The sequence below is a fragment of the Canis lupus genome, chromosome 10, assembly GCF_048164855.1.
Source record: "Canis lupus baileyi chromosome 10, mCanLup2.hap1, whole genome shotgun sequence".
Classification (NCBI taxonomy): domain Eukaryota; kingdom Metazoa; phylum Chordata; class Mammalia; order Carnivora; family Canidae; genus Canis; species Canis lupus.
Genome location: NC_132847.1, coordinates 27,124,039 through 27,345,378, shown reverse-complemented (window position 1 = coordinate 27,345,378; position 221,340 = coordinate 27,124,039). Strand labels below are relative to the sequence as shown.

Here is a 221,340-nt window from a genome sequence, read left to right as displayed (position 1 = left end):
AACAGGCCAAAAAAGTTTAAGTAGCAGCCCTGCAGTAGTGAAGCAAAATTTACCCCAGGCCTAATTCCACAGTCGATCTTTTTCTACATCTGGTTACCTGTGGATGGTCCAGATGGAAGAGCAGAAATTAAGCCTCCTTGTTCTCCCTTACTTGGTATACTGGGTAGGAGAGTAATGACTTCATCCAAGAGCCAAGCCTTCCAGATTGGGTCAAGAGAAGAGAATTCATTTGCTTTTCCTAAAGAAAGGTGCTTAGAGCTATCTGGTGTTTTAGGGGGCCTGGTTTAAAAGGGCAAGGTGTGATGCATGCTTTGCTCTCCATATTTAAGGAAATGTATTTCACAAAATTGACCAGTAATGCTGCTTCAGCATATTTTTGCCCATTTCCTCACCCAATTTAGATGAGAGCTTGATGAAACACAGTCACCCTCTGAGAAGGGGAAGACATGCCAGTGCCTGGTGGAGGTATATAATTTTTCCTAATACATCCCTAGGTGCTGTTTGAAGTCAAAAGTTGGAAGGCAGCACAATGGTGCTGGCTATGTGGGCTGTTGTGTTTGCCTGTCTGGGCCCGTAGCGCTTGCCATCTTTTGTTCTCTGGCTCCAGTTCTCATGTGGTGACGCTCTCAGACAGGCACACTGGATTCAGGGCTGAGTGCCAAGGTGGAATTTAAGTCTCATGCCAGCTTCTCCCTTGTTGCCAATTTGAGTGAGCGCCTGCTGGGACTCCCACCTGCCAAGTCCCACCCTGGTTGGGACTCTGCCTCCAGGGACATAGGAAATGACCAGCCAAGGAGTACAGAAGCACAGGATGCCAGAGTTTCCGAGGACATGGCTGAACAACAGGAACCAGAGGTGCATGTGTAAATACTTCACCTCCAGGGTTCTCTGATAATCGACACTGAGCCCTGTCTGGGAATGCTGTTTCAGGTATAATCTGAAATTGCCTGGCAGGCTCATTCTGGGGCTAAGAGCCAGGTCAAAGAGTTCAGCTGTTAGGACAAACACCCTTGGTTCTGGCTCCATGAGTTGGCCTTGTGATTTCAGATAAGTTTCTATCCCTCAATTTCCACGTCAGGGTAAGGAAGTCTGAACCTAAGAGCTTTTCCAGCCTTAATGCTATCAGGGTAGCATCATGGCGAGCAAGTCTGATGTCTGGGGTAGAAATCTTGGCTCTGTTAGTAATACTTTGGCAACTTATTTTAATGCCTCTGAACAGCAATTTCCCTACCTGTAATAATGCCTACTCCATAAGGATTGTGAAGGATGAAATGCAGTGAGGTACGTGAAATGCATAGTTACAGTGCCTGGCATTTTGCAAGCAGTCAGATAAGAGCTGCTCTGATGGTTCTGCCACTACCAACCTCGGTCCTCTGGACGTAGCCAGGGTGTTTGCACTGGCAACCACGAGGTGGTGCTAGAGGTAAGGATACTGGCTGTGGAAGAACTTGTTTCTGGTGGGGAGATTTTTGTCAAACAGTAAGAGGTGCCTGGGACAGCTTGCTTACCCTTAAAGTTTTGAGAAACAGAGGGGGCAAACTACTAAAGGATGGAGTGAACAAGGAGAATGCAGGAGTCTCAATCTGGACTTTGAGCTACCCATCTGTAAAGTAACTACAATCACCAACATTGGTTGAATAGTTGCCAGACACTAGAGCTCTTGTCACATGCATCAATCTCATTGATCCTTAGAAAAAGGGATCCCTGGGTGGCTCAGTGGTTGAGCCCCTGCCTTCTGCCCAGGGCGTGTTCCTAAAGTCCTGAGATCAAATCCCACATCAGGCTCTCTGCATGGAGCCTGCTTCTCCCTCTACCTGTGTCTCTCATGAATAAATAAAATCTTTTTAAAAAAATCCTTAGAAAAACAATAAGATATTGTTTTATACCTGCCCAACCAACTTCATAAGCTACTAAGTGACAAAATCTGGAACTCAAAGACAAGTCTTTTTGGTTCAAAGCCAACGTAAATGCAGGTCATTCCTCACTCAAGGGAGAGAAAAAAAAAAAAAAAAAGGAGAGAACAGTTGCTGGTACTGCTAAGACGGGTGGATTGACCACCAACCCTTGTGCTTTCAGGGATAACCAACAGCTCAAAGTCATCGGGAAGGCACCCATCTAGCAATTCTACCCTTCCCCCAACACATACAAGTTTTGACTGGTCAACCCAGCACAGCCACAGTTGAGGATGGATAAAAGAGCTCCCTTGGACTCTACAAGATCCCTATAAGTGATTCAGCATCTTCAGAAGAATGTGCACACATAGTGGAATTTCTCAGAGACCAGGGCATCTGCCCCTACTCTTAATATATCATCAGCAAGACAAAGGAACTGGAATGTGGACTATAGATGAAAAGTACTATATGAGTGTTAATCTCCTGAATTTGATTACTGTAGTTATGTAAGACAATATCCTTTTTCTTAGGAAATATACATTGAAGTATCAAGGGGTTTATAATAAGACCTATTCATTAAGGAAGATTTTGAAATTTCAGAAATGTAGAAGAAAAACAGCATTACTTAACTATCTTTAACAGTTTAGAATCATGAACATCCACTATACAATAGTGTGATAATGAGTATTTAGGTTTGAACTGGTTCACAAGGTACTTAAAACACAACTTTGGTTTAATTCTTCATTAAGTTTGGTTTTCACTGAGAGGTCATCATTTAGAAGTTAGTTCTGCTACAGGGTTTACAGCTCAGGAGAAATCCTTATATAGAGTCAGCCGGTGGGGCTAGGGGACTGTGCCTGAGAGTTGGGCCCAGACTGGAAAGAAGAGAGGAGAGGCAGGGCCAAGAGAATAGCTGCTGTCACATGCTTCAGATTAAATCCTATGGGGCTGGGGGCACCTGACTGGCTCAGTAAAGCATATAACTCTTGATCTCCGGGTTGAGTTTGAGCCCCACATTAGCTGTATTCTCTACAGATTACTTAAAAAAATAAGATCCTAAAAAAATCATTTTGGGGTTGGTCTCGTGCTGGATGGAGGAGATGAGGCTGTGTGAAGTACAGGGCTTCCTGGAGGCCCTTGGCCCCTAGCTGAATGGGCAACCCTGGGGATGATGGGAAGGAGGCAGCTACAGTCATATCCTTATACAGCTGTTCTGTTGCCCCATACTTTCACTTCTTAAGGAATCATAATTTTAGTACTTGAAGGGGACTTTGCTACTTCAATCCCTTCATCAGAAAAGGGCAAAAAAAGAAAAAAGAAAAGGGCAGCCCCAGTGGCTCAGCGGTTTAGCGCCGCCTTCAGCCCAGGGCGTGATCCTGGAGACCCAGGATCAAGTCCCATATCGGGCTCCCTGCATGGAGCCTGCTTCTCCCTCTGCCTCTCTCTCATTCTCTCTCTCTCTCTCTGTGTCTCTCATGAATAATTTTTTTTAAAAATTAAAAAAAAAAAAAGCTGAAGCCCAGAGAACATGACTTGTCATGCTTGTGCAGCAAATTAGCAAAGCCAACGTGGAACACCTGATGTTACAGCTCCAAAGTCTTTGCTCTTAACACATGGATGGTTTTGTTATTCTTCATCAAAACTCCATTCTCCCCCTTGTTAGGGGTGAGAAAAGGGAGGATCAGAGAGTGAGTGGCTTGATGCCAAAGACAGAGCTGGGAGGGGAAACGTGGCCAACATCCAGGTGGGGTTATGAAAGCTGTTTTGAAGTCACTTCCCTGTGAGTCAGGGTTGGCTTGAGTGGGTAGATTAACTTGCTTCTCCAGCCCCCAGGGTTCCAAATTACCCCAATCTAGGTTTCCCTGTCAGACTTCCAGCTCTTCCACTCAGCTGGAGATACCATGGGCTCAGCCCCTTCTGCTCAGTTCTTCATCCCCACACAAAGGAAATCTAGAGGGCAAACCCATTTCCCAGGGAAGCCTGGACACCAGGAAAGGAGGGTGTAAACTTCAGAGACTCTCCAAAGAATGGCAAGGACCTTCTAAGGTAAAGGCAAAAATGCAGGGATATTGTGCTACATAGGAGAAGGTAGATGGGAGCTCGCTTTAAGAAGGAAAAATCAGGGATCCCTGGGTGGCGCAGCGGTTTGGCGCCTGCCTTTGGCCCAGGGCGCGATCCTGGAGAGCCGGGATCGAATCCCACGTCGGGCTCCCGGTGCATGGAGCCTGCTTCTCCCTCTGCCTATGTCTCTGCCTCTCTCTCTCTCTCTCTCTCTCTCTCTCTCTCTCTCTCTCTCTGTGACTATCATAAATAAATAAAGAAAAAAATATTAAAAATAAATAAGAAGGAAAAATCAGGACGTGATACAGTACAATCCACTCCATGTTACATGGCTGTCCAGAGCCATGTACATTCTCAGCCTAGGCTCTCCAAGGAGTAGGATGGACCAACCACCTCATAACACAATCCCCACTGAAAGGCCTCCAGAAGAGGATTCTATCAATAATAGTTCAGAATGTCATCCAGCGAAGAGTTGCTGCATGCAGTTCCCTTAGACAAAGCTACATTCCTGTGCTAGGGCTAGAGGCCCTCCCTTGCACTCCTGTCAAATTGACTCTGAAGAGAGATGGCATGGAAAGGGCTCTGCCTACTACCTGGGCAGCTGAGCAAAGGCCCTTTGAAACTCAGTGTCCTCAGCTTTCTGTTTCCTCAGCTCGCTGCCACCCCAACTCCTTAAATGAGACTTGGGTTAACCCAGTTTTTATTCTTTCATTCAAAATTTACAGGCATTTCTTGTGTGCTGGGCCTGTGCAAGATGCTAGGATACAGTGGTGAACAACAGGCACTAATTATCCCTGCTCTTTAGCAGCAAAGGCAGTTAGCAAAGAATGACAGGAGTGTCAGAGAAGGGATGGGCAGGATAGCTCCCACTTCATCTGGGAGTGCCTGACCTGCCTGGTAAGCAGGGGTGGGCAGCCTGGAGAGAGAAATAGATGAGAAGGTTGGAGAGGGAGAGGAGTTGGTCCTGTCTTGACCCAAAGACCAGGATGCCACTTAGATTTCAGGACACTGATTTCTTCACCCTGCTATCATTTTTGTTATTTGCAGTTTTATTGAGGTATAATTTGCAAACCATACAACTTACCCACTGTAAATATAGTTCAGTGATTCTTTGGAATAAAGTTGTACAGTTGTATAAATAACACAATCCAGGGCAGCCCGGGCGGCTCCGTGGTTTAGCGCCGCCTTCAGCCCAGGACATGATCCTAGAGTCCCAGGATGGAGTCCCACGTCGGGCTCCCTGCATGGAGCCTGCTTCTCCCTCTGCCTGTGTCTCTGCCTCTGTGTGTGTGTGTGTGTGTGTGTGTCTCATGAATAAATAAAATCTTAAAAAAAAAAAAAACACACAATCCAGTGTCATCACTGCAAGAGGCCTTTTGTGCCCTTCTGCAGTCAATCCTGCTCCCACTCCCAGCCCTAGCCAACCACTGATCTGTCTCCCTAGTTTGCCTTTGCTAGAAACTCTGTATTCCTGGACTAGTACAATATGTAATCTTTTACATGATCACACTTCTTTCATTTAGCTCCTTTCATTTTAGATGAACTTTTCAGATACATTCATGTTGTTGCATGTTTGTTTCTTTGTATTGTTGAGAAGTGTGATACATTAAGAAATATATATTTGCTCTTTGTCCCCAGCTCCTGGCACAGGCTCCTAAAACCCTTGGAATAGGGACTCTTGGGTGGCTCAGCCGTTGAGCATCTGCCTTTGACTCAGGGCATGATCCTGGAGTCCCAGGATGGAGTCCCACATCGGGCTCCCTGAGAGGAGCCTGCTTCTCCCTCTGCCTGTGTCTATGCCTCCCTCTCTCTCTCTCTGCTTCTCTCTGTGTCTCTCATGAATAAATAAATCTTTAAAAAAATAAAAATAAAACCCTTGGAATCTCCACAGTGATAAGAGTACATTTCATATGCTAATGAGATGACTGGTGGCTTCGGATGGAGCCAGGTTGCCGGAAAGGCCTAATCAGGCCTTGGAACACTCAGCCCCACTTAGAGGGGAGAAAGGCTGGAGGTTAAGTTAATTACCAATGGCCAATGATTTAACCAATAATGTCTGCGTAGTGGTGCTTCCATTAAAAGCCCTAAATTATGGGGTTCAGAGAGCTTCCCGGTTAGTGAATACACTGAGGCACTGGCAGGGCTCCTTTTAATTCCATATGAATTTGTGGATCAATTTTTCCATTTCTGCAGAAAAGATCACTAGAACTTTGATACAGACTGCACTGAATCTGTAGGTTATTTTGGGTAGTATTGCTATATTAAAGATATTAAGTCTTCCAATCCACAATACGGTATGTCTTTATTTAGGTCTTTAGTTTCCTTCAACTGTGTACAAATCTTTCACTTTCTTGGTTAAGTTTATTCCTAGGTATTTTATTCTTTTGAATGCTACTATAAATAGAATTGTTTTCTTAATCTCTTTTTTGGATTGTTCATTGCTTGTGTCATTCTGGTTTTCATTTGCATTTTCCTACTGACTAATGATGTTGAGCATCTTTTCATGTGCTTATTAGCCATTCATGTAGCTCTTTGGCAGAATGTAATCTTTCACTTTTTTTTTCCCCAGACCTGTTTATTCTAATGTTTCATTTTAACTGAAAACCAGTTGACTCTCAATGTTACATTAGCTTCAGATGTACAACACAGCAATTCCACAACTCCATAATTATACATGCTCACCATAAGTTAGGTATCATCCTAACCTTTCTTTTTTTCTTAAGAGAGAAAGCAGTGAAGAAAGGAGAGAAAGAATCTTAAGCAGGCTCCATGCCCAGCACTGAGCCTGACACAGGGCTCAATCTCACAACCCTGAAATTATGACCAGAGTTGAAATCAAGAGTTGGACACTTAACTGACTGAGTCACCCAGGGGCCCCTAATCTTCCATTATTAAATCTCCAACTCTGCATTTCCATTAATGGAGACAGGAGGAAGCCCTTTGTCTCTCAGTTACCTTTCTTCCCATTCTTCCCCTTCTCTTTATTTTCCAAAGAGTACTTAACAGGTAGGGAAACAACACAGGTCAGGGACTGGAACCAGATGACTATGTCTCACTCTGGCACTTACTAACTACATGAGCTTGGAAATAATTTTACTTAACCTTACTTAACTTCTCTTTCACTTTCTTCAAGTTTAACACAGGGCATTTTGTTAAATAAACTGTTTATTCCATTTGTTACATAAAATAAGTGTCTACCACAACCAAACATTGTCCTAGACCCTAAATTATAGTCAGGAGCAAAAGATACACAATTGCCATCCCAGGCTAGTGGATCACTCCAATGAATGTGAAATTCCTATTATGATGAACACCTGAGAGAGGACCACACATTGACAGACTGTTGCACAGGACTCTGACCGGGCCAGAGAGCCCAGAGAAAGCTTTTATAAAAACAATAATAGGGATCCCTGGGTGGCGCAGCGGTTTGGCGCCTGCCTTTGGCCCAGGGCGCGATCCTGGAGACCCGGGATCGAATCCCACGTCGGGCTCCCGGTGCATGGAGCCTGCTTCTCCCTCTGCCTATGTCTCTGCCTCTCTCTCTCTCTCTCTCTCTCTCTATGTGACTATCATAAATAAAAATTAAAAAAAAAAGAAAAAGAAAAAAAAAAAACAATAATACTTGAATTGAGCACAAAGGTGTTAACTAGGCAAAGAGGAGGAGGAGCATCCCAACAACTTGGGAGGTGGGGAGAGTACAATTGAGGAGGTAGGTGAAGAGCAGTGTGGAAGAAGCTCAGAGAATGAAGGAGAGGTGCAAAAGAAGATGAAACTAGAAGAAAAGCCAGCAAGTGAGAACAGGCTAAGCTTCAACACCTTGCTGAGAACTTGAAATTTTATTCTGAATATTATGAAAAGCCATTCAGGTGTGTTAGGCAGGAGGATAACGATTTAGATTTTTGAAATTTGTTTCACATTTGAGAAGAGAGGGTGGGGCTCAGTCCTGAAACACTTAACATCCAAGTAGAACACTGTTCATCAAGACATATAAGCCATGGGGATCCCTGGGTGGCGCAGCGGTTTGGCACCTGCCTTTGGCCCAGGGCGCGATCCTGGAGACCCGGGATTGAATCCCACGTCGGGCTCCCGGTGCATGGAGCCTGCTTCTCCCTCTGCCTGTGTCTCTGCCTCTCTCTCTCTCTCTATCATAAATAAATAAAAATTAAAAAAAAAAAAAGACATATAAACCATGAAAGAGAGGGCTTCAAGAAGAGATGATCAGGGATCCCTGGGTGGCGCAGCGGTTTAGCACCTGCCTTTGGCCCAGGGCCTGATCCTGGAGACCCAGGATCAAATCCCACGTCGGGCTCCCGGTGCATGGAGCCTGCTTCTCCCTCTGCCTGTGTCTCTGCCTCTCTCTCTCTCTCTGTGTGTGTGACTATCATAAATAAATAAAAATTAAAAAAAAAAAAGAAGAGATGATCATGTACAGGTCAAATGCTGCTGAAAATTACTGAAGGAAGATGAGGACTAAAAAAAAAAAAAAAAATCTACTGGATTCAGAAACAAGAGGTCCCTGGTAACATCTGAGGAGCCCCCCAAACACCACTGCTCAGCCTCCAGAGCCTGTCTGCTATCTCCAACCCCCATGGCTGCTGCCTCAGGACTTCCCTTCTGGCAGATCAGAGCAGGTCTTTGTCACTAAGTTTCTTAGAAGAATTCCTTGGCAGCTCTCCCGGCTGGCTGCACTAGCTGTGTCATGGGGCAAGGCCAGTTCAACCATGCCTGCCCACCTCATCTAACAGTCTCATCCATCAGCTGTCTGGAAGCCAGATGTACCTACTGGGTGCCAGCATAAAGGCAGCCACTTACCACGGTTAAGCCCTACTCCTAAGTTAGACACCAGTTCCTATCACAGCTCTACCACTTAACAAAGATCTTGGTGAAAGCATGTATTAAGTACTCCACAAACAGTACTGGCTATCATAGATTCATTTTCATTCATTCACATTCATCCAACAATTGTTCATGATGTTATGACTATCATAGTCAACAAGACAGACACCATCCATGTCAACAAGGAGTACCAAACTAGTGAGAGACCTAGTCAAGTAAAACTCCGATGCTTTGATGAGAACACAGGACACAGAGAAGGATTGGGTGGTCGGGGGAATAAAAAGCACACCCAACCCAGTTTTGGTAAGGGAGGGTTTGGTTTTTCTTTTGGCAAGATCACTTGTTACAGCATGAAGGGGGGCGGGGGGGGGGAGTTTAGTTCCTGTCCTTTTTTCTTTTTTCTTTTTTTTTAAGATTTTATTTATTCATGAGAGACACACAGAGAGGGAGAAGCAGGCTCCACGCAGGGAGCCCGATGTGGGATTCCAGGATCACACCCTGGGCCGAGGGCAGGCACTAAACCACTGAGCCACCCAGGTGACCCTGTTCCTGCCCTTCAAGATAATACAACTTGGCTGAGAAAACAAGCAGAGAAAAACAATGAGAACAAAAATGCATAAAAATACCAGGCAACCATCATATTGCATGTCACGCTGGCTTTTTCTGCAAAAAGTCTCAGCTTATCAATTCTCAAATTCCAAATATTCACCTTAGAAAGGCTGAAAAGCCAGGCCCTAGAGCCACCGTAGTAACCTACCTCTCTCAGACAAAGCAGGGAGCAACCCAGGACCCCTACTGCTTTTATAGGGCTTTCTGAGGCTCCACGCCTTTTCACCCAGAATAGAACACAAGGCCTGCCCAGCAGAGGCCTGGGGTTCCTGCAAATCCTGTAGCTGGAGAGGCGGCTGCTGGAGCTCCCTGGCTTCTCTCAGGCCTTCCCCCACGGCTAGGCTCAGCTATAAATAGCTTGCTGGTTTCCAGCAGGGGATCTCCCAGCCCTGCAAGGAGCAAGCACCGCCTTCTCACCCTGCGCTGCCCTCAGCTTGGAGCAGAAGGGGGTGGTGGCTGGCAGGGGGGGAAGGAGATGAGGGGAGGGCAGGAACCAGTACCACAGAGAAGCTGGCCTCTGGACTACATTACCCATAATCCTAGACAACAGCTCGGAAGAGGAGGCTGCTGGGGGCCTGCAGCCTTACATGGGAAAACAAGGCCAGAGGCATCTAGGCCCTGGGTATGCAGCCCAGGCCCTGAAACCCAGTTTTTTTTTCCATCAAAATCTAACCTCTAAACCCTCAGTCCTGGACCTTGGAAATCATCTCTTCTGCCTGCATCCAGTACACAGGCACAGCCTACCTGGAGTCAGGGAGACCAACAAAGCTCATTATCGTTTAGCCTTATTCAGAGAGAGAGAGAGAGACAGAGAGACAGAGAGAGGGAGAGGGTAAGAGAGAGAGAGTGCAGGCACGTGTGTGTACGCGTGCGTGCATGTGCCTGCACTCATGTGCTTGTATACACACGTGCATAACCAAAAAACTGGAAGCCTGTGAGGAATCAAGGCCAAAGCTGCTTGGCACTAGAAGCCCTTTCCTGGGCATATTCTGTGACTCAGTTCAACCTCTGAGCTTTTCTTTCCCTGCCTCACCTGAGGCAGAACAATCAGGGGCTCACCGGTTGGTCCAGCAGACAGCCTGTATGCTGAGGTGTTGCACTTCTGGAAGAGCTGGGGGGTGGGGGTTCGGGAGTTGCTGGTGGTGTGGTCTGCTGAGGTCTGGTCCCTCTCTCTGACCTTTGCTCATCTCCAGGCAGATAGATCAGGGTAACCACATGGCTGGGCCAGGTTTAAGTCCCTGGAAGTGCTGCAGGGAGGGCCTGTTAGGACTTGCCGGTTCCTGCAGTAGATAAACCAGAGTTGTCAGGCTGAGCGAAGGAGGCCATTCCAGGCAGCGGGGCACTCGGTGTGCACTGCTCCAGACGTCACCTCCCCCGGCTCTGGCTCCCCCCACGCCACCCCTCCAACCTTCTCTGCAGAGTCACAGTATTTGTGTAGAGTTCTGGGGCTCACAAAATTCCACACCACAGGGAGCACAGCGTGTTAGGGGCCAGAACGACAGTCAAGGCCCCTGTCCGTGATGACACGGCACTGGGGTCTAAAATGGGGTCCTTTCCCTTTTTCGTCTCACCCAGATAGCATTCTCACGGAGCCAGGCACCAGGAACGCAAAAAGGAGTTGGCTCAAATAGCCTCAGCAAACAGACGGCGTACGATAGGTGCCGCGTTATTTCGCACCACACGCCTAGGAGCTGGGGGCGGGGAGGATTTCCAGGTGGCCACAGGCCCCAACCAAGTCAAGGATGAGAGTGGTGTGGGAAGGGCATTCCAGGCGGGGCCGACAGCTCCAGGAAAGGCAGAAAGGCGCAAAAACAGCACGGGGGGACGAGAGGACAAACAGCAAACACCGGTTTGCAACAGCAAAGAGGAGCCCCGCGGGAGGGGGCCGGGCAGGCCGACCCGGCGGGTAGGAGCGGCGGAGGGTTCTCAGCGCGGTGCGCCTGCCGAGCGCAGAAGTGCGGCCGCACGGGCGGGGGCGACGGGGCCTCGGCCTGCGGGGGAGGAAGCACGGCCCGCTGCCTGCATGCGGGCTCCCGGCCTGCCGGTCCGCATTTACCTCAGCCAGGCGCGTTCCCAGCGCCGCCGGCCGCCCCCTCCTTGGCAGCGGGTCCCCGGCCGCCGGCTCCCGCCCACAGCCGCCCGCGGGCCGCCGGCCAGACGTGCCGGGAAGGAAGCGCCTTGTATGGGCCTCGGGCAGGGAGGAAGCGCCTCGTAGCGCCGGGGAGGAAGCGCCAAATATGGCGCGGGGCGGGGCCGGGGGCGGGGCCGGGGCGGGGGCGGGGCGGGGCGGGGCCGGAGGGCAGTCGGCCGGGAATGGAGGCGGCTTCCGGCGCCGCGACGCGCCTCCCCCTCCCCCTCCCCCCCGCGCAGGCCTCCAGGCCGCTCCGGGCCGCGGCCCCCCCCCGCCCCAGCGGTCCCCGCCGCCTCCGCCCCTCCTCCGCCCCCGTCCTCCACCCCTCCTCGGGCGTCTGCGGGGCACAGCAATGGGGCGGTGGGGGGCGCCGCGGGGGCTCCCGGGCGGCGCGGCTGGACGCCCAGACCCGCCGGGACGCCTGGCCGAGCTCGGCGGGATCCCCGGCTCCGCCCGGCACCCGCGCTGCGACCTTGGGGAAAGCAGCTCCGTCTCCGAACCCGATTCGCCTTCCGAGGGTCGAGCGGATAAAATGAGAGGATGTCCGTCCACCGCCTCCTGCGGGGAGCACGGCCCTCGGCGCGGTCCTATCACCCCGGCAATTGAAGGGGGCGGCTTTTCCAGTCACCTGCTGGGTCCCTTAAGCTTCTCCCCAGCCAGCTCCTGGGGACCTGGATGAAGGGCTGTAGGGGAGGGGACGGCTTCAGAAAAGATCTTTCTAGAAGAAAATAGGGCAACTTTAAGGTCCAGCTTTCCCTTCAAGTCTGTGAGGTTCCCATAGAGAGGGTTCCAGTCCCTTACTAACTGCTTGATGCTGCAAAGATACCTTCCCTGAATCTTAATTTCTTCAGAGGTAGAATGGAGATCATCCTGATTTGCGGGCACCTGGGGGCTCATTGGTTGAGCAGCTGCCTTCAGCTCAGGGCGTGACCCCCGGGGCCCGGATAAGCCCCACATCGGGCTCCCCCCGCAGGGAGCCTGCTTCTCCCTCTGCCTGTGTCTCTGCCTCCCTTTGTGTCTCTCATGAATAAATAAATAAAATATTTTTAAAAATAAATAAATAAATAAATAAATAAATAAATAAATAAATAAATAAAATATTTAAAAAATAATAATTCCTGGTTTGCGAGGTTGTAGTGATGATCAAATGAAATGGAGTCTGTGTGCACATATGCTCGATATCAGTTCCTCAGGTCCCTGTGCACTTTCTAACAGGCGGGGGGAGAGGACATGAAGGGCTTGAGGAGTTGGCCATTCTTCTGCCCCTTCTTTAGCATCTCTGGAGCTTTATTGCCAAGGTTTGAACCTTTATCTGAGGAGGGGGGCGGGGGCGCTAATGCTCACCTTTCTCCGTTCAGCCACCATCCAAATGACCTGTCCTCCCTGCTGCTGCTCTTCTCTACCTGCCCCAGAGCATAGGTGACCCCAACCATCCTGCAAGGGCAAAAAGAACTAATTGGAAGTTGAGGTTCCCCTTGCAGCCAGAATCTGGTATCTAGGACAGCATCCCCTCCCATGCCTGCTGGCAGTACCACACCCACACATTTCAACAAGAGGTGGGTATCAATCTCAGAAATCCATTTCCCAATCCTCCCTTGTTGGCCCTGCCCTGCCCTGTCGGTTCCATCTGTCCTGGAGTCCCACTTACATCTAACCTGAATCTTCCTGCCTCTCCGTCCAAGCCCCATTCCGCAGAGCTGCAGTTAGCCGCCCCCAAGAGGTTGGAGGCAAGTTTGTGGACGTGCACAATAGATGTGTGTCACCCACGGCCTTGTTTCCTTTCATCCGAGTTGGGCAAGGAGGCTGTCGTTGGCATGGTAACCTTTCCTATAAAAGTTGCAGCCCTCAAGGATGTCTTTCAGTTCCAGCAGGGACACAGCTCCTTCCCTGCGCTGTAGATCATGGGGTGACACGTAGCTGTGTCATTATGGCCTCCCCCAGAATGGGAACATGGTGCTGGTGGCACAAAAGTAGGTCCGGTTCGTGGAGGGCAGCAAAGGGCTTCAGGGAGACACTGATCAGATCTCCAAGGAACAGGTTCCTTCTGCCTTATGTGTTTGTTGATCCTTCATGGCCCAGAGAAACCAGTTCTGAGGCCCAGAATATGTAGGGAGCCTCTCCAGATCTTGTGGTGAATGATAAACATGTCTTCACTAAAATGAGGCACCCGACAAATGGCATGACGCCCAATGCTTAATTCTGTAGAATAAGCTGATAAATCATAAAGCCTCCAGAATCCAGTGACTTCCTCTCTCCTCAGTCCCTCTGTGGAACACATGAATATTTATTAACCATCTTCTGTGCTGCCGTTTCCCATACATTATTTCAACTAATTCTTCCCACAGTCCCTATGGGAGACGTATCAGGACACTCATTTTACAAATGGGAGGGATGCCTGGGTGGCTCAGCAATTGAATGTCTGCCTTCTGCTTCGGGCGTGATCCCGGAGTCCCGGATCTAGTCCCATATCTGGCTCCCCACAGGGAGCCTGTTTCTACCTCTGCCTGTGTCTCTGATTCTTTCTCTGTGTTTCTCGTGAATGAATAAATAAAATCTTTTTTAAAAAATGGGAAAACAGAAACTTGGGCAAAGATCTTATGAGATGTGACCCAAAATCACAGGGTTGTGGAGCGGTGGCATCGGAACTCGAACCCAGGTCTTCAGATTCCCAATCTCACACCCTTTATCCTAGGTTTTGTGTTCCTTTGTATTTGCTACCTTGCTACCGAGGAAGCAATCCTTCCCTCTAGGTGCCAAGCCGCTGCTCTTGTGGCAGGTCCTCGGGAACAGAATGGGCACTGGCATCAGCCACCGCGGCCGCGGGGTCCCGTGTGTCTCTGTGTGGCCAGGCGGCAGCAGCCACAGCAGCGTCCTCAAATCAAGGCCTCCCCCCGCCAGCTGCCGCCTCTCCGTCATGGAGTTCCCCGGCAGAGGGCAAGCTGAGGGAAGGTGGTTCCCAGCTGCCAGCTTCGTCTAGGCAGGATTGCGTTAGAGCCAGCCCGGCTTCCCTCAGTCCCTCCAGAGTGAGCACGCCCAGCTCCCCCGCAAAAAGGAGGGGGAGACAGACACCAAGGAAAAGAGGAAACTTCCATTTCTTTCCCTGGTTGGAGGCTGGGAAGCACTTGGCTTCAAGCTGTCACTCATCTTGTAGGTGGGGAAGATGAAGACTGATCCTCTTGAGATTATCGAAGTCTCTAAAATGAACCCTTTGGCAAGAGCTTTGCCCTGGAGAGACATTAGTAGGAAAGCCCTGGATTTGACTGTGATGGGAGGGAGGAGAGGCAGGTCTCAGGCAAGAGACAGACTCCTGGATCATTTTTCTTTCTGCAGGTCTTCTGCCCAGAAAAATATGAGAAGAGTCCTGGCAACTGGAAGAGGAAGAGGAAGAAATAGGGAAAGAAGGGCACTAGTAGGTATTGACCTCAAGCAGACCAAAGGAATGATTAAGAGTATTAACAGTTAATACTTATGTATAAATATTGTGTCAACCTGCTTCCTTTGTTATCTTATTGAATCAATTCCCTCAGGTAGGTCCTACTGTTATCCCAGTTTAGAGATACGGAAACCGAAGTTTGGGATGCCTGAGTGGCTCAGCGGTTGAGTGTCTGCCTTTGGCTCAGGGTGTGATCCTGGGGTCCTGGGAACAAGTCCCAACATTGGGCTTCCTGCAGAGAGCCTGCTTCTCCCTCTGCCTGTGTCTCTGCCTTTCTCTGTGTGTCTCTCATGAATAAATAAATAACATCTTTTTTTAAAAATGTTTTTTAATAAAAAAAAAGAGAAACTGAAATTTGTGGACTCCCCAATAACAAGAGCTCCCAATTGATGGGAGTGGGCCAGGCACTCTGTAGACATTATTTCATATAATCCTCACCACCAACCAATGAGATGGGACCTTTTTTTTTTTAATTTTTATTTATTTATGATAGTCACACAGAGAGAGAGAGAGAGAGAGAGAGGCAGAGACACAGGCAGAGGGAGAAACAGGCTCCATGCACCGGGAGCCCGACATGGGATTCGATCCCGGGTCTCCAGGATCGCGCCCTGGGCCAAAGGCAGGTGCCAAACCGCTGTGCCACCCAGGGATCCTGGGACCTTTTTTTTTTTTAAGATTTTATTTATTTATTCATGAGAGACAGGGAGAGAGACAGAGACAGAGAGGCAGAGACACAGGCAGAGGGAGAAGCAGGCTCCATAGAGGGAGCCCAATGTGGGACCCTATCCCAGGACTCCAGGATCACATCCTAAGCGGAAGGCAGACGCTTAACCGCTGAGCCACCCAGGCGTCCCAAGAAATGGGACCATTATGCCCATTTTCTACAGGTGAAAACTGAGGCTCATAGAAGTAGGAGACTTGTCTGTAATCAATAAGTAATGTAAGTGGTGGAGTGAAGGCTGAAAATTTGACTGTGTGACTCTAAATCATCTGGGCCTTACTACTTGTCCGTGCTGCCACCATGGTTTCTCCATGGATTCTGGGGCTCCTGCTCACACAGGCTGAGACCACAAAAGTCTGCCCATACCTACATTTCTTTTTTTCTTTTTTAAATATCTTATTTATTGGGATCCCTGGGTGGCGCAGCGGTTTGGCACCTGCCTTTGGCCCAGGGCGCGATCCTGGAGACCCGGGATCGAATCCCATGTCGGGCTCCCGGTGCATGGAGCCTGCTTCTCCCTCTGCCTGTGTCTCTGCCTCTCTCTCTCTCTCTGTATGACTATCATAAATAAATAAAAAAATTAAATATCTTATTTATTTATTCATGAAAGACAGAGAGAGAGGCAGAGACACAGGCAGAGGGAGAAGCAGGCTCCATGCAGGGAGCCCAATGTGGGACTCAATCCTGGAGCTCCAGGATCAGGTCCTGGGCCTAAAGTGGTGCTAAACTGTTGGGCCACCCAGGGATTCCCCATACCTACATTTCTATAGTGCTTGCCACACAAGCCAGAACCTGGCTGGGAGTGTTCACTTGATTAGTTCAGAGTTGCTGCCAGAATGAATATTTCTAGGTTCTACACAGATGGACCTGGGTCACATGGGCCCTGCAACTAGGGGCTCTGGTCAAATCCAATCCAATTCCCCAGACAAAAGGAAACATGGAGAGGGGTTCACCACCTGTCCCCCCAACCCCAAGACTTGACATTTCCCTAAGAGATGCAAAAATGTCTAAACCCAAGAGCCCTCAGGAGGTCTCCTTAATGTCTGAGGGAGGTGCTTGTTGGAGAAAAGGCTGGAGAACCCAGCACCTCAATCAGGGCGACCACAGAGTGGCAGCCTCTCCAGCTGGGGGGGCGGCAGTGGGGGGCTCCCAGTGGTCTCTCCCAGAGGACCCTCTGCTGGGTACAGGAGCAGACTCTGGTGCTCCCATCCCTGCTGCAGGCTGCAGGGCTGTGGTGGTGGGAAACAGTTTGAACCTTGAGTCAGAGAGAAGGTTCCACTTCACTTTTCCTGAAATAAGCACGTCAAGGACCCAGCAGTCAGTCAATCTAGAGAGAAACGGGAACTGGAAAGTGAGAGTGATAGTGCTCCTTTCTTTCTTTCCCTACCATCTTTTTTATGCTTAAAAACATTTTATCTATGCAATTTCTACTCCATTTGTGTATTTTTTATGCATGTTTGTTGCAGAAAATACATGTGATGATAAGATTTATTAGTGTGAATGTTCATTTTTCTTTCTCCCTTTATCTATCCATCAAAAGTTTTCCAGCTTGGAATCCAATTCCACTTTCAAGCTTCCAGTTTGGTCTTTGCCAGCCCAGTTCCTGGATCTTTTTAAATGCAGAATCAGAAATGCTGAGGAAGGGGGAAGGGGCTCAGCTGGTTAGAGAGAGAGAAGGAGATGTATAGAGCCTGAGAGGCTGGGAGGGGAAAAAACTTGGGCAGAGAAGCAAAACTGATAATACAGAAACATATAATAATAAAGAAACAAAGAAGGAGAAGGGAAGGAGATGAGTTGGAAAAGGAAAAGTTGGAGGAATTTTATGAAGTATAAGTATGGGGCATTAAATGGATCCCCTGTAATTCCTCAAGTAGAGATTGGAATACAATTTTTGTTTTCTGGCTCCAGCATTATAATTCTTTATTTGTAACTCCACCTAGAGCCTTGACCATATAAGGACCCGGAATTTATTAGGGCTCCATACAGGAAAGTACAAAATATCATTCTTTGATAAAATAAAAAGTAGCAAGTATTTATCCCCCCCCCCTTTTTAAAACAAGTATCATTTTTTAAAATTAGGTAAACTCTACCCCCAACGTGAGGCTAGAACTCATATTACCTGGAGATCAAGAGTCACGTGCTCTACTGACAGCCAGCCAGGCACCCCTTAACAAATGTAATTTAGTCTAAATTTTTTGTTAGATTCTGGCTAATAGGGCAGCCCGTGTGGCTCAGTGGTTTAGTGCCACCTTCAGCCCAGGGTGTGATCCTGGAGACCCGGGATCAAGTCCCACGTCGGGCTCCCTGCATGGAGCCTGCTTCTCCCTCTGCCTGTGTCTCTGCCTCTCTCTCTCTCTCTCTCTCTGTGTCTCTCATGAATCAATAAATTAAAAATATTTGAAAAAAAAAGAAAAAAGAAAAGGTTACATATTGTATGATTCCATTTTTTTTTTTAAGATTTTATTTTTATTCATAAGAGACACATAGAGAGAGGCAGAGACACAAGGCAGAGGGAGAAGCAGGCTCCCTGCAGGGAGCTCCATGCGGGACTTGGGACTCAATTCCAGGACTCTGGGGTCATGACATGAGCAGAAGGCAGCCGCTCAACCACCAAGTCCCCCAGGCATCCCCCATACCCTTTTCCTATGTCTCCTTCTCCTTGACAGAACGAGTCATTCTCTGTTTCATACACACCTCTAATGTATCACACTGTGAGATACTTATTTGTGTCCAAATCTCCCCCACATCGAATTCTGTGCTGCCCCAGACTCTATCTCATTTACCTCTACACACTCAGGGTCTAACATAAAGTAGATATTTAATAAATGTTTTCTGGATAACATTCTGGGGCCTGAAGGAACAGCATAGACTTTGTATGGCCCAGTGCTGAGCAGCCCCACAGAAGTTACCAGACTTGAGCTCCTCCTTTTATGTGCCCAGTAAGTGGGGACACACCAAACAGTCTGACCCAAGAATAACCAGCAAAACCACCTGGTTAATATCAACTTAGCAATAAACAGAAGAAAGAAATTTAAGAGAAAGACTTGAGCCTAGTGGCATGCTTGGATTGTATATCGGAAATGGGTGTAGAGATAATTTAATGATGGGTCAAGATCTCAAGAGTTCTCTAAGGCATAATTTTTTTTTTCTAAGGCATAATTGAGTGAGCTCAGCAAGTTAACAAAATAACAACCCTTCCTGATTTTTAGAAAAACCTACAGCTGTTAGATTTAGAAGCCAGCGATAGCTCCCTAGTGCTTCTATCCATTTAGCCCCAATAGATGACCTGCAAGGAAACAGGCAGTTTGTGTCCACACAGCAAATAACCCAGAACCTAGAGTCTCTGGAGATTCTATATTCTTAAGCACTCTTCTTTAACACCTTACAAATAAAGAGGCAAGGCCTTGCCGGGGGAGAGAAAATACTCTACCAGAGGAACTTCATGAAGACCCCTACATTCATTACACCAGATTCTAGAAAATAATTATTTGCTTTGTCTTGTATTTTTCTTTTACTTCCATCAATAGAATGACTCTTTCTTTCTTTCTTTCTTTCTTTTTTTTTTACATTTTTTAAAAGATTTTATATTTTAACTGAGCTCTATGCCTAGTGTGGGGCTAAAACTCACAACCCTGAGATCAAAAGTCCCATGCCCTACCAACTGAGCCAACCAGGCACCCCTCTTTTACATTTCTCCCAGCTTTACTGAGATGTAATTAATATACTAAAATTGTGAAAGTTTATTTATTTTTTCTTAAGATTTTATGTATTTATTCATGAGAGACACAGAGAGAGTGAGAGAGAGGCAGAGACATAGGCAGAGGGAGAAGCAGGCTCCATGCAGGGAGCCTGACTTGGGACTCCATCCCGGTTCTCTAGGATCATGCCCCAGGCTGAAGGCAGTGCTAAACCGCTGAGCCACCCAGGCTGCCCAGATTGTGAAAGTTTAAAGCATACAACTTTTTTTGTTATTTCTGGGGATTTTTTTTTTGTTGTTGTTTTTAATTAATTTTTTAAGATTTTTTTTTTTTAAGATTTTATTTATTTATTCATGAGAGATACAGAGAGAGGCAGAGACACAGACAGAGGGAGAAGCAGGCTCCATGCAGGGAGCCCGACGTGGGACTTGATCCCAGGTCTCCAGGATCACGCCCTGGGCCGAAGGCAGGCACTCAACCACTGAGCCACCCAGGCGTCCCTTTTTTTGTTTTTAAGTGAGCTTTCCAACCTATGTAGAGATTGAACTCACAACCCTGAGATCAAGAGTCGCATGTTCTACCAACTGAACCAGCCAGATGCCCCTAGAATGATATTCTTCTGATGATAAAAATTGAAGGGGAGCCCGGGTAGCTCAGTGGTTTAGCGCCGCCTTCAGCTCTGGGTGTAATCCTAGAGACCCGGGATGGAGTCCCATGTCGGGCTCCCTGCATGGAGCCTGCTTCTCCCTCTGCCTCTGTCTCTGCCTCTCTCTCTCTGTGTCTCTATGAATAAATAAATAAAATCTTAAAAAAAAATTTTTTTTGAAAAATACATAGGGTGCCTGAGTGGCTCTATCAGTTGAGTGATTCTTGATTTCGGCTTGGGTCATGATCTCAGGGTCACCAGATGGAGCCCTGCAGCTGACTCTGAGCTGGGTGAGCTAGGCGAGGAGCATGCTTAGGTTTCTTCCTCTCCCTCTGCCCTTCCCCTGCACAGGCTCACTCTTCCTCTGAAGGAAAAGAGGGGAGGGGAAGGGAAGGGAAGGGAAGGGAAGGGAGAATAAAAACTTTATGAAGCCTAATTAATAGTTGGGCCTGAGGAGATTGAAAACAGTGTTTCTAGATAGACACAAGACACTTCTGATAAGATAATTCTCAGGACCTTGGCAGTCTCATTAGCCAAAAATGAAATCTGGCTCTGAAGGGAATAAAAGATGATTCTGAGACGATAATTTGAGGGAGTCATCACAAATATGAGGGAACAAAATCAGTTCTGAGGTTGCTGAAATAGAACTAGAAACAGTCCGACTCCAGAGTTTCTGTTTTATAGGGACCTAGGGGCAATCAGAGTTGTGTTTACATCATTCATAGAAGGTTAGGGATACTCCCAAGGTACTGTTGGCCTCATCACTGAGTTGAGAAGGTTCCAAGTCACATGGACCTGACAGTACTAAGTAGGTGGTTCTGAGAAGACAGTTGAAGATGTTGGCGTTGAAGTGACTGGAAATTGGTTGTGATAAGGCAGCCAGAGGAGATTCACTGTCTCTGAGAAGCCAGTTTGAGGAAATTCATGGTTGGTTCTAAGATGGGGAGCCTGGGTGGCTCAGTCCCTTAAAGAGTGACTCTTAAAAAAAAAAATAAATAAAATAAATAAAATAAAATAAAAAAAAAAAAAAAAAAAAGAGTGACTCTTGATTTCAGCTCAGGTCATGATCTCAGGGTCATAAGATTGAGCCCTGCATGGGAGCCTGCTTGTCCCTCTCCCTCTGCTCGCCCCCCTCTCTAAAATAAATAAATAAATAAATAAACAAACAAATAAAATAAAATAAAATAAAATAAAATCTTTCAAAAATAAAGAGATTTAAAGGTGATTGGCAGGCTGGGAGGGATTTTTTTTTCTCTTTCTCCCAGACCACCTCTAAATTCCCTGGAGCAACTCACCCACAGTAGAAGCTCCACTAATTTGTTGAATAAAGGGAGTACAGTTTGGTTCTCAGGAGTCTGGTTATTGGATCTGAAAAGATTTTGGGGTAAGAATTTGGTTCTGAGGAAACATGAGTTCTGGGAAGAGCTGAAATCATTTTCTCTGAAGAGGGCACCCACTGCTAGTTGTGTAGAAACTCGACTTCTGGGTTTGTTTGGGAAGTGAGGAAGCACTCTAACCCAGATGGGCAGACTGATTTACCTGGGTCACAGAGATGAGAGAAGACACTTCAGGATAGACCCATTGCCACCCATTTGCCTCCCCAGATTTTTATTTTTATTTTCTATTTTTATTTATTATTTTTTAAAGACTTTATTTATTTATTCATGAGAGACACAGAGAGAGAGGCAGAGACACAAGCAGAGGAAGAAACAGGCTCCCTGCAGGGAGCCTGATGTAGGACTCCATCCCAGGACCCCAGGATCACGACCTGAGCCAAAGGCAGATGCTCAATTGCTGAGCCAGCCAAGTGTCCCGACTCCCCAGATTTTAAAAGTACCTTCCTGGGAATCCCTGGGTGGCTCAGTGGTTTAGCGCCTGCCTTTGGTCCAGGGCATGATCCTGGAGTCCCGGGATCGAGTCCCACATCGGGCTCCCTCCATGGAGCCTGTTTCTCCCTCTGCCTGTGTCTCTGCCTCTCTCTCTCTGTGTGTCTTTCATGAGTAAATAAATAAAATCTTAAAAAAAGAAATAAATAAGAGTACCTTCCTTCAACATGAATCCCTAAGTGAGAGTCAGGAGGACCTCCCCCAGCCCCCACCCCACTACCCTAGGGCCTGCTCTTCAGCCTCCAGTTTGCAAATCAGCACCACAATCTGAGAGGGCTCCCTCCTTGGAGCAGAGGGTCTGGTCAGAGCACAGGCCAAGGCAGCTAGCAGGAGAGAGATTCCAAGAAGCTCACCCTCAAGGATGGAGAACAGACCTATAGGGTAGAATTAACATTGTGAAGCCCACCTGGAAAATGGGCATTCAAAGACCAGCGAAGTAAAGGATTTTTAAAGTCTAGATTTATTGAACTATAAGGCATTAAAAATAGTTTTTTTTAAAGATTTTATTTATTTATTTATGAGAGACACACAGAGAGAGAGACACAGACAGAGAGGAAGCAGGTTCCCTGACTCGATTCCGGGACTCCAAGATAATGCCTGAGCTAAAGACAGACATTCAACCATTGAGCCCCCCAGGTATCCCAAAGTGGTACCTTTCTACATGTTCATCAGCATTTCCTTTTTTTCTTTTTTTTTTTAAGATTTTTATTTATTTATTCATGAGACACACACACACACAGAGAGAGAGAGAGAGAGAAAGGCAGAGACACAGGCAGAGGGAGAAGCAGGCTCCATGCACGGAGCCAGATGTGGGACTCGATCCCAGGTCTCCAGGATCACGCCCTGGGCCAAAGGCGGTGCTAAACCGCTGAGCCACCCCGGGCTGCCCTTCACCAGCATTTCCATATCCTCACCAACACTTGTTATTGTCTGTCTGGAAAGGATAAATGTTAAGGATAATTTTCTAAATAATTTTCTAAAATATGTAAAGCCATCTGTCCTCATCCTGACCCTGACACATAACTCAGGCCGGCAATGAGTGCCAAGTTAACACAGTTGAGAACATGGAGCCTCAGTGGCCTTTTCTACTCTCAGGCCGCTCTGCAGTTCCAGGCTCTCTGGGCCCAAAGAAGAGAGAGAGAGAGAACTTGTAGTTACAGCATTACCTCAGAACTGAGAGTTGAGAACTCCATAGGATAGGGGCTTTGACAGCTAGTGAGTGAGTGGGGCCTGTGTTCCAGGAAACCCTTCCAGGGAAGAAGACTCACAGGAGGAGACAGTGAGGGATCCCTGGGTGGTGCAGCGGTTTAGCGCCTGCCTTTGGCCCAGGGCGCGATCCTGGAGATCCGGGATCGAATCCCACATCAGGCTCCCGGTGCATGGAGCCTGCTTCTCCCTCTGCCTGTGTCTCTGCCTCTCTCTCTCTGTGTGACTATCATAAATAAATGAAAAAAAAAAAAAAAAAAAGGAGGAGACAGTGATAATGTGGACAGATAACCTCTCAGGACAAGTATCCCAGGGCAGCTTGCACACCTTTTGAGCTTAGCCTTTTCCTCTGCTTGAGGTCAAAGTGCCTCATCAGTGTGCATTCCCCTGACTACCAGGTACCTTAGAAAAGTATCGCCAAGGACACACGTACATTTGCCAAGCTGAGTAAATAACAACAGTGTACCTGGCTTAGCCTTAGACTGGCTCTGTTTGAGGAAAATGTAAACAAAGCAGATCTTTTAGGAGGCTGAGCCCTAACTACATGAGTGTGGGAGAACATGGGTGATTATTGCTTCCAGTAAGAGGGAGGTGAGTAAATGGGAACATGGTAGAAACAAGGAACAAGAATGGGGGGCTTTGGAGTAAATGGGAACGCATGCATGCAAAGATGTGTACTCAGATGTTCACAGCACCCTTATTTATAACAGCCCCAAAGGGAACCAGCCCCAATGTCCATCCACCGGTGAAAGAGTGAACAAATTGTGCTATAGTCATAGAGTGAAATACTCCCCAGAAATAACACAGAGGGAACTCTTTGTACAAGCAACAACATAAGGATGCCTGGGTGGCTCAGGGGTTGAGCATTTGCCTTTGGCTCAGGGAGTGATCCCAGGGTCCTGGGATGGAGTCCCAGCATCGAGCTCCCTGTGGGAAGCCTGCTTCTCCCTCTGCCTGTGTCTCTGCCTCTCCCTGTGTCTCTCATGACTAAATAAGTAAAATCTTAAAAAAAAAAAAAAAGCAGGGGATCCCTGGGTGGCTCAGCAGCTTGGTGCATGCCTTCAGCCCAGGGTGTGATCCTGGAGTCCTGGGATCGAGTCCCACATCAGGCTCCCTGTGTGGAGCCTGCTTCTCTCTCTGCCTGTGTCTCTGCCTCTCTCTCTCTCTATGTGTCTCTCATGAATAAATAAATAAAATCTTAAAAAAAAAAAAAAAAAAAGGCAAGCAAATCAGTGGTTGCCCCGGGGGACAGGGATGGATGAAGGAAAGATTTCCAAGGGGCACAAGCAAAGTTTTGGCAGTAACAGATATGTTCATTATCTTAACTGTGATTATGGTTTTTTCACCTGTGAACACATATATCAGGACTCATCAAATTGTACAGTTTATTCTATATCAATTATACTCCAATAGAGCTATAATAATAATAATCATAATAAACGACCTAAGCACTGGGGAGGATGGCCTTGTTGGAGACAGCGCCCCAAAAAAGAGTTAAGATAGATTTTCTTGCAAATGAGGAGCCGAGCTGCTAACCTGATCTAAGAGAACGTCCTTTTTTTTTTTTTTTTTTTAAGATTTTATTTATTTATTCATGGAGACACAGAGAGAGAGAGAGAGAGAGAGGCAGAGACACAGGCAGAAGGAGAAGCAGGCTCCATGCAGGGAGCCCGATGTGGGACTCCATCCCAGGTCTCCAGGATCACACCCTGGGCTGAAGGCAGGTGCTAAACCCCTGAGCCACCCAGGGATCCTTTTTTTTGTTTTGTTTTTGTTTTTAAGATTTTATTTATTTATTCATGAGAATACACAAAGATGAGAGAGAGAGAGGCAGAGACACAGGCAGAGGGAGAAGCAGGCTCCATGCAGGGAGCCCAACGTGGGACTTGATCCCAGGTCTCCAGGATCGTGCCCTGGACTGAAGACAGGGCTAAACCGCTGAGCCACCTGGGCTGACCCAACCAGGGATCCTAAGAGAATGTCTCCTGTAAGCTTTGCCTCAAAAGACTTACCCAGGCTCTAGTAATGGGAAAGGGGACTTGGGAAGAAAAATCACTACAGTGGAGGGCTAGATTTGCTATTTGGGCACAAAAGTCTTATTAGCACCTGGAGACTTATGAGTAAAATGTTGAAACCATATTTACTCAATGCCTGATTCTTTTCTTTTAGACTTGGCCTCATTTCCCTTGGGACCATTGTGATCTCACTCTTTTCAATCTTCCCCTCTCAAACTACACCAATCGTGGCTGAACCAGGGAAAACAGCAGGGATGGGGAGAGAGGAGGATGTTGCAGGAACTATCTCTGACCCCATAGTATGCATTCCTGACCCCATTTCTTCCTGGGTTGGAGGTTCCAAGAGGGGCCAGGTAGAAGGAAGCATACCTTAAACCCAGCCTGACAACCAGGCTAAGCTATGTCTTTCTGAGTGCTTAGAATCTTTCCAAAAAGGTGAGGCTCAACATTCCTGGAATTCAAGAGAAAAGAGTATCCCTCAGGTACTAGGAAGCAGGGTCAAGGGTCCTTAAAACCTGGTTCTTTTTTTTCCTGCAGAATCTAAACCTAGCCTTGGCCAAGTTTTCCTGCCCCCCTCGCCTCTTCCACATCCTTGAAGCCCCACACAATGTCCCCAGGTAACAATCAATTGTTCACACTATCTGGGTGCCTTCCTAAACCTCAGCCTTGATGATGATAGAGCTTTTATCAGCAATGCCCTATGCCCTTGGTTTCAGATTTCCCTCACAGGAGCAGGAGTTAAAATGAACACTTTCCTTTGAACACTTTCCTTTTTCTTTCTTTCTTTCTTTCTTTCTTTCTTTCTTTCTTTCTTTCTTTCTTTCTTCTTTCTTTCTTTCTTTTCTTTCTTTCTTTTCTTTCTTCTTTCTTTCTTTCTTTCTTCTTTCTTTTTCTTTCTTTCTTTTCTTCTTTTTTCTTTCTTTCTCTTTCTTTCTTTCTTTCTTTCTTTCTTTCTTTCTTTCTTTCTTTCTTTCTTTCTTTCTTTCTTTCTTTCTTTCTTTCTTTCCTTTTTAATACTATAGGACTGTAAAATGGGGCAATTTTTGAGTCTTGCTGTATTTCAGCTGTGCAGAGAAACTTGAGTTTCAAGTGGCAGAAGCCAAAGGAACCCTGGTGACAGGACTAATAAAAATTAGCTAGCAATCTTGGCAGAATTTCTCAATGAGCCATCTGCATCAAAATTGCCCGGTGTGGTTGTTATCAAGGCAGGTTCCAGGCCCCCATCACAGACCTCAAAAATAAGATGTCAAAATAAATAAATAAATAAATAAATAAATAAATAAATAAATAAATAAATAAAATGCCACAGGAAGGGGGTCTGGGAATCTGATTCTGAGATATTGTAATAATGACATAAGAGATTTTTTGCTTTAAAGGAACAGAGTCCTTCTGCTCCTTTTTTCATATTTTATTTTTGCCATGTTTTCCCTCGCTGCCCCCTCTCCCACCTAGGTAGTCTGTGGTGAGAAATTATTAAGAATGTGTAACAAGTACAGACTGGTGATCCTGGGCCCAGAGTGAGATGGGGAGGGGTAGGTGGGGCTGGGAAAAGGTGTGCCAATGCAAATGTTGTCTCATCAGGACCTGGCAATTTAGCCAGGAGGCTCATAGGAATGTGCCCTCAGCTAGAGAAGGTGGCTTGGTTTCTCCTGCTCCAGGCTAAGGAGTCTAGTATCCTGGGAAAGGGCAGATATCAATAGATTTGGTGGTTGAGGGCTAGAATGGAAGAGAAAGAATTGGGCGAATGCCAAGAGATTGCTGGAATTCCCCTGGTTTCAGGAATGGTGTTGGTGGCTAACCTGGGAGACCCTCAGAGGGAAGAGTGGACCAAGTGAGACCTCAATCCCACTCAAGGCCTGAGAGCCATACTGAGCCGGGAAGATATTTCATTGTCCTTGACTGGGAGGATCAGAAATTGAGAGGGGAGCCAAGGCTTGGGAATTCTGGGACATCAAATCTATTGGACCCAAATGATCACTGGATGGTCATGTCTGACCAATTCCTAAAAGACTCTAATCAAGGCTGAAGGTGGTGCTTATGTTCCATAATCTATCTGTTCACTCTCTCATGCAAAGAGTCACCAACACCCTCCCTGGTTAACATACAAAGCAAGTGAATTGAGTTAACTATTACTCTTCCCTACTCAATTTTCCATCTTTCCTAAGCTCCTGGGTGGGTTCAGCATCCTTCTCCATGCTCTGAGTCCCAAGCTTGTCCACATTATGTAACATAACATCATGTAATAATTTTTGGCTTACATCTCTGTCTTCTTAACCAACAATCTGCATTGTTATGACCAGCTCAAGACCTCTCAAAGAGTACACAGATGCTAAAAAGGCTCACAAGGATTGCTTCAGCCATTAGTGTGCGCCATCAGGGAGCTGGAGCCAGGGAACCTAGTACCTCAGGCCTCCTACACAATGGGGACAGACTTGATCTGTATGAGAACCTTAAATACAAGGCCAGCCTCCTGCCCACTCCGCCCTGTGCTCCTGGAAGCTGCCAAGGATCACAGCTCCAGCTGGCAAGTGGTGAGATTTCTTCCTGGAAGGATTCTTGGCTTGAGAACTGGCCCTCGCCTCTTCTAGGCTTCTTCGATGCCCTCAGGTTTCTGGGGACATGGAGGATGGGAAGGAGAGGCTGAGTCAGCTCCAGTCTTGTTACTACTTCTCAGAGCCTTCGTGCCCACCCTTTACCTCCCCCAAGTGTAGATAGCAAGGATTCCCAAGAACACAGCTTTCCCCAACCCTGGGTAGAGACATGGGGCAGGGCCAGACAAATTATGTGGGGCCAGGAAAATAGCACGGCCTCTGGGCACTCATGTTCCACTTTAATTAACCAGATAAAGTAGGCAGTCCACCAGATTGAGGAAGAGGCCCAGTATCAAGAAGAGATCCACATAGTTCTCAAAGAATTCACTCCAGTGACACACAGCAGCTAGGACTCTGAATGGAATTTCCCTGTCTTGGGGGTGCCTGGCTGGCTCAGTATAGCACAGGACCCTTGATCTCCCCGTTGTAAGTTTGGGTCCCATGTTGAGTGCAGAGATCACTTAAAAAAAAAAAAAAAAAAATCTTAAAAAAAAAAAAAAAAAAAAAGAACTTTCCCTGACTGTAAAAGCCCTTCAAAGCCGTCAATTAAGATGGCAAAATTGGGGGCCCTGGGTGGCACAGTTGGTTAAGCAACAGACTCTTGGTTTCAGCTCAGGTCCTGATCTCCCATCGTCAGATGGAGCCTCAAGCTCACACCCCACCTCCAACTCCCTCATGGAGCTTTCCATGGGTTTCTGTGAGGAGTCTGCCTAAGACTCTTTCCCTGCCCCTCCCCATTGCACTCTAATAAATAAATAAAATCATTTAAAAAAAAAAAAAAAAAAGATGGCAAAAGGGCCCCCGCCCCCAACCCAGGAAACACGCACCCAACCGCAGCTATTTTATTTTCTTTTTAATTTTTCTGAAGGATATACACCACATATCCCATGGGCAATAAAGCGCATTCAATGTGTTTATAAGCCAAACAGTCACTTTGTTTAAGCAAACACAAGTACAAAGTAAAATAAAACCACAAAATAATGAACTGCATGTTCATAACATACAAAAATCGCCGCCTACTCAGTAGGTAACTACAACATTCCAACTCCTGAATATATTTATAAATTTACATTTTCAGTTAAAAAAATAGACTTTTGAGAGTTCAGATTTTGTTTTAAATTTTGTTTTCTTACATTCTGGAGAGCCGAGGCTTAGCTCAGCCCTCTTCCTTATTTTGCTCCCAAAGCCTCCCCCGAATCGTCACTCCCTGCCCCCCTTAAGGCTAGAGGTGAGCACATCCCTCACAATTGCACATGTCAAGCTGTCAGCAAGGCGCATCACACAAAAGGCACCAAGACGTGAAACTTTTTAAACCAAAAGGACGGAAAAAAAGAACACTTTCAAAAAAAAAGAAGAAAAACCAAACCATATTTTGTCACGTGTGAGAGTACAGTCGGGCACTATTTACAAAAAGTTAACGGAACGTCACTCTGACACATGCTCTGATTAATACCAAGGACTGCTGTTTCAAAAAAAGCTTCAAACTTAATCGTCACAGCATCATCACAAAATAAAGGATCACCGTTGGTTTGCTTGGCTTTTCTTTTTTTTTTTCCCCCCCCAAAGGACCTAATTCCAAATAATACAATAGAATATGCAAATTATCTTCACATCAAGAGTACCCCAAGAAAAACAAAATCCATGGCACAGACACTGTACAAGGGTGCAGGGCTGGGCTCTGAGGAGCCCAAACCCCATTTTTGCCAACTTGATTTTCTAGCATCGAAGGGAGCAGGGGGGGGTCAGGCATACGATGGAGATGATACTGAAATGATATATCCAAAATCCATGCAAATCAAGTTCTTTGGATAGAGGTGAAGAACTTGGACATGGCTGTTTCAGGCAGCTGAAGTCACAGGCAGTAGGAACTGCAGAGGAAGGGCAAGTGGGCAGAAAGGATCGCAGGCCAACAGACCTTCCACACCAGCCCTGGGGTGGAGTAGAGGGGGAGGATTTGGCTCTGAGAACCTCCATCTCACCTAGAGGAACCCCCTCCTGTGGCCATCTCCTCCTCCTGTCTCTTAAGTCTCTTGTGTTTCTTTCTCTTTTCCCTGGTTTCTCCTTTCCCTTCAGCAGATTTCAATTGTCCTGGGAGAAAAGGTGGTTGTCATGTCCGAAAGCCCTGCAGAGGCGCTGAAGGAGTTGGTGACAGCCGAGGAAGGGAAGCTGCTGACTTGGGCCGGGAAAGCAGGGGGGACGGAAGAGTATGTGGTGGCCACTGAGGGTGAGGGGAAGCCACTGTGCACAGGGGATGGGTAGGTTGAGGAACCGGGAGAGGAGTAGGAGGTGGGTACAGGTGACGGATAGGAGGTGGTGGCTGGGGAGGGATAAGAGGTAGTAACCGGGGACGTGTAGGAGGTAGCCACCTGGGACGGGTAGGAAGAGAGGGAGGTGGCAGCTGAGGAGGCCACAACACCTTTGTCTGCTTTTTTGTCCTTTTGCCTTAAGTGGATCTTGGTATGCCTCTTGCGCTCATCGCTCCTGGCAAACTTTCTCCCACAGATGTCGCAGGCGAAGGGCTTCTCGCCCGTGTGGGTGCGGATGTGGGTGGTGAGATGGTCACTGCGGCTGAAGTTGCGCATGCAGATGCGACACTGGAAGGGCTTCTGGCCGGTGTGGATGCGGATGTGGCGCGTGAGCTCGTCGGAGCGGGAGAAGCGACGGTCGCAGGACTCGACCGGGCAGGCGTACGGGCGTTCGTGGGGGGGCGTCTTGCTGGGCCGGTTGGGGTACTTGCGCATGCGGCTGGGTTTGATGAGCTGGGACTGGTAAGTGGTGTTGAGGGTCTTCAAGTCCTGGGAGCCCGACTGCGTGGCAAAGGCCTTGATGGTAGACAACGGAGTGAGCGAAGGCTGCTGGGTACGGCCCTCCAGGCCTTGGAAGGGCTTCTGGTCGGGGGTGCCCAGGCCCAGGTCCCCCTGCTGTTGTGGAAACAGGTAGTCAGGGATCATGGGGACCTGGAAGCCACCCTTGGCCGCAGGGTAGGTGGGAGGCGGGTACTGGAGCGCGGCGCCCGTGGAGCCCGGGAAGGCCTGGCTCTGCGGCTCCGGGAAGATGTCACTGTTAGGTGTGGGGAAGGTCGGCGCGGCCGAGTAAATGGGGCTGCTGTCGTTGGACTGGACGGCACAGCTCAGGGGTGGGCTCTGAGAGGCGGCGGAGGAGGAGGAGGAGGCTGCTGGAGACGGCGCCGAAGACGAGGTGGCCGGTGGGTTGGTCATGCTCACGAGGCCGCTGACCAGGCTGAAGAGGGGCTCTGGCCACAAGGTGTTGCCGCTGTTGGGTGCAGGCTCCAGAGAGAAGCGGCCAGTGTAGGTGATGGGCGGCAGCCGCGTGGTTTGGCTGGGGTAACTGGTCTCCACCAGAACCTTCTCGTTATTCAGAGAGATGTCGGGAAAAGACTCTGATGGGGGGGAGAGAGAGAGGAGGGAGGCCTGGTTACTGGAGAGCAATCACCGGAGGCCGCGGAGGACCCGAGCTGCCAGGCAAGAGGTCAGGCTGGCCACCTGACCCAATAATGGGCTCGCGAGCTGGTTAATAATTGATAGCGGCAGATTGCAGTGTTCCCGGCCCCGCTCCGGCGGCGGAGCCCATTTCGACAACAGCTGACGCAAACACGGAGAATCCCCCTCCACTGCAGCGCACGGCGCTCCGCAGCGGCGGCTGCGCCACGCAGGGATTCCCGCCAGCGCCCCGACCCCGGGCTGCCAGGACGTCCCCGGCCCGCACCACCGCCCTCCCCCGGGGCAGGCGGCAGGAAACGCCGGCCCGTCTGGAGAAAAGGGGGCGCAGCCCAGCTCTTCAAAACAAGCCCTCCCCCACCTCCACCCACCCACGCAGCCCGAGCTCTCCACCCCAAACAGAAGCCTGCTCGTCTGCGCACCGCTAGGGGCGAGGGGGGTGAGGGCGAGGGCCAGGGCGAGGGCGAGGGCGAGGGCGGACGTCCGCAGGTATCTCGCCAACACATGCCCCCGAGGACGGAAAGGGAAGCCCCGCTTGCACCCCAGAGGTCCGGGAACGCTGCTGCGGTGAAGGGGGGCGCTGCCAGGCGGCGGGGGAAGGACTGACTGGTCGCCGGGCTGGTGGCGAAGGGGCTAATCCTCGGCGTAGGCCACCGCTTACCTGCGGTCAGGTGCTCGTAGGGCTGCTCGCCCGCCTCCCCCTGAGGGTTGAAGGCGCTGCCGCTGCTGCCGCCGCTGCCGCCCCCTCCACCTCCACCGCCCCCGCTGCCGCCGCTGCTGCTACCGCCGCTGCCCTCCGAGGCCCCGGCTGCACCGAGGAACTGGGGAGCCCCGTTGCTCAGCAGCATCATCTCCTCCAGCTTGGGATAGTTGTCCATGGTGGGCGAGTGAGGAAAGGAGCCGAACGGGTCGGAGATCTGCAGCGGAGACATCAGCTGCATCTCGGCCTTGGCCGCGGCCATCCCGGACGGGCGGGCTGGAGAGCTAGTGTTGGGGCGGGTGGGCGCAGCCCGGAGCCGCGGCTGCGGGGGACACACTCTCGGGGGCCTGGCCGGGTCACATGCGGGACGCAGGGCACACTGTGGCCAGGGCAGGTGGGGCCTCCAGGCTCGCCCTCGCCGCCGGCCGGTGCGGACGCGGCGCTGCTACCGGGGCTGGGGCAGGGGCCGGTCCTGCGGCGGCGGAAGCTGGCGGCGGCGGCGGCTGGCGGCGGCGGCTCCCCAAGTTCTGCGCGCTGGGATCTCTCGCGACTCCCCGGATCCGCCTCTATTTGAAGGGTCTGGAGCGCCACGGGTCCGCCTCCGTCGTGACGTACATGGCCATATATGGGAAGCAGGAAGCCCTAATATGGCAAGACCCGCCGGGAGGACCCGGAGTGACGTGAAGCCCCCTACCCGAGATCGGGGAGCACCGCGGTCCCGCACCCCGGCCCCCTCGCCGACTCCTGCACCCTGGGCGCCCCGGCCTCGAGAAAGCCTAGGGCTCGGGCCTCCGCTGCGGGCTCCCCGGCCCGGGCTGCTCCGGAGTTCCCAGCACTGCCCCCGCCTCTTCCCTCCGCCTTCTCCCCTCCTCCCGGAGCCGGAAGCGGCCGGGCCATATCGGGCCGTTCCAAACAAGGCGCTGCCCAAATAAGGGTTGTTCCGGCGGGGGATCCTTCCTGCTCCTTATATGGCGTTTCCGGGTCGTTGCTGGCTGCTCCCTGGCTCCCTCCCTCCTCCCGGGCTCCGAGCCGGGAGCCCGAACGTGCGCAGGAGCTGGGGACGCCCGGGTGGAGGTCTCGGGGCGCCGAGAGCTAGGAGCACCGCGGCTCAGGCGGTTCCCCCGCGGGGACTGGCCTGGGGAAGCCCGCGCCCGGGGCGGGGGCGGGGGCGAGGGCGAGGGCGAGTCGGGCCGGGGTTCTGCCACCGTCATCCCGGGCCCTCCCGCCCACCTCTGGGACCGTGGGAGCGGGGCGGGAGCTAAGGGGAGGAGGGACTGGCTCGCCGGGGCAGAGGCCGCCCAGGAGAGGCGGAGCGTGACCCCTCGGCCTTGACCGTTGGCACCCTGCCTTCCCAGGTGTCATCGGGGAAACTGAGGCTAGGAAAATACCCGCCAGGTGATCCCCTACGTCCCTTTGCGTCGTGGTGGGCCACCTGCTCCTCAGCCGGGAGCTGGCGGTCCTTGCGCGGGTGGGAGACTTTCCCACCTTCTCCGGAAGCAGTGGAGGCGGGGCGGGCAGTGCGGCCGTCGGAAAACCGGGCTTCCCTGCGGGCTGTGCGGGGACCCCTCCAGGCCAGCGCCGAGAAGCCCGCTTGGCGGCCTGGTGCTGCCCCCTGGAGGCCCCCTCTGCAGCTCGGAGCCCCGGGCCCCGGGCCGAGCGGGCTCTTCCGCCGCCTTCCCGCCCCCCGCCCCCCCGTCTGGTGCCGGGCACCGAGCCAGGCCAGGGGAGCCTCCGACGCAGTGAGCGCGAACTGAGCAGGCGCCGCAGCCCGGGCTGTCCCCGCAGCCCCCGGGGAGCCGCCGCCGCCGCCGCCGCCGAGGCGCCCGGACTCCGCGCGCGATGACGCTGCCCTCCCCGAGCCGGGCGGGGAACCGGGGCGCGGGGGGCGCGCGGGGCAGGCGGGAACCAGTTCTGGGGTCTCCGCGGAGTCGGACGTGACGGGGAAGCCCCTCGGCCCCATCCCCACCCCCCGCATTCAAGGGTGCACCCCAAAGCAAACAGGGATTCCGAGGGGGAAGGTTCCTGTTCTAGCTTTGAGTCCAGGGGAGGTGTTGTTTTGGTGAATTTAAAAAAAGAAGCAGAAAGTATGTGTGTGGAAGGGGGGTGCTGAGGACACTGGGACAGAAGCGGGTTGGGGCTGGGGTCTCCGAACCCAAACTGGTCGGAGTCAGGGGAGTTAAATTGGGGGGAGGGGCGCAACTCTCTTGGACTTCATTCCTCTGTATTCCCTACCCGCACGCACAGGCAGAGATACACATAACATTTTCTTATAAAAATCTATTTAAGGAATCTAGCAATGAACCCTGTCTGCCCTCAAGTCTGAACTCCCCAACCCAAAAGCCTAGGGTGGGGTGGGGGGCCCACTCCCACCGCCCACCGGAGTTTTTCTTTAGGAGCTTGAGTGATGCACCTCTCCGAGGCCTCCCGCCAGCCAGGGTCAGATGGTCTTGGATCTCAATGCCCCTTTTGCCACTCCCTGGTGGGGTATCTTGCCTAGGCTTTTTGTATATTGCTTTCTTCAACTGTAAAATAGAGCTAATGTTATTGGTACCCAAGTGGGAGGATTGCTGTGAAAAAACTGAAACTTAGATGGGTTGAGTCTCTGAAGTCCCTAAAGCACAGAGCCTACCTTGCAATTGCTATTCAATAGACACTGGCTATTGTTATTTTCAGGAAATTCACCCACCCATCTTCAGCCTCCAGGTAAATTCCAGGGACCCTTTTCTGAAAAGAGGTACAGAGAGGGAGGAACATTCCAATTCTATCACAGGGGACATTGTCCTGAAGAGCTAATCTGAATCTTTCTTGCTGAAGTAGAACATCATTTCCCAGAGCAGAATTTTTCTACCCTGCTGGTTTAACAATCACCTGTAGAACTCCCGGGGGGGGGGGGGGGGGGGGGGGGGGGGGATTTAACCCTAGAGCACTGGAATCAGATTTTTTCTGAACTTGTGAGTGCCAGAACTGAGTGGGTTCCTCATCCTAAGAACCTATTTCTGTTGCCGGGGAGCTGCCCAGATCCCAAGAGCACATCTCCCAACCCCAGCCAAAGCAAACCAATTCCCCTCTGATTCTAATATGCAAAATGACCTTTCACCTTCTTGCTGAAGGTGGACGCTGGGAATCCTTATAGTCTGCATCTTTTGTTTTGCATATGCAATATCAATTCCCCTTTCTTTTCATAATAGCTCCTAGCCAGTGATTTCCTTGGGGAACCAGTCCAGTCCATGTGGTTAGAGGAAGATAACCCCAACCCAGATCTAGGAGTGGGTATGTCACTCACATGTAGACAACCATCTAGGATGCTCCAGTCTCAAGCATTCCAGATCCCTAGCCACAGCGGTTGAGTCAGGATGGGCATATGATCCAAACCAAGCCAGTGAGAAGCACTTCTGGGATATTTCTGGAACTCTTGAAAAAGGGCAATTTTCTCCTACTAAGCCAATGGAATGTAAGCCTGGAGGCCATCTTGCCTTGGACTGCAAAGCCTACCTGAACAAGAAGGCAATGGAAGAAAAACATAGAAGGTATCTACTTGCAGATAATAAGTTTTTGGATACAACCTGGGCTTTTTAGTTATGCAGTCCAATGCATTCCTTTGTGATTTAATAGAATGGGCTCGTTTCAGTTTCTGTTACAACCCAGCAGTTTCTGATTAATACACTCATTATCCACAACAACAAAGAATTTTTCTTAAGACTTTCTGTGGGCAGGGCCTGGGAAGGCCCAGGGCATCGGCCCCTGCCTCTAAGGAGCTTACAATTGGGTAGAAGGAAGACTGAATTCCATGTTGCAAGAAAATCAAGAATGGTGGTCCTGTTAGCCACCAAATGTCAGTTATGCTGAAGAACATAGAAGATAAGAGGAGGGAGAGGTTCCAGGGAAGGGGGCAGGGATGATGAGATTTTGGAGGAGAGAGAACATGAGAAGGACCAAATTTTGTGGTGAGGAAGTGAGGCAGTTTCAGGCCAGGGTTGAGGGTAGGGAGGCCAGGACAGTCCTTGTGTGGTCTGTCTGGAAAAAATGGGCTGGAGTTGAGAGGGTTCCAAGGGGGAGATAGTAGGAAGTAGGTTTGAGTAAAGCATTCTTTTCTTCTTCTTCTTTTCTTCTTTCTCCTCCTCCTCCTTCTTCTTCTTCTTCTTCTTCTTCTTCTTCTTCTTCTTCTTCTTCTTCTTCTTCTTCTTTCTTCTCCTCCTCCTCCTCCTCCTCCTCCTCCTTCTTCTTTTTCTTCTTCTTCTTCTTCTTCTTCTTCTTCTTCTTCTTCTTCTTCTTCTTCTTCTTCTTCTTCTTCTTCTTCTTCTTCTTTCTTCATAAAAAGGGCTTATTGGCCACCGCTTGTATCAGAAGCAGTGCTAAGTCTTGGGAATTCTGCAGTGAAGAAGTATAGTTTTGCCCTCTTGGAAACTGCCATTCATTGGGATACTTGTGTCTAAGTAAACAGATACGTAAATAAAAATGATTTCAGATTATGGAGAGTATAGCATACTAGAGAGGTGAGGGAAGGTGTCTCAGAAGAGATGAAATTTATGTGGAGACATGAAGGATGACAGGAAACCAATGCTACCTAGAGGAGGTGAGGTGAGGGGATGGTGAGTGGAGGGCATTCCAGGCAAAGGGGACAGTGGCGTCAAGGCCTCAGGAAGGAGAAGGCCATGGTCTGACATTTAGGGCCTCTGGTTGAGATGTGGGCTGTGAGATAGGATGACCTGTAGGCCTCTACCCTCGTCTCCTTCTGCCCTCTACAGCTCCTGCAGGACAGGAGGTGGTCTTCACAGCCCTGCTCTGCTTCATGGTGTATGCCCCGAAGACAACTTCCATAGGAACAGTGAGAGGAGCTGGCTCCAAGCCCCTACACACTACCCAGACCTTAGCCCTCTCCATGACTGGGAAACCAGTGCCTTGGACCTCCTCCCTGGGTGGGTTATCCCTAGACCTGCCTTCTTAGCCATAGGGCTGGAGGCACCTAGGTCATTCCCGTTCTCCTCTGGTCTATTTTTTGGCCGATGGCACATGCTCCTTTGCTGTGACTGGGGGACTGAAAGGGGAGGAGACAGGATGAAAAGAATGGTGCCCCTCCCCAGGAGCCAGATCTCGGGGGAGGGGTATTGAGTCCCTACCTAGTGACTGACAACCAGCCTGGTGCCCAAAGGAAAGACTTTAAGGAAGATTGGAGGGTGAGGAAGAGCCACTTCTGCACCTGGCCTGAGTGCCCATAGAACTCGAAGGGGCATTTGGGATGAGTCCAGGGCTCTCACACCTGGCCCTCTGGGGATGGGTGCCAGAAGACCTGGGAGAGACGAGAGGTGCTTGGTGGGTATCCAGGTCTGAGCTGCTGTCTGCAGTCTTCCTTGAAAACAGGACAGGCGAAGGGTCAGAGGTGAGAGCAGAATGAAGCTTGCCCACGGCAGATGAGGCTCCAGGTGAAAGCCAGTGGGAACCTCAGAAACTCGAGCCATGGCTGAGCAGCCTGCAGCTCTCAGAGAAAAACAAGCCCCTTTTTCCATTGCCACTTCCTCCTCCCCAGCCCCAGCTACGTCAGCACCCACATGTGCTGCTCAGATCGCGGTTTGCCTCCGCTGTGGCCAGCCTGGGGCTCAGGAAGTGACTTTCCCTTCAGTTCTGTAGGGCTGCCTGTCACTCTTTCCAGTAGCTGAGGGGCTCCGCCGGAAGTAGGGAGGGCCAGGCCTTCAGTCTGTCCTGGGACAGCGCTGTTCCCACCCTGTGAAGGGCTGTGAGGGGTGAGGAGAAACCCCAGAAGAGGCCGGGTCTGGTGCGGGGTTGGGGTCGGGGTGGGGTAGAGGTGCTATGACAGAAGAGGAGGCACAGACAGGAAGGATGACTGCAGGAGACAACAGAGAAAATCACCCCTGAGTGCTGGAGTATGAGGCCATCTCAGGTGCTCCAGCTACAGATGGGGAAACGGTTCCAGACGCCAACCCCGAGGCCTAGGGCGGGTGGAGACTCACGGGTTCTGAGGAGGGCCCATGGAAAGGGATGCTGAGGCCTGAGGCAGAAGGGGTCTCGGGGCTCTGACGGGGGAACCTGACCTGCTCTGATGGATCCAGGAGCTGCAGGGACAGACCATGGAGGATTTGGCTAAGGTTGGGGGATCTGCTTAAAAGAGTCGGGGTCTGGGTTGCTGTCCTCAGAGTCAGCCTAAAGTGTCATGCGCCAGAGTTAGGTTAGGCCTCCAGTGCAGAGCCCTGGGGAGGTGGCCCAGAGCATCTGTTAAGGGAGGAGGCAGTGGGTGAACACTCAGGCCTCTGCGTCCTTTCTGCCCCGGATTTAATGAGCAGATGCAGAAAGAGGTTGCCATCCTCAGACATCGGTCTTTTGACCCTGTGCCATGTGACCCCTGTCCCAGGCCCCGGAAGATGTGGCCTGTGGTGCCTTCTTTGCTCCCCCCACCCCCAGCTGAGTGTGCAGCAAAGCTGGCTGCAGAAATCTCTGGAAGCTCTGGAAGCTCGTTGGGCAGGCAGAGGGAGGGGAGTGTTACATAAGAGCCCACTGATGTGCAGGAAGTCTAGAGCAGCCTTTAGATGAGAAAGGCAGCGTTCCCATCCAGCCTAGAAAAGCAGGAATAGCAACGGCGGTTATTTCTGGCCCCTCACCACCGCCCATCCCAGCGCCGGGGCGCTCAGCTTCATGGTGGGTGAGCTCGGACTCTGCAGACCTGCTGGGAGGGGGAGGGCAGCAGGGGCCAGGCCACCCCCTGGGGTTACCCCACAGTAGTGCTGGCCTCACCCCCCACACACACACCAGGATGCAGCAATCAGCGGAGGGTGCATGTTTCTTCTGATTTTACTTGGTCTCTCAATGCACTCTCTGCCCCCTCCCTACCCCCAGACATACAACGTGACAGGCTCTGTGCTAAACATTGGATGGGCGCTTGTCTTCACAATGCCTAGTGACATAGGCGCCATTGTCACCCCCACTTCAATAATGAGGAAGGGGCTCAGAGAGGGTGGGAGGCTGGATTAAGTTCAGAGCCAGGCGGTGGGGTGGCCAGGATTCCAATCCAGATAGTCTGGCTTCAGAACCTCTGGGCTGAAACCTAGCTTGTGCCAAGAGCCACATGTTTCCTGGGGCCCCAGAATGCACTGGACAAAGCTTTCACCCCCTAGGGGTTCTCCAGTCAAGTCACATAGGGTTTGGCCTATCGTGAAAGGTCATTTCAACAGTCACTTATGAAACATCTGCTCCTCTAGGCATTACAGATAAGAAGAGAGGTAAGAAGGTGATTCCCTGTTTGCAGGTCATGGGCTGGTGAGGGAGGCAGACAAATAAACAGGCAGTGGCAGCAGTGGTAAGTGTGCTGTGGTAGAGGAAGCAGGGACTGCAGGAACTCCTCTGACCCGCATGGCTGATGTGCTCCCCAGGGACAGCCATCTGGCCATCATGCAGGAGGCCGGGCGCGGAGTCCGGGTGTGACAGCAGCCGGGAGCCCGCCGTCACGCAGGACAGGGTGAGGCCTGGGGCCTCGGCTCCGGCTGCCCACGTGCCTGCAGGGGCCTCCGGCCAGAGGCAGGGAACGAACGCCGGACACCTGGATACCCGGACTCACAGCCCGGCAGCTCGGCCCAAAGATGCACCCTGCCCTCGGTGCAGTGGCAACCGGGGGGCCCGGGGGAGCGGCTGGTTGCAAGGTCTTCCCTTTCTCCTCGTCCAGCCACCCCCTGCCACTCTACCTGGGTGGGAACTCTGTTTAGGGCAAAGTCAAAATGAGCCACTGAAGGGGAGGCTGGAACACAGGAGGAAGAAGAGCTTCCCTCCCGATTATTGATTATCAATTATCACACTGACAAGAGGAGATATGAGATAGGAAGAGTTAGCTCCTGTGCTAGGATGGGGCGTCGGGGCGGCTCCGTCAGTCAAGCAAGCGGCTGGCTTCTGGTTTTGGCTCAGGTCATAGTCTCAGGGCCATATATCAGCGGGCTGTGCGCTCGGTGGGGAGTCTGCTGGAAGATTCTCTCCCTCTATTCCAGCCGCCCTGACTTGGGAGCTGGCTCTGTCTCTCTCTCTCTCTCAAAAAAAAATAGGGGATCCCTGGGTGGCTCAGCGGTTTGGCGCCTGCCTTTGGCCCAGGGCGCGATCCTGGAGTCCTGGATCGAGTCCCGCGTCGGGCTCCCAGCATGGAGCCTGCTTCTCCCTCTGCCTGTGTCTCTGCCTCTCTCTCTCTATGTCTATCATAAATAAATAAATAAATCTTAAAAAAAATAGATAAATAAATAAGTCTTTATTGGGAGGACTGTCCACAGGGGGATCCTGTACCCCAGGCAGAAGCAGCTCTTCCGTTCCTGTTGGCAAAGGAAGGGATCACTGGAACCTCAAGGGCTCAGTTGCCCCCTGGCCAAGCCTCAGAGAAGAGCCCTCATGGCAGGATGACTGAGTCTTCAAACTGACATTGGACTCAGTGTCTTTAAAAATATATATATTGTGATAAAATATACAAACCATAATATTTACCATTTTAACCATTTTACTAACCTTTTTTTAAATTTTTTTTTATTTTTTAAGTAAGCTCTATACCCTAACCCGGGGCTTGAACAGAGGAGATCAAGAGGCAGGTGCATACTCCACCACCTTAGCCAGCCAGGCACCCCACCACTGTAGTCTTTTTTTTTTTTTTTTCATTTTAATCATTTTTAAGTGTACGATTCAGTAGCATTAAATACATTCACAATGTCGTGCAACCATCACCGCCATCCAACTCCAGAACTTTTTCATCACCCCAGACGGAAACTCTGTACCCACGAAGCCAAGCCCCTCCATCCTGCCCCTTGGCACCAGCCTCTATACCCTCTGTTGTAGTTTCTGTCTCCGTGAATTTGTCGGTTCGCGATACCTCATACGAATGGAATTCTGACACTTGTCCTTCTTTGACCACCTTGTCTCACTGAGCGTAATGTTTCCAAGGTTCATCCCTGTTGTAGTGACATGTTGACACATCCATGTGTCAGAATCCCACTCCCCCCCTAAGGCTGAGTAATATTCCACTGTATGGATGCACCACTTTGTTTACCCTTTCTTCTGTTGGTGGACACTTGGACCGCTTCCCCCTTTCGACTACCGTGAATAACGCTGCTGTGAATATTAGTGGGCAAGCATCCCTGGACTCTGCTTTCATTCATCATCTACCAGCCATCACCAGAGGGATTGAAGTTAGATTTAAGAAGGACTTCCTGATTTTGTCCTTCCTCTGACCAAAGCAGCAGCATCTCCCTCTTTTCATAGTTTTAATGACCACAATCTCCTCTGCCTCCCCTAATCCTACCCTGGCTGGGGTAATGCCCTGAATGGCTGCACTTGTATGGGAAAGAGGCTTAATAGGGGTCACTCTGGGGTCATAGCGATGGATGGTTTATTTTTGGGAGCTGGGTGGTGAGGGTTTCATTGTCTTCCCTCAGCTCTGGGTACGTATGCCACCACTCCCCTACCCCACACCCAGCTTTCTCCTTTTACTGGCAAATCCAGGCTGTCTCCCTTTTTCTCTCCCAGGCTAAATCGGGAGTGTGAAGCTGCTCTTCTTCCCAATTTAGCTTTTGAATTAAAGTGAGAACTGAATGTGGCTGGAACGCTGACTCCCATCTGTGTGTGTGAGAGAGAAAGGAGAGCAAGTGAGCAGGAGCACATGCAGGGGGAGGCAGAGCAGGGAGGAAGCCCATCGGGGCAGATGCCGTCCTCAGGTGCAGGCAGACAGCCCAGCACAGAGACTCCCAGATTTAGAGGCTGGTGCTTTCTCATGCCCCCTACTAGATGCTGGGGCACTGTAGTGCAGCCGGGGAACATCACCGACATCCTGGCTTGGGGTCTGCTGGGGCGGCAGCAGGGACCAAGCAGGGGGAGGTGGCAGGAGGGAGAGCCAGGCGCCACAGGGATCAGGTAGGAGGGGGCAGGGGTGGCAGCTGAGCTGAGGCTTGAAGTGTGCCCTGCCTGGGCACGAGGCCTGAGTGTGCCTGGCTTCTCCCAGGGAAGGGCACTGGCACCAGGTGAGCTCGAGAGCTTTCACCTGCTCCTCTTCTCTCCTCCCCTTCTTCCAGAGAGAGCAAACCCAGAGAAGTCTGGGAACATGCGTGTCCCTGATGCTCATGCTCTAAGCAGGCAATCTGGAGGACAGAGGACCAGCAGGTCTCCTTCCGAGCTGCCACTCAGAGAGCAGGAGCTGGTGGGCCCCAGATGGACATGGAACAGAGGAAATGGGATCGCTTTGTCTGGAGACAAAAGTACCAAGAAGGCTCTCTGCTTGGCCTAACTCACCTGAGTCTCCCCAGGTTGGAGCTTGCTGGCTGGGTCTCTGGGGGACCTTTCCTGGCTGACATGGGAATAGGTTGAAATCTTGGCAGAGACAGACCCTCTGTTGGCAGAGACGGGAGAGGGTTCTCTGGGGCCATGCATTTCCCTGTCAGCTCTAGTTCCCCAATGACAGGCACAGTAAGGGATGCTCGTGTAAAACTTGCCATCAATATTTCAGGCAGCATTATTTATTGATCACTCAGCTGGCTGGGACAAAAGGAGATGGTAATTCATTAGGAGTGGGGTCCATTTGGGAAAGAGGTCAGGGAGGAGTAGGTCACTAAGGAGCCCCAACCTCGGCTCTTGCAAAAGTACCTTGGGATTCCAGCTTTTGGAAATTAGGGTCTTTTTTTTTCCTTTCCTTTTTTAAACTTGATCTTAGCCAAAAGGCTGAGAAGCACTTCCTCTCCTTTTTGAATCTGGCAGTGCCCCAGATGAAAATGAGGGAAGGTTGGGGGAATAGTAAAACCTGGGGCAGGCCTGGGACCACCACTGTGGCCATCAGGGAGATCGTATCCAGACGGTCCTGCAGCCAGGTGGGCTTCTCCCTCTCTGGGCCTAGCCTGCCCCTCCCAAGGGCCCTATCCCGTGCCACCTCTCAGGTCCTTCTCTTCACATGACCTTGACATTAGCTCCAGGAACCCCTCTGGATGCCATTTCAGACACCTCTGTTGGGTCCCTTGGACTGCAGGGTGCTTCCAAAATCATCTTGGCAACTCCTCTACTTCCTCTTGTAGAGGGAGGACCTGCCCTTTGGGGCTGACCGTCCCCTGGGGAGTGTGCAGGGGGTGGGCACACAGGCTGGGCTTAGGAAATCATAGGTGTTCCATGCACCTGCAAGGCTGTTCTCTTCAGGAGCCTCCAACCCCAGGGAGCGGGGCGTGAGGCACTCTGCTCGCCAGACCCCAGGTGGGCTGTGGGAAGTGGTGCTCCCCTCAGGGGGGGAAGCCATAGTGAGAGTGAGCCGCGCCACCTGGTGGGCCTTTCCTTCCTTGCAGGCCCCCCCACCCCCACCCCCGTGTTCATCCCTGCCTCCTGCCTTAGTGTGGGACACGTTCTTGGGCAGAACTCAAAGGCTTCCATACTTGAGGGGCCCTCCCTCGCCAGGCAGGCCTGACTCAGCGTAGAGAGGGGAAAGTGGAGAGATTTGGGAGGGAAACGACCACGAACTGGCTGAGATTTCAGGCAGTGGGAAGCCAGCAGTGCCTTTGGCCTGCATCTCCTGGTTGCAGTTTTTCCCCATTGTCATGGATGCACTGACGCTGCCAGGCCCAGAGTCCCCAGCCCCTGGCTCCCCATCAGCCCTCCTTCCTCCAGGCCGAGCAGGACTGGGCTCAGCTCTGCTGATTGGAGAAGGGCTAGCACAGGCTGGAGCTGCCGGCTTTCCTCTGACGTCACAGCCTGGAAATCCCATTTTCAGCAGGTTCTCAGGGTGTGGGACACACGCAAGAAAGGGAGGGGGAGCCAGCTGAGGCAGCTCCAGCCCGGAGGACACTCTGTCCAGGGACCTGAGGCCTGGAGGGCCGTGTGGTGTCCCCAAGATGATCTGAGCATGGGACGCAGGGCCAGACCTCAGCTCCCACCCCCAATCCGACGTCCCCTATGCCCAATGGGGACCCCGGCCATAATCAAGCCACTTCCACATGGCTCTGGCCTCAGTTCTCACACTGCTTCCCCATGCCCTGGCCTAGGGGTCCTACTGAGGCAGAGGGCACAAGGCAGGTGGTCCCAAGGAATGAGACAGCAGGATGAGACAGCAGGATGTCACCTAGATCCAAATGCGTCCCACCAGCCCCTCCCAGGAGTCTTTGCCTGTATCTTTTGCCACCTTCCACCCTCCTCTCCTTTCCTGTACCACAGGTCCCAGGCCCTGAGCCGAGCTCTAGGAGACTGCCTGAATGTTTCCATGGCAACGGACCAAGGAGCCTGGAAAACTGAGCATGTTCCTGTTGACACAGAGAAACCCAGATGTGCCTGGGGAGCCTGGTGTGGGGGACTGGCAGTGACCTCCTTAGCCACCAGGCCCATGGATGTGTGTGGGTGTGTGGGCCCACGTGTGCATGTGTGTACTCTGCAGCAAGCCGGCTTTAGGTTAGGGAGGGCCGACCCTGGTTTCCCGGCCATATGGCAGCTGCTAGCATGAGACTGCGGCATCTTACTCTCTAGAGAGCTTTCTAGAACAAGGTAGTCTTTCCCCTGAATTTCACCCCGACACATCCTCTCCTTTGGGAGAGTGGAAGGGGCCAATTTACTCAGAGGCCAATGGTGAAGGGAATGACCTTCCTCCGAGGTCTGGAGGACTCGGGGAAGGTGACAAGGATGTTTCTCTCCTCACACCCACTGTGATGTGAGGCTTCCATGGCACAAGCGTGGTGGGAGAACCTACCCCTGTGATGCCGGGAAGGGAGAGGAACGTCTGCAATCGGGGCATTCCTCGGACCTCGGGGCCCAGAGCCTGGGCCGGGTCCCCGCTGCCCTGTGCCCGCTGGGGGGCTGCCTTCTCACCTCCCTCCATGGGGCAGTGCCTGCCCCCTCACTCCTGGCCATGCTCCCCCTTCCCTCGGCCCATGGCCTTGGCTCCCCCTTCAAGGACTCAGGCCCTTTCCTCTGCAGCCTCCCTCTTTCTTTCCTCCTACCCTGCCGGGCTGTCCTGGGCTTACATCTTCCCTCCTGGTGCCACAGCCTTTGGTCCCCTGTCCTCCTGTTGCCAGTTTACACATGCACCCCGAGGCTGCTCCCCGTCATCACCTCTTCCCTCAGTCCACCGTCTCCCTGCCAACAGTCTCTAGCCTTTCTGGGCATTGTAGCCATCCAACCCCCAGCCCTTGCCCAGAAGCCCCCAAATCCTGTCCTTTCTTCCCTGGAAGACCTCATGGGGGTCCTTGTCCTCAGAGCTTTCACTGGCACTTTGCCAGAAGAAGGTCCACTGGGGGAGGAGGCCTCGGGGCAGGATTCTGAGGGACAAGACAACCTTGAGGGTTGGGGCTTTTAGCCCTCAAGTCCTGGCCCCTCTACTCTCCTGTGTTTTTTTAAAAAATATTTATTTGTTTATTTACTTAGTTATTTAAGGTTTTATTTATTCATGAGAGACAGAGAGAGAGAGAGGGGCAGAGACACAGGCTGAGAGAGAAGCAGGCTCCGTGCAGGGAGCCCGATTTGGGACTTGATCCTGGGATTCCTGGGATCACACCCTGAGCCAAAGACAGGTGTTCAACTGCTGAGCCACCCAGGGGCCCCAAGATTTATTTGCGGGAGAGAGTGAGCGCACTTGAGTGCACACGAGCGGGGCAGGGGCAGAGGGAGAGAGAATCCTGAAGCAGGCTCCCCATGGAGCAGGGCCTGATCCCAGGACCTGAGCCCAATTCAAGAGTCACCCACCCAGTTGACCGACCGAGACACCCAGGGGCCCCCCCTCCCTGGCCATATGTTGAGCTTCCAAACCAGTTTCACAGACTGAAGCAGCGGAAGCCTACTTATCTTGGGGAGCAGGACTCCAGGGCTCCCAGTCTCTCTCTCTCTCCTACGGCTGGGCCCTGCTCTTCACCCGAGGTCCTGGTCCCCCACCAACTGAGAGGCAAGAACCAGGCAGAGAGGCTGCGGGAATCTCGTTTATTGGCTCATCCAGTGCCAGAGGTCCAGTGGGCACCCCCTTTCCAGAGTTGAAGCCCTTTGGCTCCCACATTTGTCCTTCGCACATGCCTCCTCTCCTGGCCCTTACTGAACCACTGCAGAAGCTGGGAAGAGCGTGGGGCAAAGGCTGGGCTCCTGAGCATCCGTTCACACAGGGCCCCGTTTGCTTGGCACAGGAGGACTCTGGGGCAAAGGAAATTGGGCCCCAGGTCGGGAGGAAAGGGGCTGGCTCAGCAGAGGCTTCTCCAGCTGCCGGGGGCTGGGGCGGGTGGGGGTGGGAGGAGGCAACAGGGCCTCAGGGCAGAGGAGGGCAGAGGCCCCCAGAATCCCATGCAGGGCTGGGCTGGGCTCCTGAGGATCCAACAGGAGGAGGGAGGCCTGAAAGCCATGAGGGGGCCAGCTGGGGCTTAGGGTGAGGGGTAGTCAGTGCAGAAGGGAAAGTCCTTTACCCCACACCCCCAGCCCTAGACCCAGAAATGCACACGCACACGCACACGTACACGCACAGCCCCAGAACCTGCTTCCGTCTAGTGGGCACGGATAGCACGCAGCCCTACAGTCCTACCCACGGCCCCAGCTGAAGCTCCCACCTGGCCTCCACTCACAGCTGTGGCCAGGAGCCCTTGGCCAGGTTCTCAGAAGCCTCCCCACCCCGTCCTGCTGTCCCAGCTGCCTTCAGGCCCACCACAGGCCATTTGGGGCTGGGACTGCCCCACCCCCACCCCAGGGAGAGCGGTGGGGCATGTTAGGGCCGCAGTAAGGGGGTGGCCATGGTCCTCAGCAAGGCACTGGGTGGGTGGGGCAGGCCTGAAGCAGGGAGGAGAGCGACATGGGCTCGGAGGACCCCACCTGCGCAGGTGGCTCAGTCCTCGGCAGCTCCTCCAGCCTCTACCCTCCACCCCCACAGTGGACCCCCTCTTCGACTCCAAGTCTTTCCAGAGGCGCGGTCACTGGGCAGGCACCGGAAACAGCCATCTGAGGGGCGCCGGGACCTGAGACACGTGGGCTCCTGGCACAGTGTGGAGCAGGGGCTCTGTGGCCTGCGGCTCAGGACCTCAGGCCAAGTCACCCCCGCCAGGTGTCTTCTTCTTGGGCCGAGTCTTCAGTGTCTTGGAAGCCAGGGGCTGTGGGACAGAGGGAGAAGTCAGAGGGCCCAGCCCAGGGCCACATCGCCTCCCACGTCCTCAAGCCCTGGCCTGGGCTCTTACCTCAGCTTTGGGCACTTTTTTGACAGGTTTGACCCGCTTAGGGGCCTTGTCCCCCATATCATCCTCGGAGGCCTCTGTGCGGGGGTCAGCCTGGCTGCTGCTCGACCGCAAACTCAGGGCAGGGTCATCTGCTTTGGGGGAGGAAAGGAGAGCACGGGTCTGGTGGCTGTCTACCCTGGCCCGTAGCCCTTGTGGCTGTCCCTCCCTGTGCCCGGCACTGGGCCCCGCCTGTACCCAGGTCCTCGATGGTGTCCAGGAGGCCGCTGGGGTGGGGTCGCAGTCGGCTGTTGGGGCCCTGCAGGGGCAGCGCATCCTCGTCCCGGATCAGGGTCAGGTCCTGCATGCTGAAGCTTCGGAGCTTCTCTGACAGCACCCCTTGGCCCTGGGGTCACCACCACGCACCGGGAGAACCAGGGGCAGGGCGGGTGGAGACAGTGTCACCATGGAGCTCCATGCTTTCCTTGCACTGTCCTCACTCAGTCCCATGGCAGCAGTGACAGGCTGGGGCTGTCCCTTCCCCTTGGGACACATGAGGAAACTGGCCCGGGGCACGGAAGTCACTTAGCTGGAGGGGCGCCGGGCCTGGAACCCTGAGCTGCACAAGCCCCGGCGCATCACAGCACCACAGATGGCGGGGGGGGGGGGGGGGGGGGAGGGGAGGGCAGGGGGGGTAGAGGGGCTTGGCCAGGGGCCTGGGTGAGCAGGGCGGGGGCCCAGAGGCTGGTGTGCCCACCTCACCTTGGCAGCGGCAGTGACTGCAGCATTGGCAGCCAGGTTTAGGCCCCTCTTGCCCACCCTCATCATGGTCTCGTAGCTCTTGTCTCGGGCCTGTGTGATGTACTCGTCGATCTCCTGGGGGCCAGGGTGGTGGTCGTGGAGAAGGAGTAGGGGGTGAGGGGAAGGCCTGGCTGGCCAGGCCCTTCCCTGCCCCCACCCCCACCTGGACAAAGGCCCAGGTCCTGCCTCCGGATTCTAGGTGCCCCAGGGAGAGCTGCCCTGGCCTGTGGCGGGAAATGGGGGCACACCTTCTCCTTGTTGGACAGCGTGGGATGCACGAACTTGCGGTAGAGCACACTGGAGCCCTTGGTGTAAGGGGACAGCAGCCATATCACGAAGGCAATCTTGAGCTCGAAGTAGAAGGGGAACCTGTTGGTGGGACAGAAGCGAGCGGCGGAGCCTGGGATAGGGACTTGGGCGGTGCGCTGGTGCCCGCGGGCCCTCGGCTACAGCCCCTCATCCCTTCTGTACTGCGGTCCCCACAAGGTTCAGGCACCCAGGCGTTTCTAACCCCCAGGGGAAGGGGGGCTCAGCTGAGAGAGCGAGACGTGCCCCTGGCAGGAACCTCAGCACTCTGGGCCCCCTGCCCCCTGACAGAGGGCCCCACTCTTCTGTCCTAGGGTGGGCACCCCGCCCCCCACCCCAAGCTTCCAGGCCTTTCCCACCCAGCTTGCCCAGCTTCCCATGAGGAAGACTGAGGCTTCTCCAGCTGTGCTCTGGACCCCATCCTGTCCCAACAGTCAGGACACGCCTCTTGCTCTTAAGGATTGTTGTCCATTCCCGGCTCCTTCTCCTCAGGCCACAGACTCCTTTGTGCCTCCTACATCCTCACAAAGTTTTGCCTTCATGTCAAGAAGCATCTATGCTCACTGTCCTTGATTTCTAACCCAATATTCTTTTCTAACCTGAAGAAATTAGAACTTCAACTTGTGCTAAAATTATTTTTCTCAAAGGCCACAGGCCCTTACAGTCTACGAATGCAATCATCCTTTGTCTTCTACCTTCCATAAAACTCTCTTTGTCTTACAATGTTCTGTGCTTTGTTAGTCCTCTCTTCCAAGAGGCATTTGCTCACTCGATAAACATTTTTTGAGCTCCTGCTATGAATATACATACAGTTATTGAAGGCATTCTCTGTCCTGTGAGTGCTCCCAATGTAGCCTAGTGGTGCTCTGAAATACCAGCATCGGGTGTTGTTAAGACTGAATCCTACTTTACAAACAGGGAAACTGAGCCCCAAAAAGCTATAACCTGCCCCAGGCCACACAGTACGGCTGGCAGAAACAGGTTTCCTGATTTCTGTGGCGGTACTTCGGCTGCCACCAGAAAGAAAGGCGGGGCTATGTCTCTTAGTCTACTGATCAAGCCGGGCCTGTGGAGGGGAGGGGAACATTTGGGACCCCAGGGAACTGCAGGGGTACTCCACCCCAGGTCTCCATCTTCTGTTTGGCAGATGGGGTAGAGAGTTTAAACCCTGGGCCCAGAGGTGTGGGGCAGGGATGCTGGATCTCACCAGGAAAGCACAATATCCGTGAGCGTCTCAGCCGTGGTGAAGAAGGCAAAGACGATCCAGTACATCATCCACTTTACCTACAGGTACAGAGGGCGGCGTGAGCTGGGGCCTCAAGGGAACACTCAGGGCCCCCAAGACTGCTTGCCAACCATGCTGGAGGTGGGAGGGACACTCAGGGCTTCCACTGTGCCTGTGGATCACAGCAGGGCCAGGGGAAAGGGACACAGAGGAGCCTCTTGGAGGCAGGATCTGATGAGTGCTTAAGCACAGCTACAGTTAGGTACTACTGTCTGTGCTGTGACCCTCCGTCTGCCCCTACCTCCACCACGTAGGAGGGTGGGGGATGAAGTGTCACAAACTTACATATTCCTTCACGTTTTTTGTCTTCACGGCCTTGTAGGAAGAGTAGGCTGGGTACAAGGTGCCAAAGATGAGCCTAGGGAGGCAGGCAGGGTTACTGGTCCCCTCGGCCAAGAGCAGTGGCCTCTCCCTCCCAGCTCTCCATCAGTCAGTCCCTGGGTAGGTAAGGGGAGAAGGACAGAACTCCAGAGTGCCACATCAGCTGGATCGATGACCTCAGGTCAGTGATCATGGTCACAGTGGTGCAGCCTTAGGTGATACACAAGCATGTGGGCCCCCAGCTGGTTAGGGTGCTGCCTCTTCCCCTCCACTGTTCAGGTTGTCTCTACCCCTTAGGTGAAGAAAGACCCAGAGCCCACAGCATCCAATGTGGTCTCTTTAGCCACGATCGTTGATTGTACATAAACCTATCATGGGGGGAAGGGGGGGTCTGGTCATTGCCACCAATGTCTTTCTTCTCCAGATGCTGTGCTCATTGTCACCCATCTGCCCTGAACCTCTACTTCCTATCTCAGAGCCAGGCTGGGCAGGGCCGGGTCCATCTGGAACATGACGCCTCCTATCGGGGCAATCTATGTGGCGGCCAGAGGCACCTCTGTAGCCCTGTGGCCCTGGGGGGCACAAAGGTTGATCACCCCATGTAAGAGCCTCGGGACCCAGCTCAGCGGAGGCCCTGGCTGGAGTACAAGCTGGTAGCGAACTCCTCAGCGGCCATACATAGGACACAGGTGTGGGAAGAGGAATGAGGTCCCAGGAAGCTCATCCAGGTAAGAGAGAAGCTGCCACTCAGAAGGCCACAGGATGTAGGAGGGATTCCCTCTGGGCTGGGCTGGGGAGGACCGAGGGAGACCTTGCTGGGTCCAGAGGAGCCAGAGCAAGCACATGAGGGCACTGGATGGGAGGAAGGCAGGGGTGGGGGGAATCCTGGGGTGCCAGTCCCCTACGGGGGGCGGGGGGGGGCGCTGAGGCCATCGCAAAGGCCTTGCCAGGCCCAGCCCTAGGACAATGTGCAGGTGTTTGCCTGTTCTCCCGGACTGGCCTCGTAGGGACAGGACACGGCCCAACTGACCTGTGGAGGTGGGGGGTGGGGTGGGGGACTCCTGGGGGCAGGGTGTGGGACGTGGGGGCTTCCCTGCCGGGGCCTGGGGGCGGCTGGCAGCGCATTGAAGGCTACCAACTGCCCCCCGTGGCTCCCGCAGATCCTGGCTGGGCCCGCATGTCCTCTCCCGGGTACCTCCCACACTTTGTCCTCAGCATCCCTGCTTCCCGGCACCCAGATGTAACACTCCCCACCCCCCACCCCCGCCCTGGGCCCCGGGGCACGTGCCCTCCTCTCCCTGCTCTCCGGCTCCCGGCTCCCGACCCAGGGAAGAGGGCGGAGGCCAAGGCCGCAGCTCCGGCCCTGCCCCGCTCCCCGCCATCAGCCGCTCCCTGCAGGGGGCCAGACCCGCTAGGTGGGGGAGGGCACCGCCACCCCCTCATCAACAGGCCACGCCGGCGCCGGGATGCAGGGGGGCGAGGGCACACGAAGAGGAGAAAAATAAACGGGGTGGGAAGCCAGGCGTGCGACGGCCCCGCCAACATCCCCCGCCGGTCCCCCGTCGCCGGGCCCAGGTGCGGACGACGCGCCTGTAGGTGACTCCGCGGGACGAGCCGCCGCGGCTCGTCCAGGCCCCCGCCCCCGCCCCCACCCCGCCGCCGCACTCACACCACCAGCCGAGAGATGATCCAGGACACCATGGCGGGGCCGGCGGGGCGCGGGGCGCGGGGCGCGGGGCCCGGGCCGAGGATGCAGGTGGCGGCGGCGGCGGGAGCCGCAGGAGCAGCAGCAGCCGCAGCAGCAGCCGCCGCGGGGGCCGCGGAGCGGGGAGCCGCGGCGGTTAAAGGGGAGGTCTCTGCCGCAGCGGGGCCGTGGGCGGCGGCGGCTCTTAAAGGGGAGGCCGGCGCGCCCCGCACCTGCCGCCACCGGGCATGCGCCTCTGACCCTCGGCGCCCGCCCGCCTCGCGCCGCCCGCTCCTCTGGCGTGGGTTCCAAGCTCCGGCTGGGGTCCTCGCAGGCCTCCAGGCTCCGTCCCGACCTACCAGCCCCCAGCCCCAGGCCCTCCTCCCGCCTTGCCCACACTAGGCTGAAAGGCTTAAAGATTCCCCGAGGAATACTAGCTAGGGCTTCCTGAGTGCTTAGGGAGTTCCCGGCCCTTCACCCGCATCATTTCACTGAATCTTTAGGGCCCTTCCTATAGGAGGTTATAATTATCCTCATTTTAAAGATAAGGAAATGGGAAGCTTAGGAAGTTCAATAATTTGCCAAGGTCACAAAACCACCAAGTCATGCTGCTAAGATATAACCAACCCATGAGGTCTACTTTAATCAGGCCACTTCTCCCAACTGCTGACTAGTTGTCCTCCCCCATCACAGGCCCTGTAAAGACGCCCACCCAAGAACTCCTGAAGTCAAAAGTATAGCTCCACCTGTCCACCTTACCCTTCCAGCCATCCCCAATTACCCCAGTTGGAGGAGGACCCCCGCCTCCTTTGATGTTCTTTTTTACTTTGTCATTGCTTAGCCTTGCAGGGGGAAGGAGCCCATGCTCTCCAGGTGACTACCCCAGATGGACCCTCTTTTAACAGAAGAGTTGGGGCGTCTGATGTTGGAGATGGATTCAGGGGCTCCAGTTCCACCCCCATCAGCAAACGCTGGCAGCAGTGTATGCCCTAATTCTGAAGACATTTATATCCAGAATGTAGGCTAGCCCGCCTCCTGATTTTCACCAAAGCAACAAAGCTCCAACCTCTGCAACCCCCTTTCTCCCCATTGCTTTCCTTTCCTGTCCCATTTCAAAGGTTCTGCATTCTTTAAGTGGAGGTGTAAGTCTTCTGGTGATCACAGCCTCGACCCGTGCCCACCCAGGCTGAAAGGACACGGTTAGAGCTCTGTATTTCGGTTATGGTACTATTCAAACTTAGTATCCTTGAACCACACAATGGTCTATTTCCACCCTGATAATTGTATTTCCAGGCTCAAACACTTTGGAAGATGTTTTCCAACAGGGTCTGGAGAAGCAGCCTCTGATGACCTCTCTTGCTATTCTTTACAATTTCCTCTTCAAAAGGCCTTTTCTAATTGGAATGTAGTTTATCCTCACTTCTCAAGTCACTGTAATTGCTGCTTGACTTAAAAAAAAAAAATTGCCATTTGGGTCTTTTTCCACCAACTCAGAGGTGGACACAGGACCACATGTTTCATATGTGGGCAGCCAGGCCCCCTGTTTTGAGGAATCTCATTACTGATTGCCCAAAACCTTGCTCATGCCATGCCCCATCTCGCTCACTCCTGACTGCCTCCGGAAGGTCAAGACCTCACCTTTCCCATTCCATTCACACAGCATAAACTATGGAAAACCCATCTTTTCTCCCACCTTCTAACTCAAGTGACCTTTCCCCTTCACCACCCACCTCCTCCTTCCCCCCGCAAACCCACAAGCCACAATGACCTGGCACTTCCCTCTCTCAAACAGGCACAAATTCAGGAAGCAAAGGGTAATCGGAAGCAGCAATGTAATAAAGATCTGAAAACAAACCATCCTCTACCTGTACTCCACCTGCCTTTACAGAATGGCTGGCTCATAAAGAATTCAGTCCACTCCAAACTGATTTGTTAGATTTTTAATAAGAACATGGAAATCCCAATCAGCCCTTCAACAAAATTAAAATACAGAAAGTGAAATTAAAAGTATTCTACAGTAAATGACTTTTATTAAAAAAAAAAAAAGTAACTGTGAACATATAAACAAGCCTGCAGGGCACTACAGTACAGCTGGAAAGAAGATAGATACATTTTCCAATGTATCTATGGGCCAATGAATTCCATCATTTTCAAATAAATTCTTAATAAAACTCCACAGAGTTGGAAAGTTTTGCTGAAAATATTTCTGGACAAAAAAAACCCAAAAAACCAAAAAGCCTCATGTAGGAAATCAAACTTTTCTTCGCATTTGGAAGTGTTAAGAGGAGTTCCAAGGGAACGCTGGTAATAGGTGAAAATGGTTCTTGTGTCACCAGTGTGTGTATTCTTAAAACACAGCACAGCTCAGACATGACAAAGTTCTTTCTCAGTTGGCTGTTCCCTCAAGATAGGACTGAGATGGGAGGGGAAGAAACTAAAAGAATCCTAAAAAGCCAATTTTTAAAAATTCTGCTTTGGCTGATTTTGTGCTATAATGGGTAGTTGAGTTCTAAAAATCATATTTCTTCAAAGATTTTTATCGAAAGGAAGACTAAATGTAATGTGCCTTTCCTCATAATCCAGGAAAACAACTGTGGTATTTCAAAAATTCTAAAAATATCTACTTTCATGAAATAGTAACTATTTCACTACAAACCTATTTTTCACTAAATACACACATTTCCTAATCCTGGAGCCTCCTGGGAAAAGCAGTGGATTCTCCCTGGGTCCTGCAAGACTCCAGTGTTCACGGGAGAGATTGTGGGGAATGGCTTCACCCCATCTCCTGGGATAGGCTGTGTCAGAGGTCACGTGCAGACACTGTCAGGCTTCCACCGGGCATGTTTAAGCAGTTAGCCCCTACTTGTACCAGTTGTGTGATTCCCCCTACCTCCAAACACATTCCCACTTCACTAGGCACAAGAGAAAAAAGAAAAGAAAGGTGTGCCCACATTCCCGGTTTCCGTGGATCTCAAGTCACGAGAATGTGCAGGAAAGCCCAGCAATGTTCAGGCAATTCAGAGTCCCAAAAGACCACAGGATGGGGATATGGCACCCTCGGCTTGGAGTCTGAAACTGTGTGTGTGAACAGTGCGACTTTCCTGTGTCAACCTTCAGTGTTGAGGCAGCGTAGAAAGAGTGGCTGGAGAGTTTGTAATACTGACCACACTGGCTCCAAGTGAAGGGCCTCTGCTCCAGCAGAGTAGCCCGCCGTTCCCTGTATGTGTTGTGAGTGAAAGACCTGCTTCACAGGGAGTCTGGAGTTTCTCCATGCCTAAGACCTTGCCAGTTTGGATTCGTGAGCCTTGAGGGTGCCAACAGCATCTTTCACTGCGTGATAAATGATGTTCTTCACCTGGAGAGAGCAATCACCAGTCAGTTCAGGTCAGCCCTATATTATACTCTCAAACAAAAATGTGTGTTTTATACAGCCTATAAAGCCTACTAGTCAGTGAGGAAGCCCCTCAGCCAGGACTGCATACTTCCCAAATCAATCCCAAAGACAATTTACAAATCACAGAGAATATAAGGTCTGTATTTTAAAAAGAATGATGAAATCATTTGAAAGGCTCATAATCACTTTCATCTATGTGCTTAGTTTAAGTGTTGGGCACTACTGCTGAGCTTTTTTTTTTAAATAAAGATTTTACTTATTTATTTGACACAGAGGAGGAAGAAACAGAGAGAGGGCAAGAGATAGAGATAGAGATAGAGATAGAGATAGAGAGACTAAGTGCACAAGGAGGAGCAGCAGGCAAAAGGAGAGGCAGGTTCCCCACCGAGCAGAGAGCCTGACTCGGGGCTCAATCCCAGGACCCTGGAATTATGACCTGAGCTGAAGGCAGATGCCTCACCAACTGAGCCACCTAAGTGCCCCTACTGCTAAGTTTATTACATGGACTTTCATTTCATCCTTACCATATGACCTTATGAGGTCCATTCTATTATTATCCCTATTTTTACAGACGAGAAACTAAAGAAACCGAGGCCTGGTGGTTAAGAACCTGTCCTAAGGTCCTAGAGCTAATAGGAATGCACTAAAACAACAGTGGGCAGGTTGGATTATTGGATATTTTTTCCCTTTGTGCTTGTATGTATTTTCTAATTGTCTAAGAGGAAGACATATTATACATCAAGCAGGAAGGAACAGTTAAGAGTCACTAAAATAAAGCAAACAAGTTAAAGAGAGTTTTAAACCAAAATAGTGATTATTTCTGGGGAGGGAAAGTAAGGAGACAGAACAGGGAAGGGTACATGGAAGCTTCAATAATGTAGTGCTCTATAGGTGTTATGTTATACATCTCTGTGTACAGGATGCTTTAATTCTTAAGCTGAGTGATGAGCACACAAGCCCCCTTTTGCTATTCTCTTATGCAGAGACACAAGGCAGAGGGAGAAGCAGGCTCCCTCTGGGGAGCCTGATGTGGGACTCGGTCCCAAGACCTGGGGATCACGACCTGAGCTAAGGCAGATGCTCAACCACTAAGCCACTCAGATGTCCTCTTTATTACATTTTTGTAATAATTTAACAAATATTTACCGAGTACCTATTATGTATCAAATATTGTGCTAGGAAACACCAGTGAAATAAAACAGTAAATCTCTGCCTTCATGGAACTTAAATAGCTTACAGGGATAGAAACAAAGAGATGAAATACATAACTGGTTACTGAAAAATACTACCAAAAAAATAAAACAGTGCCAGAGGCCTGGGAGTGTTGAAGGTGACATGTGACAGGCAGAGACTAACAGAGGTGAGGACTGAAATATGTAGGCCTGCAGAGTTGCACTTTCTCTATGGTATCAGTGTTATCTATTTATCAATGTGATTGAACTTTTATGGTTGAAATGTTCTATATTTTTTAAAAGGAACAGCAAAAAAGATCAGATCAGGGCTGAAGGTGACTGGATCTACCAGCGGGAGGCTGAGACACTGCCTATGCAGGTTGCTGAAGTTCTGCCTGGGGAATCTGGCTTCCTTCTTTTTTAAATGCTACTAAAGCACCCAATACTTCGAGGGACATGGATTGCAGTCCTAGTAGGGCTTTATGGAACTGAATTTGCACAGAAATGTATTGTGAGAAGCAGCTCTGGGGAAGTGCCCTTCTTGGAAATATGCCTAGAGCAGGATGCCACAGTGCTTTCGCCACCTGACTGGGAAAAGTCGGTCTGGCCAGTTATCAGCATTGAAATACTGTATCTCCCGGGGCTGAGAAATGGCAGGTGACAGCAGAAATGAGCAGGCTAAAACAGGAGTATTCTTTAAAAGAAAATGTGACGAGGACTGATGCAAAATGTGTGTTCTGTGGTTGTGGCCGAGCAGGAGACGAGGAGACCGTGTGGTAAAGGGGGAGTTATTTACCTGCAGTTTATCCTCATGGTTTGTATGGGTGTTAGAGAGATGCCTGAATTCCTGTGTCAGGCGGAAACAGTGCTTTACATGTTCTGGAGATACAAAGTCTTCTGCTACTTTTATGCAACTGTATAGATTGTGCACCTGGGAGGGGAAAGTACAGCCACACAAGAGCCATTAGAGTCAGCAACACCTGGGAAATGTTTATGATACAGTTGAAAAATCAAACAAAAACCCCCCAAACTTGAGAAATACTTAAAATATTCCATTTTCATAAAAACAAATGCAGAAAAATTACAAGTATAAATTTATACATGAAAATGTTAGTAACTGCACAGAAAACGATTTGGAGAAATAACACCAAACTGTTAATAGTATGCTACCTCTGAGAAGGCAGGAAGAGGAGACTATAAACACGTGTGGCACAGGTTGGTGAGCTGGGACTCACACTTTTTAAAAAATGGTCTCCCTTAATTTTTATTTTTATCCCTTAATTTTTAAATGTACATTTAAAATTACACAGAAGAAAACTAAAAAGTAGAAAATAAGTTGCAGTTTAAGAACGGTCTGTCCAATCCAGCTACTCACATCTACTGCCAAATTATTAAGAAACTCAGCAATAGGGAAGCCCATGGAACCAAGTGGAACCCACCTGGTGTGGGGCTCCAGCAGGTATAAAGACAGCATCTCCCAGGAACTGAACGATGGCCCAGCCTTGCACACCATACTCTTCATAGAGTCGCTTCCGGAGGGTCTGGTCCAGGTACCAACTTTGGTCATGAATTGGGTCATGATCAGGGGGATTTTCTTGGCCTTGCTCTTCTCCAACCTGAAGCAATAACCAATCCCAAAGATGGAAAAATCAATACATTGATTTTTAATAATAAATAAATCTAGCTTAGTGGACCAATGTTCCTAATGGGCCAAATCTTCTGCTTTATTCTATTCAACATCTTCCAGGTGTGGATTCAGGCCTTCGGGGCTTTTTGACAAAAAGTACAGGTCTTTATTTTTTTATTTTTATTTTTTTAAAATTTTTATTTATTTATGATAGTCATACAGAGAGAGAGAGAGAGAGGCAAAGACATAGGCAGAGGGAGAAGCAGGCTCCATGCACCGGGAGCCCGATGTGGGATTCGATCCCGGGTCTCCAGGATCGCGCCCTGGGCCAAAGGCAGGCGCCAAACCGCTGCGCCACCCAGGGATCCCAAAGTACAGGTCTTTAAAGCCAAGAGACTCCACAGGAGAAACCCTAAGCAGGCTATGTCAGCAGCAACCCCAGATCCTTGATCTGGGAGCTGGGACCCTACCCAGGGGCATACCTTTCGGAGTAACTCTCGGATCTTTTCTGCATCCTTGGCTGCATAGATGTGCCACAAAGCACCAGGCTTCTCCTTTCCGTCATGAATCCTTTGCTTTGTCACTTCATCAGCATCCCCCTCATCAATTGTTTTGAGTACCTCTGAAAAGAGCAAAAGTACTTTTCAACATAACCAGCCATTTCAGTACCTCTGAGTAAAGTGAAATATCAAATACAAACAAGTTTAGTCTCTACTAGTCTCCATTTCTCTGGAATAATATAAAAGAGAATCAAAGAATCAAAACTCATATTTGTCTAAGCTTCCTATGCACAGGAACAGCAACCCTAAATCTTCCTTACCTAATGGAAACTCAGCATTTTTTGGAGCTAGAGTTTTCTTTTAAAATATATTTCCTTGGGATATCTGGGTGGCTCAGCAGTTTAGTGCCTGCCTTCAGTCCAGGGCGTGATCCTGAAGTCCCAGGATCAAGTCCCACATTGGGCTCACTGCATGGAGCCTGCTTCTCCTCTCTGCCTATGTCTCTGCCTCTCTCTCTCTCTCTAAAATGAATGAATAAATAAAATCTTAAAAAACAAAACAAAACAAAAAAAATATATATATATATTTCCTGCTCAAACTGTGTAGCCACATCTTATGTTCAAATTGCAGGTCATTTCTTACTATAAGACGATAGACTCCATATACTTTCTCAAGATCTCTTCAAACTCTAGGGTTCTATGGATTTTCTTTTAAAGATTATTTATTTATTTATTTATTTATTTATTTATTTATTTATTTATTTATTTATTTATTCATTCATTCATTCATTTATGAGAGAGAGAGAGAGAGAGAGAGAGAGGCAGAGACACAGGCAGAGGGAGAAGCAGGCTCCATGCAGGGAGCCTGATGGGGGGACTCGATCCCAGGACTCCAGGATCATGCCCTAGGCCGAAGGCAGGTGCTAAACCACTGAGCTACCCAGGGAACCCCGGGTTCTATGGATTTAAGGCCATGAAATGTAAAACTTCTCTGGCAAGTTAAAAGGGTAAGCTTCTAATGCTTGTCTATTATAATCCCTTAAAGGACAACATAATGGAAGGATCTGCAGATGTGTAGCATTGAAAGCAAATGTGTGGCAGCAAATATACCAAAATAATGACACTGATAATCCCTGAACCAAGAGATTTTGAGTTACTTATTTTTTTTAAAATTTTCTGTTTTCTAAGATGTCCATAATTAACGCATATTAATTTTACATTGAGGTGGATGGCAGCACATATGCAGCAAAGTATCCCTTTGATGCTTCAATTCTGTGCCAGCAAGCTGGCCTTATCATCTGTTGCCTCGAAGGTTATCTGGCTGATGATCGAGTGAGACGGTTAGCTCTTCCTTTTTCACTCCTCTTTCCACTCAGTGGAAAAGGAAGCATTCCCAGAAAGAGAATGACTCTGACCAAAGATAAACAAGTACCACGAGTACCACTCCTCTCCCCCAAAACCTCCTTTCATCTAGCAACATCCACTGGGCGTATAGTACATATTAGGTCTGGGAGAGAGTTAAGAAAAAGCCACTTGCCCTAAGTGAGGAGGAAGACATTTGATTCTACTTCCGAGGCCAAAGCTCATCATCATGAAGTAGTGGCTTCTAGAAATCATACCTTCATCATGAGCACCCTCCCCGATGGGGATCCCAACATACACCATCACATTAACTGCATCAGACACATCTAAATGAAGATTTGTTGTGCCAACTCTTCTATCTTCCGCGGTTATCAAGCCTAAGGGAAAAGGAGGATATGCAAAGTCAAAGGGTAATATTGTGAAAAATCCACAAAGACCCTACAAGTGCAAACATACTCAAAGATGTTCTTAAATGTGTAACAGTGGGAGAATGAAGTCTGTTCATTAAGAAATCATTCTCATCTCTTTTCTAGTATTTTAAGACTGAGTTTGAGCTCAGCTGACATTATCATTAAATTTGGCCACTGAACCGATCCATCATCCCCCACAACAATCTCTTCCTTAAAAGCAAAACAGGGATCCCTGGGTGGCGCAGCGGTTTGGCGCCTGCCTTTGGCCCAGGGCGCGATCCTGGAGACCCGGGATCGAATCCCACGTCAGGCTCCCGGTGCATGGAGCCTGCTTCTCCCTCTGCCTGTGTCTCTGCCTCTCTCTCTCTCTAAAAAATTAAAAAAAAAAAAAAAAAAAATGCAAAACAGACGGAGATCCCTGGGTGGCTCAGCGGTTTAGCACCTGCCTTTGTCCCAGATGTGATCCTGGAGTCCCGGGATCAAGTCCTGCATCAGGCTCCCTACATGTGTCTGCCTGTGTCTCTGTGCTCCCCCTCTCTCTGTGTGTCTCTCATGAATAAATAAATAAAATCTTTAAAAAAATAAATAAATAAAAGCAAAACAGATACAGGCCTTACTGACTTGGCTTTCACAGTGATTTAGGACTTTATTATGACTCCACAAAGAGCAGCCTGGGTGGCATGGTACTCAGACATCTTCACTGTTATTATTATTATTTTTTTAAAGATTATTTATTTATTTATTCATAGAGACAGAGAGAGAGAGAGAGGCAGAGACACAGGCAGAGGGAGAGGCAGGCATCATACAGAGAGCCTGACGTGGGACTCGATCCAGGGTCTCCAGGATCATGCCCTGGGCTGCAGGCGGCATTAAACCGCTGTGCCACCAGGGCTGCCCCTTTTTTTTTTTTTTTTAAGATTTAAAAAATGTACTTATTCATGAGAGACACAGAGAGAGACAGACAGACAGACACACACACACACACACACACACACACACACACAGAGGGAGAGAGAGGCAAAAACATAGGCAGAGGGAGAAGCAGACGCCCTGTGGGTAGCCCAATGCAGGACTCGATCCTGGGACCACGGAATCATGACCTGAGCCAAAGGCAGATGCTCAACCACTAAGCCACCTAGGAGTCCCTTCTTCATGGTTAATAAGTCTCTTAAAAACTAAGAATCATGCCTTCTTGCACAGAATATTTGAGAGGAAACTTTCCAATTACTGGAGATTTACAAGTTATAGATGTGACACAAATCAATATGACAAAAGCAAACACATTCAAAACCATCCTGGGTGCCTGGCTGGCTCAGTTGGTAGAGCATGTGACTTTATCTCAGGGTTTCAAGTTTAGCCCCATGTTGGGTGTAAAGATTATTATTATTTTAAAAAATTTTATTTTAAAAAAATTATTCATGAGAGACACAGAGAGAAAGGCAGAGACACAAGCAAGGGAGATGCAGGCTCCCTGCAGGGAGCCTGATGCAGGACTTGATTCCAGGACCCCAGGACCACGACCCAAGCCAACGGCAAATGCTCAACCGCTGAGCCACCTAGGCATCCCATAAAGATTATTTAAAAATAAAAAAAAATCTTAAAAAAACAAACAAACAAGGGTCCCTGGGTGGCTCAGTCGGTTAAATGTCTGTCTTCAGCTCAGGTCATGATCCCAGGGTCCTGGGATTGAGTCCTACATCGGGCTCCCTGCTGTGCAGGGAGCCTGCTTCTCCCTCTGCCTGCCACTCTGACTACTTGTGCTCTCTCTCTTTCTGTCAAATAAATAAAATCTTAAAAAATAAACAAACCAAAATCCAAACAGGGGCACCTGGGTGGTGCCCACTTAACAGTCAGTTAAGTGTTAAGACTCCTGGTTTCAGCTCAGGTCACGATCTCAGGGTCATGAAATTAAGCCCCGAATGGGGGTTCCATGCTCAGCACAGAGTCTGCTTAAGAGTCTCTCCACCCCCCATCTCCTCCCTGCCCCCCGGCTCATGCTCTGAAATCAATCAAATAATTTCATAAATAAATTAATTAAAATATAAAATAAAGACAAAGGGGCACCTAGGTGGCTTAGTCTTAAGCCACAGACTCTTTTTTTTTTTTTAATAAAGTTTTTTTTTTTTAATAAAGTTTTTTTTTTTTTTTTAAATTTTTTTTTTATTTATTTATGATAGTCACAGAGAGAGAGAGAGGCAGAGACACAGGCAGAGGGAGAAGCAGGCTCCATGCACCGGGAGCCTGACGTGGGATTCGATCCCGGGTCTCCAGGATCGCGCCCTGGGCCAAAGGCAGGCGCTAAACCGCTGCGCCACCCAGGGATCCCAAGCCACAGACTCTTGATTTTGGCTCAGGTCATGATCTCATGGTCATGAAATGAAGTGCTGCAACGGGCTCTGTGCTGGGCAGGGAGTCTGTGTGAGATTCTCTCTCTCCTTCTCCCTGCGCCCCTCCTCCTTCTAAAACAAAATAAACAGAACCCCAAACCATCCTGGACACTGTTAACTTCTCTAGCACTTGTCACTTTGCCCTCTATTATCTCTACACATGACCCTAACTAACTATCTCCCTCTATAGGTAAAATGGGGAACAGTAGTGTCCAAAATGGGCAATTATGGCTTATCCCTCATACCGTAGGCATTATACATCTTGGGGCCCAGATCGGGCCTTACAAAGTAGCTGGGCAGCCTAGAAGCCAGATTGAGCCTGCCATCTCGTTTGGTATATTCTGGCAAAGGAAGGTTCTCCATTAGATCTTCAAACCTACAAAAGATCAGGAAAGATGACTTGCTTATTACAGGGGAAAAAAGCAAAGAGGCAAAGTTCCCCTTTCTAGAATTACTTTGCGATGCTTCAGCAAGGCCTAAGTGTCTTAAGATGACTCACTGTAGTCCACTAACCTTGTTGGCATCATGTCCCGAAAATCTTCCCCAGGAGGCCAGTCCTTGAGTTTAAGCACCATTGGCTGCCCATCTTCTGATCTTAATCGTTCTGGAAGATAGAAAGCACTCCCACAATTTGCTGCCTGATTTTTCAGTGATCAAAAGTTTTAGGAGACTAATTTCTTATTTTCAGACTTGTAACTTATCATAACTGAGTGTTGTTTTACTCACCCACTGCTTCAGTACATGCTATATTTTTCCATCTCACAGGGATTCCACAGCCCCATTCCTCAATGAAAGTGCTCCACACAACCCATGGGAGCATGTACTTAATGTTCTCGCACCATGTGATTGCCATGGGAGCTACCTGGTTGGCATCAGGACAGAACAAGCCCCCTGCCCCTAAGAGGATATAATTTGAATCCAGGGGCATGACTGGGAATATAGATGCTCAGTTTGCCATTATCAAAGCTACTTACTGCATATGATCTCGAAGCCATCCCAGAAATCCCGAACTTTCACATCAGAAATTATCGCACAGTTCCTGCAGTTCACCAAGTCCACATCCTGGTCTCCAAATTCCTGACTAAAGGCTTCTGGCTTCCAGAGTTCAGACTTGAGCTTTTTATGTACCCCTGAAACCAGCACTGGCTGCAGAAACAAAAATATCCTAATCAGAACCATTTAGGAATGCTTTTAGCTCAGGGCTAAGAGACAGAATAGGTTTCCTGAGGACAACCTCTACTTCTTCAAGGTGATTTACTGTTCTTTGCTACTTTCAGAATCTCAAGTTTTGAACATGGCAGTTGCAGGAAATGGAAACTACTTCTACTCCATCATTATTCTTGATTCTCACCCTGGGAGGCATGCCACAGAAATCACTTCTGTTGCTCTGGTATCTTTTTTTAAAATATTTTGTTTATTTATGAGAAACACACAGAGAGAGAGGCAGAGACATAGGCAGAGGGAGAAGCAGGCTCCATGCAGGGAGCCTGATGTGGGACTTGATCCTGGGACTCCAGGATCATGCCCTGGGCCGAAGGCAGGAACCACTGAGCCACCCAGGCATCCCTGTTGCTCTGGTATCTACCACTATTTTGGGGTGAGAGAACAAAAGCTGACAAATCCACTTTTAAGACTAAGTCCTCATATATAGATTGAAAAACTATATGGACAATTCCATAACCTTCCCCTTTCTCAAGCACCTGCTAAAGTATAAACATTACTCAGTGTTATCACATTATTACTCAAACTTGTGTGGCCTTGAAATATTTACCTAGAAAAGCACCACACACTTCCAACCACCTTTGCTGTATGTACCCCTATGTCACACTTAAGGACTGTCCTCTAAAGGTGTCATTAATAGCAAATCACCACTTCACAGAAATATCAACTGCCCTTTTAAGAACTACAGAGCTACACAGGTTAGCAATATAAGGAACCACAATATATATTTAAGAATCTTCTGATATTTTTAAAATCCAAGCAGCAAGGCTGTCTACAACGAACTTACTATGTTTTAATCTCCCCAGCAAAAAGTCTCCCAGACAGAAATGAAAGTATCCTGGCAGCTGTGGTGGACAAGCAGCCAGCTGGCCCAGGGTAACCACTTATTCTTACTTACCTGGCCTTGCTTCCAACATTCCCGGAAGATCTTCCAATTGTTTTTGTTGCTGGGGTCATGAAGACAGAGAAGTCTGCCATCACAGAGCCATGAGTGAGAGGTATGGGGATCCAGAACATTTAACCCCATCACCATTTCTTTCACTTCTTTTTGGGTATCAGTCAAGTTACAGGCCCGCTTTGCAGCATCTGAGGTTTTCTTATTTTCTACCACTGAGGCAATGATGTGGTCAAGGAAGTTGGGTAGGCTGGCCTTGTTCTTCACTCCCTGTCACACACAATTCCACTGGGTAAGTCTGATTGAGGCATCATGACAAGAGCATTCATAAAGCTGTCTCAACAGTTGTCTTAATGAGAGGGAGTTCTAATTTACATCACTAAATCTCATAAAAGTTACTGAAATACCTAAAGTTGATATCTTAAATTTCCCTCTCCTTCATGTTATGTTTTACATTTATGAAAGAAAAGTACAGAAAGATCCCTTCTGTCTCAGGAAACTAGAGACCTAAGAAATAACTTTGGCATCCAGCCTAGTATTAAGGATTTGCATGGAGACCACAGGGCTCACAAAATACTGTAACTGAGTCGAAAAGTTCATTGACTTTGAAGGTTATGAATTTTTTTCTAGCCAGTATGCCCAAAGGATACAACACTTCAATTAAACAATAAAGTAATTTATCAAGGCAGTGTTTTTTTTAAACCAGGGAGTATACCCCAATAAAGGGGTAAACCAAAGTACCCAAGGACAAAGTACCCAATTGGAAATGTATATTCTGAGAGAAGTCTCTTTTTTTTTTTTTTTATTTTATTTATTTATGATAGTCACAGAGAGAGAGAGAGAGAGAGAGAGAGAGGCAGAGACACAGGCAGAGGGAGAAGCAGGCTCCATGCACCGGGAGCCCGACGTGGGATTCGATCCCGGGTCTCCAGGATCGCGCCCTGGGCCAAAGGCAGGCGCCAAACCGCTGCGCCACCCAGGGATCCCCTGAGAGAAGTCTCTTAATCCCAATTCTTCCCCTGCTTATCATCCAAGTGAGAATCTCTCACATTTTCCAGGTATTGGGAAAGCTCAGACTCAGAAAACAAAGTGACATACCTAATGTCACAGAACTGAGAGGGCTTTTGTAAACCTGATATTCCTATGCCTGACGTATCACTAATCATTATCTGTACAGAGTACATGTAATCATGTAACTTCCTGGGAAAACTAAAAAAGAAAAAGAACTGACGGTCAGAGCACGTACAATAAAACAGAGCCAAAAGTAATTTTTTAAAAGTCACAAATCCAAGAAAAACAAATAACTCCTATCATACAGGGCTTAACCACCCACAGCTCATTGAATTTCAGTCATTACTTATAAAACAGAACGAGAAGCATGTTTATATACTTGCTTGAAATGATCTCAAAGAGAATACAAACTGAAAACAGAAAAGCAAAGTGTAGAATATGTATGTCAAAAGAGGGGGAAAAACTATACATATATGTTAAGCCACTGAAACAATGATGACTGACTTCTAGAAAGGAAAACAGGTGGCTGGGAGAGGATGATGGGAAGGAGACTTTTCACTCTACCATTTAAGTTTTGTATCTTGTGAATTCTTTTTTTTTTTTTCTTGTGAATTCTTTTATTCAGTAAATGCTTACCAAACACCTAATATGTATCAAACTGTGACACTAGCAATTTAGAAGCAAATAGAAACGTCAAAAGTCCTTTAAGGAGAGATAAGATAGAAAATAAATAAAAAATGGTAAGGAGGGATCCCTGGGTGGCACAGCGGTTTGGCGCCTGCCTTTGGCCCAGGGCGCGATCCTGGAGACCCGGGATCGAATCCCACATCGGGCTCCCGGTGCATGGAGCCTGCTTCTCCCTCGGCCTGTCTCTGCCTCTCTCTCTCTCTCTCTCTCTCTCTCTCTCTGTGACTATCATAAATAAATAAAAATTGAAAAAAAATATTAAAAAAAAATGGTAAGGAATGTTATGGAAAAAATAGTTAAGCACAGAGAAAACAGAAATAGAGGATGGGAGTGAGATGGACTTTAAAAAGACTTGATTTAAGGGATGCCTGGGTGGCTTAGTGGTTGAACACCTGCCTTTGGCCCAGGGCGTGATCCTGGAGTACTGGGATCAAGTCCCACATCGGGCTCCCAGCATGGAGCCTGCTTCTCTCTGCCTATGTTTCTGCCTCTCTCTGTGTGTGTCTCTCATGAATAAATAAATAAACTCTTTAAAAAAAAAAAAGACTGATTTAAGAAGAAGTCTTATAAGATGTGATATTTCAGGAGGGAGGAGATGAAGGTGGTGATGAAGCAGACCCATGGGTAAATGGGGAAGTTTGTACTAGGTGGAAGAAAAGGACAAGGGCAAAGGCTCTGAAGAAGGAGCCTGCTCCATCATGTTCAAGGAACAAGCAGGTGGGTGTGGCCAGATCTTAAGGAGAGTGGGAGGTGAAGTCAGAGAAGTGCAGTGAAGACGCACAGACAGGCTTGGAGCCTTCTGGTCCACTGAAAGGCTTATACTATGAGAGGAATGGAAGCCCTTGAAGGATTTTAGGCAGAGCTGACGTCAATCATGTCAATGAGATCACTTATATAAAAGAATCACACTAGCTGCTGTGTTGACAATAGACTACAGAGTGGAAAAGGAAAGAAATAGAAGACCTGTAAGAAGTTTACTGCAAACACGCAGGAGAGAGAGGATGTTGGCTTGGACCGGAGAGGAAGTGGTGGAGCTAATGAGAAATGGGTGGACTGGGGATCCCTGGGTGGCGCAGTGGTTTAGCGCCTGCCTTTGGCCCACGGATGATCCTGGAGTCCTGGGATTGAGTCCCACATCAGGCACCCTGCAAGGAGCCTGCTTCTCCCTCTGCCTGTGTTTCTGCCTCTCTCTCTCTCTCTGTGTCTCTCATGAATAAATAAATAAAATCTTTAAGAAAAAAAAGAAGGGTGGACTCTGAATACATTTTAAAGACCAAACTGAAAGGATGTGCTGGCAGATTAGATGTGAAATGTGAGAGAGAAGAGTACCAAATGACTCCAAGATTTTTGGCCAAGCAATAGGAAGAATGCAAATGCCCATGACCAAGAGAGGAAACTAAAGAAGTAGGCTTATGGGCAGAAGATGAGGAAGGAATGTGGTCTTACACGTGTCAGGTTTGAGGTGTCTATTAGATATCCAAGAGAAGTTAGCATGAATGTACTGCCTAGGTTAAAAAAACACTTTAATACCCATTATTGTCAAGAAACTAGTGATTTCTGCTTGCTAAAAATGTCAATATCTCAATTTCTATTGACTTCTTAACACAGCACAAAAAGTTCACGATTTAAAAGGATCTCAAATGTTCCCTAAACCCAATGTAAAGAAAGATCTTGTAAGCTGGACAGACAACGTAGAGAACACAAGTCAGCCATATACACTCTAACCAGTTAACAGATGTCGGTTAGCTTTTCCTTGGAAAAGCTGCAAAAGCTAGAGTTGTAGAAAGCACACTTACTGCTGAAGACGTAGAGAAGACGGGGGGGAAGGGTATGCCTGTGTCCAAGGGGGTTTGAGGAAGCTTCCCAGGCCCGGAGTGAAGGAGGTCTCGAAGGCTAGAGCCTTCGGTTTTGTTGTTGGAGGCAGTAGGACCCAGTAACAGACTGTTAAAAAGCTTTGGAGTCAACGGAGAGACCTTTGCAGTGGAGTTGAATGAGTCCAGCCCAAAGGGTGAATGAGACTCTTTACTGAGCACCGACCTCAGGGACCCTGCTTCTGTAAGGACATAACCAGTAACAGTATTAGGCATGACAAGGAATATCCAGCAGGCAACTGACTCCTAAAAATCAGCCAAGTAGGAAGGTAGGAGATACATTCCCCTTCCCTAACCCCCAAACTACATACAGTTTGTCTGGGCCAAGGCTGACCAGGTATGACTACAGCAGGATCATGGCCAAGAAGCTCTCCTACTTCTTTCTTCCTTTCCCAGATCTGGGTTTCAAATTCCGTCTTGTTCCCACCCATCTTTCATCACCCTCACTTGCTAAGATAGTGTTTCCGCAAGGGGGTCTCCAGAACACTTGTACTAGAATCACCTAGAGTGATCATTCAAAATGGAGATTCTTGATTGTACTCTTAAGAGACTGTCATTTAATAGTTCTGGTGGGGTACAGGAATCTGCATTTTTAACAATTCCCCAGGTGACTCTTTGTGCCCATTAAAATCAACCCTGGTTGAATTAACAGAACCACCTGTAAGTTTATTAAAAATCTCCTACTGATTCTGACTACAGAAGTCTGGGGTAGAGCCCAGGCATGTGCCTTTAAAAAGCTCGACTTCTAGAAAGAAAATGAAAGAGACTCCCTCATTGTATGCAATTAGCAAGAGAAAGCAAACAGCATGTTTCATCAATGTGGATGGTAATGTGTGAGTCTGAAGAATCCCAGAATAACTTAAGTGTTCCACCCACAGGCAGGGCACAAGCTTGTGTTTATCTCACCTTTTGTTTCCTCTTTAGCTTTCTGAGTTGCTAAATCGGCCAACCAGTGCAGGGCAGAAGACGGGGGAGCTGTGTCGGGGCAAGGGGGCCTGATGGCTTTTAGCTCACTATTGCTATTTGAAGCCGAACTCTCTGCTTTCAGAGACTCATCAGATCTGATGTCAGTGCTGTCGGCTTTGGGAACATGGTCGGTCTCTGATGTTACTGCTGCAGTTCCTCCTCCACCTGAGAAGGTGGTTTCACTTCCAGAAGAGGCACTAGGGTTTATGCTAGGAAGCTAAAGCACAGAAGGCCAACATGGTTAAAGTGCTGTCCTTGAGTAGGAAAAAAAAAAGCATAGTAAGAGCTGCTGACACTAAAATAGTCTGGGAAAACAATGTGAAATTGTCCCATAAACTGCTATTTCTTTCATTCATTAATTTGGCATATATTTAAGGAGTCCTACAATGTGACAGAAACTATGCTTGGTTCTGTGGAAAGAATAGTGAGCATAACAGTAAATAATATATTTTAGAATGTTATTAAAATACATTTAATTAGCATGCCTGAGGCTCAATTTCTGCCATGGCAAACCGGTGATTAGAATGTGACCTCATAAAGCTGTTCTAAGAATTAAGTGAGATAGTATATGCAAAGAGCTCAGTAGAGTGTTTCGCACACATAACTACTCCACAAATGTTTATTACTCTATTACTGAATTTTCCAGATGATTTGCTCTAATATGTAAAGTCTACTGAAAATATATCATGAGGTCTGTTAGCCTTAATTCCTGTGCCTCCTACTGACCATGTGTTAGTTGTGTTGCTGGAAAGCCCACCAGACCCTTGGAGGTAGGGGTGTGTATGTGTGTGCACGTGCGTGTGTTTTTGAAACAGCCTCTTGTTCAAAACAGTTACCATCAAACTGGAATGACCTCCACTCTGACAGAGCAATGAGCAAACCACGGCCTCTCTGGAGGCCTGGGATTGTTTTCAGGGTAGAATGATCCCAGCTCAGCAGGCCAATCTTCATATTTCTGTCCTCAGTACCTAACATGACAAGGACAGGGACCATGCACACAGATAGGACTGCCTTCCCAGTAACCTTTTCTATACACTTCACCTATACAAGGACACTGAAGTATAAATCTTGACAAGATGCAGATAATTTTTTTTGTTCTTTAGCAACCCTTCCTGAATTGCTTTTAAAGATGAATGAAGAGAAACTCATACCAAGCAGAGGGAATTCAAACCTGAGTAACTTTTTGGGGGCTCCCTCTAGATAGACTTCTCCATCCCCTAATTCCTCAAATATCCTGCAGTAGCCTAGGACAACACAGGTGACAATGGGGCATTTCACAGTACTAAGTAGTAGTCTCTCTCACTTATAATCACATATAATCACATATGCCACTTTACCTGTGACATCCCATTGGTGACAGCAGGTCTCAACACAGATTTATTTTGCCGACTAATACAAGGGCAGTTTGCTTTTATTCCCCACTTGCCCCGGGCAGCATGTACCATGTCTCCAATATTGTAAAGAGCTGGAAGAAAGACAGCAAAAACCAAAGCCTCAGAATGTTTTATGTGCCAGGTATTGTCCTAAGGATCTCATTTACATTATCTTCCTCAACTCTTACCACATTTCATTGAGGTAGCAGCTTTTATCCTTAATTATTTGGAAAAATATTTTATTATTATTATTAATTTATTTTTAAAGTAGGCCCATACATAACGTGGAGCTTGACTTCACAACCTTGAGATTAAGAGTCACATGCTCTAACAACTGAACCAGCCAGGTGTTCATGAAGATTTTGTTTTTTAAGTAGTTACTATACCCAATGTGGGGCTCAAACTCACAACCCTGAGATGAAGAGTCACACACTCTGCTGACTGAGCCAGCCAGGCAGCCCATACTCCCAATTTTTGATGATGAAACTGATATTCAGAGAAGTTTACACATCATTTGCTGAAGTACACATAGTTGGTAAATGGAGATACTAATACTTTAACCTAGGTATACACAGCCCCAAAGTTCTGGGTACTCCATCCATCCATGAGAGACACAGAGAGGCAGAGACACAGGCAGAGGGAGAAGCAGGCTCCATGCAGGGAGCCAGGTGTGGGACTCTGGGGTCACGCCCTGAGCCAAAGGCAGATGCTCAATCACTGAGCCACTCAGGCGCCCCAGTTCTGTGCACTCAACTACTAAGCTACACTCTCTCCCTCTTCTAGTAAACTTTAACAAGGTGACCTGCAGGAGAAACTCTAGGAGTAGATTCCTTAGTGTTCGGGAGCATGTAAACATTTTGAATTTTTACTTGAGATTTATATATGTACTTAAATTTTACCTAACAAAAAAGAAAGAAAAGAGAAAGTGGGGGGAAAAAACAGACCAATGTAAACTTAACACGAACCGAACCGTTAACCAACGCTTAGATGAGTAGGGAGCAGGTATCTTAGCAGTGCACTGAGGGAACTCTTCTGCTTGGAAGCCCTGGGGTACAAGGATCCAAAGAGCACTCACTCCCTGCACTCCCTGCACAAGGATCCAAAGAGCACTCACTCACACAGAGGAGAACACAGGCAGTATACTGACCGTTTTCAATGTGTATGTGTTATTGGAAGTATGGGAGCTGGACACAGCCTTTCTGGAGGAATCACTGAAGTAAGCTGGGGCTGTGACATAAACATGACCATCCATTCCTGCTGTTAAGCTCCCTTCTTCAAGGATTCAAGAGGTTTGATTAGCTTCAGCTGGATTTTTACCAACCTAAAATTAAAGGTCTTTCTGGAAGCACATGGGACATTTTCTATTCTGGTCCTGCCTAGCACAGGAATGTAAAATGTTACGTGGAAAACTATCCAAGTTATCCAACCAGAAAGGTGAGACAAAGTGTGTGCACTGGCTGCATAATATCCAACACATATCCAAGATTCAAATGATCAGAAACATCTGGGGAGGCTTAACAAAAATCAGGCTGAGATAAACCATTTCACCAGATTTTATGGTATCTGAATTATACCTCAATTAAATTAAAAACACTTTTCCCCATCAAAGTTTTTTTTCTTCAATAGATTTTTTAAAAGCTTATTTATTTAAGTAATCTCTACACCCAGTGGAGGCTCAAACTCACAACCCCGAAATCAAGAGCCACCACTCCTCTGAGCCAGCCAGAGCCTTTCTTTCACCAAATTTAACACAGAACTCCCTTACCTGTGCCAGGGATGATTTGTGTGGGCATGAGATTCTCTGGTTCATGGGACTGCCCCTTTGCACACTTCAACCAGGAGAAAACTTCTTCATCACCCATCTCTTCCGTCTCTGAAACAGAAATGAAATGACTTCATTTATTTTACAAGGGTCACAAGATATATTCCTCTTTGTGAGTCAGAGTTTCAGATCCTAAAGGCCAATTTTCTCATGGGCCAGAAAAGATAACAAATAACTTAAAAAAAATCTGCTTCACTGATTGTTCTTTATTGTATCTACATATAAAAAAATGCAGTAATTTAAAGTGTGCACTTTAATGAATTTTGGCAAACATATACAGTTGTTATAAACACTACCACAATCGTTATATAGAACATTTCCATCTCTCTTCCTCAAGTTCCCTAGCCTTTTCTGGCCGCCATTGATCAACTTTCTAATACTAATGTTTTGTTTTTTCTAGAATTTTATATAACTGGAAGCATACAGTATACAGTCATTTGTGTTGGGTTTCTTTCAAAAAGCATGATTTGAGACTTATACATATTACTCATGTATCAGTAATTCATTCCTTTTTATGGCTGAGTACTATTCCATGGTATGGATATACTTTATTATTACTTTTATTTTTACTACTCATTCGCCAGGTGGTGAACAGTTGGATTGTTTCCAATTTGGGGCTATTATGAATATTATGGGGCTATAAACATCCAAGTATAATCTTTTGTGTGGACACATTTTTATTTTTCACAAATACCCAGAAGTGGGATGGTGGATAATTTGTTAAATTTATGTTTAAATTAAAAAAAAAATGACCATACAAGTTTTCCAATGTGACGGCACCAATTTGCATTCCTACCAGCATTTTTAAGAGTTCCAGTTCCTCCATATCCTTGGCAAGACTTGGAACTGTCATCTTCTAAAATTCTAACCTTCCAAGTGGATATATGGGTTTTTCACTGTGGTTTTAAATTTCCTTTTCTTAATGAATACTGATAATTTTTTAAATGTACTTATTTTCCATTGATCTCTCTTCTTTGATAAAGTATCTGTTCAAATCTTTCACTCACTTAAAAAAATTTTTTTTAAAGATTTTATTTATTTATTCATGAGAGACACAGAAAGGGAGGCAGAGACACAGGCAGAGGGAGAAGCAGGCTCTATACAGGAAGCCCCATGTGGGACTCGATCCGGGGACTCCAGGATCACGCCCTGAGCTGAAGGCAGATGCTCAACCACTGAACCACCCAGGCATCCCTGGGTTGTTTTCTTATTGAGTCATTAAAAGGTCTTTATGGTGGATTCAAGTCCTTTAAGAAAATATGGGATCAGTCAATCTTTTCTTGCAATTTGTGCCTTGTCTTTTTATTTACTTGACCTGTCTTGTGAAGTGGAAGTTTTCAAATTTGCCAATTTTTCTTTTGCTTTTTGTGTCCTATCTAAGCAATATTTATCCAACCCAAGGAAACAAAGATCTTTTATTTTTTCTTCTAGAGGTTTTATAGTTTTATTTTTTTAAAGGTTTTAATAGCTTTAGCTTTTATGTCTAAGCCTATGAGTTAGCTTTTAATATATGGCCTGAGTAAAAATTGAAGTTCATTTTATTTGAGTATGGACACACAATTATTCCAGTACTATTTTTTTCGAAAGAACTTTCTTTTCCCCAATGAATTATTGGGGCATCTTTGTCAAATATCAGTTAATTATATATGTATGTATATTTCTGTTCTATTGTATTACCACAGTGCCTCGATTCCTGCAGCTTTATAAGTCTCAAAGAGTAATATAAAATCTTCCAACTGCCTCCTTCTTTTTCAAAATTATTTTGATTATTCTACTCCTTTGAATTTCATATAAATTTTAGAACCAGTTTGTCAATTTCTACAAAAAGGTGTACTGGATTTTGATTTGAATTACATTTAATAGATCAATTTGGAAGAAGTGACATCTTAGTACACAACCTTCTTTCTATGAATATGGCACATCTCTGCATTTATTTAGTCTTTTTTTCATTTTTCTCAGAAATATGTTGTAGTTTTTAAGGTATGCGCTTTTTGCATATTGACTAAATTTATCCCTACATCCTTCATCTACTACTGTAAATTATATGGATTTAAAAATTCAAATTCTAATTGTTCATTGACTGCATATAAAAATAGAATTGATTTTTGTTGAGTTTGTCCTGCAGTCTTGCGAAATTCTTGTAGCTTTTTTGTAGATTTCTTGGGGTTTTCTTTTCTTCTTCTATTTTTTATATAACCTCTACATCTGGGATGCCTGGCTGGCTCAGTTGGTAGATGGTGTGACTCTTGATCTGGGGGTTGTGAGCTCAAACCCCACAGTGAGTGTAGAGATTACTTAAAAATAAAATCTTTTTTTTTTAGATAATTTATTTATTTATTCATAGAGATAGAGAGAGAGAGAGAGAGAAAGAGAGAGAGAAGCAGAGACACAACACAGGCAGAGGGAGAAGCAGACTCTATGCACGGAGCCTGATGTGGGACTCGATCCAGGGTCTCCAAGATCACGCCCTAGGCTGCAGGCAGCGCTAAACACCACCGGGGCTGCCCTAAAAATAAAATCTTAAAAAAAAAAAAAAAAAAAAGACCACTAAGTTAAAAAACCAAACCAAAACAAATCTCTTCACCCAGTGTCCCCATGATCCTGAGATCAAGAGTCAGACACTTTTCCGATTGAGCCAGCCAGACATTGTACTTGGGATTTTCTATATAGATGATATCACCTGAGAATAAAAAATATTTTACTTTGTTCTAGTCTATATGCCTTTTCTGGGGGGTAAGGGGGCATATGCTTTTATTTCTTCATGCTGGCTAGTAACTAAGCTTAGTGTTGAATTAAATTGTAAAAAAGTGGGTACCTTGCTTTGCTCCTGATCTTAGGGAGAAAAATTCAGTTTTGCAATACATAAGATGTTTCTACCTATACCTAGGTCCAGTGTTTTTTTCACCCTTTATTTCTTTATCACTCCCTCAAAGACCTTTCTAGATATATGGATTTTTAAATATTTTATTTATTTATTCATGAGAGACACAGAAAGAGAGAGAAGCAGGCTCCATGCAGGGAGCCTGACGTAGGACTCGATCCCGGGTCTCCAGGACCACACCCCAGGCCGAAGGCAGTGCTAAACCACTCAGTCACCCGGGCTGCCTCTTTCTAGATATTTTTTGTAATTGTGATACCCATCCCAAGAAAACAGAATATAAGATATACTGTGTATCTGTTTATTTGTTCCAGTTTTTGTTTCATTTTCTTTCTCTTGGTTTTTTAAAGATTTTATTTATATATTCATGAGACAGAGAGAGGCAGAGACACAGGCAGAGGGAAAAGCACGCTCCCTGCAGAGAGCCCGATGAGGGACTCAATCCCTGGACCCAGGATCACAACCTGAGCCAAAGGCAGACACTCAACCACTGAGCCACTCAGGCATCCCTTGTTTCATTTTCCTACTTCTTTAAAATTAATTGCTTTATGTTTTGATTTTGTCTCTGCTGTTGGCTTATTAGCTATATATATCTCTTTGTTACTGTTTGCTCTACGGTTTGTAGTATCTCTAACTTAGCACAGTCTATCTTCAAATATTATACCCTTCTTCACACACAGTGTGAGACTCTTATAAAACTATTTTTCCATTTCCTCTTTCTTTTATGCTATTACTACATATTTTAATTTTATAGACCATATAAACGCCACATTACATTGCTACTTTTCCTTTAAGCAACTATCTTCTAAAAAGATTATGGGACACCTGGGTGGCTCAGTGGTTGAGCATCTTTCTGCCTTCAGCTCAGCGCATGATCTTGGAGACCTGGGATCAAGTCCCACATCGGGCTCCCTCTCTGCTTCTCTCTGTGTCTCTCATGAATAAATAAAATCTAAAAAAAAAAAAAAAAAAGATTAAAAATAAAAAGTTTTTTGTTACTCACATATTTATCACACAGGAAGTTCTTCATTCCTTCAATGCAAATCCAAATTCCATTACTGTATCAGATTTTTTCCTGAATAACTACCTTAGAGAGTATGAATCTGCTGAGTATGACTTCTATCAGCTTTTCTTGATCTGACAAACTATTTCACTTTCATTTTTGAAAGATATTTTTACTAGGTATGATTTTTAGGTTAGAAGGTTTGTTTGGGGATCCCTGGGTCGCGCAGCGGTTTGGCGCCTGCCTTTGGCCCAGGGCGCGATCCTGGAGACCCGGGATCGAATCCCACGTCGGGCTCCCAGTGCATGGAGCCTGCTTCTCCCTCTGCCTGTGTCTCTGCCTCTCTCTCTCTCTGTGAATATCATAAAAAAATAAAATAATAAAAATGATTAAAAAAAAAAAAGGTTTGTTTGTAGCACTTGAGAATATTGCTCCATTGTCTTCGAGTAAAGAGGGTTTGGAACAAGTTGGCTGTCAGTCTTACCTTTGTTACTTTGTATATAATGCCTTTTTTCCCTCCTGTGATTTTTAAAAATTTATTATTTATGATAGTCATACAGAGAGAGAGAGAGAGAAAGACAGAGAGAGAGAGGCAGAGACACAGGCAGAGGGAGAAGCAGGCTCCATGCACCGGGAGCCCGACGTGGGACTCGACCCCGGGTCTCCAGGATTGCACCCCGGGCCAAAGGCAGGCGCCAAACCGCTGCGCCACCCAGGGATTCCTGATTTTTTTTTTTTTTTAAGATTTTATTTATTTATTCATGAGAGACGGGGGTGGGGGGGTGGGGGGTGGGCAGAGACACAGGCAGAGGGAGAAGCAGGCTCCATGCAGGAGCCCAGGGTGGGACTTGATCGTGGGACTCGATCCCGGGACTCCAGGATCACGCCCTGAGCCAAACGCAGACGCTTAACCGCTGAGCCACCCAGGAGTCCCTCCATTCTATGATTTTGATTTTCTCTTTATCACTGCTTTTCAGTAGGATGGGTTATGATTTGGTTTGGTGTGGTTTTCTTAATGCTTCTTCTGTTTGAGATTCATTGTTAGATTTGTGGTTTTATACCTTTTTCATTAAATTTGACAAATCTATGGCTTTAGTTTTTGTATCTATCCTCCCAGTGTTTCTCTTTCTGGAACTCCCAACAATTACATGTTTGGTAAACTGCCTGATACCACTTGATAGTTCAACAAGGTACTCTTCAATTTCTAAATTTAAGTCTGTCTTCTCTCTGTGTTTAGTTTTGGATGGTTTCCATTGTTGGGTCCTTAAGCTCTATTCCTTCTGCAGTGTCTAATTGGCCATTAACCCCACCTAGTATACTTTCCTTGAAGTATTTTTCATCTCTACATGATTCACTTGGGTCTCTTATGTATTTTTCCTTTCTCTACTCATCATGTTCATGTTTCCCTTTTTGAAATATGTCTTGAAATATGTTTATATCACTTATAATAGCAGCTTTAAGGTCCTTTTATAGTAATTCTATCATCACTGTTATTTCTGGATTTGTTTCTATTGACTGTTTCTTTCCTCCAAATTACTGGTCATATTATCCTGCCTTTTTGCATACCTGATTTTTCTTTTATTTAAAAAATTTTTATTACTGTAGTTGACATAAAGTTGATCTGTTGAAGTAGTTTCAGGTGTACAACATAGTGGTTTGATGATTCTATACATTATGCAGTGTTCACCATAAATGTAGATGCCATCTGTCACCATAAAATGTTATACAATGTTATTGACTATATTCTCAGTGTCATACTTTTTATCCTTTTGACTTATTTTATCACTAGAACTTTGGATCTCTCTTTTTTTCTTTAAGATTTTATTTATTTATTCATGAGAGACACAGAGACAGAGAGAGAGGCAGAGACACAGGCAGAGGGAGAAGCAGGCTCCATGCAGGGAGCCCAATGTGGGACTCGATCCCGGGTCTCCAGGATCATGCCCTGGGCTGAAGGCAGTGCTAAACTGCTGAGCCACCCAGGCTGCCCAACTTTGTTACCTCTTAACCCCTCACCTCCCACTGCTTCCTTTCAAGCGATCACTAGTTTGTTCTATTTATTTATGAGTTTGTTTTACTTAACTCGTTCACTCTAGTTTTTATTATTTTTTAAATTATTATAGTATTTTTGGAGAAATAGCAAGCAATAGAGGAAGAGCATGTAAGTGGGGGTGGGAAGGAATGGCAAAGGATGAGGAAGTGAGAATCTTAAGCAGGCTCCAAGCCCAGGGTAGTGCCTGATGTGGGGCTCAATCTCATGATCCTAAATTATGACCTGAGCAGAAATAAGGAGAGTTAGACTCTTAACTCACTGAGCCACCCAGGTGCCCTTTTATTATTTTTTAATTAAAAAAAAATTTTTTTTTAATGTAGTCTCTATGCCCATTGTTGGGCTTGAACTCATGTCCTCAAAATTAAGACTCACATGCTCTACTGATTGAGACAGCTAGGTATTTTGTTTTTTAGATTCCACATATAAGTGAAAAACGTGTTATCTGTCTGTCTTAATTTCACTTAGTGCAATACCCTGCATGTCCATCCACATTGTTGCAATATGTCCTTCTTTTTATGGCAGAATTATTCTATAGTGTATATGTAGTTGTATATGTATATACACACATAACCCACACATATCTTTATCCATTCATCTATCGATGGACATTTGGGTTGGTTCCTTATCTTGACTATTGTATTTTTTTTTTAAGATCTATCTATCTATCTATCTATCTATCTATCTATCTATCTAGACAGAGAGAGAGAAAGAGAGAGAGAGAGAGAGAGAGAAGCAGAGACACAAGAGGAGGGAGAAGTAGGCTCCATGCCAGGAGCCCAACACGGGACTCAATCCTGGGACTCCAGGATTGTGCCCTGGGCCAAAGGCAGGCGCTAAACTGCTGAGCCACCCAGGGATCCCCCTCTCTTGCCTATTGTAAATAGCAATGCAGTAAACATTGGGGTGCATCTTTTTGAAATAGTATTTCCATTTTCTTTCTTTTTTTTTTAAATTTTTAAAATTTATTTATGATAGTCACACACAGAGCGAGAGGCAGAGACACAGGCAGAGGGAGAAGCAGGCTCCATGCACCGGGAGCCCGACGTGGGACTCGATCCCGGGTCTCCAGGATCGCGCCCTGGGCCAAAGGCAGGTGCCAAACCACTGTGCCACCCAGGGATCCCAGTATTTCCATTTTCTTTGGGTAAATACTCAGTAGTGGAATTACCAGATCACATTTATTTATTTATTTATTTATTTATTTATTTATTTATTTAATTAATTTATGATAGTCACACAGAGAGAGAGAGAGAGCGGCAGAGACACAGGCAGAGGGAGAAGCAGGCTCCATGCACTGGGAGCCTGATGTGGGATTCGATCCCGGGTCTCCAGGATCGCGCCCTGGGCCAAAGGCAGGCGCCAAACCGCTGCGCCACCCAGGGATCCCCCAGATCACATTTATATGTTTAATTTTTTGAGGGACCTACATATTGTTTTCAACAGTGACTCTATTAATTTACACTCCTACCTATAGTGCATGAGGATTCCTTTTTCTTTACATCCTCCCCCAAAACTGTGATTTCTTAGCTTTTTGAAACTAGCCTTTCTGACATGTGGGACATAGTATCTCATTGTGGTTTTTGTCTGCATTTACCTGGTGAGAATGATGTGGAACATGTCTGCGTGTGTCTGTTGGACATCTGTATGTCTTCTTTGAAAAAATGTCTACATAGGTCCTCTGCCCATTTTTGAAGCAGACAGGTTTGTTTGTTTTTTTGGTGTTATCTATATAGTTTAGAAATTAACCATTTATTGGATATATCACCAGCAAGTATCTTCTTCCATTCAGAAGGTGGCCTTTTAGTTTTGTTGATGGTTTCCTTTGCTGTGAAAAAGCTTTTTATTTTGGTAGAGTCCCAATAGTTTATTTTTCTTTTGTTTCCCTTGCCTGAGGAGACATATCCAGAAAAATGTTGCTAAGGCGAGTGATTACTGTCTGTGTTTTCTTACAGGTGTTTTATAGTTTTGGGTCTCACATTTAGTTTTTAATTCATTTTGAGATTACTTTTGTGTATGGTGTAAGAGAGTAGGTACGATTTCATTCCTAGCATGTAGCTGTCCAGTTTTCCCAGCACCATTTACCAAAGAGATTCATACCTGATTCTTTTTTTTTTTTTCCCCCAAAGTCAACTGTATCCCTAGCTTTGGGCTCAAATTAATGACCCTGAGATCAAGAGTGGCATGAGCTAGGCAGGTGCCCCCAGATTATTCATGGTTGAATGAAGAGCTTTGTGACTTCAATGTTTCAGAGTACTGGATTTTGTTGTGATCCTTTAAAGAATGTTTGGTTTTAGTCTAGTGCAGTTAAGTAACCTGCAGATCAGTTTGATCCTTCCAAGACTTGCTCTACACTGTGTTATCTCCAGAGCAGCCTTTATTCTGGGACTACATTAATCCCACTGTCAAACTGTGACCCTTCTGGACTCTACTTTTCACTCTGGCTGGTAACAATACAAATGGTAAGTTCTGGAAATTATTAAGTCAGTTGCTTTCTGAATGTTCCTTTTAGGGCCTCACAGAATATCACCTCATATGTGTGCAGATCACTATATAGTAAAAAACTGAGGTGACCTCTCTGCAGACCTCTAGTATTCTCTGTGCAGCTCTACTGTCTTTAGCATACTGCCTCACTCTTAGACTCTCATCTCTGTCTCAGCTCAGTGAGATTGCTTTTCCATCTACTACAGCCTGGAAACTGCTTATAGGCAGTAAATTGGAGAAACTGTAGAATTTGTCCTGTTTCTTCCTTTCTCTTAGGGATCATAGGTTCATGCGGCCTGCTGCTCAAGGTCTAAAACCATGGTTTCATATATTTAGTCTGGCTTTCTCGTTTATGGCAAGAAGGCAATTCCTATAGAAGTTGACCTTTCATGAGCAGAAGTGGAAAATCTGATAGCTATTTAACACATAGTACCTAGTAGATGTCAGGCCCTGTGCTAACCACTTTAAATACACTATTTCATTTAATTTTCACAACACTGCTGTGTTTTAAAGATGAGGAAATTGAAGCTTTGAGGGTTTAAAAAACTAACCCAAGAGACCACAGCTGGTATAAGATTATATAATATATATAATATTAAGATTACATATTAAGATTATATATTAATATTAAGATATATAATAAGATTATACCAGCTGTGGTGAAAGTAGGTTTCAAATCCCAGTAGCATAAGCTTTAAACCACTGTATTCCAATGGCTGCACAATTATCTCTGAAGAGGGAAGAGTGAGGAGGTTAAGGGGCAAGAAGGTTTCTTGATAAAAAGTAAGATAAGGTGAGGACAGAAGGAAGCAAAAGATTATTCTTGAATAGCCATTTCTTCAAAGATAAACAGAGAAAACAGAGAGCCAATAAACACATGAAAAGATGCTCAACACTATTTATAGTCAGGGAAATGCAAATCAAAATCACACAATGAGATAGGGACTCCTTCCTAGCCACTATGATGGTTATAACCAAAACGGCAGACAATAATAAGCTTCGGTAAAGACGTGGGTGGGGGGAACTGGATCCCTCGTGCATGCTGGTGGGACTATAAAATGATGTAGCTACTTTGGAACACGACTTTACAGTTCCTGAAAGGGTTAAACACAGAACTGTCATATAACTCATCAATTAAACTCTATAGCAAATACTCCAAAGAAACAAAAACCTATATTCACACAAAAACCTGTACACAAATGTTCATAGTGTACTTTTCATAATAGCTCAAAATGGAAACAATCTACATGTCCACCGACTAATGAATAGACAAACAAATGTAGTATATATCCATACAATGGAATATTATTTGGCAATACAAAAGAATGAGTTAATGATATGTGCTATAACACGGATGAAGCTTTAAAATAGTATGCCAAAGTGAAAGAGGTCAGTCACAGAAGGCCAAATATTGTATGATTCCATTTATACGACACGTACAAAACAGGTAAATCTACAGAGATGAGACAGTAAGTAGATTAATGGTTACTAAGGGCTGACAGAAAGAGAAATACGGAGGTATTGCTGATGCGTACAATCTTTCTAGAGCAACCACAGTGAAATATGATAGTGGAAATGGTTTCAAAACCTTGAGAATATACTAAAAACTTTTGAATTGTACACTTTAAAAGGGTGAATTTTAGGGCATGTGAATTATACCTCAATAAAGAAGTTATTAAAACACACACACACACTCATACACACACACACACACACACACACTCACACACACAGCAAGGGAAGGTAAAGAATAACACTTCTTGGCTTCTTTTAGCCTGCTGAGTTAGGCTGGAATACTGGCAATTGTTAAAGGCCTCACAATGCAACAAAAATGAGTGAAGCTAAGCAGTTCAAGAGGGGGCACAAACCCATTCTGGCTTCAAGTCCCATACCTCCAATGACAGGTTACCTTTAGAATTGAACAGGACAATATTTGCTCACCACTGCGTGGACGGCTTTTTCTGAGCCTGTAACAGTCAAGGCAGACCCCAAATCCACATTTGCGACAAACCCAGTGGATGTTGAAGAGAGTTGTTTCACATACATCACACATTTCCCGTACACCACGCACTGCTCGCTTCCATGCCACTTTCTCTGGTGGAAAGAGGAAGAGAAATAATATTGGCATTGATCATCCTGAACAACAAGCAAAAGACCCAGACCCACTGACTGCTACTCGAACTGTTTTGTCCAGCAGAAAAACTCAAAAATGCAAGAAGTTAGTGCTTCTATAAATATGGGATGCCTGGGTAGCTCAGTGGTTTAGCACCTGCCTTCAGCCCAGGGCCTGATCCTGGAGTCCGAGGATGGAGTCCCGTATCGGGCTCCCTGCGTGGAGCCTGCTTCTCCCTCTGTCTATGTCTCTGCCTCTGTCTCTGTCTCTCATGAAAAAAAAATAAGTAAAATCTTAATAAATAAATAAATGTATGTATGTATGTATGTATGTAAGAGAAACAAAATGGAATTGCTAACATTTCTGAACAAGTGTCAGTGAAAATAAATGCCATGTTGTTACTTAAAATAATGTAAAAATTTCGATTTGGGGGAGTTGGAAATAAGAGGACTCTTCACTTGAAGTGTAGGGAATAATTTCATAGTATAATTTTCCTTGGCGTAGAAATAGGGTACAGTATCTCACAGACATAGAAATATCATAAATGTTTGAATAACGGTGGGTTCCAGGTGTGAAACATGGTACCCAGTAGTGCTTCATTTATTCACAAACCATGTAATATCACTTACTATTATAAAGTGGTTCAAAGCAAACTGAAAATATTCAGTGACCCAAACCCAGACAGGGATCAAGGAAGGAATGAGGTCTGCTGGATAGTTAGGGCTTCAGATACTTTTTTCAGATACTTTTAGTTTGCTACAAGAAAACTCTTGTCAGTCTTAATTCATCCACAGAAAATTCCATCTGCCACTCCTTCCACTCCTCCTTTAAGCAACAGAAAATGAAAGTTCCCAAGTAGGAGTGCCTGGAAAACAAGCAAGAGGGTGTCTTACGGTGTGGCTCCACCATCATCATGGCCTCTTTCTCGGACATCACCAGCTGGCAGAACTGGTCCCCAACGTTGGCCAGGATATATTTTGAGGTTTCTAGGTCTATCCCTTCTGCTAGGGAGGAAGAGGGAATCCACAGGTTCATGGCATCAGGGTCACTTTGCTGGGGACTCAGAAACCCCTCCACACGGAGTACCCCCTTCCGAGTGAAGATCAACCTGAGACAGGAAGGTAGACAGTCAAGTACATGCAAACTAATACACACCTAAAACCCTAGGAGCTAAAAACATTAAATGAAACTTAAAAGGAATCAGTGTGTTTTAAGAATTTTCACCCTAGAGGGATCCCTGGGTGGCGCAGCGGTTTGGCGCTTGCCTTGGGCCCAGGGCGTGATCCTGGAGACCCTGGATCGAATCCCACGTGGGGCTCCCGGTGCATGGAGCCTGCTTCTCCCTCTGCCTATGTCTCTGCCTCTCTCTCTCTCTCTCTCTCTCTGTGACTATCATAAATAAAAAAAAAAAAAAAGAATTTTCACCCTAGAGCGTATCTGGCTGGCTTAGTCAGAAGGGCATGCAGCTCCTAATTTTGCGGTTTTGAGTTCAATACCCAAATTGGGTGTAGACATACTTAAAAAAAAAAAAGGCATTTCCACCCTATTTGACCAACATAGTATGCATTCTCTGCACTAGCAGAAAGGTTTGTGAACACTTAGTTATATCTGGATTCTTTAAAAAGCTACCCTCAGAAATGTTTTTCAGTTTCTTTACTTGCCTGTTCCACCTATACACCCATACCACTGAACGTGACCAGAGGAAAATAGCCATGTTCACTGTCACATTTGAAATTCATGTCTATCTATGTCAAGTGAGCCCTTCATTTTGCCTTACAATCACAATAGTTTCCTGGTACACACTCCCTCTTCTAGGTGCCTGTTTCATATCTTCACTTCTCATTTCTTTCTTGTTTTTAAAGATTTTATTTATTTGAAAGAGAGAGAGAGAGAGACTATGAGCGGAGGAAGGGCAGAGGGAGAAGCAGAGTCCCTGCGGAGCAGGGAGCCAGATGTGGGACTCAATCCCAGGACTCTAGGACCACAACCTGAGCCGAAGGCAGATGCATAACTGACTGGGCCACCCAGGTCCCGTTCACCTCTCTCTCTTTTTTTAAAAATTTTTAAAAAAGATTTTATTTATTTATTCATGAGAGACACAGAGAGAGAGGCAGAGACACAAGCAGAGGGAGAAGCAGGCTCCCTGCAGGGAGCCCAATGTGGGACTTGATCCTGGGACTCCAGGATCACACCCTCAGTCAAAGGCAGGTGCTAAACCGCTGAGCCACCCAGGCATCCCCCCGTTCACCTCTCTTTTCTAACCTCTTTAATTTTCCCCATGAAGACCTGGCAATGTATTCCACTGAGAAAAATACAAAAAGCCAGAAAAGATATCCCCAAGTCCTCATCACCATACTACTGGGCCTTCCTGCAATTGGGCCCATGTTCCATTTGACCTGCTGCTGCTTCTGCTGCTAGGAATGAGCTAGATTCTAGACAAGACCAATCTCTCCACCTATATCTGGAGACCTATCCTCTCCACTTGCATGGGCATCATACCATATATTCTCTTTTCCCGGCTGAGCATAGAACCCGATGTGGGGTTCGATCCCAGGACCCTGAGACCATGACCTGGGCTGAAGGCAGATGTTTCACCAACAAAGCCACCTAGGCGCCCCTACAGCAACATTTCCTCAGTTTTCTATACTGACTGTCACCAGTTCCTCTTCTCTTTTCTCTTACTCTACTCTAGTCAGGCTTTCCCTCACCAACATAACCAAACTGTTTTTGAAAAGGTCATATCCCCCATTAAATCCAATGGTCACTTTTAGTTCTCATATGGCCTGACCCAGTCCCCAGTATTTGCCATAGTTCATTACTCCTTCCTAGAAATACTTTCTTCGCTTGCCTTCCAGGATACATCACTGATTGTTCTTTCTCCATCTCCTTTACCAGCTCCTTCTCCTCTTTCCTGTCTCTCCACGTTGGAGAATTCCAGGATTGGTCCTAGGAATGCTTCTCTTCTCTACCTACACTTGGACTCCTTCAAGGTTCTCAAGTAGACACAGCTTTCAATACCTGGTGGTATCCAAATATTTAACCTCCTGCCTGGACTTTCCCCTCAACTTGAAAGTCAAGTTTCCAGCTGCCCTTTCAATATCTCCATCTAGAAATCTAATAGGAGGCTCAATGGCTAAGCATCTGCCTTTGTTCGGCTCAGGGTGTAATTCTGGGGTCCTGGGATGGAGTCTCACATCAGGCTCCCTGCAGGAGTCTGCTTCTCCTTCTGCCTGTGTCTCTGCCTCTCTGTCTCTCATGAATAAATAAAATCTTAAAAAAAAAATTTTAGAAACGTAATAGGCATCTCAAATTTAACATGCCCAAATGAAAAGTTCCCATTTTCTTCCCCAAACCTGTTTTCCCCCAAGAAATCTTATCAGTAAATGGCAATTCCATTCTTGTAGTTTTTGGTCAAGAGCTGTAGAATCATCTTTGACTCCATTCCTTCTTCCAAACTCCATATTTAACCCATCAGAAAATCATGGGAGTTCTCCCTTCAAAATATATCCTTAGGGGTGCCTCAGTAGCTCAGTAGTTAAATGCTCGACTCTTGGAACTCTTGGCTTTGGCTCAGGTCACAATCTCGGGGTCGTGAGACCGAGCCCCATGTCAGGCTCTATGCTAAGCAAGGAGTCTGCTTGAGGTTCTCTCCCTCTGTTCCACCCCAATAAACAGACAAATAAAATCTTCAAAATATGTCCTTTAAAAAAAATAAAATATTTTATTTATTTGACAGAGAGCGAGTGAGCACATGCAGGGGGGAGTGGCAGGCAGAAGGAGAGGGAGTATTAGGCTCCCTGTTGAGCAGTGAGCTGGATGTGGGGCTTGACCAGGACCATGGGATCATGACCTGAGCTGAAGGCAGACAACTTAACTGACTGAGCCACCTTCTCAAAATGTATCGTTAATCCAATCAGACTCATCGCAAGGCAACCATCATTTCTCACCTGGATAATTCCAACAGCATCTTAATTTCTCCATGTTTCTGCCTTTGCCTCAACATAATCTATTCTCAAGAAGGTAGTAACAGTGATCCTTTAAAACATTCCTGTCACTCACCAGCTCAAAACCTTCAATGGCTTCTCTTTCAGCACAAAAGCTAAAGCCCTCAGGAGTATTCCTTTAAAATATGGACCTATCATTAACTCTGTAACTTCAATTCCCCCGGCTCCCACTCTATCCTTTAGCCACCCTAGCTCCACAAACACACCAGGAATATTCCAGCCTCAGGACAGTTGCTCCTGTTGTGCCCTCTGCTTGGAATACTCTCCCAGAACAATGTGTGGATTACTTCCTCACCTCCTTTAGCCTTTACTCAAATCTCACTTTCTCAAATCATCCTATTTAAACCGTAGCCTCTCTAAACCTCTCGTCACTTCAATCCTGTTTCCTGTCTTTATTTTTCTCAGTTATTATCAGGTAACATGCCATATATTTAATCTTTCTCCCTTTATCATCTGCCTCCTCAGTAAACCTCTTAAGGGATGGATCTTTATGGTTTTATACACCACTTAATCCTCGATGCCCACAACACTGTTCAGTAAATATTTGCTGAATGAGTGAATCCACATGAGGATAAAACATTTGGATTTATTTTAAAAATTAAGAATTCTTTAAAGATCATTTAGAAGAAATTTGTCTAATTTATCAAGCAGAAGAAAAGTGACTATATATCTGGTGTCTGGTAAAAGCAGGGGATATTCTCAGGATTTTCATCAGTTATCTCTATTTCAAAGACACTTATTATCTTCTAATCTTCCTTCCCCTTCTCTTGGAGACTCAAGTTACTCTAGCAGCAAAGAGGAATAAGTGGTCAGACAGATAGATCCATATTACAATATGGCATCCTTCTGCTTATACCATTTTCAAATGGAGCCCAAATTAGGAATAACTCAGTGAAGCTCAGGGGCCAGCAGCTGGGACTGTTAACTTCTGTTCCTTAAGGACAAAGCCACCAAGTCACTTTACAATCCAAACACCTGAGTGACTCCTATGGCAGAGCCTCAGTGAAGACTCAGAGCAAAGCAGTTAAGGAAAAGATGTGAGACAGGCTGGGATGTCTGGGTGGCTCAGTGGTTAAGCGATTGTCTGCGTTTGGCTCAGGGCATGGTCCTGGGATTGAGTCCCACATCAGGGTCCCCACAGAGGAGCTTTGCTTCTGCTTCATCCTCTGCCTCTCTCTGTGTCTCTCATGAATAAATAAACAAAATCCTAAAAAACCCCATGTGAGACAGCCTTACAGGTTCAGAGAAAGAGCAACAGTTATGTATCACTAATGGAAACTGGGAAGGAGATGGAGATGGGTCTGGGTACCTCCGGAAGTGAAAGAAGCGGCAGGCCACAGTGGAATCATCTTGCTCCTGTTCTTTAAACTTCCGATACCGCTCCAGGCGGCACTCCCGACACTTGTGCAGGTGAGGGGCTACATTGATGCATGACCCATCCTGCAGGAAAGGCTCTCCGGACTGCTTCAGCTTCTTTACCTTGCTCACATCTTTCAGCACTGACTGGCCAACTGTGACAAGGGAAGGAGGAGAAACAATTGGTCATGAGTGGTATTAATAAGACCCAATAACATGATCTTCCCGGAGATGAATTCTTGTTCTGACCTGGCTCACTCTTCCTTGCCATGGCTGGGCTTGTGCCTATCGTGTTCATCCTTGACAGAAAGGGAGGGAGGAAAGAGGCTTCAACTGGAAGCTAAGGACCATGGAGAGAATTTGTGGCAAGGGCCCCATTACAAGGAAACAACTCTGGCATGGGTGAGGAAAACCCAAGAAGGTAGAAGGAAGCCATTTGCCTCTAGCCTCTGGGGATATGACTGTTTTACTAATCAACAACTCCTATGTCCCCACGGGACACCAATTCCTGATGTTAACAGTTACTTTTACTATTAGACTTTCTCTTAGATACTTGCGCTTACACAATTCTGGACCATAGCTTTGCATAGGACTTAATGGCTTTTGGAAGAGGTGTTAAAACCCTATATATGTAACAGAGTGAAGCAATATGAGGGGTGATTCTTTTTGCTTAAACAAGTCTATGGGAAAAAAAAGTCTATGAAAGGCTGCTATGTGAGAATAAAATCCAATACTCCATAATACCTCTAAAGTAAATTAAAGAAGATGAGCCAAAGAGAAAAGAAAAAGGGTTGAGAAAAACACCAGGAAAGAGCTCCTGACCAGAAGGAGTACCAAGGCTCCTCCTTTGTGGAATTATCATTACACAGGTAGATCTCCTTCTTTAGTAAGGATGCTGGTTAGATGCAATCCTGCCCTGAACCAAAAAGTCTGAGGTGCGGCCTCTATTGGAAGAGGAAATTATAGAACTTTCCATCAAAGAAAGGACTTCTGCCCAAGAGCACAAAAGGCATTAAAGGCTAGTGCCAGAGCCAAGCCAATGGATAATCCCAGCAAGATCACCTTTTAGGGGGGCAGTCCGCGGCCGGCCCTTTGGAGCCTGCTTCCCTTTGCCTTTGCCCAGCAATAGCTCAGCACTTCGCTCCCCATTGGGGCCCAACTTCCCCATCAGGTGCTCTGGAATCCCCTTCAGGCCAGTCTTGGCCTGCAGCTGCTCCTCAGAATCGCTCAAATCCGACAGGTCACTGTTGGTACTGGAGTCCGAGTCCTGTCTGCAAGCCAAGCTTCGTTCATCCAGTGAGAACCTTTTCACAGCTTCAAAAGGAGCTTTGTTCTCCTGTGAAAAATCTGCTGGGGAGGACAGAAAGCTGCCTGAGTGCCTGCCAAAGACGTTACTAAAGGTTTTGAGGAGGGGATTGTCCTGCTGCCCAGGCCCCACAGTTGGCCTCTCCTCTGTGGGGCTGGAGGAGAGAGTAGGCATCTCAATGGGCTGGGTGAGGCTGCTGGTGGGCGAACTGGAGCGGCCATTCCCCATGGCAGAGAGGCTGGGACCCCCGGTGGTAAGAGCTGAGCCCAGAACACCAGATACCAGTTTAGAGGAGTCAGTTGTGATGAAGAGGGTTTTCTTCTTTGCTAAAGATGCCGAATCTGTAGAGGAGTGAGCCTCGGGCCAGCTGGGTGCTGCCTTAGAGGTGACTGTGGTAGCAGAGGAAGAGCTACCCGATGCCTGAGATGCAAAGCTGCTGAAAGGGCTATGTTCAACTTTCTCCACAAATGCCAGGAAAGGGTTAGAGGGCTCTTCTCGGGACAGTTTAGGGGGCTGTAAAAATAGATTTTCATGACTCTCTGGGGTGCGGGTATTTAGGAGGCTCCGTGGGAAGGCTGGCGTGAGGGTGGGCATGGACTCTGCAGGCACCTTCCGGTCCACAGAGCTGCCAGCCTTAGAGCCCGATTTAGGGTCTGCTCCAAGAGTGGATCTGCCTTTACACAGGCTCTCAAGGCTTTGTTTGAATGAGTCTCGACTGGAGGAATCATCAGCCAAACTCTCTGAAACGGTAGTGAAGTAGTTACTGGTAGGTAAAGTTTGGGACATGCATTGAAAAAACAAGTTTTTAGAGAGATCAGAGTCTTTCTGAGACTCTGGTGCAGAGCTACAGCCAAAAGAGAAGCCCAAAGGTTTGTTCTCTGTGGCTAGAACCCCATTGGACTGGCTCCTTCCACTTCCAAAAGTTAAAGGTTGTGATGAACTTGGGAGAGGTGCTCCAAATCCAGAAGACGCCAGAACAGTATTTCTTGAATTCTGAAAAAAAGATAGCCTGAGTTAGTGATGCTGGTTTTTCTGGACAACCTTATTGTTTCTTCCCTGGACCTAGGCCAACGTTTCTTGTGGGTCAAATCAACTTTTCTCTCCTACAATTCCATGAAAATTGCTCTTATAACTACATTTCACCAGCATTAGGCAAGGAACCTGCCACAGACCACACAGAGGGCATCTTTTAACAAGGTGAGCTAGAGATAACAGGATGTCATTCATCCTGCCATTCCTTTGGTTGTTAGCCAAGTGGCTGTCAAAGCACTAGGAGGCTGTGTAGGCTTCTTAGTTTCTATGTGGAAATGAAAACACTACCAGGAATTGAAAGAAAGGGTTCTTGAATACACAAACATGAGCTTTCATTGTGACATGCATTTGGTGGCCCTGTAATATTAATTTACTTCAATGATCTCAGCTATCATCAAAGTTCTGATTTATTTAAAAGTTTTGTTTTGGGACATCTGGGTAGCTCAGTGGCAGAGCGTCTGCCTTCAGCTCAGGGTGTGATCCTGGGATACGGGATTGAGACCCACATCGGGCTCCTTGCAGGGAGTCTGCTTCTCCCTCTGCCTGTGTTTCTGCCTCTCTCTCTGTTTCTCACGAATAAATAAATAAAATGAAATAAAAGTGTTTTGATTTATTTAAATTAACAGCCCATCTTACAAAAGTGACTTCAGTCCCATGACAATGAGGAAAAATATTCTTTATTAGTCTGAAACTCCGCAAGATGGACCATGTCAGATTTTGGCCATTTGAATCCAAATCAACCTGAAAGTTGAGTATTTCTTTCAATTAAAGTTAGACCTAAGGATGTTAAATTATAGAAAGCACACTTATGAGGTGTCTAGGTGGCTCAGTCGGCTAGGCATCTGACTCTTGATCTTGGCTCAGGTCTTGATTTCAGGGTTGTGAGTTCAAGCCTCGCTCAGTGTGGAGCCCACTTAAAAAAAAAAAAAAAAAAAAGGAAAGAAAAGAAAAAGGAAGAAAGAAGGCATACTCATTACTGAACTCTTTTGTTATCATTAGATTCCAAATAGCCTCCAAACAGTAAAACGGTAGATACTCCTACATCCACCAAACAAAAGCATTCAGCTTAACAAATTAGCTAATGAAAAAACATTTTCCTTTTTTTTCACCTTGAAATTGTTAACTTCTGCATGTGGATAAAAGGTGTGTAAAAAGGGCAGGTTTGGGATCCCTGGGTGGCGCAGCGGTTTGGCGCCTGCCTTTGGCCTAGGGCGTGATCCTGGAGACCTAGGATCGATTCCCACGTCGGGCTCCCGGTGCATGGGGCCTGCTTCTCTCTGCCTGTGTCTCTGCCTCTCTTTCTCTCTCTGTGACTATCATAAGTAAATAAAAATTAAAAAAAAAAAAAAAAAGGGCAGGTTTGCTTCCATATATGTACACAGAGAGAAACCTCCATTAACAGGTCTGAACACTTAAAATTAACTTGCAGGTTGTAGAGGACATACTCTTTCTCTGTAAAATATTTTATTTATTTGAGAGAGAGAGAGAGAGAGAGACAGACAGACAGACAACAAGCAGGGGGGAGGGGCAGAGGGAGTGGGAGAAGCAGACTACCCACTGAGCAGGGAGCCTCATGCGGGGCTGGATCTCAGGAACCCCCCCCCCCCCCCCAAATCACAACCTGAGCTGAAGGGAGATGAACTGAGCTGCCCAGGCACCCTGAGGATGTTATCTGTTAACATTCATTTTATTCTTTTTAAATTGTTTTTAAAAAGACTTTATTTATTTGACAGAGAAAGAGAGAGAGAGCACACGCAGGGGATAGTGGCAGAGGGAGAAGGAGAAGCAGGCTCCACAATGAACAGAGAACCTGATGACACAGGGCTCCATCCAGGACCTTGAGATCATGACCTGAGCCCAAGGCAGACACTTAACTGACTGAGCTACCCATGTGCCCTGATCAGTCATTTTAAAGCATTGGTAACAAAAACTATTCCAGGACTGCTTAATGGCTTCCTTCTGGAGTGATAAAATTTTTTGTAACTAGAAAGTGAAAACAGTTGTACAACATTGTGGATGTATTAAATACCACAGTATTATAACACTTTAAATAGCTAAAATGGTAAATTTAATGGTTACTCTTCCACAATTAAAAAAATTATTACAGAGGCACCTGGGTGGCACAGTTAGTTAAATGTCTGGCTCAGGTCATGATTTCAGGGTCCTGGGATGGAGCCCCATGTAGGGATCCCTGCTCAGCAGGAAGTCTGCTTGACAGGATATACTTCCTCTCCTCTCTGCTCCTTTTCCTGCTTGTGTGTGTGCTTTCTCTCCTAAATCAATCAATCAATCAATCAATCAATCAATCTTCAAATTATTCCAGATATTCAAAAGGGCTATTGTTAAAAAAAGGGGGGTGAGGAGGAGATTGTTTACTTAAGGTGTTCTTAAATACGCAAGAGGAACCTACATTAGGACTTTATCTGAGGGTGGAACAGAGACATGAGAAACAGGAAGGCCACCTAAGGCTTGCCTCCAGTTGATATTTGCTACAGAGGTTGTCTTGGCATTTTAGAGTTAACAACTTGGAAGTTTGTTTAAGGTAAACTTGAAGCCCAACATGGGGTTTTGGGGGTTGGAGATCAAGAGTCACATACTCTCCTGACTGAGCCAGCCAGGCACCCCATTATTCTTTTTCTTTTCCTTCCCACTAATCTACAACTATTGACTTAAAACCCCTCCCAACAAAAAAGAGAATAGAAAGACACAGCCCTAAGGATTGGCTAGCTATTGTTTCTTTCTTCTTCTTTTTTTAAGACTTTATTTATTTGAAAGAGAGAGTCAGAGTGAGCATAAACGGAGGGAGGGGCAGAGGAAGTAGCAGACTTCCCGCTGATCAGGGAGCCTGATATAGGGGTCTGATCCCAGGATCCTGGAATCATGACTTGAGCTGAAGGCACGTACTTAACCAACTGAGCCACCCAGGAACCCCTGGCTGTTGTTTCACTAGCAGAATTTGGCCAGGAGCCTTGACACCTGCATGACTCCAAGGATCCAGCATGGGTAGCTCAGGTTTCACTACTAAAGTTACCCTTTAAAAATAAATCACATGAATGAAAAATAATTTGGATGGCCTTTCATTTTCCTTCAAATGATTAAATTTTAAATCCTCTTCTTATAAGAAAGTGATGACAAACTGATTTCAATTTAATTTTTAGGGCAAGAAGTTTCCTGGGGGCTGTGTCCCTATTTTAGATTTGACACCATAATGGAAACATCCATTTCTGTACTTTTAAATCAGATCCCAGGAGAATACCTAGGCTGACACACTACTAAAGTCACTGATACAGTCACAGAAACTTCTCCAACCTCTTCAGAAAATGCCCTTTGAAACCATATTTCCTCTATCCAGCATTGCTACCCCAAGAATAATACCATTCAGTGGGCTTCCTCTTGTAGCATATAAAACTTAGTCTACTTTGTAAATCCCCCTTTACATCTATACCGTCTTTGACATGGAGGGGATTTTAATTAATTTGAGCAATACGTTGACAGAGGAAATCCACATAAGACCCTCATCTAGTTCTCTTGGGAATGCTGGTCAACTCACAGAGGACAAACTGTGAATAGTGTGAAATTCACATTTATAGGTCTTCTCTTCTGCCTGGACCTTTCACCTCCCTCCCCATCTCTGCACACTTAGGATTCACAAATTGCATCTGCTAGAAGAACTCAGATGAAATGCATATGCCATGCTTTACCTGGCACTGTTATACCTAAAATGATTCCATCTTAAGATGTGAGCTCCTTCAAATAGGGATTTCAATTCTTTGTTTATAATATACAGTACTTAGCACACAGTAGTTTCCTATACATAATTTAAAAAATCATTTAGTATTTTGTCTTTGTATTTCATATTCCAACTTGAGGAAACAGCCAGTCTGAAAAAAAAAATGACTAGCATCACAAATCATTCTTCGGTGACCAAAGTAAGAGTGAAAAGACTGTAAGAAATGATTTTGATATTGTTTTAAATTTGACTGGAGAGCCAACATGATGTTAACTTGTATTTAACAGAAGTTCTATTTCAGCAACAAACATGTTTATCATATAAAGAACATAGTGAGCTGGATACTACTGTGATTAATTCCATCAGATTTTCCAGGTAAGGCTTAAAGAGTAAGTTAGGAAAAAAAAAAAGGCAAAACTTTCATAGCCATATTATATCATGGGAAGAAGCCCAGCCTCAAAGGAAAATATCCTAGAAAAAGATGAACTGAAAACAGGGGATGGTAATAGTCGCTTTCACAAAGCCTTAATTATAGTGTTCACTGTTACCAACACTGTAATTCATTAACCTTGCCTCTCATAGGCCAGGTGGAGGCTCAACCATTATGTGAACTAAATAGATAATTGAATTAAAAAGATTCCCCATCAGATCTATTTGAGCATCTCATTAAATTGGGTTTTATAATCAGTTTTTGATTAATGCAATTGTTCAGGTGACTTTTAAGAGCTAACAAAGTTATTAAAATATACACATTTGCCCAATGAGTAGTAAAGGAGTATTCGTACAATTTAAGCACATCTCAGAAATACTCCCTCCCTGTGGCATTTTAGATGCTTTTTAATGTGTTAACATTAAAAGAATGAACCCAAATCTTGCAAATCTGCCCCTGAAACAACTCACCTCTCCTGGGGCCTGTAATCGGCTGCCTTTCTGTTTTTCCGGCCCAGTCCCTGCTGCAAGGCCAGTGTCTGAGATCCTCACCGTGGTTGGGGTGGAGCTGGCGGTAGTGACCACAGCTGCTGAAGCCACTATGCCCTGGCCAACTTGTTCCAGTGTTTTTCCTGCCTCTTTGTTTTCGGCTCCACCCACCTCTGGGGCCAAAGGTGTTTGACCTGTGGCTGTAGAATATGGAGTGAAAGGTACAGGTGTGTCCCCACCTACAGGCTCATCCTGCACCACCAGAGTCCTGCCGTTTTCTTTGGTGTAAGTGGCAAAGCGAATGTTGCGGTTAATCTGGGGAACAAATGTAGTCGGTGGCTGCTTGGCTCTCTGATCCAGCCCTGGCTCTCCACTGGCATTCCCTCCTTTCCAGGGCCCTCGGCTTGCCTCACCTCCATCGCTCCCATTACTGTCTACTTCACCCCTGTCTCCTTTTAATTTCTTTGATGCAGGGTCACACCCAGAGTCCGAAGCACTTTTCCTCCTCCGGCCATCTTTCCCCTCTATGCTCTCTCTCTTCTTCTTTCCTTTGGAAGATTTTACTGCTTTTAACGTACCCCCCTACAAAACAAAATTCAAAAAAGATTTATTATAAGGAACCTTCCATCCTGTGAAAACCATACACCATTAGTTCTTTCCCATCTCTAGAAGCAGACAAAGCAGGCAGACTGCTACATTCCGACACCAGCTCTAAGATATCCCCTTAGTCAGAAAGCTCCAACCTTCCTGTGACTCAATTTATACACATATACAAGATAATGATTATGAGAGATTAACTCACTTGGCAAACCTTTCCTTAAATAAAAGGCTTCCTCAAATGGACTTTTTTGAGGGTTTGAAAAATTTAGAATTTCTTTTACAAAAGAAGACTGTTACTGGTAGGCTAGGAGCTCATTTGCCCCTTGATGGAAAAAAAAATCTGCTGTATTTCATATTTTTCTTCTTGTTGGACTGAAAATAGCATTTCAAGTATTGAAATATAAAATCTCCTCTTTTCAGATGTCACTAAAAAAACTGGTGACAACATTAGGAAGACCAACATTTGTTGAGTCCGTGACCAAAGGAAAAGTGAGTCCAATACAGACAGGTCTGGATTATTCTTATGGGCACTATAAATACACAAACAATCTCTAGAACTTCTTTGAAGGTATTAGATAAAGGAATGCAAAAAAGGCAGGCTACCATAGCAGGCTACCATAGACCAAACAGCTAAATCCCTTAGCTCTTCCAATAATTTCAGCCTATCTCATGAAATCTGACTTGTGTCTTACTTGAGAGGCCAAGCAACCTTAAAAGATAGAAGATTAGAAGACACAATTCTATCTCTAAATAAATTCCTTCCCTGACAAGGGCAAGGGGAAGGGCACTTAGAACTCAGCTACCATTCTCTCAAGCAATCTTTGTGCTGCAAGAAATTTTATCTAGAATATTCTCAGAATCATATCCTATCATGAAGCAATGTGTTTTTTTTTTTTTTTAAGCTTTATTCAGGTAACTTTCAGATAGTTTTACTCAGGTAACATGTGTTGGGGTGGCAATAAGCTAGTGACACACAGTTATTTAGCCATTAATATTTACCAACTTCATTAAACTAATCTTATTGCCCTTGAATATTTATAGCTTCTTTACATAGATCATTTCTGTCATAACCATTACTATACCTATTAAAATTGGAACTTTTTCAAATTTTATATTTCTTTTGGCCAGTTCTGGTTTCTCTATTCTCTCTCTTTTTTAGTTTCTCTATTCTCTCTCTTTTTTGCTCTTTTTTATTTCCATCTTTTCTCCCTTGATTTCCTTCTACAGCTCTTAACACTTCAAGATTCCCTTCTGTTTCCCTCATACTTTTGGTAATCTACTGCTGAAAACCACAGTTCTAATCTTTAATGCATCCAGTGAAGTTGCTGATCTTGGCTCATAGCAACCTCCCTGAGCAATAACTTATATTTATGTCCTACTTATAGTGAGCTCCTCACATGTGAACAGACAGCATAAGGCATGGAGACCAGTACTCTCCAGTTACGTCTGACCATCTAAATAGTGTATTGCATGTAAGAGGTAATGAAAGAAAGAAAGAAAGAAAGAAAGAAAGAAAGAAAGAAAGAACGAACGAACTAAAAAGGGGCCCAACACACTATCAAAAGTAAAAGGTATTTTCAGTCATGTAAACAGTCCACAGACTTATCCCACTTGTGGCAATATGTGGTAAAGAGCTATTAAATTTAACCCTGATTTTTTTTCCCCCTAATTTCATCTTATTTTATCAAGTCAAGAATGACTGGATAAAGATGAGAAGAACTATAATACTTAGCAGGAGTAGCCAAGACAGCAGTATTACAGAGATGCTAAGAGATTATGAGGAACATGTGGCTAGAGGACTATCATAGTCAATGTCTTAGTGAAGGAAATTCACACAGGATTCCTTGACTGGTTCAGGTACTAGTTTACTATCTTTTTGGGGGTTATGATAATTCTGAATGAACCAAGAGCTGGCATGATTCACAGTAATTATGGAGTAATCCACTGTGTGCTGAGCACTGACTTAAGCACCTATTTGATTTGATTCTTCTTGGGATACCAAATATCGGACTCCTTGGAGCTCACTACTATCTAATGGAAAGAAAAAGAGGATGCAGCTTCTCCATTTCCTACAACTGGGTAGGTTATAAATATTACCACTGCTTGTTACAGCTTTAACTGAGTACTCTATCTTTCAAATATACGAAATATACCTGTCCTGAAACAATGTAAGGAGAAATAGTTAGGCCATAGATTTTTTTAAATGGTTAGGCAATACAGTCATAATTAGATGAGTTTGCTCAGACTATACTTCCTTCTTTAGACTATATTCCCTTAACTAGACAAGACTGTGGAGAGAGAAAGTGATGTACAATGACCAGAATGGAAACCCAAAGGGCATCCATGGATAACACACATATGAAGAATCTGCATTAACATGATAAAGAAAGCTTATTAGTCGGCACAGAGACTCAGTCAATTACTGTACCTCGCTCTGAGTAGTTGAATTATCCATCAGCATCACATGGATCAGTCTGGGATCTACGGACTTGATTTCACCACTCTAGAGTAGGAGGATAGCAGAAAATATGAAAAAGGGGAGACGAAAAAGAAAGATTTAAGCCTTGTCCAAGGACATAATTATATATTTTTCTAATCCATGCAATTACCTCTTTCTTTTTTCTTGTTTTTTTTTTTTTTTTTTTTTTTAAAAGACTGTATTTATTTATTCATGAGAGACACAGAAAGAGAGAGAGAGAGAGAGAGGCAGAGGGAGAAGCAGGCTCCATGCAAAGAGCCCAATGTGGAACTTGATCCCGGATCCTGGGATCACGACCTGAGCCAAAGGCAGATGCTCAACCACTGAGCCACCCAGGCGTTCCTATCTCTTTGTTTCTACTCCAATATAATGAAAGCTCCATGAAAGCAGGGTTCTCTACGATCTTACCCACTGCCAGAATAACATCCAAAACAAGGTCAGGAATTCAATAAGCACTCAAATATTTGTTAAATTAACGAAAGAATTGAGTTCAATGCCCAAATGTCTCTCTCTCTTTTTCTTTAACGATTTTATTTATTTATTCGACAGAAAGAGAATGCACAAGCAGAGGAGTACAGCAGAGGGAGAAGGAGAAGCATGCTCCCCACGGAGAAGGGAGCCCCACCCCACGTAGGGCTCGATCCCAGGACCCTGAGACCACAATCTAAGCCAAAGGCAGACACCCAACCAACTGAGCCACCCAGGTGCCCCCCAAATGTCTCTTTTAGGGACATTAATTTCAAATTCTGCATCTCTAAAATCTTCCTATTCTGTACATACCAGAAGGTAAAAACTTACAGAACCAAAAATCATTAAAAGAACCACTCTACTAATAAACCATAAAACCACTGGGATCAGCTGATTCGACACCCTGCCAGATTTAACATCCATATCCTTTGATCTAGCAATTATATACCTAGAAATTTATTCCGATTAATAATGTGAAGTACCGTACAACAATATGTTCAAGGTTATTCACTGTAGCATTATTTGTATTACTGAAAATACAGGCAGTGATTTAAATGTCCATCAATTTTAGATTAGTTATGAAATACTCATTTAGTGGAAAAACACACAGCTATTTTATTTTTTTTTTAATTTTATTTATGTATTTATTTATGTATTTATTTATGTATTTATTTATTTATGATAGTCACAGAGAGAGAGAGAGAGAGAGAGGCAGAGACATAGGCAGAGGGAGAAGCAGGCTCCATGCACCAGGAGCCCGACGTGGGATTCGATCCCGGGTCTCCAAGATCGCGCCCTGGGCCAAAGGCAGGCGCCAAACCACTGCGCCACCCAGGAATCCCCACACAGCTATTTTAAAAGGATGAGGCAAATTTCTACATATATTTACATAGAAATATGTTGATAACCTACAGCTAAGCAAAAAAGGTAAATTACAGAACTATATGTATTGTATAATCCCTTTTGTTAATAAAGCATGGCTCATATACTTATCACATAAATAGATAACATGTAAATATTACAACAGACACACTGTATTTGAAAGAATATGGAATACATACCAATCTATTAATGGTAGTTACCACTGAAGGGAGTGATTTTGCCTGGGGAGAGGGGTGACTTCTAACATCTACTTAATGTATTTCTTTTTAAAATGAAGATAAATAGCAATATTTTTGAAAACACAATAAGAAATTAAGTAAATAAAATCATTTATGCTTATACTACATGTGACTGTTAAGGCCAAATCTGAAACCAAGGACAGCACAAGTACATTTCTGTTTGCCTCAAAACACTCATCTGTTACTTTTTCCTAGACAATTCTCCAGGTAGCTCTAGATGCTGTTTTATTTTTATTTACTTCATTAGAAAGGATTCATTTTTTTTCAGCATCTAAAGGGGAGTGGTTAAGTATTACAGAAGCAAATACTCACTGCCTAGATTTTAAACTACTAACGTTTATGGATATGATAAAAGAAGGATGATACCACTTCACATTTTAACATTAATGTTTAACAGATTTCAAAGCACTTTCCAATATATTATCTTAGTTCCCCAAAGCAGTGCTGAGGTGGGGTTAGGGGAGTACCCAATTATCTGTTAATTTACAGATGAGAACAATGAGGTTAGGAAAACTTAACAGCCTTTCTCCAGGTCATACAGTCATTAAGTGAAAGAGTGAGACAGAACTCAAATTTGTATACACAGTCAAGTGCTCCCTTCCTCTACACTGCCCTCTGTAAGGGGATGAATGAATCTTTTAGAGGAAATAAGCCAAAACCTCACCTCAGTTACAGAGACCTCCATAAGGCGGGTGATGGAGTCTTGATGGCTAACAACACCATAGAGCCAACTTTCTTCCCCCTCTGGCTGGTATACTTTGACCCTGTGACCTTGAACACTGTAGGGACCTAAAGGAGAGATCAGTCAGTACTGTGTATGCTTGGCTAAGCTATAGTTCATGACTTTCTAAAAGCATAAAGAAAACTATATGGTGTAAATATTTAGCACTTTCAGTTCTCTTATATGGAGTTAAATATAAATAAGCAATTTCAGATTTATCATACTCAGCAATTTAAAAACAAAACAGTTTTTCCTAGTAATCTTTGTAAATTCTTGTTTATTTGGAGATGTCTTACCATCTCCCAGATCTGATTTCACCTTCTTTTAATCTAATTCCAAAAGTAATATTAGGAAGAGAAAGAAACCTTACAAGCAACAACTATAGTTACTAAGAAAACCTACCAGATACATTTGATCTGACATATACATATAAAAAAATGAGAGGCCAGTAAGTTGACTATACTATTTTGTTAAGTGACCATAGGAATGATAGATAACCATTTACATTCTGCTGACTTTCAGTAACAGTAGGTGAAGAGTTCAATTTTCCAGCCCTTGCACTAATAATAGTCTGAACAAATATAGCACCTGTCTTCCGAGGAACAAAGAGTCTTAAAGATATTACTTTATCAGCAGATAATGTCACTCTACAATATCAACAGGCCTTCCAATAAGGATAGCTTCTCTCTTCTGCATATCTCATATATTTGAGAATATATAGCTAAATCATTACTGATTTAAATTATTTATTATCTTAGAACTATAAGTTTCCTCAATTTTTCTATACATACTCCCGTATACCTCCACCTTTCATTCTGTCCACTCAATTTTCTTCTCTCTGCTATAATTTTTTCCCTCACATTCTTTATGCCTCCATATCTTTCCTTGATTATTAAACATCACTTTATCCTGATAGTCTCCTTTCCTCAGTTAGCCAGTTTTCCTACCTTTACTCATTCAGACACAGCTTGAGAAAAGACAACCAAAGACCCTATTTCACTGAAAATCACGATTTAAGAGGCTCAGAAAGGAAGAGGAGTAGGTGTGCACCACAAGGTTTATTCTTTTTGTGGAATCTTGGCAAAATCTGTATTTGAACTGGAAAAAGCTAATAATTCTTTTGTTGTTTATTTATTTATTTATTTATTTTTTAAAGATTTTTATTTATTCATTAGAGACAGAGAGAGAGAGAGAGAGAGAGAGAGGCAGAGACACAGGCAGAGGGAGAAGCAGGCTCCATGCAGGGAGCCTGATGTGGCTGGGACTCGATCCTGGGTCTCCAGGATCATGCCCCGGGCTGAAGGCAGTGCTAAACCACTGAGCCACCCAGGTTTCCTTGTTTTGTTTTGTTTTTAAAGATTTTTACTTATTTCTATATGAGAGACACACACACAGAGAGAGGCAGAGACACAAGGCAGAGTGAGAAGGAAGCTCCCTGCGGGGAACCCAACACAGCACTTGATCCCAGGATCCTGGGATCATGACCTGAGCAAAAGGCAGATGTTCAACCACTGAGCCGCCTAGGCATCCCTTTTGTTTTCATTCTTTCTGCTTTTATTATTTATTTATTTATTTTTAAAAGATTTTATTTATTTATTCATGAGAGACACACACAGAGAGGCAGAGACACAGGCAGAGAGAGAAGCAGGCTCCCTGTGGGGAGCCTGATGCAGGACTTGATCCCAGGACTCTGGGATCATGACCTGAGTCAAAGGCAGACACTCAACCACTGAACCACCCAGGTGCTCCTCCAGGTTTGTCCTTAATAAATATTTAAGAAACGAGAAAAAAAAAAAAACTCACAACAAAATTGGATATTTTGAAATGTAATTTAAAGAGGAAATAGTGGTTTGAGTGAGATCTTATTTTTCCAAACTATTCTAGATCTAGCTAAGTGGAGATACACTTGACTCTCCCCACAAAAAAGAAACACAAATGTTTAGAGTTGCATAGTGTCTTCTCCATTCTATTACTTTCAACACTGATCACATACGTGATTCAGGATTCAGGGATAGAAGACTAACTGTTCTTACCTCGGCTGAATATCTCTTGTAGCTTCTGGTCACTGATCAAAGCATTAACTGTATCTCTCAGTGCAGTGTGTTCCAGAAGAATCTGGTTTTGGCTATCTGTTCCCATCTGGTAAAGATAAAAGAAGAAAACAACCAAATATAAAATGAATAGCAATAATATCTAACCAGATTAGAAAAATCATATCCTCGAGGAACTATGCCAGCATGGCCAAAGAATGTTCTGTAGAACCCTAGTCTCATGAGATATTTTGCAAAAAATAACGATGCTACGATCAATTAGGTTTAGGAAATAATATATACTCTATCTTTTTTTTTTTTTTTTTTAAGATTTTATTTGACAGAGAGAGGGGGAGAGCAGATGCAGGGAAAGCAACAGGCAGAGGGAGAGGGAGAAGCAGGCTTCCCACAGAGCAGGGAGCCCAGTGCAGAGCTTGATCCCAGGACCCTGAGATCAAGACCTGAGCCAAAGGCAGAAGCTTAACTAACTGAGCCACCCAGGCACGCCTACTGTATCTTTCTATACACAGTAGTATATTAAAGGCTCTGAAGAGACATGGGGAAAAAAACTGTTTAGGGTCAGTGTTTCTCATACATATCTGACCACAGAATATTTTATTACATGTAAATTTTTTTGGCATATTTTGGTATTTATTTGACTTTTACCAAATGCCTATTCATAGAAGTACTAGAACTGCCAAGATGAATAAAGCACGGGTGGTGAGAGGGAGTGAGGCCTAAAGAGGGAGGAAGACGTATCAACAAAGAAATCGTCATTAATATTTCACACAACAGAGTTTAGGAAATAATGTTCTTGGCTGCTTTGATAAGACAACAAAACTCTTAGAAGTCTCCTAATTTTTAACCTTTGGACAGTAAACCTTACAAGTGAAAAATAAATATTACCATCCATAAATTCTGAAACTCTAACTTGGAAGCTAGTTTGTTTAAACTACTAACATACCCCTTTTCTTTCTAAGTAGAGATAAATCTAAGCTTTTTAATATTTAATGCTGCTTGGAATCAGCCCAAACTCCCAGTCTCTCTGCCACTGACCTAAGTATAGGCCCCTTTAAGTTACACAAGCAGCCATCTCTGGGAAGCCACCTTCTGAAGAGATCCTCAGAATTGTGGTCTTAAGTCTTAAGTGGTTTCAGGATAGGGTAGGGTGTGTAGGAAAACAAACAAGCCATTCAGCCAGTGAATGAACTTTCAGGGTAGCAGAGAAACTTTAAAAGGCACAGGGAATTATTAGGAGGAAGTACTTCTTTCAATGCTAAAAGAAAAGAGGGAACATATTTGTAATTAACAAAGAAATTAGCAAGGAGAGCAGCTTAGGACTAGAGCAAATGTCAAGTACCTGAAACAGATGTAATCCATTAGCATCTGACAGGAAACGAAGCTCTCGATCCAGAAGGTATTCCACTGGAACCACAGAACCCAAACCAAGTTTATCTACTAGGGGAGTGAAAGTCTGTGAAACAGAAAGGACAGAAATTGATTAGAACTTGGAAAAGATGGGCAGCCCGGGTGGCTCAGTGGTTTAGCACCGCCTTCAGCCCTGAATAAATAAATAAAATCTTAAAAAAAAAAAAAAAATTGGTAAAGAAAATAAGTAACAATTCAACCACATCTCAGCTTCACAGAAAATATCTACTATAAATATATTTTACCCCAGTAAATATAAAGTCTAAGTCCCTAAAAACATTCCCAACCCACCATCTCCCCCACAAAAACTCATAGGAAGGAAACCAGAGCAGAAAGAAAGTCCACTTAATACTCTTATTTACAGCTAAAAAGGACACAAAAAATAAGAAATTCCTTAATCCCTCTAGGGATCTGACTAATCTTGTCAGGCTTTGAGAGAGCTAAATTACAGTGAATTCCCAGAATAAAGACTTACACCTGGCAGCCCGGGTGGCTCAGCGGTTTAGCGCCGCCTTCACCCAGGGCATGATCCTGGGGACCTGGGATGGAGTCCCACATCAGGCTCCCTGCAAGGAGTCTGCTTCTCCTTCTGCCTGTGTCTCTGCCTCTCTTCCTCTCTGTGTCTCTCATGAATAAATAAATAAAATCTTTAAAAAAAAAAAAAAAAAGACACCAGTATCATCTCTAGAACTCCTAAAATCTTTGTGAGATTTGTAAAATAACCAGTGGTATAAATGTTCATGGGTAAATTCATATTGCTGTTTCATAAACAGCCTTCAAAAGTCACCCAGGGGCGCGTGTCCATTTGAACTTCTTCAAAAAGTTCAATTGGAAATGGCCTTAAAAACAAACAAAAAGACAGTATTAGAGTAAATGATGTTTTGTATAATCAATAGGTAAAAAAATATTAGGTAAAAAAATATTTGTTTTGAATATTTATTTAATCTGGTTAGCCATAGGAGAATTAGATTTTTTTTTTTTTTTTTAAAGTAACCGTTTATGGGGCAGCCCCGGGTGGCTTAGTGGTTTAGTGCCACCTTCAGCCCAGGGCCTGATCCTGGAGACCTGGGATCGAGTCTCATGTTGGGCTCCCTGTATGGAGCCTACTTCTCCCTCTGCTTGCATCTCTGCCTCTCTCTCTCTCTCTCTGTGTCTCTCATGAATAAGTAAATAAAATCTTAAAAAAAAAAAAAAAAAAGTAACCATTTATGTCTTTACTTTGCTAATAGGATGTAAACTCAGAATTAAACTTAGAGCACTGTGGGCAGCCCCAGTGGTGCAGCGGTTTGGCGCCGCCTGCAGCCTGGGGTGTGATTCTGGAGACCTGGGATCCAGTCCCACATCGGGCTTCCTGCATGGAGCCTGCCTCTCCCTCTCCCTCTCCCTCTCTCTGTGTGTCTATGAATAAATAAATAAAATAAACTTAGAGCACTGTTTTGTCACTTCAGAAAATAAAACTTAATAATTAAAAAAATCAAGTACAAACAACAAAAGCAAAAATAAATGAGACTATATTAAACTAAAAACCTTACACACAGCAAAAGAAATGACCAAAAAAATGAAAAGGCAATATAAGGAATGGGAGAAAATATTTGCAAATCATATATTAGGTAAGGGGTTAATATCTAATATATAAGGAACTCATACAATTCAAAAGCAAAAAAAAAACAAATAACTTATTTAAAAACGGGCAAATCACCCAGATAGAGGTTTTTGCAAAGAAAATATACAAATAGCCAATAGGTACACAAAAAGAGGCTGAACAGGGGCACTTGGGTGGCTTAGTCAGCTAAGTGTCCAACTCCTGATTTTAGCTCAGGTCATGATCTGAGGGTCATAAGACTGAGCACTGCATTGGACTCCATGCTGAGCATGGAGCCAGCTTGAGATTCTCTCTCCCTCTTCCTTGGCATCCTATCCACTTCCATGTGGGCTCTCTCTCTCTCGCTCTCTCTCTCAAAAAGTGGAGGGAGGAGGGCCTGAACCTTACTAATCATTAGGAAACGCAAATAAATCCACAAGGAGACATCACTTCATACCTGTTAGAGGGACTATCATCAAAGACAAAAAATAACAAGGGCTGCCAAGGATGCAGAGAAAAAGGAATCCTTGTGCACAGTTGAAGGAAATGTAAATTGGTGCAGCCACTATGGAAAACACCATGGAGGATCCTTAAAAAATTAAAAACAGAACTACCATATGATGTAGCAATCCCACTTCTGGGTGTATATCTGAAGAAAATGAAATTACCATCTCAAAAGATTATCTACACCCCCCACATTGCATCATTATGCACAATAGCCAAGACATGGAAACAAGAAGAATCCAGTGATGGATGAATGGATAGGGAAAATGATGTGGTGTGTGCATGTGTCCACACACTGGAGTATTACTCAGCCATAAAAAAGGAGGAAAGCCCACACGTTACAACAACATGGATGAAACTTGCAGGCATTACACTAAGTGAATACATCGGACAGAGAACGACAAATAAGGTATGATTCTGTTTACAAATAGAAGCTAAAAAAAAAAACAAAAACGCATAGATACAGAGAAGACTGACAATTCCCATGGGATGGGGGAATATGAAATGAGTGAAGGCGGTCAAAGGCTGCATATAAGTTCTAGGAAGCCTAATGTGTACAGCATGGTGACTAAAGTTAATAATAACATATACTTGAGAGTTGCTCAGAAAGTAAATCTTAAAAGTTTTGACCACACATATAGAGAATATCAACTATGTGAACCAGCGGATATATTAACTAATCTTACCGTAGCAATGATTTTACAATATATATGTATATCAAATTATTATGTTGTTCACAAACTTGTGCAATGTTGTATGTCAATTCTACCTAACTGGGAAAAAATAAACAGTTCTTAGGGAAAGAAATGATGTTAGGGATTAAATTGTTTCATAACCTTACTATGAGAACACACTAAAGGTGAAAAAATTCTTTAGAAACATAAGTATCAGAAGTATCAAATGTTATCTAAAATATAAAAAGTTTCACAATGGGCACAAAAGTAGACACAAAGATCAACTGAACAGAATCAAGAGCCCAGAAGTAAACTCATGCTTATAGCTTATATTTATGGTGAATTAATCTCTGACAAAGGATACAAGACTATATAATGAGGAAAAGACAGTCTCTCCAACAAATAATATTGGGAAAACTATGTGCAAAATAATAAAACTGGACATCTCTCTCATATCAATACAAAAATAAACTCAAAATGGACTAAACACCTAAATGTTAAGACCTGAAACCAAAAAAAAAAAAAAAAAGAAAGAAAGAAACAGAAAACATGCAATAATTTTGTGGACATCGGCCACAGAAACATTTTTCTCTTTCCTTTTTTTTTTTTAGAAATTTTATTCATTTATTCATGAAAGACACACAGAGAGAAGCAGAGACACAGGCAGAAGGGAGAAGCAGGTTTCCTGCAAGAAGCCTGATGCAGGACTCAATCCGGGGGTTCCAGGATCATACCCTGAGCCAAAGGCAGACACTCAACCGATGGGCCACCCAAGTGTCCCTAGAAACATTTTTTTTTTGATAGGTCTCCTCAGGGAAGGGAAATCAAAAGCAAAAATAAACTATCAGGACTACATCAAAATAAAAAATCTTTGCAGAGCAAAGGAAATCATCAACAAAATGACATGGCAACTATGGGAGATGATATATACAGTAAGGGGTAATATTCAAATTACATAACACCAAAAAAAAAAAAAAAAAGAAAAAAAAAAAGAAAGCCCAAATTAAACAGGGGCAGAAAACCTGAACAGACATTTTTCCAAAGAAGACTTGCAGATGGTCAACAGACACATGAGAAGATGCTCAACATCACTCCTCATTAGGGAAATGCAGGTCAAAATCACAATGAGATACCACTTCACACCAGTCAGAAGGATAGGATCGAAAGGACCAAAAATGACAAGTGTTGGTGAGGATGTGGAGAAAAAGGCACTCTCCTGACTTGTTAGTGGGAACATAAATTGGTGTAGCCACTGTGGAAACAGTATGGAAGATTCTCAAAAAATTAAAAATACAATACCAAATAATCCAAGAATTCCACTACTAGGTATTTACCCAAAGAAAACATAAACACTAATTTGAAAAGATACATATATTCTAATGTTTCTTGCAGTGTTATTTACAATAGGCAAGATACAGTAGCAATCTAAGTGTCTATCGACAGATAAATGGATAAAGAACACATATACACAGAGACACACAAACAAAATGGAATATTACTCATCCATAAAAAAAGAATAAGATCTTGCCATTTGGAATAGCATGAATGGACTCAGTGGGTATAATGCTAATTGAAGTCAGACAAAGAGAAACAAATACCATATAATTTCACACATATGTAGAATTTAAGAAACAAAATGAACAACGAAAAAAGAAAGAAAAAACTAGACTCTTTAATACAGAGAACAGAGGGGAGACAGGTGGGGGCAGGAATGAAATAAAGAGAATTAAGAGTATATTTATCACAATGAGCATTGAATAATGTATAGAATTGTTGAATCACTGTATTGTACACCTAAAACTAATATAAACATTGTATGTTAACTATACTTCAATAAAATAAAGTTTTAGAACAAAGGAGAAAAGATCTCCAAACTTTTGCTTTAGTAACCTCAGAATAAAAAAATGTTAGGGACAAGCATGGAGTTGTGGGAATTCTAAAGAGTTCAGCTTTGGATAAACACCATAGTTACAGTTATAGCATAGGAGCAAAACCCAAATATGTTCCTAGCCAATAAGCCACTCACCAGGGCTGGCCACTGTGCGATTGAGACTCGAGTGCCCTGGACAAGGACTGGGTCCTTCCGCGGTGCCCATACCAGAGACCCTTCCAGTAGCAGCACAATAACTTCTTCAGCATGAACTTTAACCCAGGAGTGTTGCTTCCAGTTACAGCCATCAAATTCTACAAAGATCTGCAAAAAGAGATAAAAAGGAGTTTGGAGGTCACATCTGGAAAAAGCCCACAGTGTAATAATTTAACAAACATAAATTGTGACTAGGAAAAATTCTAACAACTTATTTTTAAGTTCTTTTAATGAATTTCAATAAAAATCAATGTTACTTCAGAGCAAGGAAGCTGAGCTCAGCTTCACTGTGAAAAGGATTAGCAGAGTTAAGGGGGCACATCTACAGTTAGCAATTTTTAGCCATGATCCTATTGAAATTTGTAACTCTAGGTTTCTAATTTACATCTACACACACCAGCTGGGGGCTTACTATGTATAAAGCACTGGACTACGTTCAGAAATACCAAGAGAAATCTAGTACATTTCCTGGTCTCAAGGAGCTCATAGTCTAATAGGATGGAGAGGAATCTTTTACACTTCTACTGAAAATGTGAACTTCTCTGAAAATTTTTTTTGAATAGGTGATATATGCATGTGGTACAAAATTCAAAAGGATAAACACTGGGGCGGGGGGGGGGGGGGGGAGGAAGCTGTCCTCCCAGTCCAGCCTGTGGATTTTTAAAATGACTCCTGCCAGGAGTGATCTCATACATGTTAGGAGGCATAATGCTATCATCATCAAGGCTTTGCTTTCTCCAACAAGAGACATTCACTTGAGATATGGTTAAAGCAGACAATGTAAGAAGTTTTTGGAAGTGATTCATATTAAATTAAATTACATTTTTTCTATTAAATACAATGTTTAGGTTTGGCTTCTCCATATACATTGTGACTTCTGAACATGTTTCACATGTAGCATAAAGAGCAAGACATAAACAAATAGGTTATTAGTACTTAGAATAGATATACCCAGGACCTAAAATATAGCTGGTCATAGAAGGGCTAGAGTGTTTATTCATGTTCATTGAATTTTAGTTGGCTTTTGAGAAACATTTCATGCAATAAAATGATAAAATATAAATTCAAAGAATCAAGACCAAGCAAACTACAACAGGAAGTCACTACTGAGGTATAAAACTGAAAAGTAAGCTGGCCCTAAGTATCTACACAGCTATACAACTGAGCCATGTTTCTGGCTCTCAGCTTCCTAAAGGCCAATTTGAAAATGGGAGGTCACCTGCATAAGTCCCACAGTCTACATCTTTTTTTTAAAAAAATATTTTATTTATTCATTCATGACAGAGAGAGAGAGAGAGAGAGAGAGAGAGAGAGAGGCAGAGACACAGGCAGAGGGAGAAGCAGGCCCCACACAGGGAGCCGGACAGTGGGACCCGATCTCAGGTCTCTAGGAGCACATGGGCCGAAGGCAGCATAAAACTGCTGGGCCATCGGGGCTGACCTACATCTTTTTTTTTTTGTTTGTTTTTTTAATTAAACTCTACCCCCAACTTGGGACTCAAACTCACAACCTAGAGATCAAGAGTCACATGCTCCACCCGCTGAGCCAACCAGTCGCCCCTCCCACTGTCTAAAAGGAAAATAAAGCATGGTGCCTGGGCGGTCACTTGGTTAAGTGTCTGCCTTCGGCTCAGGTCACGACCCTAGGTCCTGAGATGGAGTCCCACGTCGGTCTCCACTTAAGACTGCCCAGCAAGGAGTCTGCTTCTCCCTCTCCCTCTGCTGCTCCCCCTGCTTGTGCTCTCTGTCAAATAAATAAATAAAATATTTGAACAAAAAAATAAAAGGAAAACAAAGCAATCACTCAGGGAAGCCATGCTTTTCCAATCCCTCGGCACTGTAGAGAATTTCTCACAAGAAGTTTCCTAAAGCAACAATGAGTGATGCAGGACAAAGCCAGAATCCCTATAGCAACGACCCTCAACTGGAAAGGAACCCTGAAGTTACCAAGATTTTAAGTAGGAGGAGCACTAAGCATTTCCTATAGAGTGAATACTACATGTGTTGTACATGTATGTCCTATTATTTTTTGTACTATTATTTTTTAAATATGCTGGTGATATAATGAATAAAATTTAAATCCTTTAAAAATGTTACTGAATTCATATCAGCTTTTGTTGGTATACATGTTCTCATCCAGTCAACATACAAAATTTTAGGTACAATTATATGAAATTTCAGGATAGTTATACTTGAAAAGTGTGAAATTACTTCTCAATAGCCTACCATTAGGCTTAATCTCTTCGCAGGCAATATATACTTGTGGATGTAGAGTGCATTGCTGAAACGTTATCCCAGGAATTAAATTCGTTATATAAAGCACTAGTTTTATTATTATAACAAGTAGGCTTCACTTCTACTTAAACACACACACACACACACACACACACACACACACACACACACGGGAAACAAGTCTCAGAAATCGGAAGCACGATTTTTACAGAGAAAGAAAACACTGAACTGGCAAGGTATTTAACATATGAATGGCCTCACTCATATATACATATATGTTCCAAGGGATTAAAACACAACTTCAAATAACTTGCAGACAAATGGGAATCACACTTACACTCACATGCTGACTCAGCACCAAGAAGGGTAGTAGCAGCATAATAAACAGAGGTTGGAGCTTATGTTCCAGGAGGCTTGGATTTGAGTATTAGCTGTATTCTATGAACTGCAAAACCCGATAAATCACTCTTCCCTCCTCAAGCATTGGCTTCCTCCATTGTGATAAGACACATCTATCTCTTACTTTACTCATACACGGGTTATGAAATTTAAATAAAGTAATGGATTCAAAAGTACTTTGGTCATTGCAAAGCACTACTCAGGCAATATTATGCCATAAAATAAAGTATGGGGGAATGTTCAGAGGCAGGAGAGATCATTCAGGAGTGAAGAGGGAATTACATGGGCTGAGGCCAAAAAAAGGTCTCAATCAAGTTCTAAGATGGCCAGGAGCTATACAAGCAGACTGCGGGGGAAGGAGTGGGAGATGACAGTAAAAAAAAACAACAACAACTAGGAGTCAATGTAGACCTGAATACTGGGATAAAAAACTGGGGCTTCATCCAGCTGCCACTGGGCGAGGTGAGCGTGTGTGCACGTGCGTGCGTGCCTACAAGTGCCATTGAAAGGTTTCTAACCGAGGTCAGGATATGAACAGCTCAGTTGGTTTTACGGAAATTCAGCTACCTACCAGTGGATATAAATGGACTGAGTTGGAGGAAAGTAACAGGGATTCTTCCATGACCTAGAGTGGGAGCAGTGAGACTAGGAAAAAAATGACTCGTGCTTGTGAGAATCCATGAATTCTAACACCAAGCTTGATAACTGGCTGGATAGAAGGGTAAAGGAAAACGCAAAAATGGCTTGGGTTTTGAACCTGAGTGGTACCATTACATAACTGGTGTCAGGAGGAGGAGGTGACTAAAAAACACGCAAGACCTTGCTCGGTATTGAAAAGAAGCATAAAGAAAAAAAAAAAAAAGAAAAGAAGCATAAAGCATTAAATGCCCTGGCTGAGGGACACACTCCTGTACTGGGCATCACTCAGAAAACCAGGGATCCCTGGGTGGCGCAGCGGTTTGGCGCCTGCCTTTGGCCCAGGGTGTGATCCTGGAGACCTGGGATCGAATCCCATGTCGGGCTCCCGGTGCATGGAGCCTGCTTCTCCCTCTGCCTATGTCTCTGCCTCTCTCTCTCTCTCTCTCTCTCTGTAGGACTATCATAAATAAATAAAAATTAAAAAAAAAAAAAAAAAGAAATTGTCCCCTTTAAAAAAAAAAAAAAAAAAAAAGAAAACCAGAGGTTGAGGCTCCATGGCTACTGACAACCAGGTACCATGCTGCGGTTCTAGTCCACCAACCACATTAAAAATTGGCCCATGAGTCACAAAATTCTAAGTTATAGCAACACACAAATAAAAGAACAACACTAAAAGGAGTCACTACTACAACTGTAACAATTTTTACTCTTTGTACAAAAGAACTTCAACATTCAAAAAGTTCATATTCAGGAATCCTAGCATCACTTATCTAAACACATCAGGGAAAAATTCAATTAAGAAAGCCACATTTCACTTAATTTAGGGGAAACTGTCTCTCAACTCACCTGGGCAAAGGACACATATGGACTAAAGTGTTTACTTTGACAACAGTGCTATATATTCTGGGATTGTTATACCTAAAAGCTAACAATATGATTTGTTTTAAGAGCAACATGGAGGGGTGCCTGGGTGGCTCAGTCGGTTAAGTGGCTGATTTTTGGTTTTAGCTCAGGTCCTGATTTCAGAGTCCTGAGACTGAGCCCCAGGTAGTGAGATGGAGCTCCGCAGTCAATGCAGAGTCAGCTCTGAATTCTCTCTCTCTCTGCCCCTCCCCACCACACGCGGTCTCTCTCTCCCCAAAACAAGTAAGTCTTTAGAAGTAAAATAAAGAGCAATATGGAATGTGGATATATGTAAAAATGTTGGGATCCCTGGGTGGCGCAGCGGTTTGGCGCCTGCCTTTGGCCCAGGGCGCGGTCCTGGAGACCTGGGATCGAATCCCACGTCGGGCTCCCGGTGCATGGAGCCTGCTTCTCCCTCTGCCTGTGTCTCTGCCTCTCTCTCTCTCACTGTGTGCCTATCATAAATAAATAAAAGTTTAAAAAAAAAATGTAAAAATGTTTTTGGATAAGTGAGGCTTATTTCTGGCCCTAGCGCTATGCTTTACTTCCTAGCTAAAGTAATGGAAAAAGTTAGAACATATGAGGTAAAGAATCATTTCACATCAAAGTACCTAGAACACAAACTTTTAAAATGGTAGTGGCCAGGCCAGAAAACAGGAGGAAAGGATATAAACTAACAAAAATCAATGATTATGGTTGGGTTGAGTCAGAGATGACCAGGGCAGGTTGATCATCTGAACAGAGTAAGACTAAAACAGTTTGAGTTATTTAAAAAGTGTTTTAAAAATTAGGCACATGGGTGACTCAGTTGGTTAAGTGTCTGCCTTGGGCTCAGGTCATGATTCTAGCATCCTGGGATGGAGCCCTGCACCAGACTCCTTACTCAGCATGGGAGTCTGCTTCTCCTTCCTCTCCCTTTCCCTATACCCCCTGCTCGTGCTCTCTCTCTCTCTAATAAATAAAATCTTAAAAAAAAATTCTATTAGAATAGAGGTAGCAAATAGAACTATACAAGCTACAGCAAAAATCAAAGGACTAGGTATAAAATATTTTATTAGTCAAAGAGTTAGTGGTAACACTCTTGCTTTCTATTTCAAAATTCCTTTTAAGTATGTGATATATTTTAGTGACACTAAAATCAAATAAATTATTTGATAAAATCAATTAATTTCTCCTAAGTTTGATAACATCTGATAGTAGTAACCTGAGTCAAATAAGCTTTCATGTTTATTGTGTAATCAGTTTGGATTCTGGTTCCCCCTAAAGCCATGCTTACTACAATTAATAAAATTATTAATTTATTCACTCTCAACAAAAATAGAACACCTCTTATGTTAACATATAGCATTTACTGGGGCCAAGAATATCAAGGTGAATAAAGCCAGCAATTGACAGGAAGGACTCACACCCCAGGTGAGTCAACAGAGAGGTATAGAAATGATTACAAAGCTATGTAATAAGGGCAGTAACAAAGATCTGAACATGCTATATTAGGTCAGAAAAGGCATCTGCCTTGAGAAACTAGAACAATTTCACAGAAGAGGTGGTGGTACCCAAGTTAGGTCTTAAAGGACAACCATTCTGGCAGAGAATAGAGAGAAGACTTTCCAGCAGGTATGAAGAAAAAGAAACATAAAAGCAGAGTGCTTCAGGCTGCATCCACAGCTGTCAGTAAGCAAGCTGTAAGGGCTCTGATTGGCATGTTAATGTATGATACACTGAAATCTGGTGGCAAAGTGTCTTGTTTGGCCAGCAGAGTGGTTTTTTGTTGTTGTTGTTGGTATGTTTTTAACGTGCATCAAACATCTTTAGGCAGTGTCTGCCCTATCCAGTTGCCAATCGCCACTATACCCTTTGGTCTATCACCTAGCTTATTTTATTTTCATAAGCCTGGATATATGTGGGTTTATGTTCCCTGATATAGGCCTTAGGGGAGCCACTGATAGTTTTTCAAGACATGGTAAAATGTTTTATAAAGACAATGCCACACAGGGAAAAAACTTCTCAATGCTCAGTTTAAAACAGAAAATCAAAATAGAATTACAAAGTATTTAATAATTAGATGAATGGCCAAACACACTTTACTCATACTATTTAAGCAGTATTGATAAGTTTTTTTTAAAAAATGAGATACATCTAAAAGACTAACAAGGAAAGACTTCCAGGATATATTATATACAAAAAAACTGGTTGCAGCGGTGACTGGGTGGCTCAGTTGGTTTAGTGTCTGACTTCAGCAGGGTGGTAGTCTAGGGTTCCTGGGATAGAGCTCAGCGTGGGCAGGGAGTCTGTTTGTCCCTGCCCCTCCCCCCAAACTTGTTCTTTTTCTCTCTCCTTCCCTCTCAAATAAATATCTTAAAAAGAAAAAAAAAAAAAGAGCTGGTTGCAGATTTTAGGGGTGGTGGTGGTGAGGGAATAAAAGGGGTAGTAATAGTATTTTAGCCTTAATCAGTAAATGTTCCTCTCTAAAAAAAAATGTACTCATATAATGCTCAAATAATTAAAACTTTTTAAAAGGGAAAGAATTAACTTTGGGAACAGGGTGGAAGATTAAACAAAGCCATGATAACTCAGGAAAGAGATGAAAAAGGATTAACCCCATAAGACTGTAGGAATGGAAAAGGGTATTTGAGAAACTACAGAGATAAAAATAACTGGATATGGTGATGATTGAGAGTAAGGGAAATGGAAAACTAACTCAACTCCCAAGGTCCTAAATTTTCTCTTCCAATTTTCCTACCTACATTCTGTTCAAAAAGGACAACAGGTCCAAAATAGTCACTCGTGCTAAACCCAAGTCCTCAAACCACAACAAAACCCCTCCCAGGAATGGAATCTTAAAGCAGTAAATCTGGAATTACCTGGTCAGTACTAGTGAGGTAATCTGCCTGGTAGACCCCTGGTGTCCCCCAAGAAAAGTAACCTTGTCTGAAACAATCAGCTCTTTGCTAAAATAACTTCCTTGTTCCACCTCCTTCGGCCTTAAGTCTTTCATTTTGCACAGCTCTCTGGAGTTCCTTTCTATCAGCCACAAGGGATGCTGCCTGAGTCAGATACTGTTGAACAAAGCCATTAAGATCCATAAAATTTGCCAGTTGAATTTTTTTTAACAATTCTAAACAAAATATAAACTCTGATTCAAATGATTTTACAAATGATTTCAAATTGTGGGTTATCTTGACAGCTAAGATGGGGAATGATGCATGTTTAGAAGATGGCAATTTTCAAACAAAAAATAATTTTCTCTATATGGTTCCTTTAAAAATTTTTTTTAGTTGTTTATTTATTTATTCATGAGAGACATACAGAGAGAGGCAGAGACCTAGGTCGAGAGAGAAGGAGGCTCCTTGCTGGGGGGGGGGGGGGGGGGGAGGGGAGAAACGACCCTGGACTAGGACCTGACCTGAAGGTAGAGGCTCAACCACTGAGCCACCCAGGTGCCCCTATAGGATTCCTTTGATTAAGAGATAGCTTTCTAACTTAACCTCATTCCCCATCCCCCTTCTAATATCCACAATAAATTAAATGTTAAGTACTTGAGTATCATAGAGATAACCCGAATAAAAACTCAAGCATATACATATATAGTGCTTTTAGGGGCTGTGGAATCACAAAGATCTGGATTTGCATCCCATCTTGCTCCTTTCTTAGCTGTGTAGCCCAGGGCAAGTCACTTTAGCCTCTTTGAGCCTCACTTCCTTTGCCTATAAATAGGGACAATAAGTACCTCAAAGGATTGTCTGAAGATTAAATGAAATAAAAGCATAAAAGGCCTAGCAGACTTTGGGATCCTGATAAACATGCATTTCTTAGGAAACTCACTCTACTGGTCTGATTATAAATTGGTATGATTTTCAAAAAAGAAAAAAATGTTATCTACTAAGAATCTTAAATACATGTACGCTCTGTGTCTCCATAACACTCCTGGCAATAATCCTAGGAAATAACCCTAAATATAGTATAAGCTTTATTCACAAAAATGCTCATCACAGCATTATTGATAGAGCCTCTGAAACAATTTCAATATTCAATGAAAGAGGAATAGTTAAATAAATTCTCCAGCCAATAAAAATAAGATTTTTCTTAGCATTTTATTGTTTTCCTTTCAGTTGTGGGAGCAATACATGTTACCTATAGAAAATAAAAGCACCAGGAAAATTAAAATCACCCATATACAAGAGTTTTCAGTAACACAGGAAAATTGCCACATTAAGTGAAAGAGCAAAACACAAAATTGAAAATACAGTATGAATTCGACTTCTAACAATCCTAAAAAAGAGATTAGATGAATATGTATCAAAATATAAACAGCAGTTTCTAATTGGTTACAGGGGCTACATTTTAAATTATCAAAATATTTTCTTCATTTTGTATCACAGGCATGCATTACCTGAGAATCACAAAAATAAAACATCTAATGCTTCTAATCTAACAAGCTAGGTATAAGTCACAAAAACCAGTGGACATTGGACCTTGGAGTCTCAAGTAAGATTCCAATAATCTCAAGACAAAAAAATTAGTACTGAGTCCCTATCAACAGAAATATGTAACAAAAAATTTAAAGATTATAAACACCTTATTAACAGGAGGCCAGAGTAGAAATTCCATAATAAATCAAATGTGAAAGTTAACATCTAGAATCGGCTTCTAAATATTCTTTTTAAGATATAATAGAGAAAGCCTCTTAAAATAGTAACAGAAAAATGCATGTTCTGTTCTTGATGGAACTTACAATTTAGTAGGGGCAATAAGGTATATATCTTGTTATATATCTATAAGAAAAAAAACTCTGATTAATATTCCAAAAGAGGTATATAACAAAGTACTAAAGGAGCAAAGAAAAAAATAAAAACACGCTGGGCTTTATAGGTGGTAGAACCTAGAATGGACAGGCTTTCTCAACTCCTCATAGGACTTCGATGGTGAACATTAAGAGCAAAGGGAAAAGCCAGAAAGTATTAAGTAAGTGGAAGATCACTGAATCAGGGTTGTCTGCTATAAATATCCTTTTGGTAACACTCAATTTCCCTCATACAATTCTTTGCACACCAAGGATCCTTCTTACCTGTAATTTGGTCTCTAGAGTACACCAGGAGGGGGCTCTGTGCATATCTCTGGATAGGTATATCTCCCATTGTAAATTAATAACCTTATATGCAGATTTACAAATCAGTCTCCAGAGAGTCTGGTGAGAATCAGTTCCCTAGAGCCTGATTACCCCTGTACACACACACAAAAATGGAGTTTTTGCCCTTCCTAAACAGAGAGAGGTCATACTATATGAGTCACTACTGAACCATCAGGCAAGTCTTACCCATCTACAGTACAAGGGTAAAAGACATTCTGGCAGTTGGGTTAGTGGTGTAGGGAGGGCTTAAAAACCACCAACCTGTCAAAGGCAGTGGAAAACTGAGAAGCAGCAACAGGTGTTATGTCCCCCAGGCCTTGTGGAAGCAAAGCCTACAGGAATCAACTCCAGCTGTTGAGAAAATCACTAACAACAGAAAAGGCCACATTACTTACCCACCACTTAGGGGAAGCAAAGTGGAGAACTGAATCAACCATAACAAGTTGGAAATAAGAACTGCACAAGTGAGCACTGAAGGAGGCAATGAGCCCACGGCAGGTGGGGAATTAGTGAAGCAATTCTTAGAAACAAATAGGTAATTAAAAGGAAAGATCTGATTGTGTTGTAAAGGAAGAGGATGCTGGATGGACAAAATGACCAGAGTATGTGATCACTGGTGGATATACTGCACAGCTCTAAAATAATGCAAACACAAAGTAAGAGACAATTAACAATTTAACAATTATACACATATAAGACAAACCTAAAAAAAAAAAAAAAAAAAAAAAAGAGAGGGCAGCCCCGGTGGCTCAGCATTTAGCACCGCCTTCAGCCCAGGGTGTGATCCTGGAGATCCAGGATCGAGTCCCACGTCGGGTTCCCTTCGTGGAGCCTGCTCCCTCTGCTTGTGTCTCTGCCTCTCTCTCTCTCTCTCTCTCTCTCTCTCTCTCTGTGTCTCTCATGAATAAATATAAAGTCTTAAAAAAAAAAAAAAAAGATTGTCTCTCTCCCTCTGTCCCTCTTTCTCTAAAAAAATAAATAAATAAATAAATTTTTAAAAATGAACAAGCAGAATGCAAACACAAAGTAAGAGACAACTGTTAACAATTACACACATCCACACAAGACGAACTTTTAAAACAATGAACATCTAAGTGCCGGGAAAACTTAAAGATGGCTCAATGTCTCAAAAACAGACCTCCTGCTCAGAGTATTAAGTTGAAAAGTGCAGTTAGAAGGGCTCACACTTAAACATTATATATTCATTTGTACAGTCTCACTTTCATTTAATGTTCTCTACACCATACAGTGACCCACAAAACCATATTCTACTTACTTTAATAAAGAACTTATCATGTATCATGCAGATCTTTATTGAACTTGTGGAATTATAAGAAAAGGACACTTAAGGATAATCATTAAAATCCATAACTCCCATTTCAATTAGGGCTGAAGTTTTAGGTTTGTGTGAGATTGTGCACTGGAAACATGGTCCTGTCCTGGACCTGATTATAATCATTACATTACCCAGAAACAAACTAGAGAGGTATTTTAAAGTCCACCTAACCTGAGACAAGGAGGAAAGGTTGGAGGAGGACGTTAAAAAGTAAGGCAGATACAGATATGCTTTCATTCTTCTTGGAAGACTCCCAGATAGAAGAATCATGGTACTAGCCTGGACACTGCTACAATTATTACATTATCTGGAATCAAAGGAAAGGAGTACTTTACAGTGTACCTTTCCACCAGATAGAGATGCAAGATTAAGGGATAAAAAAATAAGGCAGATATGCTTTCACTCCTCTTCCAAGTTCTAGATAGCTGTGATAGCTACGATACACATTCAAAACAAATCAATGCTACTAAAAGCATCATTTAATTCTAAGAAACAGCAAGAAAAGGGCAGTTTACTGAATAAAATTGGTGCTGCCACAATTGGCAAGTTACCTCACATGCCATTTACAAAAATATTTCAGGTGGATCAAAGATCTAAAGGTAAAAACAAAGAAAAACTGAACAACCTTTTTACAGGCTCAAGATGGGGGAGCTATCCCCAAGCAAGTAACCCGGAAGCCATTAAAGAAAAGTCCAAGAGATCTGATGATATCAACATTTTGTTTTACTCTATAAACAACTTATAAAGTCAAAAGACAAAGGAGAGAAAATAAATGCAATACACTTGTGAAGTAAAGGGGGTCATATACTGAAAATGCATAGAACTTATACAAAGTGATAAGACAACAACCATTTTCAAATGAGCAAGATAGGCAGTTAACTCATTAAAAAATATAAACAGCAAATTGACAAAGAAAAAGACTAGGAGTCATGAAAATGATGTATTATTTTTCATCCATCAGATTGCCAAAAATGACAAAGACTGATGACACCAATGATGGCAAAGGTGAAGGGAAACCAGCACTGCTGGTGGGAGTATGAAATTCTATCATCTTATTGGAAAACAACCTGGCATTACCTAATAAAAGATGTATATACTCCTGTAACTCCTAACCCACTTCTGGATGTCTAAACTATAGAAATAAAACCATGATTACACAAGATATATGCACAAGTTTACTGACCACAGCATTATTTGTAGTGCCAAATTTTTTTTCCAATAACTTGAATGTCCAGCCTAAGGAGGAATGATTGAACAAATGATGGTACATCATCCATTCTATGAAATATAATGTAGTCACTTCAAAGGATGAGTAAGATCTATAGGTATTGATGCCCATTGTATAACGTTAAATGGAACTAGAGGGGTACCTGGCTGTCTCAGTCAGTAAAGCCTGCAACTCTTGATCTCGGGGTCTTAAGTTTGAGCCCCACATTGGATATAGAAATTACTTTAAAAAAAAAAAAAAAAGTCCTTACTTAAAAAAAGAGGCCGGGAGAAAGAGGATGCAGATATTGTGCAATGTGATACCATTTGCCAAAAAAAAAAAAAAAAAAGGGCAACTCTTTGTATATGGATGAATGTTTTTATATTTTTTGTACTAGTATTAAGAAAGATAAGCAAAGCCTCCTTTTTCAACTGGAAGCCTGTGAAAGAAAGATTGTTGGCTTTTTCTGTATATGCTTTTGGTTATTTGACATTTCACAAAATAGTTTTGCTTTTTAACCAAAAAAAGGAAGGAAAACCCATGTTTGTTTGTTTTTTTTTTTTTTGGTCTGTTTGTTTTATCTACCACACCTACATATATGAAGGTCCCAAGGTCTCTGCAACTCATATGGACCAATAATGATTCAGAACACAAAGAGGACAGCCTTACCAGTCTGAAATGAAAGCATAAAAATCCATTAAACTAATATTGCAGCAAGACTGTTTTCTTTTTCAACAGGCCTATTTTGAAATACAAATTAAGCTACTATTCCACAGCGTGGGGGAGGGGGGAGAGGTTTTTTTTTTCCTATTACGTCTAAAAATCTCAGCAGTTATCTGTCAGCATGTTTGATGAAAATGCCCACTATCAAACCGTTATCAACCAAAACTCCCAATCAACAGGATCCTGACTTTTCTTTTTTCGTATTTCATCTTAAGGAAATACATGGCTTTGGTATTGTTTTCCAGAAAAGGGTTCACTAAATGGAGCAGGGCTACATTTTGAAAGATTTCAGGATCAAAAAGTATTTAGAAAGAGGGTATTAATGGAGCCTAAAACTGAAAAGTGTTTTCAATCACTTCAAAAACTCATTCATCCAACCTCAATTACTCAACCTTAACAGGGGGCGCCCTGCTATGCATTACTCAAAACCAAGCATGCCTGAAAACATCTTAAACTAACTGAATGAAAATCTGCCCAATCACAGGCCAGCTGCTTGAAAACTCCACCCTTGAGTACAGGAAGAACACTTTTGATTGGAAGACGGTTGTGTTTACTACGGTGTGTGGTGCAAATTGGTAAGGCCCACATGTCTGGGGTCCAAAGAAAATCTCTTTAATGAAAAGGAAAAACAAACGGCCAGTTCTCATCCTAGACTAGTCATTGTCATTAATAGAACCTCTACATAGCAACTGCAATTCTTGAGCAATTTTGCAAACTGGTGAAAAATTCTAAAAGTTCTGAGTTTTGTTATGGTTGTTTTCTCATCCACGTACCTTGATATACACACAGGACAAGCCTGTTTATTCTCAAAACCCTAATCTGCCTTTGCTTCTGTATGTATACAGCTCCACGCAGGATCTCAACACAGATCTAATGTGCACTTTGCTTTAACTTCCAAGTATCACGGCAACTTTTTTCACTTGGTTTGAGAAACCAATTCAATGAGCCCAGTGGCAAAATGATTCAGTATGTAGCTTAGTAGGTGTCCAGCATTATAGTAAGCTTCAAAAACCTCTGCCCTTAGGGAGCCCAGCAAACAACAAAGTGAATGGGTAGCCATTTCAGGTGCAGAGCTCATTAGCAATTCATCTGATGGAGGAAACAACTAGAATATAAAATTTCAACTGAAAAGCTAGGGCAGGCTAGGCCTTAAGTCCAAGTATACATGGAACAGTGGATCTTCATTATGATTTGCAATTAGCAGGGGTAAATTTTTGGATCTGAGACAAGATGCTTCTCCCCCACCCCAACCTAGAAAGCAGTCTTTTAAAGAAAGGAGGAATTTAAATCCAAATCCCCTCCTTAATCATCGTCCTCATCCCCTTATATTCGTGGCATCTTTTTACAAATTCGCCCCACTGAAGCCTCTAAATGGCCAAGCAGCCTTTTCTTATTTAGCGTGGAGAAAGATAAAAAAATGTGAACTCAAGTAGCCAAGGCAAAGACTACGCCAGCCGCAAGCCAAAAAACCTATAAAGCTTGCGTTTAAGGGGGAGGGGGAGAAGCCTAACACCACTAATCAATAGGTAGAAAAATGATAATCAGAAACCTACAATATTAGTACCAAATCTCAGAAAATCATTCCAATTGCAAAAATAGCAAATAACACATCTGCAGGAGCAAGTTCATCACGAAAATTTACCTTCTGCCTGCTGATGATTACATTCCAAAGGAATCTCCCTATTTTCGGTCTTATCTTAAACAGAGAAGCTAGGGCCGCTATGAGAATGAGGAACTAGGAGAGGCTGGCCAAAGCTCAAAGACAGTATTCTGCGGCCACATTAACAAAAATAACACAACATGACACCAAAAACTAGTTAAGTTCTATTTTACGAACAACTTTAATCACAAAATGCACCAAGGCAAGCATTCAAATCGCCGAGCTCCAACACAAAGTTTCAAAACAAAACCTCTCCCAGGGCTGAGGGAGTAGCCGAGCTGGGAGCAAAAAAAAAAAAAAAAAAAAAAAAAAAAAAAAAGGCACACCACCTAGCAGCCCCATTCGGCTGCTAAGACGCATCTCAAACTTATCGACAACAGCCACAACTGCAGCCCCTGTCACCCAGAAGCTCAAAGAGAAAGGAGCCCCGAGAGCGTCCCGAGAGGTGGCCTTTCTGGAGACCGCCAGGCCGAGTCAGGCTCAGACAAGGAGGAAGTAACTGCCAGATAAAAAAGCCCAGAGCCGCTCCGACTGCAGCCTCCGTGCTTCCCACAATTGCCCACATTCCCGCCCCACTCGGGGCTCCGGGAGGAGCGAACAGGGCGCAGGTTTCCAGGGAGGCTGGGACTACAGGTCCGCGTCTTTCGGGAGGCAGCGACGGCACCAGCCCAACTCTGAGCGGCCCCGGAGCCCAGGGTGCGGGAGCCCGCGCCCCAGGCGTGCTCGGCGGGGGGCGGGAGGGGGTAGCGCCGAGAAAGGGGTCGCTCCGGAGGCGGGGCCTCCCGGCGGAGGCAGCAGCTCCCGGCGCCCTGGCCGCCCCCCGGGGGAAACCGGGGCGCGCACCCCGACGCGGAAGCCATGCCGGCCAGAGCTCGGGGTGCGGAGGAGCCGGTGGGGGGCGCTAAGGAGACCTGGGGGCGCGGAACTGGGTCACCCCCACCCCACCGCCCCCTCACAAAGGCCCCCGGGGAGGCCGCCCGCAGGCCCCGCAGCCCCGGCCTCAAGTGCCCGCCTCGGCCGCCACTCACCGCCAGGTCCTGGGGCACCGCCCCGCTCATGGCCCGCACCGTGCCGGCCCGCCAGGCCCGAGTGCGCAGCGCAGGCCCCGGATCTCCGCCCGCCGCCGCCGCCGCCGCCGCCGCCGCCGCGGGGACCGAGGCCGAGGCCGAGGCCGCGGTATCCGCGAACAGAAGCAGCAGCCGCTTGCCCACCGGGGAGGCCGCCGCGTCCGCCATCGCCAGGGCCGGCCAGACCCGCGCTCCCGCCCGCCGCCTCCCACCACCTCTGCCGCTGAGCGCCCGATCCGCCCGCAAGGCCTCCCTCCGCACCACCCGCGGCCGCGGCTCCCCCCCACCCCCCCCAACAGCCACCACCAACCACCGGCGCCGCGCAGCGCCCCCCGTGGCCGGGAGCGGAGCCGCAGCCCGGGCCCCGCACAGCGCCCCCCGCGCTCCGGAGCGGGCCGGCAGCTCCGGGCCCCTCGCGGCGCTCCGCCCCAACCTCCCCGGGGCCTGCAGTGCCCCCTGCGGCAGGGAGGGGAATTGCAGCCTAGGCCGGGGTGGGGAAGTGGGCGGCTCCTTCAGTCTTCGTGGCACCATCCCTGGCCCGAGCCGCGTCCTGGGGGTGCCCTATGTGAAGAGGCTTCAGCTTACCCGCCTCGGACACCAAAGACTTTTACTGGGGTGGGGGTGGGGGGCTTGAGGGGCAAGGTACCTAGAGTTGGTGTTTGAGCCAAACAGTTAGCGCCCCGATACCTAGTGATTTCCCATCCTGAAAATATGCCGTACCATTCCTTTTAGAAAACCCATCCCCCCTCGGTCCATCTTTTTTCTCACTAGCCCGTAACGTAGTACCATCCTATTCTATACCACCAGTATTTCATAGGTTCCTTTCCAAATGACCAATTGACCAATGTGCTGCATCCAATGGATGTTATAATACCATCCTTTTCACTGGGTGAAGGCCCATGTGCTTCCAACATCCTGGTATTTGGACTTAAACCCATGGAACTTCTTGCCTTTCCAAGTTGACCAATGTTACTAAGTACGGGTGTTTCTCAGTTAAACTTTGAGGGGAATTGGAAAGAGACCAGCAAAATTATCTTCTCTGGTTCAACAGCACTTCATCTTACCGTGGAAGTAGTGGGAGTGGGGGCAGAGAAAGCCCCACCTCTCCGGTCTGTAATACAGGTGTGGGAGATTGATAACTCCTGATAGAAAAGGGGCTGTAGAGAAGGGGAGATAACGAAATTTTGGCCTAGATGGTCTTGCACACCAGGTACTGGGAAACCTCAATCATTAACATTGGTGGTATCAGACTACCACAGGCTGCAGGGTCTTATGGATGCAGAATGAGTATATATGGAAGTAGTACAAACCAGAAAGACAAAGGGTCTAGAAATAATCCCTGGTTGTTGTCCTAAAAGTGACCATTTCTTTCAATGACCTCCCCTACAGACAGAGCAGCAGCTGGTTCTTTCTAGAAGACTTATATGTCTACATGGGTATCTCCTGCCCATACCTTTTCTCTACCCTTGACCTATTTTTCTTGTAGCAAAGGTCAGGAGTTTCAAGGGGGAGCAGGCAGCAGCTGCTGACTTTAGAAAAAGTAGGAAACCTCTAGGGAAGTCATTCTAGAACCCTCTTGAGCACCAAGGAAACATTTCCTTGGATTTTCTTCTCTCCCTATTCCTTGGAACATCCGTCCATCTATAAGCCAAACAGGCCTAAATCCCAATGCTTTCCTGGGCCAAGAGACATCCCTTAAAGCACATGGCCCACAAACAATAGTCGGTAAAAGGAGAACAAGGGTGAATTCTTAAGACCTGGCTGCCTTGCAGGTTTTCTACCAAAATTCACTGTTGGGATTTTCTCCTGTATGGAGCTCTAATTACTGCCCCAGTGTTCTAAAGCTTACTTATCAGCACCAGAGACAGAAATGTGCCTAAGTTCAGGGACAGAAAGGCAAAGATGAGAAATTCATTCAACAAATAGGATAGGCACTTTTCACATACCAGTAACTTTTCAACATGCTGGGGACCCAACAATGAACAAAACCCTTGTCCTCATGGAGTTTACATTCTTTCCTATCCTACCAGGACTTGAGGAACAGAAGAGGAAATCTCACTTTGCCTCACAGAAAATAAACAGTAAAAATCTAACAACAGCAACAAAATGAACGTAAAGGAAAAAAAGGAAAGTCATTTTAGATGGTTTAAACTTTATGCCTGCTTAAACAGTAGGTGAAATAAAACAGCAAGTTTTAAAGAAAGAAAAAACTCCTAACACTGAGCCCTCTTTAACCACATGCCAAAGCCCCATCCTCCTCAAAGCCCTTCCTTTGTTTTGGGGGCAGGTGGCAACCCCCACTCTTTCTGGAGTGTATTTTCATCCCCTAAAGGTTCCTGCTCTAGGTTATCAAGCCAATCCTGTCCTCCTGCACATTTCATGGGTATTCAATGATGAATGCCACAAATTTCAAGCAGGAAACTGGGACGGAGGCTAAGCAACTTGACTCTTCTTGTGCCTGGCAAGTCAGGACCCCAACTGGTAAAGAAAGGCTATGCCTTCGGGACAGAGGCTCCCGCCTGGATCTCTAAGCAAATCAGTTACACCCACACAAACTGGAAGAATGCGAACATAGGAAAAAGGGTGGAATAGCAACGTCTAACGAGAGTGAACCACACAGCTTCCCTGAACACAAACATCCCAAATTGAAGCATTATGGAAAATACCAACTTCTAGGGCAAAAGAGAAGCTCTGCTGTTAGGATAATTTTCCAAAAGCAGTATTTTTAGAATGGAGAAATTGCCGAGGTCTTTGGAATCTGAATTCTGATGACTAAATCTCCATCTCTCCAGGGTATAAGATGTGAAAACTCTTAAAAAAAGAAAAAGATTCCCAGTCAAGTCTCTCAGCCTTCTTTCCCCCACTTCCTAAAGCCCACAGACCAATCTAGACAAGTTCCTAACTGGACCATGAAACACTTCCCAGGGAGCTAGAATGTATAAATACTTGACTTCAACTTGCTGGAAGAATGACCAGAGGGAAGAGGAGATAGGTACCAGGGAAATAAAGACCAAATCAGACTGCCAGAAATAACCAAGGCCTTAACACAAGCCTGGGCCACAGGATATGACTGCAGTGGCTTCAAAGGGCCTAGGGACCAAGACACTGCCCTGGAAGGGGTGAAGGCCCAGCCATGCACTAGAGGAAAGAGCTGTTAGACTTAGATGGCCTTCTCCCTGCTTACTCCTTGCCTTTCTTTGTGGAGAAGGGAAGAAGACACTGTAGTACACAAGATTGCTTGGGAAAATGAATTATTCTAATAAAACTTTATTTTTTCAAACACAGCCACAGAGGCAGGACCTCATGTTTAACACACACAGACTTATGGATTTTTTTTTTTAATATAAAACAAAGTTTACGAAAAAATTTTTTTTCCACTTTTTGTATTTGTAATCCCATTAGCACAGGGACTTTGGCAGCAGGTGGGAGTGAAGGGCAGCTGGAGCTGCCACTGGGCAGTCACCGGGCACAGGAGGAGAGCACCAGCCTGGGAGTGGCTTCACTCACACACGCAGGAATACTCACCTACTGGTCAGCCACACCACACACACAACACAGATGCAGATGTCTACCCAGCGTCAACCACAGCCCTGTAAAGGTGTGCTCCACTCTGGGTAAGCCCAATAGGTGAAAATCCAAATAGTTAAAACAGCTAAAGTAGAGGGAGGTTGCTTGCTTTACAAAAGAAGCAATCACACAGGCTGCTTTTAAATGGTCAGCAGTCCAAAAGCATCGCAAAATAGCATTTGGCTTACACAGAACTGTTGGAACAGATCCACTGTGTAAAGCAAAATGAACCACTTCTTAAAAAGGCCTGTCCCAGGGTCATGGGCGCTTAGATTGGGAAGCAGGATGACAGTTTCAACTAATTTAACTTTCCAGATCTTACAGTGATAGAATTCAAATAGACTCTCTGTAGACCCTCTCCCCTAAGGATCGCACCCCTAGGGCTTTGGGGAAGCCAGGGTAGAGGCAGAATTACTGCCCTTACTTCTTCAGCTTGGAGCTTGCAGAGACCGCACTGGTCTTGCCAGTGGCCTACTGGAAGCTGGCATGGCCAATATGCAGCAGAGAGCCCAGGGATAAGGATGCCCCAGGAGAAAAAGAAGCTGGCATCAGGGAAATTATGGCCTAAAGAAGGAGAAGAGCCAAGGGAGGGATGAAACCAAGGATGGGCACCTCCTGGGCTCACAGATTCCCTGGATTCTCCAGAGAGCCTCTCTCAGGCCTCTACAGACCTGGGAGCTCACTGGTAATACATGGTAACGAGCAGAGGAGGAAAGCCCCGGAAGGGTAGAACCTCTAGAGCCAGAGGCTCAAGAAGAAATGGCCACCTCCTCTGGAGTGGAAGTGAGGAGACTGCAGGCTTGGTGACACTCCTATCTGACATGTGGGAAACCAAGAAAATGACAGGTTCAATTCCAGGAGGAAGAAAACATGTGGACTTTGGTCTTCTTCCCTAACATGAGAAACTGGATCCTAAGACACCCTGGAGGATCGATGAGAATGCCCTTCCTCCAATAAACAGGAAGGGCGGGTCCAATTCAGTTGTGCAGCGTCTAACCAAAGCTGGACAAAGCCTCACAAGCTACTTGGCAGCCACGTCAGTATGTATCTCCACTGGTGCCAGTCCTACCAAGGGTCCGGCAGCCATTAAACCCATCATTGCAGCCACCGGGACCTGCTGCCCCGGCTCAAGTTACGGGTGAGAAACAAACAAAAAGGAAATTCAACCCAACAACAAACTCCCAGCTGCTTCTCGTAGCCTTTGCTTTACACATCCTCAGCCAACCCTCACTGAGCCCCAACCTCACTGATGTCTCTCAGGTCCAATTAGAGGCAAATAAACATTTCCTGGCAGGAATGGAAGACAAGCAAACTGGTAAAAGCTGACATCCTCTTCCTCTTTCTCAAGCAAGTCAGAAAAGAGGTTAGACCTGGATCTTCTAACAACAGGTTTCCTAAAGTCTGCTTCCAAAGGGCAGTGCTGGGATGAGCTTACCCATGCTTACTTGACAAAGTAAGTCAACTTGACTGCCAATTCTGCTGCAGGTGGGCCTCAGATGATAAGGACCAATACAGAGCCTCCCCTCCATGTTCTTGACCCTTGAAATTCAGACAGTGAGGGGGAAAATGTCCCATCAATAGAGAGGGAAAGAGAAAGATGGACCCCTCTAACTCTGCCTCAGTTGCCGACATGCACTTACATCTACTTAAGAGACAAAGGCTGTATATAGCCTAGGCAATCTGATGAGGAAAAAAGGCCAGCTCAGAATCAATGTAAAGAGCCTTCTCCAGTCCTAATATTAGATCTGTCTAGGGGAGGGGATGGGCCTAAGAAAAAGACCATTAGCTGAGGTCACAGCTCTTAAAGACCCTGCCATACCCCAAAAGAGAATCCTCTGCAGAGCCAGTGGTGCTTATGGATTATAAGCCTGGTTCCAGAGCTACTTAGAAAAAAAGAAAAACTTGGTGCTATCCTCTTGACTCCTTGAGTAAGCCTGCTGTCCTGTGAAAATTCAAGATCCTGGGGGTATCATGATGCTCTGCTGTTAAGGAGCAACTGCCTTCCTTCCCTAAGGCTACGCAAACACACCTTTCCCCAAGTATACTCCCATGCACGCACACACTCTCACACAATTTCTCCGAGGAGGCTGAATGAACCCCCCACCCTGGCCAAATTCTAAGACACAAGTGCCCTTTGAAGCAAAGGGGCTAGTGAAATTCCCCGAGCTGGGGTCAGCAGACCCCTTCCTTCCCTGCCCACTGCTTTCTCGGTGGCAGGGATACTCACACTCAGGGCCGCCATGGGAAGGGTCTGCTCTGGGGCTGTCCCTCCCGCCACCAGCTCCGTTAATCTTGTCCCGGCCAGTCTCTTGGCATGGTCGAGCTTCCTGGAGCAAGAAGATTTCAGGCTGCCCTGAGTCGGAGCCCTCCACTCACCCCCATTCCCAGGCTGGGCCCCTGGCCTTGGGGCCTCGACACTTGTTAGTAGCCAGAGAGAGTCAGTCTGTGTGGCCCCAGGAAGTAGCCTCTCAGTTTTAGTTCTCCTCAATTAGATTCAAGTCCAGGTCCCCAAAGTCCTGCTGGCACAGTGTCCGCTTGCTCAGTGCCTGCCGCCCCCACCGCACGGCCCCCTCCTCCTCCTCTTCGCTTTCACTCAGCACCTGGGAGGAACCCCCAACGGGGCTGCAGGAAGCAGAGAGGTGCGGGGGGCTACAGGCCATGAACCACGGTGGAGAGATGCTGCTGCCTTCCCGGGCTGCTTCTTGGAGACAGAGACCTCCTGAGTATGGTTTCTGTCAAACAAACAACAAAGTTAAGAATGCAAAAAAAAAAAAAAAAAAAAAAAAAAGATACCAACTTCCACAGAACCCTGGCCCAAGCTGGATTTCCAAGTGTCCTTCCTGGTTACCCTTGCAGGCAGGAGTTGTAGGCTTTAGGGTGAGGTATGTGAACTCCCAGATAACATTTGGAAAATTTTTAATTTTTCCAAATTCTTTGAGGAAATAGCTCATAATTTCTATCACATTCAAAATTAGGAGCTCATTTATAAGCTTCATGTGGGCAGAACATTTTCTGTATGTTTTACAATACTGTGAGTGCCTAGTCACAACCTGGTACATGGCAGGTATTCAGTAACATTTGCTGACTCGTTGGAGGAATGACACGATGAATAAGCAGGTAGATTCTCAAAGAGGTTTGTGACCCAGGAGACTAGAAGGAAGAATATGAAGAGTCGGCAAGTGCATACAACAGCCGTATTCACACTGGGAAGTCAAAATGTGTTTGCTGTACATGAATGATGCAGCAACCCATTCTGCGAAGCCCTCACAGACCCAGGGGAAGCTGTGAAGGACAAGTGGCAAACGAGCCCTGAGGTCAAGAAGGGGCAGGGCACTAATGATGGGACTTGTATTGCTTATGCATCCTCAGAGTGCAAGGAAAGTGCCCTTGGCAGAACAATTGGGAATCCCTGTTGGAAGATTTAACATGGGTCTCATCTCAATTTCTTTAGAACCCCCAGGCCCAAGGAGTGACACAGGACATGAGACCTTGAGTACTAAATTGGGTATAGTCCTGGGCAACTAGGACGGTAAATCACCCTGGTGAAAGCTCAGTCAGTTAACGTTATACTCTTGATCTGAGCTCAGGCCTTGATCTTAGGGTCCTGAGTTCAAGCCCTGTGTTGCCTACTCAAACTTAAAAAAAAAATTTTTTTAAATTAGAAAGGAACCTGCCAGTTGTACATGGAGCTCGAGGATGGCTCTCCGTGAAAATGCAAGTCTCCCTCCTCCCAACCAAGCTTCCCTAGTTCTGCTGGTCCCACCTGATTCATCTTGTCAAAGTCCAAAGAAGGCCGCAGCCGCCGGGGGTCCTCCTCATGGCGCCGCTTGACTCCAGCTTTGCGGGCATCCAGATCACAGGGCTGTGAGCGGCTTCGGGGAAGATTGCGGAGGCCTCGAGGTCGCCAGGGCAGCTCTGGGGAGGATGCAGGGGAGCTCCGGGCAGAGGGCAAGAAGCGGCTTGCCTGAGGGCCCAGGCTGGGTGACAGGGAGAAGCGGCGCTGGGGTGGGCAAGGTGACAGGGACTCAGCATCACTCTCCCAGGAGCCACTTTGGGGGGAGGTGGCACAGGGTCGAGAGGAATCTTGGGCCAGAGCCAGGCTGAAGAAAGGGGGACTGTAGGGTCTGTGGGCTGGGGCACATTGAGAAGAGGCACTGGGAGCTTGGAGGAACCTGAGGCTGGAGACCCGCTTTGGGGGGCTCTGGTGAGGCACCTGCGGCCCACCCCCTCCACCACTGCCCCGGTGCTTGATGGGAGTCCACAGCTTGGAGGGGGCAGGCCGCCACACCGGCTGCCAGCGAGACAGGTCCACGGGCACTGAGAGTGAGCGGCAGTGCCTCTTGGATGGAGGGGCAGGGGGCACAGGAAGCTTCTCTGGGTCTGGGGGCTCAGGGCTTAGGACTTGGGAGAGGGGCTGCTCCTGTGGGGAACTTCCTGGGCTGGGTGGTCTGAGGTGCAGGCTCAAGCCTGAGGGGTGGTAGCTGAGGTTGAGGCTGTCCTGGAACTCAGCACAGGAACAGTGGGGCAGGCCCCTCCAGGAAGCACCTTCTGGAAAGCATTCATAGTAAAATAGTATTAATGATAGCATTTTTTTTTTTAAGATTTCATTTATTCATGACAAACACAGAGAGATAGAGAGAGGCAGAGACACAGGCAGAGGGAGAAGCAGGCTCCCTGCGGGGAGTCTGATGCTGGACTTGATCCCGGGACCCCGGTATCACAACCTGAGCAGAAGGCAGATGCTCAACCGCTGAGTCACCCAGGCATCCCCCCCCCTTTTTTTTTTTTTTTTTTTTTTTTTTAAGATTCATAGCTAGCTATTTTTAAGGGCTCACTATGTGCCACACAACGTAATGAACACTTTATGTGATGTTCCTCAAAAACTCATAAGGTAGGTACTATTATCCCCATTTCACAGATGACAGAGGTCCAGTAACTTATCCAAAGTCATATAGAAATGAAATGACCAGGGCACGTAGATGGCTCAGTGGTTGAACGTTTGCCTTCAGCTCAGATCGTGATCCCGGGGTCCTGGATTGAGTCCCACATCGGGCTCCCTGCATGGAGCCCGCTTCTCCTCTGCCTGTGTCTCTGCCTCTGTGTGTCTCTCATGAATAAATAAAATCTTAAAACAAAAAAAAAAAAAAAAAAAAGAAAGAAAAGAAAAAAAGGAATGAAATGGTCAAAGGAAGATTCAAACTCAGGTTTGTCTGATGCTAAGGGTAGGGCTCTTCACCACTAGATGATACTGCCTTCATTCTGAGAAGCCAGCTGAAATTCAAAAGTGTCCTATATTGCCTGTCACTCCCTCTCAAAGGTAGATGAATTCAGAGAAGCAAATGCATGTGTGCCCTGCTCTTTCCTATCTCCACCTAACCCTACTCTGCTCCCCTACCCACTAACCCCTCAAGTTGGGAAAGCAGGCCCACGCTCTTCTTCCTTGGTCTCTCCCCTTCCAAAATAGGAGTTAGGGCTGTCAAGGAGTAAGAGGTAATCAAGCATGTAAAAGATCATTTTTATTCCTCAAGAGTGTAAATAGGGTAGGGAAGGCCTTTGACAGTAGAACCTGTGATTGGGAGACCTTGAGACTATCCATGTTCCTTTGTGTCTGGCCACCCACAAAGAAATACTGAAATTAACACACTGACATGCAGAGATCTTCTAGCTCTATTATAGTTAAGTTAAAAAAAAAAAAAAAAGCACAAATAATATATATAGTATGCAACCTTTTACAGAAATAAAAAAAACACACTTATGTTTGCTTCTATTTCTATTAAAAAACTCTAGTTGGATAGACAAAGTAATAACAAGAGCTGCTTTTAAGGAGGTGGTGGGAGATGGATGGAGAAAGGAAACTTTTCTCACTATAAACTTATTATTTCATATTTTTTTTATTTTTTTTTTAATTTTTATTTATTTATGATAGTCACAGAGAGAGAGAGAGAGGCAGAGACACAGGCAGAGGGAGAAGCAGGCTCCATGAACCGGGAGCCTGATGTGGGATTTGATCCCGGGTCTCCAGGATCGCGCCCTGGGCCAAAGGCAGGCGCCAAACCGCTGCGCCACCCAGGGATCCCTAAACTTATTATTTCAAAAAAAATTTTTTTTATTTCAAAAATTTTGAACTACATGAGCATACTACTTATTTTTTTAAAAAATCAGATTATGGGAGGAGACAAAATATATAAACAAATAAATAAAATCAGATTATAAAAGTCCTATCAAGGCTTGAGTAAGAGCCAACTAAACAAGTAACTCCCATGCTGGGGTGGTAAAATGGAGGAGACAAGTGACAACCTTAGCAGGTAACCCCAGCAAGAAAGCCATGGAGGTAGGCTGGCTAGCCAGGGTCACTGGAAACCAGCGCAAGAAAAATGAGGATGGAGGTATGTACACGCGTGAGCGCATACGTGCACACACACGCGCACGCACACACACAGATGTCTTACCAGACACAAGCTGGAAGGGGTTCCCACAGCCGGAGAGGTCTGCATGATCAGGCAGGGGCTAAGGGAAAGATAACACCCATAATGAGTCAGGCTCAGGACACAGATTTCCAGGAAGCCCTCCACGGCTCACCCCTGGAGTCTATGGGTTATAGGGACGGGAGGAACTCCTAGTGATCTCTTCTCCTTGTCTTCCCAAAGTTAGTGAGTAAAATAATCCACATCTCCCAACATCTCAAACCCTTCTCCACCCCAGTTTTGGTGTCCCTTCTCTACCAGTGGAAAAGTACCTGCCCCCTTCCTTTTGGGCTGGGTTTGAGCCTTTACTGGGCTTTTCCAGTACAAGTACAATGACTCATATGACACAGGACATGGGTAGAGTAGTAGCAACAAACAGCCTCAGAAAAAAGGGGGAGGGGGTTGTAGAGAAGCAGGAAGACTGGTCTTTTACCAGACTGATGCTGAAGCGTGTGCATTTCAGCTCATCCAGAGTCTGTTTCTGTAGCTGCTCAGTGATCAGGGTTATCATGATTCTCCCCAGGATCTGACTTGCACACTTTGGAGCAAATGATGGATGTCTTCCCTGTCGTTCTTCCAGACCTCACTCGTGGGCCGTCTTCTGCCACTGCAGCACCATCCTAGCACCATTGGGACTTCCCTCTCCAGTCATGCCTGCTGAGTCTGCCAATTACAGAGGGACCAGCCCCAAGTGATATTAGAGATGTACCTGGCCCAAAGGTAGAAAATGCATGGCACACATACCACAGCATCCCTATGCCAGGCCTCTGGCAGACATCATTAATTGATCACAGCTCTTTCCTACTAAGCCTAAACACAGCCTTGGAAACATCCTGAACTTGACACTTTAGTTAACCAGTAAAACGAACTAGAGTAAGCAAGCAAGTTGAGACCTAATTGCCACCCCTAACCTGGTTCATGCTGGGCTTTGCCTACCCAGAGTACCAGCACCACTTAAAAAACAGCTCAAGTGAGAGAGGGATATCCAAATGGTTACTTTCATCCTGATTCCCCCAATACTTTATCTTCCAATCAGAATCAGAGAGGTAACCATTTCCCTAAACTACATTAAAAGGAACAGGGAACAGCAAGGAGAACTGGTTGTAGGAATGACTTTCTGCTTCAGATCAATCAGAGTAAACAAGGTTTTATGTTCTCCCTAAGCTTCAGTGTTTGATATATTATTGTTTTCCAACAGATACTGTAAATATTCTCTCTAAAAGGGTTAAGAAGATAGAGAAATGGTACCAGGATTTTTCCAATTACATTTCAACTCTATACATGTTAAAAACACCAACTGTATGACTTCATTCAACTAAGTTTTTAGCCTGATCTTACTCAAAGACCATGGATTCAATTAATCAAGGCTCCTTCCCATGGTCAAGTTCAGTATAAGCAAACTAATTCCATCAGAGAACAGGCTTCAAGCCCACACAATTGCCTGAGGGGCCTTGCTCAATGGAGGAGGGGAGGATAACCTAGTGTTTCCATATGGTTCCGCCTATTCCCAGAAATGACCAGCAGGCAGACAGCTCATCAGAAGGTGTATGTAGCATTCTCCAGTAGATATAACAAACATTCAAGAAATCTACGTCTTGTGTTAATTTGCTGGGACAGTTCTGGGAAATCACTGGAGTTTTCTTGGCCTTAGTTAACCTACATGTAAAATGGGCAGAATAAATGTCTTAATGTGTCATGGGTACAATATAATGTGAAATATCAAAGTGTAAAAAGCATACCATCTAACCTGCACAAATCAGGAGTCCACATAGACTGTTTCTCAAACTCTCCTGTTTGTTGCTCTACACAGCCTAAGAATGCCACATGTGATAATATCATTAATCTGAAGAGGACAATTGGGTTTATCTATTTGGCTGGATGCCAACCTCCCTCACCTGAACACCCAGGGAAGCCCCAAACAGCTCTTCTGTGACCTTGGAGGTAGAGTACTTTCTACTTTTGCAAAAAGAGGGAATCATCTCTACCCCGTTCCACCTTGGAGAGAAGTAAGTAAAGAAAAGCAAAGAACTACGTGTTGATGTATCTGCAGTTTTTTGGAAGCTGTGGGAGAAATCAACCATCATTACAGTTAACTATCATTTTCATGCATAATTATTATTACCACCCTCAAAGAAGTTCTAGCTTCCTGAGAGCTCCCTTCAGCGGCTTCCCCTATGATCTTGTGGGAAAAGCTAAAGCTTATATCACATTGCTCTTGGTTTCTTAACTCTGCCCCCAAAAGATCAACTAGAGAGGGACCCTAACTGCAGGCTTTTACCCCAGAGATCCCAGGCCTCAGGCTCACCAGCCATGAAGAGCAGGGAGTGAAGCAAAGTCTTTCAAGCTTTTCATGAGGCATTTGGCCAAACAGCAAACTCCCAGCCCTCTCTGGGATCAAGTGAAGAGAGTGATTTTGTGTTTTTCTGCATTTTAATTGTTGGGATGTGGCCACACACGGCGGTAATTGGAACAATGCAACTACCACCACGCAACTGATACTCTCAGCCTGAGTTTCCTAAAACAGGCCAGGCTGAGAGGGGGAACAGAACGGAAGCCATAAGGAATCAAACCAGGACACAAAAGAAGGCAAACCAGCTCCGCGAGGGGCCTCCTCTTTCTCAGGCAGGCATAGAAAAAAGTGTAAGAAACCCTCTCTTGCCGCCTTCCTTCCCCTTCCATTTTGTGTATCTGAGGGGCAGAGACAGCCCTGAATGTTCACTAAACAAGTTAAAACTTCTCAGCTTAACAACTGGCACAGGGCTCAGCCCTTCACAGAGCAGCAGGCCGCTAGGCCCTCCCTACGACCCCACCAGGCCCAACTCTCAATCCAGGCTTTCCCTCCACCAACAGCCCCCTAAAATAAAGACTGGACCCCCACCCCATCTACTATTGGATGGTAGTAACCCCTGACGTTGGGGTTTCAGGGATGCTAAGGTTGTGCTGAAACCTGGAGAACCCAGGATCAAATCAAGCCAAGAGGGAGGAGAGTCACAAATCCCCTGGGGACCCTCCCCCCAGGTCCCAGCCCCACACCTCTGGGGGACACTAAAGAAAAACATGAGGGAGGCAGGGAGGTACATGAACAGGTAAGTGGGGAACTGACTGCTCTTCCTCCATATGGCTCTGGCGGGGATAGGGGTGACAAGTGGGGAGCACCCCTCCCCCCACCCCGATGAAGAAGCAAAAGGCTAGGCCCCCCTCCAGTCTTCAACCTCTCCCTCGGTTGCCCTGCCTGTCCCCGCGGGGTGGGGCATGGGGCGTCCGCTAGCCCCTAGGGGGGCACCAGGGCTCGCTCAGGGGGGCTGTCTTTCGCCTCTTCCCAATCAGCTTCCATCATCTGGCCGCGGGAAGCGAACTCAGGACGCAGGAGATGGAAAGGGTCTGGGACTTAGCACTCCACCAACCCCTCCCCCACCGGGTCCCGTGCTCTCCCCGCGGAGGCGTCCAGAGAGGCCGTGCCGCGCGCGCCGCCGGGCTGGGGGAAGGGAAAGAGGGAAGGAGGGAGGGACAGTCGAGGTGCCCGCCCCGAGGCCCCAGCGCCACCTGCCCTCGCCACCTACCGCGGCTCCTCCAGCTCCCTGGGCCGCGGCCGGAGCAGCTCTGAGCGCTCCGTTCGCCCCACGGTGCCCTTAAAAGGCGCCGGCGCGAACCAACGGGCCCCGAAGGAGAGTGGGGGAATCGCTCTGGTTCGCAGAATCGCCCTGAACCGCCCGGGGAGGCTCGAACCCCGCGTCGCTTCTCTCCCAAAATCTTTTTTGGAAAGTGCTGTCGGGAATGAGCCAAGCTCTTTGATTTAGGGATGAAGGTGGCTTCTTCACTATCGAGTCACCCCCTCCAAAATATTGCTGAAGGTGGACGGACCCAGTTGGCGGCACAGCTCCAAACCCGCGGGGGAGACCGTGTCGGACGAAGGTAAACAAAGCGATTCTCCTCGCCCTCCATTCCAACATTGGCCCTAGTACGGCCCCCTACCCGGTTCGGGCCGCGTAACAGAAATAGCCAGAGTTGCTCTTACCTGCTCTCTCCTCCCGCCCTCTACGGGCACCTCTCAGAAGGAATCCCCCTTCCGCCAGCAGAGGACCGGCCCGCGGCGTGAAGACTTCTGGGAAATGTAGTCCAAGAGCCGATCAGGGCCTGCTCTGAGTCCCGGGAGCCCCTCTTCCAGCTGCCGGATACCCTCCAACCTTATAAACCCAGGACTTGTAACGGTTGCGGGGCCGTTCCCAATTGATTCTGTAATTAGCCCTCACCCAAAACACTTTGTAAAGCTGAAAAGGGCCCAGGGCTGCTCACTCCTCCTCCTTCCTCTACGCACCCCCACCCCCCAGCAGGATGAGGTAATGGGGTTGTGATTATGACATCATAGGCGGTTCAGTTGCTTGCGGGGGTGGGCGGGGGAGGGGGGGGGGAGTATGGTGGTTACAGCTGGACCACTTTCCTTAAGACAGAAAGGGAGGGAGGAAGGAAACAGGCAGCTGGGTAAAAGATGTTGATAGCTTTGTATTTCCTCTTCAGGAAGAGGATGCCACCCTTTATTAAATTTCCACCACTACCATCACCTCCCACCTCAGCCAAAGTTTAAGTCTTTTTTGAGAAGCCTGAATGTAGACGTTAGTAGGGAGGAGGTTGGGGAACAGCAAAATGGTTACTGGCTCTTATGTAAATTTGAGGCTCAGCTATCAAAGAAGGTTTAGAAAAGCAGGCAGAAATGGAAAAAGAAGTTTTAAACAATGCTTTCGTGTTGTGATCTCTTTGTAGGGCAGTTTTAGATTTTTTTTTTTTAATCCATTGGGAAGTAGCAGTAATGCAGGTAATCTTTACTGTTACACTTAGCAACACGTCCCTTGAAAGACATATGCTTTCTCTAAATATTTTGTGCCTCATTCAAATCTGGGACAGGTATGTAACTGTGATCAGCTAGAAAGTAGAACCAGTGGTGTTCTTCCTCATAGAGCCAGGGAAAGGAGTAGGCAGGAGGTACCAAGTCTGCAAACTGAAAAAGAAGAGTAGAGGCAGAGTGAGCTACTTATGAAGAAAATGGGGGTGGAAGGAAGATGCACTGCACATTTCCTTTCCTTGCACATTTCTCCTTGGCAAAAGAGGGGACAGGGACCATGAAGTGGGGAGACCTAGTTTCCAATAATTGCTGTTGTGGAGCACTTATTATGTGCCAGGCACCGTGCTACATACTTTAATATGTATTCTTATTTTTTGCTTAGAATCATCAAATGAGACAAATCTCCCTATTTGACAGTTGAAATGGTTGGAGAGATGAAGTGATTGTCCATGTGGTGGACAAAGGTAATATTATAAAGCAGTCCTGAGGCTCTAAAGCCCTTGGTCTTCATTCCACTTGGTAATCCTTGTTTTTATTATCAACCATACTTTATTAAAGTTCAGTGACTGAGAATAAGAAGTAAAGTTAGCATTGGCTCATTTGCAAAATATTGAAATAAAAGGAGACATTAAAAAAGCCATATCAGGTTTCAAGGCCTCAATTCCAAGAAATATTGTACTCCTTTCATCAAGTATAAAATAACCCCCAATGCAGCCCAATTTCCCACCATTGTTAACTACAATTAAATGTCCTTATGCCACCTTTTTCTTAGATATTTTAATTCATGTCCTATTTTTTCTTGCTGCCCAATTTTTCTTCTTTTGTTTTTCGACTACTACCTTGAATCCCATCCTAATTGTTACCTTGTGGGCCAGACCCTACTCTAACCCTGCTCCAATGGGTTTTAGAAAAGGATACTACCTGGGCTCCCTTCTGGTCTTCATTCAGATTCACTGATGGTTCCAGGGCCTGGAACCAGTCATCCAGGAGGTCATCCGTAGGTGTGGAACCCATTGGCTCTAAGAGATGCTCCATTCCCTGGCTGGGAAAGTGGCAGAGTCAGAGGAATATGCACCTCTTTCAGACTATCCCTTTTCAGCCAGAAAAAGCTAAACCTCTGCAAAGTGAGGAGAGGTAGGGCTCAGTCCACCACTCCTAACAAGGAACCAAGAATAATACACACACCCCTCGGACCTCCTGCCTTTCGGGGGCTGGCTGGGGGGATCCCAGGAATGCAGGGCTCTTCTCCACTGCCTGATCTGGGCATCCCAGGAGCGGCGGCTGTACCTCCTCTTCTTGTTTGGTGTTTGAGGGTGAAGTCCTGGCTGTCGCTTTGCCCTGGCGATGGCAAATAAGTGTCAGACTCAGGCCAAAATAAAGGGGCACAGTGCATTGTTTATCACAGTGAATTCAGAGATTCATTAGGGATTTCCTGAGAGTAAGGTAAGACCAGTGTCCTCAATTCAATGGGAAAAAAATAAATCTTCAGATGGGATTAAGCACTGAACTTTCTAAATTTCTAATATTCTTCTGAGAAAGGTAATTTAGATAAACTCACTCCCCTAGAAGTCAAGATAGATATAAGATGGTATCTGACATCCCTTTAAAATACATACTACCAAAAATAAATAATAAAATAAAATAAATAAAATAAAATAAAATAAAATAAAATACATACTGCCGGGCAGCTTGGGTGGCTCAGCGGTGTACCGCCACCTTCAGCTCAGGGAATGATCCTGGAGACCCGGGATCGAACCCACGTCGGGCTCCCTGCATGGAGCCTGCTTTTCTCTCTGCCTCTCTCTCTCTGTCTCTCTCATGAATAAATAAATAAAATATTTAAAAAAATAAAATACATACTACCCTTTAATACATTTTTGTGTGTATGCATGGAAACTTACATATAATTAGGTTGTAATTAGCGAAGTCAGCTGAAGGTATGAGGTAATGGTTAGAAAGAAAAAACTTCATAGCAAACATGAATAGAACTCTAAAAACTCTCAGGGCTCAAGTATGATTTGTTCCATTAAAAAAAAATCTTGAAAATTTATTTTTGGGGCTACATTTTAGGAGAATTAGTTGTAGTAATGATAGAACTTTGTGAGAGCACTCAGATTCTAGTATCTTTCCGTCATCCTACATTGAAACAAACAGCTTGGCTGACACTTTTGTTGTGACCACCCACAACTGCACTCACTTGGGGACCTGCTGCAGGAAACACTGGTAACCAGGTGTGCGCTTGCCATAATCTATCTGTTTTTGCCGCCGCTGTAGAACAGTTTCATCTGTCTCTACCTCCCACCTGTGGGGGAATTATACAGTGGCCCCATGAAGTATGATTAGGGTTATCAAAGCAGAAATCAATTCATCCCATACTCCTTTAACCCCCAGTCTGATTTTCAAACTCACCTGGAATGGCAGGGCTCTGTGCTGACGCCCACACTCACCATCTCAATCCCAGAGAATAAAGACTCTTCACATACTTTCTTTCTGGGGAAGCAGATTCTACAGATGAAAAGAGTATTAGGATAGTGTAGTCTGGCTGACTACACTGCACCACCACCAAGATGTGGACACCAGTAAAGGTTGTATGCCAGACTTAACTGTTTTTCAAAGACAAAGGTTTTTTTTTTGTTTTGTTTTGTTTTTCTGATTTGTTTCTCAGACTGGTCTGCAAGCCATCAGCATGAGTAGCCCCTGGGAGCCTTGAGAATTCCTAGGCCCCGCTCTCGACTTACTGAATCATAATTTTGGGGCCTGCATTTTAAAAAGCTTCTGGGCTATTTTGATCATTTTTTTTATTACAGAAAATTTCAAAAATACAGAGAAGAACACAGTATAATGTTTTGCTACTCAAAGTGTGGTCCCAGGACCAGCTGCACCAACATCAGCATCAGCTGCAAGCTTATTAGAAGTGCAGAATCTTGGGCTCCAACCCAGACCTATTGAATCAGAACCTGCATTTTAACAAGATCCCCAGATGATTAGTATGCATTTTAAACTTTGAGAGTAATAATATAATGGATCGCCACTCACCCATCACGTAATACTCATGGCAAACCTTGTTTCATCTATACCCACCACTACTCCCACTGGATGATTCAAATCTTCAATATTAAGAATTATTGAAAAAAATATTGAGGGTCATCTGGCTTAGCTAAGTCGGAAATCCATGGGATTCTTGATCTTGGGATCCTGAGTTTGAGCCCCACATTGGGTGTAGAGATTACAAAAGTAAATAAACTTTGGGGGGGGGGGAGGAATAATTCTTTAATATCACCTCATCAGTGTTCAAATTTCCATAAACGACCGGTTTGCGATCCTTTAGTCTGTAATAAGGATTACGCCAAGAGATGGTTCAATCCCCCCGCTTTCCTTCAAAAGATATTTCCTTTATCCTACATAACCTAGCTTCTAATAGATGCTGCGCTCTACAAGAACACAGAACAAGGAAAGCTCTTGCAAGGGGCCAGTGCTGCTCGACATAAGCACACACACCTGTCTTGGCTCAACATCTGCTACACCAGCGGAAAACGCTCCATCTCCGACCGAAGGCAAGCAAAACGGAGAGGAAAAGACCCACGTAACGACAGAAGAAAGAAGCAAGGAAAGAGAACCTTTTAAGACACCTTGCATCCAAACAAACCTCCTTAGGTAATATCCTAAAGAGTGATAATCGCTCTCGAAGTGCAGTTTAAATCTCCCGGGGTTGGAGGGGCACAGGAAAGGGAGCGCCCGAGCCCGCGGTGGCGATTGGCTGGAGGGAGAACCAATGGTGTGCCAGGCGTCCAGGGGGCGGGGCTTGCCCAGCTTGCTGGACGCTGGTGGGCCAATGGGCATCCTGCTCCGCCTACGGGGCGGGGCAAATTGTGCTCCTTCCAAAGCAAGCTCACGCCTGGTGACGTAGGGCCAAACGATTGGCTGTGGCGGTGGGGGCGTGCGCAGATTGGCTGGCGCAGCTTTGCGGGGAATGGGATAGGGTTACTGGGAAGGCGGAAGGTTTGAACAGCCAGGCCCTGGGACTCTGGACTCTTCCCCGGAGGCCGCCACTTTGGTCGTTTCCTGGGAGAAGCGCAAAGCCCGACTCCAGCCTCTTTTGTCTAGAAGCAGAATTGTAGGCTGGTTAATTCACTCCTTTCCTCAGGTTTCTTTTAATTCTGCTCAAGTGTTCGCTTGTGATTGATCTCCCAGGTGCGTTTGTCCTGAAGGTGAATCTCAGGGTCCAACCTGAGGTAAGCTCGGAGCTGTCTCCGCCGGGATCACGGAGACCCCAGCGTCCCCTTGGGGTCGGGGCGCCACAAACAGAACTCCAGGGGACCTAATGGTCTTTGTCGTGAGTGAAGAAACCTAAATTCCTTCCTTTCACGAGTCACGAGCTGTGTGGGCCCCGAACAAGTGAAAGCCCTCTTTCATTCCTTTTTTAACGTCTTGGTTTTGGGGCGCCTGGCTAGGTCAGTCGATGGAACGTGGGACTGTTGATCCTGAGGTCGTGAGTTCGAGCCCTACCTTGGGTTGTAGGCCTTACTTTAAAAGAGGGGGGAGGGACGCCTGGGTGGCTGAGTGGTTGAGCGTCTGCCTTCGGTCCAGGGCGTGGTACTGGAGTCCTGGGATCGAGTCCCGCATCGGGCTCCGTGAAGGGAGCCTGCTTCCCCTCTCTCTGCCTGTGTCTCTGCCTCTCTCTCTGTGTGTCTCATGAATAAATAAATAAAATCTTTTTTAAAAATTAAAAAAAAATAAAAGAGGGCGGAGGTGAGTGGCTCCGTGGTTCAGCATCTGCCTTCGGCTCGGGTCCTGGCCCAGTGGTTCTGCGATCCAGACCCGCATCGGGCTCCCCGCAGGGAGCCTGCTTCTCCCTCTGCCTTGCCTCTGTGTCTCTCATGAATAAATGAATAAATAAGTATTTTTTTAATGGAAAAAAGTATTTTTTTCTTTTTTTTAATGATTTTTAAAAGTTCAGGCTCCAAGGAAAAGGGCAAGCCGCTTGGGGTGCGTTTGATTTCACCTTCAGGTGGAGCTATGTGATTTATCACTTGAGATGCCCCTCCTCCACTGCGAACCACTCGGCCTGTGCTGGGAAGGGTGTAGAAGGTGTGAAAACTGGACAGTCTGTGGGGTACCTATGTAGGTGACTTTCACCTCCTAGCTAATTTTTATTATTATTTTTCCCCCCTTAGGATTGAGAGGCCATGTCTGCAGAATTCATTTCATCCATAGGACAGGAAGGATGCCCCGGCTCAGGACCCAGTTTTAGATCCAGTCAGAGGAAGATGTTAAACCTGCTCCTGGAGAGAGAGACTTCCTTTACCACCTGCCCAGACCTCCCTAGAACTCCAGTGAACAAACACTTTGGTGATTCTGCCAACCTAAGCGTTTTGTCTGGGTAAATTCATCTTTTCACACCTTATCGACTTTGCTTTTCTGAACAGTCTTTGTTTTTTTGTTTTGTTTTGTTTTGTTGTTGTTTTTTTTAATTAACCCAGCTCGAAGATCAGGGGTGAAATTTTAAACCCTGCCCTTAACTAATTGTGTGACTCTTGAATCTCAGGTTTCTTTTCTATGACATAGAAATAATCTCTTCCTATCTTACTAGGATCTTGTGAGAATCAAATGATCTGATGTCTGGGAGAAGTTTTTGAAAACTCTATATTGCATTATATGAGTTGGTTGTTTTATTAATATTTATACTAGTGTTATTGTATTTTAAATTCTGGTCATGCCATGCTCTGACGCTTCAGCTAGCAAACAAACTTGGAGAGCTATAAATCTGAGAAGTACTAGAGACTCCAAAGAGAAATCAAATAAATCTGTGTGCTCACAGTGCACTGGGCAGAAGATGTGGGGTCAAGGCCAACTTCAGCCAATAATATTGGTTCTCAATTAAGAAAAAAATTACTTAAAAAAAAAGAAAAAAATTACTTGTCTCAGTATGTTGGTGAGGAGGAAATGGTGAATTATTGGAGTAGAGGAAAGTGGGAGATTTTTCTCAGCCTACTCTGAAATATTTACAAAAGCCAGCTAGATTTATTTGGACATTGTTCACATTGTGTGAATGACTATGGAGGGGTGCTTCAAATTGAGAGGATAATGTGATCTTTGCCTCTTTTTAAAATTTTTTTTTGATCTTTGCCTTTTAAGGATATTACAATCTAATAGGAATCTTGATGTATTGTTATGTCTCAATAGAGGAACCCCCAAATGTTGCCTTGATCTTTCGAATCTTAGCAGTAGCGGAGAGATATCTGCCAATCAACTTACCACTTCTGCAGACCTTGATGAAACTGGTAAGGGGAAGGGAGGTAAAAGCCTCAAGGGAAAGAACAACTTTTAAGGGAGATAACAGAGTAGTTGGATAGAGATGAAAGGTGCTAAAAGTTGGTAGAGTTCCCTGAAGTTGGAATTCTGTGAGTACCTAGTGGTGGATTTTTGAGAATGATAAGCCAAGAAGAGAAATGTAATATCATTAATAGGAGTTACTTTGCATTTGAAAAATTTAACAGGAAGGAATTTTTTGTTGATTGGTGGTGGGAATGAAAGTAGTAGTTAAAATGAGACGTTTCACGTCCTAGTCTAGTCTTAAGAAAGGCAAAGAAGTAAACATAAATATTTGTTAACTAAACCTTCTGTTTTTGTAGGGTCTGATCTCAAAAGGAGTAATTAGTCAACCATTTTAGTATTTGTTCTACTTTTAGATTTTCTGAGTGATAAGCATTATTTTCTACTCATGAAAAAAAAACCTCTTTTGGTTAGGGTAGGGCACTGTTTCCCAACATTTTTTTTTTCTTTGTGACACATGTAAATTCTTAAGTTACCATGAACTTGTACCTTGTACCATAAACTTAGTACCTATCAAGAGACTTTGTGTTCATAACATCAGCTTTTGAAATTAATATGGCTTACTGGTAATGAAGATAACCAGAAGAAAAGATAGGATGCAAGGACAAGAATAACTCTTCATATTTGATTACAGGTCACTTGGATTCTAAAGGACCTCAGGAAATACGTTTAGTTGGGATGTAAGTTCTTTTACTAAATGAACCCCTTGCTAAAGCCTTTTTAGCAGTGGCACAGGGTTTTTATACTATGCAGACTCTGGAACCTTTTGCTTTGAGTGTAAGTGGGCTTGAAGGCCTGGATCCTTCCCTTGAAAGGTCTTTTAAATTTCCTGGATCTAAATAATTCATTTTAACCATTATATACAATCCATATTATTTTTAAAAATGAAAGAAAATGGTAAATTGTATTTAGGCATCAGCTCTTACCTGCATGTGAATAGTGCTATGTTAGAGCACTTAGGTTCCAGTGGCTTACTATGTCACCACCAGCTATGACTCCGAAGAGTTTCTTTAACTTCACTGGACCTCAGTTTCTTTATTTGTAATGCATAACAATGGAGATAATACTAGTACTTCTCATAACTGCTCTTCTAAGGATGAAAGTTAGTACATCCCAAGCATTTTATAATGTTTAGTACTATTATTCACAGCATGGGGATTTTTTGTTGGAGATCCAAATGTTCAACTGGGGAATCCTTAAGAAATGAAAAGTAATTTTAATTCAACTTCTTAACTACCTGGGCTTATTTGTAAAGTTTACATTTGACTGTTTTATTTTTTTATTTTTTTTTTAAGATTTTATTTATTTATTCAAGAGAGACATACAGACAGGCAGAGACACAGGCAGAGGGAGAAGCAGGCTAAACTACTGAGCCACCCAGGCTGCCCTGTTTTAATCTTTTTAGAACTTTATCCTTCCATGTGTAGGTGAATTGGGTGCCACTATAGTGCACTAGTGGAAGCATTCCATGACTTTTAAATTATTTATTTATTTATTTATTTATTTTATTTTTTATTTTTTATTTTTTTTTTAAAGATTTTATCTTTAGGGCCTGCCCGGGTGGCTCAGCGGTTTAGCACTGCCTTCAGCCCAGGGCCTGATCCTGGAGACCCAGGATCTAGTCCATGTCAGGCTCCCTGCATGGAACCTGCTTCTCCCTCTGCCTGTCTCTCTTTCTCTATATCTCTCATGAATAAATAAATAAAATCTTTTTTAAAAAAATAAAGATTTTATCTTTAAAATTTATTTATTTATTATTTTTTATAAGATTTATTTATTTATTCATGAGAAATATAGGCTGAGAGAGAGGCAGAGACACAGGCAGAGGGAGAAGCAGGCTCCTCACAGGGAGCCCAATGTGGGACTCGATCCTGGATCCAAGGATCATGACCTGAGCCAAAGGCAGGTGCCCAACTGCTGAGCCACCCAGGCATCCCCAAAATTTTTTTTATTATTATTATTTTTTTTAATTTTTTTTTTTTTTATTTATTTATGATAGTTACAGAGAGAGAGAGAGAGGCAGAGACACAGGCAGAGGGAGAAGCAGGCTCCATGCACCGGGAGCCCGATGTGGGATTTGATCCCGGGTCTCCAGGATCGCGCCCTGGGCCAAAGGCAGGCGCCAAACCGCTGCGCCACCCAGGGATCCCTTTATTATTTTTTTAAAGATGTTATTTATTTATTCATGAGAGATACAACAAGAGACAGAGACATAGGCCGAGATCATGGGACTTGATCCCAGGACCCCAGGATCATGACCTGAGCCAAAGGCAGATGCTTGAGTGGCTGAGTCTGCCTTTGACTTAAGGTGTGATCCCAGAATCCAGGATAGAGTCCCACATTGGGCTCCCTGCGAGCAGCCTGCTTCTCCCTCTGCCTATGTCTCTGCCTCTTTCTCTGTGTCTCTCATGAATAAATAAATAAATAAATTTTTTTAAAAAAAGATTTTGTTTACTTATTCATGAGAGAGACAGAGAGGCAGAGAGGAGAAGCAGGCTCCATGCAAAGAGCGAGCTCAATATGGGACTCAATCCCGGGACTCCAGGATCACATCCTGAGCTGAAGGCAGATGCTCAACCGCTGAGCCACCCAACGGTTCAAAACATTTTTTTTATATTTAAGGCATCTCTACATCTAACGTGGGGCTTGAACTCAGAATTCCGAGATCAAGAGTTACATGCTCTAGTGACAGCCAGCCAGGTACCCCTCCATGACTATTTTTAATAGTACATGTGAAAGTTTCATTTTGGATTGCTTGTAGTTTCTTTGGCTTATTTAAAATGTCCTAGCCCATGTAGACTGGATAAAATCCTGGCAGAAAGGATAGTATTTCATAAAAAATAAATATTAGGGGATCCCTGGGTGGCTCAGCGGTTTAATGCCTGCCTTTGGTCCAGGGTGCGATCCTGGAGTCCCTGGATCAAGTCCTGCGTCAGGCTCCCGGCATGGAGCCTGCTTCTCCTTCCTCCTGTGTCTCTGCCTCTCTCTCTCTCTCTCTGTCTATCATAAATAAATAAATCTTTAAAAAAAAATTAGCTCCCAGTAGCCAATGCTGAAAAATTAGTCAATTGTGACTGTAAGATGTAGAATAAACTCATCATCTTTGACGCATATCTGTTTGTATGATTATGCATGTGAAATGAGTGCCTTATTCCCAGGATGTCACTCAACATTTTCATACTTAACACAGAAGTAGAGACACATTGTTACTGAAAGAGACCCATCGACTAGGTATAGGGTTCCCAGCATGGAAAAAAGGAAAAGTTGGGATGCCTCAAGCCACTGACGAATAACTGAATAGTATTTGGTGTTAACTGCACAGCTTTTTTTTGGTCTACAGGAGTCATCACCAGCACCTTATAAAATGCAGCCCAGTGAGTAGCACCTCTTTCTTGGGTTTGGGTTTGTTTCTCAGTTGGGAGACAGAAGCTTTCCAGCTTATCTGTGGCTCTTGGATGCTGGATTTTCTCAGAAAACATTCTCTTGTAGGCACAACTGTTTTGTAGCACTCCAAATGCTTTGGATCATGGCAAGAGAAAGAAAGATGCAATATGTCGCTCATCCGCAAAGAAAGAAAATGTGAGTGTTAAACGGAAACCTATATACATTAGCACTTTTCTTGCTGTGAGGGCAGCAACTCATCAGTATCATTATGAGAGCCTAGGACCCTATGTGTCAAGTGCTGCAAACAAGCAAACTGCAACACTATAGACAAAAAATTCTTTATGGTTTGTTTTTTCAGGACTTGACCCTAGAACATAAACTTAGCTGCAAGTCTTCCACAGCGGGTCATCATTATTACTCCATGTTCAGTTGATTGATTTAAGGACAAAAATCTCTGTTACTGTAGTTTGGGAATTTAGAACTATTTTCTTTAAACAGATAAAGGTAATGTATATAAGTTGTTCACATACTCTTTGAATGGCTTCATGCATAGGTCTTCTTTATTTTTATTTCTCCCTTAGTCCAGCTTATTAGCCCATATTCTGAGAAAGCCATGGGCCTTTTTGTGTGAGCCTCAGGCCTTCTATCAGTTCTTTCTTTTTTTTTTTTTAAGATTTGTTTATTTTATTTTATTTTTTTTAAGATTTTATTTATTTATTCAAGAGAGACACAGGGAGAGAGAGGCAGAGACACAGGCAGAAGGAGAAGGAGGCTCCATGCAGGGAGCCCGATGTGGGACTCAATCCTGGGTCTCCAGGATCAGGTCCTGGGCTGAAGGCGGCGCTAAACCACTGAGCCACCCGGTTGCCCAAGATTTGTTTATTTTTTTTTATTTTTTATTTTTTTTAAAGAAAGTTATTTTCTTTTTTTTTTTTTTAAATTAATTATTTATTTATTTATGATAGTCACAGAGAAAGAGAGAGGCAGAGGGACAAGCAGGCTCCATGCACCAGGAGCCAGACGCGGGACTCGATGCCCGGTCTCCGGGATCGCTCCCTGGGCCAAAGGCAGGCGCTAAACCGCTGCGCCACCTAGGGATCCCCAGATTTGTTTATTTTTAAAAAGATTTTATTTATTTGAGAGAGAGAGAGTGAGAGAGAGCATGAGCCAGGGAAGAAGCTAAGAGAGGGAGAAGCAGACTCCCCGCTGAGCAGGGAGAACAACATGGGGCTTGAACCCAGGATCCTGGGATCATGACCTGAGTTGAAGGCAGATGCTTAACCAACTGAGCCACCCAGGTGCCCATATTTATTTATTTGACAGAGAGAGAGCACACCTGAGCGAGTACAAGGGAAGGGGCAGAGGGAGAGGGACAGAATCCACAAGCTGACTCCTGCTGAGTACAGAGCCTGAGGCAGGGTTGATCCCATGACCCTGAGATCTTGACCTGAGCTGAAACCTAGAGTCAGATGTTTACCCACTGAGTTACCCAGGTGCCCTCCCCACCATCAGTTCTAAGTTTAACTGGGCTCTACAGCATTACCTAATCACCAAGATAATTGTCTAAATAATCCCTTCAACTAGCCATCTTTTTCTTTTCCCTGCTTCCCATCCTTTCCCTCATGTCAATGTATATAAAAGATAGCTGCTGTTCTTTCCTCACATTGACTAAGTTATACCCATGTTTTTGACTGTTCTACTCCGCTTTTTCTAGATGATTTGATACTGTCCTTCTGATGACTTTTTAAAAATCTCACCATCCCCTTCCCGCTCAGGCTCCCCTCTTCTCCCTTCCTTTGGCTTGTGATTGTAAAATTAGTATCCTCCAAAGCAAATCTAAATATCATACGTCAAATTCAAACCATAATTTGTATCATCAGGATATAGGATCAACTTTGATTACTCTCAATGTGTTTTGTGAGGGTTATTCATGGCTTCTGATGAAAAGTGTTTGGCAGGGCTTGCTGACACTTGTCTTCCTCCAGACAAAGTAGTTCTTCTTGTACAGGAGAACAACACTTTGAAGTCCTTGGGGTGGGCACCCAGGAGCCTTAAGTTTCGAAAGACACCAGGGGGGCCTTACATGTCTCCGCTTTCTCTCCCAGTGAGTCACTGAACATCCTCATCAAGGGTCTGCTAAGGTGTTGTGGATTATAGGATGGCAGATCGCGTTTACAACCCTTTGAATTTTTCTAGGCTTGCTTGGGTGAGAAAAGGGGTTGGAGAAATAACTCTAGAAAAGGGAGGAGACACATCTTCTGATCTTTTTATTTAAATTTAAGGAGGAAAAAAATTTTTTAGGCCTTTTACATATTTTCTTTTATTCTTCATGTAGCTCCCTCCCCTCCCATTTTTTTTTAAAGATTTTATTTATTTATCCATGAGAGACACTGAGAGAGAGACAGAGAGGGAGAAGCAGGCTCTTTGCAGGGAGCCCAATGTGGGACTCGATTCCTGGACTTAGGATCACGACCTGAGCCAAAGGCAGATGCTCAATCACTGAGCCACCCAGGCATCCCCCTCCCCAATTTTAAAAGTACTTTGTGCCCATTGTGAAAATGGTTTAAAAATATAAGAGTATAAAAAAAGAAGATAGCTACCTCCTAGAGGGAAAACTGCTGTTAACATTTTACTTCGTTTCTTTACAATCTTTTGGTATAGTTTTCCAAAGTCATATTACGTATATATAACTTTGTATCCCATTTTTTAGAGTTAATATTGAAATTCCTAGTAAACGTTATTTTTTCATAGATGCTTTTACTCTAACAAATGGACCATAATATATGTACTTCCCTATTTTTGGTCACTTAGTGGTGTCGATATTTTGCTTTTACAAGTAACGTTATTATGTAAGTTCTTGAGCATCAATCCTTACCTATATTTCAAAATATTTTCTCTAGGATTAGTACCAAGAATTATAATTAGGAGGTTAAAGCATATATTTTTAAGATTTTTGATATATATATGGCCAGATTTCTTTCCCAAAAAGTTGTGAGAATTTACATATTTGTTAACAATCTATAGGTCTTTGGATAAATGATCTGTTTTTATTTTTTATTTTTTAAAGATTTTATTTTATTTATTCATGAGAGACAGAGACAGAGAGAGAGAGAGAGAGAGAGAGGCAGAGACACAGGCAGAGACACAGGCAGAAGGAGAATCAGGCTCCATGCAGGGAGCCTGATGTGGGACTCTATCCTGGGTCTCCAGGATCACGCCCTGGGCTGCAGGCAGCGCTAAACTGCTGCGCCACCGGGGCTGCCCTAAATGTTTTTATTATTTTAACTGCTAATTAGATTGGTAAAATGTTTTATTTTATGTTAAAAACAATTAGTAGTAATTTCATGTGAATATTAGCCATGTACATTTCCCCTTGTAAATGACTGTGTTTCCTTTGTCCCTTTAGCTACTGGAGTCTTAAGTTCCCCAGGCACTTAACTTGCTTTTAATAGACAGTGGATTCAAGATACTCCAGAGATTTAGAGTCTAATCTCAATCCTAAGGAAAAGTCATTTTAACGTGGCCCATCCTACATAGATTGACTGTGTTTTAGGTTTTTTGTTTGTTTTCTTGTTTTTTTTTGTTTGTTTGTTTATTGGAGTTCAATTTGTCATCATATAGCATAACACCCAGTGCTCATCCCAACAAGTGCCCCCCTCAGTGCCTGTCACCCAGTCACCCCAACCCCCTAGGTTTTTTATTTCTTGGAGATAAAGAAGACTTGGAGCATGGTAAATTATTGGATAGTCTCCTCTATGTGTGTGTATCTTTTAATGTGGTAAAGTATACATAACATAAAATTTGCCATTTTAACCAATTTTAAATGTACAATCCAGCAACATTAAATACATTCATAATGTTGTGCACCCATCACCACTGTTCATTTCCAGGTTTTTTTTTTCATCATTTAGAATAGAAAGTCTCTACTCATTAAAAAATGACTCCCCCATTTCTCCCTGCCTTCCACCCCTGGTGACCTCTAGTCTGTTTTCTGTCTATGAATTTTACTAGTCTAGGTACTTCATGATGTGGAGTCATAAATTATATGTCCTTTTGTCTCTGAATTATGTCACTTAGTACAATGTCTTTAAGATTCATTTTTGTTGTAGCATGTTTCAGAATTTCATTCCTTTTTATGGCTGAATAATAGCCCATGGTCTGTCTATACCACATTCCTTTTATCTATTAATTTGTTAGTTGGACATTTGGGTTGTTTCAACCTTTTTCATTGTGAATAATGAATATTGGTGTACAAATATCTGTTCAAATCTTTGCTTTCAATTCTTTGGAGTATATACCCAGAAATGGAATTAGTGGATCATATGACAATTCTATATTTAATTTGAGGGGAAAACACTCTACTGTTATCCATAGCAGCTGTACCATTTTTAAATCTTTTTTTTACTATATTATGCTGCATGAGTTTTTAAATATATTCTAGATATTAATCATCCCTTATCAGACATATAATTTGCCAATATTTTCTCCCATTTGGGCATTGCCTTTTTACTTTCTTGGTATTTTTTGATGCACAGAAGTTTTTGTTTTGTTTTGTTTTCTGTTTTTTTATTCATGAGAGAGAGAGAGAGAGAGACAGGCAGAGGGAGAAGCAGGCTCTATGCAGGAAGCCTGATGTGGGAGTTGATCCCAGGACTCCCGGATCACGCCCTGAGCCAAAGGCAAACGCCCAACCGCTGAGCCACCCAGGCGTCCCTGCACAGAAGTTTTTAATTTCAATGTCTAATTTGTCCATTTTTTTTTTCTGTTGCTGATGCTTTTGTGTCATATTCATGAAATCACTGCCAAATCCATTGTTACGAACTTTGCCCACCATTCTAAGAATTTTATAGTTTTAGCTCTTATATTTAGGTCTTTGATTCATTTTGAGTTAGTTTTTGTGGATTATATAAGGTAAGGATCCTGAATAACTTTTAATATTAATATTGTGAATAATAAAAAAAAAATATTGTGAATAATTTTAATATGATTGACAGGACCATGGAAACATTTTGGAAAGTGAAATAAAATATCTGGGCAGTCCCATTACTACACTTCCAAAATTGGATAAAAATCCAGAACTAGAAGATCAGGCAGTGGAGATTTTTGAGGAATTGATGACGTTTTCTCTGGAAGATCAAGAAGAGGGCAAGGTAAAGTACTGTCTGATATCTGCATTTCCATATTCCTTCAATCTTGGATAAACAATCTTGTGTGTCTATTGGGTTTTAGCCACTGTACTAAGTGGTAGGTCTGCAGAGATCAAGAGGACATGGTCTCTGTACTCTAAGGGCTACCTGAATGGTGGGATTTATGTGTTAACCATATTACTGCTGAGAAGTTTCCAGTTAGTAGTTTGAGTACATCACCATCAATGTAATTTGGCATAAGTGATGCTTCCAGAATAATAGTCATTACTATTGGAACATACCTAGCATGATTTTTCAGGTGTTTTACAATATATCCTCCCTGTTCCTGGGAGGCATACTGGAAGCCTGTGGCTTATTGGTCATGTACTGATATGTCAAAGAGATTCTGAAACATTTAGCGTTTCCAAATCAACTTAATTCCTTCAAAATAAATATGTATAGGAGAGTGTTTTTTAAGTTTATTGATTAGACAGGCAAATGTGCTATAGTTAAGTCCTCGGATTGTAGTCCAGGTCATTCTCTTATTTAGTGTTATGAACATGAGAAAGATACTTAACCAGTCTAAGCCTCAGTTTCTCACTTGTAAGATAGAGAGCATAATAATGAGATATACTTCCTCAGTAGGATTTCTGTGAATATGATTAGGTATTAAATGCAGTTTATAATATTTCATATATTTTATTATTGTTAATAAAAACAAATGTAAGCTATAAAACCCTTGATAAATATTTATTATGAGACTGATATGCACCAGGTGCTATATTAGAACTGAAGACAGAGTCATGATTAAGATGGTCAAGATTTGGGGGACATCTGGGTGGCTCAGGGGTTGGGCGGCTGCCTTCAGCTCAGGTCGTGATCTTGGAATCTGGGATCGAGTCCCACATCAGGCTCCTGCAAAGAGCCTGCTTCTCCCTCTGCCTATGTCTCTGCCTCTCTCTCTCTCTCTCTCTCTCTCTGTGTCTCTCATGAATAAATAAATAAATCTTAAAAAAAAAAAAAAAAGATGGTCAAGATTTGGGATCCCTGGGTGGCTCAGTGGTTTAGCGCCTGCCTTCGGCCCGGGGCCCAGGATCGAGTCCTGCATTGGACTTCCTGCATGGAGCCTGCTTCTCCCTCTGCCTATGTCTCTGCCTCTCTCTGTGTGTCTCGCATGAATAAATAAATAAAACCTTAAAAAAATAAAAAAAGTGATTTAAAAAAAAAGAAAAAAAAGATGGTCAAGATTCCTAACTTTCACAGAGCTTATATTTTTTCTAGTTTAGAAGATAGACAACAGAAGCAAAACAATACCCACAATAATAGAATGTCATAGTGGCATGAAAAAGGACCTAGAGGGCAGCCCCGGTGGCGCAGCGGTTTAGCGCCGCCTGCAGCCCAGGGTGTGATCCTGGAGACCTGGGATGGAGTCCCACATCAGGCTCCCTGCATGGTGCCTGCTTCTCCCTCTGCCTGTGTCTCTGCCTCTCTCTCTAGCTGTGTCTCTATGAATAAATAAATAAATAAATGAAATCTTAAAAAAAAAAAAAAAAAAGAAAGAAAAAGGACCTAGATGTTTAGTAGGGTGCTGCTTTTAACTTTAACTTGAGTAACTAGAGCAGTCCTGACATTGCAATGAATTTGAAAAAGAAGGATGGATTCAAAGGGAATCAGATGCATTCTGTTTTGGACATTTGAGTTAGAGGCGTTAGTAGGAAATATATTCTCCTTGAAAAAAACTAAAACATAATAGCTAAAGCTAACCCTGTGTGATCACCATTCCTAGCCCCTGTTGAAAGGTGACTTTGAGGATCCCTGGGTGGCGCAGCGGTTTGGCGCCTGTCTTTGGCCCAGGGCGCGATCCTGGAGACCTGGGATCGAATCCCACATCGGGCTCCCGGTGCATGGAGCCTGCTTCTCCCTCTGCCTGTGTCTCTGCCTCTCTCTCTCTGTGACTATCATAAATAAATAAAAAATTAAAAAAAAAAAAAAAGGAAAAAGAAAGGTGACTTTGAGATTATGTGGGATTATAGGGAAATGTCAAGAGCATGGGAGTCAATGGAGCATATTGGTCTAGAAAGTAACAGACCCTGGGTCCAGGCTCCCTGGGTTCCATAACTTGGCTCTCTAACAGTATGGGTAAAGTCATATGATTTCCCTATGCTTCAATTTCTTAATCTACATAAAAGAAAAGATTTTGATAACTATTTCATAGGGTTGTTGTGATGATGAAATGAGTTAATTGTACATAAAGCATTTAGAACAATACTTGCCAATCACTAATGCTGGATTATTATAATGTGATATAAGTGCTTAATTATTGTAGGATAAGGACCGAAATGTGTGGAGTTATAAAGACTGGTAGAGAAGGGATGCTCAGGCAGCCCGGGTGGCTCAGTGGTTTAGCGCTGCCTTCAGCCCAGGGCCTGATCCTGGAGACCCAGGATCGAGTCCTACATCGGGCTCCCTGCATGGAGCCTGCTTCTCCCTCTGCCTGTGTCTCTGCCTCTCTCTCTTTCTCTCTCTGTGTCTCTCATGAATAAATAAATAAAACCTTAAAAAAAAAAAAGCAAATGTCATTATAACATGTTCCTGGGACAATTTTTACCTCCCAGGTATATTCAGCAAAAGACATTACAATACTGCTAAAAATACCAGCTCAGAAGGAAGTCAAGCAAATCTCAGCTTAAATCCTGACTCTGCCAATGGCTAACTTTGTGACCTTAGTTAACAGCCTTTATCCTATGGTCTGATGTTCCTCCTCAAAGGGATCATACTAAAGAAAAAACAAAAGAGAGAGAAGAAAGAAAATAAAAGAGCATTATGCTTCTATTTCAGGACTGACATGAAAATGAAATGTGATAATGAATGTAAACAGCTTAACACACAATGCCCAGTACAAGTAGTCAATAAACTGGACCTACTATTATTACTTGCCTCTCATTTTTTTCTTTCCCACTCTAGTCTCTCAAGATACTCCACATTCATACAGTGTTCTAAAAACTGAAAACCCTTCAGAGAGGGACTCCATAACTTCTTAAATAATCGCACCAAGCTTCTCCTGCACTCCATATCAGTTTCTCAACAAACAGGGACCAAAAAACAACAACAACAACAACAAAAACCCAAGAAAAACAAAATTTTGCAACCCTCCTCTATTACTCTACCATCAAGAATTCAAACTTGGCATGTCCTTAATTAACTAAAATCTCCCCTAGTTCTCAAAAGTTCCCAAACCAGATGCTTCTTCCTCCTCAGCAACTTTCAACCATATTACTGTTCTTATTTTACTGAGTCTACCCAGTGAGACATTTGGCTCCTTATCCAGGCTTTGATCCATCATTATCTACTTCTCTGTTACTTTCACCATCACCTATGCTAAGTCAACCCCTTTTTCATCTGCCATTAGTAACCTCCTACCATAACTTAATCATCCCAGGAGTTCCAGTCTCCAATCTTGCTTCTAGGCAATAGCATACTATGCCATGCAGTCTATTACATAAAACCTTACAAATATCATTTCATTAGCCTTTTAATAATTCCCTTCTGTGGCTTCCAGAAGTTGATTATAACTTTCTCCAAACTCTTCAAGACCATCACCTAACACTCTCGCCTGAATCATCAGATTACTGCAACTTTCACTTTGCTAAAGACATCAAGGCCATTGAGCATTCCTTCTCTTTTTTTTCAATTTTTTAAAAAGATTTTATTTATTTATTCATGAGAGACACAGAGAGAGAAAGAGAGAGAGGCAGAGACACAGGCAGAGGGAGAAGCAGGCTCCATGCAGGGAGCCCGATGTGGAACTGGATCCTGGGTCCCCAGGATCAGGCCCTGGGCTGAAGGCGGCGCTAAACCACTGAGCCACCTGGGTTGCCCCCTTTTTTTTTCTTTTTCTTTTTTAGATTTTATTTATTTATTTGAGAGAGAGAGAGAGCAAGCAGGGGGAGGGGCAGAAGGAGAGGGAGAGAGAATCCTAAGCAGACTCTGCACCAAACTTGGAGCTTGACACAGGGCTCCATCCCAGGACCCCAAGATCATGACCTAAGCTGAAATCAAGAGTTGGATGCTTAAACAACTGAGCCATCCAGGCATCCCAACATTTGCTTTTTTTTTTTTTAATATTTATTTATTCATGAGAAACACAGAGAGAGAAAGAGAGAGAGACACAGGCAGAGGGAGAAGCAGGCTCCATGCAGGGAGCCCGACGTGGGACTCGATCCCAGGTCTCCAGTATCACACCCTGGGCTGAAGGCCGCACTAAACCGCTGAGCCACCGGGCTGCCCCCAACATTTGCTTTTTGCGTAAAGATGGTAAGGTTAAATACCTGAGTTTAAATTGACTGAAGTGTTAGGAAGGATGGTGAATCAATTATCTAGAACACTGCTATGCTGTAAAACTTTCTGAGATAATGGAAATCTTTATATTTATCCAATATAGTAGCCACTCTATGGCTTTTGAGCACTTAAAATGTGACTAATGCCACTAGACACTGAAGTTTTAAATTTTTTGTTTTAATTAATGCAGATAGCCATGTGTGGTTAGTGTTAGTATAGTGGGTAGTCAGATCTAGAGCCCTCTATAAAGTATGGTCCCTGGAGAAGCACCATCTGTATCAGATAGGAATTTCTCAGCAATGCAAATTTCTGGGCCCCATCCCAGACTTCCTAAATCAGAAACTGTGAGGGTGGGGCCCAGCAGTCTGTTTTAACAACCCCTCCAAGTGATTTTGACGTGCCCTGAAGTTTGAAATCCTAGGTGTATAATGCAGTATTAAATCCTGTTTTGGTTTAATGTTATTGATTTGTGAGAAGACAACAGAACCAAGGTATAATTTGAAAAAGACAAGATGAGTATTGGGAGAATTGACAGCGACCTTCCTAAAACAAACATTTTTGAGGACTCGCTGATAATGGAGGATAATATGCGGAAAAACAGCAAGTTTAAGGATAGTTAGCATGAGAAAAGTTGCTAGGCCTTCTGGGGAAAAAAAGAGCAATGGAAAGCGAACATTTAGTGGGACTCTTACGAATATATGTTAGTCTTCATATTTGTAAAATGTAGCTGAAATAGTCAAATCTCAACTAGGATTAACTAGTAATTAAATTTAATGTTGATTAAAAAGAAAATCTTTTGTTTTCAATTCTATTGTTGAAAATTTGTCTTATGTGGTTAGTCTGTTTTTAAGAAACAATCAGTACAGGGGATATGGTTGGTTCTTTCCTTCCTAAAGGTCTTTTATCATCTTAGAAACGTCATTCTGAGTTGTTTAACATAGTATAGAAGAGTAGGTTTAAAATAGACTAACTCCAGGTAGTACTCTGGAAATTTTGTTTATGTGGAAGAAAAGCATCTGGCTTTCAGGTATTTTTTTGAGGGTTTTTTTTTTTTTTTTTTTTGGTGTTTAAAAAACTTAAGTCCCCTTATGTGCTCATTTTAATGCATTGTGACTCTTACAACATCATTATCAGGTGAGGGCATACTGTATATGAATATGCATAGCAGTAAGTTTTAGAACAGAAAAGGAGTAGGGATTTTCATTATTGAGTTTATCACTTTGATGCTCAGTGGAAATAGATACCTGACAAAGCAAGGAGATTTGTATAACGTTAGTGATTTCTGATGCATTCATTTAAAAAATATTTATAAAGTGCAGGTTGTCAGGCCCTGTGTTAGGCACGGGTAGTACAATGATGAACAATACAGACTAGGTTTATGTCCTCTTGGAGTTCATATGCTTGTCAAGGAGACATCAACAAAAACAACAAACTCACATTTGTCAAGTTGATAAGTGTTCTAGTTTAGAGTTCTTGGTTGCAAATAAAACAAACTGATTTCTAGTTACTTTAAGCAGAAAAGGGATTTTCTGGAGGGTATTGAGGAATTCAGAATTACCAGGAAGGCTGGAAAACAAGGTAAGACCTGGCCAAATGCTGCTGTGGGGTCCTCATGCTTGGGATATCACCACCTGCTGGCTGAATAGTTAGTGTCACCATTGCTGGCCCCCTGCCCCAGAAGATAATCCAACCTGTTGCTGGACTCTATTGCTCTGGACCATTTGCTGCCACCCTCTATATTCTCCACTGTGATGCTACAACCATAAAAAAGACTCAGCCAACCCTATACTTTTGTATTATTCCTCAAGTTTCAAAATCCAGTCAGGAATATCTGGTTGATTATAAGAGAATGGAAAAGGGAATATCTGTCCCCCTTTGGCCTCCTTATCAGGAGTCAGGGCTGCCTTCCATCTAATTTAAGATTTTACTAAATCTCCAGTTTTAGCCAAATTGCAAATGGCTGCCATAAGAGACAAGATAATTTAATTATTGCAAATTGTCCAAGTATAATGAAGGAAACAAAATGGGGACTGAGATAAACACTAATAAAAGGGGACCTTTAAGTGGGAATAAATAGGAAAGGCCTCTTTGAGCAAGAGATATTTAGCTGAGAACAGGTTGATAAACTGTCCCCATTTGTGTGCCGTTGAGGAGGCTCCCATGACCTGGGCCTTTCAGTGCTGAAACTGGAAAATCCCAGACAGATTTAGATGGGTTGGTCACGCTAGCTGTGCACGAAACATATATGGCATGACTCGAGGCAAGAGCAATCCATGAGGAGGGAATATTGTAGGTGCAAAGGTCCCAAGGTTGAGTAGATCTTGGTGTGTACAAGGAAGCCAGTGTGAGGAAGGGAGAGAGTTGCCTGAGGTGGGACGATAGAGGTAAGCAGGGGATAGACTGTGCAGGGCCTTAGAGCAATGGTGAGTGTATGGAGTTTATTCTAAGTGCATTAGGAAGCCATTAGCGGGTATTCATCAGAGGAATGATGGGACCTGGTTTGTTTTATGAAGTCCTCTCATTGCTAGATGAAAAAGGGATTAGAGAGGATTAAGGGTTCGAAGGAGGAGAGATGTTGGAATCAGGTGAGAATAGGATGGGAAGCTATTGTGGTAGTCTCAGGGAGGGTTGGTTGTAGCCTGGACTAAGGTGGTGGCTACAGAGACAGAAATGGATGAATTTAGAAGGTATTTTGAATACAGAACAGACAAGACTTGATGGGTTGGATATAGGCAGTGAAGGAAGGATAGGATCAAGGATGACTTTAGAAATTTGAAGTGTTTTTATTTCTAAGGGAAGACAAAAGCAGTCAGAAGAAAACTACCTTTTTCTCTCACCAAATATAGCATCCTATCTGCTTTCATACCCATATAACTGCCTTCCCTCTTATTCTGAACAAAGTGTCCCTTCTCCTATCTGAACTCCCTCCCCTTCTGCACTTCCTCCTATTCATCCATCCATCCATCCATCCATCATTCATTCAGTAATGATGCAGATACAGTAGTGATAAAGTCTGGGCTTTTGTACAGCTTATATTCTGGTCAGGAGGAAACAGACAAAGAAACAAATACAGGGATGCCTGGGTGGCTCAATGGTTAAGCGCCTGCCTTCAGCTCAGGGAGTGATCCTGGAGTCTGGGGATCAAGTCCCACATCGGGCTCCCTGCATGGAGCCTGCTTCTCTCTCTGCCTGTGTCTCTGTCTCTCTCTTCTCTCTCTCTCTCTCTCTGTGTCTCTCATGAATAAATAAGTAAAATCTTAAAAAAAAAAAAAAAAGAAACACATTTATAATATGACAGATGGTGAAATACTACAGTAAAAAAGCAGGTTAAAGAGAATAGGGAGCACCTGGCCTGGGATGGAGTATAGTGGGAGTTGATATTTTTTATAAGTTTTATTAGAGAAGACCTCTCTGAGAATGACATTTGAGCAGACTTCTGAAGCAGTGAGGGAGCCAAACAGTTATCAGAAGGGATGAGTTTTTCTAGGCAGAAAGAAGATCAAATGCAATGCTTCAGAAGTGGGGCTGTGCGTGGCATATTCATGGAACAGCAAGAAGGTCAGTGTGGCTGGAGTAAAGTGAGCAGGTACAGAGTGGTAGATGAAGGCAGAGAGCAGGTAGCAGGACAGGTCTCAAATAAATAAAATCTTAAAAAAAAAAAAAAGGAAAGAAAGAAACCCATAACTAACATCATATTCAGTGGAGAAACTGTAGGCCATTATAAAGATTTTGCAAAAACCCTGAGTCACATGGAAGCATCTCCTCTTGCCTGCTCCTGCAGTAATCTGCTCTTTTTCTCCCTCTTGTATTATCAGTTTTCTCCTTTTTCCTAGATTAATACTTTTCAAATTTTTTTTGGTATGAGAACTCCTTTGCAATCTTAAAAATTATGGAGAACACTTTACCTTGTAACTGATCTTAGGGGAAAAGCATCTAGTTTTTCTCCACTGAATATGATGTTAGTTATGGGTTTCTTTCTTTCCTTTTTTTTTTTTTTTTAATAGATTTTATTTATTTATTTGAGAGAGAGAAAAAGCAAAAGAGTATGAGTCAAGGGGAGGAGTAGAGGAGAAGGGGGTGGGAAAGAATCAAGCAGACTCCTGGCTAAGCAGGGAGCCTGACACGGGGCCGGTTTCACAACCCTCAGACCATGACTTAAGCTGAAACCGAGAGTCAGACTCTCAACTGACTGAGCCACCCAGGCACCCCTTGTTTTTATTTTTTTTTTGTCAAAGTAAGCCCCATGCCTAGCATGGAGCCCAACGCTCAAACTCATAACCCTGAGATCAAGACCTGAGCTGAGGGCACCTGGGTGACTTAGTGGTTGAGTGTCTGCCTTTGGCTTAGGTCGTGACTCCAGGGTCCTGGGATCAAGTCCCACATTGATCTCCCCACAGGGAACCTGCTTCTCCCTCTGCCTGTGTCTCTGCCTCTCTCTGTGTGTCTCTTGTGAGTAAATAAGTAAAATGAAAGAAAGAAAGAAAGAAAGAAAGAAAGAAAGAAAGAAAGAAAGAAAGAAAGAAAGAAAGAAAGAGAAAGAAAGAAAGAAAGAAGAAAGAAAGAAAGAAAAGAAAGAAAGAAAGAAAAGAAAAGAAAGATTTGAGCTGAGATCAAGAATCAGCTGCCTAACCAACTGAGCTACCCAGGCACCTGTAGTGACAGGTTCCTTGAGATACCCTTTGTGAAGCTGAAGAAGTTCCCTTCTAAGTTTGCTGAGAGATTTTAGCAGGAACAGATAATAGATTTTCTGAAATGCTTTTTCTGCATCTGCTGAGATGATCATGTGAGTTTTCTTTTTTAATCTATTAATATGGTTAATTACACTGATCTTATGATGTTAAAACAACATTGCATTCCCATGATAACCTTGTTTGGTCATGATGTAGTTTCCTTTTTATATATTATTGGATTTGATTTACTGAAATTTTACTGAGAATTTTTGTATCTCTGTTCATGAGAGATACTGATTTTTAGTGTTTTGTTTTCCTTGTAATGTCTTTCTTATTGAATCAGTGTAATGTCATCATTTGGAAAGAATTCTTTTTCAATTTCTGGAATAGAATTGGCATTTTTTGTGTGTGTGTTTTGTTTTTTTAATGTTAGGCCAGATTCACCAGTAAAGCCATTGTGACCTGGGCTTTTCTTTGTGGGAAATTTTTTTTTTTTTTTTTTTTTTAAATTTTTTATTTATTTATGATAGTCACAGAGAGAGAGAGAGAGAGAGGCAGAGACACAGGCAGAGGGAGAAGCAGGCTCCATGCACTGGGAGCCCGATGTGGGATTCGATCCCGGGTCTCCAGGATCGCGCCCTGGGCCAAAGGCAGGCGCCAAACCGCTGCGCCACCCAGGGATCCCTGTGGGAAATTTTTTAATTACTAATTCAGCCTCTACTTTTTGTAGATCTAGTTGGACTCTCTGTTCCTTCTTGATTCACTTTCACTGATTTTTATCTTTTGAGGAATCTGCCCATTTAATCTGAGTTTTCTCATTCATTGATATGTGGTTGTTTATAGTATCCCTCAAGACTTTTTTTTTTTATTTCTGAAAAATTGCTAGTAATGTCCTCTCTTTCATTCCTAGTTTTAGTAATTTGAGTCTTCTTTTTTTTCTTGGTCAGTGTAGCTAAAAGTTTATCAATTTTTGACTTTTTCAAATAATAACTTTTGGTTCTATTGTTTTTTATTTTTCTGTTCTTCTTTTTTTTTTTTTTTAATTTTATTTACTTATGATAGTCATACAGAGAGAGAGAGAGGCAGAGACATAGGCAGAGGGAGACCCCAGGATCATGACCTGACCTGAGCCAAAGCCAGACGCTCAACCACTGAGCCACCCAGGGGTCCCTTAGTTTCTTTTTTGATAGAAGGTTAGGTCATTGTCTTCAGGTTGTTCTTTTTTCTATTATGGGCCTTTGCAGCTGTAAGTTTTCATGTAAATACTACTTTAGCTTTATCCTTATGTAAGTTTTGGTGTGCCATGTCTTCATTTTTTTTTTTTTTTTTTTTTTTTATTTATTATAGTCACAGACAGAGAGAGAGAGAGGCAGAGACACAGGCAGAGGGAGAAGCAGGCTCCATGCACCGGGAGCCCAACGTGGGATTCGATCCCGGGTCTCCAGGATCGCGCCCTGGGCCAAAGGCAGGCGCCAAACCGCTGCACCACCCAGGGATCCCTCATGTCTTCATTTTTATTCATCCAAAAGTATTTTCTAATTTCCCTTGAGATCTTTGTTGGCCCAATTGTTATTTAGGAGTGTGTTGTTTAATTTCCACCTAACTGAATTTTCCAGATCTTTTTTCTGTTATTAATTTTTATTTTTATTTTATTATTTTTTTTTTAAATTTTTATTTATTTATGATAGTCACAGAGAGAGAGAGAGAGGCAGAGACACAGGCAGAGGGAGAAGCAGGCTCCATGCACCGGGAGCCTGACGTGGGATTCGATCCCGGGTCTCCAGGATCGCGCCCTGGGCCAAAGGCAGGCGCTAAACCACTGCGCCACCCAGGGATCCCATGTTATTAATTTTTAAAGATTTTATTTATTTATTCATGAGAGACCCACAGAGAGAGGGAGGCAGAGACACAGGCAGAGGGAGAAGCAGGCTCCATGCAGGGAGCCCAATGTGGGACTCGATCCCGGGACTCCAGGATCACTCCCTGGGCCAAAGGCAGGTGCCCAACTGCTGAGCCACCCAGGGATCCCCTTTTTTTCTGCTATTAATTTCTGATTAATCCATTGTGGTCAGAGAGCATACTTTGTATGATTTTTATTGAAAATAGCTATTTGAGAGTCTTCTGTATAGAGGGAAAATTTGAATTTACAGATAGAAAAAATCATGTAAGGCAAAAATGAGGGGATTTAAAAGGGCCAGAACCTAACCATGACGAATCCAACATCTGTTAGAGTTTTGGCAGGTAAGGAGGCCCAAGAAAGAAGACTGAGAAGGAGCAACAGAAAGGTAGAAGCATCATGGTTCGTTTAGTTTAGGGATTGCCTGTACTAGCACTAAACTAAACTGGGAGGTGCCATTGAAGCCAATGAAGGAGGCAATAGCCAACTCAGTGGAAGCCACTATGAAGTTCAGAGAGGTCTATGTCTAAAGAGTGACTGTCAGATATGGTGACATGAAGACTGTTGAGAACCTTGACAAGAGCAGTAGTATGGTGCAAGCAGAAGCAAGCCTGTGTGTGTTGAAGATTGTGTAGGCCATGAGGAAATGATGATGCCTCCTCACTTTACAAAATAATGATTATTCATTTAGACCTTTTTATAAAATATGCAGGTAGAATCGAGCTTAGCAAGTTTCTTTTCTTCTTCTTGGCCTTTTCAATCCTTAAAACTCCCGTATATTCAAAGTGTTTATTGATTCCTTAAAGAAGAAAAGTCTCTAATGCATAGATGATGAATGCAATCTAATCCAGCTGGTCCTGGGTTCCTCCTATCTATCACTGCTTCTGAGAACTGGGAAATTCGCTAGACAAAGCTACAGTATCATCACTGTCATCATCCCTTCATGACCAAACATTTATGCTCTTTGCAGTAAGTTGCTGTTTGTTTTTATATACATGTTTTAAAAAGACACTATCAGAACAGTAGTGGCTGTTTCTATTTGTTAAAGTAGTTTTCTCCTATTATTTATTTCTGGATTCTTGCCTTTAGACTATATGAAACCCAAAAAGTTGTTTATCAGTTTAATTATCATAATAACAGCTACCAGAAACCTAAAGCATTGATGCAAGAGAATAGACTTGAGAAATAGACGCATGCATATATGGACAATTGATAATTAGCCCAAGATACAACACAATTAAACTGAGAAACAATTTCAACAAATTGTGCTGCTGCAATTGACAACCTATATGAAAAACAAAAACTTTGGGGCACCTGGGTGGCTCAGTGGTTGAGCATCTGCCTTTGGCTTAGGTCATGATCCTGGGGTCCTGGGATCAAGTCCACTATCAGGCTCTCCTCAAGGAGCCTACTTCTCCCTCTGCCTCTCTCTCTCTGTGTGTCTCTCATGAATAAATAAATGAAACCTTTATAAAAAACAAAAACAAAAAACCTCAATCCGTACCTTATATCTTGTATAGAAATTAGTGCAAAATGGTTAATAGACCTGAATATGAAATCTAAAACTATAAAATATCTGAAGAAAAAAACATAGAAAATTTCTGTGACCTTGGGTTAGGTAACAATTTCTTAGATATAATACTAAAAAATGGATATGGGGATCCCTGGGTGGCGCAGCGGTTTGGCGCCTGCCTTTGGCCCAGGGCGCGATCCTGGAGTCCCGGGATCGAATTCTGCGTCGGGCTCCCCGTGCATGGAGCCTGCTTCTCTCTCTGCCTGTGTCTCTGCCTCTCTCTCTCTCTCTGTGTGACTATCATAAGTAAATAAAAAAAATTAAAAAAAATAAAATAAAAAATGGATATGTTTCCCTTACTAGCTAAATCATTAGACTCTTTAAAATGAGCCCTTAGAGGCACCTGGGTGGCTCAGTCAGTTAAGCTTCCAACTCGATTTTGGCTTAGGTTGTGATATCAGGGTAATGAGATCCAACCTGGCATCGAGCCCTTTGTTCAGCTCCACTCTCAGTGGGGTGTCTGCTTAAGATTCTTTCTCTCCATCTGCTCCTCCCCCCCAAAATAATAAAGAAATAAATCTTTTTTTAAAAATAATAAAATAAATTACAACGAGCCCTTAGCTTAGGAATTTGGTGTGTTCTAGAGAGGCTCTTTTGGTTAAAAGAAACAAAGATCGCAACTAAGGCCATCCTATTGGAAATTTTGATCTGGCTTCCTCCTGCCTTCTCAGGGTATAAATGAAAGTATCTGAAGGGAAATCTTCAAGAGGTCTGGGTAACCTGTTCCTCAATCTTTCACCATATCTCTTCTGCCACTATAACTTTGTTTCAGCCATGTAGTCATCATTGGCCTCACAGCCTTGACTGTATCTTTTGGCATCTTCCTTTTAAGCTTTGGCATCTGTTGCTGCCTAGTTATTTTGCCATTTTCTAAGTTAGACTCCCAGGAGAGGAAACCTAATTGGCCCAGATTATTACATGTTCTAGGCCACTGGATGGATGCGTCAAACTAGCACTGGCTGGTCAGTGGCTCTGAGTAGGGTTGTGGGGACATAGGGAGTTGACTGGCAGAGATCCAAGGGAAGAGGTAGATATAAAATATTGGAATGTAAAATGTGAACTGTACCTTCAGCTGGTATTAGGAACCATGGAGTTTCCCTTAGATGGGACCATGGATGTTACAAATGCTGCAATAGATAAAGTTATTATAAAATAAAATATTGATGTTTTTATTTTAGTCTCCCAGAAACCATTGACCATCAATTTGTTTTCTAGTTATGGCTCTCTTATTATCTAGCCCCCTTCTAAATCAATACACATTAGTTAGTGAGATGAATGTATAAAGTAGGAATTCTTGGTTTTCGTGTAGGCCAGAGGTAGAAGGTATCTGGGAACAAGGATAAGAATTTTGGATTAGTTGAGGGATCCCTCACTGCCTCAGTCAATAGAACACAGGACTCTTGATCTTAGGATCATGAGTTTGAGACCCACTTTGGAAATAGAGATTATTTTTTAAAAATTAAAAAAAAATCTTGATTATTTGAAAGTTATTATCAGAGGTCATTTAATATATCCCCCTGCCTCTGGTTATAACACTCAAATCATGGCTTTCAAGGAGATAGTGGTCCACCTTCTTGAACATTAGTCTGAGTTAGTAACTTCCAAGGCCAGTTCTTTATGGTATTTAATCCATTTTTTTCCTGATGGGCTTCATAATATCAATCCTATAATGGCCATCCTGATGCCAGATTCTAATGTTCCCTTTTCCCTTGCATGATGCTTATTTTGCTATTTTTCTTTCCTATTAACAACCTGCTTTATAAGAGAGCTGAGTTATTTTTTCCTCTCTCCCTCAAAGAAACCATTACCCCAAGAAACTGACACATACTCTTGCTGCCTAGTATTTTTTCACCTAGACTGACCCTTTTGGTTTGTCATCTTCCATTTTGTTGGGGTTCTTAACTCTTGATTGTCAGAGTCTTAGGATCCCATAGAGAGACTGTGGGATTAGGTTGGTTTGTTTGGTTTTCACTTGACTGGAGGAACTGAGCTTGCATTTGCTTTCTCCTATAAGAATTGGTACATATAAGATGGTCAGGTGGTGAATTTGATTTGGCTAGAGTTAATACATCTTGGGGAGATGGAACATCACACACCCTGAGGAGAAAGATGTTAATGAGGTAGGGAAGAGTGGTTCCTTACCTAAGGTTTTGCCTATCAAAGTTGAGTGTTGCTAGAAATCGCCAGGGCAGCTTGCTAAAATGCAGATTTTAATTCAGTAGGTCTGGGGTGAGGCTCAACATCTAGGATTCTTCATTTCTAACAAGTTTGCAGGAAATGTTCATGCTGCAGGCCTGAAGAGGAGTAAGAACATATGGGGTTGATATTCCCATACAGGCATCTCTGAATAGAAGCTCCTTGTATCGCTCCCCTTCGTTGCCAGAGAATTTGAACAGGCCAAGACTGAAGCGGACCGTAAAATTCAAGGACAGCCCAAAATCACATAAAGACAAAAAGGAGTCTTGTTCTAGCCACAAAGAGCTCGGGAAGGTAAGCTCTTTTAAGATGAAAATCTGTTTGGGACACCTGGGTGGCTCAGCCATTGGGCATCTGCCTTTGGCTCAGGGTGTGGTCCCAGGCTCCCTACATGGAGCCTGCTTCTCCCTTTCCTGCGTCTCTGCCTCTCTCTGTGTGTCTCTATGAATAAGTAAATAAAAAAATTTTTTTAATCTTTAAATAAAAAAAAAAGATGAGAATCAACTTAATCCTCTACCTTGTTGTGTTCTGTGCTTTTTTGGTATGAGGATTGCTTTACGATGTCTTGTCTTCTTTCTCATTAATTTATATCTCTTTGTTCTTTATGTCTTTTCTTTTCCACATCTGCACCCCTATATAAAATATTTAACATTAAATATCTCTTATATTTCTGGAAATGATGTTGGCATACTGTCTTCCCAACCTTCTTTTATGAGATTGAGAGGACACAGAGAAATGTAAATTTTTTAATGCTGTTTTACCTGTATTCTGACAGAAACAGCATCATGGAACACACTGGTTTGGTGGGAGGCAACTTCTGAAAAATTTAGCCATTATTCCCTATCCCTCCTTAAAAAAAACCCTAGATACTATATAATAAAATCAGCGTATGGTAGTGTAGAAATGCACATAAACAAAAGAAGCTCTTGTGAAATGCTTGCAATCCCATAGGCCAGAGTTAATTACTTTCAACACTTGGTAAATATATTCCTCTAGTCTCTTTGATGTAGATTTTTTTCTTTTATTAGAGTAGGGTCACAAAGCACTCATTTTCTCACTTTCTTAAGGATATCATGAACTTATTTTCTTGTCAAGCTACAGCATAACTTTTTTTGCATATGTGTATACCATATAATGTATTAAATATGATTTGTTTAACCAAGAACCTGTTATTTATTGGTAATCTTTCTCTATTATAAACTTGCTGGCATATCCATTTTTACAGCCAGATCTTTGTGCATATTTATATTTCCCTAGGAAAACAAATGGAAATATTTGATCAATGTGTGTGCATATTTTTTTTTCCAAAGGGTATGCATATTTTTAATAAATCTCCACTCCTTCTGTCTCTTGGTTTTTAAACCTCTAACATGAGAAATGGGGTTGGGGGAAATCTTGTCATTCTCAGGGCTTAGGTCTAAAGAAGACAGTTTCTCTCTGTGACATTAATATTATTCAGATGCTGGAGGAAGATTCTTACCAGGGATCTCTGATTGGTGATTTCTCCAAGGTGAGTTTGGTTACATTCATCTTATATTCCATTGAGTCATTTTGGATCTTAGTCTTTTTTTCTTTGCTTGAAGAGGATGGTAGGTATAATATGCATCCTCACCAAGTACTATTTGATAAACTGAAGATGCTATGGTGGAAGATTTAGATCCTAAGCCTCTCCAGTGAAAAAGTATTTCTATTCATTCTGGGAAAATCCAGAGCAGTGGGAAAGTATAAGGCTTTTTACTTTTTTTTTACTTTTTTCTTTTTAAAAATATCTTTTAAAATTATGTAAATAATATCTGGTCATTACAGAAAGAGTAGAAAATGAAATATACCTCAAATCTTATAAAAATATATATACTTTAAAGATTTTATTTATTTATTTATGAGAGACACAGAGAGAGACAGAGACACAGGCAGAGGGAGAAGCAGGCTCCATGCAGGGAGCCCGACGTAGGACTCGATCCTGGGTCTCCAGGATCACGCCATGGGTTGAAGGCATCGCTAAACCGCTGAGCCACCTGGGCTGCCCTCAAATCTTATAAAAATATTATTGCTTTTAACATCTTGGTATATGTAAAATACCTCCAGACTTTTCCTATGTATTTTCACAAACACACATGCACATACCCAAATAAATTTTTTTATTTTCTCACAAAAAAATGATTTTGTTATACTGTTTTGTTATACTGTTTCCCCCATCATTTAATGTATCAGGAACATCTTTTCATGTCAATGATTTTTTTTTCCCATTGGTTCTTTTGAAGGCATCTGTTTTTGTTTTTGTTTTTGTTTTTTATTTATTTATCTTTGGGGGTGGGTAGTGGCAGAGGGAGAGGGAAAGAGAAAGAATCTTAAGCAGGTTCCACTCCCAGCGTGGAGCCTTTCTCAGAGTTCTCTGTATGTAACGACCCTGAGATCATTACTTGAGCTGAAATCAAGAGTCGGAAGCTCAACTGACTGAGCCACCCAGGCGGCTCATGTAAAATCCCACAAATGAAGAACAATATATGGGTCTTTGATCTCAAACTGAGGTATAGAAAACTTGCTGTTATTTCAGTTTTTCGGTATTTCTAGGTATGTGTGTTGCCAACCGTGTCAGGGAGACACCAAGATCTGAAGTACATCAACCCAGAAACAGTAAGCAGATTTCTGGAGATGGTAACTGGTTACATAAGCTACCATCTGGTCTGTTCTGTCCCTAAAATCCCCACTTCCATTGTATTTCACTGTGTTCACTTACATTAGGTTCCTCATTCATCTGAAGCTGTATTGAAGAACTCCTATTTATCCCATTCTTTTGCCTTTGTTTTTAATTCAACAAATGATAGATAATTGTTACAAAGGAAAGAAAGCAAGGAAAGAAGAGAGAGAAGTAAAAAAGTCAAAATCACTCAACTTTTGGCAACCTTATATCCTGGTTTAGTCCCATTGACACCTTTTAGTGCATGGTAATTATTAATAGTATTCTCTCACTCTCAAAAGTATCCTAGTTTGTGCAATAATTATTTGGTTGCCCTACCCATAATCTCATTGCTAGAGATAACTACTAGCAATATTTTCCTTATGGCCTTCCAGATTTTACTCTGGAATATATTTGATAAAAATAGTATAGTAACATGTAAAGTCAGCTTATTAGCGAGTCATTGTAAACATTTTTTTTTTTAGATTTTTTAAAGGTTTTTTATTTATTTATTAATGAGAGACAGAGAGAGAGAGAGAGAGACAGGCAGAGACACAGGCAGAGGGAGAAGCAGGCTCCACACAGGGAGCCTGATGTGGGACTCGATCCCAGGTGTCCGGGATCACACCCTGGGCCGAAGGTAGTGCTAAACCGCTGAGCCACCCGGGCTGCCCTTTTTTTTTTAGATTTTATTTATTTATTCATGACAGACAGAGAGAGAGAGGCAGAGACACAGGCAGAGGGAGAAGCAGGCTCCATGCAGGGAGCCCGATGTGGGACTCAATCCCTGAACTCCAGGATCATGCCCTGAGCCTAAAGCAGAACTTAACTGCTAGGCCGTCCAGGCGTCCCTGTAAACATCTTTCTACATTGTTAAAACAAAACTATATTATCATTCTAATGACTATATAATATTCTATTTTATTGACATGTATAATTTAACCAAACTGCTATTTTTGAATATTGAAGTTATTTGTAACTTTTAAAAATTATTTGATAACTTAAGCTAACTAATATTTAATAGTTAATATTTGATATTAACTATTAACTATTTGATAACCTAAAATGATGGCTGAGATGAATATTGTTGTGCCATATCTTTGCATACGTTTCTGTTTGCTAAAGATGTTGGGAAAGAAATTGCTGAGTCAAAGTTAATTACATGTGCATTTACAAAGTTAGCTCCTGGAAGGTTGAACCAAGTTACACTCCTACAAGTAGCTTAAGGATATCAACCCTTTCCTTCCATATCCTTTTCTGAAGAGCTTGCTTTCTTCCTTTACGATGGAGCATGGGGAACCCATTTCCCATTTCTTCTTGCAAAGTCAGAATTGCTACCTGCTACCTGTACCACTGCAGAAGTCCTTGGGTGTCCTGAGAGGATGATTGCAATGCCTTGAATATGGTTTTCTCTGGTATCTTGGCAATACCAGCTATTTTGGTGCTCCAAAAGACCATTTTATATTTTATCCTCCTGACTGAGGGGTAGAGATGAACTATTGCCCCATTTCAAATATAGGGGGCTTTTGGAGACTGGGGATAGAGTGGAATCCTGGGTGACTAAAGGGAATGTGAATCAGGAACTGTGTGATTGACTCTTGTCTCCCAGAGTGATGAGGAACAGAGTATTCAATCATTTCTATACAGGTGGCTGCCTTACTGACAGGGAAGTTCCAGAGTCTGATTGAGAAGTTTTATATCATCGATTGCCGCTATCCATACGAGTACCTGGGAGGACACATCCAGGTTAGGTTACATTGAGGCCATTGGTGGGGAGGAGTTGGAGGTAGCTCTTTAATGAGAAGGGTCTATGGACAAAGATCCTATGAACTCCAGAACCAGGGAAGAGGTTCTACATTTAGAGCACATCAGAGCTACACATCCTCATTCCTGTTCTAATTCTGTATACCTTGAGCAATTTACTTTTCCTTTCCCTCCTAGACCAACCTCCCATTATTCTATTGGAGCCAGGGGCTCCTGCTTGGAAATAAAATATTAATCCAAGGACTGAGAAGCACTTTGTAGACACTCATAAACATTCCTCACAATGATTCCTACACATTGGGGGTGAGGGGGTGGTCAGTTCTACAAACATTTGAATACCTACTACATGCCAAGCTCTATGCTAGTCTTTGAGGATGGACACAGAGACTTAATTAGATCTATACCCTGAAAGTGCTTACAGTCTAGACTTCCTGTCCCAAATATCCCAAGATGGTATCCTAGTTATTTCTAAGTGTTGAAACTATCCGCAGGCCCTTAAGAAGAAAATACTGAAATTCTTCTGCAGGGAGCCTTAAACTTATACAGTCAGAAAGAACTGTATAACTTCTTTCTGAAGAAGCCCATTGTTCCTCTGGATACCCAGAAAAGAATAATCATCGTGTTCCACTGTGAATTCTCCTCAGAGAGGGGTCCCCGAATGTAAGTGTCTAAATGGGGTAGGGCAGGGGTTAGAAATGGATCTTGAATTGGGACTTACAACCAGGGAACCTAGCCAGACCAGTTCAGACAGAGACTGGAATGAATGAATGCATTCTTTGCATTGTAGTTTAAAGGTTAGGGAGGTGGAAGAAAAGGTTTCTACAACTTAAAAGTTTGGTGCAGAAAAGGAAAAATGATTGGGAATGAGGAGGAGAAAGAATGACTACTTGAATCTTGTTTTGGAAAAACAGTGAGATCTGGAGGTCTGTTGGGTTACCCATAGTCTATTCTTCCTTCCCCTCCCCAGCGAATGGCCCATGGAATCCTGACCTTGCTTCTTTCCACCCCACCCACATCTGGGTTTTCTCTAAAGGTGCCGCTCTCTGAGAGAAGAGGACAGGGCTCTGAACCAGTATCCTACATTGTACTACCCAGAACTATATATCCTCAAAGGGGGCTACAGAGACTTCTTTCCAGAATATACGGTAAAGGATGGGACACATGGGGCAATAGGAGAGCTCAGACTTAGGGGAGCCAACTTAAGCATGCAACTTCCAGGGCTTGCAAAGCCCTCTGAGAAGAAATTACTGCTCCTTCTTAGCCACCACCAAACAGCATCTCTATTATACATAGTAGGCAGAATTCTGGATACTAGAGCATCCTTTACTTTGTCCCCTACCTTTCAGGAGCTGTGCGAACCACGGAGCTACTGCCCTATGCATCACCAAGACCATAAAGCTGAGCTGCTGAGATGTCGAAGCCAGAGCAAAGCATGGGAAGGGGAGCGGCAGCTGCAGGAGCAGATTGCCTTACTGGTGAAGGATGTGAGCCCATGATAATGGGTCAGTGGTTGGCTGCTTAGGAGTCACCAAAAGACGCTGTAGAAACCCTGAGCAGAAAGAGTCCATGTTGTATGTGGCTAAACCCAAGATTGTCTGCAAACCAACAAGTTGCCAAGCTAATGAAATTCCAGGCCTGAGGGTTGGTTTTAGCAGAGCTGCTGGCTGGTGACGGAGTCTGAGAGTAGCCTTGAATTATATGGAGATTTGTGTTGCTTCAGGAAGTAGTTACATTCTCTTCCTAATTAGACTTCTCTTCTAGCAGGCCAGCCAGCTCTTTTCCTGGGCTTTTGCCTGTATAAGAGAGTTGCCCATCTTCTTTCTTGCCTTCTTTGTTTCCTTCTCTCCCGTTTTCTTAAATGGGAAAATAAAAAAAAAATAAAAAAGATAAAAAAAAAATAAATGGGAAAATAAACACTGCAAAAGGAGAGATTTGATTGTGTGGGCCCACTCCGCTCCTAGAAGATCTTTACAAGGAAGAGATCACCAAGTTAGACTCCTTCAAGCAAAGGCATAACCATCTCGATTTATAGCTGGAACCAAGATGCTTTTCTCTAGACCAATGGTTCTCAAAGTTTGGGCCCTGGACCCTGGGCATCATCTAAACTTCTTTCAAATGTAAATTTTCAGGCCTCACGGCAGATCTACTAAATCAAAACCTCTGAGGGCTCAGAATTCTGGGTTTTAAAATTTTTCAAGTGATTCTGATGTATGCTGAGGCTTGAGAACCACTGCTGTGGAATTAAGGAAAACTTTTTTTTTTAAGTGAGGGTAGGGGGTAGGGTGGGGAGAGGGGTGCAAGAGGGGCAGAGGAAGAGAGAGAGAATCCCCCTGCCCAGTGCAGAGCTGGAGGCAGGACTCATTCCACCAATTAAACCACCCAGGTGCCCCTTAAGGAAAACCGTTTCAATTGCATTCTTTAGCAATATCCCAGCTTTCCTTTCTATGGTATGAATTACCTGAAAGTGTGCCTCACACTCAGCAGCCTGATAACTAGGCTCAGAAAACCAAGGTGATTGGCATCTCTAAGGCAGGTTATAGATCTGAGTTGGGCTTGAAAAGATTCCTTATCTCCAGCCTCAATGGAATTTTGACTTTTTCCATTTCCCAACTCTTTCCTTGACTTCATTTCACATTTCACAGAGATAAGCTTAAGACTTGGGATAGCTGGAAATAGAGATCTGTGCTGTCTGAAGATAGAAATAAAAGGATACAAAAGTAGCAAGCAAGGGCACTTAAGGAAGACCTTTTACTTTTATTTTTTAAAATATTTTATTTATTTACTTGAGAGAGAACACAAGTAGGCAGAGAGAGAGGGAGAGGGAGAAGCAAGATCCTCACTGAGGAGGGAACCTGACTCAGGGTTCAATCCCAAAACCTTGGGATCATGACCTGAGCCAAAGCAAATGCTTAACTGGTTGAGCCACCCAGTCGCCCTAAGGAAGACCACCTAAACTGCATTCTTCAGCACTATTGCAGGCTTTCCATTCTTAGAGTTCTTGAAGGCAAGTAGGCTTCGTAGTGAGATACAGCCCTATAGCCCAGGGTGGCAGTGGAATTTACTAAGTATTGTCAACTGTCCTGCATTAACCTAGTAGCAATGATAGCCCAGAACTAGAAAAGGACAGAGAGGCTCTGAAGCTTGGCTGAGATGAGACAAAAGTGACCTCTTCCCAGGTTCTGGAGCAGGGAGACTTTTTGTTGTTGTTTTTGTTTAAGATTTTATTTATTTATTCACGAGAGACACAGAGAGAGAGAGGCAGAGACAAGCAGAGGGAGAAGCAGGCTCCATGCAGGGAGCCCAATGCGGGACTTGGTCCCGGGACCCCGGGATGAGGACCTGAGCCAAAGGCAGACACTCAGCCACTGAGGCAGCTAGGTGTCCCACGGAGACCTTTTTTAGGTGAGTGGGAGGAAAGCAGGGCAGTGGCTGGACTGGTGTTTTTAAGATTCGCCAGTGCGGTTCTCCTGAACTGTCGTGCGTGCGCCACCCAGCAGAGGGCACTGCTGTACTCTTTAAAGCAGCTTCTGGAGCGAAACTACCTGGCCTTCTCCTGGAGCCTTTGAGCTCAGAGCTCAGGGCTGAGGGGCAAGGAGAGAAAAGCTGTTTCCATATTAGGTGGATTTGGAGAATATTCTGCTCCTCCATCTCACTACCACATACTTACCACTGCCAAACAGGCACCCTGAGAAAAATGAAGCACTTCCACCTCCAAGTATGAGGAGGGGGTCCCCTGATTCATTGCCTAACCTAGTGGGTCATTTCCACTAGGAAATGACCTGATCATTTTCCTGATCATTTTCTTCAGAAAAGTAGAACCAAGCCCCTCCCTCTCCTGGGAAGAGACTGCTACACAGGTTCACATTTCAGTAATCTTAATTAAGTAGAAATTCGGGATCCCTGGGTGGTGTAGCAGTTTAGCGCCTGCCTTTGGCCCAGGGCGTGATCCTGGAGACCCGGGATCGAATCCCACATCAGGCTCCTGGTGCATGGAGCCTGCTTCTCCCTCTGCCTATGTCTCTGCCTCTCTCTCTCTCTGTGTGACTATCATAAATAAATAAAAAATTTTTAAAAAATTAAGTGGAAATTCTGAGTCACAAAATGAAAACTAGGGCTTAATTAGTTTATCTGCTTTGTGAAAAAAATAGTATTTGCCCAAAAGGCACCATTTTCCTATATAATATCTTGTAATATCCTTCCATTGCATAGGTGCCATGTAATTTGATTCATGTTATTTTCAGGAATAATAATAGTAAACATTTTTCAGGTGCTTACTATATGCAAGACTTTTTACAAACTCATTTTATATGTATAAGCTAATTTTCACAATAATTCTGTGACGCAGGTACTTATTGTGCACATTTTACAGATAAATTGAGAAACAAGGATTAAGTAACTTTTTAAGATCACACAGCTAATGATGACAGTGTTGGGATTTGAATATGGGCAGTATGGCTCCAGTGTTTGTACCTTGAATGGATTCACTGTTACCAAATCCTCATCAAAGAACAGTGTGCCTTTCTAGAGTGGCCTTGTATTAGATGTTAAATATATAAGAGCCTCAATTATAGATTTCTTAAGAAGTCAGGGCCATAAGGGTTGCATGGGCTTAGCAGGTGAGGCTAAGGGCTAAGACCCCAGCCCAGAGACCTTGGCATGAAGCACAGAGCCGGTTAGCTCTACACTAACACTGACTGTATTTGTTCATCATAAAGTCAAGAAAGGAAGGTTGGAAACCTTTCTAAAAACATGGTTTTCGATCTCAGCTCAGGACCCAGCTGACCTCTGCCATAGAGAGGGGAGGAACATTTTCCTTTCCTCATCAATATAAAGTTGGGAGGAAGTATAGAAGATTCTCTTTCCCCATTCAGTTCAGGCAAATGTTGAAGAAACACCAATTCCCTTAAACATATATCTGGGGTTGTCAATTCTAAGTACCACAGGTATTCAATTATGACACTGTCCCTGCCCTCAAGAGACTGACAAGGTAGGAAATGATTCTCCCTTTTTTCCCCCATCCCTATAAGCAGTCTGGCCCACTAGCAAAGGAAAGAGGTACTATAGAGGTACTATAGCCTACAGCTCCAAAGCAGCAAGTCTGGTGGTTGGGGGCAGGCCAAGATCACAGAAAAATTAACTCCTGCGTGCCCCCTGGAAATGATACCATTTATTCAGCGCTTGCTCTGTGCCAGGCACTATGTATATTTGTATAATCCTCACAACTGTTCCATCAAATAGATGCTGTTATTAATTTTACCTATGAAGAAACTGAAGCACAGGAAAATTAAGTGCTGTGCCCAAGGCCATCTAGCCTTTGTTGGAAATGGCAGTCGAATCCAGACAGTCTAGAAAGCTTGTGTTCTTAACTATTCACCATACTGCTAACATCCTAGGTGAGGTTAGCAGCAGGAGTTAAGGCTTCCAGTGAGAGAGGGCTTGCTAGAATGCAGAAAACCATGACTACAAATGAAGGTGGAGTAAGATGCAAGGTTTTAGACTGTTGAACCCAATCAGTGGATTGCAAAGCCTCCCAGAGCAGGATTTGTGTCTTAATCATTGTTGCACCTGGTACAAAGTTAAACCCATAACCAGTCTCAAAAGACATTGAACTGAATGACAGCATCGTCTTTGTAGAAAGGACAGACTCATTTGTCATTATCCACAAGGTTCCCAAAGGCAATGCTGCTTATCTAGCAGGTGTTGGCAGTCACAGGGGACATGGTTGGTAGGGAGAGTGTGTGCTGGAAGAGCTGTCAGTATAAATGTTGGAGTCCTATTTATTTGCAGAGTCTTCCTCATCCCTCTCCTACCTCTGGTTTCCAATCATCATTCAAGGCCTAGTGATGTCAGGCTCTCCACTCCACTGCCCACATGGAAAGTTGCTCCAGCATCTCATTCTCACAAAAAGGCTGACCTGTTAACAGGTGGAATTGGGCATTGGTCTTAGCCTAGCATTTTGACTTTGTTCCTACCTTCCTTGTCCATTCCATAGGGATGGCACTGAATAGACACTTAGAGTATGCATTCTGAGCACATGCTTTTTCCCCAGCCTATTCTGCCGCCAAACTTGATTAGGCTTGGTTGCTGAAGGAGGGGGAGAGCAGAGGTGACACCCCTCATCTTGCCCTCCCGCCTCTGTTGATTCATACATCTCTGAGCCGTTTCCTAGCATCCCAGCCATCTGAAATTGTTACCTTTTAGGGTGAATGGGTGGTGCAGTTGGTGATGCGTCCAACTCTTGGTTTCATCTCAGGTCAGATCTCAGGGTCATGAGATCAAGTCCTGAGTCAGGCTCCAAGCTCTCGGAGTCTGCTTGAGTTTCTCTCTTCCTCTCCCTCCGCCACTCCACCCCTCCCCACATACACCCATATTCTCTATATCTCTCAAATAAGTAAATAAAATTTTGATGTTGTTACCCTTTGCTTTTAAATTCCATTCTGAAACTATTGCCAGAGTGGAGTGGACAGTGGGGGGCTATCTGTCCCCAGGTCAGCTCTCTAATCTTACTGGAGGAGAAGTTATAAGGAGGTAGTATGGAGCTGGCGGAAAACAGGCCCTGTACAAAAGCTGAGTAGCCAGATGTTCACTTTCACAGCTCTTCTGGAAGACTGGCAGGGCAGATAGAGATTAAAGCGAAGCACAAACTCCATTTAAAGTGCATTACAGCTCAGGAACTAGCTCCCCCTGGGCAGGAGAAGGGAGGAAAGGGCACAAGAGGCCACATCTCTTCTTCCTTATCTAGGGCCACATGTCTCCCTCCTAGCTTTGTGAAGGGTGATTTACACCCCTGGCCGGAATGACTCTCTTTCTGGGCTGATTACATCGACAAATGCCCCCCAGAGGCCACAGCAGGATGGCCATATTCAGAAGCAGCAGCCAATAAATCTCAGAGCTTTATATTGCACTTCTCAGTACCCCACTCCTGGCCCTCCGCCAGGCCTCTGTACAAGTGAGGAGAGGGCTTGGGCTTCAGAGGTAGGGGGCAAAGACCCCCACTTGCTTTCATCATTTTCTATCTGAGCACTGCTTATTCTTCCAAGTCATTGTGCCTCTGTTTTTACCCGGGCAGCAGGTGGGAATCAACCCTAGATCCAACAAATACCCTTACCCTTGTGGGGAGAGATCCTGGGCTCTGGGCACAGATGGGTTTCTACCTCGCTGTTTAATCCTGGTAGAGCAGGTGCTTTCTGGAACATTACCTAAAGATGAGGAGGTCTTTCTAGCCACCTTCCTCAGCGATCCTGTCCAGCGATCCATTCCTCCAGGGAATATTCTAATCTGAGGAGGGTTTGATCCTCCCACGCTCCCTCTTTGCACTGAATTTTGGAGGAGGCTAGTCTGACATAGATCCTGGGTCTGGCCACAGGACCGCCTTCCGCCCAGCCACTTCACCTGTCTGGGACCTACCTTTGCAGAATTGTGGGGTTAATGATAACAGCCTGAGCTTATCCTTGAAGTTACTTACGAGGGGAAATGGAGGATGGGTGTGCAAATTCCAATCGGAAAAATAAATACTAGAAGTTAAACTGCCCTTGTGCTAGTTCGAGTTTTGCTGCAAGATTCCGCTTGAGGTTCCTGGAGCGAGTGTAGGGAAGGGGGTGGGAGCTCCAGCAAGTGAGAAACAGCGCTTTTCTGGATAAATCCTGGAGTCGCCCAAGGCGGCGACTCTCCAGCAGCAGCGGCCAAGAGTGTCTGGGGCAGAAGCCTCCCCCGGGGGGCGGCCAGCAGCTCGCAGGTGCCCCCGCCCGCCCCGCCGCCTCCTGCCCCCGGCGGGAGCGGCGAGGAGCTCGGTGCGCCCGGGAGGCGGAGGGCGGCGCCCAGGCCCGGGCGGGAGAGAGCGGGCGGGCGGGCGCGGGGAGGCGGGGGCGGCCCCGGAGGCGGCTCGCGGAGGCCGGGAAGCTGCGGGGCGGCGAGTGGACCGAGCCATGGGGCGTCCCCCAACCCCGCGGGCCCCGCCGACGGCGCTCCTGCTCGCGCTCCTGCTGCTGCTGCTGCTGCTGCCGCGGCCGCTCCGGGCTGGTGAGTGGCGAGTGCGCGGGTCGGGCCGGGCCGCTAGCGGGAGGGCGGGAGCGGGGCTCACGGCACCCGGGGGCTCGGACCGCGTCGCGGGGTCCCAGCTGTCGGGGGGAGGAGCCCCGGGGCGCCAGGAAGGGCATGCCCTCCCTCCGGGTACACTTCACCAACTACGGCGGACTGAAGGCCCGCGGCGGCCGGGGCAGCAGCATCTCCTCGCCGTCCCCCACCCCGCGCCCCTCTGCTGAGCTGCGTCTGCACGGGCAGAAGCGTCGGGGCCGGGCCGCTCCACGACCGCATCCCGAGGAGGCGGGACCGCCGTTTGCCCCGCGTGGGTTCAACGCTTCCCCTCCCGTAGGGACTGGGGACGCGGGCACGACGTACAGGTGAAGAAAGACGAGTTTTTGCTAAAACTGACTTGTCACAAATGCGGGTTGTAGACTGCTGCTAGAACTTGCTAACATCATTATTGGAGGATATTTCTCTCCACCAACCTCTCCCCGCCCCTCCCGCCTTCAGGACCCATTTTTATTGTTTTAGCCGGAGCAGAAAACTCGCTATAGTGGAAAATGGCTCAGCACGGTGCCTGCCCTATTCTACATACAGTGGACAGTTTGTGGACGTACAGTTCAAGGCCTGGCTTTAGGACCATGCCAGTTCCCCGGCAGGGTAGTGTGGGGTCCAGGATCCCAGGGAACATGCCCAAGACCTTTGGGGGTGGGAGGGGTGCATGGAATCTCATCGTGGGGCTCCTGCACAGAGCCTGGGTGGAGGCAGTGCTGAGGCAGACGCCGCGCGGGACCATCACCTCGTCCACGAAGTGGTACCGCAGACCTGCAGTCTTTACTGCAAAACAGAAACGGGAGAGGGAAAGCGCTGGTCTGTCCCGAGTGGTTCCATCAGCAAGGTATCGCCAGGCTGATTTGACCGCCCAGAAAATTTCATTAACCTCAACGTATAGCTGCACATCAAGATCGGGGTAAACAGGCAACACCTTCCTCATTAACCAATTAAGTAGAACATGGGCAGCCCGGGTGGCTCGGTGGTTTAGCAGGGCCTTCAGCCCAGGGCTGATCCTGGAGACTGGGGATCGAGTCCCATGTCCGGCTCCCTGCAGGGAGCCTGCTTCTCCCTCTGTCTGTGTCTCTGCCTCTCTCATGAATAAATAAATAAAATCTTAAAAAAAAAAAAAGTGGAACAAGTTCCCCCACTTATGATGAAATTTAACATTGCCCCTACCTTCTTTTGTTGAGCTGCAATTGCTCCTAAATCCACTGCTGTTCGGATCCAGTGAACTATCAGCTATGAAATAAGAGAGATTTACTTTAAAAAGTAAAATACATATTTGAGAGAGAGAGTGAGCATGAATGAGCAGAGAGAGAGAGAGAGCGGGAGAAACAGACTCCGCTCTGAGCAGGAAGCCCCATGCTGGTACCGTCGGGCTTGATCCCAGAACCTGGAGATCATGACCTGAGCCTCCCAGGCGCCCGGAGAGATTTACTTTTGAGAATTGTTGATTCAATATTAAGTCCAGTTTAAGCAATGAGATTTGGACTTTTTTTTACATTTCTTTCATTAAGCACTTACTAGATATACCTACCAGAAGTAACATCTTAAACATTTAGTATTTTGCAAACTGTTTAAATCTGTTTTCCTTTTAGTAAAGATAAATATCTCATGCCTTCCCTAAATCTGTTTTTGAAATTTCAAAAGTTGTTTTTTCGTCTTCCACGTATATAATGATCAAATAGCTTTTTTGAACCACCCATTACCTTTGGACACTTTTTATGTATATATTTTTAATATTTTTTCTTTATTCATTTGAGAGATTGAGAGAGAGACAGAGAGAGCACAAGCAGGGAGAGCGGCAGAAGGAGAGGGAGAAGCAGACTCCCCACTGAGCTGGAAGCTTAATGTGGGGCTCAATGTGGGGCTCAATCCCAGGACCTAGAGATCATGACCTGAGCCAAAGGCAGATGTTTAACCATCTGAGCCACCTTGGGAAATTATATACCTATTAAAGGGGCCTAACCTGTCTCTTCCCTAGCCCTCCTTTGAGAAACACTGGCTTAATCCAAATCCCTCACCTTACATTTGGGCAACTAAGGTCCAGAAAGTGAAGTAAATTGCCCTACGCAAGATTGGAACTGAGGTGAAGGAGTGAAGGAGATACCAAGAAATAGTAGTCAAGATAAAGAATATTTTAATGCAGTATTTTTAAAAAGATTATTTCTTTGTTTTCTTTTTTAAGATTTTATTTATTTATTCATGAGAGACACAGAGAGAGGCAGAGACATAGGCAGAGGGAGAGGCAGGCTCCATGCAGGAGCCCGATGTGGGACTCGATCCCAGAACTCCAGGACCATGCCTGAGCCAAAGGCAGATGCTCAACTGCTTGAGCCACCCAGATGTCCCAATTATTTCGTTTTTTTTATGTAATCTCTGCACCCCACATGGGGCTTGAATTTGCAACCCCAATATCAAGAGTTGCATGCTCAACCAACTGAGCCAGCGAGGTGCCTCTCAGTGTAGTATTTTTTTTTTAAGATTTATTTATTTATTCATTCAGAGAGAGCAAGAGAGGCAGAGACACAGGCAGAGGGAGAAGCAGGCTCCATGCAGGGAGCCCAAAGTGGGACTTGACCATGGGTCTCCAGGATCACGCCCCGGGCCGCAGGCGGCGCTAAACCGCTGCGCCACCAGGGCTGCCCAGTGCAGTATTTTTTAAAGTCAAAATTAGTGCTCACTTCAGCAGCATGTATACTAAAAATCAAAACCAATGATCCCCCCCAAAATGCACGATGAGCAAAATATCAAAAATTTAAATAAAAATGTGATGCCACGGTGAAGCTTATTGGAACCTGAAGCAAAAGGTGTAATCAATACTACTGATCCTGCCTTTGTTTGTGCATTGTATATGATCACTTCTCAGGGTGCATCATATTTTCCAGTGAACTTGCTAAAACTCAGATTCTCAGGCCTTATCACCAGAAATTCTGATCCAGTAGTTCTAGGGTGGCATCAGAAATCTGCATTTTAGGGATCCCTGGGTGGTGCAGCGGTTTAGCGCTTGCCTTTGGCCCAGGGCGCGATCCTGGAGACACAGGATCGAATCCCACGTCAGGCTCCCGGTGCATGGAGCCTGCGTCTCCCTCTGCCTATGTCTCTGCCTCTCTCTCTCTCTCTCTCTCTCTCTGTGTGTGACTATCATAAATAAATAAAAATTTAAAAAAAAGATTCTTTAAAAAAAAAGAAATCTGCATTTTAATAAGTAATCTACTTGATTATCATCTGATTGGAAGAGAAGTTTGGAATAACTAAACTCAGGCCCCTCCTAATTTTAGCACTTTGATTTTAAGTAGAGTGAAGGGGCTCAGAGAAGTTAGAGAGGTGGCCCACAGAATTTCTCTATTATTTGGTTATTTCATAAATAGTAGGAGCTCATAAAAAACAAGCACTATCCTAGGCACTGGTGACAGAGCAGTGATAAGAGAGATGTAGAAGTCTAGACTGGGAGATAATCAGTAAAAAATCAAGTTAATGGGATGCCTGGGTGGCTCCGTGGTTGAGCGTCTGTCTTCGGCTCAGGGCATGACCCCGGGATCGAATCCCACATTGGGCTTCCTGCATGGAGCCTGCTTCTCCCTCTGCCTGTGTCTCTGCCTCTCTCTGTGTGTGTCTCTCATGAATAAATAAATAAAATCTTTTAAAAAATATATGTCATAAAAAATCAAGTTAAAAAAATCAAGTGATAAAAAAAAAATCGAGTGATAGAAAGTGCTACGCAGGGTCTTGGAGTAATGATGTGATAGAGTAGCTAGGGGGTTATTTTACACTGATTTGTTGTGGATGGTCTTTCTGTGGTAACATTTAGGCTGAAAAGTGAATTACCAGCAGGGGCCAGCCATGTGATGATCAGGGGAAGAGCATTCCAAGCAGAAAGAAAGGCTAAGGCAAAAATGCTAAGGTTCACACAGGTTTGTCTGGGTCAGTGGCAACAGAAGGCAGGTGTGGGTGGAAGGAAGTGGGAGAGGAGTTAACATGAGGTACAGGATGTATTAACTGATCTTATTGGGTTGATCACTGCACAATATATACACGAATCAAATCATCACATTGCACACCTAAAATTTACACAATGTTAGATGTTAATTATTTCTCAATAAAGCTGGAAAACAACAAAAGATGGCCGAATGGTATGGGAGAATGAATTTGGAAAATAAAATTGAGGAGACCAATCATCTTGGAAGTAGTTTGGACAGGAGTTGATGGTGGTTTGAGCTAAGGAGGTGGTGTTAGATGTGGAGAGAAGCGGACAGCTTCCTAATATTTGCGGAGTTGACAGGACTTGGGTTGAACATAGGATGTGAAGGAAAGCGAAGAATTAAAAATGACTCATAGAAGTTTCACCTTGTAAAGTTTATGACATGATGGCATTTTTGTTACCATTTGATAGAGGTGCTAAGTCCTAGGATGTAGGGCCTTCCATGAAGGCTAAACCATAACCAACCTTGGTATTTTTGAGTGACAGAATCAGCAACAGCTCCCCAACACCAGCTCATTCCCTCTGGAAGGTATTTTTAAATGACTTTGAGTGGAAGCCTCAGAGTTGTTGCACTCCCATTCGTGTTGCCATGTCTCTGGTTATGATACTAGACCTGCCCATGCATTCCTCTGCCAAGAGCCTTCTTTCCTGTGCCTGGCAGGGTCACCAGGTTTAGCTTCAAAAAATAGTCCCCCTCCTTCTCCCAGGAGGCTGAGCAGCTTCTCTTCAAACCCACCTCTTCTTGGACCTGATCTGCTCTGTCCATACTGTGACAGCTACAGATTCTTGACTCCTATAGGGCTTTTCTCCTCACTTAGTCCTAAAGGCCTTTGGGCCACCCCAAAACTTTGCTGTCCAAGGTTGTCTTGAATCCCTCCCCCTACCCTACTCTACAACTTGCCACTCCCAGGTAGCTCCTGCGACCATATGTGATCCTCACCTGGTCTCTCTTTCTCCACCACAGACCCCCTCCCCACCGAAGGCCGACTGGTAAACTGTATCCAGGCCAAGAAGAAATGCCAAGTCGATCCTATTTGCAGTGCTGCCTACCACCACCTGAATTCCTGCACCTCTAGTGTAAGCACCCCATCACCCGTGCAGGAGTTTCTGGTCCCTGAAGAGTGCAGGGAGGCAGCACAGCACCTCAAGAATAGCTCTCTGATGAGCTGCACATGCCACCGGCACATGAAGAACCAAGTCGCCTGCCTGGACATCTACTGGACCGTTCACCTTGCCCGCAGCCTTGGTGAGGCCCCTGTTGTAGAGTGAACTTGGCTAAAGAAGGTGGTTCTTGTGGGTTGTTGTTTAATCCTGCAGAATATAGGCTAGATGGGTGGATTCTGACTGGGGTGGTAACAAAGCTCTGCATTTGATATCAGTAAGGAGCAGAGGGAGGAATTGGCAGTATCCTTCTGGGCATCCACAGCACTGCCCTCTCCTCCCCACTTCCCCCTTTCTTGCCTAGTAGTATGTAGCTGCCTCCTAGCAGAGCTCTGTACCAGGCTGAGGCCCAACCTGGATGGCTCCTGGAATAGCAGAGTATGGACAGGACAAGGAGGAAAATGATCTTAACCCCTTCACAGATTCCAAATACAGTGGAATCAGGAAGTTCAGAGAGACGGGGAGGTGATGTCCTGGTCCTGCCTTTCACAGAAAGGACACTCATCAACAGACAAAAGATAGTAAGAGAGAAGGCACTGGAAGAACCAGAGAGAGGGGAGCTTCCTTTGACTCTTTCCAGCGATTCCTTTCCATGTTCGTCAGCTTTCACTGGACTCTGCTGCAGTAACAGAACCGTGACCTGTAAAACAAAGATTTAGTTCTTGCTCATGTGCTGTGTTAGCTATGCCATGTGTGCACTTCATTCTGGAATCCAGGCTGAAGGTACAGCCTCTGTCTGGGATGTTCTTTTTTCATGGCAGAGGGGAATGAGCAATGGCAGGTGCCTTTAAAAGCTTCTACTCAAATGTTACATGAAATACATAGGCCTCACATTCCATGAACAAAGCAGATCAGGTGACCAAGCCTGAAATCTCTGGTGGGCAGAAGTATACTTCTCCCACAGGAGACCCTGAAAATCACAGGGCAATAAGTGAAGACATCTAATCTTACAGGGAGGGCAAAAATAGTCGGAGATAATATACAATTTCCCAGAGTCCCAGGTTAAAATAGTCATTTCTCTCTCTTCCATAAGCAAAATGTATCAACTTCCTCCCTTCCTTCCTTCCTTCCTTCCTTCCTTCCTTCCTTCCTTCCTTCCTTCCTTCCTTCCTTCCTTCCCCCTTCCCTCTCTCCCCCCTCTTCCTTTCAGATTTTTTATTTTTAAGTAATCTCTACACCAAACATGGGGGTCAAGCTCACAACCCCAAGATCAAGAGTCGTGTGCTCCTCCAACTGAGCCGGCCAGGCACCCATCAACTCACTTTCTAAGGAAGATCCCCTAAGAGTTCTAGCCAAACAGTGTATCAGGCTACCAGTCTAGGACGTTATGATAATTTCTCTGTTGGGTCTGGATATGACTCCTCTTGATCTGATCTAGCTACGTATGGACAAAAAAGACAGGTCACCTGCCTCTAATATATACTCCTGGGATCCCTGGGTGGCGCAGCGGTTTGGCGCCTGCCTTTGGCCCAGGGCACGATCCTGGAGACCCGGGATCGAATCCCACGTCAGGCTCCCGGTGCATGGAGCCTGCTTCTCCCTCTGCCTATGTCTCTGCCTCTCTCTCTCTGTGACTATCATAAATAAATAAAAAATTTAAAAAAAAAAAAAAGACAGGTCACCTGCCTCTAATATATACTCCTTGTACAACAGTGGAACAGGGACAGGAGAACCACAATGAACTCTCAGAAAGGGGAGCAGTGAGGAGCACATGGCAGACGTTGCCCCAGAGCTGTTCCGCTGAGGTGCTACTGCATGCACGTCGTTGGTCCTCGTAGGGGCCATCCTCCCTTGGTAGTGGTGCTGCTCCTTAATAAGGCTCTGCTTTTGCTCCTTATGAGAGTTGCTTTATTTTTTTTTTTTTTTTTTTTTTTTTTTTTTTAAATTTTTTTTTTTTTATTTATTTATGATAGTCACACACAGAGAGAGAGAGAGAGAGAGAGGCAGAGACACAGGCAGAGGGAGAAGCAAGCTCCATGCACCGGGAGCCCGACGTGGGATTCGATCCCGGGTCTCCAGGATCGCGCCCTGGGCCAAAGGCAGGCGCTAAACCGCAGCGCCACCCAGGGATCCCGAGAGTTGCTTTATATGTTGTTCTCCAACAATCTTGGCCTAGCCCCTGTGCCCCTGGCAGGTCCTTCCTTCTCCATTGTTTTCTTTGGCCCTGTCTGAGAAGGGTATTGGAGATTACCACCTCCTTGAGGCTTCCTACCTGAGGAATGTTGGGGCATTTTAAGACTCCCAGAGAGTCTATTTGAATTCAGGCTGGTGGCTCTTGGCAGTACAACATTCTCAAAACTTAATTGCTTTTTGTATCTTTGGTTTCTGTCACCTCATGGGCCAATAGCCTTCCCTATAATTCAAGACGTGTCTCTAGATCTAATTAGAAGTGTCTTGCTCTTGGGGAGGGCCACCTGGGTGGCTCAGGGGTTGAACATCTGCCTTCGGCTCAGGTTGTGATCTCTGGGTCTCAGGGAGTCCTGCATCAGATTCCCCACAGGGAGCTTGCTTCTCCTGCCTCTGACTCTGCCTCTCTCTGTGCCTCTCATGAATAAATAAAATCTTAAAAAAAAAAAAAAAGTATCTTGCTCTTGTCAGGCTTCTGTGGAAGGGCCACTACCCTAGTCTTCTTTCCCTGAGCATATTTGTCTGTCTGGCAGGATTTATTAATACCATCTTCATCAGTGAGAGATCACAAAGGGCGTGGTAGTCATAATCATTGAATTGGTGCATGCCCCAAGGCTGAGTTGGGATCATCTTATTACTCAAAACCTCTTTCAATTTTATATTTTACTATTTGAAGGATATGCAATTGCATCTCTTAATCCTACAAATCCTGGAATTTCTGGATTTTTTTCTTTTCTTTTTCCTCCCTATTTGCAAACTGGCCAGTTCTGCCCTGAACTTTTATCTTTCTTGTAGTACCTGGCAAAATGCAGCCAGTAGCAATCAAGACATACTAGTCATACTGGACTGCTTCTCCATTTCTTTCCTTTAAAGCGCATTCTCATTCAGTACATCTTCCTTGCAAATTATTGCAGGCAACAATTTTACCAAAGGCTTTGACACTACATATTGAAGACTCCTACTTTCCATTATCCCAGACACAGCTTATTCACCAACCATTCATTGCCCAGCCCCAAAGGCAATACCAAACATTTTAGATTTTTTTTTTAATTTTTATTTATTTATGATAGTCACAGAGAGAGAGAGAGAGAGAGGCAGAGACACAGGCAGAGGGAGAAGCAGGCTCCATGCACCGGGAGCCCGACGTGGGATTCGATCCCGGGTCTCCAGGATCGCGCCCTGGGCCAAAGGCAGGCGCTAAACCGCTGCGCCACCCAGGGATCCCTAGATTTTTTTTTGTTACTGCCGCACTCATTTCTAAATATCAGTTACATTTTTAATAAGAATTTGCTAGATTATGTTGTAGTAAAAACTAACCAACCCCCACGTATGGGGGCCTTCTATAACAAAAATCTCTTTTCTGTTCATGTTACACACCTGCTGTGGGCTTCCTTGAGTTGGCTTTGTCTTTGCTCTCTACCTGTCTTCTTCTTTCAAGGACCCAGGCTGAAAGAGGGAAAAGAGCAGCCACAGGACCACGTGATGGTTCTTTTTTTTTTTTTTTTTAAGATTTTATTTATTTATTCATGGGAGACACAGGGAGAGAGAGGCAGAGACACAGGCAGAGGGGAAGCAGGCTCCATGCAAGGAGCCAGACATGGGACTCGATCCCAGGTCTCCAGGATCAGGCCCTGGGCTGAAGGCAGTGCTAAACCACTCAGCCACCGGGACTGCCCCACATGATGGTTCTTAAAGCTTCTCCTCAGATGTGATTTATGTCACTTCAGCTCACCATCCATAGGCCAAAGCAGGTCCCACAGGCAATCCTTGCTTGCAGTAGGGTGTGGAAGTGTACTCCTCTTCTAGGGGGCCTGAGAGTCACATGGCAAGGGGGAAAGGGGCTGGGTGTATAATCCTCTCACAGGGTGCATACCTAGCTATAACTGGAAACAATAATACAATTTACCATACTTTTTGTTCCTTGTTTCTACTCCTCATCCTAATCAGTTCTCTTTCAGAACTTCCCCAGAGACTTCTCCCTGGATCTCTTGCCTTCCCACTTTTTCCCTTGGGAGCTTTCAGATATCCCCAAATATCTTGACCACCCTTTCCTGTTTGCTTGATCTCATCCATATTTCTTCTCTCCTAAAGATGCACTCTCAAAGGCATATTGGGTGACACCTTGCATTGTCTCACCTCTCTCTTCCAAAAAGATTTATTAGCCAACTTTTATTGAGGGTCCACCATGTGTATGAGCTATACAGTGACTTTATAGGACCTTTTATGTCCCCTGCAGGAACCCACAGCACCCTGGGGGTGACTGGGAAAGATATGTTTCCTTTGAGATCATTGTCTCTCCCAGAGTTCTGTGCTTTGAGACTCAGCCTCACTTTGCCTCCTCAACATGAATCCATAGCTACATGGTCAGGCCTCAAACAGGGTCTTCTACTGCCCCTTCCTCAACAGTAGAAGAAAACAAGAGAGAGTTCCCTTGCCTGCTTATGTACCCGTAGGCCATGTGGTTAGTGGTTAGGAGTGGAGACTCTGGAATCAGATAGTGTAGGTTTCAAGACCCAGCTCTACTTTTTAGCCTCTGTGAGCCTGAGAAAGTGACTTAACCTCTCCTCAGCCTATTTCTTCTTACCTACTCAAAAGCTTCTAGGACAATTAAGTGAGATTGAATTCTTTCTTCTTCTTTACTTATACCCTGGTACCCAGCACACAGTGTACTCAACACGTGGTAACTTTATTCTTCTTGTAGTTAAACCCAGTGTATTCATTGAGCCCAGCCTCCAACTTTATGTCCTTGTTTTGCTTTTTGTCACCTCTGAACAGCTTGCAGCTAGTTAGGTAGAGACTGTGACTTTTCCTTTTTTCCACAGGGCTTTGAGGGCTGACCTAGCAGCTTCAGCCCCTCCTGCTGCCACTCCCTCAGCCCAGTCCTCAAGATTCTTGTTGCCTTGTCTCTAGGTGACTATGAACTGGATGTCTTCCCCTATGAAGACACAGTGACCAGAAAACCCTGGAAAATGAATCTCAGCAAACTGAACATGCTCAAACCAGGTGTGGAGGGCAAGCTGAGGCTGGGGAGTGAGGGGCAGGCCTTGGACCCTGCAAGGAGGGAGGGTAGCTGGTGGGAAACAAAAACCAAAGGGTGCCATGGGGGAAAGTTCTAGTCTGCCAGGTGACTAAAGAAGCATTGTGTCAGGGTGGGAGTTTGAGCTGTAGGCATGGCATAGTCTTGTAAGTCAACAAAGAGCCATAGGTATTAGGGAGGCATTTGAAGGTAGCCTATTAGGGCTCCCAGGTTCCAAAAGATCGGTCTCTACAAAGGGTTTGGTGGGGTGGCAGCCATCCCAGAAAAAATATGCTGAAATGTAGTATTTACCCTTATTCGAGGCAGCCAGGAAAGTAGCTATCTGTCCCTGAAGACTAGGAAATTGCTTGTTTTCAAACCATTCTAATGAAATGGGTGAGGTATCCGGCAGGGAACATGGTGAGAGAGACGGTGACTCCTCAGGGGTGACTCAGGGTGGGAACCATCTGTCTAGCAAGGACTAAAATGCATGTTTTTCAGGAAAGTGAGGCTGTTGTGTTAATTGGAAAGGAGCACACACGCATGCACTCACTTTTTGAGAAAGATGTGAACTTTGTTGCACAGTCAAGCCTGTAGTGGGATTAGAATTTTCAGAGAAAAGCATAGAGACTAATACATAAACTCTTTGTTACAAGGAATCTGGGAATACTTTATTGTTTTGACTGCTGGAATATTCTGTTAATAGAAATATCACCATAATTTCCCGGGACTCAGAGTATAGGGAGTTTTTAGGCATCATGCATCAATCATTAAAGACAGACAGGGTACAGAATGGATGCAAAACAAACATGGTGATTTCCACCATGAGATTTTGTGGGATTGAGGATGGAGGAGTTTCCTTTTAGCTTTCTGGCCACTTTAATGCTAGATAAACGAGAGAGATATCTATATCTATAGAGCTGCTGCTACTTCTCCTTTTTTTTTTTTTTTTTTTTTTTTTTTTTACACCCAGGCAAGCTGAAGACTAGGATGAGGGAGGACCACAAATACCAGAGTTTGTGGGTAGTGGGAAAGCCCCGAGGAGCCCCGGGTTAGCGGCGGCCGTATTCAGGGTCGCAGGGGTTCCTGGCTACACTGGGCCACACGTTTGCGGAGACGACTGGTGACCTGGTGCCCTTCTGCCCGCAGACTCAGATCTCTGCCTCAAGTTCGCCATGCTGTGCACTCTTAACGACAAGTGTGACCGGCTGCGCAAGGCCTACGCGGAGGCGTGCTCGGGGTCCCGCTGCCAGCGCCGCACCTGCCTCCGGCAGCTGCGCGCCTTCTTTGCGAAGGCGTCGGAGCCGCACGCCCAGGGCCTGCTGCTGTGTCCCTGCGCGCCCTCCGACCAGGGCTGCGGGCGACGGCGGCGCAACACCATCGCCCCCGGCTGCGCGCTGCCGGCGGGGGCCCCCAACTGCCTGCAGCTGCGGCGCGACTGCGTCTCTGACCCGCTGTGCAGGTGCGGGTGCGGGTGCGGGTGCGGGTGGGCAGGGCGGGCCGAGGGCCCAGTGCGCACCGGTCCTTCCCAGCCCCCTTCCTGGGCTGCGCTGGGCTTGCCCCCTGGTGACTGGGGACTGACTTCACCTGGGAGCTCCCATCAGTATTTTGGGGAACTCTTTTCTCAAAAAAACGAACAAACAAAAAACCCACAACTGTGTGTAAAAACTTCAGAAAATATAAAAAAGTATAAAATAACACTCAGAATCCATCCCCTGAAGATGATCCACACACTTCGGGGAACCTTTCCTTCTAGTCTTTTTTTGTATACAGAGAAACAAAATGATATTCTAGAAATATACTTGTATCCCGCTTTTTTTCACTTATGTGCACATCTCACCCGCCAAGGCAGGAAGGACTAGTGGTGAAGACAGGCTCCCGAGGCAGACCGATATGAATTTAAATCCTGGTACTCTGGGCCCCTGTGTGGCTCAGTTGGTTAAGTGGCTGCCTTCAGCTCAGGTCATGACCCTAGGGTCCTGGGATCCAGCCCGGAATCCGGCTCCCTGCTCAGCAAGGAATCTGCTTCTCCTTCTTCATCTGCCTCCCCTTGCCTCTCTCTTCTCAAATAAATGAATCCAAAAAAAAAAAAAAAAAAAAAAATCCTGGGACTCTGCGACTTTGAGCCCATCCCTTTAACCTAAAACTCCATTACTTAACCTAACGTTCCTCTTAGTCCTCTGTAAAAAGTGGAGTAATAATACAGACCTCATGGGATTCTGGTGAGAGTTAAATGGCATAATTTATGCAGAGTGCTTAGCTTACTGGTGCAGAGTAAGTGCTCAATAAATGGTGGTGCTTATTTTGTCTTTTACTCTCCTTGGACAACAAAATGCCTACATTGTATTCCATTTTATAGATGCCCCATACTTTATTTAATCCTTCTTCTATTGTTGGATATTTAGGTTTCTTTCTTTCCTGCTATAAATAATGCTACAGTAAATATCACTCTTGTTCATTCTTGTGCATAAATCTAATTACTTAGGACGTGTTGCTGTAAATACCATTACCAAATCAAAGTACATGATGATTTGTAAGACGTTTGATACATAATTCCCCACAAAATTTGAAATTCTGATCTGGCTTTCCTCTGCCTCTTCAGGACAAAACACTCACCGAATTGAAGTTATTATCCATTCAGGTAGCATTTGCTAACAATGAGAGTCACCCCAAGCTTGTTTTGCAGCCTGGTTCTACCCCCTATTTCTCTGTAACCTTGGGCAAGTTACTTAACTCTCCAACCTCTCTGAGCTCTACTTTCTTCTTTTCTAAATTATCACATAAAACTCTCAATCATCATTTCATTAACACTTACTGAATACTTACTATGAGCAAAGTACTGTTTTGGGTAGGTTTTTTTTTTTTTTTTTTTAAGATTTTATTTATTTATTCATGAGACACAGAGAGAGAGAGAGAGAGGCAGAGACACAGGCAGAGGGAGAAGCAGGCTCCATGCAGGGAGCCCAACGTGGGACTAATCCCAGGTTACCAGAATCATGCCCTGGGCTGAAGGTGGCGCTAAACCTCTGGACCACCAGGGCTGCCCAGTTTTGGGTACTTAATAAGTATTAACTCACATAACCCTTACAAGAACCTTGTAAGATAGATGGTGGTTTTTTGTGTTTTTTTTTGTTTTTTGTTTTTTTTTTATCCTCACTTTACAAAGAAGGAATCACGACAGAGAAAGTTTATTTTATTTTATTTTCAGAAAAAGTGTAAATAGCTTGTTGAGGTTCATCCAGGTAGTAAGTCAGGTTACTTAATGAGGTTTGGAATAAAGTCTGGCCTAACTACTCAGATATACTGCCTATTGTTATGGTCCTAGCTATTCCCATTATGGAGCTAGTGTGGGGCTAGATGACTAAGATACTGTCCTTTCCTCCAAGGAATTTGCATTTGGGTGGGGGTGAGAGAGAAATAAACCACCCATCTGATAAAATGCAAAATGTAAGGAAAGCTGCAGAAGTATGCACAGAAAAATTTATTTGTAATTCTATCACCCAAAGATAATCAGCTTTACCTATTACAGAATCAGTGTGAACAATAACAGTATCTAACATTTAATGAGCACTTAGTCTGTACCAACCACTATGCTTAATGCTGTATTTGCAATCTCTTATTTCGTCCTCACAAAAACCCAGGAGGAAGTACTGTTTTCATTTCTTTTTTTTGTTAAAGGATTTTATTTGTTTGTTTGTTTATTTATTTATTTATTTATTTAAGATAGGGAATGAGCAGGAGGAGGTGCAGAGGGAGAGGGACAAGCAGACTGCACTAGGGCTGCAAAGCCGGACACAGGGCTGGATCCCATGACCCGGAGATCACCACCTGAGTCGAAATCGAAAGTCAGACACTCAACCGACTGAGCCACCCAGGCCCCCAGTACTGTTTTCATTTCTATTCATAGTTGAGAAGATTGAGGTTAAAGAAGCTGCCTGAAATCTCATAGTTAGGTATTATGGAACCTGAATTCAAAGTGGTATGCTCTGAGGGACAGGGTGATAGTGCATTTAACCGCGACAGAAACAGGCTTCACTGAGGGGGGTGCCCTGGACCAGGTCTTGAAAACAGAGGAGGATCTGGCATAAAGGTGGGCATGTGAGCTGAAGGGGTAACAAGGGTGAAGGTTGCAGACCAGGCCCTCAATGAGGACTCATAATTTCTCTTTTCCAGATCTCGTCTGGTGGATTTTCAGACCCACTGCCATCCTCTGGACATCCTAGGGACCTGTGCAACAGAACAGTCCAGATGTCTACGCTCATACATGGGGCTCATTGGTGAGAGGCTGGAGTGCTGTGTAATGGGAGTCGTAGGGTGACTGTCCCTGGGGATGAAAATGCTCTGGAGATTGAACCCAGGTGGAGTGGTCCTGAGACAAGTGTCAAAGAGTGGGGGTTGAAGTTTGGGTTGGCCTGAGCCCTGATAATCCTCTCTTTACCCTCAGGGACTGCCATGACTCCCAACTTTGTCAGCAACGTCAACACCAGTGTTGCCTTAAGCTGCACCTGCCGAGGCAGTGGCAACCTACAGGAGGAGTGTGAGCAGCTGGAAGAGTCCTTCTCCCACAACCCCTGCCTCAGTGAGTGTGTTCCACCTGCCCCCAGCCCCCGTGGTCCTGTCAGCTGGGCAAAGGGAGAGGAGAGGGGTCAGCTCTGTGGTCCACACTGGGTCCATCCTTCTTCTGCAGGTATCTCCTGACCCCTCCTCAGCACAGGTTTATATCACCCCAAGTCTAGGCCTTTCTTCCTTCTCCCACTCCCTGAGTGACCCCCCATGGTGCCTGTTCTACCTGTCTCGGCCCCAGGGACATTCTTTAGCTCAAGAAATAAGCAAGCAGAATGAGACAGTATCCCACTCCCACTTGCCCTGTTATATACCAGGGCCCTGAGATATTCCCTTTCCATGGGATCCCGAGAGATCTCCAGCATCTGCCTGCTTCCATTCTACCTTCTTTCCTCTCCTTAGTGGAGGCCATTGCAGCTAAGATGCGTTTTCACAGTCAACTCTTCTCCCAGGATGGGGCAGACCCTACCTTTTCTGTGATGGAACGCCAGGTAGGGCCACCTCCATTACACACCTCTTGCCTTTACTGGACTAGCTGGGGGAAACCCAGGAAAGGGGATTGAGAGGGTGACCTCACTTTGGTCATGAACTATAGGCTTCTAATGGATACCTCAGGGGAGGTGGACAAGGCCTTGACTGAGGCCAAGGTGGTGAAGAGTATGGAGCTGACTCCATTCCATTTCTTCTACAGAACAAAAGCCCTGCTCTGAGGCCACAGCCCTGGGTACCCTCTCTTTTCTCCAGTACACTTCCCTTGATTCTGCTCCTGAGCCTCTGGTAGCTGGACTTCCCCTGGACCCCTCTCCCCTCTACCACACCAGGCCTGACCTGCAGCCTGCAAGGGTTGAGGAAAGAGCAACATCAGGAAAGAGATGCCCTAAACAACATGGCAACCTTGACTGCACCCTGCACCCCGCCCCCATATCCAGATGGCTCCAGAGGGGGTCATAGCAGAAACTGACTAGCTAGGTTCTCATTCCCTCTGCTTCTGACTCAGGCGCCCTTCCTTAGGACTTAGGGACTTTGGTTTTACCATGTCTTCTGGGGGAGGCCACCTCTCCCTAGCTGTCTCCTGAGCCCTTCCTCCTGCCCACCAGAATCACCCAGGCTCTAACAAATCAGTCACTCTCTGTTGCATTCTCCAGGTAGGCAGGGCTGGATGTTCTGAGGCAGCCTAGAAAGACATTCCCCATTGTGAGGAAGACTGAGGCAAGACTCCTACCCCTCTGTCTCCTCCTCTGAATGGGGAATGGGAACCTGCTGCCTCCCCTACCCAGGGATCCTGCAGAACATTTGAGCAGGAGCCAGAGCGTTTGGGTCTTGCTTTCTTCCTGCTACTGTCCTGAAGTACCCCCCAGCTCCTTGGATCATGATTAAACATTTGACTTAAAATTTTGCTCTTTTCTGGGACACCTGGGTGGCTCACTAGTTGAGCATCTGCCTTTGGCTCAGGGTGTGATCCTGGAGTCCCAGGATCGAGTCCCACATTGGGCTCCTGCAAGGAGCCTGCTTCTCCCTCTGCCTGTGTCTCTGCCTCTCTCTCTGTGTCTCTCACGAATAAATAAATAAATCTTTAAAAAAAACTTTTGCTCTTTTCCTATTTTCTCACAATGTGAATTTATAATTAGGATTGTTACAGACACAAGAGTAGAGGCCAGGCGAGACAGAAACCCTGCCGCCGATTGCTATGTGACTTCCTGCAAGTCTCTCAACCTCTCTGTGTACTTAACATGGAGTTGGAAGAAAAAATAGCTAATGTGAGGCTGTGGACTAGGTATCTGTCCCAGACCCAGCCATTTCTGGGGTACTGCCTAGGATCTGCCACAGCAGCTGAGGGGGAGTGTCCATCTATAGCACCTGCTTAGGTTATTGGTTTGCTCCAGATGATAATTTGCAATCCTGTTGGGATAAGGAAACAAAGTAGTTGGGAAAATATATTTATAGAGCTGTGGATATTTGCCTCTTAATTCATTCACTCACTCTTTCCATAAGCATCTGATGCGTGCTGGCTCTGCAAGGCACTGTGCTGGATGTAGGAGATTCTGAAGTAATAATTCAGAGCCTGTTTCCAAGTCTTTCACACACCAGAGCTGGGAAATAGACAAGATAAGAAGAACAAGGTAGTGTGATGACTGCTGTACAATAATTATAATAATAACCCTCATTTATTGAGCCCCTACTACATGCATTAATTCATTTGATCCTCCAAAAACACTTGACTCTGTCAGTTACTAGCTACATGACCTTGGGTTCAACCTTTCTAATCTCATTATCTCCCTCGGTAATGTGAAAAAGCATAGAACCCACTTCATAAGGAGTGAGATAATCCATGGAAAAGCATTGGGACTGACACGTAGTAAGAACTCAAAAATGGTAGCAATTATAGTAAGTGGTTTTTGTAGAGAATTTGAACAATACAGACAATTATAAAAAAAAGAAAGTAAAATCTTTAAAATCCTCCTTGCAAACTGCCAAATGCTTTCTGTATACCTGTGCATGTGAGAATCTGCTGGTGTATATAATTTCATGTAAATTGGATATCGCTGTGTAAGTCACAGATATCTTTCGGCATGCATGAGTAGAGCTTGAACTACAGCATTCTTGTTATCAGCTGCAGAACATGGACTTGTATAAATGCATATTCCTTCATACATGGGTTATTTAACCAGTACTACATCGACAGATATTTGGTTGTCTCCCCATTTTTCTCCCAACCAAGTTTCAAGGTCGTGAGGAGGTGACTGAGGGTGGATGAGCAGAGTTGCTGCCAGAGTGGTGGGTGGAATTAGGGCGGCCTCTCCTTACACATTTTTGTACTCCCATAGCCCACCCTACCTCCAGGAAATGCTCTGCCAACAAGCCTGCCTGCAAACTTCAGTGGGGCACTGGGTGGACCTTCCCTTCCTCCCCTCCCAGGAAGATCTTGGAGCTGGCAAAGCCTCTCCATTTGCTCCAGCTCCATTAGCCTGGGGCTGGGGGTGTGAATAATACAGTCATTCCTTGCTAAGTGCTTGAATTAGACTAATAGGTCATCTGCGCTTTTCTCTGAAGAAGGTCCAAATTTCTGGTAAACAACCAGACCACTCCCTGAACCCAGGGCCCAGAGCCAAGACCTGGGTTGGGGAACAGTGGCTGGACTGAAGCTTTTAATGGTATCCTGGCTGACTGCAATGGTGAATGCCATTAGACTAGCCCCTGGGTAACAAGGAGGGAAGAGCCACTGGCTGCAGTGGTGAATATGAAATGCTGAATTACAGGCTTCTGCATGGTTGGGGTAGAGCAGACTGTCTTTTAAACAACTATCTTTGGGCAGCCCTGGTGGCTCAGCGGTTTAGTGCCGCCTGCAGCCCAGGGCATGATCCTGGAGTCCCACGTTGGGCTCCCTGTATGGAGCCTGCTTCTCCCTCTGCCTGTGTCTCTGCCTCTCTCTGTCTCTCTCTCTCTGTCTCTCATGAATGAATAAAAGAGGGACAGAACCATACATTCTGTGCCAATAAACAAACAAACAAACAACTATCTTCATACTCACCCATTTAGTCATTTATTCATTCAACAAATCTTTAACAAGGGCTTCCCTGTGCCTGGTTGTGAGTATTTTTCAAGATCTTTCCCTGACCATTCATGAGCTACCATTTTGGTGAACGGGCAGCCCAGGACTCTAACAGCCAGATCTCAATTGTTTATGTTAATTTTAATGGTTTTGGTTGGCAAGTTTTTGGCTTCCTATGTCTATAAAAGCTTGTAAGTGTGAGGAATTTATGCTTTTTTCCTCTCCGTGTACATGTACATTAAATCATAGTAAAAATATTTAAAACAATTAAAAAACCAATCAGTATTCTTTTGAGGACTGAAAATAATATTTGGCACAGCATCTCATGCAGGATGAAATGGTAGCTATTACTATTGTTACCTCTGAGAGGGGATCTGCAGGTGCCCGGCGTTCTGGAGCAGATTAGGGATGGTACTGGCTCTCCTTCCAATTGTAGGCTGAATTCTGGATGGAGCTGTCCTGGGATGGAGTGAAGCTCTGAACTCCACGATGGAAACCAGAGCTCTGGGTCTGTATATTTGGTCTGAGAGAACTTGGACAAGAAGACATAGAGTCAAAGAAAATCAGTGTTTCAGTCAAGGATCTTTTGGCTAACAGAAAATTGGAATCACATAGTAAAGGGGGAATGTTATGCACTTCAATCCCAAGAAATCCAGCCAGGCCTTGGGGTGCTGGGACTGGTGAGTCAGGAACTAGTCTTGATTGCCCTCTGGTGAAGGCCTGGACATCTTGAACCATCTACTATATTCTCTCTGCAGACCTTCTTCTGCATGACCTTTTAAGCAGCTTCACCTAAATGATTTCCTATCCTAGTTCCAAATTCACAGAAAATCTGAATCTCCGTGCATAGGTTCTTGATTGGCTGCTCTGGGTCAAGGCACAATCCCAGGCCTGCCAGATGGGCAAAGAGAACAAACAGATCCACATACTACTAATGTAATTACAGGGTCCAAGTCTATTAGTGGAGGGCATTTCTCAGAAAACACAGTGTGGCTCAGCAGGACCCCCAGAGGCATAGACTCTTGTCAGGGAATTGGGGTGAATCTTAGTCACCCAAAGACCATTTTTGCTTCTTTTGTGGCTTCCTTCCTAGCCTTGGAGTATCTTTTCTGAACTTCCTTCTTGGATGCCCTGAAGGGATGAGAATGTAGGCACACAGGCCAGGTGCTGTGACTCTTTGGGTCTGAGAAGCACCTTTGGAGCTAAATCTGAGTGGAGGTTCTTTATGGCTGCAGAAGGAGGCTTAGCTAGATTTTTGGTTCTGGCAGCTGAACAGTCAGGTAAAGTGAAGGAGCTCAGAGCATGCCATTCCAAAATACGCTACTTTGGCGTAAGGATTCTTTTGAGCCGAAGGCAATCGAGAATCAATAGATGCAGGAAGAGTTCTGTGCCCTCCCCTTAGCAGTCTGAGAGCAGGGCACAACTGAAGATGGGGATTCAACACCAAGATGAATGTGTGTAAACAGACCTTCCTAACAGCCCTTCTCTTCCATTGGTTCCCCTGTGTATTTCCTAGTCACTTCCCCACAATTCATTGCCCTTTGGCCCCAAACTCTCTTAGTTTGTTGGAAGGGTACCTAAGACCCCTAATCTAACCCTGGGTCTTATTTGATTTCACTTCTTTTGTGTAAACATCCATGCAGGTAAATATTCACAGGCTTCCAGATACTGAATGTAGGAGGGCAGAAGAACAGATTTTTCCCCTGACAAAAGCATTACTATTTCTTTGGCTGATAACCCTCCATCTTTACCTCTACATCCCATCTGACCGACAGTCATGGTCTCTCACCCTCTTCTCTCTTGGGATCTCTGGTTTTCAGAAATTCCAGCCTCTTGTCAGCATCTCTGTTCCTCTCAGAAGGAAGCCTCTTCACATCTGGAACTTGGGAGACTCGGTCCAATAAAATTCTTTCACCTATCGAGAGGGTCAAGGCCTAACTGACATGACATACTGTGGGTGAGTGTGGAGGTAGAGGAGAGCCAGAGATAACAGCTAACATTTATTCAGAGCTTCGTGTGTGCAAAGCATAATCCTGAGGGCCGAATGAGCATGATCTCATTTACTTTTCAGAACTATCCTATTTTTCCCCCTATTTTACAAGGGGGCTTAACAAGGCCAAGAAACTTGTCCCGGATTACAAGGCTGACAAGCAACTGATCCAGGAATCAAACCTCAATCTCCCTGACTCCCAGGCACCATCTTTGATCCACATGGCATTTGTGCAGTGTTGGGGTGAGATCCTGTAACCTAAATTAACACAGAGGTTATGATGAGGAGTGTAGGGTAAGGAGGAGGAGCTCTTTTAGGATGAAGATGGGGTTTCCTGGAAGAAAGGTATTTGGGCTGGAACTTGAAGAATGAATAGGGTTTAATTAGGTGGATATGGGGGAAAGGCACCCCAAAAACCAGAGCGAGCAAACACAGAGACTAGAAAGGACAGGAAGCGTTGAGGGAATGCCAAGTAGTTTGCTGTGACTGGAGTTCTGTGAGGGGAGAGGCTCCCAGGTCTTCCTTTCACTCATCTCCCCCCACAGCTGACCTGGAGGAGGGGTATCCTCTGCAAACACACCCAACTGCCCGAGCTGCTGTTCTGAAAGCCAGGGCCTGTGGGACAGGCAGGAATCCTGGGGAATTGGTGCGAGGAGTTGTGGCCTGGCATGGTTAGCATCCCTGGCCATAGGGAACTCCATGGCCCCTTGCCCCTGAGTGCCTCCCAGGGCACAGAAGTCAGAGTGCGGGGGTGAGGATGAAATGAGCCTGTGTCTGGGCTAGGGGTAGTGACAAGTAGAAAGGAAGAACCCACCCCTACAGCGGGTTACAGCACAGCCCCTCCCTTTTGCTGACCTCGTTACATGGCTGCGGTCAGTTTAAGGATCAGGGCATTTGTTCTGGGACTATGGTCTTCCCAGACTTTGGTTGGCTTTGGGGTTCCCACAGAGACTTCTTCCTGCTGAGCACCTACTGTGGGCCTTGTAAGGCAGGCAGTAGGTTGGCACAGAGATAAGGACACATTTTATGGTAGAGATGGATAGACAAGTTCTAAAGAGATCATCATTTGAGCACTTGGTATGTGTTAAATGCTGCACTAAGAGCCTCACAGGCACATCTTTTTTAAAGCTGAGCTGTCTCAGGGCTTGTCTCTACATGGTATCAGTCTGGCACCCACAATATCTGAAACAAATTTAAATAATTATTCCACAGTCTTTTGGAAAAAATACACAGCAAAACTTAAAATCCTCTTTCCCCGTCTGTCTCATATTGTATATACCAAGCAGCCGTCTCTACACAATCTTCTGTCTCCATGCTCCTCAGTGGAGGTTTATGTCATGAATATATGTAGTTAATATTTCATCTTGTGAATCATCCAACTGAAACCCTCACAGACCCCTGAAGACGGGCACTATTATCCCCATTTTACAGAAGGAGAAACAGATGTCTAGAGTTAATTCTTGCCCAGGGTCACACAGCTAATCACCAGCAAAGGAGACTCTGGAGGAAGATACAGTGCGTTCATGGGAGGCTTCATTTGGAGGAAGCAACCTCTGAGTAGAATCTTAAAGAAAAAAGAAGCTCAACAAATAGAGATGGGCAATAGAAGTGTTTCTTAGGAAGGAAGGGACACCCAGGAGGTGAGCACAGCACACACTGGGCTGCCCAGAGAGAGGCAATCTTGTTCCTCTTCCTCTCACCAGTGGTGGGCCTGACATTTGAGAGACTTGCTTTATTTCCCAACTTTTTCCCCAGGCTGATCCTGCCTGTGCCCTTTAACAGCCTCCATCACAAAGCTGCCTTGTGGCTTCTGAAAGAGACCATCTGATTCAGGCTGCCCCCCTCCCCATGGGGGAAGAGAATTCCTTCCTAAGCCAAATCAGATCACTTAATTCTTCAGAAATTACATGTCAAGACTGTATTAGGCAATGCAGCTCTCTAGTTGTTCAAGAAAAACATGTTATAGTGAAAAGAGTACAATGGAAAGTGGATCCAGCCTGATCTGGGTTTGAATTTCAGCAAAGCTATTTATCAGCTGGGGAAAGTCAAGCGAATTGCTTAATCTCGTGAAGCTTCAGTCTCTTGATCTAGAAAAATGACTATTACTAAAATGTGGTGCCTGATATGTTTGTCAGAGAGGAAGAGGAACAGGTTGGCTGGAAATACAGGGATCTAATAATATTCACTTCGGTATTGAGTGTCAGGGACTTGTCAAATCCCCGTTTCTCCTGCAGGAGGTGGACAGCAGATGTCAGGCAGGTGGGCAGAAGGCGACTCTCGGTAAGTGTAAGAGGAGATGGTGGCTGAGGCATGGACTGAGAGTTCCCAGGCCTGGAGTCTTGTCCTGCTGGAACGGTTCCATGAGCCTCTCCCAGCCTCAGCTTCCTCACTTGGAGAAGCCAATTCAACTTATTGAATATTGGCTAAATGCTTGAACTGCTATTTCATCTGTTTTTTTTTTTTTTTAAGATTTTATTTATGTATTTGGGAGAGATAGAGACAGAGATAGCAAGAGAGCATAATCTGAGAGGAGAGGGAGAAACGTGCTCCCCGCTGTGGACGGACACCTCTGTGGGACTCCATCCCATGGCCCTGAGATCATGACCCAAGCCCAAGGCAGTTAGCCAACCGAGCCACCAAGTAACCCAATCCATTTTATTTTTAAATGTATTTTTCCATATTTTGCCTTGTCCCAGAAGAGATTTGAGGTGACTTTTAAAAATACACAATACAAAGGCACCTGGGTGGCTCAATCAATCAAGACTCTTGCTTAAGACTCCTGTTAAGATTCTTGTTTTTGAGGGCACCTGGGTGGCTCAGTCAGTTAAGTGACCAGCTGGTGATTTCCGCTCAGGTCACGATCCTGGGGTCCTGGAATCCAGCCTGTTATCAGGCTGCCTACCAAGCAAGGAAGGAGCCTGCTTCTCCCTCTAGGCCCTCTCCCTGCTCATGCTCTCTCTTTTGCTCATCACCCTCTCTCAAATAAATAAAATCTAAAAGACTCTTGCTTTCAGCTAGGTCATGATCTCATGGATTGTGAGGTCAAGCCTCTGGCTCTGCATAGGCCTCCCGGAGCTTGGCAAGGAGTCGACTTGAGATTGTCTCCCTCCGCACCTCCCGCCCTTCCCGTTCCTCCTTCTCTCAAAAATCAATCAATCAATCAATCAATCAATCAATCTTTTTGGACAGCCCAGATGGCTCAGCGGTTTAGAACCACCTTCAGCCCGGGGCGATCCTGGAGACCTAGGATCGAGTCCCACGAGACCCGGGATCGAGTCCCACGTCGGGCTCCTGCATGGAGCCTGCTTCTCCTTCTGCCTGTATCTCTGCCTCTGTGTGTGTGTGTGTGCCTCTCGTGAATAAGTAAATAAAAAATGTTTAAAAATTTTTTTTAAATAAATCTTTTAAAAAATTCACAATACAACAAAATGAAAATAAAGGCTCAGAAACCAGGTTGCAGAGGGAATCAGAGTAAAACATTGACAGACACATTATTTCAGTAATCAGTAAACACGTGAAAGGGTCCTGCCCTGATTAATTCCCATTAATGACAGAACCAAGCATATCATGTTTGCGAGTAGTAGACGTTAGGAAATGTATCTAACCTAGAACTACACATTCTATTTTACAAATGAAACTGAGCGTAAGTCTCGCCCATGTTGCAGCATATAATATGCATGTGTGAAGAGGAGGGAGGAAAAATCCTTTGAAAATTATAACGAAGTACAGCATTTGCTATCCTTGTGTTTGGCAGGAGACCACAAGCAGCTGCCTCTGCTTTCTCTGGGGCGGAGAGATTATAACCCTGACCGTGTGGTTGGAATGGGCGTTCGGGGAGGGGTAGCAACGGAGAACCAACCCCAAGCAGGTTTTCAAGTTACACTAAAATAATTATTGAGCGCTTATTATCAGCCAGCTAGTCTGCTAAGCACTTCAAATTTTGCTTATTTCACATTTAAATTTAGTCTAAATTAAATTAAATTCCAGATTTAAATACAGTTTCGATTACACGTTGGAGGGTGGGAAGTTTAGGAGTTAAAGGCAGCAGCTTGGGGGCAGCCCGGGTGGCTCAGCGGTTTAGCGCTGCCTTCAGCCCAGGGCCTGGTCCTGGAGACCCAGAATCGAGTCCCACATCGGGCTCCCTGCAGGGAGCCTGTCTCTGCCTGTCTCTCATAAATTAAAAAAAAAAAAAAAAAAAAAGGCAGCAGCTTGGCTAGGCAGGGTTGGGAGTCCCACCTCCCTCAGTAAATCCTCCACTTTGCGAGCCCCGATTTCATTTCTTCCATTGCTTCTTGGGTCGCTGTAATGAATCAGCAGCTAAATCATGTTTCGGTGCTCTGCTCTGCGCAGTGTTGGCGCAAAGTAAGCAACGGCGGCAAACGTTTGTTAGCGGGGCACCCAAACCCTGAGCCTGCCCGCGGCACCCTAACCGAGCCTGTCCCGCACCAGCTCCCGGGACACCCTAACCCGAGCCTGTCCCGCACCCGCTCCCGCGGCGGAGCCCGGGTCTAGCGAGGCGGTGGCGGCGGGGAAGCCGCAGGCCGCATGCGGGGGGCGCGGCGCCTAATGCAGCGTCGGTTAATTAGCGGAGAAGGTTGTGTCATTAACGGCGGGATCGATGCAAAGGGGATTAAAGGCCCCGGCAGCGCCGCCGCCGCGCTCTCCGCGCGGGCCCGGGCCGAAGTCAACAAAAATTCGATACGCATTAGCGGAGGATCAGCGGCCGCCCGGGGCGAGGGGCGGCGGGGCGGGGGCGGCGCCTGGGGCCGCGGGCGGGCGGCGGGGCCCTGCGGGGAGGGGCTGGTCGTGGACGCCTTCTGCGCCCCGAGTCTTGCGGCCGCGGGGTGCGAGGGGTGCGAGGCCGGAGGTCATCGCCGGGGAGCGCCAGGCTGGGGAGGCTGCGGGCAGGATGCTGGGTCAACGTTTAGTTTTTTAACGTTTTATTATTATTACTTTTTTAAGATTTTCGTTTATTCATTCATGAGAGACACACAGAGAGAGAGGGGGTGGGGAGGCAGAGACACAGGCAGAGGGAGAAGCAGGCTCCAGGCGGGGAGCCCGGGGATACCCTGAGCTGAAGGCAGATGCTCAACCCCTGACCCACCCAGGTGCCCCTGGGTCAACGTTTAAACTTTGTGAGGAGGGGATCCCTGGGTGGCTCAGCGGTTGAGCGCCTGCCTTCTGCCCAGGTGTGATCCTGGAGACCTGGGATCGAGTCCCGGGTCGTCGGGCTCCCTGCATGGAGCCAGCTTCTCCCTCTGCCTGTGTCTCTGTCTCTGTCTCTCTCTCTCTCTCTGTATGTGTGTGTGTGTGTCTCTCATGAATAAATAGATGAAATCTTTTTTAAAAAGAAACAGTATGAGGAGCTCCTTCTGCAGTTCTCCAACTCGCTGTACCCCTGCTTCTCACTAGGCCCACTGCCACTCATTCAGGCCCAGGGACCGTCATCACAGAGAAGCAGCTCTGACCTCCTCTAGGCAGGGCCACACTGTGACCCATCCTCCCAGAACTTACTCCTCCTTCACCACCATTATCATCGTTTCATTATCTGTACAACTTTCTGGGCAATGCCTGTCTCCTGACCAGACTCTCCAGGAGCGGGGCAGTGCGGGCCTTTCCCGCACAGCAGGTGCTCAGGAAATATTCGCAGGAAGAATGAATCCCCTCAGCAACAGCAAATTAACTGGTAGGATGAGGAAATTAAGGCTCAAGGAAATGAAGTGACCTGCCCAAGATCACAGCCATTCGCCAGCTCCCAAGCTCTTTCCTTGAACAAATCACCTAATCTGTCTGAATCCTAGTTTTTCCATCTAGGAAAAAATTAGTTACAGTTGCCTCCACACTGCCTTTATTTGGATTTGCTCCTTTAATTTTTACGAGAACCCCATGAGATTGAAACCATTTATAATAAAGGAGAAACAAGCAAGAGCTAGGCCCATCGTTTGCCTGTTTACTCTCAAGTCCATTGCTCCCTTTCTGATGTTCTGTGTCACAGGTGGGCCACCCCACCTCTTTCCTGTGATTCCTCTTCCCATCAGGCTGCACCTCTCTGGCACCCTTGTCAGCTAGATTTTGGTTCGGTTTGGACAATGGTTGCCACTGTCCAAGACTGGAGGACTGAGGATGGGAGGATACGGGTTACCTGCCTCGACAGCTTCTGGGCCCCTTCCTCTGACCTCCAGACCAGGATGGTAGCAGTTATTTTATCTTGCTAATCTCTGGCTTACCTCATTTTCCCCATTTGGCTTTAAAGTTCTTCTGTCACCTGAGTGGCTCCAGTGTGTGTTAAATTCTCTGTATTAGGGGTGCCTGGGTGGCTCAGTTGGTTTGGTTTCTGCCTTTGGTTGGGTCATGTTCTGGGGGTCCTGGGATGGAGTCCCCCATCTGAGTCCCTGCTCAGCAGGGAGCCCACTTCTTCCTTTCCTCCCTGCTCCTGCTCTATCTCTCTCTCTTTTTAAAGATTTTATTTAAAAAAAAAATAAAATAAAGATTTTATTTATTCATGAGAGACACAGAAAGAGAGAGGCAGAGACATAGGCAAAGAGAGAAGCAGGCTTCACGCAGGGAGCCCGATGTGGCACTCGATCCTGGGGCTCCAGGATCATGCCCTGGGCTGAAGGTGGCACTAAACCGCTGAACCACTCTGGCGTCCCTGCTCGCACTCTTTGTGACACTATCTCAGTCTCTCTCTCTCTAAAAAAAAAAAAAAAACAAAAAACAAAACAAAACAAAACAAAAAAACCTCTCTGTTTGAAATACTTAGAGTGAATTCATTTTCCTGATTATTTGTAAGAGCTATGATTTGAATCCCAATCTGTCTGACCACGGGGGGGTGCTTAAAACATTTTACAGAAGATCAAGGGTGGGTAAAGCATAAGAGAGTGATGACCATTTAACCATCCTGGCCAGACAGCTCTTTCCAGAGAGCTTTCCAGAGAGTCTCTTCTGTGAAGGAAATTAGTTTCAAAGTTAATGGTCCACTTATAAAACCTATTCATTATTTATTTTTATGTTTAAGAAAGTCTACTGTCCATAGCTAAAATATTTTATGCCTATAAGTGAAGATATTAATAACATCTACCTGCTAGAGTTGTGAACATTAAATGGACTAATGTATGCTAAACACCTGGCATGTGGTAGATGTTCTATGACAACTCCCCCCCACCCCCCGCCTTTTAAAACCTGAAAGATTTTTTAGCATCTACAGGTTTTCCTGCTTGGTAATGCTGGCGTATGGAGGACAGCAGTTCTGTTGTCCATTTCCCAGCATTGTGCTTATCACGCTGTAGATCCACCTTGACCATTGGACTGATGAGTGAGGAGTAGTAAGCAGAGGGCCGGCCCAGCAGCAGAAGATGTGTGCAATGATCGTTAGTTCTGAGTGAATGCTCCTAAATCAATTGGACTGCCCCAGAGAGTTGGTTGGCAATGAATGAGAGTGTGAGGTGCTTTTGACACACACATCCAGGATCTGATTTGAGCGAAGATGTCTGCTCAACGGTCCCGAGGGCAATTTTCTCCTGATTGATTTGCAACTTTCAATCTTAATGGAAAAGAAGCCAAGTGGAAAGGAGATAGTTTTTGTCCTCAACCAGAAATCCTTGTTGTGCTTCTCTTTCTGAACTTGGCGGGGGGGGGGGGGGGGGGGGGGGGGGGGGGGGGCGGATCTCCTATTACCTGAAGTTTGCCAGGGAAGGGTATTTAGGGGTGGGTTGGTAGCCAGGGAGAGGGGCTTCTTAACCTACACAATCCCAATGATGTGGGGGAACCAGAAAACTAGAAACTGCCCTTGATGACAGAACAACTGCAGTGGGTAAGTCTGGTCCTCAGCAAGCACAGCCTGGAGCCTGGGGCTGTAGAGTCGCACCTGTACCCTTGGACAAGGAACTGCATTTGAGCCTGCCCTGACTATTCAGAAGTGCCGGGTGCTTATTTGGAGTCACTGATGTAAATGCAATTTGAGGAAGTTTGTAGACCTTTGTAAGGTGTATTTGATGCGATGGTTTTAAGCTATTCAGCAGCTGAAAATTGCTTTTTATGGGGCACCTGAGTGGCTCAGTCAGCTAAGCGACCGAATCTTGATTTCGACTCATGCCATGATCTCAGGGTCATGAGATCAAGCCTTGCACCAGGTTCTGTGCTGGGTATGGAGCCTGTTTGGGGCTCTATCTCTCCCTTCCCATTTCACCCCCACTCTCTTGAGAAAAAAATGCTTTTTACCACATTAGCATAAGCAAGCCTGTACCCCTAGAAGTAAAGAGCAGAGGATTTGGAGTCAAATAAACCCAGATTCCAATCCTGGTTTGTTGTAACTTGACTACTTCTCGCTTAACTTTTCTAAGCACTTCTTTCCTCATCTGTTAAAACACAAATGATTAAAAAAAAAAAAAAAAAAAACCACAAATGATAATACCTACCTGGGTGGGTTGTTGTGAAGATTAAATTAGATGCTAGAGTGAAAGCTTAAGAAATGGTAGCTACACTTAAGCTGTTCACAAATTTATCCACCAGCTAGTATTCTAGAATAAAATAGGTAGTCTGGTCAACTAGGTCACTACAGTCTTCAGAACTCTCTACAAATCAGGGGATCCCTGGGTGGCGCAGCGGTTTAGCGCCTGCCTTTGGCCCAGGGCGCAATCCTGGAGACCCAGGATCGAGTCCCACGTCGGGCTCCCGGTGCATGGAGCCTGCTTCTCCCACTGCCTATGTCTCTGCCTCTCTCTCTCTCTCTGCCTCTCTCTCTCTCTCTCTCTGTGACTATCATAAATAAATAAATAAAATAAAATAAAATAAAGAACTCTCTACAAATCAAATGCTTTGGTTGGCATCCCTTGGTCCACTTCAGGAGTTATTCCCACTCATAGTCCCTGCCAAAAAGCTAAACCTGAGGGGCGCCTTTATCTCAGAGTCATGCATTTGAGTGCCACGTTGGGAGCAGAGTTTACTTAAAAGGAAGAAAAAGCTAGACCTGGGCAGCCACGTTTGTATCCTCTCCCCTTGGCCACTGTTGATTGGACCAAGGGCAAATACTTAATCTTGTTGGACAAATCAGATCCCTCTCCTGAGAGCTGAAATAGTCAATTGTGGGGAGCCATGAAGAATCCAGAATGAGCACCACCACCACTTTGAAGTATGTACAGTTGACAGATAAGCTGAGGAAACACATATGGAGATGTATGACGAGAAATACACAGAAAGAGACCATTTAGCTTTAGTCCGTGTGAAAAAGAGAAACGGCCCTGGTCCTGGTGAGTTTTTAGTGTCATGAGGTTTACCTTTGCTAATATCCTCTCTTTGGAGTCTATGTAGTCTCTACCCAGCCAGCAGTGCCCACCTTCTCCTGAGCTAGCAGGAGTGCATCTCTCTTCCTTTCAACCACAGAGACCACACTAGGATGAGAACAATGCTGTCCTTTTATCTTTTTTTTTTTTAAAGATTTTATTTATTTATTCATGATAGTCACAGAGAGAGAGAGAGAGAGAGAGGCAGAGCGAGAAGCAGGCTCCATGCACCGGGAGCCCGACGTGGGATTCGATCCCGGGTCTCCAGGATCGCGCCCTGGGCCAAAGGCAGGCGCCAAACCGCTGCGCCACCCAGGGATCCCAATGCTGTCCTTTTATGAAGTAAAAATGCTTCTTTAAAAACTCAGGTGGTCTTCTTAGGAATGAGCTTATATAAAATACACCCTTACATCAGAAAGTAGTAAGCACAAATTGGTCAGACCAGTTATGATGAACCAGAGTGCCAACAAGAAACTGGTTGACAAACACGTTTTCCCATTTTGTCATTGTATTGGGTCCCAAATTGTTTGCTTTGCAACAGTGCCTGGAAGTTCCCAAAGAATTATATTACATGATCTTGTAGTTTCTAGAAGGGTGTTGAGGACCCAAGCATGGGTGGGGTTCAAGGACTCACAAGCTCTAAAATTAGAATTAAAGTAAATGCTCTCTGGATGCCTGGCTGGCTCAGTCAGAAGAGTGCATGACTCTTGATCTTTGGGTTGTGAATTTGAGCCCCATGTTGGGTGTAGAGATTACTTAAAATACATGCAATTTTTAAAAATAAATAAAATGAGGGCACCTTGGTGGCTCAGTTGATTAAGGGTCTTCCTTGGGCTCAGGTTATGGTCCCAGCAGGGATCCTGTTTCTCCTTCTGTCTCTGCCCTACCTCCTGCTCATGCTTTCACTCTCTCTCAAATAAATAAAATCTCAAAAAAAAAAAAAAAAAAAAAAAAAGTTGGGCAGCCCGGGTGGCTCAGCAGTTTAGCAGTTTAGTGCTGTCTTCAGCCCAGGGCGTGGAGCCTGGGATCCTAGAGACCTGGGATCCAATCCCGTGTCATGTTGGGCTCCCTGCATGGAGCCTGTTTCTCCCTCTGTCTGTGCCTCTCATGAATAAATAAATAAAATCTTAAAAAAAAAAAAAGGTAATTGCTCTGGTCCACTCAACTTAGTAATTTTGTGAAGGTAGGGATTGAATCTTGGCTGCTATGTTTTGTCAGAGCTTAGTGCCTGTTCAAGAAATCATTTTTTTTATTTTTATTTATTTATGATAGTCACACACAGAGAGAGAGAGAGGCAGAGACATAGGCAGAGGGAGAAGCAGGCTCCATGCACCGGGAGCCCGACGTGGGATTCGATCCCGGGTCTCCAGGATCGCGCCCTGGGCCAAAGGCAGGCGCTAAACCGCTGCGCCACCCAGGGTTCCCAAGAAATCATTTTTCAAATAAACATTGAGACTTCAGTATGGTCATCTCAGGACTGCAAAGGAGTTTGAAAGCTTCAGAAAGTAAAATAATTATTTTTTTCTTTCTTTTTTAAAAACGATTTTACTTATTCATTCATGAGCGACACAAGGAGAAAGAGAGGCAGAGACACAGGCAGAGGGAGAAGCAGGCCCCATGCAGGGAGCCTGACGCAGGACTCAATCCCAGGTCTCCAGGATCAGTCCCCTGGGCTGAAGGCGGCGCTAAACCGCTGAGCCACCCAGGTTGCCCTAAAATAATGACTTTTAAGTGGATTCTAATTTTAGGGTCGAAGTATTGAAAAGTAGATAGATGAGAAGGGTGGAGAGAAGCTGTCCACGGACTTACAGCTTCAAAAGGGCCACAAGAAGCAACACCAGCAAAGTCTGAAATTTTCAAAGTTTGGGGTCATAGACTTAGTTGAAAACTCCTAGCATGTTATGGGTTGAATTGCATCTCTTCAAAATTCCTATGTTGAAACCCTAACCCTCAGTACCTCAGAAGCACCTCATTAGGGGATAGGGCCACTGCAGGGGCACCCGAGTGGCTCAGTCTGTTAAGCCTCTGACTCTTGATTTTGGCTCAAGACATGATTTTAGGTTCCTGGGATTGAGCTCTGAACTGGGCTCCACACTCAGCAGGGAGTCTACTTGAGATTCTCTCTCTCCCTAGCCCCTGCTTTCTCTCTCTCTTTCAAATAAATAAATCTTTTTAAAAAGGAGAGAGATAAAGTTTATTTATTTAAGATTTTATTTATTTATTCATGAGAGACACAGAGAGAGGCAGAGACACAGGCAGAGGGAGAAGCAGACTCCTGGCAGGGAGCCCAATACAGACTCAATCCCAGGACACTGGGATCCCACCCTGAGCCTAGGTGCAGACACTCAACCATTGAGACACCCAGGTGTCCTGAGAAAGTTTATTTATTTTAAAAAAAAAAAAAAAAAGGAGCTGGGGCCATCACAGATGTGGTTAGTTAAGATGAGGTGCTGCTGGAGTAGCATGGGCTTCTAATACAGTACCTTATGAAAAGGGGACAATTACAGAAGCACAGAGGGAGGACATCATGTGAAATGAAGGCAGAGATCCAGGTGACGCTTCTACCACCCAAGGAGTACCACGGATGGCCAGCAAACCAGCAGCCCAGGAGAAGCCTGGAACAGATTCTCCCTCCCAGCCTCCAGTGACAGCTTAATTTTGGGTTTCTAGCCTCAGGACTGTGAGAACAATACATTTCTATTATTTAATAAGAGACCCTGTTTGTGGTACTTTGTTACTGCAACCCTAGCAAACTGATAGAGCGCGCAGATCCAAAAGTGCTTGCCTTCCATGTCTCCAGCGGTAACCCACCCCCAAGCCCAGGTGTCTAGATCTATGTGGGCTCGCCTCACACCCTTTCTGTTTTAACAGCTCCTGTCAGGCTTGTTCGGCAGGGAGTCTGCTTGGGAGTCTCTCCCTCTCCCTCTCTTCCTCCCTCCACCCTCGTGCTCTTTCTCTTTAGAATAAATAAATAGGGACACCTGGGTGGCTCAGCGGTTGAGCATCTGCCTTTGGCTCAGGGCACAATCCTGGGGTCCTGGGATCAAGTCCCACATCAGGCTCCCCACAGGGAGCCTGCTTCTCTCTGTGCCCATGTCTCTGCCTCTCTCTGCATCTCTCATGAATAAATAAATAAAATCTTTTTAAAAAATAATAAAATAAATAAGTCTTAGAAAAATATTAAAATTATTTAGGTATTTTACCCTACTGTTATTTGAATAAGTAATGATAATTGCTTTACACTCATTGAGTTCTGTGTCGGGGAATTTGCTAACCACTTTAGAATTTCATTTCTTTAATCCTCTCAACAACCTTAGGAGTTAAGAGCTACTATTATTTCCAGGTTACAGGTGGAAAAACAGACTCAGCGAATTGGCTTATCTATAAACACACAGCTAGTCAGTAATGGAACTGACCTGGGACCCAAGGTGGCCTGAGCCCCAAGTCCCAGTTAATACCATGCTGCTCTGTCTCTCAGCCTAGCACACGGCAAGAGCTTGTGGAGTATTAGTTCTCTCCCCTTGTCTCTGTCTTGAGATTGATTTAAAAGCTACTGCTCATTCCGTCTGCTTCCAGCTCAGAATGAAAGTAAAGTGAGTGGCACGTAGTAAGTGCTCAGTAAATGTCAGCTATGATCACTATTAATATTGCATTGTACGTGTCTAGCAAGGATGCTGAAACCTAGTATGTTGCTGATAGTGCATATTTAGGCGTGTTCCTGAACAAGGCTAGTGGGATAGGGACCTGGAAAGTAAAGTTGATCTAGGAGAAAATGAGGGGCGAGGGTGGGGAGGTGAGGAAGGGAGAGCAGGACACAGAGAACAGTTGGCAGAAGGCCAGACTCCACTTTGCCTCCACTGAGGCTGCCCCTGGGGCTTGGGAGGTGGGGTGTGTGCAGCTCTCTGCTCCTCATTGGTTGGTCAGTTTACTCTCTCCTTCCTCCCTTTTGGGGTGATGGGGAGGCTGCGGCTTGTGGTTACATAAAGCTTCCTGGAATTCTTCCAGGAAGAGGACAAGCTCATGAGGTGCTAGCAAATTCTGGGGGCTGAGGTGCGTGTGAACTGGAGTGACTATGCGCCAGCAGTCAGTGCCCTGGTGAGGCAGGAGTGCAGGGATCAGCAGGTTTAGGTGTAAATCCCAGCTCTTCCATTTCAGCAGCTGTGTGACTTTGGGCAGATCATTGACCTCTGGAGTCTGATTTCTTCTTCTGTAATAAGGATGAAATGGTATCTACTGCACAGGCACGGAAATGCCTAGTACGACACCTAAGAAATAATTGCCATTATTATTATTGTTAGGATTTGATGTCCTCTTGGGCTAAATATAGGAATGTAATATATAAATCCTGTTCCCTCAGTCCTGAAACTATGAGCCAAGTATTTCCAAGTGTCTCCTTGACACTCCTACTTTCCCCTGGGCCTGCCAGTGGAGCCAGGGCTTTGGATACCCTTGCACAGCCCCAGGAGAGTAGATAGCAGGTCTTCATGACTCTTGGATGGTCCTTTTCCCCCTACAGCTCAGGAATGATTGATAAAAGCCTTATCTGAGTCACATTCCATTATGGGATTAAATCAGATTTGCTCTGGGCCTTCTGGCTGCTACCTCAGGCTGGATGCCGGCAGCTCCTGGTTATTGCCTTTGGCCCAATCTGAGGTCATCACACTTATATGGGCCCAAGGGATCTGCAGAGGCAGGAGTGGAGGAGAAGCTCCCCCAGCCATTTGGGATTAGTTTCAATTAGCATGACCAAGCATGGCAGCCACAGCCAGGCACCCAGGAGGCACCACAGGGTAGCAAATCAGAGACTGGACATTTATCCAGCTAGCTCCAATCCAGGGCAACAGATGATAGGCTCCTTGGGAGTAGTGGACAGAGAGGTGGGAGATCAGTAACTGGAGTAATGAGGCAAAGCAATGTAATGAGGCTGCAGGGAAGTCGCTAAACTTCTCTGAGTCTTCAACTCTCAACTGGAAACACTAGCATTTACTACAAAGGTTAAAGTGTTGGGAATGTACTAGTTAAGGAAAAGATTTCAGTGATAAGTCTGGATTTGGGTCCTGGCTTGGTCACCCATTGGCCTGGTCAGTCCCATTGCTCTTAACTTCTTAGAGCCCCAATTTCCTCTTAGATTGAAAGAAGGAAGTAACCACTTCCCCCCCAAAGTTGTGAGGGTTAGGGAAAACCCGGTGTAACAGTGAGCTTTGATTTTGACAAGTGGGCCTGTACACGTGGCCCTCCCCACCCTGCTGCCAGTGCTGTTCAGTCAATAGGCCTCATGATTTTTCTTCTTCTTAGGGTAGTGTGGAGGGTGGCCTTCTCATCTCCCTTCCCAAATTGGAGAGACAGGAGAGAAGTTGCACTTCTCTTGCTAAGGCCCTTTGTGAATGTCTCTATGTGTGCCCTGGCCAAAGCCCTGACTGAACTGGATGCCACCTCAATGTGAGGTCACCTGTGTGGAGATGAACTTGGAGATGAACTACTGAACTTGGGTGGGCTTGGGTGGGCTTGGGACCAGCCTCAGCTCCAGGGACAGAGCAAAGAGAAAGGGAGAAGGAGGGATTAGCTTTCACCAATCAGGTGGGTTTGGGAGGAGGCAGATACAAGCTGTGAGCTATCTGCAAGGCCTTCCATAGACAGCAAAGCCTAAATGCTCGGAGCCACGCTGTCCCAGCAAAGGCTCAGTCTGGAGCCTGGGGTAGCAACTCAGGACTCCCAGCTTGTACTTCATTCTCTCTTCCTAAGTCTTTAGGCTTCCTGGATCCCCTGTTTCTCCTTTACCTCTTGTTTTTATTTGCCACCACTTCTGAATTTATTGTGGTTGATTATTTCCCGTCTGGGGCCCACTCGCTAATGTGGGCCACATTTGGCATGTGTGAAAGGACACCAGATCCTGAGCCTGTTGGAATTGCAATGGTCTTTCTGTACCTCCTATATGCCTGACATGATCTCATCTCATTCTCAAAACAACTCTACAAGCAAGCTTCTCTTAAAGCCCTCCTATTTAAGATGAGGAAGCTCTCATTCTAAGAGATAAGACAAATTGCCCATGGTCACCTGGCTAGGAAGTGGTGGCAGCAGGTCTTGTCCAAAGACCACATGACTCCAAAGCCTGTGATACTTCCGCTCCAACTCCAGATAAAGAGCATTCCTGGTTCTGAGCTGCATCTTCTACCCTGATGGACCCTGGGGAAGTGTGAGGGCCATGTTGTTTCCTCAGGAGAGGGCTAAAAGCCCACCAGAGTGGCCTCGTGGCCTTCAGAAACAATGGGGGTAGGGAGTCCCCTGATGTCTACCTCAGGAGACAGAAATCAGGCCCTGAGCTTGCAGGAGGAGGGATGCTGAGAGTGGAGATTGTTGCAACCAAGTTTTAAAAGGAACCCAGAAGTTCTGGGAGAACATAAGCAAATAAAACAAAGATGAGGGAGGCGAAGGTTACTTCGAAGTGGTACCAGGAGATGTGTCCTGTTATGACAGTGGTTGGGCACATAGGCCTTGGAGTCCGTCAGACCTGGGTTCAGTTGCCACACTGGCATCTGTTTCTGTGGGTGACCTTAGGCAAGATATTTAAATTATCAAAGCCTCAGTCTCATCATCTGTAAAATGGAGAGGATAATAGCACTTTCTTGTGAGGATCAAATGATATCATGCACATAAGCACTTAGTCTAACACCTAGACCTCAGTCAACATTGGAAAATGGTATTATTAGTAATAAAATTGGGTTAAGAGGAGCCACCTTTCAGAAATGTTCTATATCTTAATCTGAGTGCTGGTTGTATGAATGTGTACATATGTAAAAAAAAAAAATCATTGAATTGGACTGTCAACCTTAAATCAAGAAACCAATTCAAAAGGCAAAGCACTGGGGGACTAGGCTTGTGCTCCACTGGTCAGATAAAGTAGTGATTGCGCAAAAGTCCACTTCTACCAGTCTTTTCGAACAAGATTTTCTCGTTCTTGCTGACTTCTGGGAACGTTGGCGATTTGGTCCAGTTCAAAGATTTAGAAAACATGACATGTGAGACTGTTCCTCAAAATGCTGCTCTGTTTGTATTTTAAAAATGGCTCAGGCGCGCGGGGCGGGGGTGGGGGCTGGGGGTGGGGTTGTTGTTGGTGGTGCTCATTGGTTGAGTGTCTGCCTTTGGCTCAGGGCGGGGGTGATCCTGGAGTCCCAGATGGAGTCTCACATCCGGCTCCGGCAGGGAGCCTGGTTCTCCCTCTGCCTATCTCTGCCTCTTTGTCTCTCATGAATAAATAAATCTTTAACAACAACAACAAAACCTTTCCAGCCTAAGATGTAGGGAAAATGTATTATGGAAATATGTCAGGCAGTTAATTAATAAACGCATACGGGGAACGCCTGGGTGGCTCAGTGGCAGAGCATCTGCCTTCGGCTCAGGTCGTGATCCAAGGGTCCTGGGATGGAGTCCCACATCGGGCTCCCCACGGGAAGCCTGCTTCTCCCTCTGCCTGTGTCTCTGTCTCATGAATAAATAAATAAAATCTTTTAAAATAAATAAATAAATAAATAAATAAACGCATATGGTTCATCCCTGAATTTTGTCATGCTTTGGGGATTTGTCAGTTTTCTTAAATGTACAATTTTTTCGTGACTTCTTGTGTTATTCTGAGTAATTCTGAGTGATTCTGAGTTATTCACTTTTACGGTTTAAAAAATGTAAACTCCACCCTCTTTGGTAGGGTGTAGCAGTGGGACCCTCTTCCAACAGGGAAAAAAGGCAGGAGTTGCCAGGTTGGATAAGGATGGAGCCACAGCCAGCAGGCCCTCCTCTCGCAGGCAGCTGGATCCCATGGGGGGTGCCTGGATGTGGGGTCTGGTTGTTGTCCTTCGGAAAGCCTGCCTACTGGGGCTCAGCCTGGTGCCCCTGCTGAGGGAGCTCCTGCAGGGTCATCTTCCCCAGGAAAATGAACCACACGGTGATGTCGGTCCCATCAATTCCCAGTCTTCCCTACAGTTCTCAGCAGTGACCTTGAGGTGAGGCGTCCTTGGGGGGACCTGCTGGAGTCAGGGATGAAGGACACAGAGAAGGGGGCTGCCCAGGAGGTCCTGGTGAGCAGAGCTGGTAGGGAGGCAGCCCATTACGCCCTGGGGCTATCCCTTGAGGAAATGGAGTTAGACAAGCCTGCCTTTCCATTATGCAAAGAAAGGGCTTTTCAAGTAAATTTCCATTCAAGTATTAGCTTAGATCAGTGAAGGTGCGGCCATAATAGCTTAGATGGCCATCACAGCTATTAAAAACACATTTTTTCCCCTGTACCCAGGCTGCCTTGTCATCTTCCTATTGTTCATCCCCAGGAGACTGTGACTCAACCTTTCCTAAGCTTCTGGGAGCCAGGTTAATCTCCATCTATATTTTCAACTTTTTAATTCTTTAATGTACATGGTATATGAAATTTACATGTTTGAAATGGCCTGTAGATGTAACCAGAATATTATAAAAAGTAGATCGATGTGGGGGGGCGCCTGGGTGGCTCTGTGGTCAGGCGTCTGCCTTCAGCTCAGGTCATGATCCCAGCAGCCTGGGAAGGAGCTCCACATCAGCTCCCAGCAGGGGGTCTGCTTCTCCCTCTTCCCCTTCCCCTGCTCATGCTTTCTGGTGCACGTGCACTCCCTCTCTGAAATAAATAAATAAAAATTTAAAAATATTTAAAAACCTAGACCTGGGGTTGGAGATGGGCAGTGTATAGTCAGTAAAGCACCCCTCACTGTCACTGCTTACCATGTGGGCTTACCTCTGTCTTCACACCCTCTTACATTGCCCTTTCCTTGCTTAGATCCTCGTACATACACGGTTCATTTTTAGCTCCAGGCCTTCAAACTGGTATCTTTGCTGCCTGGATGCTCTTCTCCCACTTTCTCACAGACTGACACCCACTTATTTTCAAGGTCTCAGCTTGAATCTGAGGAAGCCACCCCCAACCCACTCCCCACCCCCAGACCAGGATAGGGCTTTGAACTGATTTTCTCTGTCTGGGTAACAAACCACCCTCAGCCATATATGTGCTTTGTGCTTCTGACTGGGCTCAGTCTTGCTGGGGATGAGCTGCTTATCAGTTGTTGGGCTGACTGGATGCCTCACTCATATGTCAGGAGTCTCAGCCAGAATGATGGGAACAGTTGGAACAGCTGGAGTGTCTGGGATGGCTAGGAGGCTACCCTGGGGTTTCCCCTGGGTCTTCAGGCAATAAGACCATGGCTGTAGAAGCTACAAGGCTCCTGGAGACAAAGACTCAGAGGTCACCTAACAGAGTCACTTCCACTGCATTCTGTTGGTTAAAGAAACTCATAAGACCAGCACAAATTTAAGGGCAGGGAGATAGTGTGACCTCTTGATGCAAAATCATATTGCAAAAGGGCACACACCCAGCGAAGCCAACACGGACAGCTCTGTGAGCTTTACTTTCACCACTCTTACCAAAACTGTTATCAATCAGCAATAATCGCGCCTTGGATAAACCTCATTGGCTACGATACTGCCACTACACAAAGCTCCCAAACTATTATTATATAATTCCTTCTATGCTTGTTTATAGTTTTTATCCCCCACTAGACAACATCCATGTATGTGGGGATTGACTGTCTCATTCATCAGTCTATTCCCAGAGCTTGGCACACAGTGAGAGCTAACGAATTGTTGTAAACGAACATGTGGATGAATGAACGAATGAAAAAATGAAAGATAAGATTCTTGGAGTTCCAAAGTTGCACCATAAATCCTAGGTTTAGATCTCAATTCTATCACTTCTTAGGTGTTGGCTTTTTTTTTTTTTTTAAGATTTTATTTATATATTCATGAGAGACAGAGAGAGAGAGAGGCAGAGACATAGCATAGCAGGGAACCTGCAGGGGAGCCCGATCCAGGACTTGATCCTGGGACCCTGGGATCACGACCTGAGTCAAAGGCAGACACTCAACTGCTGAGCCACCCAGGTGCCCACTTCCTACGTGTTTGACCTTATGCAAGTTGCTTAATCTCTCTGAGCCTCAGGTGTTTGTTTTTTTAAATCTTTAAAGTAGGGATAAGAAAAAAAATCCCATGTCACAGTCAACTCCACATTCATTCTCCCCACCTCCTTTTCTCTGAGACCCTCTTAGCTCTTTTTACTCATAAAGTGAGGACTGCTAGTCCCTTTATTTTAAGGGCCTTCCCACACCTCGAAAGCATTGGAAACTGGGTTTTCAGGGCATAGTACATTCCCCAAAGATTACCAGGAGTCCATTCTATATGAACCACTGTCCAAACACCACTACTGGCTGTGAACCAGTGGTTCTCAACTAGGAATGATTTGGGCCCCTGCGTGCCCAGGTCATTTGGCAATGTTTGTGACAGTTTGGATTGTCACAGCTGGAGGTAGGGGCGTGCTACTAGCATCTGGTGAGTGAAAGCCATAGACACTAAATATCTCACAGTATACAAGACAGCCCTCCCCCAGCTCCAGCAGAGTTATCTGGCCCATAATGTTGATAGGGCCAAACTGGGCTGGAACTGACTGTTCTTTCAGTCCTCACCCAGTTTTTTATTATTATTATTATTATTATTATTATTATTATTAAAGATTTTATTTATTTATTCATGAGAGATACAGAGAGAGAGAGGCAGAGGGAGAAGCAGGCTCCATGCAGGGAGCCCAATGTGGACTCGGGTCTCTGGGATCACACCCTGGACTGAAGGCGGCGCTAAGCCGCTGAGCTACCCAGGCATCTCCAATCCTCATCAGGTTTAGATATAATCAATTATTGGCAGTAGTCATTCCCTGGCCCTGCTCTAGCCTCTGGTGTCTGGCGATGGCCACAGTCCTC

The 221,340-nt window shown here is 45.3% G+C and overlaps 7 protein-coding genes, 1 long non-coding RNA gene, 1 other non-coding gene and 1 pseudogene across 32 annotated transcripts; 2 read left to right on the top strand and 8 right to left on the bottom strand.

The window, feature by feature from the left end:
- Positions 1-7,770: 7,770 nt before the first annotated feature.
- Positions 7,771-11,615, bottom strand: LOC140641415 (uncharacterized). Its single transcript, XR_012037919.1, has 3 exons — positions 11,455-11,615; positions 10,458-10,678; positions 7,771-8,095 (listed from the first exon to the last, which is right to left on the bottom strand). It is a non-coding gene; the product is annotated as an uncharacterized lncRNA (long non-coding RNA).
- A 7,671-nt stretch (positions 11,616-19,286) lies between these two features.
- Positions 19,287-19,359, bottom strand: TRNAK-UUU (transfer RNA lysine (anticodon UUU)). Its single transcript has one exon. It is a non-coding gene; the product is annotated as a tRNA-Lys (tRNA).
- Positions 19,360-28,563: 9,204 nt separating this feature from the next.
- EGR1 (early growth response 1) lies at positions 28,564-32,429 on the bottom strand. The gene is made up of 2 exons (XM_072841214.1): positions 31,845-32,429; positions 28,564-31,125 (listed from the first exon to the last, which is right to left on the bottom strand). Exons 1-2 carry the CDS (start codon positions 32,143-32,145, stop codon positions 29,795-29,797), a joined length of 1,632 nt encoding a protein of 543 aa, XP_072697315.1. The 5' UTR covers positions 32,146-32,429; the 3' UTR covers positions 28,564-29,794.
- Positions 32,430-45,771: 13,342 nt separating this feature from the next.
- On the bottom strand, positions 45,772-51,515 carry REEP2 (receptor accessory protein 2). Of its 4 annotated transcripts, none has more exons than XM_072841207.1 (8): positions 51,373-51,515; positions 49,668-49,740; positions 49,305-49,381; positions 48,040-48,160; positions 47,753-47,866; positions 47,249-47,396; positions 47,015-47,145; positions 45,772-46,930 (listed from the first exon to the last, which is right to left on the bottom strand). In XM_072841207.1, exons 1-8 carry the CDS (start codon positions 51,402-51,404, stop codon positions 46,862-46,864), a joined length of 765 nt encoding a protein of 254 aa, XP_072697308.1. In that variant the 5' UTR covers positions 51,405-51,515; the 3' UTR covers positions 45,772-46,861. The 4 variants fall into 4 exon arrangements, with proteins under 4 accessions (XP_072697308.1, XP_072697309.1, XP_072697307.1 ...); XM_072841208.1 differs by lacking the exon at positions 51,373-51,515 and adding an exon at positions 50,300-50,319; XM_072841206.1 differs by lacking the exon at positions 51,373-51,515 and adding an exon at positions 49,994-50,232 and having other exon boundaries at positions 47,015-47,142.
- A 1,797-nt stretch (positions 51,516-53,312) lies between these two features.
- Positions 53,313-129,873, bottom strand: KDM3B (lysine demethylase 3B). 3 transcript variants are annotated; one of them, XR_012037914.1, is made up of 24 exons: positions 123,910-124,131; positions 108,592-108,759; positions 103,738-103,851; positions 102,381-102,486; positions 100,291-100,415; positions 97,987-98,061; positions 94,941-95,540; positions 89,035-90,271; positions 87,926-88,127; positions 83,506-83,720; positions 82,441-82,593; positions 72,028-72,135; positions 70,227-70,354; positions 68,830-69,106; positions 67,849-68,105; positions 64,358-64,624; positions 63,213-63,384; positions 62,752-62,842; positions 62,484-62,614; positions 59,617-59,818; positions 58,063-58,202; positions 57,393-57,569; positions 56,750-56,884; positions 53,313-54,742 (listed from the first exon to the last, which is right to left on the bottom strand). XR_012037914.1 is itself a non-coding variant. In XM_072841187.1 (24 exons), exons 1-24 carry the CDS (start codon positions 129,755-129,757, stop codon positions 54,662-54,664), a joined length of 5,094 nt encoding a protein of 1,697 aa, XP_072697288.1. In that variant the 5' UTR covers positions 129,758-129,873; the 3' UTR covers positions 53,313-54,661. The 3 variants fall into 3 exon arrangements, 2 of the variants coding, with proteins under 2 accessions (XP_072697288.1, XP_072697287.1); XM_072841187.1 differs by lacking the exon at positions 123,910-124,131 and adding an exon at positions 129,743-129,873 and having other exon boundaries at positions 59,699-59,818; XM_072841186.1 differs by having other exon boundaries at positions 59,699-59,818.
- FAM53C (family with sequence similarity 53 member C) lies at positions 127,183-138,312 on the bottom strand. Of its 2 annotated transcripts, none has more exons than XM_072841203.1 (5): positions 137,995-138,312; positions 134,413-134,642; positions 133,965-134,022; positions 131,279-132,063; positions 127,183-130,247 (listed from the first exon to the last, which is right to left on the bottom strand). In XM_072841203.1, exons 2-5 carry the CDS (start codon positions 134,488-134,490, stop codon positions 129,990-129,992), a joined length of 1,179 nt encoding a protein of 392 aa, XP_072697304.1. In that variant the 5' UTR covers positions 134,491-134,642; positions 137,995-138,312; the 3' UTR covers positions 127,183-129,989. The 2 variants fall into 2 exon arrangements, with proteins under 2 accessions (XP_072697304.1, XP_072697305.1); XM_072841204.1 differs by lacking the exon at positions 137,995-138,312 and adding an exon at positions 137,540-137,691.
- Positions 136,956-174,698, top strand: CDC25C (cell division cycle 25C). Of its 15 annotated transcripts, XM_072841190.1 has the most exons (17): positions 136,956-137,065; positions 137,777-137,891; positions 139,199-139,280; positions 142,228-142,470; positions 143,991-144,196; positions 145,000-145,097; positions 145,784-145,829; positions 148,490-148,523; positions 148,639-148,728; positions 153,528-153,683; positions 168,475-168,627; positions 169,742-169,843; positions 170,905-170,967; positions 172,658-172,756; positions 173,301-173,434; positions 173,808-173,919; positions 174,121-174,698. In XM_072841190.1, exons 5-17 carry the CDS (start codon positions 144,003-144,005, stop codon positions 174,268-174,270), a joined length of 1,431 nt encoding a protein of 476 aa, XP_072697291.1. In that variant the 5' UTR covers positions 136,956-137,065; positions 137,777-137,891; positions 139,199-139,280; positions 142,228-142,470; positions 143,991-144,002; the 3' UTR covers positions 174,271-174,698. The 15 variants fall into 15 exon arrangements, with proteins under 15 accessions (XP_072697291.1, XP_072697295.1, XP_072697294.1 ...); XM_072841194.1 differs by lacking the exons at positions 136,956-137,065; positions 139,199-139,280 and adding an exon at positions 143,008-143,149 and having other exon boundaries at positions 137,521-137,891; XM_072841191.1 differs by lacking the exons at positions 136,956-137,065; positions 137,777-137,891 and adding an exon at positions 138,089-138,316.
- On the bottom strand, positions 138,459-142,589 carry LOC140641411 (oocyte-specific histone RNA stem-loop-binding protein 2-like). Of its 4 annotated transcripts, none has more exons than XM_072841210.1 (6): positions 142,315-142,589; positions 141,226-141,321; positions 141,014-141,118; positions 140,011-140,154; positions 139,738-139,858; positions 138,459-138,972 (listed from the first exon to the last, which is right to left on the bottom strand). In XM_072841210.1, exons 1-6 carry the CDS (start codon positions 142,329-142,331, stop codon positions 138,844-138,846), a joined length of 612 nt encoding a protein of 203 aa, XP_072697311.1. In that variant the 5' UTR covers positions 142,332-142,589; the 3' UTR covers positions 138,459-138,843. The 4 variants fall into 4 exon arrangements, with proteins under 4 accessions (XP_072697311.1, XP_072697312.1, XP_072697310.1 ...); XM_072841211.1 differs by having other exon boundaries at positions 138,462-138,972; positions 140,002-140,154; positions 141,226-141,306; XM_072841209.1 differs by having other exon boundaries at positions 138,464-138,972; positions 140,002-140,154.
- Positions 174,699-180,642: 5,944 nt separating the features above from the next.
- Positions 180,643-197,282, top strand: GFRA3 (GDNF family receptor alpha 3). The gene is made up of 8 exons (XM_072841185.1): positions 180,643-180,793; positions 185,797-186,078; positions 191,031-191,123; positions 192,286-192,598; positions 195,310-195,413; positions 195,581-195,715; positions 196,102-196,190; positions 196,391-197,282. The coding sequence occupies exons 1-8, from the start codon at positions 180,700-180,702 to the stop codon at positions 196,478-196,480; spliced, it is 1,200 nt and encodes a 399-aa protein (XP_072697286.1). The 5' UTR covers positions 180,643-180,699; the 3' UTR covers positions 196,481-197,282.
- A 22,674-nt stretch (positions 197,283-219,956) lies between these two features.
- Positions 219,957-220,031, bottom strand: LOC140642073 (U4 spliceosomal RNA; annotated as a pseudogene).
- Between the last annotated feature and the right edge of the window lie 1,309 nt (positions 220,032-221,340).

Excerpts from the sequence above, each read along its gene's own strand:
- KDM3B (XM_072841186.1), bottom strand. The coding sequence starts at position 124,116 with ATGGCGGACGCGGCGGCCTCCCCGGTGGGCAAGCGGCTGCTGCTTCTG. Across the intron at positions 64,625-67,848 it reads TCTTCTCTACGTCTTCAGCA|GGAGTGAAGAACAAGGCCAG; the intron begins GTAAGTGTGCTT and ends TGTGTGTGACAG. Across the intron at positions 57,570-58,062 it reads TCCGAGAGTTACTCCGAAAG|GTTGGAGAAGAGCAAGGCCA; the intron begins GTATGCCCCTGG and ends TTATTGCTTCAG.
- FAM53C (XM_072841203.1), bottom strand. The coding sequence starts at position 134,490 with ATGATAACCCTGATCACTGAGCAGCTACAGAAACAGACTCTGGATGAG. Across the intron at positions 134,023-134,412 it reads CACGCTTCAGCATCAGTCTG|CCCCTGCCTGATCATGCAGA; the intron begins GTAAAAGACCAG and ends TCTTTCCCTTAG. Across the intron at positions 130,248-131,278 it reads ACTTTGACAAGATGAATCAG|AAACCATACTCAGGAGGTCT; the intron begins GTGGGACCAGCA and ends TTTGTTTGACAG.
- GFRA3 (XM_072841185.1), top strand. The coding sequence starts at position 180,700 with ATGGGGCGTCCCCCAACCCCGCGGGCCCCGCCGACGGCGCTCCTGCTC. Across the intron at positions 195,414-195,580 it reads CTCATACATGGGGCTCATTG|GGACTGCCATGACTCCCAAC; the intron begins GTGAGAGGCTGG and ends CTTTACCCTCAG. Across the intron at positions 196,191-196,390 it reads TTTCTGTGATGGAACGCCAG|AACAAAAGCCCTGCTCTGAG; the intron begins GTAGGGCCACCT and ends TTTCTTCTACAG.
- EGR1 (XM_072841214.1), bottom strand. The coding sequence starts at position 32,145 with ATGGCCGCGGCCAAGGCCGAGATGCAGCTGATGTCTCCGCTGCAGATC. Across the intron at positions 31,126-31,844 it reads CTACGAGCACCTGACCGCAG|AGTCTTTTCCCGACATCTCT; the intron begins GTAAGCGGTGGC and ends CCCCCCCATCAG.
- LOC140641411 (XM_072841209.1), bottom strand. Across the intron at positions 141,119-141,225 it reads ACAGAGCCCTGCCATTCCAG|GTGGGAGGTAGAGACAGATG; the intron begins GTGAGTTTGAAA and ends ATTCCCCCACAG. Across the intron at positions 139,859-140,001 it reads AAAGGCAGGAGGTCCGAGGG|CCAGGGAATGGAGCATCTCT; the intron begins GTGTGTGTATTA and ends CCACTTTCCCAG.
- CDC25C (XM_072841190.1), top strand. The coding sequence starts at position 144,003 with ATGTCTGCAGAATTCATTTCATCCATAGGACAGGAAGGATGCCCCGGC. Across the intron at positions 148,524-148,638 it reads ACCTTATAAAATGCAGCCCA|GCACAACTGTTTTGTAGCAC; the intron begins GTGAGTAGCACC and ends ATTCTCTTGTAG. Across the intron at positions 173,435-173,807 it reads TCAGAGAGGGGTCCCCGAAT|GTGCCGCTCTCTGAGAGAAG; the intron begins GTAAGTGTCTAA and ends TTTTCTCTAAAG.
- REEP2 (XM_072841205.1), bottom strand. The coding sequence starts at position 50,067 with ATGTACAATCAACGATCGTGGCTAAAGAGACCACATTGGATGCTGTGG. Across the intron at positions 47,397-47,752 it reads CAGTCACTGCCGCTGCCAAG|GGCCAAGGGGTGCTGTCAGA; the intron begins GTGAGGTGGGCA and ends TGGTGACCCCAG. Across the intron at positions 47,146-47,248 it reads GGACACCATCGAGGACCTGG|CAGATGACCCTGCCCTGAGT; the intron begins GTACAGGCGGGG and ends CCTCCCCCAAAG.